The sequence below is a fragment of the Salmo trutta genome, chromosome 19 (assembly GCF_901001165.1).
Source record: "Salmo trutta chromosome 19, fSalTru1.1, whole genome shotgun sequence".
Lineage (NCBI taxonomy): Eukaryota > Metazoa > Chordata > Actinopteri > Salmoniformes > Salmonidae > Salmo > Salmo trutta.
This window is the reverse complement of record NC_042975.1, coordinates 32,283,420-32,558,202: the sequence shown is the minus strand read 5'-3', so window position 1 is coordinate 32,558,202 and position 274,783 is coordinate 32,283,420. Positions and strand designations below refer to the sequence as shown.

General features: G+C 43.5%; 2 protein-coding genes and 1 long non-coding RNA gene across 6 annotated transcripts; all 3 read right to left on the bottom strand.

The window, feature by feature from the left end:
• Nucleotides 1-33,862: 33,862 nt before the first annotated feature.
• LOC115154353 (uncharacterized) lies at nucleotides 33,863-81,391 on the bottom strand. The gene is made up of 5 exons (XR_003867875.1): nucleotides 81,353-81,391; nucleotides 79,150-79,542; nucleotides 78,987-79,032; nucleotides 58,489-58,570; nucleotides 33,863-33,983 (listed from the first exon to the last, which is right to left on the bottom strand). It is a non-coding gene; the product is annotated as an uncharacterized LOC115154353 (long non-coding RNA).
• An 11,290-nt stretch (nucleotides 81,392-92,681) lies between these two features.
• On the bottom strand, nucleotides 92,682-242,481 carry LOC115154351 (UV radiation resistance-associated gene protein). 2 transcript variants are annotated; one of them, XM_029700500.1, is made up of 15 exons: nucleotides 242,045-242,481; nucleotides 237,208-237,325; nucleotides 236,494-236,528; nucleotides 232,728-232,889; nucleotides 232,479-232,553; nucleotides 232,286-232,371; nucleotides 215,223-215,328; nucleotides 208,855-208,981; nucleotides 200,607-200,691; nucleotides 198,086-198,185; nucleotides 197,786-197,846; nucleotides 192,121-192,286; nucleotides 172,299-172,374; nucleotides 113,484-113,575; nucleotides 92,682-95,061 (listed from the first exon to the last, which is right to left on the bottom strand). In XM_029700500.1, the coding sequence occupies exons 1-15, from the start codon at nucleotides 242,129-242,131 to the stop codon at nucleotides 94,227-94,229; spliced, it is 2,211 nt and encodes a 736-aa protein (XP_029556360.1). In that variant the 5' UTR covers nucleotides 242,132-242,481; the 3' UTR covers nucleotides 92,682-94,226. The 2 variants fall into 2 exon arrangements, with proteins under 2 accessions (XP_029556360.1, XP_029556362.1); XM_029700502.1 differs by lacking the exon at nucleotides 242,045-242,481 and adding an exon at nucleotides 234,218-234,280 and having other exon boundaries at nucleotides 237,208-237,285.
• A 3,869-nt stretch (nucleotides 242,482-246,350) lies between these two features.
• Nucleotides 246,351-264,907, bottom strand: LOC115154352 (diacylglycerol O-acyltransferase 2). Of its 3 annotated transcripts, none has more exons than XM_029700503.1 (8): nucleotides 264,749-264,907; nucleotides 263,482-263,613; nucleotides 259,024-259,131; nucleotides 258,675-258,745; nucleotides 251,122-251,326; nucleotides 250,573-250,747; nucleotides 248,888-249,090; nucleotides 246,351-247,932 (listed from the first exon to the last, which is right to left on the bottom strand). In XM_029700503.1, exons 1-8 carry the CDS (start codon nucleotides 264,786-264,788, stop codon nucleotides 247,778-247,780), a joined length of 1,089 nt encoding a protein of 362 aa, XP_029556363.1. In that variant the 5' UTR covers nucleotides 264,789-264,907; the 3' UTR covers nucleotides 246,351-247,777. The 3 variants fall into 3 exon arrangements, with proteins under 3 accessions (XP_029556363.1, XP_029556365.1, XP_029556364.1); XM_029700505.1 differs by lacking the exon at nucleotides 264,749-264,907 and adding an exon at nucleotides 263,844-264,012; XM_029700504.1 differs by lacking the exon at nucleotides 264,749-264,907 and adding an exon at nucleotides 263,849-264,012.
• Nucleotides 264,908-274,783: the final 9,876 nt, after the last annotated feature.

Sequence of the window (274,783 nt, the reverse complement as noted above, 5' to 3'; positions counted from 1 at the left end):
AGCAGCAGCAGTGTATGTGATGAGTCAAAAAAGTTTGTGCAAAAAATGTCAATGCAGATAGTCCGGCTAACTATTTGGTTAATTTAGCAGTCTTATGACTTGGCGATAGAAGCTGTTCAGTGTTTGGTTAATTTAGCAGTCTTATGGCTTGGGGGTAGAAGCTTTTCAGGGTCCTGTTCGTTCCAAACTTGGTGCATCGGTACCGCTTGCCATGTGGTAGCAGAGAGAACAGTCTAGGTGGCTGGAGTCTTTGACAATTTTTAGGGCCTTCCTCTGACACTGCCTGGTATAGAGGTCCTGGATGCCAGGGAGCTCAGCCCCAGTGATGTACTGGGCTGTACGCACTACTCTCTGTAGCGTCTTGCGGTCGGATGCCAAGCATTTGCCATACCAAGCGGTGATGCAGCCAGTTTAAGATACTCTCAATGGGGCAGGTGTAAAACTATTTGAGGACCTGAGGACCCTTGCAAAATCTTTTCAGCCTCCTGAGGAGGAGATGCGTTTTTGTGCCCTCTCCACGACCTTGTTGGTGTGTTTGGACCATGATAGATCCTTAGTGATGTGGACATCGAGAAACTTGAAGCTCTCGACCCCCATCCACTACCGCCCTGTCGATGATGAGTGCTTGGCCCTCCATTTCCGGTAGTCCACGATCAGGTCCTTTGTCTTGCTGACGTTGAGGGAGAAGTTGATGTCCTGGCACCACACCACAGCATGGTCTCTAACTTCCTCCCTATAGGCTGTCTCATCGTCGTCTGTGATGGTGTTGGAGTTGTGCGCTGCCACACAGTCGTGGGTGAACAGGGAGTAGAGGAGGGGACTAAGCACGCACCCCTGAGGGGCACCCGTGTTGAGGGTCAGTGTGGCGGATGTGTTGTTGCCTACCCTCACCACCTGGGGATGTCCCATCAGGAAGTCCAGGATCCAGTTGCAGAGGGATGTACTCAGTCCCATGGTCCTTAGCTTAATTATGAGCTTGGAGGGCACTATAGTGTTTAACGCTGAGCTATAGTCAATAAACAGCATTTTCACATACTGTAGATGCCTTTTGTCCAAGTGGGAAAGGACAGTGTGGAGTGCAATAAAGATTGAGTCATCTGCAGATTTGTTAGGGCGGTATGCAAATTGGAGTGGGTCCAGGGTGTCTGGGATGATGGTGTTGATGTGAGCCATGACCAGCCTTTCAAAGCATTTCATGGCTACAGATGTGAGTGCTACGGGGGGATAGTCATTTAGGCAGGTTACCTTGGTGTTCTTGGGCACAGGGACTATGGTGGTCTGCTTGAAACATGTAGGTCGTACAGACTGGGTCAGAGAGAAGTGTAAAATGTCACTGAAGACACTTGCCAGCAGGTCAGCGCATGTTCTGAGTTCACATCCTGGTAATCTGTCTGCTCATTAAGGGACTATTTCCCGGACACAGATTAAGCCTCTAAAATTGCCAGTGTAGAAATCCCCTAAAATAACCCACATGTAGCTTACAATATGCATTCTATTTTATTCATACTTAATAGACAATCAACAAATGTGCATTTGTTTGGTGACAACAATATTACATACAAGACAAATTGTAGACTATAACATGGGACACAACATTACATCTAGATAGGTACAGTAGGATATTTAATTTATTTATGTTAGAAATTTGGATCACATGTAGTCCTATGTAATTAGATCCCAATGATGTAAGAATAACGTTTTATTTAAACTCTAAATAGTCATCCACCCAAAACAGTAAACATTGCATTGATAATAACCAATGATAGTTGGCGACATCAACCATTTATGAACATGTAGTGCATTTTGCTTCCAAAAAAACAGAAGAAGGTTGTCTCGAACAATGCTTTGGTTCCGACTTCAAGTTGCAGTTGGTGAGGAGCAATGGTTGAAATGTCCAGTCAACTGCAGTCGAAGGATCATAACCTTTGATCACGTGGTTGTTGTAAAGGTCATGCAGTTGACATGTTGTCGCAAGTTGGACAATTTTTATACCATAATGCAACACACTTTGAAAGGCGGTGACCAACGTTGGTCAACGTTTTGACAAAAGTGATCCGCTCGAACGCACCCACAATGTTTCCTGTAATCCAGACAAGCCAGTGTCATGGATACATAACCCTCTTTTCATGCTGTGTTAGAACAGTACATACTGTATATAGAAATACAGTGTAGAAGGAGTGAACAATGGACACTATCTACTTAGAATCTTCAAAGGGCGTCCTGTGAACCTATCTGTCAGAATTCTAAAAGCAGTGGCAGCAGGTAAGGATGGACACAATCTGTTGTGATGGGGAATGGGTGTGGGGGGTAAATGGGTGTTGGAGGAGGGTAGCGCATTGAGTGCTAGAGTTCTGGGAGAAAGAATAGTGAGCAGTGAGTCCACTAAAGCCATGCTGTCATAGACTGTGTGCATGCTGGTCTCATAGACTAGATGTAACATAGTAAATGGAAATCCGGGACACTCAAATTAGTATGTTATGTTACGTTTGGTATGGTTACATAAGACAGAAGGTTACTTAGGGCGAAAACTAAAGGAGGGTGGTTGGACCGGGTGGATGGGTAGGCGTATAACACGAATGTCTAGCAACACAAAGGTTGCGTGTTTAAATCTCATCTCGGACAACTTTAGCATTTTAGCAACTTTGCAACTACTTAGTACTCTTTAGCTACTTTGCAACTACTTAGCATGTACGCTAACCCTTCCCCTAACCTAACCCTACCCTTAGCCCTAAGCCTAGCTAACGTTAGCCACCTAGCTAACATTCACGTTAGCCACCTAGCTAAAGTTAGCCACAACAAATTGGAATTTGTAAAATATCATACGTATTGCAAATTCATAACATATTGTAAAAATTGCAATTCGTAACATATCATACGAACTGTAATTCGTAACATATCATACGAATTGTAATTCGGAACACATGATCCGAAATGGATGATGGACATCCGCAAATTAATACATACCATACCAAACGTAACATATCATACTCATTTGAATGTCCTAGATTTTCGTTAACCATATTACATCTACCCCTGAGTCCATGTTGGTGTGTGTGGGTGTGATGTGAATGGACAGTATATGGCTGTATGTTGACTCTTGACTTGGAGTGCAATAGTAAACACCATCCTTTCACAAGGCCTCCACTTGACCCTTTGAACACAAAGCTAAAGACAGTGCCCTTTTACTAATGGTAACATGCAGGATTTTCCACAGCCTGGCCTTAGAGCCATACGAAATAGACTATACGTATTTCTGAGCACCTCCAAGACATATGATATGTAATGTACTAATGGTCTAATGGTGTAGAAGAGGTATTCCAAACTGGGGTACACCAAATAAAAATGTGATTCACATTTTTAAAAAATATATATACTAATAATTCATTTAAAAAAGAAATAAAAATTCTTCACATTTTCAAACAGTACATTTATATTTTCCAGCGGGGCTATAAATTTGGGTGAGTTTTTTTTAATCACCTGAGTAGCCTCTTTTCTCTGCCAAAAATAAAATTAAACCATCTAGTGTTCAGCGAAATAACAACACAATGTCAGATACAGGTAGCCTAGTCAAATAATTAACATCCAATCACATTAACCGCTACTCTCTAGCGGGAAACCTTCACTCTTGTGCAGACATTTAGAAACAAAACGTGACAATTTGAAAAATAAGATGACTTTCGAGCAGTAAGGTCTATTAAAGCAACAGATACCATTAATAAGAAGGGGCTAGCAGCGTCTTACATGGTGAGCTACCGAGTGGCTAGGACAGGCAAGCCCCATACCATTGTGGAGGACTTCATTATTGTCAAGGTTGTGCGCTACTGGTGGAGGGTCAGGTGCAGGAGAGCAGAGAGTTGTGAACAGGCTCACACTTTATTTAGGCAGAGGCAATAAAACAGGCAGACGCCACTTCGTCAAAACCTCCAGCCAAAGGTAAAAAGTGCAAGGCGCAAAACAGTCACAAAAATAAGCAAATGTTTAACAATTAAACATCCTCGTGAAATACCACGGAAATACAGAGGAAAACCCAGCCTGGCGTATAACACGAAACACGTAACAAAAACAATTCCACACAAAGACATGGGGGGGAACAGAAGAATAAATACATGCAGTGTGATTAGGGAATGTAAACCAGGTGTGCAGGAAACAAGACAAAACAAATGGAACAAATGAAAAAACGGAGAGGCGATGGCTAGAAAGCCGGTGACGTCGACCACCAAACACCGCCCAAAAAAGGAGAGGAGCCGACTTCGGCGGAAGTCGTGACAATTATTCCTGCTGCTGTGGATATGGCTGGGACAATGCTGTGGGAAAAGGCCCAAAAAACTATACAGACAATATCTCCATCAAACAACACTGTTTCAAGATGCTTCAGTGACATGGCAGGAGATGTTTTGAAACAATTATTGCTTCGCATACAAGCCAGTGAATTATATGCGTTACAGCTGGATGAGTATATGTAATTTACGTTTATTAAGGAAGACATCCTCTTCTGCAAACCACTGGAAACCAGGACAACATGAGAGGATATTTTTTAAAGTACTGGACAGCTTTGTGACATCAAATGGATTTGGTGGTCAAGATGTGTTGGTATCTGTACTGATAGCGCAAAAGCCATGACAGGAAAACAGAGTGGAGTGGTAACGAGCGTGCAAGCAGTTGCTCCCGACACCACTTGGGTACACTGCAGCATCCACCGAAAGACTCTTGCTGCCAAGGGAATGCCCGACAGCTTGAAAGACGTTTTGGACACTACAGTGAAAATGGTTAACTTTGTTAAAGCAAGGCCCCTGTAACAACCGTCGTTAGGAATGGACCAAGGCGCAGCGGGAATGTGGATACTCATGTTTATTGATAAAAACAAGTAAAGTATCCACTGGAAAACCAAAAAAACAATACTCACAACGGCAACAGTGTGGCAGGCTAAAACAAACGCAGTGCACACAAACAACTACCCACAATCCCAAAGAAAAACACACCCTTCAATATAGGACTCCCAATCAAAGGCAACTCAACACACCTGCCTTCAATTGGGAGTCCCATCCCCAACACAAACCCTTAACATACAAACATCCTGCCACATCCTGACCACAACTGATACCATACCTCCCTCTGCTGGTCAGGACGTGACAGCCCCTGAACTCTCATGTATTTTCTGCATTATGCAATGATATGGGCAGCAAACATGTAACACTTTTACAACATACAGAAGTGCGCTGGTTATCAAGGGGTATTGACATTTTTTTTAAATTGAGAGACGAGCACAACGTTTTCTTTACTGACCATAATTTTCACTTGTCTGACCGCTTGCATGATGACGAGTTTCTCATACGACTGGCCTATCTAGGTGATGTTTTTTCTCACCTGAATTATCTGAATCTAGATTTACAGGCACTCTCCGCAACTATATTCAATGTGCGGTACAAAATTGAGGCTATGATTAAGAAGTTGGAGCTCTTTTCTGTTTGCATTAACAAGGACAACACACAGGTCTTTCCATCATTGTATGTTTTTTTTGTGTGCAAATGAACTCAAGCTTTTCGGACAATGTCAAATGTGATATAGCGAAGCACCTGAGTTAGCTGGGTGCTCAATTACGCAGGTACTTTCCCGAAACGGACGACACAAACAACTGGATTCGTCATCCCTTTTATTCCCTGCCTCCAGTCCACTTACCGATATCTGAACAAGAGAGCCTGATCGAAATTGCAACAAGCAGTTCTGTGAAAATGTAATTTAATCAGAAGCCACCGCCAGATTTTTGGATAGGGCTGCGCTCAGAGTTTCTTGCCTTGGCAAATCGCGTTGTTAAGACACTGATACCCTTTGCAACCACGTACCTATGTAAGAGTGGATTCTCATCCCTCACTAGCATGACAACTAAATACAGGCATGGAGCTGGCAGCAACGGCCCCTAGTCCGGAACCTACAACAACGCTCCTCAGTCCCGAGCCTCCGGCGACGCTCCTCAGTCCGGAGCCTCCGGGCTGTGGACTGCCACCGGAAGCTTCGGGCTGCGTACCGCTGCCGGAGGCTCCGGGCTGCGGAGCGTCGCCGGAGGCTCCGGACTGAGGAGCGTCGCCGGAGGCTCGGGACTGAGGAGCGTTGTTGTAGGTTCCGGACTAGGGGCCGTTGCTGCCAGCTCCATCCCATGGATCATCCCTACAGGTTCCGCGCCATGGATCATCACTGGAGGCTTCGTGCCATGGATCATCTCTACCGGCTCCGGACCATGGATAATCCCTACAGGCTTCTTGCCATGGATTATCCCTACAGGCTCCAGGCCATGGATTACCTCTGGAGGCTTCGTGCCATGGAACATCCCTACAGGCTCCGGCCACGGATCATCACTGGAGGCTTCATGCCATGGATCATCTCTACAGGCTTCGGACCATAGATTATCACTGGAGGCTTTTCTCGTGGAGCTGGAACAGGTCTCACCGGACTGGAGAGACGCACTGAGGACTGGGTGCTCAGAGCAGGCACCGGCCGTACTGGGCTATGGAGGCGCACTGGAGGAAGAGTGCGAGGAGCAGGCACAGGACATACTGGGCTATGGAGGCGCACTGGAGGGAGAGTGAAAGGAGCAGGCACAGGACGTACTGGGCTATGGAGGCGCACTGGAGGGAGAGTGCAAGAAGCAGGCACATGCTCACCACAATAAGCACGGGGAGTTGGCTCCGGTCTCACCCCTGGCCCAGCCAAACTACCCGTGTGCCCCCCCCAAATTGTTTTGGGGGTCTGCCTTTTGTTCTTCCCCGGTAGGCTACGATACCTGTCTATTACCTGGCCCCAAGTCCAGTTTCTCCTTTAGGTCCACTCCATCGACCAGGTATCCATCTCTGGCCGGGCACGCCGCTTGATCCAATCGTGGTGGGTAGTTCTGTAATGGACGTCATATAGAGGAGACCAAGGCACAGCATGTTGAGTGCTCATCGTTATATTTTAATGAAAATGAACACTAGACAAAATAAACAAAATGACAGCGAACAGTTCCGTCAGGTTATACAAACTAAACAGAAAGCAACTACCCACGAAAACCAAGGGAAAAAGGGCTGCCTAAGTATGGCTTCCAATCAGAGACAAGGCCAAAACATAGAAATACAAACATAGAATGCCCACCCCCTATCACACCCTGACCTACCTAAACAGAGAAAAACCAGCTCTCTTAGGTCAGAGCGTGACACTAATAATAGTCTTGCTGAAAATCATTCTCTGAATTTTTTTACCAGAGATTTGCAATGCCTTAGAATCACTTGTGAGTTCTGTCAGTATGCTTCAATTCCACTGACCTCTATCTGACCTTTCTTTTTTCATTTTTTTTTGTACCTTTTTTTTCTCCCAGATTTTGTGGTATCCAATTGGTAGTTACAGTCTTGTCTCATCGCTGCAACTCCCGTACGGACTCGGGAGAGGCGAAGGCCGAGAGCCGTGCGTCCCACGAAACACAACCCAGCCAAGTCGCTCTGCTTCTTGACACAATGCCCACTTAACCAGGAAACCATCCGCAGCAATGTGTCGGAGGAAACACCATACACCTGGCGAAGGTGTCAGCGTGCACTGCGCCCGGCCTGCCACAGGAGTCGCTAGTGCGAGATGGGACAAGGACATCCCTGCCGGCCAAACCCTCCCCTAACCCGGATGACGCTGGGCCAATTGTGCGCCACATCATGGGTCTCCTGGTCACGGCCAGCTGTGACAGAGCCTGGACCCAGAATCTCTAGTGGCACAGCTAGCACTGCGATGTAGTGCCTTAGACCAATGTGCTACTCGGGAGGCCATATCTGACCTTTCTACATCTAATTGAACAATGTGGTTGAAATATCTCACAGAATAACAGAAATTAAGAAGATTTGACCAATACTTTCACTCTGTGAAAGCATGGTTGATTCTACCCACATGAAAAAATACTATAGTTTATTACTATAGTTAAACTGTAGTGTTTTTGCACACTCTAGTGTTTTTATGGACTGTAGTATACTGTAGTATTTACTATAGTATTCTAAAGTATACTACAAAATTCTATAGTATGTACTACACATATTGAGGGATACTGTGTAGTTTACTGTAGAATACTATTAGTAAGTACTGTAGTATTCTCTAGTAAACTGTAGTATTTGTTCATGTGGGAATCCATTTTTAGAGAGGACCACTAGTGGCTAAAAGACAATAAACTTGTTGCACATTCTGTCTGTTCTCTTTCTTTCTACACAAAATCCAGAGAGAAGCGAATGAGGAGCTGTGAGCTAATGTGAACAGAATGGCCAGGCAGTTTTGTTGCTTAAGCCTTTCACCACCACAGCAGCTTTAGAACACCCATAGTCCCAAGACATTAAAAATCAACACGGAACTAATTGTCGCTAAAGTTAATGTTTCTATGTATTTTCCAGAGATATATGTTTAGCCAGAGCGATGGTAGTGGAGTTGGTATGACCCTGGTTCTGCATGAATTGGCCTGTAATCGACAGGGGAAAGGAGAGTTTAATGGACAGCAGTGAAAATGTCTAGGGGTTGATGTCAGCCAAGACCATAATAATGACCATCACCTTTGTGTACCCTATGGTCTAGATACTTGCTGTGAATGAAGGAGACAAAGAATTTGACTGGAGTAGTAAAGGCTTTGAGATGTACTGACCCATACTGTAAATTGACTTTTGTGAGCCACTCCCCACCCACCCTCCAGCCCTTTGTAAATAGGGCCCAGCAGTATGTGCTGTTAAATGCTGCTTTTGTTGTTTTCTGAGATCAGGCAGCTGGCCGGTGCTCCAGGGCAGTTAGGATGTGTCCTGAGGCATCTTGCCTGGGAGATAGCACAGCAACATCCCAGATAAAGATTAACTGGTAAGATGGGTGAGATGGGGGATCAGGGGAACTGGTGAAGGAAGGTTACGGAGGTCGGTTTAGTGGAGAAATATGTAGATATAATGGGTACTTTCCAGAGAAATAAAATTACAGGTTATTCTATTTCTATGGTGCTTTCCCCCCAAAGTCAAGTCAGTCAACGATCATCATAGATGCGATACAGATGCTCTCATAATACTGAAGATCAAGATTCTTGATATAGAGAGCAGTCATTATTGACAGTGTCTCAGCACTAAAAGAAGTAGTAACGAAGGAGTTACGAAACATGCCATGTGATTTAGATAAAAGAACACCATTCATGTTAATTGATGTCTTTAGATACTTGTTCCAATTGCATTAACTTCTAAATACCCTTACAGAAAAACATTTATTTCATCCATTTTAGAATAAGTCTGTAATGTAACAAAATGTGAAAAAGGGGAAGGGGTCTGAATACTTTCCGAATGCACTGTAAGATCACTTATGATCACATGCAATCATGTGTTTTTGGAACACTTCACATGTTCACGTAAAATTCATATGGTTTTTCAGTAAGGGTGTTTCTATAATGGAAAAAGATTTTTATTACACAAAACTAACTTAAGCTGACAACCATGTATTGCCTCGTTTTATAACACTGCTTTTTGACATTGTTACGATTAAACTTAAAAAGTGAACATAAATCACCATGCATTGAGAACATCCGTGTCTTTTTAAAGGCGTGAGTCAATGGTGTATTACCAAAACAGAGCGAAGAGGAAGAAAGAGAGCAAGACGAAAAGAGAGGGAGCGATGACGAAAGAGGCACAGAGAGCTAAGTGCTTTGGGAAAAGTTAACAGCGAGCCATGTAATCACAGTGGATCTGAACAGAGGGCCTACAGAGAAGTCTGCACCCTGAGGAGTCAATAAATCCAGTGGGAAAATGGCTAACTAATTGACATTACTGAGCAGGGTTGAGGACACACACACAGAAACACACACATACAGGCACGCACGCACACACGCACACACACACACACACACACACACACACACACACACACACACACACACACACACACACACACACACACACACACACACACACACACACACACACACACACAGTTATATAGCCCCTGTGAGTTTGTTGTGTGTCTTTTGACTCACCGTATTGTTATCCTGAAGGGCCACCGCTAAGCATTGTTGTTATGCTATCTCAGTAACGTGAGCATGTTAGAGTGATAGCTAATAAACCCGAGCCGTTTATTAAGAACAAAATCGCATTCTTCCAACACAACACTGGCATTTCAGCACCATGTGTGATGTATTTATCCTGATGGTATTGTAATGTGATATGCAGATGGAAGGGCCCTTTAATGTTAAGACTGGCACAAGTCTACTGCTCTCAGGAATATGACACATATCATTCTTGGGCTGAAACACAGACGTTCAATTTTTCCCTTACTCGTTTCGATGTTCATACGTTGCTATGTTCATCAGGCTAATACCTTCATATTGCATGATAGGGATTTTACTGTCTGGAGTAGCTAATTGGATAGGTAAGGTACCATACTCTAACTGCCACTGCCTTGGTAGGAAACCTTTACATTGCTGAACAATAAGGGTGCTTTCCAGTTCTAACAACGTTTTGGAAGACTATATATGAAGCAAGCTATTGAACCCTTTAGTGCCAGGTGACGTACTGCCAGGACTTAAAGTGGGTTGCCCTCATGAGCTCACTATATGACCCAGTCAGTCACAGTCCTCTTTGATCAGGTTATATCTGGCCACTTTCTCTGGTTCCCAAATGAATGGCTGAGGTATAGAATTATGACGTCCTCCCTCCTAACTGCAAATCAAGTGCATCATGGTAATTTAATCAACCGGCCCTCCAAATCTTTCAACTTGTGCTCTGTTTTCATAATCTTTTGTAGAGTAATAAAAATTAAAGGATTTTAAGTGATTAGGGGGAAATTAAATATACACACACACACACACACACACACACATTTATTTAAATATACCTTCCCATCCAATGTATGGGTAAGTTTGAGTAGCGAGATTCCTCGCTACTTTAATTGCTTCCATATTTATTTCAGTGGATGAGGTAATGCCATCTATTTAGTGAAGACTGAGTAGGAATGGCAGTCTGTGAAGCCATTATGTGTGGTTATGAGTGTTTGCAGTAGTGATTTCTACTGAGGATCTTGTGAATTGTCTGATTAGAGACATGCACTGGGAATAGGTGGCAATTCCTATTTTTTTCCATGCTAAAAATGCAAATCTCTCAACATAGATTTTTATGATTTGGTAACCAAATCTGAACATCAATCATCTGATAATCCACTATAGAAAATTGTAGTACACTGAACAAAAATATATACGCAACATGCAAAGTGTTGGTCCCATGTTTCATGAGCTGAAACAAAAGGTCCGTTTTTGTTGCCGTTTTTACTTTGCTACCTGACGGTTTTTACTTTTTCATTAACGTATATTTTTACTTTTTCCCTCACTCAACTTTTTTTTTCATTCAACTTTCCTACCCCGGAGGTTTTATCTGGACATGGTTCGTCAGGACTTCAAACAGCCGAAGCTAAGTAACATTAACATGATGCCTTCTAATTGCAGTCGTTGTACTCATAATATACTGGAGAACGATCGCCTTACGGCAAGGATAGCTGTGCTGCAAGCCCAGCTTCAGACGCAATCGTTAGGCAAGGGTAATTTCAGTGTAGGAAAGGATGAAACAGCGTCTGTGCCACCAGCAAGTACAGATAGTAACGTTAGTATAAACCCCCTCGCACGGTCCCCGCAGCCGGACATCTTTCTCATGGCGTCTGGAGGGAAACGCTGTAGGAATGCTCAACCGGTGTCGCTTATTCAGCCGACAGAAACTTTCAACCGGTTCTCCCCGTTAAGCGAGTCGGAGGCCGAGACTTCTCTGGTCTCTGCTCCTCCCGTTGTGGGGTCTGAGACGCCGACGGCTCCCACCATTAGCTCTGACAAATTGAAAACCCTAGTCATTGGCGACTCCATTACCCGCAGTATTAGACTTAAAACTAATCATCCAGCGATCATACACTGTTTACCAGGGGGCAGGGCTACCGACGTTAAGGCTAATCTAAAGACGGTGCTGGCTAAAGCTAAAACTGGCGAGTGTAGAGAGTATAGAGATATTGTTATCCACGTCGGCACCAACGATGTTAGGATGAAACAGTCAGAGGTCACCAAGCGCAACATAGCTTCAGCATGTAAATCAGCTAGAAAGATGTGTCGGCATCGATTAATTGTCTCTGGCCCCCTCCCAGTTAGGGGGAGTGATGAGCTCTACAGCAGAGTCTCACAACTCAATCGCTGGATGAAAACTGTTTTCTGCCCCTCCCAAAAGATAGAATTTGTAGATAACTGGCCCTCTTTCTGGGATTCACCCACAAACAGGACCAAGCCTGGCCTGCTGAGGAGTGACGGACTCCATCCTAGCTGGAGGGGTGCTCTCATCTTATCTACGAACATAGACAGGGCTCTAACTCCTCTAGCTCCACAATGAAATAGGGTGCAGGCCAGGCAACAGGCTGTTAGCCAGCCTGCCAGCTTAGTGGAGTCTGCCACTAGCACAGTTAGCGTAGTCAGCTCAGCTTTCCCCATTGAGACCGTGTCTGTGCCTCGATCTAGGTTGGGCAAAATTAAAAATGGCGGTGTTCGCTTCAGTAATCTTACTAGTATAAAGACCTCCTCCATTCCTGCCATTATTGAAAGAGATTGTGATACTTCACATCTCAAAATTGGGTTACTTAATGTTAGATCCCTCACTTCCAAGGCAGTTATAGTCAATGAACTAATCACTGATCATAGTCTTGATGTGTTTGGCCTGACTGAAACATGGCTTAAGCCTGATGAATTTACTGTGTTAAATGAGGCCTCACCCCCTGGTTACACTAGTGACCATACCCCCCGTGCATCCGGCAAAGGCGGAGGAGTTGCTAACATTTACGATAGCAAATTTCAATTTACAAAAAAAAAACCAATGACGTTTTCGTCTTTTAAGCTTCTAGTCATGAAATCTATGCAGCCTACTCAATCACTTTTTATAGCTACTGTTTACAGGCCTCCTGGGCCATATGCAGTGTTCCTTACTGAGTTCCCTGAATTCCTATCGGATCTTGTAGTCATAGCAGATAATATTCAAATTTTTGGTGACTTTAACATTCACATGGAAAAGTCCACAGACCCACTCCAAAAGGCTTTCGGAGCCATCATCGACTCAGTGGGTTTTGTCCAACATGTCTCTGGACCTACTCACTGCCACAGTCATACTCTGGACCTAGTTTTGTCCCATGGAATAAATGTTGTGGATCTTAATGTTTTTCCTCATAATCCTGGATTATCGGACCACCATTTTATTGCGTTTACAATTGCAACAAATAATCTGCTCAGACCCCAACCAAGGAAGATTAAAAGTCGTGCTATAAATTCTCAGACAACCCAAAGATTCCTTGATGCCCTTCCAGACTCCCTCTGCCTACCCAAGGACGTCAGAGGACAAGAATCAGTTAACCACCTAACCGAGGAACTCAATTTAACCTTGCGCAATACCCTAGATGCAGTTGCACCCCTAAAAATTAAAAACATCTGTTATAAGAAACTAGCTCCCTGATATACAGAAAATACACGAGCTCTGAAGCAAGCTTCCAGAAAATTGGAACGGAAATGGCGCCACACTAAACTGGAAGTCTTCCGACTAGCTTGGAAAGACAGTACCGTGCAGTATCGAAGAGCCCTCACTGCTGCACGATCATCCTATTTTTCCAACTTAATTGAGGAAAATAAGAACAATCTGAAATGTATTTTTGACACTGTCGCAAAGTTAACTAAAAAGCAGCATTCGCAAATGGAGGATGGCTTTCACTTCAGCAGTAATACATTTATGAACTTCTTTGAGGAAAAGATCATGATCATTAGAAAGCAAATTACGGACTCCTCTTTAAATCTGGGTATTCCTCCAGGGCTCCATTGTCCTGAGTCTGCACAACTCTGCCAGGACCTAGGATCAAGGGAGATACTAAAGTGTTTTAGTACTATATCTCTTGACATAATGATGAAAATAATCATGGCCTCCAAACCCTCAAGCTGCATACTGGACCCTATTCCAACTAAACTACTGAAAGAGCTGCTTCCTGTGCTTGGCCCTCCTATGTTGAACATAATAAACGGCTCTCTATCCACCGGATGTGTACCAAGCTCACTAAAAGTGGCAGTAATAAAGCCTCTCTTGAAAAAGCCGAATCTTGACCCAGAAATTATAAAAAACTATCGGCCTATATCGAATCTTCCATTCCTCTCAAAAATTTTAGAAAAAGTTGTTGCGCAGCAACTCACTGCCTTCCTGAAGACAAACAATGTATATGAAACGCTTCAGTCTGGTTTTAGACCCCATCATAGCACTGAGACTGCACTTGTGAAGGTGGTAAATGACCTTTTAATGACGTCAGACCGAGGCTCTGCATCTGTCCTCATGCTCCTAGATCTTAGTGCCGCTTTTGATACCATCGATCACCACATTCTTTTGGAGAGATTGGAAACCCAAATTGGTCTACATGGACAAGTTCTGGCCTGGTTTAGATCTTATCTGTCGGAAAGATATCAGTTTGTCTCTGTGAATGGTTCGTCCTCTGACAAATCAATTGTACATTTCGGTGTTCCTCAAGGTTCCGTTCTAGGACCACTATTGTTTTCACTATATATTTTACCTCTTGGGGATGTCATTCGAAAACATAATGTTAAATTTCACTGCTATGCGGACGACACACAGCTGTACATTTCAATGAAACATGGTGAAGCCCCAAAATTGCCCTCGCTAGAAGCCTGTGTTTCAGACATAAGGAAGTGGATGGCTGCAAATTTTCTACTTTTAAACTCGGACAAAACAGAGATGCTTGTCCTAGGTCCCAAGAAACAAAGAGATCTTCTGTTGAATCTGACAATTAATCTGGATGGTTGTACAGTCGTCTCAAATAAAACTGTGAAGGACCTCGGCGTTACTCTGGACCCTGATCTCTCTTTTGAAGAACATATCAAGACTGCTTCAAGGACAGCTTTTTTCCATCTACGTAACATTGCAAAAATCAGAAACTTTCTGTCCTAAAATGACGCAGAAAAATTAATCCATGCTTTTGTTACTTCTAGGCTCGACTACTGCAATGCTCTACTTTCCGGCTACCCGGATAAAGCACTAAACAAACTTCAGTTAGTGCTAAATACGGCTGCTAGAATCCTGACTAGAACCAAAAAATGTGATAATATTACTCCAGTGCTAGCCTCCCTACACTGGCTTCCTGTTAAGGCAAGGGCTGATTTCAAGGTTTTACTGCTAACCTACAAAGCATTACATGGGCTTGCTCCTACCTATCTTTCCGATTTGGTCCTGCCGTACATACCTACACGTACGCTACGGTCACAAGACGCAGGCCTCCTAATTGTCCCTAGAATTTCTAAGCAAACGGCTGGAGGTAGGGCTTTCTCCTATAGAGCTCCATTTTTATGGAATGGTCTGCCTACCCATGTGAGAGACGCAGACTCAGTCTCAACCTTTAAGTCTTTACTGAAGACTTATCTCTTCAGTAGGTCCTATGATTAAGTATAGTCTGGCCCAGGAGTGTGAAGGTGAACGGAAAGGCTGGAGCAACGAACCGCCCTTGCTGTCTCTGCCTTGTCGGTTCCCCTCTTCCCACTGGGATTCTCTGCCTCTAACCCTTTTACAGGGGCTGAGTCACTGACTTACTGGTGTTCTTCCATGCCGTCCATGGGAGGGGTGCGTCACTTGAGTAGGTTGAGCCACTGACGTGGTCTTCCTGTCTGGGTTGGCGCCCCCCCCTTGGGTTGTGCCGTGGCGGAGATCTTTGTGGGCTATACTCGGCCTTGTCTTCGGACGGTAAGTTGGTGGTTGTAGATATCCCTCTAGTGGTGTGGGGGCTGTGCTTTGGCAAAGTGGGTGGGGTTATATCCTGCCTGTTTGGCCCTGTCTGGGGGTATCATCGGATGGGGCCACAGTGTCTTCTGATCCCTCCTGTCTCAGCCTCCAGTATTTATGCTGCAGTAGTTTATGTGTCGGGGGGCTAGGGTCAGTCTGTTACATCTGGAGTATTCTCTTGTCTTATCCGGTGTCCTGTGTGAATGTAAATATGCTCTCTCTAATTCTCTCTTTCTCTCTTTCTTTCTTTCTCTCGGAGGACCTGAGCCCTAGGACCATGCCTCAGGACTACCTGGCATGATGACTCCTTGCTGTCCCCAGTCCACCTGGCCATGCTGCTGCTCCAGTTTCAACTGTTCTGCCTGCGGCTACGGAACCCTGACCTGTTCACCGGACGTGCTTGTTGCACCCTCGACAACTACTATGATTATTATTATTTGACCATGCTGGTCATTTACGAACATTTTAACATCTTGACCATGTTCTGTTATAATATCCACCCGGCACAGCCAGAAGAGGACTGGCCACCCCTCATAGCCTGGTTCCTCTCTAGGTTTCTTCCTAGGTTTTTGGCCTTTCTCAGGAGTTTTTCCTAGGGAGTTTTTCCCAGCCACCGTGCTTCTTACACATGCATTGCTTGCTGTTTGGGGTTTTAGGCTGGGTTTCTGTACAGCACTTTGAGATTTCAGCTGATGTACGAAGGGCTATATAAATAAATTTGATTTGGTTTTGATTTGAAATGTTCCATGTGCACAAAAAGCTTATTTCTATCAAATTTTGTGGACAAATTTGTTTACATGTCTGTTATTGAGCATTTATCCTTTGCCAAGATAATCCATCCACCTGACAGGTGTGGCATATCAAAAAACTGATTAAACAGCATGATCATTACACAGGTGCACCTTGTGCTGGGGTACAATAAAAGGTCACTAAAATGTGCATTTTTGTCACACAACACAATGCCACAAATGTCTCAAGTTTTGAGGGAGCATGCAATTGGCATGCTGACTGCAGGAATGTCCACCAGAGCTGTTGCCAGAGAAATTAATGTTCATTTCTCTACCATAAGCCGCCTCCAACGTCGTTCTACAGAATTTGGCTGTACGTCCAACCGGCCTCACAACCGCAGACCACATGTAATCACGTCAGCCCAGGACCTCCACAACCGGCTTCTTCACCTGCAGGATTGTCTGATGGGGGAGGGGGGGTACTGAAGAGTATTTCTATCTGTAATAAAGCCCTTTTGTGGGGAAAAACTAATTCTGATTGGCTGGGCCTCACTCCCAAGTGGGTGGGCCTATGCCCTCCCAGACCCACCCATGGCTGCACCCTTGCTCTGTCATGTGAAATCCATAGACTAGGGCCCAATGAATGATTTCCTTATATGAACTGTAACTCAGTAAAATCTTTGAAATTGTTGCATGTTGCGTTTATATTTTTAGTTAGTATATGTCTAGTGAAGGTGCTGAAATCATCCATTTTCTATGACTCTAAAGTTTGTGGTAGAATGAAGTGGCCCTTAGGCACAGATCTAGGATCCGTTTACTCAGCCTACATCCTAGTGGAAATCACAGGCCACAGGCCACAGGTCCACTTTAACCTACCTGTGTCTGATGTGACTCTGATTTACTGGGCCATATTGAAAGTGTTTGGAAATTAAACCCAAATAAAGTGGTGAAGCTAGATGCACACCAAGCAGCTAGCAGACACACTCTCATAACTTTGTTCGCTGCCCTCAAAATGGCCCAAGATTAAAATCTTGTTAGGGTCCAACCAAACACTGGCTCCTTGTCTACTGAAGGCAGATCCTTTAAGCTGCCCTAAAAGAGAGGTGCCTATGATCGCACAGCAACCCCCTCTGTCTCTTTCTTTCTGAGTCTGAACACTGCAATGAATCGGCCAATCTAACAAAAACGCACAGATATTAATGCAATTTTTCCTCTGGTGAGGGTGCCCTTACAGAAAAACAACGAGTTCACATTTGGAAATCACATCATGTGTTCACATGAAAACATTTGTTTTTGGAAGACTTCACACGTGTTCACATGTGCAATTCATGTGTTTTTTCCCGTAAGGTTGGGTATGTATAATGTGCAACATGATATGTAATGCAGGAGTATTTGTATTTATTTCGGAGGATAACAGGCCTAGATGACGAATGCGGTGCTCCATCTTAATTTGGCCCTGTATGTTATTCTAGAGAGGGTCTGTGTTTGCTGAGGCGGTGGGGGGGGGGGGGGGGGGGGGGGGGGTCACTGTGGGATGGTTAGGGTGAAACAGAGGATACTGAAGAGAGACGGGGGAGGGGATGGTACAGGCCAGGGGGCTTAAGGGGAGATGGTGAAATGAAATCAAGGGCTTCCTTCTGAGTGTGTCTCTTTGTTTCCATCCCCAGTCCTTGGCTGATTAGACTTTACCAACCCTCTCTGTTCTATGCTCCTATAATACCCAGCTACTCAGTGCCCCCAGGGAGGCATGGAAGCCATTTTGGGCTCAACCTCTCATTACAACAAGCAAATATTTCCCTCATTTTGGATCGACCTCTCATTACGACAAGCAAATATTTCCCCCCAAACGGTCATGCCCATAACCCCCCATCAGTGTCTAATCATCCTGAGGCGCAAGAGGTCTGGATTCTGCTTGCCTTCCCTGACCCCTCATCCAGCCTCTTGTCTCCCCCCCTGCCCTGAACGTTATCTGCCCTTCTCATGCCCCGATCATGGCCTGAATGTTTCCTGACCCTTCTAAATAGTACGTCCTAATATTTACTTCCCTTTTCAAGGCCAGGCAGAGTAGTAGCTGGCCTGGTGAATTCAGTCTGTTGGGGGGAGCAATTGATGTTCTCATTAATTCTGCTGATGGAAACAAACATCTGTCTTTTCAAAGCTTGTGTGACTTTGATGAGGGGAAGGGAGGGAGGGGAGGAGGAGAAGGGAGACGGGGGAAGCTGTGGATTAACAGCGAGCGGCAGGCTTGTTGGCCAGGTTCTTGTTTATGTTATAACGCACGGTGCGTGATTGAGTACCCTCAGCTCTGTGCTTACAAAGAGAGCGCTGTAAAGCCAATGGTGGGAGACCAACCTCAATATTATATATATATATATATATCTTTAATTTAGCCTTTATTTAACTAGGCATGTCAGTTAAGAACAAATTCTTATTTACAATGACGGTCTACCAAAAGGGCTCCTGCGGGGACGGGGGCCTGGGATTAAAAATAAAAAATAAATACAATATAAATACATGACAAAACACACATCACAACAATAAACACAACACAACACTACATAAAGAGAGACCTAAGACAACAACATAGCAAGGCAGCAACACATGACAACACAGCATGGTAGCAACACAACATGGTAGCAGCACAAAACATTGTACAAACATTATTGGGCACAGACAACAGCACAAAGGGCAAGAAGGTAGAGACAACAATACATCATACAAAGCAGCCACAACTGTCAGTAAGAGTGTCCATGATTGAGTCTTTGAATGAAGAGATTGAGATAAAACTGTCCAGTTTGAGTGTTTGTTGCAGCTCGTTCCAGTCGCTAGCTGCAGTGAACTGAAAAGAGGAGCAACCCAGAGATGTGTGTGCTTTGGGGACCTTTAACAGAATGTGATTGGCAGAACGGGAGTTGTATGTGCAGGATGACGGCTGCAGTAGAGGGTTTTATAAATAAGCATCGACCAATGGGTCTTGCGACGGGTATACAGAGATGACCAGTTTACAGAGGAGTATAGAGTGCAGTGATGTGTCCTATAAGGAGCATTGGTGGCAAATCTGATGGCCGAATGGTAAAGAACATCTAGCCGCTCGAGAGCACCCTTACCTGCCAATCTATAAATTATGTCTCCGTAATCCAGCATAGGTAGGATGGTCATCTGAATCAGGGTTAGTTTGGCAGCTGGGGTGAAAGAGGAGCAATTACGATAGAGGAAACCAAGTCTAGATTTAACTTTAGCCTGCAGCTTTGATATGTGCTGAGAGAAGGACAGTGCACCATCTAGCTATACTCCCAAGTACTTGTATGAGGTGACTACCTCAAGCTCTCAACCCTCAGAGGGAGTAAAAACACCTGTGGGAAGAGGGGCATTCTTCTTACCAAACCACATTACTTTTGTTTTGGAGGTGTTCAGAACAAGGGCAGAGAAAGCTTGTTGGACACTAAGAAAGCTTTGTTGTAGAGCATTTAACACAAACTCCGGGGAGGGGCCAGCTGAGTATAAGACTATCATCTGCATATAAATGGATGAGAGAGCTTCCTACTGCCTGAGCTATACTGTAAATTGAGAAGAGCGTGGGGCCTAGGATTGAGCCTTGGGGTACTCCCTTGGTGACAGGCAGTGGCTGAGACAGCAGATTTTATGACTTTTTACACTGAACTCTTTGAGAGAGGTAGTTAGCAAACCAGACCAAAGACCCCTTAGAGACACCAATACTCCTTAGCCGGCCCACAAGAATGGAATGATCTACCATATCAAAAGCTTTGGCCAAGTCAATAAAAATAGCAGCACAATATTGCTTAGAATCAAGGGCAATGGTGACATCATTGTGGAACTTTAAGGTTGCAGTGACACATCCATAACCTGAGCGGAAACCAGATTGCATACCCGATTGAATACTATAGACATCAAGAAAGCCAGTCAGTTGATTATTGACAGGTTTTTCCAACACTTTTGATAAACAGGGCAAAACAGAAATAGGCCTATAACAGTTAGGATCAGCTTGATCTCCCCTTTAAATAAAGAACGAACTGTGGCTGCCTTCCAAGCAATGGGAACCTCCCCAGAACGGAGAGACAGGTTAAAAGGTTGGAGATAGGCTTGGCGATGATTGGGGCAGCAACCTTAAAGAAGAAATGGTCTAAACCATCTGACTCAGATGGTTTTTTGGGGTCAAGTTTAAGGAGCTCCTTTAGCACCTCGGACTCAGTGACTGCCTGCAGGGAGAAACGTTGTAGCGGTGCAGGGGAAAAAGAGGGAGAAGCATCAGGGATAGTTGCATTAGAAGGTGTGGGAGATGGGAGGCATGGCTGAGTCAAATAGGAATCCTGACTTAATGAAGTGGTGATTAAAGAGCTGAGCCATGTGCTTCTTGTCAGTAACAACCACATCATCAACATTAAGGGACATGGGCAGCTGTGAGGAGGAGGGTTTATTCTCCAGGTCTTTAACCGTTTTCCAGAACTTCTTGGGGTTAGACCCAAAGAGAGAGAACTGCTCCTTAAAGTAACTAATTTTGGCCTTCCAGATAGACTGAGTGCACTTATTTCTCATTTGCCTGAACGATAGCCAGTCAGCCTGAGTATGCGCGTGCCGAGCCTTTCGCCAAATGCAATTCTTGGGGTGGAGTAACTCTGCAAGATCGAACCAGGGGCTGAACCTGTTTATAATTCTAATTTTCTTTATGGGGGCGTGTTTGTTAACAATACCATTGAAAATATCAAAAAATAAGGTCCAAGCATCTTCAACAGAGGGGATCAAGCTGATTCTATACCATTTTACAGAGGCCAGTACATGAAGGAAGGCTTGCTCATGAAAGTTTTTTAGCAATTGTCTATGACAAATCAGGACAGGTCGTTTCACTGAGCAGCCATTACGAACACAGGCTGTAAAACAGTGATCACTAAGGTCATTACAGAAAACACCAGACTGGTACCTATCACGATTATTTGTGAGGGTAACATCGAGGAGAGTAGCCTTTTCTGGGTGTTTGGAGTCATACCTTGTGGGATTGGTGATAATCTGAGAAAGATTTAAGGAGTCCCATTGCTATAGGACCTGGTTAGGGGGTTTAAGCATGTCCTTGTAGGACAAATTCAGACTTAGTGTAAGGGGCCAGGAGAGAGCTTAGGGCAGGTAGGGTACAGGCCGGTGCTGATGGAGGACGATAGTACCCAGCAACAGTTAACAAAGAGCTATTTGAAAGTTCAATGCTTATTAAAACCAGAAAATCAAATTGTTTGGGGACAGACTTGGTAGAGACAACCAAGCACTGAAGGTGATCCTTGGTAAAGATTGCCACTCCCCCACCTTTGGAAGATCTGTCATCTGGATTGGAGCTGTGAACCCACACTTTCAATTGATCCATTTTTGGTAATAAGCTTCTAGTGTTAACGTGCAGAAAACCCCGGCTTTTACGAGAGCAGAAATCAGTGAAGCAGATATCAGAGCACAAGTCAGAATTGGGGCTAGCAACAGTAGGTGGGCCAGGGTGTACATACACATTTCCAGATATCATCAACAGTAATTTGCTGATTTATGACATCTGAATGTGCATCAGATGGCAACAAGATCATATTGTACAGCAATTTCATCAGGTAACATGAATACAAAGCCGGCGAGAGGTAGTTAGAATAGGATGGGAGGCCAAAAGTCTGTGTAACCAATAGAGAGTCAGAGTACTGAGTGTGGGAACAAACATAGTCTGTCCCACGGTTGGGTAAAGAAAGTTTGTAGTCAACAAAGTATGCAGGAGTCATGAGCCAAATAGAAAACGCACAACAAAAAAATTAAATATATAACGACTTGGGGCTATCCATTTAAAGTTCAGAGTCACTCGCCCCAATAGAGCGAAAGCTTGGGAGAGAGGGGTGAGTGTGGTGGAGGTACCTGTACCAGACAGGGGGAGACAGGCCAGGGCAGACGGTGAACAGATCGCCAGGTGGAATCCAAGCAGCAATGCAGCAGGCAACGGGAGTAGGTGTCACACCCACTTGGGAGAAGCTTTTATTTCTGGAGGCAGATTTATTGTAGAAAATGCCAGTGAATGGTCTTTGAACAGCAGGAGGGGGCTTCAGAGGACGCTTCAAAGACTCTTGACCCAAAGGCCTTTTACTTGGGCCCAAAGGCCTTTTACTTCACACCTTAGTGCTAATTGAATTTGTATCTGGTCTGTCCTTGTAAGCCTGGGAGCCTTAACTCAGCATTCAGACCCCATAAAGTAAAATATATAATCGTAATTTACTTTATTTTATTTTGTTATTATTATTTTTTTCTTCTTGGCTTTCAAAATAGCATCAGACCAAACACTACTCACTCAGTTCCAGGTTGGAACGGTGTCCTCAGGTCTCTGCTGTTTGTTGGCTAGAGCATCCTCCGTATAGCTTGGCATGAATGCATAGAATACTTCTTAGCAGTACATGTTCAGATATGTGTATGTTTGTGAATACTGATCACATACTTTACATGTATGTGTGAGTACTGTTGTTGATGGTATTGATATGTCTGTATGGAAGCCCTCTAAATAATTTGGATCTGATCCTAACACCAACAACCATTGACCCAGTTTGTGTGTGTGGCATTTGGTCACACACAAGCTTTGTTTAAAGACAGTCGATGATTAAAGAAAGCTCTAGTCTCCAAAATGCTGGGCTGTCAGCTGCAGCCAAGGCTGTTTGACTGTATCCAATAGCTATTAAATAAACACAGGCAATACAAAAGACATCTGCTGTATTCCAAAGGTCAGAGTAGTCTAATCGATGGTAAAGCAGCAGAAGGCCACTCTCTACAGAGGCTGTTAGATTGGATTGGACTTCATATTGGGTAAAAAATAATTCATACATCAAGAAGATATTTGATCTAAGATGATAACACATTAAACACTTATTTGTGGTAAAGCTGCATGGAGGATCCAGGTACAGTCCAGACGAGGCAGTGTGAGGGAGTTGTGTTGTGTGTATTACCACACTCTGAGACGCTGCTCTTTCTCCCTTGACTGCAGTTAAGTTAGACAGATGAAGATTTAGACAGATGATTAATCACTTTAGACCAAGGACTGCTTTTCGTTCCCTCTATTTTTCTTCGCATCCCTCCATCTTTTCTTTCCCACTTTCTCTTCCTTATCTTTCCTCTTCTGTGGTGGAACCAGATTTTTGCGAGCTGTTGTCTCCCATTGACACTGAGTTTTGATCCTGGTGCACAGCACATTCCAACATGAACGCCTTTCCCCTTTGGAATTTACATTGATACTCACAGAATCATTAGTGTCATGTTCGATATAAGATTAATGGCTTTGCTGCATGCAGAGAGACACAAGAAATGAACAGCATTCCCACAGGCCAGAGAAGCGTCTTGACTTGTGTACGAAGATCTGAAACAACAGCTTTATGATATGATTAATGCTTACTAGAATATTATTTCTGGCATTGTTACTGATAAAGAAATAACTCAGTTTTAGTGTTTTTACTTCATCACTGCCAACCTCTAAAATGATATTCAAGCAAGGACTGGTATCAAGTGCATGGTTCTCCTCTTTGGAGGACAGCTTCCATTAAAGTGAACACTTAGAAAAAAAAATGGTGTCAGTTATCTGAGGAAGGGGTCAGCAACATCAAAGGGGCGATGGTTGAGTAACGCTAAACTAGCTCGACCATAAAGCGCTCGTTAAATATCCTTGAGACCATAACCAAGGATCCATGGCCCTTTGACATGAGTTTGACAGAGCTGACCCATACCACTTCAGCCTGTGATGGAAGGCCTCAGAACGTAGTCACTCACATCTCTTCAGCCTGCCAATTGGGGATTACCACTACAGCTTCGCATTCTGCCCCAACCCCCCCAATCACCCTCCAACCTCCCAACCACTGATACCACGCAAACCCTCCCTCCCCCATCCTCCCTCCAAACCGAGCATGCTACCTCAGCCTACAACAATCCGCGCTGCATCCCATGCCTCCCAGCCCCTCTGATGGTGCTGTTCTGGGCAGAGGGATTCGGGGGCCCCGTGGCTGGTGCCAACATTCCAGCCTGTCGGACGTTTTGTTGTAGGGATTTCCTGAAGGCTTTCATGCCAGCGTGGCACTTGTGATCCACAATCACTGCTGCTCTGCCTCTGCAATCACTACCCATGACAGGTGGAAAAGACCAGGGGAATTCCAGTAATGGACCCCGCAAACAATAGCTGTTCTAACCTGGCTTTCAGATACCACTCTACTCGTCCGCTACCGTCAACGATCAGTCACTGTGAGGTGCTGCCTGTTTCTGCATCTAGGTTTGGACGTCTTCTTGGCAAACCTTTGGTTAAATTATTTATGTTGGATACATTTTGGCCCTATCAAGTAGTAAGGGATAGCAGATAAAGATCTCAGTGATTTAGCTACAATGTTATTGAATATGTTTTTATTTTTGATTGGTATTATTACACTGTTGGAGCTAGAAACACAACCATTTCTCAGCACCTGCAAATCTGTGTACGCGACCAATAAACTTTGATTTGAACAGTCTGAGGGACAAGAACAGACTTCATTGACTAGACTACAGGATGCTTAGGATCAGGACTCCCGTTGGCCCTGGCTCCACAGCCAGTTCACTCTAGTCTATATAACAAATTGAGATCACGGCTATCAAGCAATTACATTAAGCAACACTTGGAGATGTCTTTGTCCACCCTATTAGGTACGTCGGGAACAAAGCTTTGAGATAAGTATGATCGTCTGAAACAAGGGCCTCATTAGGAAATTAGTTCATGTTTAGAACAGTCTACATCAACTCCACAATGAAGTGGATGTTCGCATCCAAGATGGCGTAGCAGTTCAGACGTCCTGTCGTGTCTCGTGTATATATATATTTGCATATTTTTTTCTTCACTTATCTTTTTACATTTTTTTATTCAAATACTCAACCTCAAAGCACTCTCCTGCAACCCGCCTCACCAATTTTAAAAAAACAAACAAAAAAAAGTATTATTTACCTCATCTGAATTCCACAACAGAAGCTAGCCAGAGGTTAGCCATTTTCACTGGCTAACGTTGAAGTTCAGCTAGCCACGGTTAGCCGTCCTCAGCTGTCCATTAGCTCGAAAAGCTATCGCCAGTTTTTGTACAGCGCGACTCAGACCAGAGCATATCGGACCTATTCTCTCTCCTTTCCCCGATTTCTACCGCAGGCTCTGGACATTTACACCTGGATCTTGCAGCTAACTAGCTGCTACCTGAGTGACTATTGGCAACGTCGGTCACGGAATTAACACACATTATTGCGGAGCTGGCCAGCTAGCCAGCTGAGGAGTTCCGTCAGCCACTCGTGGGCTGTTCCTGAGCTAGCCAGCTGAAGTGTCTCCTGGGCTACAACTCACCTATCCTGACCCGTTTTACTGCCGATGCGGAGCCCCATCGGGTCTTCACGACTGGACCACCAACGTTATCTGCCCGAGGGAGTTATCCAACTGGCCCCTCCGTCGCGACGTAACCTGATCGCCCATCTGCGGCCGGCTAATTGTTAGCTGTCTTTTCGGCTGCGATCTGAATAGGTCTATCGGACACTTTTCTTGGGCCACTATAACTAACTATTTTGCCAACTTGGACAGGTCCCCCCTTCCACACGGAACCCCACTAACCCACAGACGGAAACGCACGACCTCCCTCCCATCTTCCACCAGCTTGCTACCTATGGCCCGGCTTGCTGTCTGAATCTCACTGGACCCTCTGATCACTCGGCTAAGCATGCCTCTCCTTAATGTCAATATGCCTTGTCCATTGCTGTTCTGGTTAGTGTTTATTGGCTTATTTCACTGTAGAGCCTCTAGCCCTGCTCATTATACCTTATCCAACCTCTCAGTTCCTCCACCCACACATGCTATGACCTCTTCTGGTTTCAATGATGTTTCTAGAGACAATATCTCTCTCATAATCACTAAATGCCTAGGTTTACCTCCTCTGTACTCACATCCCACCATACCTTTGTCTGTACATTATATCTTGAAGCTATTTTATCGCCCCCAGAAACCTGCTCCTTTTTCTCTCTATTCTGGACGTCACAGACGACCAATTCTTATAGCTTTTAGCCGTACCCTCGTACTTATTCTTCTCTGCTCCTCTGGGGATGTAGAGGTGAATCCAGGCCCTGCAGTGCCTGGCTCCACTCCTACTCCCCAGGCGCTCTCTTTTGATGACTTCTGTAACCGTAATAGCCTTGGTTTCATGCATGTTAACATTAGAAGCCTCCTCCCTAAGTTTGTTTTATTCACTGCTTTAGCACACTCTGCCAACCCGGATGTCCTAGCTGTGTCTGAATCTTGGCTTAGGAAGTCCACCAAAAACTGTGAAATCATCATCCCTAACTACAACGTTTTCAGACAAGATAGAACGACCAAAGGGGGCGGTGTTGCAATCTACTGCAGAGATAGCCTGCAGAGTTCTGTCCTGCTATCCAGGTCTGTACCCAAACAATTTGAACTTCTACTTCTAAAAATCCATCTCTCCAAAAACAAGTCTCTCACCGTTGCCGCCTGCTATAGACCCCCCTCGGCCCCTAGCTGTGCTCTGGACACCATATGTGAACTGATTGCCCCCCATCTATCTTCAGAGCTCGTGCTACTAGGCGACCTAAACTGGGACATGCTTAACACCCCAGCCATTCTACAATCCAAGCTTGATGCCCTCAATCTCACACAAATTATTAATGAACCCACCAGGTACAACCCCAAAGCCGCAAACTCTGGCACCCTCATAGATATCATCCTAACCAATGTGCCCTCTAATTACACCTCTGCTGTTTTCAACCAAGATCTCAGCGATCACTGCCTCATTGCCTGCACCCGTAATGGGTCAGCGGTCAAACGACCTCCACTCATCACTGTCAAATGCTCCCTGAAACATTTCAACGAGCAAGCCTTTCTAATCGACCTGGCCCTGGTATCCTGGAAGGATATTGACCTCATCCCGTCAGTAGAGGATGCCTGGTTATATTTTAAAAATGCCTTCCTCTCCATCTTAAATAAGCATGCCCCTTTCAAGAAATTTAGAACCAGGAACAGATATAGCCCTTGGTTCTCCCCAGACCTGACTGCCCTTAACCAACACAAAAATATCCTGTGGCGTTCTGCATTAGCATCGAACTGCCCCCGCGATATGCAACTTTTTAGGGAAGTTAGAAACCAATACACACAGGCAGTTAGAAATGCCAAGGCTAGCTTTTTCAAACAAAAGTTTGCTTCGTGCAACTCCAACTCTAAAAAGTTCTGGGACATTGTAAAGTCCATGGAGAATAAGAACACCTCCTCCCAACTGCCCACTGCACTGAGGATAGGAAACTCTGTCACCACCGATAAGCCCACTATAATTGAGAATTTCAATAAGCATTTTTCTACGGCTGGCCATGCTTTCCACCTAACTACCCCTACTGCATTCAACAGCACTGCACCCCCCACAGCTACTCGCCCAAACCTCCCCCATTTCTCCTTCTCCCAAATCCATTCAGCTGATGTTCTGAAAGAGCTGCAAAATCTGGACCCCTACAAATCAGCTGGGCTTGACAATCTGGACCCTTTCTTTCTAAAATTATCTGCCGAAATTATTGCAACCCCTATTACTAGCCTGTTCAACCTCTCTTTCGTGTCGTCTGAGATTCCCATAGATTGGAAAGCAGCTGCTGTCATCCCCCTCTTCAAAGGAGGTGACACTCTTGACCCAAATTGCTACAGACCTATATCCATCCTACCCTGCCTTTCTAAGGCCTTCGAAAGCCAAGTCAACAAACAGATTACCGACTATTTCGAATCCCACCGCACCCTCTCCGCTATGCAATCTGGTTTCAGAGCTGGTCATGGGTGCACCTCAGCCACGCTCAAGGTCCTAAACGACATCGTAACTGCCATCGATAAGAAACAATACTGTGCTGCCGTATTCATTGACCTGGCCAAAGCTTTTGACTCTGTTAATCACCACATCCTCATCGGCAGACTTAGTAGCCTTGGTTTCTCAAACGATTGCGTCGCCTGGTTCACCAACTACTTCTCTGACAGAGTTCAGTGTGTCAAATCGGAGGGCCTACTGTCTGGACCTCTGGCAGTCTCTATGGGGGTACCACAGGGTTCAATTCTTGGGCCAACTCTTTTCTCTGTATACATAAATGATGTCGCTCTTGCTGCTGGTGAATCTCTGATCCACCTCTACGCAGACGAAACCATTCTGTATACTTCTGGCCCTTCTTTGGACACTGTGTTAACAACCCTCCAGACGAGCTTCAATGCCATTCAACTCTCCTTCCGTGGCCTCCAACTGCTCCTAAACACAAGTAAAACTAAATGCATGCTCTTCAACCGATCGCTGCCTGCACCTGCCCGCCCATCCAGCATAACTTCTCTGGACGGTTCTAACTTAGAATTTGTGGACAACTACAAATACCTAGGTGTCTGGTTAGACTGTAAACTCTCCTTCCAGACTCACATCAATCATCTCCAATCCAAAGTGAAATCTAGAATTGGCTTCCTATTTCGCAACAAAGCATCCTTCACTCATGCTGCCAAACATACCCTCGTAAAACTGACCATCCTACCAATCCTCAACTTCGGCGATGTCATTTACAAAATAGCCTCCAATACCCTACTCAACAAGCTGGATGCAGTCTATCACAGTGCCATCCGTTTTGTCACCAAAGCCCCATATACAACCCACCACTGCGATCTGTATGCTCTCGTTGGCTGGCCTTCACTTCATAATCATCGCCAAATACATTGGCTCCAGGTCATCTACAAGACCCTGCTAGGTAAAGTCCCCCCTTATCTCCGCTCACTGGTCACCATAGCAGCACCCACCTGTAGCACGCGCTCCAGCAGGTATATCTCTCTGGTCACCCCTAAAGCCAACTCCTCCTTTGGTCGTCTCTCCTTCCAGTTCTCTGCTGCCAACGACTGGAACGAACTACAAAAATCTCTGAAATTGGAAACACTTATCTCCCTCACTAGCTTTAAGCACCAGCTGTCAGAGCAGCTCACAGATCACTGCACCTGTACATAGCCCATCTATAATTTAGCCTAAACTACTACCTCTTCCCCTACTGTATTTATTTATTTTATTTATTTTGCTCCTTTGCACCATATTATTTATATTTGAACTTTGAACTTTCTTCAAACTACAAATCTACCATTCCAGTGTTTTTCTTGCTATACTTTATTTACTTTGCCACCATGGCATTTTTTTTGCTTTTACCTCCCTTATCTCACATCATTTGCTCACATTGTATATAGTCTTATTTTTTTTTCTACTGTATTATTGACTGTATGTTGTTTACTCCATGTGTAACTCTGTGTTGTTGTATGTTGTCGAACTGCTTTGCTTTATCTTGGCCAGGTCGCAATTGTAAATGAGAACTTGTTCTCAACTTGCCTACCTGGTTAAATAAAGGTGAAATAAAAAAAAATAAAAAAAGTGTAGCTGCGTATCCAGGCCTTTAACCTGGCTGGGAATCAGACTGCTTTATCTGAGAGGACAGGGAGACAGCTCTGGTAATGACCGGCTGCTGCTCAGGTCAGGCTGATCTATGAGGGAAATGTAGTGCTGCTTCTAGAAAGGACCTGTTAAAGGGAAGGCAACATAGACTGACAGAGAGAATATCTAGGGTAGGATTCTATCCAAATATTGAGGACAGATTCCTAAGAAAGACTTCAATGTCCTATCTATTTTTTTAGCAAAGTAATGTGTGATCAGAAATAATGAAACTACAGCAGAAATAGTTTTCAGATATGTTATTATCAGCCAGACAAAGATAAGAGCTCTCTGCCAGACATCTCAAATGGTTTGCTTGTGTTATTGACCTCTATGGCATTTTGGAGGAGGAGGGTGGAATGTGCTATGTACACTCACACACTTCTCTCCATCCCCTCTCTCTCTCTCTATTCTGTCACCTGGTTTGCATTGGGTGGGTGTCAGAGATGCCAGTTAAATGGCCTTAAGAAAGCCTGATTAGCAGCGAACAAAAAATGGGTCTGGAGATGATTTGGACCCTGTTGATAGAACGAGGGGGAGAATCCTGGGCTGCATTCATGCATACATTTCCAAGCCTTTTCAATGGTACCGTCTTCCATATGAGATAGCTAATGGATTTGTAGTTGCTCTGTTGTTCTTGGAATATATCCACACTCGACTCTCAGCTCATGCTGTGTCAATGTGCATTTTGTTTTACATTTTAAGAATCAGAGATTATTCAGATTTGGTAAATGTGTGACTACGGTTCATTTTGTTTACAATGCCAGAGAAATCAAGACCTTCAGCCTGGAGGCAAATAAAATCAAGCCAAACTAACAGGTACAAAAAATATCCTCCCTGTTAATAGTACTGTTAGCGCCAAGGGTTCAATTGCTCACAGAATGTTTTCTCTCCCCAACCTCCCAGAGGAGTGCAGGCAGATTATTGAGTGCACTGAGAGAGACTGATGGCACATGGCTACATCAATGGGGCTGCAGTGGAGAGGGTAAAAAGCTTCAAGTTCCTAGGCGCACACATCACTGAGGACATGAAATCTTCTTACCACACCACACCAACACCGCGGTGAAGAAGGCGCACAAACTTCTACAGATGCACCATTGAGAACATTCTGTCAGGCTGCATCCCTGCCTGGTATGTCAGGGTCCATCGACTGCTTGGCTCACCAGAGGGTGGTGCGGTCAGCCCAACGCATCACCGGGGGCACGCTGCCTGCCCTTCAGGACATTTGCAGCATCCGGTGTCGAAGGTAGGCCAAGAAGATCATTAAGAGCCTAAGTCACCCAAGCCACGGTCTGTTCACTCTGCTACCATCTAGCAGACAGAGGTGCATCAGAGCCGGGACCGAGAGAGTGAGAGGCCATCAGACTGTTGAACAGCCATCACTAGCCGGCTTCCTGCTCGGTACTCTGCCCTGCACCTTGAGACTAATGCCCAATGTATATAAAGACATTGAACACTGGTCACTTCATATACTGTTAATATACTGTTGTTTACTCAATGTATATGTACAGTGGAGTCGGAAATGATTGACACCCTTGATAAAGATGAGCAAAAATTACTATATAAAATAAATATTTTAAATACTGAGCTATTTGTATGATCAAATAAATTCTGAAATTATATTATTTTATACTAATACAATTGCTCAGTGAAATAGATTTTGAACAAGTTATATATTTATTTCTCAAAAAAGAAGGGGTCAAAATTATTGACACCCCTGTTTCAATACCTAACCTTGCAAGGATAGCGGCACTGAGCATTTTCCTAAAATGAATTATGAGTTGGAGAACACGTTGGGAGGGATGGAGGACCATTCCTCCATACAGAATGCTTCCAGATCCTTAATATCCTTCATCTGCGCATATGGACTGCCCTCTTACATTCAAACCATAGATTTTCAATGGATTTCAAGTCTGTAAACTGAGATGGCCATTGCAAAATGTAGATTTTTGTGGCCAATTAACAATTCATTTCGATTTTTTCTTGGGGTTATTGTCTTGCTGGAAGATCCACTTGTGGCCAAGTATCAGCCTCCTGGCAGAGGCAACCCGGTGTCTGCCTAAAATGTCCTAGGTACTGGGTAAAGTTCATTAAGCTGTTGACCTTAACAAGGGCCCCAGGACCAATGGAAGCAAAATAGCCACATAACATCAACGATCCACCACTATATTTTACAGTAGGTATGGGATTCTATTCTGCTTATGCATTCTAATTTTGACGCCAACCCCACCACTGGTGTGTGTGGCCAAATATATCTATTTTCATGGAATCTGACCAAAGCACTGCTTCTAATCCAAGTGCCAATGCCGTTTAGCAAACGGTAGGCATTTACATTCGTTTGATGACATGAAAATAGAGCTCTTTGGCCACGCACACCAGTGGAAAGAAAGGGAAGAGCATTCGGCATTTGATCCTCTGCCATCAGAGGGAGAGAGAGAGGGAGGGAGAGAGAGGAGAAAGAGTGAGTGTGAGAGAGAGATAGAAGAGAGAGAGAAAGCTGCAGAGGGCACATGATGGTCCTTGTCTCACATGAAAGGATCTAGTTGTTCTATCGTCGTCAGCTCTTTCTGAATACCCCTTTTGAAGCCCTTTTGATTTGGATATGCCGTGTTTATTTGTTTGTTTTTTGGCTCAAGTTTGCTTGCGGCTGTTATTTCTCATCTCTCCTCCGACATGCATGACGTGCTTGAATGGAGTGTTTAGATTGGAATGTATGAAGAAGAAAATACAGGAATACATCTGGAGTAAGTCTCGTACGTTCTCTATTATTGAAGTGGCACTGATCCTTTTCATAACATTATCAGGTATGTATTACTGATGGTCAGCAAGCACTGGCAGACTCCATTTGTTTTGGTTCAAATCTTGGTCTAATTGTGAGGCAAATCTCTTCTGCCAGAACCAATTACCAGACTTATGATTGTTGTTGCTAATAAAAAGAGCAATGACTCGGTAAAACAACTTTTTAAAACTCTGACTTCACAGGACGGGCCTCATCGCCAAACTGCCGCATTTCCTCCAACACATGCCTGAGCAATGTCTTTCCTCCGCCAGCACATATTACTAAGGACCATCCATGCGCAGCTACCCTCCACCCACCAAATGCCCCCACCTCTCCCCCACCCCCGCCTGCCAAACACAGCCAAGAGGAAATGTCTGACAGACATCAAATCCACAGGCATTCCTAGTCTCTCCATGAAAATACCCTAGAGGGAAGACAACTGAGCCTGGGCATTCAAAAGGTACTGTAGAAAACAAGGAAGCAATCCATGTCTTTCTTTTAATATTATTATATATATATTTTTTAACCTAGAGCAGTTGTTTCCCTTCCTCTCCATGTGATGGCCTCTGCTAGCTCTTTCTCTATTGTTCCTTTGTGCTCTACTCACTAATGCTCTACTGACCTTTCACTTTCCTTTTTCCCCCAGTGCTGGGTTGGTATTGGAGCTGGACTCGCTGCACTGCCTCCTGCCTTTATGCACATAGATCATTTCCTGTGGACCTCTCGGCCCTTTCTCTGTCTGACAGTGACTCTAATCCCCTTGGCTGCATACTGCAGCTCACTGCAGCTCACGGCAGCTCCAGTGCCGGCCCTATCACTCTGCCCCAGCCCCAACCCCCTTTTCCAGGTATCCACATTGCTCTCCAGCTGGAAATAACCACTGCCTACACCCGGACCCAGCCCCCGTCAACCCAACTGTTATGCGGAGTGGAACAGGGAAACCCAAGAGCAGACTCAGACGAGGAGACTGGGATGAAGTAACCAAGGTATTTATTGAAACATGGGGGAGATGGAGTGCAGGCCAGGGGAAGCTCGGGTGGGTTGCAGGAAACCAGGTGCGGAGGCTGAGGCTGGAGCGAGAGGGGTTGGGACAGGGTAAGCAGGTCCGGAGGGGAATCCAAGGGAGCAGTAGAGTGGGGAATCCAGGGCAGAGTAGCAGGATGAGGAGACATAGGACTGGAGACAGGAACCAGAGCGGGCAGAACTGTAGTGGAGAGGAAAACCGTGTCAGGCAAGGAAAACAGGCACAACAGGATCTAAATAGTAACAAACGGCTAGAACCGTAGACTGACTGAGCAGAGATTACGATCTGGCAGTGTGGAAGTGGCAGGACTGAGTATTTGCAGAGGTCTTGATTATGGAACAGGTTGCAGGTGGTGGGGGATCTGCTCTAACTCAGCACACCTGTCTCCACCCACACAATCACACACACACACACACAGAGAGAGAGGGAGAGAGCACTGGGGGAGTTGCGGCAGGTCAAGGAGACACAGGATAGGCAGTAGAGGGCGTGGCAGGAGCAGCTGTAACACCAACACTGGGTGAGCAAGAAAAATTTACCCATTAGGATGTGGTTCTGACATCTGTGTATGTGTATGTGGGTGAAAAGAGAGAAAGAGAGTTAGAGTAAAGAGAAATAGGGTCTGCACATTTCACTGTACTCTCGTCTCTGTACAGCAATCTTTGCCTCTTCGGTCATGACATCACTTAGGTTCAACTGAAAAAGTGGATGGATCTGCTAAAGAACATGGAATCCTCCTGTTTACTAGGTGAGCAAGACATGACATCTCCCAGAGAGATATAACTCCTCTCTCAGCCCATGAACACCAACCCCTAAAAAAAGTGATCTGATTCACAGTTAACTAGTATATGCAAACAATATAACCCGGTACAGAAACACATGAACTCTGTATAGGCTAATCTACAGTGACATGTTAATGCTACAGCAGCTCCCTTCCCTCTCAGTGAGAGAGGGTTTCCCCAGCATGGGGCGGCAGGGTGTGGTACAATGCCTGATTTACTGCCACCCTAATGTGGAGCAGAGCTCAAAGAGAGACTCAAGGGGGGCCTGGGATGCACCCTAACCCTGTTTCCCTTCCCTCTTCTTCTCCTCACTCTCTCTCTTCATCTGAGACAACACTGACACTGGTCAGCAGTGGCAGAGTTCCCCTACTGTAATGCATTAGGCTGGTGTCAGGTGCCTAGAGCCAACACATGGCTATTCTAGGTCAGCTTGTTCGTTTACTTTGGGTAGTTGATCAATGAAATAAAGACGTTGGGCCTCTGAACGCTGACAGACGGCAAGGTCAAAGAGATGTGTTTGTTTGTGTGTGAAATACATCAATGAATTATCGAAGTACACACACAGGATCTTAATTTGAGCCAGTTTGCTACAGCAGGAAAATAATCCTGCAGCAACAGGAAATGTTAATTATTATGTGGATTATAATTAATAAATTTATTTTGTAGGAGTTGATACATTTTACATTAGGGCAAATCAAGTCTGATATTTTAAAGTGGAAATTGCTAACTTTAGAGGCCTTTTTAAACCTTGAATAAACTACAAGTTTGCATTTCCTGCTGTGCTCAGCAACAAAAGAGTGATCAAATTAAGGTCCTACATCTGTATCCATGTTTTAATGTAAACCTTGTCCTTTTTTCTAATAGCATCCACGTAATGTACACAGAGAGATTCGATAGAGGCTTTGATATAGCCTATGCTGTAAACATTTAAACCGCCAATTAAAACCATACTTCATTTCACACACGATTTGTTTATGGTGGGTAATGCTGGAGTCACACACCAATCCATGCAATCTTCCCCGTCTCTTCATCCATCTGCTGTGACAGCTAAACTCAGCGCCGCACAAAGATGGACCAAATATTTACTCTCCTTATTGTTCCTTGTGGTGGCCTCCTCCTCCTCTCCTCTGACTCTCTCTCAGCAGGAGGGAATCATAGGTTTATTTCAGGAATCATGAACAAACACTATTTGGCAAGAGTGCTTGCTTGACTCCTTTCCTTGTGTTTTTATTCTCTTTATGTCATAACACCTCTTATAACTGTACTTCCAGTTCAATGGTGTTTATGTTAAAACTGTGTATTGCTGTGGTTATCCAGTTCAAAATATTCATACATCCATACATAGATAACACTATGTTTGAGATAGTTGGCATAATAGAAGAAAGCAGCTTAACCGAGAGGAGAAATGTTATAGCATAATTCATCTTCACAAAACTAATTATCCTCCAGTTTCCAAGTATCAAATCTGTTTCCAAGTATTGCAGAAATGCTAATTGGAAGAGTTTTGACTTGTTTTCCCAAAAGAGACATAGAATTGATAGAAAAACCCAGACTGTTGGTAGGGACGTATAAAACATGTAATCTCCATGGCAACTGAAACACTTCAAGATGGCCATTCAGTAAGGAGAATTCATAATTACATGACCTGCCATGACCACCTCTCCTCAAAGACCCTCATCCTGAAGAGACTGCTCTGAAAGCTGGGCACATCAGAGGACATTACTGCCACCAAATATTGCAGCGAACACAGGAAATACACAGACTATTCTGGCATTTTCAGATGTGTCAATTGCTCGAGAAACATTTACATGAACCGTATTCTAAAATGCCTGCAATCAATTCTGGACTCAACTCAGTTCAAATCTAGAAGAATTTGGTTTCTATTTTTTCTTTGTGATTGCACAAATGATTGTAAAGAGTGCGATGGGATCATTAAATGCCAGGAAGAATTATACTGGTGGGACCATTCTGAACAAAACAAACAGAGATCTCATCTACTTCTGAGCAAAACATAACACTTCAACTCCATAACACTTTTTCTTCTAAATAGTATCCTTTCAAGTGTTTGTGCACTTCACTGGAATAAAGGATAAGGCCTCATTTCATAGGGAGTTCACAAAATCATTTTAATTGACTAAATATTTCCCAATAATATACTCTGCAGGTCCTGATCTTTTGGATCCCTGCTTTTAAAATCTGGCAGCTGATTTCATAGCTGAACCACTTGCATATCTGTTTAATCTAACCCTGGAATGTAATGAAATTCCAAAGATCTGGAAATCAGCATTTGTCCTGCCACTTTTAAAAGGGGGAGATCCAACTCTTTTATATAATTATAGGCCAATCTCAAAGCTGTCACCCCTGGTGAAAATACTTGAAACCCTTGTGAGTGACCAGCTAAAAGAGTTTTTATATACTAACTCTATTTTATCAATGTTCCAATCGGGTTTCAGGAAGAAGCATAGCACAATTACAGCAGCCATGAAGGTTTTAAATGATATCACTGAAGCTCTTGACAAAAAACAGCATTGTGTCTCACTTTTTATTGATCTCTCTAAGGCTTTTGATACAGTTGATCATGCTATACTAAGGCAGAGATTGTCGAGTGTAGGTCTTTCAGAGCATGCAGTTGCATGGTTTGTTAACTATCTGTCTGATAGAACTCAGTGCACTCAATTTGATGGGCTTAGGTCTGTTAAATTGTCTGTCTTAAATGGTGTGCCCCAAGGCTCTGTACTTGGTCCTCTCTTATTCACTATTTATATAAATAATTTAGACAAAAATGTCCAAAATGCACAACTTCATTTTTATGCTGATGATACTGTTATTTACTGTTGTGCTTGATCTCTTACAAAAGCTTTCCAGAACTTGCAAACTGCTTTTAATACTGTTCAACATACCTTGTCTCAATTGAAGCTTATCCTCAATACTGACAAAACTAAACTACTGGTGTTTTCTAAAGCAAGAAATAGACCTCTGAACCTTTCACCTATTACTACCTGTCAGGGCAAGGAGATTGAGGTTGTAACCTCATATAAATATCTTGGAATTTTGATTGATGATGGCCTCTCTTTTAAAATGCATATTCAAATGCATACAAAAAAATTGAAGCTGAAATTAGGATTTTATTTTAGGAATAAGGCTTGTTTTTCTTTTGAAGCCAGAAGGTGGCTAGTATCAGCTACATTTATGCCTTTACTAGACTATGGGGATATTTTATATATGAATGCTTCCGCTCAGTGTTTGAGATCAATTGACACCCTTTACCATGGCACTTTGAGATTTATTTTAAAATGCAAAACCCTCACGCACCACTGCACTTTATATACCAGGGTTGGCTGGCCTTCTCTAGTCACTCGTAGGCTCAGTCACTGGTATACTTTTATTTACAAAGCCATTTTGGGTTTACTACCTTTTTATTTGGGCATTTGTATTGTTCAGAAATGTGGTGGGTACTCTCTTCGTTCGCGGGACTTTATCTTGCTAACTGTTCCAAATGTCCGAACTGAATTTGGTAAAAGGGCTTTTGTGTACTCTGCGCCATCGTCTTGGAACGCCTTACAAAATACTTTTAAACTGGAAGAACTTCCGATTGGTATTTTGAAATCACTGATGAATGATCTTGAGACTGATTCCCTGACATGTCAATGTTTTTAATTTGCTGTTTTTGATTTTGTTATATTCTTTGTTAATTCTATGGTTTTTACTAGATTACTTGTAGTTTTTCATGTTGTTTGTCTGTAATTTTTGTAATGACTTGGCGCTGCCTATCTTGGCCAGGACGCTCTTGAAAAAGAGATTTTAAATCTCAATGAGCCCTTCCTGGTTAAATAAAGGTTAAATAAAAACATAAATAAAAACTCTCCTCCGCAAAGACCTCAATAAATCAGATTATTTTGTCTCGCCCATTTCCTCTTTTCTTTCCTAACAGCAATTGGAGGACAGCCAGCCACAGGGGGGATTGTTTCCCTGTAACCCAGAGTCATAGCATTTAATGTTGGCCTGAGATGTAGCCTTAGCCTAGTGGTCAACTCCCCTCACAACAAAGAGGCTTTATTGGAGTCATCTCCCTGCAGGGAGTTTCTCCTTTTATATTGGGAGAGCTGAGATTAGCTGGTCTGGCCACTGTCCTTTTGTCCTGTTGTAGTTACAAGGTGAGGGCTAACCTAACCCTAACCCAACAGGCTCTGAGGGGTCAGTCCAACCCAGCAGGGTGGCACAGTGGCAGGCCAACACATTCCTCCTAGTTGGGTTCTATAGGCTGGGGTTGTGGCTGAGAGTAACCATCTCTGGTTACTGATCAAAGTCAGGTCTGGTCCCCAGTCAGGCCTGTCCATGGCACACAGCATGAGAGAGGCAGCAGAGTCACACTGACACGCTCAGAAAAACCCTGGTGTGCCTGAGTTTGTCAGCTGACTACAGATTTACTTGAAACAAACACAGCATATGTGTGTGTGTGTGTGTGTGTGTGTGTGTGTGTGTGTGTGTGTGTGTGTGTGTGTGTGTGTGTGTGTGTGTGTGTATGTCAGGGTTTGAGTGTTTGCGTCAGGTTTTGTGTGTGTATATGTATGTGTGTGTGTGTCTGTGAGAGAGAGAGCGAGAGAGAAAGAGACTGCCAGGCAGTGGAACAAGCAACAGATCAGAAACTCCGACATTTTGGTCAATGGCATTAAGAAAAGCCTTCATTTAAGCCCCATTCATATCTGGTTCTAACTTGCGTCCTTTGTCCTGATCTTGTACACATTCTGATTGTGCCCACATTTTTAGACAGGTGTAAACAATCAAAAGATACATTGTGATCTGATTGTAATCAGATTATCCTGCCCACCTCTGTAGGTAGTCAGACACGCATTGTGTTTGGATATCTTACAAGTGTAAATCATAATTATTCCATTCTCTAAACTCATTGACAGGTGGCACCATTGACTGATTACATCAATATGTGTTTTACAATAAATAAATATTATTTTGAAAGAATTGCTGTGATATAACATACATAAGGGAGGTAACAATGTAGACATAGTGGATGGTTAACAGACACATTTTAATACCATGTGTTGACACATTTCTGAAAATGTGGGCACATTCAGAATGTGCCCACAAGATCAGGACAAAGGACTCATGTTAGCACCAAGCATAAATGGGGCTAGAATTTCAGTCTCTCTGGCAGCGCTTGACTGCACTGTTACATCATGCACGGTGAATTAGTGACTTATTATTACTTGCAAAGGGAGGTGACCCGGTGTCAGAGTCAGAAAGTCAGCCACATTCAGCCCTGAGATTTAGCTGTAGCCTCTGTGGTTAACTCTGATCACAGAGGGTCACATCAAGGCCATCCCACATACACAATACAATGAAACACTGAAGTACCCACATGTGGTTTTCAGTAGTAAGAACAGGTGTTTTAACTATATCTCTTCTAGACTGAACAGCGGTCATGTGCTTGTGAAGGTGGTTACAAACACAAACATCTCAAGGATTTTTTTGTGGGTCTTTGAACAGAGCCCCAGCCCAAGGCCAGAGACAGCCAGTCAGGATGGTTGCTGAAGGCCCGTCCCCTCTGCAGCTCTGTTCTGTGGGGAGGATGCCCAAACCACACCAGAGCTCTGTGTTCTATCAGTCACTTTGAATTACCTCTCTCAACATCACCAGGCCAGGGTAGGCTGGGGGCTGTGTGTCCATCCACAGGGCCTGGGAAAACTCAGCAGACCCTTGGTGTCTGGGCACAGAGGCTAGGTTGACCTAATGATCAGATTGAGAGCCAGTGGGGCTGAATAGTTGCACTTCAATAGTTCTAGCCTCCTGTGGCAGCACACAGATACTGGCAAACCTATAATCAACATGAACAGCCAAAACACTATCAGATCATTTGTTATACTCAAATTTCCCATTGGCTGTGCTAGCTAGGTTGGCTAAAACTGCACCAGGGGGTAAATTCCCTGTAAACTCCCCTAGGTTGACCCTTCCCACCGCCCGCAACCACAGGGATATCCAAAGGGTGGTGCGATTAGCCCAACGCCCCATTGGGGGCATACTGCCTGCCTTCCAGGACATCTACAGATACCGGTGTCACAAGAAGGCCAAGAATATCATCAAGGACCTCAGCCACTTGAGCTACGGCCTGTTCATCCTCCTACCAGTCGGAGACAGTACAGGTGCGTCAAAGCTGGGACTGAGAGACTGATAAACAGCGTCTATCTCCAGACCATCATACTGTTAAACAGTCATCACTATCCGGCCTCCGCTCAGTACTCTACCCTGCACCTTAGAGACTGCTGTCCAATGTACAGAGAGTCATTAAACACTGGTCACTTTAATAATGGTTACCCACTTAATATGTTTAAACTGTATTCTAGTCATGGCTCATCCTATATACAGTGCCTTAAGAAAGTATTCATGAACTAAGACTTATTCCATATTTTGTTGTGTACAGCCTGAATTCAAAATGGACTATATATCTATATTCTTTCTCACAAACAATACCCCATAATGACAAGGTGAAAACATGTTTTTAGAAATGATTGAAAATGAAATGCAGAAAGTACGTAACTATTCACACCCCTGAGTCAATACTTTGTAGAAGCACCTTTGGCTGTGATTACAGCTTTGAGTCATCTTGGGTATGTCTGTATAAACTCTAGACATCTGGATTTGGGGATTACTCAAGCTCTGTTAAGTTACATGGAGAGTGGCAGGGAACAGCAATCTTCAAGTCTTTCCACAGATTTTCATTGAGATTCAAGTCTGGGCTTTGGCTGGGCCACACGGACATTTTAGTTCTGAAGTCATTCCAGTGTTGCTTTGGCTGTAAGCTTCAAGATTGTTTTGATCATGCGGACTGGGATATGTTCAGAGCAGCTTCAGAAAACAATATCTACACATATACCAATACGGCGAATGAGTTTATCAGGAAGTGCATAGGAGTTGTTGTACCCACTGTGACTATTAAAACCTACCCCAACCAGATAGATGGATAGATGGGAGCTTTCAAGCAAAACTGAAAGTGTGAACCACCGCATTTAACCAGGGCAAAAAGACTGGGAATATGGAAGAATACAAACAGTGTAGTTATTCCCTCCGCAAAGCAATCAAGCGGGCTAAACGTCGGTATAGGGATAAAGTTGAGTCCCAGTCAACGGCTCAGACACAAGACCGTACAGTGAGGGAAAAAAGTATTTGATCCCCTGCTGATTTTGTACGTTTGCCCATATAATTTTAATGGTAGGTTTATTTGAACAGTGAGAGACAGAATAACAACCAAAAAAATCCTGAAAAACGCATGTCAAAAATGTAATAAAATTATTTGCAATCACGAATTAGAAAAGGAAAACCAGCCACATCGCGGACACCGACATCTTGCTTCCGGACAAGCTGAACACCTTCTTCACTCGCTTTGAGGATAATACAGTGCCACCGACGTACTTTAAGACAGGCAATTCGGAAAATGTCAAGAATTTTGAAAGTTGCTTCAAGTGCAGTCGCAAAAACCATCAAGCCTAAATAAATGCTTCACAGAGTTCAAGTAACAGACACATCTCAACATCAACTGTTCAGAGGAGACTGCGTGAATCAGGCCTTCATGGTCAAATTGCTGCACAGACACCACTACTAAACGATACCAATAAGAGAAAGAGACTTGCTTGGAACAAGAGCAATGGACATTAGACCGGTGGAAATCTGTGCTTTGGTCTGATGAGTCCAAATTTGAGACACAGAGTAGGTGAACGGATGATCTCTGCATGTGTGGTTCCCACCGTGAAGCATGGAGGAGGTGGGATGGTGTGGGGGTGCTTTGCCCTGTCAGTGATTTATTTACAATTCAAAGCACACTTAAACAGCATGGCTACCACAGCATTCTGCAGCAATACGCAATCCCATCTGGTTTGCGCTTAGTGGGACTATCATTTGTTTTTCAACACAACAATGACGCAACACACCTGCAAGCTGTGTAAGGACTATTTGACCAAAAAGGAGAGTGATGGAGTGCTGCATCAGATGACCTGGCCTCCACAATCAACCAACCTTAACACAATTGGGATGAGTTGGACCGCAGAGGGAAAGAAAAGCAGCCAACAAATACTCAGCGTATGCGGGAACTCCTTCAAGACTGTTGGAAAAGCATTCCAGGTGAAGCTGATTGAGAGAATGCCAAGAGTGTGCGAAGCTGTCATTAAGGCAAAGGGTGGCTACTTTGAAGAATCTCAAATATAAAATATATTTTGATTTGTTTAACACTTTTTTGGTTACTACATGATTCCATATGTGTTATTTCATAGTGCTGATGTCTTAACTATTATTATACAATGTAGAAAATAGTAAAAATAAAGAGAAACACTTGAATGAGTAGGTGTGTCCAAACCTTTGACTGGTACTGTACTTTATGCCTCATCACAATTATATCTCGGAGATCTATGGACAGTTCTTTGGACTTCATGGTACAGTTTCTGCTCTGACATGCACTTTCAACTGTGGGACTTTATAAAGACAGGTGTGTTTATTTCCAAATCATGTCCAAACAATTGAATTGGCCACAGGTGGACTCCAATCAAGATGTAGTGACAAGGAAATTAGATGCACCTGAGCTCAATATGGAGTGTCATAGCAAAGAGGTGTGAATACTTATGTAAATTAGATATTTATGTATTTAATTTTCAATACATTTACAAAAATGCATAAAAACAGGTTTCCACCTTGTCATTATGGGGTATTGTGTGTAGATGGCTGAAACAATTTATATTTAATCCATTTTGAATTCAGGCTGTAACAACAAAATGTGGAATAAGTCAAGCAGTGTGAACACTTTCTGAACGTACTGTAACTACTGCAGTACACACCTTTTTTTTCTTCACATACTGTCTACACACACCATTCACATATATACACTGAGTGTACAAAACATAAGCAACACCTTCCTAATATTGCCCTCAGAATAGTCTCAATTTGTTGGGGCATGAACTCTAAAAGGTGTCGAAAGCGTTCCACAGGGATGCTGGCCCATGTTGACATCAATGCTTTGCACAGTTGTGTCAAGCCGGCTGGATGTCCTTTGGGTGGTGGACCATTCTTGATACACACAGGAAACTGTTGAGTGTGAAAAACCCAGCCGCATTGCTGTTCTTGACACACTCAAACCAGGGCGCCTGGCACCTACTACCATACTCCATTCAAAGGCACTTCAATCTTTTGTCTTGTCCATTCACCCTCTGAATGGCACACATACACAATCCATGTCTCAATTGTCTCAAGGCTTAAAAATTATTCTTTATCCTGTCTTTTCCCATTCATCTACACTGATTGAAGTGGCGACAGGTGACATCAATAAGGGATCATAGCTTTTACCTGGATTCACCTGGTCAGTCTATGTTATGGAAAGGGCATATGTTCCTAATGCTTTGTACACTCAGTGTATATATTCATATTCCATACTCTAAGCTAATTTCCTGCAATTCTATCCATTTTGCCATGGGGTTTTGTACTGTGTATTAAAATACTGCATTCTTGATTTAGCTCAATCTATTATTTCTACTACTGTATATTGCATTATAGTTACACTGTTTATATACACCACATATTTATTTATTTACAGGATTCTTGACATAGCTCACTCTAAAATATCTACTGCTGTACATGCCATTCTTAGTATAGCTTTACCTTTGGATTATTGTTACATTTGGGCTCCCGAGTGGCGCAGCGGTCACTGCAGTCACTGCGCAGCGGTCACTGCATCTCAGTGCAAGAGGTATCACTACAGTCCCTGGTTTGAATCCAGGCTGTATAACATCCGGCCATGATTGGGAGTCCCATTGGGCAGCACACAATTGGCCCAGTGTCGTCCGGGTTTGGCCAGGGCAGGCCGTCATTGTAAATAAGAATTGGTTCTTAACTGGCTTGCCTACTTAAATAAAAACATTGCTATTTGAATTGTTAATTGGATTCGTTCTGACATTCCTTGATAATTTTGTATTATTTGTGTACTTGTTTGACATTATACTGCATTGTTACGAGCTAGTAACATAAGCATTTCGCTGCATCCGCTATAACTGAACAGCGGCCTGCGTTCACGGAATTGTGCTCTGCTGCCTGGGGCCTGTTGTGTTGCTAAAGACACAGCTAATTGGTGTCATCAAACCAAATGTATGGGTTCTAATGGTCTGGTAGAAATTATGCCTTGTAAATCAGGCAGGGCGGGAGGAGAAGAATGTTATCCCTGCATGACATGGCAGGCGTTCAGAATATTCAGAAAGTTTTCGAGTGGAACGTTGGAAACCGCAACCTGAATGACATCATTCTGCTGTAAAACTGGATCGACATTTGTTTGAGTTGAGTGTGCATGTACGATTCACAAGAAGCCCTTTTTGGGGATATGTGTTTCTTTTCTGAACGCTGTAATGGAAAGAGTTTACTTCCTTGTGGCTAGACTCAGTGTGATTGTGTCGCTGTGTGGTTATAGCCAGATGGCTAGAGTCAGTGTGTCTGTTTGAGGAGTGACTTCTCTGAGTCTATTGGTGGGTAAAAGGCATGTGTTAAGTACATTACAGTAGATACAGTGCCTTCAGAAAGTATTCACACTCCTTGACATTTTCCACATTTTGTTTTACAGCCTGAATTTAAAATGGATTAAATTGAGATTGTGTCACTGATCTACACACAATACCCCATAATGTCAAAGTCGAAAGTATTCAATCCTTTAGTTATGGCAAGCCTAAATCAGTTCAGGAGTACAAATTTGCTTAACGAGTCACATAATAAGTTGCATGGGCTCACTCTCTGTGCAATAATAGTGTTTTACAGGATTTGACTAACCCATCTCTGTACCCCACACATACAATTATCTGTAAGGTCCGTAAGTCAAATAGTGAATATCAAGCACAGATTCAACCACAAAGACCAGGGATGTTTTCCTATGGTATGCAAAGAAGAGCACCTATTGGCAGATGAGTAAAAAAAAGCAGACATTAAATATCCCTTTGAGCATGGTGCAATTAATAATTTTACACTTTGGATGGTGTATCGATACACCCCGTCACAACAAAGATACAAGAACACTTCCTAAATCAGTTGCCGGTTGGATGGATCAACAACATTGAAGTTACTCCACAATACTAACATAAATGACAGAATGAAAAGAAGGAAGCCTGTACAGAATAAAAATATTCATCCCATAAAACACGCATCCTGTTTACAATAAGGCAGTAAAGTAATACTGCAAAAAATGTAGTGTTATGTTTGGGACAAATCCAACACAACACATCCAGCACAAAATATGAAGAGTATCACTCTTCATATTTTCAAGAATGGTGGTGGCTGCATCATGTTATGGGTATTCTTGTAATCGGCAAGGATTAAGGTGTTTTTTAGGATAAAAATAAATGGAATAGAGCTAAGCACAGGCAAAATCCTAGAGGAAAACCTGTTTCAGTCTGCTTTCCAACAGACACTGGGGGAAAAAATGTACCTTTCAGAAGGACAATAACCTTAAACACAAAGCCAAATATATACTGGAGTTGCTTACCAAGTTGACATTGACTCAGGGAGTTGAATACTTACAGTGCATTCGGAAAGTATTCAGAACCCTTCCCTTTTTCCACATTTTGTTACGTTACAGTCTTATAATAAAATGGATTAAATAAAAAAATTAAATGGGAAAGTTTATTTCTGGAGCTGACCATAAATTGTGTTTTGGGAGCTGCTTACCGTCTGCACTCGGGCTCTGTATGTGGGTGTGTCTGTATATGTGGATCGTTCGTCCGATGGATCCGCATGGGTTGATGGACACCTCCAGCAGAATTTTATTCTGACATATGCTATGGACTAGGGCATCTCGAAGATATTCCCTACAGTCCTACACTGGACTGATGGCAGATTTTAGGAAAGGGATATGGACACCGGCCATGGAGCTGGCAGATATGTTCACATTTGGTTAGATTTACCAGTTTTATTTAGATGGAAGATGGAAGCTAAATGCGGTAGATCTATAGCTAGTTAACGTTAGCATGGAGGTAGTAAGCTAGCTCTTTCAGTTACCCAGTTCACTTCCATGCCAGTGATAATGCTGGTACTGCTGGCTGTTTGAGATGCTTAAGAAGCCACGTTAATGGTAGGGACACCATACACTTTGAGAAACAACTTCTTGCTGAAGCCCTACTTCCATTGTTGATAGCCGTGGAAGTTCTCAGGGTTGAAATGTACCCCGCAGATTGACAAGTAGACACCCAATTTGCCCGCCTCCATCTGACAAATGTATCCCGCTTTTTACGTTTTTCATTCACCGTGTGACGCTGACCCCAGGGCGTTGTTAGAGCTGATTTGGAGAAAACCGATAGTTTGAAGGCATGTATGACAGAAAGAGTATCTGGTTAACATGGAGACGGCCTGATTCACTGACTAAACGTCTCGTCAAAGAGATCACATGTATTTTGTGAGATAGCAATCAAGACAGGGTAACCAAATTGCTTCAGAAGATAATAAACCATGTTTCTTGTTACTATTACTTTCTAGCATGTCAATATAGTTTACAGAGTAGCTAGCTAGCTAACTAGCCCACTAGCTTTGTAGCTTTGGATTGCGCACCTTCCTGTTTAGCTAGCTAAGTAACTGGTGGATGTTTTCATTTTGAAACCAACTTTCACCTTCACAAATGCTGTTTACATTGATGTCCATACTGAATGAAGCCGTTAAGTGACCTCATAGGCACCCTTAACGCTTTCAGTTAATTTAAGGAGGAAATTCATCTTTAAATGTTTTGTGTGACTGACTTACAGTTAAGGAAACTTTTTAAGGGAAAAGATAAGGGGGCAATTAACTTAAAGGGTTTTATGCAACCGGCCCAGACACTCAAGTATGCAGCTGGTACCACTCAACCTAGGATCCGAGTCAGGGTTGTGTGTTGACATAAGGCTCAGTAAAATAAGCCTAGTTTAGTTATAATGCTGCTCGGACAGGACGACGAAGAGGGTGTTCATAATGAGTGTACATTTCTCAAGAAATGTGTGTCCTACACTTCAGGGGTCAGTTGCAACAGTTGGGCATTAAAAAATTGGTCTTAAATGCTAGGTTGGGTGCAGCTACTGTACGTCTGACATGGATAAGAATTTACACCTGTTGCACCAACCAAAAATAAGTTGAAGTCCGGCGAAAGCAGTGAGCGTTCATGAGATTTGATGCTTCATAATGATGGTTGCTAGGCAGCACCCATTACTAGGCTGTTACCATCCTCGTGGCAGTTCTAAACTTTGCGAGGCATGTCCCGTCACTTCGCAAAGCCTACCACTATGCATGCACGTTTTTTTTTACCACAACTGGACAATCAATAATTACTGTTGGATGGTATATCACTGAAGTACCAAAATATTGGAATAAAGTAGGCTAATGCCATTGAAGGAATATATCATATTGTTGCTTACTGAAACTGCCAAAGTCATTCAACCGTTTTAATAACTTTAAAGCAATAGCCGTGTGTGGTCAAATATAATTTCATGATGATAATCTTTAGTCTAGTTTGCTCGTCTAACAGTGTTATCAGAACATATATAACAGGTGGATTATTTAGCTCTTCACTCGTGTAGTAGCCTAGCCTGTATACCGTCTAAAACCCTTTGACTTGTCCGATAATCAATCAATGTGATTTCTTTTCACTGAATCTCCATCCTTATATTTGGTTATTTGACTCTTGTCTGGGCAAATGAGTGGAGGTGGCAGCTCATCTATTCTTTACTTATTCATGTCTGATCAGACACATTTAGTATGCTATAATGTAGCATAAATTAAGTGTATTATTTTTGCTATTCTCGAAAAGCCTGCGGAGGTTGTGAAATATGAAAAGGAGACATCATTTTAAAAATACAGATTGCTATTATTTTCTCTGCATGAAAGAAGATAGTCCCAATTTAACACCCTGTGCTTGCTCCCTACTAGGCATAGCCCAGGCGTAGCTCATAGAAGGGCTTACACCCAGGTGGTGCAACACGTGTCATTTTTAGGTCGGGCATAGAGAAATTTAATGTTGAGCTAAATGTTAAAAAATAAATACAAATCATTTCAGAGTTTTTAAAAGGAACAGAAAGGAACGATATGAACCAGTACTTTTTGGCGTTCGAAACAGTTCAGATCTTTATTTTGCTGGTCGGAACAATGGAACGGAACAAAAAAATATATAGAATAATGGTTCTGTTCATAACTAAACGATTGGAAAATAATTTTGGTTCCAACCCCTGGACTCTATGCCATTAAAGGTCTTTGGTTTCAGGCCAGGCCCTGAATGGTCAACATGCTGCAGGGGGCTGAGTGGCTCCCCGATCTCCTTCAGAGCCCAGAGGTCAATCAGATCAATGCTGCCATGTGACCTCCCCTCCTTGACCCTTGAAGCACCTCACTTCACTAGCCCATATCTCTGGCATCAAGGCCCAGCCACACCACACAAGGAGCTCTGCCTGGTACAGTACTTGGACCCCAGAGATACTAACATGCAGGGAATGGATGCAGTTTGGAACACTGAACTGTTCGGAACTGACATCTACTTAAAAAATCCATCAAACCTTTGAAACATATATGCAAAATATTGAAAACACACAAGCAATACTGCTCATTCAGTCCGTAATTATAGGGTTTGTATGTTTACAGATGTACTGTACTTCTATCTGCAGACAGACTGCCAGGGGAGACAGGCTCCATGCTCTCAGTGGCTGTGACCCTCAGCTAGCAGGGGCCTCCTTTGAAGCCCCTGGGCCACAGCCGCGGGAAGTAGTTTGGGGCTTGGGGGGTGCTGCAGAAAAAAATATATATTGGTCTGCTAATACAGGACTAGGAAAGGCCCAGTGCACTACTTTTGTGATTTTTTTAAAAACTAAATGTATTTGAGTGTTTACCAGCATTTGTAACTTGAGTCTGATAATTATCTGTACAAAACAGTTCATCTGATAATACTTGTGGAATATATAAATACTTGCTTGAACTGTGTTTCTTGAAATACTTTGCAAATACAACTTCTTTCTATGTGAAAACCAAAATGGTCTATTCATTCCTTTTTGGTAGACACTTATCTAGAATAACTTTTTGCATACATTTTCATACTTTTTCGTACTGGTGCCCCATGGGAGTCAAACCCACCACCCTAGCATTGCAAGCACCATGCTCTACCAACTGAGCCACATCATCACAAATCACTTGATGTCTCAATGTACTCAATTAATGTATTGGTCATTGTTTTTCTTCATGGTGATGGAAAGTCTACAGGTACAAACCTAGATAACCAGCCTATGTACAATACAGTAATGTACATTTACATTAAGTGGTTTGTCAGAATGGTAAATGAATACTGCACAAAAAGTGGTTGTTTTCAATGTTATTTGATCAAGAAATATATTTAATTTGAAGTGGATGTTTTGTGTCTTTGCCCATAACTTTGCAACTTTTGATGTAAATATTTGAGGACAGGGTTAAGTTCTTTCTGGATTCCATTAGAATGACAATTTCAGAGAAAGGGACAGGGCAACAACTCTTACAATTCCAATGATTGAATCCTGCAAAATACAGTTTTAAATTATACAACTACCTTTTTTACCTGCGCTACAGACATCTATATAGGTCCGCCAATACTAGTGCAGGCCCAGTGCGCTACTTTTGTGCAAAGAGTAGCACCCTCAGCACCCTTACTTCCCATGGGTATGCCCAGGGCATCAAGATCTAAGTTGTCTTTCATTGCAGGAAAATTGATAGGTCAGGTGTCTGACTGCGGTGGCCTGTTGTTAGCCCTGTGACAGACAATCTTATCTGCCTAGCTTTAATTTGGACCATGACATCTCCAGCCAACCAATCCTGTCCTGTCTGCCTCTTGTCTTCACCCTGCAGCCCTGATGCCTTGCCTTTTCTCAGTCCCCTGCTGGCTGAGGAGATCTTAGAAATATAATTACGACAACTGCAATTCCCATTCAAGTCAGATATCTGACAATGAATGAATGATAGAGAACCATGGAGCATATTTACATTGGTTTCTATTAAACTAAGTGAATTGTCTGATCACATTAAAAGCTTGTCTGAAACTCCTCATAAAAAGCCCTCAACTTTATCCCCTGTTCCCGAACACAATGTGAAACTGATCGACTGAAGCAATTGAGCCTTACATTTGCATAAGTGAGAACTGGCCTCTTAACTGTTTTTCACAAAAGGCTCTAAAGAAAACCTGTTTTGAAAAACTTTGAAATGTTCGGTCTCACACTAAGCCTGGAAAATGATACTACTGTGACTGGAAGTCCTTGAGAAATGTCTTTTGGATTTATCTTTTCAGACCAAAACTCATAGCGTGGCTCCAAGCTGTCTAATCTCTTTCTCTATGACTATCAAAGTAAAGACTGTTTTATGAAACCCACTCATGTCACTTTTAAACTGTTGGTCATACATCAAAATCAATCACCAATAATGGAGAGTATATAGTTGCGTAAAAATGCAATAAAATGTCCTGTTGAACCATTTCTGCCCTTAATGTCTGAGCATATCATGTTTGTGTCTTGTCATTACTGTCCACTAACAAGTAGGCATTCATCCCACCACATGACCTCAAGGAGAAACTGCTTAGTTATCACTCAACATCAACCCAGATCCTACCCTGCCATTGGGCCCCATGGGCTCCGCCAGCCAGATCCTGCCCTGCCATTGGGCCCCATGGGCTCCGCCAGCCAGATCCTGCCCTGCCATTGTGCCCCCCCCATGTTAAAGAATCTGTTAATAATTTACAGGACGCACAAAAGTAAATCACCAAAGCAAGAATCCAAAGCCATGAAACCATGGCACTCCAGTTCTTTGGTGGAGCAGATATGGGCATTCAATTTCTATTGAGCTTTATAAGGCTCATTACATTTATTAATTAAAAAAAATTGATATTTGATGTCGAAGTGTGGATCATGTAATCTCACACAACAAAGGACAGCTCTGATCGATAAAAGGGTAAAAGACAAACGTTTATAGGCCACAGTTCACTTGTGTTGGCCAACCATTTCACACGCACACAATAACCAGGCCTCAATACTGGGCTCTTCTTACATGACCTGTTGGACATACTGCAGCCCATTGAGCCAAGTGGGGAAGAAGTAACTATGATGAAATATATATATATATATATATACACTGCTCTAAAAAATAAAGAGAACACTTAAACAACACAATATAAATCCAAGTCAATCACACTTCTGTGAAATCAAACTGTCCACTTAAGAAGCAACACTGATTGACAATAAATTTCACATGCTGTTGTGCAAATGGAATAGACAACAGGTGGAAATTATAGGCAGTTAGCAAGACACCCCCAATAAAGGAGTGGTTCTGCAGGTGGAGACCACAGACCACTTCTCAGTTCCTATGCTTCCTGGCTGATGTTTTGGTCACTTTTGAATGCTGGCGGTGCTTTCACTCTAGTGGTAGCATGAGACGGAGTCTACAACCCACACAAGTGGCTCAGGTAGTGCAGCTCATCCAGGATAGCACATCAATGCAAGCTGTGGCAAGAAGGTTTGCTGTGTCTGTCAGCGTAGTGTCCAGAGCATGGAGGCGCTACCAGGAGACAGGCCAGTACATCAGGAGACGTAGAAGAGGCCGTAGGAGGGCAACAACCCAGCAGCAGGACCGCTACCTCTGCCTTTGTGCAAGGAGGAGCACTGCCAGAGCCCTGCAAAATGACCTCCAGCAGGCCACAAATGTGCATGTGTCTGCTCAAACGGTCAGAAACAGACTCCATAAGGGTGGTATGAGGGCCCGACATCCACAGGTGGGGGTTGTGCTTACAGCCCAACACCGTGCAGGACGTTTGGCATTTGCCAGAGAACACCAAGATTGGCAAATTCGCCACTGGCGCCCTGTGCTCTTCACAGATGAAAGCAGGTTCACACTGAGCACATGTGACAGACGTGACAGAGTCTGGAGACGCCGTGGAGAACGTTCTGCTGCTTGCAACATCCTCCAGCATGACCGGTTTGGCGGTGGGTCAGTCATGGTGTGGGGTGGCATTTCTTTGGGGGGCCGCACAGCCCTCCATGTGCTTGCCAGAGGTAGCCTGACTGCCATTAGGTACCGAGATGAGATCCTCAGACCCCTTGTGAGACCATATGCTGGTGCAGTTGGCCCTGGGTTCCTCCTAATGCAAGACAATGCTAGACCTCATGTGGCTGGAGTGTGTCAGCAGTTCCTGCAAGAGGAAGGTATTGATGCTATGGACTGGCCCGCCCGTTACCCAGACCTGAATCCAATTGAGCACATCTGGGACATTATGTCTCGCTCCATCCACCAACGCCACGTTGCACCACAGACTGTCCAGGAGTTGGCGGATGCTTTAGTCCAGGTCTGGGAGGAGATCCCTCAGGAGACCATCTGCCACCTCATCAGGAGCATGCCCAGGCGTTGTAGGGAGGATATATAGGCACGTGGAGGCCACACACACTACTGAGCCTCATTTTGACTTGTTTTAAGGACATTACATCAAAGTTGGATCAGCCTGTAGTGTGGTTTTCCACTTTAATTTTGAGTGTGACTCCAAATCCAGACCTCCATGGGTTGATAAATTGGATTTCCATTGATTATTTTTGTGTTATTTTGTTGTCAGCACATTCAACTATGTAAAGAAAAAAGTATTTAATAAGATTATTTCTTTCATTCAGATCTAGGATGTGTTGTTTAAGTGTTCCCTTTATTGTTTTGAGCAGCATATATATATATATATATATATATATATATATATATATATACACACAGTGTGGGAAAAAAATAGATAAAAATATTTGATCCCCTGCTGATTTTGTATGTTTGCCCACTGACAAAGAAATTATCAGTCTATAATTTTAATGTTAGGTTTATATGAACAGTGAGAGACAGAATAACAACAAAAATATTGAGAAAAACACATGTCAAAAATGTTATAAATTGATTTGCATTTTAATGAGGGAAATAAGTATTTTACCCCCTCTCAATCAGAAAGATATCTGGCTCCCAGGTGTCTTTTATACAGGAAACGAGCTGAGATTAGGAGCACACTCTTAAAGGGAGTGCTCCTAACCGCAGCTTGTTACCTGTACAAAAGACACCTGTCCACAGAAGCAATCAATCAATCAGATTCCAAACTCTCCACCATGGCAAAGACCAAAGAGCTCTCCAAGGATGTCAGGGACAAGATTGTAGACCTACACAAGGCTGGAATGGGCTACAAGACCATCGCCAAGCAACTTGGTGAGAAGGTGACAACATTTGGTACGATTATTCGCAAATGGAAGAAAAACAAAGGAACTGTCAGTCTCCCTCGGCCTGGGGCTCCATGCAAGATCTCACCTCGTGGAGTTGCAATGATCATGAGAACGGTGAGGAATCAGCCCAGAACTACATGGGAGGATCTTGTAAATGATCTCAAGGCAGCTGGGACCATAGTCACCAAGAAAACAATTGGTAACACACTACGCCGTGAAGGACTGAAATCCTGCAGCGCCCGCAAGGTCCCCCTGCTCAAGAAAGCACATATACATGCCCGTCTGAAGTTTGCCAATGAACATCTGAATGATTCAGAGGACAACTGGTGAAAGTGTTGTGGTCAGATGAAACCAAAATGGAGCTCTTTGGCATCAACTCAACTCGCCGTGTTTGGAGGAGGAGGAATGCTGCCTATGACCCCAAAAACACCATCTCCACCGTCAAACATGGAGGTGGAAACATTATGCTTTGGGGGTGTTTTTCTGATAAGGGGACAGGACAACTTCACCGCATCATTTGACGGGGCCATGTACTGTCAAATCTTGGGTGAGAACCTCCTTCCCTCAACCAGGGCATTGAAAATGGGTCGTGGATGGGTATTCCAGCATGACAATGACCCAAAACACACGGCCAAGGCAACAAAGGAGTGGCTCAAGAAGAAGCACATTAAGGTCCTGGAGTGGCCTAGCCAGTCTCCAGACCTTAATCCCATAGAAAATCTGTGGAGGGAGCTGAAGGTTCGAGTTGCCAAACGTCAGCCTCGAAACCTTAATGACTTGGAGAAGATCTGCAAAGAGGAGTGGGACAAAATCCCTCCTGAGATGTGTGCAAACCTGGTGGCCAACTACAAGAAACGTCTGACCTCTGTGATTGCCAACAAGGGATTTGCCACCAAGTACTAAGTCATGTTTTGCAGAGGGGTCAAATACTTATTTCTCTCATTAAAATGCAAATCAATTTATAACATTTCTGACATGCGTTCTTCTGCCTCTCACTGTTCATATAAACCTACCATTAAAATTATAGACTGATCATTTCTTTGTAAGTGGGCAAACGTACAAAATCAGCAGGGGATCAAATACTTTTTTCCCCCACTGTACATATATACATACAGGATTGACCACAAGTTCTCAATGGGATTAAGGTCTGGGGAGTTTCCTGGCTATGGACCCAAAATATCGATGTTTTGTTCCCCGAGCCACTTAGTTATCAATTTTGCCTTATGGCAAGGTGCTCCATCATGCTGGAAAAGGCATTGTTCTTCACCAAACTGTTCCTGGATGGTTGGGAGAAGTTTCTCTCGGAGGATGTTTTGGTACCATTCTTTATTCATGGCTGTGTTCTTAGGCAAAATTGTGAGTGAGCCCACTCCCTTGGCTGAGAAGCAACCCCACACATAAATGTTCTCAGGATGCTTTACTGTTGGCATGACACAGGACTGATGGTAGCGTTAACCTTGTCTTCTCCGAACAAGCTTTTTCCGGATGCCCCTAACAATCGGAAAGGGGATTCATCAGAGAAAATGACTTTACCCCAGTCCTCAGCAGTCCATCCCTGTACCTTTTGCAGAATATCAGTCTGTCCCTGATGTTTTTCATGGAGAGAAGTGGCTTCTTTGCTGCCCTTCTTGACACCAGGCCATCCTCCAAAAGTCTTCGCCTTACTGTGCGTGCAGATGCACTCACACCTGCCTGCTGCCATTCCTGAGCAAGCTCTGTACTGGTGGTGCCCCGATCCCGCAGCTGAATCAACTTTAGGAGACGGTCCTGGCGCTTGCTGGACTTTCTTGGGCGCCCTGAAGCCTTCTTCACAACAATTGAACCGCTCTCCTTGAAGTTCTTGATGATCCGATAAATGGTTGATTTAGGTGCAATCTTACTGGCAGCAATATCCTTGTCTGTGAAGCCCTTTTTGTGCAAAGCAATGATGACGGCACGTGTTTCCTTGCAGGTAACCATGATTGACAGAGGAAGAACAATGATTCCAAGCACCACCCTCCTTTTGAAGCTTCCAGTCTGTTATTCGAACTCAATCAGCATGACAGAGTGATCTCCAGCCTTGTCCTCATCAACACTCACACCTGTGTTAATGAGAGAATCACTGGCATGATGTCAGCTGGTCCTTTTGTGGCAGGGCTGAAATGCAGTGGAAATGTTTTTTGGGGATTCAGTTCATTTGCATGGCAAAGAAGAACTTTGCAATTAATTGCAATTCATCTGATCACTCTTCATAACATTCTGGAGTATATGCAAATTGCCATCATACAAACTGAGGCAGCAGACTTTGTGAAAATTAATATTTGTGTCATTCTCAAAACTTTTGGCCACAACTGTATATACACACTGTATATATACTGAATATACAAAACATTCTCTCAAGGCTTAAAATGAATTCTTTAACCTGTCTCCTCCCCTTCATCTACACTGATTGAATTAGATTTAACAAGTGACATCAATAAGGGATCATACCTTCCACCTGGATTCACCTGGTCAGTCTATGTCACGGAAAGAGCAGGTCTTCCTAATGCTTTGTACACTCGGTGTATATATTGAAAGAAATACATGTACAGTAAGAGTACGTCCTTTTTAGAAAGTCAAGCGATTATTTCTGTGTAAAATCCTTCTTGAAAATCTGTATAATCTTTTCTGGTCTCCTCCATATGGTGCAACGGGTCTGAGCAGCAGTGTGGCTAATAGCAAGATCCTTATCATTCAGTGAACAGAACTGTCTCTCCATTACCTGTCTCAGAGACCAACAGCAGCCCGCACTCAGCTAATGGCCAGAAGAACCAGCTACTGTATTACCTGTCTACACAACATGCCATCCACTCCTGAGAGCCATTTATCTGACCAGCTTTACCACTGATGCATAACACAATATGGCCAGTAGAAGCATGGCTCGGTGGCACATTCTAACATATTGCTCATAGGAACTGTGGTGAATAACAAAGCAATACATTATATTATATTCCTTGTTTTTAATCATAAAACTCAAAAATGTTGTGTGCTGTGTTTCATATTTACAGTGTGGTCCAACTCTTTTTATCATGTAGTATTATTGACAAAGACATTTTCCCAGGGCAACATTTATTTGATATTGTGCAATACATTTTTTAACCGTGAACAAAATTTACAGTGAAGCCATTTTGTGAAGCCATTTACAGTGAAGCCATTCATTGCACATTAGCCTTCCATCAACTAATCTAAGGGACTCATAAAGTAATTCCCATATTGCCATTTGAATTACGATGAATGGTTATTTAAAAGTCTTGACACGAAATGTCAAAAGTAAGTGTAAACATTCACATACATTTAACACCACATTAAGATCCTATCACATCTCGCTGGCACCTACTTATGAAACACAGTCTTCACTTATGTAATCTGTTCCACACAGGGTTACTGTAGCTTCCTCATTATTTTCCTTGTCTGTGAAAACCCAGGGAATGAGGTGCTTGTTCCTGTACTGATTGTTTTACAATGATAAGATGATAAACTTGAGGACTCTTGAGGGATTTTTCACCAGGCCCGGTTGTGCCAGCAAGGTGACACACAAGGAGGGCATTGAACAGCTACCACCCTCTGCCTCCCACCTCTACACATCAGCATCACCCATCCACACACACTCCTGTCCTTTTAGTTGTGTATGAGTCCAAATGGACTCAGCTAAATGATTGTTCTATACGGCCTCTGCTTTGGACTAGGATGTGGAGGGGTTGTAGCAACAGGGTTGGCAGGCTGTGGACAAACATAAAGCTATACTGTCTCCACTGAACTCTGGCAAAAACCAGTCCATTTTATTCTGAGCGCAGTATAAATATTTTGACTAGGCAATTCACAGGCATTCTCCTCTTACGGTTATTAAAACTGTAATCGCCTTCAACAAATAATTTGGGTTTAAGTATGAATGAGGACTTGCTCAGGGTGAAACAGAAAGGATGGAGCACATTTTTTTTTCTTCTGTTGCCGATGCAGAATGTGGTGGGGTGAGCTCGAGTGGGATTGAAACGGAGGCTGATTTAAAAAAATAAACTGACCTCATATTTTACATGAGCTGGCCAAGTACGGGGCTTGAAATGATGGCCTCAATAGAATCAACAAATACGTACCGTGGTTAATTTGCACCTACTGTACAGTCTATGAATTCGCAGTTTTCAGAGAAGATCCCAATATACGGGTGTTAATGAGCATGCAGAACACCAAGTCTAGGTCCAAAAGGCTCCTTAACAGCTTCTACCCCCAAGATATAAGACTGCTGAACAATTAATCAAATGGCCACCCGGACTATTTACATTGACCCCTACCCTACCTACATACCCCTACCAAATTACCTCGACTAACCTGTACCCCAGCACATTGACTCGGTACCGGTACCCCCTGTATATAGCCTCGTTATTGTTATTTAATTTTATTGTTACTTTTAATTACATTTTTTTTTACTTTAGTTTATTTAGTAAATATTTTCTTAACTCTATTTCTTGAACTGCATTGTTGGTTAAGGGCCTGTAAGTAAGTATTTCACAGTAAGGTCTATCGTTGCATTCGGCGCATGTGACAAATCAAATTTGATTTGGTAATGATAATGCTGATGTTGATTATGATTATGATGAGGACTGGGAGCGCTGAGAAAGTTGAATGAAAGTCAGTGGATCCTTTTGACAAATATAACACAAAAATAATGTAAACCTGTTCATAGTGATGTTCTTTGGGCCTTTGGTGCCTGAGGGTCTCTTGGCCTTTTGATGCACCACACACCTTCTCTGTGAGCCTGGTGGGTTGGTGGGAGAAACAAGAACAGGGAGGGGGGGAGAAAATAAATCAGTACAACAGCCCTCTTACACAAGACGATCCTTCACGATTTATATCAAATATGTGGTTTGATATGCTTGTTTTAATTTATTCCCAGCACTGGACTCAGAAATATGAAATTATAGGCCTAGCACTTTCTCGGTCAGCCCTTGATGAACAAAATTACATTTTGTGAACATCTTATTACTGTGCTGTTTGAGTAAGTTTTAAAATATCTTCATAGCGGTCACATAGGTTTGCAGAGGTAGCTGACGCAAGCTTGACAGTTGTGGAGGTCTGGAAATTGTTGTTGTTTATTTATATAAGCTATAAGCAGGTTCATGGTCATTACAACTGTAAAAAATAAATGACATTTACATTCAGAGTCTGAAGCGTCATTTTCCGCTACCAAGCCTCTAAACTCACAGTCACAGCGTATTCCCGTCAGGGGTCTAGCGGGTCTATCTGTCCCTTTTTTCATGGTTATTTATGGGGCTGCTGAACTGCATGTAGGGTAATTAATAATGGTTTAATTCATCCCAGGCCAAGTGTACACAGACTTCACTAAATGAGAGGACAGCTCGACTCAGCCCAGAAAATCCCACATGATTTAAACCTAAACCTGCTTAATTCCCCTGGACACACACAGCTGAGGCCTTCTACAGAACAGAGACATTCACTGAATCAGTAATAAAACAAAAACACCTGGCTATAATTCTGATACATGAAACATTGTATCTATATTGTCCTTTTCACATGGAAACAGGACGCCAAGACACCCATTCTATCTTAGTAGAACAGTGGATGGGACATACGGTGTCTATAAAATAAGCGTCATCTCTTCCAATCGTTTCCAGGGCCTGTGAGGAGTCTTGGGGAGAAAAGCCTGATCGCTTCAATAGAGCATGAGCAGTGGGCATAAACATTGGCTAAAAGGTGATCTGGAGGAAAACAATGGCTTGGGGAGGAAAGCCCTCTGTTCTTTTCTTGCTCTCTCTCTTGCTCTGTCTCTCTCTCTCCTGTTCTCTCTCTCTCTCTCTCTGGCAGGCAGCTCTGCTCTATATCAACTCCTCCAGAAGGTCAGCTCCAGACAGGAGTGTGACCACTTCTCTTTCTCGTTGTTGCATGGCCTGCCTGCGAATGAACGGCATGTCAGGTGTTAGCTGATACCTCTTTCTGCTGAAGAGCAAAGGGAGATGGTCAAAAAAGAATAGGGAAAACGGTCCCATATTAAAAGCAGGGATGCATTAGGCTGGAAAACGTCTTGTTCTGAGTGGGGCTAAAGGTGAACGTTTTACAGACTGCAAAAAGTGTTGCTCTTTTTTCTCTCTCTAAAGTGTGCTGCTCGAGTGGCTCAGGTAACTAATAACACCACAGTTTGTATATAACTCGGAGGGGTGGGGGCTGCTCTGAGCTGGGGGACAGGACCCATGGGGGACATATAGCTCTCCTCACAGTCACTCCCTATAGGCCACCTGGGAGACACATCACGGAGACAGCACTTCCTCTCCTGGAGAGCCCAACAGCCCCGTGACCAGACAAGCATGCCTTTCATTTCATCTGACCTACTTTGGTCTGTCTGGCAGAGGCATGGCAGGAATGGTTGCTTATTTTTGAGGATTCTGTGAATGGAATTATACATGAAATACTATTGTGATTAACTACTGATTAAGAAATTAGTTCTATGAAAACTTTTGTCTGTTTCTTTTCTCCAATATATCAGAAGAAAATAGTCTGCCTCAGATGAGAGGAATCCTGAGAGAATGTTATTTTACTCAGTTCTTCTGCTGACGAAGATGGAACTTTGCGTTATTCTGCTTGGGTGGCTCTTTGGCTGAGGCTCAGCCTCACTCAGCAGATATGATGATTTGTTAGCTGTGTGTGATGATTTTTACCACTTTTTGTCTCCCATTTCCATCAAATTCGAAAATTCTATTTTCTGATTCAAAACACCATGTTCAGCTGCCCACCACTTCCAGATTTTCTTTACAACATGACTTGGTGGTAGAATGGAATGATAGAAGAGACTTTTCCAATCTGACCAATCAATTCAAACAATCCTCTTGAATACGACAGTTAATTCTATAGATGAAGATATTGAGGAATCGTTTTGCTGAAACATTGAATTAAAGAAAAGAAGAAACATCACATTCCTGATATTTATCCAGAGTTTAAAAGAACTGTATAAAGGTTAGGGATGATTTTCTACAAATAATAAAACATAGATAAGCAAACTACAAGCCAATGTGAAGGTATTCTCGGTGGCGTTATTTTATGTTTTGGTGGATGAAATCTAGTTGCATGTTTGATATTCTACATAATGCACACTAGATACTGTATGTTGTCTTTAATAAAGCAGTTAGCTAAGAAATAAAGCATTGATTGAGAAACAACTTCTCAGCACGTACAGTACCTGCCTTCATTTCAATGACAAATGATTGCTTTATCACTGACCATCGTTCCCTTCACCACAGCCATACTATGAACTGTGCCAATTGTCACTATGATAAGCTCACAGAACTGTTGAGAGCCATGCAGTTGAGCTCCGGGCTTTAATCTCCTCATGTAAACATGATCTGTGCGTGTATGTGCCCAGGGTTGACTCTATACCTAACTTAGTAAATACCCTTGGGCACGTAGTAGGGTTTATATGCAGGGCACACCCTGGCTCGTACCTGTGTGCGTGTGTGTGGACCTGTCCAACAGAACACCCTCAGCACATAAAGCCTCCAGGTCAGAGAGGCTGGTTTATTTGTATTTACTACAGGGCTGGCAGGTGGGAGAAAGGTGTGGCAACATTTCTCACCAACAGACAGAATAACCAAGGGTGTGCTGCTTTGATTAAAGGTTATTAGTTACTCTGCCCTCCCACAGACTAGCCACACACACACACACACACACACACACACACACACACACACGACTTTACAAGTGTCATCCAGAGCTCTGATGAAATAAAGACACAAAGCCTTTTCCACTTCGCCCATAACACCAGAGGCCCGTCTCGTCTTTCCAGCAGCCCCACTAGCTAAGCCCCTCGACGGGTCTCGTAAAGCTGCCCTGCCCTGCGCTGTGGAGAGGGCATCCAAATAAAATAGAATCAAATCAAATCACATGCACCGAATTCAACAGGTGTAGACCTTATCGTGAAATGCTTACTTATAAGCCCTTAACCAACAATGCAGTTCAAGAAATAGAGTTAAGAAAATATTTACAAAATAAACTAAAATAAAAAACGTAATAAAAAGTAACACAATAAAATAACAATAACGAGGCTATATACATAGAGTACCGGTACCGAGTCAATGTGCTGGGGTACAGGTTAGTGGAGGTAATTTGTACATCTAGGTAGGGGTAAAGTGACTATGCATGGATAATAAACAGTGAGTAGCAGCAGTATAAAAGCTAAGGGAGGAGTGGGGGGATGTCAATGTATATAGTCTGTATGGCCATTTGATTAATTGTTCAGCAGTCTTATGAGTTGGGGGTAGAAGCTGTTAAGGAACCTTTTGGACTTGCTGTGCGGTAGCAGAGAACAGTCAATGACTAGGGTGACAGGAGTCTTTGACAACTTTTTGGGCCTTCCTCTGACACCGCCTAGTATATAGGTCCTGGATGGCAGGAAGTGATACTGCCCAGTGATGCACTACCCTCTGTAACGCCTTACTGTCGGATGCCGAGCAGTTGCCATACCAGGCAGTGATGCAATCGGTCAGGATGCTCTTGATGGTACAGCTGTACAACTTTTTGAGGATCTGGGGACCCATGGCAAATCTTTTCAGTCTCCTGAGGGGGAAAAAGTGTTGTCGTGCCTTCTGCACGACTGTCTTGGTGTGTTTGGACCATGATAGTTTGTTGGTGATGTGGACACCAAGGAACTTGAAACTCTCAACCCGCTCCTCTACAGCCCCGTCGATGTGAATGGGGGCGTGTTCGGCCCTCGTTTTCCTGTAGTCTATGATCATCTCCTTTGTCTTGCTCACATTGAGGGAGAAGTTGTTGTCCTGGCACCCCACTTGCCAGGTCTCTGACCTCCCTATAGACTGTCTCATCGTTGATGGTGATCATGGCTACCACTGTTGTGTCATCAGCAAACTTAATGATGGTGTTGGAGTCGTGCTAGGCCACGCAGTTGTGGGTGAACAGGGATTACAGGAGGGGACTAAGCACGCACGTGCATCCTGTTTCCATTGATCATCCTTGAGATGTTTTTACAACTTGACTGGAGTCCACCTGTGGTAAATGAAATTGATTGGACATGATTTGGAAAGGCACACACACGTCTATGTAAGGTCCCACAGCATGTCAGAGAAAAAAAACAAGCCATGAGGTCAAAGGAATCGTCCGTAGAGCTCAGAGACAGGATTGTGTCGAGGTACAGATCTGGGGAAGGGTACCAAAATAGCTCTGCAGCATTGAAGGTCCCCGAGAACACAGTGGCCTCCATCATTCTTCAAAGGAAGAAGTTTGGAACCACCAAAACTCTTCCGAGACCTGACCGCCCGGCCAAAGTGAGCAATCGAGGGAGAAGGGCCTTTGTCACCTCTTTGACCAAGAACCCGATGGTCACTCTGACAGAGCTCCAGAGTTCCTCTGTGAAGATGGGAGAACCTTCCAAAAGGACAACCATCTATGCAGCACTTCACCAATCAGGCCTTTATGGTAGAGTGGCCAGACGGACGCCACTCTTCAGTAAAAGCCTCATGACAGCCTGATTGGAGTTTGCCGAAAGGCACCTAAAGGTTTCTCAGACCATGACAAACAAGATTCCCTGGTCTGATGAAACCAAGATTGAACTCTTTGGCCTGAATGCCAAGCGTCACATTTGGAGGAAACCTGGCACCATCCCTACAGTGAAGCATGGTGGTGGCAGCATTATGCTGTTTTTAAGAGGCAGGGACTGGGAGACTAGTCAGGATCGAGGGAAAAATGAACAGAGCAAGGTACAGAGAGATCCTTGATGAAAACCTGCTCCAGAGTGCTCAGGACCTCAGAATGGGCTGAAGGTTCACCTTCCAACAGGACAACAACCCTAATCACACAGCCAAGACAATGCAGGAGTGGCTTCGGAACAAGTTTCTGAATGTCCTTGAGTGGGCCAGCCAGAGCCTGGAATTGAACCCGATCTGACATCTCTGGAGAGACCTGAAAATTGCAGTGCAGCGACACTACACCTCCAACTATACAGAGCTTGAGAGGATCTGCAGAGAAGAATGGGAGAAACTCCCAAATACAGGTGTGCCAAGCTTGTAGTGTCATACCCAAGAAGACTCAAGGCTGTAATTGCTGCCAAAGGTGCTTCAACAAAGTACTGAATAAAGGGTCTGAATACTTATGTAAATATGATATTTAAGTTTTTTCTAAAAACCTGTTTTTGCTTTATCATTATGTGGTATTGTGTGTAGATTGATGAGGAAAAAAACAAATGTAATCAATTTTAGAATAAGGCTGTAACGTAACAAAATGTGGAAAAATTAAGTGGTCTGAATACTTTCCAAATGCACTGCAGATGAAAACTCTCTTGGTAGATAGTGTGGTCTACAGCTTATCATGAATTACTCTACCTCAGGCGAGCAATACCTTGAGACTTCCTTAACCTCACTAGGGTAGGGGGCACTATTTTCACCTCCGGATGAAAAGTGTGCCCAAAGAAAACTGCCATCCAGGAAGTGGGATTTTTTTTTATGTTTGTAGTGTTCCATTGACTGCCTATACAGATTCCATTGACTTAGGACGCAAATTGCACTTCCTATGGCTTCCACTAGATGTCAACAGTCTTTAGAAATCGTTTCAGGCTTGTATTCTGAAAAATGAAATGAAGGAGTAAGACCACTCTGAATGAGTGGACACTGCAGTGTCCCAGAGGTTTTTCATGCGCACGACCGAGAGTGCGCCTTTCTTGTTTTCCTGTTATATTGACAAAGCTTTTGTCCGGTTGAAATATTATAGATTATTATGACTAAAAACAACCTGAGGATTGATTATAAACATCGTTTGACATGTTTCTACGAACTTTACTGATCCTTTTCAGATTTTTCGTCTGCCTGTTGAGCCTGTGGATTACTGAACAAAATGCGCGAACAAAACTGAGGTTTTTGGATATAAAGAGGAACTTTATCGAACAAAACAAACATTTATTGAGTAAATGGGAGTCTTGTGAGTGCAACCATATGAAGATCATCAAAGGTAAGTGATTCATTTTATCGCTATTGTAGACTTGTGTAACTCCTCTACTTGGCTGGTAACTGTTTGTAATGATTTGTATGCTGGGCGCTGTTCTCAGATAATCGCATGGTATGCTTTCGCCATAAAGCCTTTTTGAAATCTGACACCGTGGTTGGATTAACAAGAAGTTAGTCTTTAAACTGATGTATAACACTTGTATGTCTTATGAATTTTTCTAATGAGTATTTCTGTTTTTGAAATTGGCGCTCTGCAATTTCACTGGATGTTGGCCAGGTGGGACACTACCGTCCCACACCCCCTAGAGAGGTTATAGACACACAGCTGTTATAGACACACACCACCACCCCTCGTCTTACCGGACGTAGCTGTTCTACATTTACATTTATGTCATTTACGTCATTTAGCAGACACTCTTACCCAGAGCGACTTACAAATTGGTGCATTCACCTTATGATATCCAGTGGAACAACCACTTTACAATAGTGCATCTAAATCTTTTAAGGGGGGGGGGGGTTAGAAGGATTACTTTATCCTGTCCCAGGTATTCCTTAAAGAGGTGGGGTTTCAGGTGTCTCCGGAAGGTGGTGATTGACTCCGCTGTCCTGGCGTCGTGAGGGAGCTTGTTCCACCATTGGGGTGCCAGAGGAGCGAACAGTTTTGACTGGGCTGAGCAGGAACTGTGCTTCCGCAGAGGTAGGGGGGCCAGCAGGCCAGAGGTGGATTAACGCACTGCCCTTGTTTGGGTGTAGGGTCTGATCAGAGCCTGAAGGTACGGAGGTGCCGTTCCCCTCACAGCTCCGTAGGCAAGCACCATGGTCTTGTAGCAGATGCGAGCTTTAACTGGAAGCCAGTGGAGTGTGCGGAGGAGCGGGGTGACGTGAGAGAACTTGGAAAGGTTGAACACCAGACGGGCTGCGGCGTTCTGGATGAGTTGTAGGGGTTTAATGGCACAGGCAGGGAGCCCAGCCAACAGCGAGTTGCAGTAATCCAGACGGGAGATGACAAGTGCCTGGATTAGGACCTGCGCCGCTTCCTGTGTACGGCAGGGTCGTACTCTGCGAATGTTGTAGAGCATGAACCTACAGGATCGGGTCACCGCCTTTATGTTAGCGGAGAACGACATGGTGTTGTCCAGGGTCACGCCAAGGTTCTTAGCACTCTGGGAGGAGGACACAATGGAGTTGTCAACCGTGATGGCGAGATCATGGAACGGGCAGTCCTTCCCCGGGAGGAAGAGCAGCTCCGTCTTGCCGAGGTTCAGCTTGAGGTGGTGATCCGTCATCCACACTGATATGTCTGCCAGACATGCAGAGATGCGATTCACCACCTGGTTATCAGAAGGGGGAAAGGAGAAGATTACACCAGTGGTAAGAGCACATGGTGCGGAGACAGATTCTCGCCACGCCACCTGGTAGGAGCGACCTGTCAGGTAGGACGCAATCCAAGAGTGAGCCGCGCCGGAGATGCCCAACTCGGAGAGGGTGGAGAGAAGGATCTGATGGTTCACAGTATCAAAGGCAGCAGATAGGTCTAGAAGGATGAGAGCAGAGGAGAGTGAGTTAGCTTTAGCAGTGCGGAGAGCCTCCGTGACACAGAGAAGAGCAGTCTCAGTTGAATGACCAGTCTTGAAACCTGACTGATTTGGATCAAGAAGGTCATTCTGAGAGAGATAGCAAGAGAGCTGGCCAAGGACGACACGCTCAAGAATTTGAGAGAAAAGAAAGAAGGGATACTGGTCTGTAGTTGTTGACATCGGAGGGATCGAGTGTAGGTTTTTTGAGAAGGGGTGCAACTCTCGTTCTCTTGAAGACGGAAGGGACGTAGCCAGCGGTCAAGGATGAGTTGATGAGTGAGGTGGGGTAAGGGAGAAGGTCTCCGGAAATGGTCTGGAGAAGAGAGGAGGGGATAGGGTCAAGCAGGCAGGTTGTTGGGCGGGAGGCCGTCACAAGTCGCAAGATTTCATCTGGAGAGAGAGGGGAGAAAGAGGTCAAAGCATAGGGTAGGGCAATGTGAGCAGAACCAGCGGTGTCATTTGACTTAACAAACGAGGATTGGATGTAGTCAACCTTCTTTTCAAAATGTTCTGTCCTGCCGATGCATGGAAAACCTGGTCAACTGTATATTATCCGTGTCGTCGTTCAGCCACGACTCGGTGAAACATAATATATTACAGTTTTTAATGTCCCGTTTGTAGGATAGTCTCAAACAGAGCTCATCCAGTTTATTCTCCAGTGATTGCACGTTGACCAATAGAACGGATGGTAGTGTTACCAACTCGTCAACTTATTCTAACAAGGCACCCCGATCGCCACCCCCTGTACCTCTGTCTTTTCTTCATGAGAATGACAGGGATTGGGACTGGTCTCGGTGAAACAGTATATCCTTCGCATCGGACTCATCAAAGAAAAACCTTCGTCCAGTTAGAGGTGTGCAATCGCTGTTCTGAGGTCCAGAAGCTCTTTTCGGTCATAAGAGATGGTAGCAGCAACATTATGTACAAAGTAAGTTACAAACAATGTGAAAAAACACAAAATAGCACAGTTGGTTAGGAGCCCGTAAAACGGCAGCCATCCCCTCCGGCATCATTCTCAAGCATTCTCATTACACGCTATTAGCTTCTAAAGCCCACCAAGTGTTGCACCCACAGTGGAAAAAGTCTGCTCTGTTTTCTCTTAGGAACAGACTGAAAACGTTAATCCCCCTATGAGCTATGACTTGGGGCCTGCCAGAGGATCAGGGGCTACATTGCTCAGCTCACTGAAGGCAGATATAGCGGCGGTGGCCGAACTCACAGCTCATAGGGGGGCCTGAGAAATGGTAGTCTTCATGTCCACACAGAAGTGAAAAGAAAAGTGAGATATTCTAAGGACAAATATAACCTCCTGGGACTAAAGAACCATCCAGCAGCATAGCAGAGACGGGAGGTACTAACTCAAAAGTGTCAGGGGTTCATTAATACGTTTTTGTTTTTCTCTTGGTGTCAACACTGTTATTTTATGAGCAAACAAAGTGTCTCACTTAACAGCTGTGACCCACCTGGGACATGGACATCGTGGGGGAAAGTATGTAAGGGGTAAATGCCGTAATAAGCCCATGGTCACCTTCCCAGGGCCAGTAGAGCTGCATTGCAATGACAGTGGGCTGGGGTGTGAAGCAGAGACAGGCAGGACATACACTCCTCATATAAACTTGGCTCATCTTGGGCCCCCCGACTAGGTCATCTCTAGATGGGATTCACATCTATACACACACGTGTGCGGCCTCTGACACACTATACAGGCACATGTGCTCATCAGACACACATACACATACGGTGACACACGTGCTGAACGTGGAAAAGTTCCAGTATGCTCAGAGAGAAGAGCTCAGAGTGATGTACTGTACTGTACCATGTGGGAGGGCTGTGGACTGCAGACACCCGATCCGCATCTTGTGTCTGATACAGTTAATGTCGGCTATTTATATTACATAAATTATTTCAGACTGGGATCAGTAAGCAAACATTTAATCTCATTCAGCACATGGAAAGCGGAACGGTAAGAAGTAGGGAGTTTAAAGCTATGCGTCTCTAAGAATAATAATAATAATAATACAAACTTTGTAGCTACCACAGTGTTGAAACCTCAGCTCGCCGCCATCACAGGAGGCAAAAATGAATTCCTGTCTCGGGATGCCAAAGGCTGTTAGAGTTAACGCCAGCGCTCCGGAGGTCTTCAATGAGAAGGGAACGGGGAGCCAAAATGACAGTTATTTTATGGAAGGAGCAGCTTGCACACAAATAGTGCACGAAAGAAAGGGAGAGTAGAGGAGAAGAATGTCTGAATGTTTTCATTTAAGACTGAGGAGGTGATTAAATCAGGGAAGATAAACATGTCCCTTGGAGACGGGCCTTAGCAACGCAACAATGCATCTCTACTGCGACATAAAGAGGCATTCAGTAGGAGGAAGACAGGGGGAGAGGAGGAAAGGAGAGTTGCCTTTTCTCATTCCCATGACTGACCTGTCTGACTAAGAGTCAGGAGCACAGGCTAACACCATTCACATCTGCCCTGGTACTTTTGATAAACAGTCAAGCAGGCCACAGAGTTTTAGTTACGTCTGTCTACCCTGCGACAGGTTTTAAATGCTGCTTCTCTTCCACTGAAGGGTTGTTGAGAACTGTGGTTGATGGGGATACAGTTAAAGTTACAGCAGCAGATGTAAAAACGTCACCAAAGTAGCACTTACCTAGCTCACGACCCCTAATGTAGCACAGTTTATTTGTTCGACAGCTGTACAGTAACATATAAAAAGAAAACAAAGCCCACACTATTTTAGCCATGAACACATTCTGGGACATGGAGCATCTCTCTCTCAGTGGTGCCCGGCCTGTAGGTAAGACCTTAGCACTGTGCTAATCACACAGCCCTACCCTACCCTACCCCACCCTACCCCACCCTACCATACCCCACCCTACCCTACCCCACCCTACCCCACCCTACCCTACCCTACCCCACCCTACCCTACTCCACTCCTTGTGGTCCATATTGTCACCTCGTAGCCCTGATGTCACTGTTGACATCCATACGAATACCCACATACTTTTCCCTTCAAAATGGATGATCGCATTACCATCCTGAGACAGAAAACAGACTGAAGAGAAACAACAATCTGGTCCTGTGTGTTAAGTCTGTATAGGCTCCTGCTCCTGCTCCAGGCCAGGTTGTTTTTATGCCTGCTAGCCTGAGGGAGATCCCCAGTGAGCACAAGGCATTCTGGGGTTAATGGGAAATCCTCCTCATTTCGCTCATACAGGGTGATTTATTCTGCCGACTTAAGTTGTAGCACATGTGTCTCGCATGGACATAACAGCATATCGGATATGACTGCTGCCACTATGCCATATGATTCATTTGTTAGGGAATGAAGCGGAATTGGGGGGCCCATCCAGTGGTCTGCCAACCCTTGTACTGTACACAGATGGGTACCGCACTGAAGCTTAACATTATCTCCTACATGTCACACTGATGCCAAGAGTACCAGTAAAAACATTTTTTCTAGCCAATAACTGTCTGACCAGTATATGTAAAAACAGCATCTGCCTTTGTAAAATCTCACTAGGATTCTTCAGAACTTGAAGGTAGAAGGACAAATCTGTGGGATGTATTAGGATCCATAGAAAGGGCAACAATCAGGATTTTACAACCTTACAGACTCCAAAATAGTGATTGTTCTTATTGAAATTTATTTCTGCCCTCCTTTTCTATTGTTCATCCCCATATCCAGTATCCACTTTGTGTCTATTCTTAGTTCTATTGTCCGTGGGATTATGGTGACATGATCTACTGTATCCACGACTATCTAACACAGCAACACTATCTATCTCCTCAGCTTTATGCTGGATGTGTACAGTACTTACTGGCACAGTGTTCTGCTGTGACAATAAATGGTCATCCTGAAGTTGTCTCCTTAGAGAAAGAAAACATATTTTAATCGAGCCATTGTGGATGTTCAACCTTTCTTTCTTGTGTTGTCAATATTTTCAAGAGTTGATTTATTTGTCCTTGAACGTATCAGCACATATATTACCGTAGCAGGTCTTATCTGAAAAGTGTGAACCTTAAGCGACTTCCGGATAAGATGAAGGCTAGTTAGATAATAGAGAAAGTCTTTCCACTAATGAAAAACATCTTGATCCACTATTCCAGTGGTCTCCATTGTCACTGATTGGAGGATAAAGATAAAGAGGTAAAGACAGTATATACAAAGTGGCATGGGGTTGTTGTGGCTACAGTGGAACAGCTAAGTAATCAGTGTATTTGAAGTCAATCTGAACAGAAGTCATGTCACGTGTGTCTTCATGCTCATCAGGTTAAGTTAGACCTGGTAGGAACTCAACTGAAACAGCTGTTGTGTTTCCTATAAGGCAGGAGGGACCGATTTTGACAGCTCACACACACATATGCATCCAATCAAACCCAGAGGTAGAGGGGTCAAATTTGAGGCTGTTAAAACCAACAAAACATCTGAGGGTGGAGATATGAATCTGGCAAAGGCAATATTAGTCAGAGAAGGATAAATGAGACCTTTCAAAGAGGAGAATGTGAAGGCATCTCTCCACAGGCCGGTGCAGTACCCCTCTGGGGGTTGAGCTCAGCTCTGGACCCCCGTCCCACCCCCAGGACTGGATCACTCCTTTAGCTGATCTAGCTCTCATGTAGACCAATTGTGTTAGGTCCGTGCTCTGTGGTGCTGCTCTCTGATCCTCACCCAGCAGCTTCTATTGTAATCCACATAGCAGAGCTCCTTCCCTTTCTCCCTACCTCCCTCCCTCCCTCCCATCCATCCATCCATCCATCCATCCCACCACCACAACAAATAACTCACCTCAGCTGACAGGTAACTCCGAGTGAAACATGAGGTGCTATGTCTCATCTTTCTCAAGGCGGTGTGAATGAGAATGAAATTCATTTTGATTAGCGACAAATAAATAATTTTATGAAACTTTCTGTGAATGTCAAACGAGATTAAACATATTGATATTTACTATCATTTTTATAATATTTCTTTGTAATAAGATAACGCTTAGGATTTAGTGTATTAGTTACACTGGTACGCAGTGTTGGGGAGTAACGGACTTCATGTAAATACAAAAAACGGTAACTATAATCCATTACGTAACCAGCAAAAATATTGAAATCAGATTACAGACACTTTTGAAAAACTAGACGATTACTTCAAAGATAAATTCTGAAATTCAGAATGACATTCAAATCAGCATTGAAAATAGGCACAAATGTAAATTTGTTCCACCTGAGCGAGTCTGACCACAGATCAGAGACCACTATGATGACACACCAAATGTGTTTGATGGATCGCGGGAAAAGAGCAGGAATGGGCTTTTGTAGGCTATAGTCCAAGCTATGTCTTCAAATGGTGCAGCTGCTGTCGGCATCCAAAGATTATCCAACTTGAATAAATGCTTGGAGGTAAGGATGACATCAGTGTTGTAGTCTACAGTGATACGGATATCACTTATTATTGATATCTACATAGCGCATTGATGTGATTGTGAATCACACTGTTGCTCTCTCATTTAGCTATTTGTGCCTTACGGATTGTGGATGGTTGTTCATAAATCTAAATGTGTATTGGAACCCAATAATGGTTTAATTCAAGAAGTTTAAGCTGCCTATCAATCATTTTGGTTTTTGAAACCAGTGGACAGCCAGTGAAAAATGTGCTTTTGCAACAGCTGCATAGCATGGATCCCAGCCTATGGAATAAAAGTGGGGCTTTTATTGCTGCTAAAAAATCAACTGTCGTACTCCATGAGAACCCAAAATATAAGCTTGTTTTTCTCCAATGTTTGTAAACATTGTAAATGTAAACAAACACTGTATAGCCCCATAACATGGTTAAAACATTAATTTTGATATCATGGATGGTCAGTCCTTGCATCCATAGCTCTGTCTATTAATCTGAGAGTGGTTACATTTCTGTTGGCCCATCCCTCAGCTTTTTACCAAAACAGAAGCCGTTTGACCATTTTGTTATCGTGTCATCTGTGGATTTGCCCTTTAAACAGCTGCATATTATCAAGATATCAAAGTTTCACCAACAAAAAGGTAAACAATAGGCCTATAGCAAATGCAGCATATGGCATTCATTAAAATAGCACTTTTCAGTAGCGCTGAAAGCATTCCATTCATCGAGAGCAGCATTTATTTTTCAACTTGAATCAATGAGCCCAATCAGTCCTCCATGACAACAAAATCAAAAACAACAGAGTAGGGCTGGCTAATAAGTCCTTAGTTTTGGGGTCATGCTCAGGTAAAACTATTTGACTCATGTATACTTCCATACATCCAAGTCCTATCCTTGAAGATCAAGGGGTATAACATTTATTGGAATGACTGGAATTCTGATAGACTTTGGTTTTTAATGTAAAGATATAATTTAATTGTATTATTATATGTAGTAGAAAGCGATGGGTTAGCAGAAGCCTACATAACCAACCCATAAAGTAAAATTTAACATCCATATGGCCAGCTATGTAAACTTTAACATTGATTTATCCTGCTATAGATGTCGCTCAATTGATATCATACATTTTAGTCTTCTAATGCCTTTTAAGAGGAAAATAATCTAAAAGTAACTGATTGTAATCAGATTACGTTACTGAGTTTGGGTAATCCAAAAGTTACGTTACTGATTACAATTTTGCACAGGTAACTAGTAACTGTAACTGATTACATTTAGAAAGTAACCTACCCAACCCTGCTGGTATGTAAATAGTAGCTTGGTCTTGGCAGTCCTCAAAGAAGTATTATGTGCCACGTAACAGTACTGCAGAAATAAACCAGCAGCACATCGAGAAGAAGAAGGCAGTTGTTGGCCGCCCTTACAAAACCAGGGGCAATTTATGATCTCTACGTGACCCGCTGCAGTTAGTACAGGCCGATATTAAATCACACCACTCGTAATTGATTCATTTCAGACGGCTCCCTAATCGTGCCATAGACTGGGTCCTGGCAGACAGACCTTATACTAGGCCGTAACCCCAAGAGGCCTCTCACATACCCCTCAGTGATAAAGGTCCCCAGTGGGAGCAGAGCTGGGATTAAGGAAGCTTTATGCTTCATGTTTGTCAGACGTACAGCTCAGGCAGCTAATGACCGCTTCTTCATAAATCTCCCCCTGGCCTGCCTGGGACCTGGCTGGCTCAGAGTTCTGGATGGGAATTCCTCCTGTTTTGATCAGACACATCCTCTCTTCTCTTAGCTCCAAACCAACCTGCCTCCTGTCCTATTTATAATAACAAAAAATCCATTCTCAGACAGGTAGTGTCTGTGCTCTGATGTGGATGGCAAAGCATTCTAAGGCACACATAGGCCAAGGGATCATTTGATTGGATGCATCAATCACTATTAGGAGGCCATCTGCACATTGACACATACAGCCAATGAAATGGGTACGCCCCCCTGGTACGATTTAAGACAACGTTGATCCCACTTATCATTGAACGAGACACTCCTGACATTGCGCAATAAAATACATTAAATCCAATAACGTCTGACTATGTCTGTAGCAAGCCGTTTCAATTAAGCCCCCTGTTCCATATCGTTAGGAATTCCACAGTAGGGGAAGACTGGAAACACATGTGGTTACAGGAGCTTCAAGAGATGCTGCTGCCTGCTGAGCAGATGGATGCTCTGATGCTCTGTTCTTAACGTGGGCCAGACCAGGGACCAACAGAGGCCTTGCTTTTATCACCCCTACCTGTCTGGCTTATCTTTAGGGCTTCTGGAGGACATGATGGAGAGGTGGGAGCAGAGGGGAGCCAAAATCAGAGGTAGTAGGGAAGACAAGGAAAGAAAAGAGACTGCTGTAGAGTCTCCGAGGGAGACTAGCTGTCAATCACAGGTGGGAAAAGCTTTGACTTTTACACTCACACCTCACCTGGATGTCAGGCTTTGATGCCGACCCCTCCGTGTGAGACCACCAATGTGGTCTGATTTGACATTTCACGCTGTCACTCAAGATTATATTACATGCTGTCTGTCTGTGGACGTACAGTAACAAGAATGAAAGATGCCCAGGAACAGGTACAGGAACAAATCCCCTCACATTGTTAAGACACTTCACTGAGGCCTCAGTTGATAAACCTATATCCCACTAGCACTGATGGAGAGGCTTTGCAGGGACAGTGTTGGGTAAAGAAGTGGGGGCAGGTGTAAAGGCGTGCAGAACCATGGGTGGGAACAGAGGCTGTGGTGTCTGTTGTCATGGAGTTGCTGTAGTCCAGGGGTGGAGCCCTCTGCTCTGTAACTCAGTATCTGTGAAAGTGTGGGTTCTTAATCCTAGGGACGCATCTCCCTTTCAGCAGGGCTTTGCAGAATAGCAGCAGAGGTGAGCTGGAGCTGAGACTGATGCCCAGGGCTTGGGCTGATATCTAGTACAGTAAACCACCGAATATAATACACATTATGTAGTGTCTGCTTGTCTCCAAGAGTTAACCTGAGCTCTGAAGTCACCTCTGACTACTTAAACAACTCCCAGAGTCAAATCTTTAAAGGTGTAGTCCACAATATTTCCCTCACGCTCCTCTACATGTTCCTGTTTTGGAGGCACTGTCTGTATACCATAAACTGTTTCCTGACTGACTCTCTGTTGCCATATTTACGTGTGCCGTTGTGATTTGTCAGTCAACAACAGGTCTGTTTGTCTGCCCTCTGTTGACAGAATGTGTTGTTGGAAAACATGACTAACGTAAACAAAAGTTTTCCCTGTTAGTTAACACTGTCAACGTTTCGCTTTACTGTGGCAATTGTGATCGAAAACACAATATTAGCCACTTTAAATGCAATATACCGAAACAAAACAAACTATGCTCAATGCATCAGAGTAGGATTCTATGGCATTGACATGCAAGACTCAGCCCTTACTCTACACAGACCTGTGCGGAATAACCAATCCGAGCTGCAGTAGGCCTATATGCAAATAGACCATATGGATCTGTGACATTTAAACTGGACTGTTCATGGCATGCGCATGTTTTGAGATCAAAGCGAGAGCTGTATGTAGCCACGTGTTTTTTGAGGGAACATAGGTCAACATATATAGTAATTTGTGTCAAAATAATTAATTTGCCTTATCATGAAATAGCAGGTCAAAGCCTTGTCTTCCTATGTAATTGCTTCCCCAAGATAGAAAGAGCACTCCTCTAACCAACACCAAAAGTGCGAGCAAAGTGTTTCCAGAGGATCTAGACTACAAACACACATTCCACAGTCCATATTCCTATCAAAGGCGGCAGTGAGGACATTCTACGGAATACAGTAACACTATCAGGCATCTTTATGGAAAACAACAATGATATAATAGCATTCTATCCTACCGAGAAACAGCTTTCCTCAGATAATCCAATAAACAATATAGTATGGAATGTCAATCCTCACTTTCTGCATGAGGCATTCCTACTGTGTCCAATTGCAGTGTAAAACCAGTAATGACAGTGAAGTTAATAGAGTAATAGTTCTATTATATTATTAAATGAAGGGCGAATAATATCAATTTCGAGGGTTTCTATTGGACCACTAGTGTGACAAAGACGGCATTAAACCCTGGAATGTTCTAGGATTCATTTACAACCTTGACATTATACATTATACTTCTGCTAAACAATCTTGTTGTATTCTTTATGGTGGAGCAAAATCAAATCATTAGAAAGGGAGCAAGGGGATACTCAGCTATACAGTAAGAGCAGGTAAGACTCTATACATTAGAAGGGAGGAAGCAGGAGGATGTGGGAATCTTGTCTGTGACTAACTGTTGTGGCCCATCTTTCACCAGTAAGAGATAGGCTTATCTTTCAATAAGGAGCCACACAGTGACAGACAATAGCAAGTATTTCTCAGTACTCTTCAAAAGGCCCAAAAACCCTTTCTCCCTTATTCTGTTTTATCACATCTGGGGTATCTTTCAATCTCTCTCTCTCACTCTCTTTTTATATTTGTACCACAGAGGCTCTTAATGCTGGCTCGTCCCCCTTATGCAATGCTGCTGGATTTCATAAGTTCTTGAATAACAACAATTCTTCGGCGTTCGTCTCTCTGAAAAGTTGGTCAGAGAAGTGAGTGTGAACACAGCGTGTGGAATGAGTGGTGTCTGCCGAATGAGTGGCTGCAGAGCAGAGCAGAGCTGGAGCCAAGGAGCAAATCGCTGGAAGGGTCCAAAGTTACAGAGCCATGGCATGTTCCTCCCCCTGATGGAAACTAGGCAATATGGAACTCCAGATTGATATGGAATGCCTGGACCACAGAGCCTCAACCTCCATAGCACCCAACTGAGGGTGTGTAGAGTGTGTGTGTGCGTGTGTGTGTGTGTGTGTGTGTGTGTGTGTGTGTGTGTGTGTGTGTGTGTGTGTGTGTGTGTGTGTGTGTAGGAGTTTGGCAAAAAATGAATGTGTGAGGGAAAATGAAACAAGGCTTCGATACAGACTGCCATGAAAGCTGCAACTGAAGGGTAACACAATGTGGATTACACAACTTTCCTCTGCTTGCTCAAATGCCTTGTAAAATACTCTGTACATTAAACAAATCACAGGTTTCTCTTTGCTGGATGCTTAGTGAGTCTAAAATGTGCTGTTCTGCACCATTACTCAAAGCTGAATCAATAAAATGCTACATTATATGTTTCCTTCTATGTCTCTATGTCTATGTCTAATGTACTAGCTTTTCAATGGCAGGAAAACCTACCTTTTTATTCAGCCTATGATTTGATCCAAGATGTTGATGTATTCTGCAGAGAACGCCAAAATGTCACAGGAAGCAAGTGAATAGAAACAATCCACAGACAATATGACAACTAAGGAGGAATAGAGGGAAATGGGGAATAGGCTAAAGGACAAATGGCAGGCAGAGAACTGCTAATCCGGGCCCAGCTGAGACTGAAATTACTATGGTGGAAGAGGAGGACCAATGAATGAGCGGTGATGTGACTTGACCCTGAGGAACCTCACAGAATTAAATAGAACACTATTTTATATCAGTGTATGTAAAATATTATGTTCTAGTAATACATTATACTGCATCTTTATGGTGAACCTTCTACAGAGCACGTTTCCCCCCATCAGACCACAAGCCTGATCTGATTGGGTTCCTGACTAGTATTAATGGAGCCCTATCAGATACAACTGCACTCTGAGGCCCAGAGGATTCTGGGCTGGCTGAACCCCATGTGGCAGTTGGATACTTGGGGATGGAATTGTGTGTGCATTAAGAAAACTGATGAAGATGTTAGCAATGACAATGTTTCCTCAGTTACTTACTTAAATCTCTTCTTTTGGCTTAAGAAGCAGCATCTCTAATAATATAGTAAACTCTCAGATTTGGAGGTTGAATACAGAAAGCATGTCCCAGGATGACTTGGCCACTGAATTTTACTTTCATAGACGTTTGACAAGTCTGCAAGAAGACCAGAGAGGTATGTAATAAATTAAACTGACACTGATGAATGGTTTGCTGAAAATAATAATCCCAGATACATATCTAAAACCAACTGTTGGGTTTGGCCATCTAGGGCGGTCTGCCGCTGCATATAGATATGCATAGAAACCGGGAGGATGGAGAAAAAAAAACATTCACAGCAAATTTATCAGCCAAGGGAAATATTGTATTGTTTCTGAAAAATATATCTACATATATAGTGGCTTGCGAAAGTATTCACCCCCCTGGGCATTTTTCCTATTTTGTTGCCTTAGAACCTGGAATTAAAATTGATTGTTGGGGGTTTGTAACATTTGATTTATACAACATGCCTACCACTTTGAAAATGCTAATTATTTTTTTTATTGCGAAGTCAATACTTTGTAGAGCCACCTTTTGCAGCAATTACAGCTGCAAGTCTCTTGGGGTATGTCTCTATAAGCTTGGCACTTCTAGCCACTGGGGTTTTTGCCCATTCTTCAAGGCACTGGTGTACAGCAATCTTTTACTCATACTAAAGATTCTCAATTGGATTGAGTTCTGGGCTTTGACTAGGCCATTCCAAGACATTTAAATGTTTCCCCTTGAACCACTCGAGTGTTGCTTTAGCAGTATGCTTAGGATCATTGTCCTGCTGGAAGGTGAGCCTCCATCCCAGTCTCAAATCTCTGGAAGACTGAAACAGGTTTCCCTCAAGAATTTCCATATATTTAGCACCATCCATCATTCTTTCAATTCTGACCAGTTCCCAGTCCCTGCCAATGAAAAACATCCCCACAGCATGATGCTGCCACCACGATACTTCACTGTGGGGATGGTGTTCTCGGGGTGATGTGAGGTGTTGGGTTTGCGCGAGACATAGCGTTTTCCTTCATGACCAAAAAGCTACATTTTAGTCTCATCTGACCAGAGAACCTTCCATATTTTTGGGGAGTCTCCCACATGCCTTTTGGCGAACACCAAACGTGTTTGCTTATATTTTTCTTTAAGCAATGGTTTTTTTCTGGCTACTTTATTTCACTTCACCAATTTGGAATATTTTGTGTATGTCCATTACATGAAATCCAAATAAAAATAAATTTATATTACAGGTTGTAATGCAACAAAATAGGAAAAACGCCAAGGGGGATGAAAACTTTTGCAAGGCACTGTATTTTAGGATGTAGTGCATCCCTGGAAATAATCAGAATGAATGTAAACATCACAGTTTTGAAAATATAGCTTTCTCTTGGAACAACTTACCTTGAGTTGAAGCACCTTGGGGTAAGTGGGTAATGGTGTCCTGGGACTGTGGCGGGTGAAAGTCAAAGATTAATTCATGGCAAGGGGGTGTGGTTTACTGTAAATCTTACATTTATGCCTACATTCATATACAGTATAGATCCCTCTGTTCAATATCACTTACTCTTCCATTTCTTGACCAGTTGTCTGGGACAGGGATGTTGTTTTGATGTGCCAATTCGTAGGCAAGTTCTCTGCATTTGAGGCTACTAAGCCCATAAAACTGGTCCACAAGATTCTTGATATGTTAGCAAGCTCAGACTCCATGTCATCAGATAAGACCTTATTGTGCCTCTTTTACTCTGTCACAGCCTATCCTTCACACAGGTTCATGTTTGTTTTCTTTTTTCTCAAGGTTCCTCTTCAGTGTCATTCAGTAAATGTTTTCATCCTTTGCTGCTGCTTGAATGGACTTCTTCCCTTCTCTGACTTCCTTGGCTGCTCTCTCAAGAACCTCAAGGGGGGTTAGACCGCTGCTTGTTTCACCTCTGTATACACGGGGATGATGATGTCTGCTCTGTAACAATAAAAATGCACTATTTTGAGTTCATATGCATGACACTGCAAAAATACTTTGCATATTATGCATAAAACTGACTAAACGTAATTATTATTTGTATGGGGTATGGTGGCCATTAGCTCAACATACCCAATGGCCATTGGCTCATGTACAAAACAATCTTAACCCTTAGATGCGTACGATCACATATTTGTGATCCTTGTTGAGTGGTCCCTGCAGTGTACGATCACATATTTGTGATCCTTGTTGAGTGGACCCTGCAGTGTACGATCACATATTTGTGATCCTTGTTGAGTGGTCCCTGCAGTGTACGATCACATATTTGTGATCCTTGTTGAGTGGTCCCTGCAGTGTATGATCACATATTTGTGATCCTTGTTGAGTGGTCCCTGCAGTGTACGATCAAATATTTGTGATCCTTGTTGAGTGGTCCCTGCAGTGCACGATCACAAACATGTGATTGGAACAGGAGCAACAGAACGTATGATACAACAAACGCGTCTAAACAGCATTGTTGTCTGAAAAGCATCTAAACAATGTTTTGTACTGATGGGAAATAAAGTAAAGTTTTATTTTAAAAGATAAATGTGAACTTCATCATCCAAACATAACACGGTACACATCCACAGCTAAACTCATTCCATAAACCAGTCTAAATAACAGGTTGCGCTGACAAAAAAACCTATTGACCTAACAGCTAGACTTGTTTACAATGTACCGCATCTCTGGTGAGCACAAGGGAGAAATGTAATATTGTTTAGAAAAGAGATGCGTGTCAGCTAAGCTAACAGAAGCTAAATTCTTTATGATGGCAGCAATGTTTATTTGTGTTTGACCTGGCGAAAACTCCCTAATTCCAGAATGCCATTCACTATAAGATACAAATAAACAAAGTCAAAGATGGCTGCGCTCATTTCCTGAAATATATTAACTTAGTTTAGTCATGACTTGACAAGTTGTTTACCGTTTTTGACAAATAACAAAGCAAATAAAATGTTTTCACCTTACAGATCATCACACCAAATACAAGCCTACTGCCAAGCCTAACCGTAGCGTGAAAGCTACTGTAAACAGGGATGAAACCATTTTAGGGGGGTTTGTGGGTGGGTTCATTTCATTTGTGGTGGGTTTTCAAGTCCATGGGGTGTAGAAATGGGTGAAGGTATCGTGGGTGGAGTTGATGCAGGAAATATTACTATGATGGGGGATTTATCAATAAATGGGGGGCAAACACAAGAGAAGTTCATACGATAAATAAAAATAAAACCCCTGGAAAGAGAGGTCTGAGCTGGCATTCCTGAAGTACTAAAGTTACAATCTGATGAGGAGGCGGAACACTTGGAAATCTTCAACTTCCGACTTCAGTGCGTTCAAGACAACTGGGAACTGGAAAAAAACGAGCTCCGACTAGGAAAAATCATTTTGAACGGTCATCCAACTCGGAATTCTTCTTTCTAGAGGTCTGTCTTCCCGACCTGAAGATCATTGACGTCATGATTTTACCTAGTATTTTTCAGAGTTCACAGTTCGCTTGAAAGCACCATAAGTCAGTCAAGTGAACTGTTCCTTGTTATAACATCTTTGGTCTGACAGACACTTACGTGACAACCAGAATGTATTGTATGATGTCAACAAACATGGCGCCACACATAGCCGGCAAATAGCTTAGCATTAGCTCATCATAATCAGTACAACATTCAAAAAAGTATTTTACACACATCATATGTGTCCATTACAATCTATGCAAGAATCGGAATGCATGATTTGTTACCAGTACTTGAAAGCATGTGAATAAATCCATACATACATACGGTGTGCTACTGCAGAAACGACAACAGAAAATAAGCCACTTACTTCGATAGGAACGCACACATGTCCAAAGTCCAATTTGTAGGGAAAACAACCAATGCGGGCGCCAGCCAGAAAATGTGCTGGGGGAAAACGTTTGTGAAAGGCCTGTTCTGACTAGAGATACGCAATGTCTTCATACTTGATCTGGGGAAAAACGAGGGAAGTGCTTGGGCTCTCGTTGAAGAGAGAAGTTTGTCCGGCTCAGTAAAGCCTCAAACATAAATTGTCCGCATCAGTGAAATGGGCTACTTCTATGTGAATTAATGAGGAGGCGGAAGACACCTCAATTCAAACTGTGGTTAGAAAATAATTTTGAAACAAAGCCTATAGATAATTAGCAGGTTTGAGGACAGAGCGGGTAACTGTCCTGTTGCGTAACAACCACATTTTGGAACAGTGAGATTATTCTGACATCACGCAAATGAAAAAACTCACGCAGGTGCGACGGTTAGAGATATTTGGAACTCACACGTGAAAAGGTTAAAACTATCTACTTTGGTTTAGATACACGCATCACGAAACCTATAACATACGGAAAAATATAGGTCTTTTGGACCTAAGTTGCTTACCACTTTTTACATGTAGTTTCTTCGTTCACAGACTCCATGACCTCTTCCTAAATATTTAGTCACATAGAAACAACAGGTGGCTCAACTAACTCTTTGCCTCCACTTACCCCACTCTCTCCTACTGTACTTCAGAGGGCCCTACTTTCAGTCAGTGTTTCCATTGAGCTATTGCCTCTGATATCAAAGCATCACCACAGGCTGGAAGACATTCTTCCCTTCAGTGAACATATTTTATACTCTGACTGACATACAGCCCACAGAAGAGAGTAAATCTTCTAGCAGCTTCATACCTGCTGATAGGGTTTATATAACGAGATGCCAGGCCATGTTAGGCCAGGGCAGAACCTTTTCCTCCCTATAGCCCTCGAACTTCACCTCCTCTTTTAGTTCCTCATGTAGCAACTCCTTCTCTCCTTTCTTTCTCTCTCTCAGTCTCTCCCTCTCTCCTCTCTCCTCACAGCTGCCTGGTTGCAGAGAGAAGAACAGCATCAGATGTACGTGAGTCCTGTGGTCAGGAAGGACTTCTGCTCAAAGGCTTCAATACACCTCGGCATCATAACCAGATAATTAATAGTGAGAACTCCTTCTGGGTCTTCTCATATAAAAGGTATAATGGTCTTCTCTGGTAAAATAAATGATTGCCGTGTCATATAAAATATATGATTGGCTTCTTATATACATCCTTGCTGACAGTGTACATGTGTGTCTCATGAAAAGATGAGCTCTGATTAAGTCAGAGCACAGACGGCCAAACGTCTTCAGACCTTTCGAGAGACGGTTTGGTCCAGGGGAGAAGCTGTCCAGAGAACGGTTCGAACTGCTCTGTCTAGGCAGTTGAGGAAGTCTGCAGTAAAGCAGAAAAGAGGGGCTTTAGAATGTTGATAGACACTTACAAATGACGTGTGGGTAGGTTATACACTGAGTGTACAAAACATTAGGAACACCTCTTTCCATGACAGACTGACCATGTGAATCCAGGTGAAATATTATTGATGTCACTTGTTAAATCCACTTAAATCAGTGTAGATGGGGAGGAGAAAGGTTAAAGAAGGATTAAGACATGGATTGGGTATGTGTGCCATTCAGAGGGTGAATGGGCAAGACAAAATATTGAAGTGCCTTTGAACAGGGTATGGTAGTAGGTGCCAGACGCACTGGTTTGAGTGAGTCAAGAACTGCAACGCTGCTGGGTTTTTCACGCTCAGCAGTTTGTATCAATAACTGTCCACCATCCAGACATCCAGGCAACTTGACACAACTCTGAGAAGCATTGTGGTCAACATGGGCCAGCATCCCTGTGGAACACTTTCAACACCTTGTAGAGTCCATGCCCAGACGAATTGAGGCTGTTCCAACTCAAAATTAGGAAGGTGTTCCTAATGTTCTGTACACTCAGTGTACATGGCTGAAAGTGTCAACATAACTGCACTCTCCTCTTCCCATGCATATTTTAACAGAATTGGTGCATTAGGTCTACTAATCCTCTCAATTAGGTCTGCTGCCTGCAAAATGTGTCTGGGTATACATGGTTGAAAGGGTCACTGTCAACCACAGGAGGTTGGTGGCATTTTAATTGGGGAGAACAGGCTTGAGTTAATGACTGGAGCAGAATAAGTGGAATGGTATCAAATACATCAAACACATGGTTTCTAGGTGTTTGATGCCATTCCATTTATGCAGTTCCGACCATTATTATGAGCCGTTCTCCCCTCAGCAGCCTCCTATGCTGTCAACATTATAGCAACCCTCTCCTCACCTCATGTATAGTCATTCAGAACTGATGCAATCCTAATCCCCTAAGAAAGGTCTGCAGGCTGCCATTGTTGTGAAGAGTATGGTGAGAGGATGGTCATCCATCCTATCAGTCACAAGATACACATAATCTATTAATGCATGGCTGTCCCTCAAAGGGAAAAGAAAGAATGAATAAATGAGAGAAATGAGGACAGAAAGAAAAAGAGAGCGATACAGTGTCCAAGAGAGCACATCTTACATCTTACAGAAAAACATGTAGCCATCTATAGCTGTACAACAAACTGATCATCCGGTAAAGAAATCTGATCATTCCTTTGGTGTAGTGAGAGGGCTTTCGGTGATATTGTTACCCATTATTAGCCGAAAGGGACTGTTGCAAAAAATGTATTGTGTATTCCTCTCCCCCCATATGTCAGTGTCAATTACGTCACTCATAGCTTGTAAAGGTAATTATAGAATGCCACATAGTGTTAATTTAACACAGTGTTCATATGAGCTTGTTAGCTAGCAAGCACTGCGCTGACGTCAGCCTAAGCGATTGTGTCCTACGGTTTTAATCTCACAAAAGGTCCACAAAAGAACCGTCACGGCCACTGCAATGTTATTTTTTGCCCAGTATATTCCACTGACATCTCTCCAATCCCAATATTGATATCTCTCCAATGAAATCAGTTCCACACAAATTCATTTCATGAAGCTCAACATGTGCCTGTGGAGAGAAGCGATTCAGCCCCATAAAAGTCAGGTTTGCGGAGAGGGAGGGAGGGAAAGATTTGGGTTTTTAAATGAAAACACTGGAGGGGTGATTCTTAGGAATAAAGCGTTACTGGTGGAGAGATTGCGGATGCCCGGCCGGGGAGGAAGATTCCAGGCAGACGGACCAGACTGGACCGGGGGCTGAGATAGGTGAAACAGCTGACTGGGCTGCAATGCAGCGTTGTATGGCCTGGACATGCTCACACAGTCCACAGTCAAAGGGCCAGACCCCAGGAGAGGAGAAGAGAGGAGAGGCTGGGATGCCTTCTTTTAGTATATTTTTGCAAACAATATTATCAAATGTTCCTTCATTGATCTTTTATTTTCTAGTACTCTTTTATTTACTTAATTACTTTTTTATTGTTGTTGCATTGTCGAGAGGTGAACCTGGAAGTCAGCATTTTGTTGCACTGTGTACTCCACATATATCACGTGTATATGACAAATAATGAAACTTGGGGACGGGAGCAGAGCGTTTTCCCTCCATGCTTGTAACCTATTCCCCTGATCCTTGTATTATGACTATAATCCAGCTATAAATAATTATGGTCCCAGTATGAGGTATCTGCTCACTAATGACTTAAAAACTCCACTCCACATTCCTCTCTCTCTGTCAACTTAAATCTATACTGTTGAACACCTGCCAGATGTGATTTTTGACTCAAGCTCTCATCTCATTCTCATCACCTCTGATTAGCCTTAAATGGACTGTTGATGGGGCGAGGCGAGTAGCATTACTCATACAATCACTACACACAATGGTACAGTAGGCTACACTCTGCCTGCATTTCATTGAACTCTATGACATTGAAGTAATGTTGATGGAATGGAGCAATCGGAATTTACTTTTCTATAGATGCTCCCACAAACTGCCGTTGTTTTAAATAAGGCAAGGCGCTGTATGTGTGTTGATAATGTATGTGTAGGAAACACCATGAGGGGAAGGGGTATTCTCATAATAATCCATATATAGACACACACACAGCTATAAAGCGAGCTGTGCACTGATTTGGACAGTGTGTATTTTGCGAGGTGGCGCTGATGGTGAACAGCCCAGCAGACCTGACACAATGGCCATTATGAACTCTCAAGCTGTGCTCCACGTTTCACACATACATAGACGGGTTTACAGATGGGAGGATAGAGTGAGGCCAGCTCACTCTCCCTGCTCTGTCAAGCGTTCTAATCGCCCATACAGTACACATTACATAGAGCCTTTGCAATATGCATACCAACTTCCCCTTGCTATAACAGAGCATGCACCTGTACATGACCATATTAAGTCACCCACAACTCCTTACCTGTGTTCCTAAGGCGACATCATCCCCCACTCTAGTGTCGCTGTGATTGGCTGAGTTGACATTCCCAGCTCTGTGTCTGAGGCACCTGTACAGGATTAGGTCAAAATAGACAGACACATTGTAACAGTGAGACAGAGAGTTTATAGAATTGCGGAAATAGGAAACAGCCTTATGAAGACCTGGACACAGAAAACACTGAGGGACATATATAAGTGCTTGCATTAGTGCAATAAACCATGAAAGGTACAACAAAAAGTTACAAATAAAAGTAAGAAAACGGAGTAAAAAAAAAAAGAAGACAGATCCACATCATACTTTTTGGAGAAATGTCCTCTGGTCTGATGAAACAAAAATAGAATTGTTTGGCCATAATGACCATCGTTATGTTTGGAAGAAAAAGGGGGATACTTGCAAGTCAAAGAACACCATCCCAACCATGAAGCACAGGGGTGGCAGCATCATGTTGTGGGGGTGCTTTGAGGCAGGAGGGACTGGTGCACTTCACAAAATAGATGGCATCATGAGGCAGGAAAATTATGTGGATATATTGAAGCAACATCTCAAGACATCAGTTAGGAAGTTACAGCTTGGTCGCAAATGGGTCTTCCAAATGGACAATGACCCCAAGCATACTTCCAAAGTTGTGGCAAAATGGCTTAAGGACAAAAAGTCAAGGTATTGGAGTGGCCATCACAAAGCCCTGATCTCAATCCTATAGAAAATGTGGCTATGCTACCATATACTAATTGAGTGTATGTAAACTTCTGACCCACTGGGAATGTGATTAAAGAAATAAAAGCTGAAATAAATAATTCTCTCTACTATTATTGTGACATTTCACATTCTTAAAATAAAGTGGTGATCCTAACTGACCTAAGACAGGGAAGTTTTACTCTGATTAAATGTCAGGAATTGTGAAAAACTGAGTTTAAATGTATTTGTCTAAGGTGTATGTACACTTCCGACTTCATCTGTATCCCCTTTCCCTTATACAGAACAAAATATAAATGCAACATGTAAAGTGTTGGTCCCATGTTCATAAGCTGAAATTAAGGTCCCCGACCATATGCACAAACAACTTACTTCTCTCAAATTTTGTGCACAAATATGTTTACATCCCTGTCAGTGAGCATTTCACCTTTGCCAAGATAATCCATTCAACTGACAGGTACGGCATATCAAGAAGCTGATAAAACAGCATGATCATTACACAGGTGCACCTTGTTTTGGGGAAAATAAATGGCAACTCTAAAATGTGCAGTTTTGTCACACAACACAATGCCACATAAAGTTTTGAGGGAGCATGCAATTGGCATGCTGACTGCAGGAATGTCCAACAGAGCTGTTGCCAGAGAATTGAATGTTCATTTCTTTACCATAAGTTAACTCCAACCTCGTTTTAGAGATTTGGCAATACATCCGACCGGCCTCACAACCGCAGACCACGTGTAACCACACCAAGAACCTCCACATACGGCTTCATCACCTGCAGGCCCACCCATGGCTGCGCCCCTGCCCAATCATGTGAAGTCCATAGATTAGGGCACAATTAATTCATTTCATTTGACTTATTTCCTTCTATGAACTGTAACTCAGTAAAATCTTTGAAATTGTTGCATGTTATATTTATATATTTTTGTAGTATAATTGTGGATAAACTTGTGCATACAGCGCATTTGGAAAGTATTCAGACCCCTTCCCTTTTTCCACATTTTGTTAAGTTACAGCCTTATTCTAAAAATAATTTAAAAATATATATATTTGTCATCAATCTACACACAATACCCCATAATGTCAAAGCGAAAACAGGTTTTTAGAATTTTTGCAAATGCATGATACCCAAAACAGAAATACCTTATTTACATAAGTATTCCGTTGCTATGAGACTCGAAATTGAGCTCAGGTGCATCCTGTTTTCACTGATCATCTTTGAGATGTTTCTACAACTTGATTGAAGTCCACCTGTGGTAAATTCAATTGACTGGATATGATTTGGAAGGGCACACACCTGTCTATATATGGTCCCACAGTTGATAGTGCATGTCAGAGCAAAAACCAAGCCATGAGGTCAAAGGAATCGTCCGTAGAGCTCAGAGCCAGGATTGTTTTGAGGTACAGATCTGGGGAAGGGTACCAAAATAGCTCTGCAGCATTGATGGTCCCCAAGAACATAGTGGCCCCCATCATTCTTTAAAAAAAAAAAAAATTGTGATTACGATTTTGTCTTATCGCTGCAACTTCCCAACGGGCTCGGGAGAGACGAAGGTCGAGTCATGCGTCCTCCAAAACATGACCCGCCAAACCGCACTTCTTAACACCTGCTCGCTTAACCAAGAAGCCAGATGCACCAATGTGTCGGAGGAAACACTGTTCAACTGACGACCCACTGGAATTGTGATACAGTGAATGATAAGTGAAATAATCTGTCTGTAAACAATTGTTGGAAAAATTACTTGTCATGCACAAAGTAAATATCCTAACCGACTTGCCAAAACTATAGTTTAACAAGAAATTTGTGGAGTGGTTGAAAAACGAGTTTTAATGACTCCAACCTAAGTGTATGTAAATGTAATATTTCAGGTTATAAATTTGCCAACATTTCTAAACCTGTTTTTGCTTTGTCATTATGGGGTATTATGTGTAGATTGATGTGGGAAAAAAACGATTTAATCCATTTTGGAATAAGGCTGTAACGTGGAAAAAGTCAAGGGGTCTGACTACTTTCCAAATGCACTGTACAGTTGTGGCCAGAAGTTTTGAGAATGACACAAATATAAATTTTCACAAAGTTTGCTGCTTCAGTGTCTTCAGATATTTTTGTCAGATGTTACTATGGAATACTGAAGTATAATTACAAGCAAAGACTTTTATTGACAATTACATGAAGTTGATGCAAAGAGTCAATATTTGCAGTGTTGACCCTTCTTTTTCAAGACCTCTGCAATCCGCCCTGGCATGCTGTCAATTAACTTCTGGGCCACATCCTGACGGCAACCCATTCTTGCATAATCAATGCTTGGAGTTTGTCAGAATTTGTGGGTTTTTGTTTGTCCACCCGCCTCTTGGGGATTGACCAGAAGTTCTCAACAGGATTAAGGTCTGGGGAGTTTTCTGGCCATGGACCCAAAATATCTATGTTTTGTTCCCCGAGCCTCTTAGTTATCACTTTTGCCTTATGGCAAGGTGCTCCATCATGCTGGAAAAGGCATTGTTCTTCACCAAACTGTTCCTGGATGGTTGGGAGAAGTTGCTCTCGGAGGATGTGTTGGTACCATTCTTTATTCATGGCTGTGTTCTTAGGCAAAATCGTGAGTGAGCCCATTCCCTTGGCTGAGAAGCAACCCCACACATGAATGGTCTCAGGATGCTTTACTGTTGGCATGACACAGGACTGATGGTAGCGCTCACCTTGTCTTCTCCGGACAAGCTTTTTTCCGGATGCCCCAAACAATCGGAAAGGGGATTCATCAGAGAAAATGACTTTACCCCAGTCCTCAGCAGTCCAATCCCTGTACCTTTTGCAGAATATCAGTCTGTCCCTGATGTTTTTCCTGGAGAGAAGTGGCTTCTTTGCTGCCCTTCTTGACACCAGGCCATCCTCCAAAAGTCTTCGTCTCACTGTGTGTGCAGATGCACTCACACCTGCCTGCTGCCATTCCTGAGCAAGCTCTGTACTGGTGGTGCCCCGATCCCGCAGCTGAATCAACTTTAGGAGACGGTCCTGGCGCTTGCTGGACTTTCTTGGGCGCCTTAAAGCCGTCTTCACAACAATTGAACCGCTCTCCTTGAAGTTCTTGATGATCCGATAAATGGTTGATTTAGGTGCAATCTTACTGGCAGCAATATCCTTGCCTGTGAAGCCCTTTTTGTGCAAAGCAATGATGACGGCACGTGTTTCCTTGCAGGTAACCATGATTGACAGAGGAAGAACAATGATTCCAAGCACCACCCTCCTCTTGAAGCTTCCAGTCTGTTATTTGAACTCAATCAGCATGACTGAGTGATCTCCAGCCTTGTCCTGATGTCAGCTGGTCATTTTGTGGCAGGGCTGAAATGCAGTGGAAATGTTTTTGGGGGATTCAGTTCATTTGCATGGCAAAGACGGACTTTGAAATTAAATGTAATTCATCTGATCACTCTTCATAACATTCTGGAGTATATGCAAATTGCCATCATACAAACTGAGGCAGCAGACTTCGTGAAAATGAATATTTGTGTCATTCTCAAAACCTTTGGCCACGACTGTACATTCCAAACAGTTTAACATGTTCAACAGTTCACAGTGAGGACATCCGGATAGGATAGTGTATTTGTAGTAGCTGAATACTCACATATCTATATGGTTCCCAGGATGTATGGAACAAGTGAATCCAGTGGTGTGTAACCCAATTTGAGCAAACCAATGCAGTTCTTTGGAGATGTGTTATTAGGTTACCCAGGTTATTTGGGTTATTTCCTACAGTGGTAATGAAGGGCCTCAAACAGGCAGGATAGATTCATTGCAAAACAATGTCAGTCATGTAACTCTTTAAAAGATGACAAGAGGACATATTAGTTGCCAGAGCCATGCGGTCTGTCAGGGTAGAGTAGAATAAAAGTGCATGACACAACTGGCTGGATAACCTCAGAATCGGACAGGGACATGAATTGGGTAGTACAAAATGGAGGGAACTCTTTGTCGTCTCGTGTCTTAAAAGGAACAAAGAGGTTTAACTAAGTTCTTAAAAGCTAAATATAGAATAAAGAGAAGGAAGGGGGGTAGAGGTACAATATACTGTTTCAGTATGAAGTCATGTCTTGAATTGTTAACCAAATCATAGAGATATAGTAGATAGATATGAGAAAAGAGTAAATAGATAGGTAAAACAACAAGCCATTTCCTTGTCATTTAACTCAATTAGAGATGAAAGGCTTTCTAAGGACAAGACCGCTGAACCTGAAAGCCCCTCCCGCCACACAAACATCTAATGGGGTGCAGGAATGTCAGTTGAGTTCTTACGTGACAATTGTATTTTCCTTTCCTTCTTAAAAATACTTTGATGGCTCCATTATGAATGTATGTCAGCTATGGATAGGACATACACTGATTTCCTTTATGCCGTGGGATGTTTGGCTGGAATGGTTGGAATTTAAGGTGCTCATTGGTCATCTCTTCACCTCACAGCTGCAACTAGCCAGCAGATCCAACACCTGATGCTTGCTTACAGCTGCACTACAAGGTCGGACAAGTCGTTTGCTTAAATGAAGACACCGTGGAGGCGGCGCGAGATATGTCTTGGAAAACGTACCTCAATCCAGAGATAAGAAATGGCGTTGTACTCTGAATTGTCCCATTATCCCAACTGTTACACCGAGAAGATTAATCGACTGCTCGTTTTTTTCAGAAAACTGTACGTGTCAGTATATTTGAGTATGTGCCATCAAACTCATGTTGCTACAGGGTCCAGTTATGTTTTTGGAGCTCCAACAAAGAAATCAACTATTGAAAGACAACAACAATGTTCTAGTGTGTGGCTGTTTATTGCCTTAGTTACTGCACCCTTCACAACACTGACATGGATTACCAATGAATTACTGTACTTCAGACAAGCATCCATAGTTTTGGGAGAGTTTAACATATTCTAAGCCATTCCCCGCACTGGAATTTTATTTGGATTATACTTTGTTGTTCAACGCACGTTCTAGTGCCATTCATAAATTGATGCTGTGGCTTCTGCTACCTAGCACAAGGACAAAAAGGGCAGTTTTTCATTCAATCTTCTCGGTTTAACAATTGGGATAATGGGACAATTCAGAGTCAACACCATTTCTCCTCTCTGGATTGAGGTATGTTTTCCGAGCCATACCTAGCACTGGCCCCATGGTGTCTTCATTTAAACAAACTGCCTGTCCGGCCCTGTTGTGCAGCTGTAAGCAAGCATCAGGTGTCGGATCTGCTGGCTAAACTGCAACCAACCAACCGCCATCTGGTACAATAGCTATGATGATACAGTTACCTAATAAAGACAAATCTAATCTACATGCCTTACAAGCTTTTACAAAATGCAACTTCACTGACTTCTTTATATACCATTCTGAAGACATCTGGCTGCAGACATAACCATTGAACAACAGTTAATAAAGGTGTCCTATTTCTCTCCATGAAAGATAGAGGCTTGGATATCTGGCGATTTAAATAAACTGAAAAGCAGATTGAATAGTCTTTCGTTTAGAACAAGTGAGTGTTTGCAGCTTGAATTCTAACTAATGAGAGAACTACACCTCACTCATTAATTTACACTCAAACATACATACAAAAACACACCATCCCTGACTCATGTGCATGCACACATGCATTGGTATCTCATACAAAATAGATTTGATTTCAACAGCTGCATTTAGACATGCAGCCCAATTCTGTTTTTTTCTCACTAATTGGGCTTTTGACCAATCAGATCAGCTCTGAAAAATATCTGACGTGAAAAGATCTGATGTGATCGGTCAAAAGACCAATTAGTGGGAAAAAAGATCAGATTTGAGCTGCCTTTCTAAACACAGCCTAATCTCAGAAACCCAGAACTAAAATCTTGAGAACTGCATCAGATGCTCGATTAAGTTCTGTGGGCAGAGCGGTAGCTCCACCCCCATCTCTTTGCAAGTTACAGGCAAGTCTATGGGCCAAATGTTCCTTCCCCTTCCAATATTCAAAAGATGCAAACACCTGAGAAATTGTGATTTGTCCAAAGGATCAGTGACAAGAAATCAGCGCACCAGAACAAAGTTACTCTGTTGACAGACGCTACAATACCAGTTATGTTACGTGCATCTGTCCACAAGAGATTACGAGCCTAACCTGGATAAATAAAGGTTAAATAAAAGGCATACGCACGCACACCTCTGAAACAAACACAGGTAGACGACAGTGTAAAGGGGGCTACATACATCCATGCTATTGGACTGTAAGTCTTTAATAACAAAAAACTCTCCATACAAAAGTATATGTACAAGGTCACATGCTGTATAGCATTTAATGGAAATGACCTACAATGGTTTAATCTCTCATCTTAAATACAATACATTTCAACGGTCATCCACCACAGTACTTGATCATAATACTCCCCCCCAAAAAAATTTTGGGATGTTTATAGGGGGCTTGTTGCGAGTCCATCTATGTCGTATACGGTGGGCAGTATGCAAATCAGTTGTCCATGTCAGCTTCTGTCTACAGGGAACTCTGTGGTCCTTTCCACAGTTAGATCCAGATTATATGTACGTATTTGAAAGATTTGAACCCAGGGCTGATGACCGTTAACACTTGACAATGTCAATGAATGACTGACTGCCCATGAGAGGAAAAAAGAAACCATGATTTCCTTTAAAACAAACAAACAAACAAATGCAGTGAGAGACATAAATAACACACATAGTTGCCAATGGACACCAATGCAAGAAAACAAAAAGTAGTTCAACAGGGAAAAGAAAAAGAAAGCGGACAAAAATGTAAAAAGGTCATTATGTGTCATTAATATGTAGGGCCTGAGTGCAACATTTCAACAGCATACAGTACACATCATTCATGTTTTGGTCTATTGAATAATATCTGGATTATTGGACTTCATATGAATACTTATATTAATGGCGCTTATTAAAACAGTAAAATAAGGAGAAAGCAGGTACGGAGGAGAAAGACAGAAACATTGCACTGTATCCCTGCCATGCGCCATGAGCTCAAGCCTGCCTGCTTCGCTCCTCTCTTTTCTTTTCTCGTACTCAACCAGAACAGAACAGTGATGGCCCCTGGAGATAGAGCCAGGGCAGCCCTGTCCAATGGCTGGTGGGGTTGTTGGACCTGGAGGTGCAGGGTGTAACAGTTATAGAGTATCTGATTGGGCCACCGGTCTAAGCTGCCCTGGCCTAGTGACTGGTCGGTTTCCTAATAGGTGACAGGTCAGAGGTGGGATAGGTCTTTGCTGTAACTCATTTCCTCTGTCAGCCATGCTGAAGGCTTTGGCTCTGTTCTAATTAACCTTTCCTTCCTCATTCCCTTTAAGTCATTACTGATTTAGCAGGACTGGACAGGTACAAGTAGGGACTTCACTATAGCTTTCATGAACCCACTCATGTTAGATCACTGCTTACTTCAAGGAAGGATGCATTTTATGTGTGTAGTTACCACACACACACATTCTCCATCTCACAACACTGCCATGCACCCTGAAAGAAGAAGGCCCGGGAAGCGTTTCAACCACAAACATTCGCTTTATTTCATTTAAAGGATTATAGAAATATTTTTCGAGAAGAAGTGCAAATTGGTCATCATTCCAGATAATGTAGCGCCTATGTTTGTTTTTCTATTGCTGCTTGGGGAGAGGGACAAACACACCAACAGGACCCCCCCCTGCACTATGTTCATGTCCCTGACTCATGTGCCATGTGACTCCTGTCCTCACCCCTAAGGTCCCACCTGTCCTCACTTCTCAGAGTTCTTGCGTGGCCTGCGGAAGCTGGACATGTTCTCGTTTAGTGCATAGATGCGGCGGGAGAACTCCTCGAAGCCGGCGGCATCCAGCTCGCCCAGAACCTGCTCGTCACACTCCACGGCCACAGCGTGCTCCACGGGGATACAGGGGTAGTCCTCCTGCCTGTCCCCATCCACAAGGCCCATCCCTAAACCCAGGCCTGTGGCCTCTGTCCCCATAATCTCCTCTGCCTGCTCCACTGAGCAGCACATCTCTGGGTTTAATGCCATGGTCAACATTAGCCCTGTTGCGGGCCCCCCAAGCCCCTCGTCTGGCACTACTGAGCCGTTCATGGTATGGTCTGCATGCTGCTCGCTGGTGGGTGCCACCTCCTCCACTTGCTCACTGGTGGTGCTTCCAGCCGGAGTGGGGGAATCTGAGCCTCCTGTAGTAGTGCTGGAGGACTGTTGCTCTTGCTCCTCCACAACCTCCTTTACCTCTCTTTCTACATCTCCTTCTCCCTCCCCCAGGGCTGGTCCCTGAACCTCCAGAGTCTTGGCCAGGTCAATGCTAGAGTCCAGGGAGGATGACAAGTGCTTGGGGGAGGGGTTGGGCTCAGGCGGTGCATTCTGGGGCTGGTCCATGGCCATGGTCGTGTTGCAGCTGGGAGGAGGGGATGCCTTGTACTTCTGCTTGTCTGTCTCGGAACTGGCCCTTTTCCTCAGTGAGCCCGGATCTGGAGAGCTGGTGTGGGTGGGGAAGCCCACTTCGGACACAGCCGAGACACTGAGCTGAGACTTGGCTCCTGTCGGGACCGGGATGGAGCTGGAGACATGGTGCCGGTCACTGTGGGAGAGGAGAGAGAGGGAGGTAGGGAGAGAAAGAAAGAGTTGATGGATATGCTCATAAGTATTTCACATTCAACGAGGGTCATGGAGAGAGGGAGGGAGGCCCCCCTCCCCTGCACAGCCCCCAGGCCTCTCTGATCGGACATGGTTCTGCATTGATTGCATTTGGGCGGCAGGGTAGCCTAGTGGTTAGAGCGTTGGACTAGTAACCGAAAGGTTGCAAGTTCAAATCCCCGAGCTGGCAAGGTACAAATCTGTCGTTCTGCCCCTGAACAGGCAGTTAACCCACTGTTCCTAGGCCGTCATTGAAAATAAGAATTTGTTCTTAACTGACTTGCCTAGTTAAATAAAAATAAATAAATTGATCTCATCTCTCCCCCTCCTGATCCAGAGCCCAGACAGCTGGCCCACTGCAAATCGCTCCCCATTATTACATAAAAAACATTTGCTCAGCTCATGTGACAGCAGGGCCCTGCAGAGTGGAAGCTCACAGCATGCCTCCTAGAAAATATTCAATACATTTTTGCGGAATAACAGATAACGAACGTGGCAGAGCAGATCTCATCTGTAGACTGCAACCCCCATTCGTCCCATGCAAACCCCAACTGTAAATGAACTTAAACAAGGGGGCCATAGCCGGGCCAACGTCACCACCCTGTTTAGCCATACTTAACCTGTTCATTCAGGTATGAGAGGAGTCATTGGTGGCATATCTCACGGGGTCAAAGGTGAAATTGGGCCCCTGTGCTGTCAGAGGTCCACCTGTGGCTGGTTAGAGAACAGAGGAGCCTGGGTAAGTGATCCTGGCTAGTTAAATGGCTTAATGGGGTGGTGTCCCTGTATCAGATGCCTGGTTGTCTGTTAAGAGTCTAGTCTAGCATGTGACAGCAGGACACACACAGAGGACATAGAGGCCTTTGCCAGGGGATGTTTCAAACACGACCGACTGGTCATTGCCTAACTGTTTGATGGAGTGCTTCAGGACTCAACACATGGTAGCTTGTAAAGAGGGTCCTGACTGTGGCCCCTGCCCCCTGTGGAGACAGTAGAGCACAGGTCATTGATGCAGGGTTCACATGCAGGGTTCACACACAGGGTTTAAAAACCCACACGTGCACGGCTCACTCCTGATGAGGGAGTCATAGACACTTTAACATTTTATTTCACCTTTATTTAACCAGGTAGGCTAGTTGAGAACAAGTTCTCATTTGCAACTGCGACCTGGCCAAGAAAAAGCATAGCAATTTGACACATACAACAACAGAGTTACACATGGAATAAACAAAACATACCGTCAATAATACAGTAGAACAAAATAAAACAAAAAGTCTATATACAGTGAGTGCAAATGAGGTAAGCTAAGGCAATAAATAGGCCATGGTGGCAAAGTAATTACAATATAGAAATTAAACACTGGAATGGTAGATGTGCAGAAGATGAATGTGCAAATAGAGACACTGGGGTGCAAAGGAGCAAGATAAATAAATAAATACAGTATGGGGATGAGGTAGGTAGATAGATGGGCTGTTTACAGATGGGCTATGTACATGTGCAGTGATCTGCTCTGACAGTTGGTGCTTAAAGCAAGTGAGGGAGATATGAGTCTCCAGCTTCAGAGATTTTTGCAGTTCGTTACAGTCATTGGCAGCAGAGAACTGGAAGGAAAGACGACCAAAGGAGGAATTGGCCTTGGGGGTGACCAGTGAGATATACCTGCTGGAGCGCGTGCTACGATGGGTGCTGCTATGGTGACCAGTGAGCTGAGATAAGGCCGGGCTTTACCTAGCAGAGACTTATAGATGACCTGAAGCCAGTGGGTTTGGCGACGAGTATGAAGCGAGGGCCAACCAACGAGAGCGTACAGGTCGCAATGGTGGGTAGTGTATGGGGCTTTGGTGACAAAACGGATGGCACTGTGGATAGACTGCATCCAGTTTGGTGAGTAGAATGTTGGAGGCTATTTTATAGATGACATCACCGAAGTCGAGGATCGGTAGGATGGTCAGTTTTACGAGGGTATGTTTGGCAGCATGAGTGAAGGTTGCTTTGTTGCGATATAGGAAGCCGATTCTAGATTTAATTTTGGATTGGAGATGCTTAATGTGAGTCTGGAAGGAGAGTTTACAGTCTAACCAGACACCCAGGTATTTGTAGTTGTCCACGTATTCTAAGTCAGAGCCGTCCAGAGTAGTGATGCTGGACGGGCGAGCAGGTGCGGGCAGTGATCGATTGAATAGCATGCATTTAGTTTTACTTGCGTTTAAGAGCAGTTGGAGGCCACGGAAGGAAAGTTGTATGGCATTGAAGCACGTCTGGAGGTTAGTTAACACAGTGTCCAAAGAGGGGCCAGAAGTATACAGAATAGTGTCATCTGCGTAGAGGTGGATCAGAGAATCACCAGCAGCAAGAGCAACATCATTGATGTATACAGAGAAGAGAGTCGGCCCGAGAATTGAACCCTGTTGCACACCCATAGAGACTGCCTGAGGTCCGGACAACCGGCCCTCCGATTTGACACACTGAACTCTATCAGAGAAGTAGTTGGTAAACCAGGCGAGGCAATCATTTGAGAAACCAAGGCAGTCGAGTCTGCCAATAAGAATGTGGTGATTGACAGAATCGAAAGCCTTGGCCAGGTCGATGAATACGGCTGCACAGTAATGTCTCTTATCGATGGTGGTTATGATGTCGTTTAGGACCTTGAGCGTGGCTGAGGTGCACCCATGACCAGCTCTGAAACCAGATTGCATAGCGGAGAAGGTACGGTGGGATTCGAAATGGTCGGTAATCTGTTTGTTAACTTGGCTTTCGAAGACCTTAGAAAGACAGGGTAGGATAGATATAGGTCTGTAACAGTTTGGGTCTAGAGTGTCACCCCCTTTGAAGAGGGGGATGACCGCGGCAGCTTTCCAATCTTTGGGAATCTCATACAATACGAAAGAGAGATTGAACAGGCTAGTAATAGGGGTTGCAACAATTTCGGCAGATCATTTTAGAAAGAGAGGGTCCAGATTGTCTAGCCCGGCTGATTTGTATGGGTCCAGATTTTGCAGCTCTTTCAGAACATCAGCTATCTGGATTTGGGTGAAGGAGAAATGGTGGGGGCTTTGGCCGGTTGCTGTGGAGGGTGCCGGGCAGTTGACCCGGGATAGGGGTAGCCAGGTGGAAAGCATGGCCAGCCGTAGAGAAATTCTTATTGAAATTCTCAATTATAGTGGATTTATCGGTGGTAACAGTGTTTCCTAGCCTCAGAGCAGTGGGCAGCTGGGAGGAGGTGCTCTTATTCTCCATGGACTTTACAGTGTCCCAGAACTTTTTTGATTTAGTACTACAGGATGCAAATTTCTGTTTGAAAAAGCTAGCCTTAGCTATCCTAACTGCCTGTGTATATTTGTTCCCAACTTCCCTGAAAAGTTGCATATCACGGGGGCTATTCGATGCTAATGCAGAACGCCACAGGATATTTTTGTGCTGGTCAAGGGCAGACAGGGAGTAAACCAAGGACTATATCTGTTCTTAGTTCTACATTTTTTGAGTGGGGCATGCTTATTTAAGATGGTGAGGAAGGCACTTTTAAAGAATAGCCAGGCATCATCTACTGACGGGATAAGGCCAATGTCTTTCCAGGATACCCCGGCCAGGTCGATTAGAAAGGCCTGCTCGCAGAAGTGTTTTAGGGAGCGTTTGATAGTGATGAGGGGCGGTCGTTTGGTCGCAGACCCATTACGGATGCAGGCAATGAGGCAGTGATCGCTGAGATCTTGATTGAAAACATCAGAGGTGTGTTTGAAATAGAAAAAACATGCTGTTCAAAATTCTTGATCTTTCTCCAAGACAAAGACAAATGGTTTGCCATTAGTGATTTGTATCTGTGAACTCTTAAACAAAATCATTCTGGTGTGTTTTGAGCTGAGCGTTTTTCTTAATTTTTACTATTTTCTACATTGTAGAATAATAGTGAAGACATCAAAACTATGAAATAACACATGGATTCATGTAGTAACCAAAAAAGTGTTAAACAAATCAAAATATATTTTATATTTGAGATTCTTCAAATAGCCACTCTTTGCCTTGCTGACAGTTTTGCACACTCTTGGCATTCTCTCAACCAGCTACATGAGGTGGTCACCTGAAATGCATTTCAATTAACAGGTGTGCCTTCTTAAAAATTAATTTGTGGAATTTCCTTCTTAATGCCTTTGAGCCAATCACTTGTGTTGTGACAAGGTAGGGGGGTATACAGAAGCCCATATTATGGCAAGAACCACTCAAATAACCAAAGAGAAAGGACAGTCCATCAATACTTTAAGACATGAAGGTCAGTCAATACGGAACATTTCAAGAACTTTGAAAGCTTCTTCAAGTGCAGTCGCAAAAACCATCTATGATGAAACTGGATCTCATGAGGACCGCCACAGGAATGGAAGACCCATAGTTACCTCTGCTGCAGAGGATAAGTTCATTCAAGTTACCAGCCTCAGAAATTGCAGCCCAAATAAATGCTTCACAGAGTTCAAGTAACAGACAAATCTCAACACCAACTGTTCAGAGGAGATTGTGTGAATCAGGCCTTCATGGTCGAATTGCTGCAAAGAAACCACTACTAAAGGACACCAATAAGAAGAATAGACTTGCTTGGCCAAGAGATACGAGCAATGGACAAAAGACCACTGGATATTTATCCTTTGCTCTGGAGTCCAAATTGGAGATTTTTTGGTTCCAACCGCTGTGTATTTGTGAGACGCATTGTGGGTGAACGGATAATCTATGCATGTGTATTTACCACCGTAAAGCATGGAGGAGGTGGTGTTATGGTGTGGGGTTGCTTTTCTGGTGACACTGTCTGTGATTTATTTAGAATTCAAGGCACAATTAATCAGCATGGCTACCACAGCATTCTGCAGTGATACGCCATCCCATCTGATTTGGACTTAGTGGGACACTCATGTTTTTTTTTTTTTTAACAGGACAATGACCAAACACATCTCCAGGCTGTGTAAGGGCTATTTGACCAAGAAGGAGAGTGATGGAGTGCTGCATCAGATGACCTAGCCTCCATAATCCCCCAAAACCTCAACCAAATTGATGTGGTTAGGGATGAGTCTGACCACAGAGTGACGGAAAAGCAGCCAACAAGTGGTTGTTGCACTGGATATCATAAGGTGAATGCACCAATTTGTAAGTCGCTTTGGATAAGAGCGTCTGCTAAATGACTTAAATGTAAATGTAAGTGCTCAGCATATGCGAGAACTCCTTCAAGACTGTTGGAAAAGCATTCCAGGTGAAGCTGGTTGAGAGAATGCCAAGATTGTGCAAAACTGTCATCAAGGCAAAGGGTGGCTATTTTGAAGAATCTCAAATATAAAATATATTTTGATTTGTTAAACACTTTTTTGGTTACTACATGATTGTGTGTCATTTCATAGTTTTGATGTCTTCACTATTATTCTACAATGTAAAAAATTGTAAAAATGAAGAAAAACCCTTGAATGAGTAGGTGTTCTAAAACCTTTGACCGTTAGTTTATATAATAATAATAATAATACAATTAAAAAAAAGAACTTCCATGAGAACTGAATTATCATTCCAGCAAGCGAAACCAAACCATGGCCCAGGCTGGGCACCTACCAAACAGAGGACAGGTTGGACTGTTTATTAAGCAGGAGTTTCAAAAGTTCCATCTGTAATTTATAACAAGCTAATGACTGCATTCAGTCCGTTATTCGCTGAATGACGTCTTCGGGGCAAGAGCTCAGACTGATCCCATCTCTGATTTGAATTAATATCAGGCCTTCTAGTTTCTCCCTGGCTCTCTCCCAGTGCCCCTACCACACAGAAATCCATGTCCGCTTTAGGAGAACCTAGGTTTGGACCCAGGAGATAGCTGGCCAACACAGATGCCTACATGTGTTTCGGCCTCGTCCCAGAAACACAGTAATATGATATACAACCAGACTGTGTAAAACATATGGCCACTTCTTCTTCTCTGGGAATGTTTAGATTTCACAATTTCCCTGGCCTGGATAAAAGAGAATTTCTTGTTTGGAGCACGTTTGTTTGTTACATTAAGTTCCCCTCCAAATTGGTTCCATTAAACATCTGTCAAATTATGCACCTTAATCAAGAGTGTAGTAGAGAGGATGAGGGGTGGCGAGGTGGGGAGGAGAGGTGATCGAGGCTAGCCCAGACAAATTTCCTGCAATGCGCTGTTATAATATTTTTTTTATGCAGCACATTTGACATTCTTTTTTATTCGGGCCAATTAGGCTGTCCCCATCCTTGCACCAGTCCCCAATCCCCATAGTGTATTGGAAGTATTGCTCTGCTCAGAAGATGGCAGAGCAGCAGTACACTCCCTAAAGACTGTTGAAAAACCTGGTATCCATAGAGCGGGAGGACTGTGAGGGATGGAGGGAATATTGGCAGACTTACAGGAGAACAACTCTCCTGTGGAGGGAAGCACTCTTTAGTCTTGTTTTCACACAGCCCACTGTCCCTATAAACAATTATATTATTATTAATATTATGTTTGAACCAAGTTTAAATGGAAAAACATCCAGTCTAGTGGTATTGTACAGTATGGTAGGTACAGTGGTGGAGAAAGTCCTCATACATGAGTAAAAGTAAAGATACCTTAATAGAAAAGTGAAAGTCACCGAGTAAAATACTACTTGAGTAAAAGTCTAAAAGTATCTAGTTTTAAATGTCCTTAAGTACTGTACAGTGGTGGAAAAGGTACTCAATTGTCATACTTGAGTAAAAGTTAAAAGTTAAAGTAAATGCTATAAATCAAATTCCTTATGTTAAACAGACAAGGGCACACTCCAACACACAGACATAATTTACACATTTGTGTTTAGTGCATCTGCCAGATCAGAGGCACTTGGGATGACAACATGTTCTATTGGTAGGTACGTGAATTGGACTATTGCTATCCTGCCTGAGCATTCAAAATGTACTTTTGGGTTTCAGAGAAAATGTATGGGAGTAAAAAGTACATATTAGTCAAAGTAAAAGTAGTCAAAAATATAAATAGTCAAGTAAAGTACAGATACCCCAAACAACAACTTAAGTAACAATACTTTAAAGTACTACTTAAGTACACTACATACATGACCAAAAGTATGTGGATGCTCATTGAACATCTCATTCCAAATGTATAGGCATTCAGGCTATAACAGCCTCCACTCTTCCGGGAAGGCTTTCCACTAGATGTTGAATTGAGCATGGTGGTCTTAGGCTTGTGTGCGGCTGCTCGGCCATGGAAACCCATTTCATGAAGCTCCCAATGAACAGTTCTTGTGCTGACATTACTTCCAGAGGCAGTTTGGAACTCGGTAGTGAGTGTTGCAACCGAGGACAGATGATTTCTATGCGCTACGCGTTTCAGTACTCGGTGGTCCCGTTCTGTGAGCTTGTGTGGCCTACCACTTCGCAGCTGAGCAGTTGTTGCTCCTTGATGTTTCCACTTCACAATAACAGAACGTTTAGTTGACCGGGGCAGCTCTAACATGGCAGAAATTTGATGAACTGACTTGTTGGAAAGGTGGCATTTTATGACGGTGCCACGTTGAAAGTCACTGAGCTCTTCAGTAAGGCCATTCTACTCCCAATGTTTTTTTATGGAGATTGCATGGCTGTGTGCTCAATTTTATACACTTGTCAGCAACGGGTATGGCTGAAATAGCCGAATCCACTAATTTGAAGTGGTGTCCACATACCTTTGTATATATAATGTACTTTACACCACTGGGTAGGTTGCAGTGTTGGTGTGAGTAGTATAGCCATTAGCCAGGCATACTGTACTGTAGGCATCCTGCTCTCTTTCAGGGTGGACTTTGGAGGACCTGTGATTAACAGGCAAAGGGACACAGTACATCCCTCTGGAAATTTTTTGTATGTATTTTTTTTACCCATTTTTCTCCCCAATTTCTTGGTATCCAATTGGTAGTTAGAGTCGTGTCTCATCGCTGCAACTCCCGTACGGACTTGGGAGAGGCGAAGGTCGAGAGCCGTTCGACCTCCGAAACACAACCCAACCAAGCCGCACTGCTTCTTGACACAATGCCCACTTAACCCGGAAGCCAGCCGCACCAATGTGTCGGAGGAAACACCGTACACCTGGTGACTGTGTCAGCGTGCACTGTGCCCGGCCCGCCACAGGAGTCGCTAGTGAGCGATGGGACAGGGACATCCCTGCCGGCCAAACCCTCCCCTACCCCGGACGACGCTGGGCCAATTGTGCGCCGCCCCATGGGTCTCCATGGGCGATAGAGCCTGGACTCAAACCCAGAACCTCTAGTGGCACAGCTAGCACTGCGAGGCAGTGCCTTAGACCATTGCGCCACTCGGGAGGCCCCACTCTGGACGTTTTAACTCATCATTAAGTTTTACTATTTCTCCAAGCACCGGTGGACTTCCTTGTCAATGATTTCACCACATAAAAGCTACCTGAGCTCTCCGCCTAAACCATTAGGCTCATACTTTGCGGGTTCAACAGCAGATATGCCCACTTCTCCCCCAACATGTTTGTTTTAAAGCGGGTCTCTCAAACTCTCTGCCGTGTCAGACTCAGCCCTGGATATTCCAGGTAGGCCAGGAATGTACTAAACCAATTTACTAAACCAAAAATGTTCCGCTGTCTTATCCTCAGACAGGCCTCATTTCAACTTCAAGGCATAGCCCTTTTCATATCCAATTCCTGTTAAGGACCCGTGATCAGGGCCAAAACACACAATGTCAGATAAGATTCAGGCTTTGATGTCATTGCAACCGAAAATCCCAGAGGAACTACTAAACCAAATGCTATAACAGTAATATTGTAATACTCACTATGGGGGGTGGAGGGGAGTTTAAGTGAACATCTCCTGTCTCCAAGTCTGGCCCTTTGATGATGGAGAACTTAACATTCGTCTCCACATCACCATAGTACAGCATGTACAACATATTGTACAAGTTGATAGTATAAACACCAACACTGTTGTCAATTGTGACTACATTGTAGTTTACTTTATTCTCAGCAGTTTTGTATGGCACAGAGATAAAGACATAGCTATAGCAACCCATTCCAAACAGAGGTGAGAACGACAGTATCCCACACTGTGTCACAGTACAACAGATAGTGGGACTTCTTGTCTACATTCTGTTCATTACAAGGACATAGCTGTCGGGAGTCAATGCAATATCTCAACTATTAATGATATCGGCTGGCCTTGTTAGTACAGTACTCTGCGTCTCAGTGACACATAAAGGAGAGCAGGTCTGTTTTGTGCTGGACTGGGGTGTCTGATTCATAGAGAGGCCTGGTGGTGGGGAGCGTTCCTCCAGATGTGATCTCATCCATAGGAACCACTGTACAGCTAACACGCACACAGACACACAGACAAACACATGCACACCCACACCCTGCAACTCACAGCCAAGTGTGTGTGTCTGTCAGTGTGTGTGTGTGCGTCAGTGTGTGTCAATCTGTGTAGGAATGCTCATACTCATCCAAGCACATTAGTTTTAGTTGATTCATTATACTGCATGAGTTCTTCCCCAACATTAGGCGTCTGCTATTACTATCTCAACAATTACCATCCCTATCACTTTCCTGGAACAATAATATCCACATAAAGAAACACCTACTGTGCTGTATGTATGACATTTAACAGCTTTACCACAATGCTGATATAAATCAGTACCGGTACTCCTGACCATGTTATTGGGGATTTTGTCTGAACTTGCTTGGTTGTTACACACACAAGACCGAGCTAGGCTAAACACGTGAGTGAGTGTGAGTGTGAGTGTGAGAGTGAGAGTGAGAGTGAGAGTGAGAGAGAGAGAGAGAGAGAGAGAGAGAGAGAGAGAGAGAGAGAGAGAGAGAGAGAGAGAGAGAGAGAGAGAGAGAGAGAGAGAGAAACAACCAAGCAGGTTCAGACAAAATCCCCAATAACATGGTCAGGAGTACTGGTACTGATTTATATCAGCAAATAACTGAAGGCAGATGGGAGGGGTCCAGCTTTACATCTGTTATCACTGTTCTCTCACCAGGGGTTTTGGGGGGGGGTTCTTCAAAACCTCTGGGGGGCGGTTTCATCTACAAAGCAAGAAGAACTGCCGTTGGTAATGTCTAATGTTTAACACTGTCTTTTAAGTCCCTCTATTTTAGTTTAGCATTCACCCTAAAGTAACTGGCTCCCTTAACCACATGCTTGGTTCTGTAACATTAGAGGGCTAGGTTCACAAGCCCTTTGATTTCTATACACTGTGTGCACAATTATAAGGCAAGTCAGTATTTTGACCATATCATCATTATTATGCATATTTCCCAACTCCAAGCTGTATAAACTGGAATGCTTATTGGATTTAAGCATATCAGGTGATGTGTATTTGTGTAATGAGGGAGGGTGTGGCCTAAGGAGATCAACACCCTATATCAAGGTGTGTATAATTATTAGGCAGCTTCTTTTCCTCAGGCAAAATGGGCCAAAAAAGAGATTTAACTGACTCTGAAAAGTCAAAAACTGTAAAAAGTATTTCAGAGGAATGCAGCACTCTTGAAATTGCTAAGATATTGGGGCTTGATCAAAGAACCATCAAACGTTTTGTTTCAAATAGTCAACAGGGTCGCAAGAACCGTGTTGAGAAAAAAAGACGCAAATTAACTGCCAAAGATTTGAGAAGAATCAAACGTGAAGCTACCAGGAACCCGTTATCCTCCAGTGCTGTCATTGCCAGAACTGCAACCTACCTGGAGTGCCCAGAAGTACAAGGTGTTCAGTGCTCAGAGACATGGCCAAGGTAAGGAAGGCTGAAACCCGACCACCACTGAACAAGACACAAGTTGAAACGTCAAAACTGGGCCAAGAAATATCTGAAGACAGATTTTTCAAAGGTTTTATGGACTGATGAGATGAGATTGACTCTTGACGGACCAGATGGATGGGCCCGTGGCTGGATCAGTAACGGGCACGGAGCTCCACTTCGACTCAGACGCCAGCAAGGTGGAGGTGGGCTACTGGTATGGGGTGGTATTATTAAAGATGAGCTAGTTGGACCATTTCGGGTTGAAGATGGACTCAAACTCAACTCCCAAACCTACTGCCAGTTTTTAGAAGACCCTTTCTTCAAGCAGTGGTAGAGGAAAAAGTCTGCATCTTTCAATAAGACCGTGATTTTTATGCAGGACTACGCTCCATCGCATCCAAGTACTCCACTGCGTGGCTAGCAGGTAAAGGCCTTAAAGATGAAAGAATAATGACATGGCCCCCTTCCTCACCTGACCTAAACCCTATTGAGAACTTATGGTCCCTTGTTAAACGGAGGATTTACGGTGAAGGAAAACAGTACACCTCTCTGACCAGTGTCTGGGAGGCTGTGGTTGCTGCTGCACAAAAAGTTGGTCAACAGATCAAGAAACTGACAGACTCCATGGATGGAAGGCTTATGACTGTTATTGAAAAGAAGGGTGGCTATATTGGTCACTGATTTTTTGTTGTTGTTGAAATGTCAGACATTTTTATTTATACATTTTGAGTTGTTTGATTATTATTCTCACTTTAACAGATGAAAATAAACAAGTGAGATGGGGAACTTTTCGTTTTTCATTTAGTTGCATAATAATTCTGCACAGTAATAGTTACCCAATAATTGTGCACACATAGATATTCTCCAAAGAAAGCCAAAACCTCACTTTTACTTTCTTAAATATTCAGGTTTGAGGTTTATTAACATTTTGGATTGACTGAGAGCGCTGCAGTTGTTCAATAATAACATTAATCCTCAAACATACAACTTGCCTAATAATTGTGCACACAGTGTCTACAGTGGCACTGAGATTGACAGAAGTCATGACTCTGTTTGCAACTGTTTTAGTAGGAAGGGATCAGTGTAGAAACATTAAAGAAGACACAGTCTCCTGTAAAGTACAAACCCTAAACACACCCATATATTTCCCAATGAAGTCCCCTGGATAAATCCCATGTACCCATGCATGAGAGGAGCCCTCCTAGTCAGCTTATTGTGCATGCTGAATTAGCAATATATGGAGGGGGAAACATCTCTACAGTTCATGGATGGAAACGGTTCCCTTGGACATGTCCTCGCCCCACCACCACCCCCGTATGGAGGGGAGGAGAACGGATATCAAACGTCTCTCCCTCTCAGTCTACCGGTTAACTCCCTGCAGCTGCCGCACAGCATTTTTATGCGTCCATATTTCATACGCTTGGCTCCTCCGCTGGAAATAGTATCTAAATTGAGGCTTTTTCAGGCTGGGAGAACTGGAAGTGATACGGTTGTGAGGAGGGTCAATAAAATAAGTCCCATGCAAAAGGAGAGTAGAATTTAATGCATGTCCTCCCTGTTTCAGTGTTTCACTACTGCAGTGTGGAGTCCCAGAGTCAGGCCACCTTCCTGTCCCCCGGTACCTGCTGTCTGAGTCGGTTAGAGGGGAGAACTATGTGGGTCCTGTGACCAGGACTGAACTTATGGACTGCTAAGACTAAAGGTTCTCACACAGACAGTCTGAGCTTAGTGTGAGCAGCCAGCCACCGCCCCCTGACGAATGTTTTAGCACTGTGTGTGTGTGTGTGTGTGTGTGTGTGTGTGTGTGAGAGAGAATGGGTAAGGCAGGCTCTCAAGATGGAAACAAAACCATGTACACTATATAGAAAAGTAGATGGATAACCCTTCAAATTAGTGGATGTGGCTTTTTCAGTCACACCCGTTGCTGACAGGTGTATAAAATCGAGTACACAGCCATGCAATCTCCATAGACAAACATTGGCAGTAGAATGGCCATACTGAAGAGCTCAGTGACTTTCAAGGTGGCACCGTCACAGGATGCCACCTTTCCAATAAGTCAGTTCGTCAAATTTCTGCCATGATAGAGCTGCCCTGGTCAACTGTAAGTGCTGTTATTGTGAAGTGGAAATGTCTAGGAGCAACAACGGCTCAGCCGGCTCAGCCACAAGCTCACAGAATGGGACTGCCGAGCGCTGAAGAGCGTAAACACTTACCACCGAGTTCCAAACTGCCTCTGGAAGAAACATCAGCACAAGAACTTGTTTTCGGGAGCTTCATGAAATGGGTTTCCATGGTCGTGCAGACGCACACAAGCCTAAGACCACCATGCGCAATGCCAAGCTCGCCGCCATTTGACTCTGGAGGAGTGGAAACGCGTTCTCTGGAGCGATGAAGCACACTTCACCATTTGGCAATCCGATGGACTAATTTGGGTTTGGCGGATGCCAGGCGAATGCTACCTGCCCCAATGCACAGTGGCAATTGTAAAGTTTGGTGGAGAATGAATAATGTTCTGGGGCTGTTTCTGTGCTTCTAACTTTGTGGCAACAGTTTGGGGAAGGCCCACGCATAAAGCGAGGTCCATACAGAAATGGTTTGTCAAGATCGGTGTGGAAGAACTTGACCAGCCTGCAGAGCCCTCACCTCAACCCCATCGAACACCTTTGGGATGAATTGGAACGCCGACTGCGAGCCAGGCCTAATCGCCCAATATCAGTGCCCGACCTCACTAATGCTCGTGAGTAAATGGAAGCAAGTCCCCGCAGCAATGTTCCAACATCTAGTGGAAAGCCTTCCCAGAAGAGGGGATACTGTTACAGCAGCAAAGGGGGGACCAACTCCATAGGTGTCCACATACTTTTGGTCATGTAGTGTATGTGTGCGCATGTTGCGTAAGCGCCTGTGTGTATGTGCGCCCATGTGTGTGTGTGTACATGGCCAGCTCCGGAGAAAGAAACAATACTTTTACAGTTCTCAGAAAGGGACACCTGAGTCAACACAGTGGAACCCTAGTTCCCCTGTGTATATTTCTTGTTACTTTTTGATTGACTACATTTTTTTTTAACTTTAGTAAATATTTTATTAACTCTACTTCTACAACTGCATTGTTGGTTAAGGGCTTGTAAGTAAACATTTCATTGTAAGGTAACACCTGTTGTATTCGGCGCATGTCACAAATAAAATTTGATTTGATTTGCGGGCTCATTGTCTGGCATTGGAGTGGGGCCCCAGAACCCAGAGGAAAGGAGTCGTGGAATCCCCTGACCTCCACTCCCAAGCCTCCCTACACATCGCCGGGTCAGCCGGCCACCTTCCATCTATCTGCCTCTATCTTAACCCTTTACACTCGTACCCGTATACTGGTTGAAAATGGCAGATTTGGGCACCGATAAACACCTACATTTGTTTAGGGTGAACAGTAAAATGCGATGCATGATGTCAGAGGGTCTGGGCTTCACAGCTCTGTGTGGGTTTTGACTGACAGCCGGTCAGAGCTCAGGGTCTGGGCTTCACAGCTCTGTATGGGTTTTGACTGACAGCCGGTCAGAGCTCAGGGTCTGGGCTTCACAGCTCTGTATGGGTTTTGACTGACAGCTGTTCTTAACTTCAGCACCTCGAGTGGCAAGAAGATGACCTCATCCCTCCCTCTAATTGAGCAACTTTTGCAAATGTTTTGTTGTCTGAGTTTGTTGTCTGAGTGAGGGAAATGCTGTACATTAAGAGGACTCTATGTATTTTGAAAGATGAAACGTTGAGGATTTTAATAAATACAACTTTGATGTCATACAAAATGTGCACTTCATGTAATATACAGAGTCAATGTTTATGATCACTATGTTTGATGTACAGTTACAAGATGACATGGCGTTATACCCTGGGTTGTTCTGAACAGAATGAGCCTTTGTTTGTTTATTGTGAAGAAAATTCGCTGCTGCACAAGCACCTGAATGCAATCATGACTCCTTTCTATGCACACCAAAATTATGATCTGTTTCCCTGAATTGCACTGGGAAAGCCTAACACTGTAATATTGTATTTTATAACTTAGCTAGTCATGTTGGCAATAAAACAAGCTCAAATGATGCCCACCTAACCGAGATTACGATTTGTAACGGACTGTTTTAATTGCGGAAACAACATTTCTTCAGTAGGTCCTATGATTGAGTGTAGTCTGACCCGGGGGTGTGAAGGTGAATGGAAAGGCACTGGAGCGACAAACCGCCCTTGCTGTTTCTGCCTGGCCAGTTCCCCTCTCTCCACTGGGATTCTCTGCCTCGAACTCTATTACGGGGGCTGAGTCACTGGCTTACTGGTGCTCTTCCATGCCGTCCCTAGGAGGGGTGCGTCACTGACGTAAACTTCCTGTCCGGGTCGGCGCCCCCCTCGGGTTCGTGCCGTGGGGGAGATCTTTGTGGGCTATACTCTGCCTTGTCTCAGAGGAGTAAGTTGGTGGTTGAAGATATCCCTCTAGTGGTGTTGGGACTGTGCTTTGGCAAAGTAGGTGGGGTTATATCCTGCCTGGTTGGCCCTGTCCGGGGGGGTATCGACGGACGGGGCCACAGTGGCTCTCGACCCCTCCTGTCTCAGCCTCCAGTAGTTATGATGCAATAGTTTGTGGGGGGGCTAGGGTCTCTCTCCCTCCCTCCCTCCCTCTCTGACCACAGACCATGCCTCAGGACTACCTGGCATGATGACTCCTTGCTGTCCCCAGTCCACCTGGTCGTGCTGCTGCTCCAGTTTCAACTGTCCTGCCTGCGGCTATGGAACCCTTACCTGTTCACCGGACGTGCTGTTTCGACTCTCTCTCTCTACCGCACCTGCTGACTCTGAATGATCGGCTATGAAAAGCCAACTGACTTTTACTCCTGAGGTGCTGACCTGTTGCACCCTCTACAACCACTGTGATTATTATTATTATTATTTGAACCTGCTGGTCCATCTATGAACGTTTGAACATCTTGGCCATGTTCTGTTATAATCTCCACCCGGCACAGCCAGAAGAGGACTGGCAACCCCTCAGAGCCTTGTATCTCTCTAGGATTCTTCATAGGTTCATGCCTTTCAAAGGAGTTTTTTCCTAGCCACCATGCTTCTACATCTGCATTGCTTGCTGTTTGGGGTTTTAGGCTGGGTTTCTATATAGCACTTTGTAACATCTGCTGATGTAAATATATTTGATTGATTGAAAAGTAAAGGCTGTTATTAAAGCACGTTAGTTTGCAATTTCAGGTACATCAAAGCTGGGGCAGAGAGACTGAAAAACAACATCTCAAGGCCATCAGACTTAAATAGCCATCACTGGCCGGCTTCCACCCGGTTACTCAACCCTGCACCTTAGAGGCTGCTGTCCCATATACATAGACTTGGAATCACTGGCCACTTTAATAATGGAATGCTAGTCACTTTAATAACGTTTAAATAATGTTTACATACTGCGTTACTCATCTCATATGTATATACTGTATTCTATCCTACTGTATTTTAGTCATAGCCACTCCGACATTTCTCGATCTAATATTTATATATTTCTTAATTGCATTCTTTTACTTTTAGATTTGTGTGTATTGTTAGATACTACTGCACTGTTGGAGCTAGAAACACAAGCATTTCACTATACCCGCAATAACATCTGCTAAATAAGTGTACGTGACCAATACAATTTGATTTGATTTGGAATTTCAGGTAGGCCTAGGCCAAATATCAGTATGAATGCTATTGAAGCCATGCAATTTACTTAGAACAAATGTGGACTGCAAATGGATTCAAGTTAATGTATTTAGCAAAGATAGGCCTACATTCTGATTGGCCAGTGAGGGGCCAAGACTTGACACACCCACAACTTGTTTTTTCATCAAAATCCAGCCCTTCCGCACCAACGCCAGCAAGAACACCGATAATTGTGATAGTGAAAATAGTTCAAATATTACTGACACATCCCTGAACCTATAGCGCTACCGCCTGCGCTTAGATTTACCATTGTGTTAGGTTGGTTAAAATAGAGCCCTTAGATTTACCATTGTGTTAGGTTGGTTAAAATAGAGCCCTTAGATTTACCATTGTGTTAGGTTTGTTAAAATAGAGCGCTTAGATTTACCATTGTGTTAGGTTGGTTAAAATAGAGCCCTTAGATTTACCATTGTGTTGGGTTTGTTAAAATAGAGCCCTTAGATTTACCATTGTGTTAGGTTGGTTAAAATAGAGCCCTTAGATTTACCATTGTGTTAGGTTGGTTAAAATAGAGCCCTTAGATTTACCATTGTGTTAAGTTTGTTAAAATAGAGCGCTTAGATTTACCATTGTGTTAGGTTGGTTAAAATAGAGCCCTTAGATTTACCATTGTGTTAGGTTGGTTAAAATAGAGCCCTTAGATTTACCATTGTGTTAGGTTTGTTAAAATAGAGCGCTTAGATTTACCATTGTGTTGGGTTTGTTAAAATAGAGCCCTTAGATTTAACACTGCATTAGGTTTGTTAAAATAGAGCCCCAATTGTGTGATGGTGAAGGTGCAGGGTTGTGTTCCAAACAAAACAACTACAAGTGTGTTTGCTTTAGTTCATCAATGGCACAACTAGGAGAGCATTAAAAAAACACCTTATAGTTGAAGACCCTTTGTAGAGGTGTGTGTCCACTTGGAGACACCAGTTAGTCCTCTCACTCAAACCCTTGTAAGAAATGTTTGTCTTATGTTTCACCTACCCTCATTTTTCCAGGAATACTCTTATCATGCTACTGAATGTATCCAGAGTATTTTCAGATTTCGTTATCAACAAATGTAGCAAAAAGTTCAGTAAATGTAAAATGCACATTAAATCAACAGTGTAATGTTTGGATTCAGTCTTGTGTCAGGTGAACTGTTGTGTTCTCACCTTTGGATTAATAACTTTCCCATAATCTCCAAACTGTTCCCTTTCAATTGCTACCATGGTTATGCATCTGCTTTTCATATTTATTCTATTACAAACAGTTCAATTTAGCCCTATCCATATAGGCCAATTCCCATGAGTGTAAAGGGTTATTAAGGGCTTCCACTTCCCATTAGGAGGATATGGAGGATTCAATTGCTTTGCTTTAAAATGGCCTCTTTCCTTTCAAAACAAAAGGTTATGCAATTAAGGTTGTAAAACACATTTTCCCCTTTTGCTGACCCTGGGAGAGCAGAGCGGATCAAAGAAGATAATTTCCCCTTTTATTGGGCTGTGTGCTGGATGGTTGGAGTTATAGAATTACTAGAACAGGTATTCCCATTCAAGTCAATGTTCTGTGATGGGTGGACTGGCGGCAGTAGTCTGGGAAAGTCTCTACTATGGACCGATTCTCAGGTTCTATGGTGGGGTCATTCAATGCCTGCAGCCTGAGATCTGAATGAATGTCTGACGTCCATCAGACCCCATGAAATAGCTGCACACAAACACAGTAAGTTCAAACGCATGTGGAGTTTAACTCTGAACTCCTTAGGCTGGTTTTGAAGAACCCCTAAGAAACATACACTGCTGTGTTCACCAATATTTTCAACTAAAACTATCTGAAGTGAAAATATGTAAAGTAAGAGATAGTGAGAGCAAGAGTGCTATGTGGGGTGACCTAATAAGACACTGGGTGAAATGAGAGTGGACTTATACAAGTACTTACCATCGGACTAGAAGGCCGTGCTCCAGGAAGTTCTTGAGGTTGGGCAGGGTCTGACGGAGGTCTGGAGTGGACAGGCCATGCTGGTATCTCAGCTGGGAAGGAAAAACAAAGCGTACATTAGCAGCGAACAGAGCATTCTTTACCATATCATATTGAACCGTACCATAACCAAGCATATCGCTTTTATTCACCCATTCCCATGTTTCTCTAGGTTTTGATGTCTCTGGACAAGGCAGAGAATTACAACCCTACAGGGAGACTGAAGCATATCTGAAGCATTCGAACTTCTCCCTTTGGACAATTCTTTACATAATGGTTATCATCCTTCCATGCAAACAGACGTATGTGCTAATGTGTAAAGGTGTGAGGAGAGGCAGATGAAACGTGGGCGGTGAGAAGGCAAAATGCCGAACATCTGGAAGAGATGGAGTAAAACCACAGAGAGCAACCTCTCCCTCTCTCCATTTCCCTCTCTCTGTCGCTCTACAGCTCTCTTCATGTAACCCAGATCCTCATTGGCTTGATGACGCTCCTTCTCTCCAGTCCTCTAACCTCCCTCTCGCCAGTCCACTAACCTCCCTCTCGCCAGTCCACTAACCTCCCTCTCGCCAGTCCTCTAACCTCCCTCTCTCCAGTCCTCTAACCTCCCTCTCTCCAGTCCTCTAACCTCCCTCTCGCCAGTCCACTAACCTCCCTCTCGCCAGTCCACTAACCTCCCTCTCGCCAGTCCTCTAACCTCCCTCTCTCCAGTCCTCTAACCTCCCTCTCGCCAGTCCACTAACCTCCCTCTCGCCAGTCCTCTAACCTCCCTCTCTCCAGTCCTCTAACCTCCCTCTCGCCAGTCCTCTAACCTCCTTCTCTCCAGTCCTCTAACCTCCCTCTCTCCAGTCCTCTAACCTCCCTCTCTCCAGTCCTCTAACCTCCCTCTCTCCAGTCCACTAACCTCCCTCTCGCCAGTCCACTAACCTCCTTCTCTCCAGTCCTCTAACCTCCCTCTCTCCAGTCCACTAACCTCCCTCTCGCCAGTCCACTAACCTCCTTCTCTCCAGTCCTCTAACCTCCCTCTCTCCAGTCCACTAACCTCCTTCTCTCCAGTCCTCTAACCTCCTTCTCTCCAGTCCTCTAACCTCCCTCTCGCCAGTCCTCTAACCTCCCTCTCGCCAGTCCTCTAACCTCCCTCTCTCCAGTCCACTAACCTCCTCTCCAGTCCTCTAACCTCCCTCTCTCCAGTCCACTAACCTCCCTCTCTCCAGTCCACTAACCTCCTTCTCTCCAGTCCTCTAACCTCCCTCTCGCCAGTCCTCTAACCTCCCTCTCGCCAGTCCTCTAACCTCCCTCTCGCCAGTCCTCCATTCATCCGTCATGAGCCAAAGTCAGAGTGGACAGGTTGTTTCAATTTGCAGCTGTAATGACATCACTATATACAGTATATGACACAAGACAGCATCACACCAAGGCAGTCAGGGAGGGCCAGTAGTCCTAGCCACCCCTGCTGTCCTCAGGTTAAATAAACAATCTCGTATCTCTCCCCAACAGCAGAGCAGCACCATGTCAGTCATATAACTCACTAGGCCCTGTGTCACAGACACTCACCGGTCAGTCTACATCTGTTTTCTCTACATTATACTGCAACACCCATTCTTCTCTACACACCACCATAACCTGGATCCATCCCGCTCTCCCTCCCTGGCTATCCCGCGCTCCGCGCCTTACACTACAGTGATTGATGAAGCACATGTGATTCTAATTAGGCCAGACACAGTACCAGTGTACTGCTCCCACCAGTCCTACACTCACCCATTACATACCACTGCAAATATAAATATATATATATACACTCACACCATAGATCATATATATATATATATATATATATATATATATATATATATATATATATAAAAACACTGGGGAGAAGTACAATGATAACAGAGGAATTACAGAGAAGTAAATGTTGGAGCCCCGGGGGCCAAAGGTCACGTTTCCCAGTTTGTGTTTATAGTTAGAGGAAAATAATGGTTTTCTGGGATCAGCAGTCATGTCAACACATTCATTGAAGTCTGTTTTTTGTGTCCTGGGCTGTAATATTCTGTCAGGACTGTAATGCTGTATGGTGGTTCTAGTAAAGCTTGACTAATGGCATGAGGAGTGGCATAAGCATTAACACATGGGTCCCTGCTGCCACTGCCAGAGCACACAGTACAGCATGGTGTGTGTGTGAGAGAGTGTGTGTGTGTGAGAGCATATCTATGCGTGTGTGTGAGAGAGTGTGTGTGTATGCATGTGTGTGTCAGCACGTATACAGTACATATGCACGAATGCTCATGCCCATGTGTATCTTTGGCTCGGTATACCCCTCTCTCCCCTCTGGGGGACCCATGGAACCAGAGTTATCTATGGTATCTGCACAGACCTCCCGATCTCTGTGGTAGGTTTTGTGTTTGACCAAAAGCAGCACAGATTGAGCCAGGCAGGGAGAGGGGCGTACAGTATGTAGCTCCAAACCCCTGTTGGTGATACTAGAACAACACTGGGATCCATTCATGGTTTTAAGTAAAACTTTGGGTCTGACCAAATGACGGTGTAGCGCTGTCCACAAGGCAGACCAAAAGGAATCGGTTTTGAAATGGTCGGCCAATATCAATATTTCCTGTTTTAAAACCCAGAAAGAATATAGCTACGTTTGGCAGGGGGCCTTGAATGTTCTCTCTCTCTCCCCCCTAAGAGGAAAATGAAATAAAACAACTCAACAGCTTACACTGAAGATACTGATGAGATATAAGCATAGAGTAAATGTTATGTTTCGAGCGTAGGTAAACTTATTTTGATCAGCCATATTACTGAGTCAAGGACAACAAACTCATGGCCAAGCTACAAGGCTTAGCAAAACACATTTTTAATCCTCACTCTTTGTTAGTGACTGAATGGGAATCGGCTCAGAGGTGCGCGTGATGTGAGCTTTCTGACATGCTATTGTGTATGTGAGCATGAATGCATGTACGTGTGACCGCTATCGTTTCCCCCCAGGCTGTGTTGAAACCCTGCCAAGTGTGCAGCACAGAAATGGGATAGGGGCAAAGACAGAGTGAGGGGTGACATCACTGGATTGTTCCGCACACACTATTGTTGGGGTAATTGTTAGGGGGATAAAGAGGAGAGGATCCTGAATGTGTGAATGCTCAGAGGACTGAGAGATGACTCTCCTGGAACCTGGACAAAAGTATGTCTTACTGCTGAAGCCTCCAGGAAAGATACAAGATAGGGAGAAGCCATTCCAGCAGCACTTCTCTCTACAAGTTCCATCATGCTCACACAGGTCTGTGCCAACTCTCTGCCAATGGGCACTACACACAACACTTGACCAACAAGTGTTTTGTTGGACCAACAAGTGTCTGATTGGCACCAGCCCTGATATGGCCCGCCTCCATGTCATGGTGTCTACCTAAACCATATAAATGTAATCTGTGCCACGTCCTTAAGACCATGTGTGGTAGGCTAGTTGCAATGTGCTTTGCTGTCTCCGGAGTCTGGACTGAGGTGTGTAGGACTCAGGCTGTCTTTTGAGGAGGCGCGTGCTTGCCATGGACTGCTTTCCCTGCTGTTAATTTACATTAAGTTATTCCTCAGAGCACCGAAACATATGTGTGTGCCTGTGTGCGTGTGTGTGCATGGACGGCTTTTGGCTCTGGACTTGGAGGGGGAAGGATTACATCCTGGCCCTTCACTGCTGTCTAAGCAAACAACTGCCCTTTCCCCCTCCTCCTTCTTTTCACCCTCTTCTGAGGGACAAATAAAAAAACATTCAATGTTCTGGCCACAAAGAGAGTTGGGAAAACATAACAGGGAGGCTGTGAGTGTGAAAGAGAGAAATGTGAGGCAGCTTTGCCTGACATGAAGCTGGATGTCGCTTTCAATTAAAAGCAGCAACAACACAGGCTTGAACACAGAGAGAAACAAACCGCTCAGAGAGAGGGAGGGAGGGTCTGGCTTGTTAAATAGACCAGTTGTTTGGGAAACTGACAAGGCGAGAAATAAACTCTGATTTTGTTCGCCTATGATACTGAAATCACATGGCGTGTTTCATTTCGGATTAAATGAGAGGGTTCACTGAATAAAAATGTAAATAAATATTATCGTAAACATGAACATTTCCAGCTCAACAACTAATTAGCACATTTCTAAGTCATACAAATAGCTCATATATGAGTACAACATACAGTACCAGTCAAAAGTTTGGACACACCTACTCATTCAAGAGTTTTTCTTTATTTTACTATTTTCTACATTGTAGAATAATAGCGAAGACATCAAAAATATGAAACAACACATATGGAATCATGTAGTAACCAGTGTTAAACAAATCAAAATATATTTTAGATTGAGATTCATCAAAGTAGCCACCCTTTGCCTTGATGACAGCTTTGCACACTCTTGGCATTCTCTCAACCAGCTTCAGGAGGAATGCTTTTCCAACTGTTTTGAAAGAGTTTCCAAATATGCTGAGCACCCGTTGGCTGCTATTCCGTCACTCTGCTGTTAAACTCATCCCAAACCATCTCAATTGGGTTGAGGTTGGGTGATTGTGGAGGCAAGGTAATCTGATGCAGCACTCCATCACTCTCCTTATTGGTCAAATAGCCCTTAAACAGCCTGGATGTGCGTTGGTTCATTGTCCTGTTAAAAAACAAATGATAGCGCAAACCAGATGGGATGGCGTATCGCTGCAGAATGCTGTGGTAGCCATGCTGGTTAAGTGTGCCTTGAATTCTAAATAAATCATTGACAGTGCCACCAGTAAAGCACCCCCACACCATCACACTTCCTCCTCCATGCTTCACGGTGGGAACCACACATGCGGAGATCATCTGTTCACCTACTGTGCGTCTCACAAAGGCACGGCGGTTGGAACCAAAAATCTCAAATTTGGACTCATCACGCCAAAGGACAGATTTCCAGCGGTCGAATGTCCATTGCTCTTGGTTCTTGTCCCAAGCAAGTTGCTTCTTCTTATTGGTGTCCTTTCGTAGTGGTTTCTTTGCAGCAATTCAACCACGAAGGCCTGATTCACATAGTCTCCTCTGAACAGTTATTTGAACTCTGTGAAGCATTTATTTGGGCTGCAATTTCTGAGACTGGTAACTCAACTGAACTTATCCTCTGCAGCAGAGGAAACTCTGGGTCTTCCTTTCCTGTGGCGGTCCTCATGAGAACCAGTTTCATCATGGTTCTCTGTCTGTCCCCTCCCTGTCATCATAGCGCTGACTGACCTTCATGTCTTAAAGTAATGATGGACTGTTGGTTTTCTTTGCTTATTTGAGCTGCTCTACCTTGTCACAACACAACTGATTGGCTCAAACGCATTAAGAATGAAAGAAATTCCACAAATTAACAAGGCACACCTGTTAATTGAAATGCATTCCAGGTGACTACCTCATGAAGCTTGTTGAGAGAATGCCAAGAGCGTGCAAATCTGTCATCAAGGCAAAGGGTGGCTACCCTAGAATGAGTAGGTGTGTCCAAAATTCTGACTGTAGATCAGCCTGTTATTTCACATTTTCGGCTGGCCGCACCCATTATTTCACATGACGTGATGCTAGCTGGGCGCCTGACAAACAGATCCAGCACAGCTCCTCTCACAGACCTTTGAGTCTGTCCCCTCCCTGTCATTCAGACACCTGTATTTAGCCACTTCACAGACTCCTGTATAGAGCACTGGTAGAACACAGGAAGCTGTCTTAGTATTTTGATACCGCCTGAGGGCTGGGCATGATGTGTTGCAGCGTGTTGCAGAATGTGTGAATGGAGCTCTAACCACGACTAGAGGAGTCAAAGACACCTTCCAGTCCCATCCACCACAGTAGGGCATAAGAGCAAGAGGAATGTAGTGTCTGTATACAGCTCAGCTACTTCAATCCAACCGTGGCCCAACAAAATGCACTTCAGCTGAATAAAGCATCCCAACCCGCTGGTTTACATGCCACCCATCACTTTGTGAGGTGCTGTTTGTTTTCAACTCAGGCTCTGCCGCAGCTATGTAAACATCCCGGCTTATGCCATGTCTTATTGTTTACCTTGTTTTTGTCACATCCAATCATCTTCAAATCTGAGAATGCCTTGGCGGGGGCCTCTTGCCAGTTCTGAGGTTAATTGCTGGCGACCTTCCTTACCAGAGCCGTCGGGCCGGGCCGGCCTTCATAATGGAGTGCTCCTATTCACTATGAGATCATTTGACACGCCGTTTGTCTGCACAGAAGTCACAATAGTTCAAGCGGTTATTAGCATCTCCTGACAAGTGGTGTGCCTAGACGTCTACCAGGGATGGGGAGCAGACTCACTACAGGAAACCTGTAATGTGGTTCATCAGGAGGGTTATTTTCACGTCACAAGGTTATAGAGACTCAGGCCTCCTTGTTCCTTGTAGGCCTCCTTGCTGGCACACGCTTTTTCAGTTCTGTCCACACATTTTCTATGGGATTGAGGTCAGGGCTTTGTGATGGCCACTCCAATACCTTGACTTTTTGTCCTTAACTTCTACGGGCTACGTGGGACGCTAGCGTTCCACCTGCGGGACACAGCCAGTGAAATATCAGGGCGGCAAATTCAAAAACAACAAAATGTCATAATTCAACTTTCTCAAACATACAACTATTTTACACCATTTTAAAGATACACTTCTCCTTGATGTAACCACATTGTCCGCTTTCAAAAAGGCTTTACAGCGAAAGCAAAACAGATTATGTTAGGAGAGTACATGGACAAACATAATCACACAGCCATTTTCCAATCAAGGACATGTGTCAATAAAACCCAAAACACAGCTAAATGAAGCACTAACCTTTGACGATCTTCATCAGATGACACTCCTAGGACATTATGTTACACAATACATGTATGTTTTGTTCGATAAAGTTCATATTTATATCCAAAAACAGCATTTTACATTGCCGCGTGATGTTCAGAAAATGTATTCCCACCAAAACCTCCGGTGAATGTGCACATCAATTTACAAAAATACTCATCATAAAAGTTGACAAAATATATAACAATTATTTAAAGAATTATAGATAGACTACATTTTACATTTTAGTCATTTAGCAAACGCTCTTATCCAGAGCGACTTACAGTAGTGAATGCATACATTTCATACATTTTTTATATATATATATTTTTTTAAATGTTTTGTACTGGCCCCCGGTGGGTACCGAACCCACAACCCTGGCGTTGCACACACCATGCTGGCGTTGCAAACACCATGCTCTACCAACTGAGCCACAGGGAAGACTACTCCTGGATGCAACCGCTTTGTCAGATTTTAAAATAGCTTTACAGAGAAAGCACATTTTTCAATATTCTGAGTACATAGCTCAGCCATCACAGCGAGCTATACAGACACCCGTCACGCGCTCGCGTGACCGCGCATATCCAATCCCTTTGTCCACAGGCAGTCCACTCAGTAACTGAGCTCCAATTATCTGCCCAGTAACAGGAGAAGGCTGAAACAACTTTCTGAAGGCATTTGACAGCCAATGGAAGCCTTAGGAAGTGCAACGTAACCCCACAGATACTGTAGTTTCGAAAGGGACGAGAAAGAAGAACTACAATTCTCAGATCCTCCACTTCCTGGTTGACTTTTTCTCAGGTTTTTGCCTGCCATATGAGTTCTGTTATACTCACAGACACCATTCAAACAGTTTTAGAAACTTCAGAGTGTTTTCTATCCAAATCTACTAATAATATGCATATTCTACTTTCTGGGCCAGAGTAGTAACCTGTTTAAATTAGGTATGTTTTTCATCCGGCCGTGAAAATACTGCCCCCAGCACAGACAGGTTAAGCCATTTTGCCGCAACTTTGGAAGTATGCTTGGGGTCATTGTTCATTTGGAAGACCCATTTGCGACCAAGCTTTAACTTCCTGACTGATGTTGCTTCAATATATCCACATAATTGTCCATCCTCATGATGCCATCTATTTTGTGATGCCACCAGCATCTATGATGCCACCAGTCCCTCCTGCAGCAAAGCACCCCCCCCAACATGATGCTGCCACCCCACGGTTGGGATGGAGTTCTTCGGCTTGCAAGCCTCCTCCTTTTTCCTCCAAACATAATGATGGTCATTATGGCCAAACAGTTCGATTTTTGTTTCATCAGACCAGTGGACATTTCTCCAAAAAGTATGATCTTTAACCCCATGTGCAGTTGCAAACCGTAGTCTGTCTTTTTTATGGCGGTTCTGGAGCAGTGGCTTCTTCTTTGCTGAGCGGCCTTTCAGGTTATGTCGATATAGGACTCGTTTTACTGTGGATAGATACTTTTGTACCGGTTTCCTCCAGCATCTTCACATTGTCCTTTGCTGTTGTTCTGGGATTGATTTGCACTTTTCGCACCAAAGTACGTTCATCTCTAGGTGACAGAACGTGTCTCCTTCCTGAGCGGTATGATGGCTGAGTGGTCCCATAGTGTTTTTACTTGCGTACTATTGTTTGTACAGATGAACGTGGTACCTTCAGGTGATTGGAAATTGCTCCCAAGGATGAACCAGACTTGTGGAGGTCTACAATTTTTTTCTGAGGTCTTGGCTGATTTCTTTTGATTTTCCCATGATGTCAAGCAAAGGGTCACTGAGTTTGAAGGTAGGCCTTGAAGTAAATCCATAGGTACTCATCCAATTGACTCAAATGATGTCAATTAGCCTATCAGAAGCTTCTAAAGCCATGACATCATTTTCTGGAATTTTCCAAGCTGTTTAGTGTAGTGTAACTTCTGACCCACTAGAACTGTGATACCGTGAATTATAAGTGAAATAATCTGTCTGTAAACAATTGTTGGAAAAATTACTTGTGTCATGCACAAAGTAGATGTCCTAACCGACTAGCCAAAACTATAGTTTAACAAGAAATTTGTGGAGTGGTTGAAAAACGAGTTTTAATGACTCCAACCTAAGTGTATGTAAACTTCTGACTTCAACTGTACATGCTTGGCTCTAGATTAAATTGATCTAAAAATACTTTACATTGTTTGCAAAATCCGACATATCAATAGAATCCGAGCGTTCATTTTTGGAATTTGCTTTCATTTCGGCACATCTAATTTGTAAACATTTGAACTGTATTAAATGATTTACTATTTTCAATTCCACAAAACATTTACACCCATCAAAATAGTTATCTTTCTTCTCTTTCTTGTGATGTAAGTGTTGAGATGGTGTGTTAAATCTCAGTGAGATTTAAGTGACAAGTGGATTTTGCACCCCTGAAAAACGGGAAATAGATGGCTGAAAAAGACAGATCCTCAGGTGGGAGGGGCATGCGTGCTGCTACTCTCATTACCCTCTGGATGTCAGTTGACTCCACCATCGACAATTAGACCTACTCATGAATTCCAATCAGAATAGTATTAAATACTAATCCTGATGGTAGAATCTGGGGTTCTGTCCCCTATGGTAAACATTAAAATAGTATTAGTGTTTCTCATAATACATGAGGGAGACTAGGCTTAGTTCTTTTCGACTCCCTAAGGATAGCAATCAGGGGCCCTCTGTTGGCTCGACTTTAACCCACTTTAGAGGGGCCCTAGCAGGTGTGGCCTCCCAGGCCAGTCCCAGGTCAATAACAGGGCCTCCAGTAGAGGTCAGGATAATATGTAGTGGTGGTCCATATATCTCCATACGGTCTCTAATGAGAGTCCCTGGTTGTTACGGGAACAGCACTATAGCTATGGGAGAAGGCTGTCATCAACAATACTTCAAGTGCTTTTTCTTTATAAAACTATGGCATGTGTGTTAACCATTACTGGGTTTGGTTGGGTCACTCATAAATCTGTATCATATAACAGTAGCTAGATAATGTTGTGAAAATGCAAAAACAACTTTCCTTGATCTGAGACCATAGTAAAAAAAAAAGAGCAACATCTTCCATCTGTCACACAAATTATGACAAGAAACAAGCCTTGAATGAGTAAGCAAATCATCCTTTTGGACCAGTGCCTACCTCTCTCTTTATGCTTCATAACTTCTCCTTTTCCACAACATCAGGTCCACATGTTGGGTTGATAAGCGGGCCTGTGTCCACTGCTATCACTAGCCTGTTTCCTCTAGATTCTAGCTGACGTAGCCAAAGCATATCTTAATGACCCGTGGGCGCAGACCAGACTGCTTGGAACACAGCTACAAGAATGGACCTGCTTATGTAAAACTGAATAACCAAAAACGGTTAGCAGGTTAGCGCTTTTCGTCATGAATCTTGTTCTGGAGGCAGCTTTGCAGAGTCGTCACTAGCTGGCACAGCCACAAAGTAACGAAATCAGATTTTAAACCTAATGGCTAACACTAACCTCTCTGGCGCATGTGGGACGAACTCGTCCCACCTACGTAACAGCCACTGAAATCCAGTGGCGCGATTTTTGAATCGTTTGAAATACTATTACTTCAATTTCTCAAACATATGACTATTTTACAGCTATTTAAAGACAAGAATCTCGTTAATCTAACCACACTGTCCGATTTCAAAAAGGCTTTACAACGAAAGCAAAACATTAGATTATGTCAGCAGAGTGACCAGCCAGAAATAATCAGACACCCATTTTTCAAGCTAGCATATCATGTCACATAAACCCAAACCACAGCTAAATGCAGCACTAACCTTTTATGATCTTCATCAGATGACACACCTAGGACATTGTGTTATACAAAACATGCATGTCTGTTCAATCAAGCTCATATTTATATCAAAAAACAGCTTTTTACATTAGCATGTGACGTTCAGAAAAAGCATAACCCCCGCAAACTTCCGGGGAATTTACTAACAGTTTGCTAAATTACTCACGATAAACGTTCACAAAAAGCATAACAATTATTTTAAGAATTATAGATACATTACTCCTCTATGCACTCGATATGTCCGATTTTAAAATAGCTTTTCGGATGAAGCACATTTTGCAATACTCTAAGTACATAGCCCGGCATCACGGGCTAGCTATTTAGACACCCGGCAAGATTAGCCTTCATCAAAATCATATTTCCTATAAGAAAAATGTTCTTACCTTGCTTGTTCTTCGTCAGAATACACTGCCAGGACTTCTACTTCAATAACAAATGTAGGTTTGGTCCCAAATTATCCATCGTTATATCCAAACAGCGACATTTTGTTCGTGAGTTCTAGACACTATCAGAATACTAAATCACGGTCTCACGCATGGCTTGACAAAAAAATTCTAAATATTCCATTACCGTACTTCGAAGCATGTCAACCGGTGTTTAAAACCAATTTTTATGCCATTTATCTCGTAGAAAAGCGATAATATTCCGACCGGGAATATGCAATGAGCCTAAACAGCCGAGTTAAATTTCTCCACAGGGGCGAATCGTGCACTCGCCTCATTCAAAGGTCCTCTGATCCGCCACTTACCAAAGGCGATAATGTGTTTCAGCCTGAGGCTGCCTCGTCAACCTTCAGGTATTTCCCGGGTTCTGAGAGCCTATCGGAGCCCTGGGAATTGTCACGTTACAGCTAAGATCCTTACTTTTCAATAAACAGATGCAAGACGCACGACTCCTTGTCAGACAGGGTACTTCCTGCATGAAACCTTGTCAGGTTTTTGCCTGCCATAGTAGTTCTGTTATACTCACAGACACCATTCAAACAGTTTTAGAAACTTTAGGGTGTTTTCTATCCAAACCTGAACAATAATATGCATATTCTAGCTTCTGAGTTGGTGTAGGAGGCAGTTAAAAATGGGCACATATTTTTTCCAAAATTCTCAATACTGCCCCCTAGCCCAAACAGGTTTTAAATGACGAACAAAAAGCACATTTTTGTTTTTATGAACTTTTACAATATAGTACATTTTTACTTTACAGCTGGCCTATCTAAGGGGAAATCGCTCAGTTCTGCCTTCAGGACAAGACTCATGACAATAAATGTCAACCTGCAAAGAATTATGGGTTATTACAGCAGAAACTATACATACCTTAGGCATCCAACTCATACATAGAGCCGTCCAGCATATAGGGGGGGTGCAACTCAATATTAGGAAGGTGTTCCTAATATGTTGTACACTCAGTGTAAAAGCTCTGTTAAATCTGACAAGAGGCCCTATTGAAACTGCCATTACCATTATCATGGAACGTCCTGCACCAAAATGAGGACTGAAGTTTTACAGTACATAAACAACACAAGTATTTCTGTTTATGAGATATCTCCCCACATTTACCAGAATTCCTGCAGTCTTCAGGAGCAGTTAGGGATGAGTCAGATTCCAGATTCCATCCTTCCATGTTGTTTCCCAGGGTTTATACTCCACTAGGCCCATCTTCTGTATGGACATTTCTACACCTCTATTAGATTAGCTTGGTATATATGCTAAAGATTATCTAGTCCCTCGTGGCAGACTGTTGCATAGGGCAAGATTTGGTTCTGGGAGCCGAGATGAAAGATTATGAGCATTCAAATGTAATTATTGATGTCGGCAGTGACCTTATCACAGTAAGAAGTTCATGAAACTAGCCAAACGGAAAGAAACACTGGCCATAGGCAGCTCCTGGACCAAGCAATATCGGATATTTATACTGTAGATTTTTTACATTTCCCTTCTAAGCATGAATACGCAATAACACATTCAATTGACAGATTTCTCAGCATGTAAAGAGCTTGTTTGTACTGTAGACAACAAAATGACTCCTTGGGCCACTGTCTGCTCAGTCTGTCGGCTCACTCTAACCAAACCACAGCCCCTTCTAGTGAACACATGCCATCGGTCAATAGCACTATGATGGAGATGGTAAGTTAATTATGTCTGAAAAGCCAACGGAGCTATAGCCAAGGCGATGCCCACCAGCCATTCTCCACGATCAGGGCAGAGTGCCAGTTCTCCTCTTGACCGGCCCACCACCATGGGAGCAGCCGGGGACTACATATTCATCTCATTATGCTGTTTTGTTCAGTGTTCTTGATTCTCTCACACAGCAGCAGTCCTCTCCTAGTATGGTTAAACCAGACTGAAGAGTGTAGCATTCAGTCTGGTTTAACCAAGCTATGCTAGCTTTCTGCCCCATCCAGTCGGCCATTTTCTGAGGCCTTGTAAAGAGCACTGCAGGCAAACCAAACCACACACCTGTATGAAGCCAGGAGGACTGACAGGTCTTAACCCAGAATGTTTTTATGAGGCGCTCAAGCATAAACAGCCTCATCAATCACTGTGAGGCACCATGGGATATGAAGTCCAGGTTCATTCATCAGTGGAGTCTCGTAATATGTGCTTCAAAACTACAGACTACAGAGCATGACTGCCTGCAATGCTCTCTCCTGACTGATAACATGCATCCCTGACCGTTACCACACCAGGGTTCAAAAGGTATTTGTTTCTTTCAAATACCATAGCTGCGCTCAATGAGCAATGGAACCAATGGAATAGTATCAATAGTGCAAAGCCTACCTATCTGGCACTCTAGAAGGCTGAATCAAATGCTCAACGTACTGTTTTACCATGTTAACCCCTTAGATTTGTGGAAATTGGCCAATATGGATATGGGCACATTGAAATGTTTCTAACAGAAGAACTATAAAAAGCAAATGCATAACCATGGAAGCAATGGAAAGAGAACACCTTGAGATTATGGAGAAATTATCAGACGAAAGGCGAGGACACAACAGTTCACCTGAGACAAGACTGAATCCAAACAACTGCGACCTGGCCAAGATAAAGCAAAGCAGTGCGACAGAAACACATGGAATATACAAGCGTACAGTCAATAACACAATAGAAAAAAAAGAAAGTCTATATACAGTGTGTGGAAATGGCGTGAGGTGGTAAGGCAATAAATAGGTCATAGTAGTGAAGTACTTACAATTTAGGAAATGAACACTGGAGTGATAGATGTAGAAATACTGGTGTGCAAAAGAGCAGAAAAGTAAATAAAAACAATATGGGGATGAGGTAGGTAGATTGGGTGGGCTATTTACAGATGGGCCATGTACAGCTGCAGCGATCGGTTTGCTGCTCAGATAGCTGATGTTTAAAGTTAGTGAGGGAAATATAAGTCTCCAGCTTCAGCGATTTTTGCAATTCGTTCCAGTAATTGGCAGCAGAGAACTGGAAAGCGGCCAAAGGAGGTGTTGGCTTTGGAGATGACCAGTGAGATATACCTGCTGGAGCACGTGCTACAGGTGGGTGTTATGGTGACCCGTGAGCTGAGATAAGGCGGAGCTTTACCTAGCAAAGACTACTAGATGACCTGGAGCCAGTGAGTCTGGCGACGAATATGTAGCGAGGGCCAGCCGATGAGAGCGTACAGCTCGCAGTGGTGGGTGGTATATGAGGCTTTGGTTACAAAACGGATGGCACTTTGATAGACTGCATCCAGTTTGCTGAGTAGAGTGTTGGAGGCTATTTTGTAAATGACATCACCAAAGTTGAGGATCAGTAGGATAGTCAGTTTTACGAGGGTATGTTTGGCGGCGTGAGTGAAGGAGGCTTTGTTTGCGAAATAGGAAGCCGATTTTAGATTTAATTTTGGATTGGAGATGTTTGATATGAGTCTGGAAGGAGAGTTTACAGTTTAGCCAGACACCTAGGTATTTGTAGTTGTCTACATATTCTAAGTCAGAACCGTCCAGAGTAGTGATGCTAGTCGGGCGGGCGGGTGCGGGCAGCAATCAGTTGAAAAGCATGCATTTGGTTTTACTAGCATTTAAGAGCAGTTGGAGGCCACGGAAGGAGTGTTGTATGGCATTGAAGCTCGTTTGGAGGTTAGTTAACACAGTGTCCAAAGAAGGGTCAGATGTATACAGAATGGTGTCGTCTGCGTAGATGTGGATCAGGGAATCACCCGCAGCAAGAGTGACATCGTTGATATATACAGAGAAAAGACTCGGCCCGACAATTGAACCTTGTGGACCCCCATAGAGACTACCAGAGGTCCGGACAAAAGGCCCTCCGATTTGACACACTGAGCTCTGCCTGAGCAGTAGTTGGTGAACCAGGTGAGGCAGTCATTTGAGAAACCAAGGCTGTTGAGTCTGCCGATAAGAATACGGTGATTGACAGAGTCGAAAGCCTTGGCCAGGTTGATGAAGATGGCTGCACAGTACTGTCTTTTATTGATGCGGTTATGATATCGTTTAGTACCTTGAGCGTGGCTGAGGTGCACCTGTGACCAGCTTGAAAAACAGATTGCACAGCGGAGAAGGTATGGTGGGATTCGAAATGGTCAGTGATCTGTTTATTAACTTGGCTTTCGAAGACTTCAGAAAGGCAGGGAAGGATGGATATAGGTCTATAAAAGTTTGGGTCTAGAGTGTCACCCCCTTCGAAGAGGGGGATGACCGTGGCAGCTTTCCAATCTTTAGGGATCTTGGACGATACGAAAGAGGTTGAACAGACTGGTAATAGGGGTTGCAACAATGGAGGCAGATCATTTTAGAAAGAGAGGGTCCAGATTGTCTAGTCCAGCTGATTTGTACGGGTCCAGGTTTTGCAGCTCTTTCAGAACATCTGCTTTCTGGATTTGGTTGAAGGAGAAGCTGGGGAGGCTTGGGCAAGTAGCTGTGGGGGTGTGCGGAGCTGTTGGCCGGGGTTGGGGTAGCCAGGAGGAAAGCATGGCCAGCCGTGGAGAAATGATTATTAAAATTCTCGATTATCATGGACTTATCGGTGGTGACAGTGTTACCTAGCCTCAATGCAGTGGACAGCTGGGACTAAACACTGCTGATTTTATGTGCATTTTACATTTACTGTACTTTTCACAGCATTTGTCAATAATGAAATCTGAAAATACTCTGGATACATTCAGTAAGATAATAGGAATATTGAATTACATTTTAGAGTAGAGCAGGTGCAAGACAAGAACAAATGAGGGTTGGAAAGGTGGCCAAACACCTCTCCAAACTGTACACAGTTCTTAAGTAATTTCAATGCACTTGTATTACTCAAGGAAAGATCCTTCAACTATAAGGTGCTTTTTGTTTTTTAGCTCTCCTAGCTTTGCCAATGAGGAACTGAAACAAGCACACAGCCCTGCGTCCTCACCATCACATAATTACTGTTGTTGTTTACGCAATCCAAAACCGTTCCATTATAAAGCGCAATCGGGGTCAGGTTGGTATAATTTGAAAGCTTATTCTATAGCTAAGTAAAAAAAAAAGATCTTACAGTGTTAGGCTTGAAAAGCCAATTAAGACAAACAGATCGTAATTTTGTTGTGCATAGAACAGAGTCATGAGTGCATTCAAGTGCGTGTTCCGCGGCAAATTTCCTTCACAATACGACAAACATAGGCTAATTCTGTTCAGGACAACCCAGGGTATAATGCAAAAAAATCTAATTTTATGTGTCACATGCTTCTTAAACAACAAATGTAGACTAACAGTGAAATGCTTACTTACGGGTCCTTTTCCAACAATGCAGAGTTAAAGATCAATATTAAAATAGTGACAAGGAATAAATACACAGTGAATAAAAATAACGAGTAAAAAAATAACATGGCTATATACACGGAGTACAAGTACCGAGTTGATGTGCAGGGGTAGGGGGTAATTGAGGTAGCTATGTACATACAGTTGAAGTCGGTAGTTTACATAGACATTTCACATTCTTAAAATAAAGTGGTTATCCTAACTGACCTAAGAAAGGACATTTTTACTAGGATTAAATGTCAGGTATTGTGAAAAACTGAGTTTAAATGTGTATGTAAACTTCCGACTTCAACTGTATAGGTAGAGGTAAAGTGACTAGGCAACAGGATAGATAATAGAGCGTATGTGGTGAGTGTGAAAGTGTGAGTTTGTGCGTGTGAATGTGTGTGGCGTCAGTATGCAAGTGTGCACATATATATATATATATATGTGTGCAAGAGACTTTGTTCACAAAAGGGTCAATGCAGGTAGTTTGAGTAGCCATTTGATTAGCTATTAGCAGTCTTGTTTAGCAGTCTTATGGCTTGGGGGTAAAAGCGGTTCAGGGTCCTGTTTGTTCCAGACTTGGTGTACTGGTACCGTCTGCCCTGCGTGAGCAGAGAGAACTGTCTATGGCTTGGGTGGCCTGGAGTCATTTTTTGTGGGCCTTCCTCTGACACTGCCTGGTATAGAGGTCCTGGATGGCAGAGAGCTCAGCCCCAGAGATGTACTGGGCCGTACTCACCACCCTCTGTAGTGCTTTGTAGTCGCGTGCCTTGCAATTGCTGAATCAAACGGAGATACAGCCAGTCAAAATGCTCTCAATGGTTTGATTCGATTTTTTATTTAGATCTCTTTTAGTCCTCATTTGGACTAATCTTCCAAGAGTCCTTAAACATTAAAATACAATTTAGAATACGAACACATTTTCACATATAAACACAGTTACAGACATAATACACTAACATATTGACCCGATAAATACTCAGTCTAAAAATATATTGATTCTTCATCTACTATAGTCCAACACAACATTTCTATGTATTATATTTAAATGGTTTTAAAGTATTGTTATAGGGGCTAGGGGGCAGTATTTTCACGGCCGGATGAAAAACGTACCCAATTTAAACAGGTTACTACTCTGGCCCAGAAAATAGAATATGCATATTATTAGTAGATTTGAATAGAAAACAATCTGAAGTTTCTAAAACTGTTTGAATGGTGTCTGTGAGTATAACAGAACTCATATGGCAGGCAAAAAACCTGAGAGAAATTGAATCAGGAAGTGGGAGAAATTAGAAATGTAGTTTTTGTTTTGAATCCCTTGAAAAGCTACAGTGACATAGGATTTACTTTACACCTCCTAACTCTTCCATTGGCTGTCAACAATCTTTAGGAACTGGTTTCAACTGTCAGCTGTTACCGGGCAGATCATTTTGGCTCAATCAATCATTGGCCAGTCTGAGGAGAGGTGTCTTATGATGCGCGTGCACATGACGTCATCGTTTTTATATTTTTCTTCTGGGCTGAATAGCTATTGCCCGGTTGTAAAATTATCGCAATGTTACGTTAAAAAAATACCCTAAAGGATTGATTGTAAACATCGTTTGACGTGTTTCTACAAACGGTAATGGAACTTTGAACATTTCGTCTACGGATTTGCGTCCACGCCACATGGCATTGTAAAGTGTTCTGGATGGGTCAACAAAACGGACGTATTTGGACATAAATGATGGACTTTGCAGAACAAATGAACATTTCTTGTGGAAGTGGGTGCCCATCCGAGTGCATTCCGCCGAAGATCAGCAAAGTTAAGTAAATATTTCGAACATATTGTTAGAGATTTGTCGACGCCGTGGTTGTAGGCTAACTGTATAGCTTAGCATTGAAGGCTAAGTTCTGTACTCAGAATATTGAACAATGTGCTTTTTCCGTAACGTTATTTTGAAATCTGACAAAGTGGTTGCATAAAGGAGTAGATTCTCTAATTCTTTAAATAATTGTTATACATTTTTTCAACGTTTATGAGTTGTTCTGTAAATTAAATGTGCCTATTCACCGAAAGTTATGGGAAGAAAACATTTTCTGAACGTCATGCGCCAATGTAAATTTTTTTACATTGGGTATACATTTTTGGATATAAATATAAACTTGATCGAACAAAAAATGCATGTATTGTCTAACATGATGTCCTAGGAGAGTCATCTGATGAAGATTGTCAAAGGTTAGTGCTTAATTTTAGCTGTATATCTGGTTTTGTGATGGCTATCGTGCTTGGAAAATGGCATTTTTTTTTGCTGAGGTGCTATGCTAAAATAATCTAATGTTTTGCTTTCACCGTAAAGCCTTTTTGAAATCGAACAATGTGATTGGATTAACGAGTAGAGTATCTTTAAAATGCCGTATAATACTTTAATTTAAATTTTGAGATTATTTTGTTTTGAATATCGCACCGTGCTATCTCACTGGTTGTTGTCCAACCAATCCCGTTATCGGGATTGTATCCTCAAGAGATTACATTTATATATTGAGAGGTTTCTGGTTTGCTCAGTTAAATTATTACATTTCTTTATTGCTCTAAATTGAAATGTTTTTTTGCCTATTTCTCTTTTCTGTCTGGATAACACATAGATAAATGGTGGACAATCTATTCCTAGTATTTACTGAATGTCTGTCTCTTACCAACTGAATACCGTTGTGAATAGAGTTTGGCCGTTTTAAATGGTGTATATTATTAAATAAAATAAGCATGTTTTTTTCAATTATCTTGTTGATTGATGACCAACCAAGAGCATTGCGCATGACTACAACAGAAGAACCATATCTCCACCTTAAAACAATCCTTGCTGCTTCGTTCTGTGCAATCTTTCGTTCTGTGCAAACTTTTCTACATGCCAAATCTTTTTAGCCTCTTGATGGGAAAGAGGCGCTGTCGTACACTCTTCACAACTGTATGGTTGAATGTATGGACCATGTTAATTAGTGATGTGGACACCGAGGAACTTGAAGCTCTCGACCCGCTCCACTACAACCTCATCGTTGTGGATGGGGGCGTGCTCGCCCCTCCATTTCCTGTAGTCCATGATCAGCTCCTTTGTCATCCTGACGTTGAAGGAGAGGTTGTTGTCCTTACACCACACCGACATGTCTTTGACCTCATCCCTGTAGGCTCTCATATCGTCGTCGTCAATCAGGCCTACCACTGTCGTGTTGTAAGCAAACATGATGGTGTTGGAGTCGTGCACGGCCACGTAGTCGTGGGTGAACAGGGAGTAAAGGGGGAGACTGAGCACACACCCCTGAGGGGCCCCCGTGTTGATGGGTAGTGTGGTGGATATGTTGTTGCCTACCCTCATTGTCTGGGGGTGGACCTTCAGCAAGTCCAGTTGCAGGTGTTCAGTCCCAGGGTCCTGAGCTTGGTGATGAGCTTGGAGGGGATTATGGTGTTAAATGCTGAGCTGTAGTCAATGAACAGCATTCTTATATAAGTAATCATTTTATCCATCCTGGATCAAAAATAGAAATCATATAAGGGTTGATACTGTAAATTACATGAATTTTCAAATGTGGAGATGTGAAGTGCACATTTGGACTCATGGGTGTGTGGTTTGCTTGTATGACTTCAAAGCTGTATTTATTATAATCCTCAATGTCTCATCTTTTAGAACAGATCGACTCCTCGATTTAGCGCATTTCCCTCACTCAGACAACAAATGTGTAGCCCAATTAGCGGGAGGGCTGGGGGCATCTTCTTGGTGCACGCGGTGCTCAAGTTTATAATGGCTGTCAGTCAAAATCCATATAGCGCTGTGAAGAGGAGAAACTTAGCTCTGACATAATTTATAGCATGTGACTGTACAGCCACTGCGTTCCAATTTAAGCACTTAGTAATGACAAAATTTGCCATTTTCAACCCATATATGGGACGACAGGGGCTGTGTGTGGAAAGGGTTAAAACCAGGACTGGCTGTTATATAAAAGCTCCATTAAATTCGACAAAAGACCCTATTGAAACTGCCATTACCATTATCATGGAACGTCCTGCACCAAAATGAGGACTGAAGTTTTACAGTACATAAACAACACAAGTGTTTCTGTTTATGAGATATCTCCCCACATTTACCAGAATTCCTGCAGTCTTCAGGAGCAGTTAGGGATGAGTCAGATTCCAGATTCCATCCTTCCATGTTTCCCAGGGTTTATACTCCACTAGGCCCATCTTCTGTATGGACATTTCTACACCTCTATTAGATTAGCTTGGTATATATGCTAAAGATTATCTAGTCCCTCGTGGCAGACTGTTGCATAGGGCAAGATTTGGTTCTGGGAGCCGAGATGAAAGATTATGAGCATTCAAATGTAATTATTGGTGTTGGCAGTGACTTTATCACAGTAAGAAATTCATGAAATTAGCCAAACCTAAAGAAACATTGGCCATAGGCAGCTTTTATGCATATCTTCAAACAGCTCCCGGACCAAGCAAAATATGATATTTCCTGTACCTATTTTTCTTACAAACACAGTGCACTTAATATTCCATAGGGTATATATCTCACTACTTCCTTTCCCATCCTAAATGTACACCATCTGTCCTCCTCCTTCTCTCAGTCTCCTTTTCCTCCACTCTTCCTTCTCTCCCTGTGGTAATTCATCCCAGGTGTGATGTGTTCACTGCAGTGCCATCTCTCTAATCCTAACCAGGTGTTATGTGTTCACTGCAGTGCCATCTCTTTAATCCAAACCAGGTGTGATGTGTTCACTGCAGTGCCATCTCTCTAATCCAAACCAGGTGTTATGTGTTCACTGCAGTGCCATCTCTTTAATCCAAACCAGGTGTGATGTGTTCACTGCAGTGCCATCTCTCTAATCCAAACCAGGTGTTATGTGTTCACTGCAGTGCCATCTCTTTAATCCAAACCAGGTGTGACGTGTTCACTGCAGTGCCATCTCTCTAATCCAAACCAGGTGTGATGTGTTCACTGCAGTGCCATCTCTCTAATCCAAACCAGGTGTTATGTGTTCACTGCAGTGCCATCTCTTTAATCCAAACCAGGTGTGACGTGTTCACTGCAGTGCCATCTCTCTAATCCAAACCAGGTGTGACGTGTTCACTGCAGTGCCATCTCTCTAATCCAAACCAGGTGTGATGTGTTCACTGCAGTACCATCTCTCTAATTCAAACCAGCACGGTTCGCCCCTTATTGTGAATTGTAGTGCCGCCAAATCCAGTCAACAGAGTCACATAATTATGGAAAAGGCGGTGTAAAATGAATGGGAAAGGCTGTGTGAGATTAATGGGAAAGGCTGTGTGAGATTAATGGGAAAGGCTGTGTGAGATGAATGGGTAATTCAGTTAGGAGACCACCGGTGACAAGAGCCAAGTTATTCCCCATTGACCCCAACCACTGAAGGGTAGGATAGGGGCTAGACCTCATCTCTATCCATACACAGCCATACACAGAGCCTCACAAACAAACTATAGGGGTTGTTTGTGTGTTTGAGATGACAAATAAGCAGACCAGTGGCAATAACATATGGTTATTATACAGTAACAACATGTTGTGCTATAGTGACACCTATTGGAAGAGCCACCGTCTGTCTGTCCATGGGGTTGGGGTCTGTCTGGTCTGGTCCTAAGGAGGAGTGGTGAACTCTCATCCACTGTAACACTAGATCCAGGTTACAGTAGAGCAGAGACACCCAACACCCACACGGCCTCTTTTACTGTACACACAGGGGTCAAAACGTCCTGTTAGTAATGCAGGAAAACTAGTAGGACCATCATTTATCCTCTGTGTTAAGTCTATGGCAGTTAGTTCTCATGGTGACTCTGTCCGGATCTCCTTAAACAGTTTGACGAGGCTGACCTCACAGTCACAGTACATTCCCCTTTCAAAGGATTCTGGTTCCATCCTTGAGGGCAGCTTCAAACCTTTGAAGGCTAAATGGTAGATGGAACCTAGCAGGGGTAGGGTTTGGAACACACTCACTACGGCTGGTGAATGGAGTGAAAGGGTGGGTAATTTTGGCTTGTGCCGGCACGAGTCTAAAGTCTCCTGCTTAGCATGGAAAGATGTATTAATGGAGGAAATTGTTCCTCAAAAAACAAAACAAACTTTTGCCCCAGTTGTGGTGTACGCCTTTCATAAGGCACTGCCAAATATAACCATTAAAACATTAATTACATTTTAGCCAAAGTCTGGTCGGTCACATAAATTGTTTTATTTGGGAGAAAGTGTTGCGGTATTTTAATAGGAACCTTTTTTTCATCTTTGTTTTTTAAGCATGCATGTTTCCACAAGGCCTCTGTAAAAACAGTGCACTGCGTAGCTGGGGGAATATACAAATCAGTCTGTGGTCAGGTGCCCATCCTGGCCCTGCTGGCCAACCACAGCTCCTCTAACTCTTCCACTGCCTCCCTCTCTCTGAAAGGGTACATTTTCTCTTTGTATGGGAGGGCTTTATGACCAGGTTATTTTGTATTAGTCCTTACTACAGGTCACAGTGAAAGCCTGACTCGTTACACTGACCACATTTCTTCAAAGTCTCCCATGGTAACGATGAACCTGGGATTTTCTGCCGCTCTATGTTTTGGTGGGTGAGAGCTAAGAGCTATTTTCAAAAAGCCTAATTTATAGTGGATGGGGGGGGGGGGTCGATACAGTTACATATCGGGATATTATTGACGATATATTGATTTGACAACATCGCAATATATTTTTGCGCTAGCTGGCTGTACCTGCACCAAAATGGCAGTATAGCTTGTTCTCCATCTGTTTAAATAGGGAGACAATTTGTTTTCAGCACTTTTATTTCCATGATTGTTTAAAACTTGTTTTCTCATGGCTCTCTTTTGTCCCTCTGCAGCAGACATATGGGGAAGGGAAAGGGAATACCTAGTCAGTTGCATGCAACCCAACCGAGGTGTGGGGGTCGGCCTTAACCGAGGTCCATGTCATCAGCGCTCAGGGAGCAGTTGTTGGGGGTTAACTGACTTGCTCAAGGGCAGAATGGCAGATTTCTCCACTTTGCCGACTCTGGGATTTGGACACACCTACTCATTCAAGGGTTTTTCTTTATTCTTACTATTTTTTACATTGTAGAATAATAGTGAAGACATCAACACTATGAAATAACATGCATGGAATCATGTCATAACCAAAGAAGTGTTAAACAAATCAAAATATATTTTAGATTCTTCAAAGTAGCCACCCTTTGCCTTGATGACAGCTTTGCACACTCTTGGCATTCTCTCAACAAGCTTCATGAGGTAGTCACCTGGAATGCATTTCAATTAACAGGTGTGCCTTATTAATTTGTGGAATTTCTTTCCTTCTCAATGCGATTGAACCATTCAGTTGTTGTGATAAGGTAGGGGTGGTATACAGAAGATAGACCTATTTGGTAAAAGACCAAGTCCATATTATGGATAGAACAGCTCAAATAAGCACAGAGAAACGATAGTCCATCATTACTTTAATTTCAATAACTTAGAAAGTTTCTTCAAGTGCAGTCGAAAAACCATCAAGCGCCATGATGAAACTGGCTCTCATGAGGACCGCCACAGAAAAGGAAGACCCAGAGTTACCTCTGCTGCAGAGGATAAGTTAATTAGAGTTAACTGCACCTCAGATTGCAGCCCAAATAAATGCTTCACAGAGTTAAAGTAACAGACACATCTCAACATCAACTGTTCAGAGTAGACTGTGTGAATCAGGCCTTCGTGGTCAAATTGCTGCATAGAAGCCACTACTAAAGAACACCGGTAATAAGAAGAGACTTGCTTGGGTCAAGAAACACGACCAATGGACATTGGACTGGTGGTAATCTGTCCTTTGGTCTGATGAGTCCAAATTTGAGATTTTTGGTTCCAACCGCCTTGTCTTTGTGAGACGCAGAGTAGGTGAATTGATGATCTCAGCATGTGTGGTTCCCACCATGAAGCATGGAGGAAGAGGGGTGATGGTGCTTTGATGGTGAATTCAAGGCACACTTAACCAGCATGGCTACCACAGCATTCTGCAGCGATACGCTATCCCATCTGGTTTGCGCTTAGTGGGATTATCATTTGTTTTTCAACAGTACCCAAAACACACCTCCAGGCTATGTAAGGGCTATTTTACCAAGAAGGAGAGTGATGGAGTGCTGCATCAGATGACCTGGCCTCCACAAACACCCGACCTCAACCCAATTGAGATGGTTTGGGATGAGTTGAACTGCAGAGTGAAGGAAAAGCAGCCAACAAGCGCTCAGCATATGTGGGAACTCCTTCAAGACTGTTTGAAAAGCATTCCTCCTGAAGTTGGTTGAGAGAATGCCAAGAGTGTGCAAAGTTGTCAGTGGAAAAGGTTGGCTACTTGAAATAATCTCAAATATAAAATATATTTTGATTTGTTTAACACTTTTTTGGTTACTACATAATTCCATATGTGTCATTTGATAGTTGTGATGTCTTCACTATTATTGTACAATGTAGAAAGTAGTAAAAATAAAGAAAAACCCTGGAATGAGTAGGTGTGTCCACATTTTTTACTGGTACTGTATACTGACATAATAAAATAGGATTAAAGCAAATAGGATCAAAACACTAACTACAGAGGAGGGCTGCCATCAAATGTCTAAACCATTATTTCACACTTTTACCCGAAATCCCTTTACCTACTCTTGCAGTCTAAAATATGCATTATCAAACCCCTCCATGGAGGAATTTGGATCATTGAGGGGAAAAAGGTAATCACTTCAGAAACAAGTCGTCTTTCTCTCACATATTTGACTACAAGTGTGTGTGTGTACGTCTAACTGCTATATAAGTGAGTGAGAAAGTGTGTGTGTTTGTATGATTGCACACTCATGTGTCTATGTGTGCGCAAGAAAGGGAAGGAACCAAAAGGATATGGTTGTGAACATGAAGTATTAGCAGACCTTCTAGCTATAACCCGTCTCTAAGTTGAGACACTCCTGAGCTCCACTATCATAAAGCCTCAGATTGTGGTCAGCTTCTCAAGGGCCAGCCAGGCAGGCAGTGAAACAGACAATGTCCACATTATGCCTCAGAATCAATAACACCAGAGGTTTTTATATCAGAAATTCAAAAAAGAGGAGCAAGGTACAGTATAAATAGGGAAAGGGAATATCATTCCAATGTTTTCCTGGGCAAAATTGACCAACTCAGCAATTATGCCTAATGCAATAGTAAAAATCTGAGAACTTATTATGGTGGCCAAGCACAGTAAATACCTCCATTGATGCTAAACACTGGGACACACCCATGCAGTGGTAGATAGAGAAACAAGCAGGCAGGCATGCCAGCTCACTGCCCCAGTGGCAGGCCTTGGAGAAGCAGATCATCACAGAGAATGTTGAGTACTCGGGACAAGCTGGGAGTTAAGTGAAATGACGGGCTCCATCTCCAACGCTTCCAAGAGAAAACCAGATTCACCCACACCTTAACTTATAAATGAACAAATGCCGCTTGACACAGAGACAATAGGAAGGATGGAGAGAGACAGTGGGGCGAAAGAGAGATTGAAAAAGAGAGTAGTGGATTACTGGATTGAGGGTAATAGAGAGTAATGAATAAATTTAATCTCCAATAGCCATAAGACTGGTTGAGAAATAACAGTTTGAAGGGAAACAAATCCAAACCCCAATTATAATCAAGAAGAAAATGATTCAGCTTTCGTTTCCATTGGCTTTTGTCGAATATCAAAATTAGACACTGCGGTGTTAGGGAAAGGGGTATGGCCCATGTCCGGTTTACTTTGGAGTGTCCTAAATATTCCCCCCATCACCTGGGTTGGCTCAACAGTGACCCAGCCTAGTGCTAAACATGGAATCCGCATTAGGGGAAAAAGCTGAACTGTCCACCCCAGCACCTTTGTTATTGTTTTTGTTTTGTGGACTAAACAGAGGTGAGGTGCGTCGAGCAGTGTGACAAAAAAAGATAGCAGTAGGCATTCTGCTGTTCTATCACTGTGCAATGATGCCCGAGTGAAAGAAACAGTGTTGTCTGCGGTAACTTCTTTCTTGTTGTAATATCCCAAACGGATGTGGCAGTATCACCATTGAGGATTCCAGCTTTAAGGACATGAAGCTCTCTCTCAACACTGACATGGCTAGGGGAAAGAGACAGGAAAACCAAAGCCCAGGCAGACGTATGTGTGAACAAAGAATGATTTCTCATTATTGATAAGAATCGGAGGGCTAAACTAATCTCAATAGCATTCCATCAAACAAATCCAAACTGATTTGTTCCGCTGCAACAAACTCACAAAATATAACATTTTATTCCAAGAATCCTGCAGCCAATTATTGTTGCCAAACTCACATATTTTGTTCCCCCCTTATTTGTTTTGTATCAGATAAAGGCGGAGTAATCTTTGACTAGACGAGCAAATCAAAATAAGCTGGTTATGATCCCTCTATATCAAAGCCTGTCTAGAATTCACCCTGTTCTGAACCTTTAGACTGCATTTGTAATAACTCCTAACTAAGTTTGCCTAGCTATCTTACAACGATTGCATTCATTCTTTCCAATTTCTCTCCAGTCACTCACTGCCAACCCTCATTTGAAACAGCCAAAACCAGGCACAAAAAAAACATATTTTAATATCAGACGGATACTGGTATAATGTCTCCCCTCAAGATCACACCACTGATCTTGGGTATTAAATGCCTGCACAGGGAGATGAAAGACAACTTTGATATTGCTTTATGCAACACTGCTGTGTGTGTGTGTGTGTGGGGGGGGGCACATTATGAGAGAAGTCAGGGGGAAAATATCATAATACAAACTCCATCTCTTGCTCCTCTTGGAAAATTAGTGAAGAGGACAAATGTTGAATGTCTGGAGTCTGGGCCCTCCACGTAAGGTAACTGGCTGCCTCTCAAACGGTGCTAACCAATATCAGAGCTACCACAACTTCAAGAGGGAGAGAAAAAAAGAAAAAAGGAAAGAAAAAAATAACATAGGTATTGTTGGGTCCAAAAATCAAAGGATAACCTAAACTTTTAATCAGCATGTTTTTTGGAGGCCAACCTCTCCAGTTTGTTCTGAGAGATAGAGAAAGAGGTGGTGTGTTCCTAACGAGGAAATAGAGAATGGGGTTATGTACCTAATGAGCTGGTACAGGAACTGGGTTGAGACAGTCTCTCATGCTCCTAACTGTGTGTGACTTTTTATTTCAAACTCTTTTAAGTAAGTGTGTATGCAGCCAATTGTTCCATATAGAGTAAGTCATTAAGTACATGTAAATAAGTAATTGGGATAAACTTAAGTTCAAACAATATGGGATGGGACGCTATATTTTGTCCAGAGCACTGAGGTGGAGAGGAGACCAAACTCCCCTGTATGTCTGCAGGGATGGATAGATGAAGAGTCCGGGCGGGGATGTTGACAGGTGGCCCTTTCCTCTCCTCCTGCCGCCCCTAGAGATGCAGCTCTTTCCATTCTCTACCCCTGAAAGGAAGGGTGTGCTCAAAACTACTTCACTGTGACTGTTGTATGTATGTGTGTCAGACTAGGTAGCCAAATAACCTAAAAGGCACAAATACTGGTAACATAACAGGTACGATGTACAGTGCATTTGGAAAGTATTCAGACTCCTTCCCCCTTTTCACATTTTGTTATGTTACAGCATTATTCTAAAAAATATTAAAATACCAATCATCAATCTACATATAACACCCCATAATGACAATGCAAAAACAGGTTTTTAGAAATGTTTGCAAGTTACCAGATTAAAAATGTATATATATATATATATATATATATATATATATCACATTTATATACAGCTGAAGTCGGAAGTTTACATACACTTAGGTTGGAGTCATTAAAACTCGTTTTTCAACCACTCTAGTTTTGGCAAGTCGGTTAGGACATCTACTGTGTGCACGACACAAGTAATTTTTCCAACAATTTTTTACAGACAGATTATTTCACTGTATCACATTTGCAGTAGGTCAGAAGTTTACATACACTAAGTTGACTGTGTCTTTAAACAGCTTGGAAAATTCCAGAAAATGATGTCATGACTTTAGAAGCTTCTGCAAATTGACATAATGAGTCAATTCGAGGTGTACCTGTGGATGTATTTCAAGGCCTACCTTCAAACTCAGTGCCTCTTTGCTTGACATCATGGGAAAATCAAAAGAAATCAGCCAAGACCTCAGAAAAAAAAATGGTAGACCTCCAAAAGTCTGGTTCATCCATGGGAGCAATTTCCAAACACCTGAAGGTACCACGTTCATCTGTACAAACAACAATACGCAAGTATAAACACCACGGGACCACACAGCCGTCATACCGCTTAGGAAGGATACGCGTTCTGTCTCTTAGAGATGAACCTACTTTGGCGCAAAAAGTGCAAATCAATCCCAGAACAACAGCAAAGGACCTTGTGAAGATGCTGGAGGAAACAGGTACAAAAGTATCTATATCCACTGCAAAACGAGTCCTATATCAACATAACCTGAAAGGCCGCTCAGCAAAGAAGCCACTGCTCCTAAACCGCCATAAAGAAAGCCAGACTACGGTTTGCAACAGCACATGGGAACAAAGATTGTACTTTTTGGAAAAATGTCCTCTGGTCTGATGAAACAAAAATAGAACTGTTTGGCCATAATGTCCATTGTTATGTTTGGAGGAAAAAGGGGGATGCTTGCAAGCCGAAGAACACCAACCCAACCATGAATCACGGGGGTTGCAGCATCATGTTGTGGGGGTGCTTTGCTGCAGGAGGGACTGGTGCACTTCACAAAATAGATGGCATCATGAGGAAGGACAATTATGTGGATATATTGAAGCAACATCAGTCAGGAAGTTAAAGCTTGGTCGCAAATGGGTCTTCCAAATGGACAATGAACCCAAGCATACTTCCAAAGTTGTGGCAAAATTGCTTAAGGACAACAAAGTCAAGGTATTGGAGTGGCCATCACAAAGCCCTGACCTCAATCCTATAGAAAATGTGTGTGCAGAACTGAAAAAGCGTGTGCGAGCAAGGAGGCCTACAAACCTGACTCAGTTACACCAGCTCTGTCAGGAGGAATGGGCCAAAATTCACCCAACTTATTGTTGGAAGCTTGTGGAAGGCTACCCGAAACATTTGACCCAAGTTAAACAATTTAAAGGCAATGCTACCAAATAATAATTCAGTGTATGTAAACTTCTGACCCACTGGGAATGTGATGAAAAAAATAAAAGCTGAAAAAAAAAAAATCACTCTACTATTTACATTTTACATTTTAGTCATTTAGCAGATGCTCTTATCCAGAGCGACTTACAGTAGTGAATGCATACATTTCATGCATTTATTTTTTTTGTACTATTATTCTGATATCACATTCTTAAAATAAAGTGGTGATACTGACCTAAAACAGTGCATTTTTACTAGGATTAAATATCAGGAATTGTGAAAAACTGAGTTTAAATGTATTTAGCTAAGGTGTATGTAAACTTCTGACTTCAACTGTAAGTATTCAGACCCTTTACTCAGTACTTTGTTCAATTACCTTTGGCAGTGATTACAGCCTTCTTGGGTATGACGCTACAAGCTTGGCACACCTGTATTTGGGGAGTTTCTCCCATTCTTCTCTGCAGATCCTCTCAAGCGCTGTCAGGTTGGATCACCCCAGAGATGTTTGATCGGGTTCAAGTCCAGGGCCAATCAAGGACATTCAGAGACTTGTCCAGAAGCCAATCCTGCATTGTCTTGGTTTTGTGCTTAGGGTCATTGTCCTGTTAGAAGGTGAACCTTCATCCCAGTCTGAGGTCCTGAGGGCTCTGGAGAAGGTTTTCATCAAGGGTCTCTGTACTTTGCTCCGTTTATCTTTCCCTCGATCCTGACGAGTCATCCCCATAGCATGATGCTGCCACCACCATGCTTCACCGTAGGGATGGTGCCAGGTTTCCTCCAGACATGACGCCAAAGAGTTCAACCCTGGTTTCATCAGACCAGAGAATCACATTTCTCATGGTCTGAGAGTCCTTTAGGTGCCTTTTGTCAAACTCCAAGTGGGCTGTCTTGTGCCTTTTACTGAGGGGCTTCCGTCTGACCACACTACCATCAAGGCCTGATTGGTGGAGTGCCTCAGAGATGGTTGTTCTTCTGGAAGGTTCTCCGATATCCACAGAGGAACTCTGGAGCTTTGTCAGAGTGACGATTGAGTTCTTGGCCACCTCCCTGACCAAGGCCCTTTTCCCCCGATTTCTCAGTTTAGTCCGGCCGACCAGCTCAAGGAAGAGTCTTGGTGGTTCCAAATTTGTTCCATTTAACAATGATGGAGGCCACTGTGTTCTTGGGAACCATTTTTTGGTATCCTTCCCCGGGTCTGGGCGTAGACACAATTCTGTCACGGAGCTCTAAGGACAATTACTTCAACCTCATGGCTTGGTTTTTTCACTGACATGCACTGTCAACTGTGGGACCTTATATAGACAAGTGTGTGCCTTTCCAAATCATGTCCAATCACAGGTGGACTCTAATCAAGTTGTAGAAACATCTCAAGGATGATCAATGGAAACAGGATGCACCTGAGCTCAATGTCAAGTCTCATAGCAAAGGGTCTGAATACTTGTATTAATTTTAATACATTAGCAAAAAATTCTAAAAATCTGTTTTCGCTTTGTCATTATGGGGTATTGTGTGTAGATTAATGAGGGAAAAAATGATTTCATCCATTTTAGAATAAGGCTAATGTAACAAAATGTGGAAAAAGTCAAGGGGTTCTGAATACTATCCAAATGCACTGTACATGCGTGTGCATGACTTAAGTATGTATATGTCTGTCGTCAAACACTACCTTACCTACTTCGCCACGTCTGTTTAAGTATTTGCACCTTCGGGCACCGTGCGGGCAGCTCGTGGGACAAGAGGGACAATTATTCTCCACCCAGACAAGCTGTAGCCAGCCCAACAACCGAACGAACGGGTGTCAGACGTGTTTAACCCAAAGAGAGGTGTTTCCATGGTGAGCTGAAGCCCCACGCCCTGAGTGGCAGCCTACACCAATTAGTGTAATTTTGCGGGAAGGAGGGTGACGAAGATGGAGGCAATTTCTCTCAAACCCCAATCAAATGCACAAAAAGGACCCCTCCATCCCGACACCCCCTTTAAAGCAAGGCAGTGTTTATTTAACTAGCTCTTTCATTAGCCACTTAACTCGTCTTTCTCAAACAACTGTGAAACGATTATGTGGGCCCTGGAACAGTCAGAGGCCCTCCAGCCCAGCTACAGCTCAGCTCATCACAGACACTTCATTAATACGATTTGGGAATGGCTTTGGCTCGATGGGGAGGGATTACATGACAGTAAGGGCTGACACCATCCATAACCCTCACTCTCCCAGTCAGAGTAATGCAGCCTGACATCAGGGGTGCTAGGAAGGGAGGGAGCCTCCCTAATGGGGTGAGATTTTATTTGATGGGAAGGGAAGGAGGGGAGTGTGGAGAGATTCTGACATCCTCACAATATCTGTGTTTGTGGGATACATGTTTAAGGGAGAGGGGGAGAGAGACAGATTGATTCTGCTGGGATTTCTTCACAATGAGTAGAGTTTAAGGAGCAGATCTGTTAAGTCAGATGAAAAAGACTGCCACTGAGGAGAGGAGTAAAAAAAAGACCTGAATGAAATCCAAAGGAGAGGAGGGGAAAAGGAAAGGAGGAGTGACTAGTAATGAAGAGAGAGCGAGAGAGAGAGAGGCTTGACACGGCCCAGACAGAATGGTTGATATTTTTTAAACATCGTCCAGCATTGTTTTATTCCAAAAGCTGTTTAATTTCATTGAGGTGGAAGATGCAGATGATGAAAAGCCATTCAGCCAGAACGCACATGAAAAAGGCACACAGAGCATTATGATGAATTTACTACAAAAACAAGTTTTCTGAACTTGCTGGCATAAAATATACTTGGTCTCTGCCATTCGCCGATTCACACGACTTGAGGGAGAAAAGCGAGCTTCGTGTTTGGCCGGCCCAAAACACCCACACGTACAGAATTTCAATTTTTTGGTTTAAGACCTCCCACTCCTGTGAGGAAAAATTATGTTGGGCTGAAAAAACGACTGGTCAGTTTTACACGTTATGACACGGCTCTGATAAGAGGACCAATCTAATCCCAGCAGACGCAGGGAAACAGGAAGTTTATAAAAACAAACATGCCACTGACTATGTGAAGTCTTTACATCTTCTACTACTTATCATACAGTTGTATTATTATTTTCCCTCTGCCCCTCCCCCCACCACACCGTCATTTCTCAGATATTATGAACATCTATTTTGAAGTGGGACTGACTGGGAGAGAGTTTTTTTGTTGAAATTATTGGTTTTGAAATGTCTAGAGACAGACCCAAACTGTAACCTAGTGGCTGGGTTACAGAGGACAACAGACCACACCTGGGTTCAAATAGTATTTAAAATAGCTCAAATACTTGAGCTGTGCTTGATTGAGCTTGCCTGGTGAAAGGGAACCAACTAGAGTAGTCCCAAAAGTGCAAACCCTGTGCATCTGGCACTCCAGGCAGGTAACACCAAACGCTCAAAACATTTGAAAGAATTCAAACACTATTTGAACCCAGGTCTGTCTGGAGCAAGACTCCAGCAAACAAACAGCCTCGGCTACAAATCTCAAGCAGCTGGAAACTTCAGCCACACTATTAAGTTAAATGACGGAGCATTGGAGCCAACACTTTCCTAACACTCATAACCCTTAGCTAGCGCCATTGTTGTTATGTTCTCCTCTCCCCCTGCAAACTGTGGAGGAAACTTTAAAAGCACACAGATAAAAACTTTGATAATGATATGATTTTACTACAGCTTTTCACTGAGGATGCAACATGACACAGGTCATAACGGTTTCATCAGATTATAACACATTTTCTAATGTGTTCAAGATTTAGGGTCCAATATTGGAAGACCAAATGTGAAAAGACTGCAATCCATCAATGCCTCTTGATGTAGGAATTACACTTGGCAAGAAAAGAAGAGCATTACTAGAAACCAACTCTTTCCACTGATCCCTTTGTCCTCATCAATCTCTTTAACTTCTAGTTTGCAACAATTGTGCTGTCGTCTCCCTTGCAAAGATGGCAAAAAACCCACACACGAGAAAGAGTGTGAGTATGGGGAAACAGTACGCATGATTAGGCCTTTTTCCACACATATATTAAGTGTAGCGGGCTGCTCTGGCACCTCTTTGCGGTGATAGGCAAACCCTGAGCTACTGACCTCAAACCATGGAAATTCAATTAGAGGAATTTAAGTGTTTCACAAAGCCGTAGGTGGCTGTCCAGAGGAATGCCTGTAAAAACCTGGCAACCCATGCAGCCAAGGGGTAATCGCCGCTCCCGCTCCATTCACAGGCCCTAAATTGGAAACCACAGGATGGTGACATATGTATGTACACTGAACAACAATATAAATGAAAAATGACCAAATTTCTATGATTTTACTGAGTTTCAGCTCAAATAAGGAACTCAGTCAAATTAAATAAATTCATTAGGCCCTAATCTATGGATTTCACATGACTGGGAATAAAGATATGCATCTGTTGGTCACAGATACCTTAAAAGAAAGTAGGGATGTGGATCAGAAAACCAGTCAGTATCTGGTGTGACCATCATTTGCGTCATGCAGCGTGACATCTCCTTTGCCTAGAGTTGATCTGGCTGTTGATTGTGGCCTGTGGGATGTTGTCCCACTCCTCTACAACGGCTGTGCGAAGTTGCTGAATATTGGCAGGAACTGGAACATGCTGTTGTACACGTCAATCCAGAGCATCCCAAACATGCTCAATAGGTAACATGTCTGGTGAGTATGCAGGCCATGGAAGAGCTAGGACATTTTTTACTCCCAGGAATTGTGTACAGATCCTTGCAACATAGGGATTTGCATTATCATGCTGAAACATGAGGTGATGGCGATGGATGAATGGCACGACAATGGGCCTCAGGAACTTGTCACAGTATCTCTGTGCATTCAAGTTGCCATCGATAAAATACAATTGTATATGTTGTCAGGAGCTTATGCCTGCCCATACCATAACCCCACTGCAACCATGGGGCATTCTGTTCACAACATTGACATCAGCAAACTGCTCACCCACACGATGCTATACACACACACAGTCTGTCATCTGCCCAGTACAGTTGAAACCGGGATTCATCCGTGAAGAGCACACTTCTCTCCAGCGTGCCAGTGGCCATCAAAGGTGAGCATATGTCCACTGAAGTCGGTTTCGACGCTGAACTGCAGTCATGTCAAGACCCTGGTGAGGACAACGAGCACGCCCGGTGAGCTTCCCTGAGATGGTTTCTGACAGTTTGTGTAAATCCACAGTTTCATCAGCTGTCCGGGTGGCTGGTCTCAGAACATCCCGGAGATGAAGAAACCGGATGTGGAGGTCCTGGGCTAGCGTGGTTACACGTGGTCTGGGGTTGTGAGGCTGGTTGGACATACTCTAGAATTACATTGGAGGTGGCTTATAGTAAAGAAATGAACATTCAATTATCTGGCAACAGCTCTGGTGGACATTCCTCAACATTGCTGCATTCCTCAACATTGCTAGATTGGCCTTTTACTGCCCCCAGCACAAGGTGCACCTTTGGATGGATTATCTTGGCAAAGGAGAAATGCTCACTAACATGGATGTAAATAAATGTGTGCACAACATTTGAGAGAAATAAGCTTTTGTGCGTATGGATCATTTCTGGGATCTTTTATTTCAGCTCATGAAACATGGGACCAACACTTTACATTTTTGTTCAGTATATATAACTACAGTGCCAGAGCTTTCTATAAATCAGATGCCTGGTCTGGACCTGGCTGTCATTCTAACAGAAGGGATTGACAGTGTTACTCTGCTTCAGCTGGACGGACATACTAAAAAGAACAAAGTAAAAGGTGGTATCGGCAACCTACGTTAGCTTTGGGTGCAAATGTTGGGCCGAGCTCCAAGATCCAGTGGTGCCACTATTCCCTCAAGTGTTAACTGCCTTCCCTGATATGGGTAGGCAGTTAACACTTAAGAGACAGTAACATTGGGCACACTACCACTTCTGCAGTTAAGGGAAACGGGTGATCTTGGTTCCGGTCGTAAAAGATTCCACCATAGACCGACCCAATCTACCCACAAAGTGGCTCTGGATTAGAGGTCGACTGATTAATCGGAATTGCCGATTAATTAGGGCCGATTTCAAGTTTTCATAACAAATTGGTAATCGGTATTTTTTTGGGGGGGACATTTTTTTTTTTTTTTTTTACACCTTTATTTAACTAGGCAAGTCAGATTAAGAACGCATTCTTATTTTCAATGACGGCCTAGGAACGGGGGTTAACTGCCTTGTTCAGGGGGGATTCGTTTTTGCAACCTTCCGGTTACTAATCCAATCCAACGCACGAGGAGGCTGCATGGCAGGCTGACTACCTGTTACGTGAGGGCATCAAGAAGCCAAGGTAACTTGCTAGCTAGCATTAAACTTATCTGATAAAAAAACTATCAATCTTAACATAATCACTAGTTAACAACACATGGTTGATGATATTACTAGTTTATCTAACGTGTCCTGCGTTGCATATAATCGATGCGGTGCCTGTTAATTTATCAATGAATCATAGCCTACTTCGACAAACAGGTGTTGATTTAACAAGCGCATTTGCGAAAAAAGCACTGTCATTGCACCAATGTACCTAACCATAAACATCAATGCCTTTCTTTAAAATCAATAAACAAGTATATATTTTTAAACCTGCATATTTAGTTAATATTGCCTGCTAACATGAAATTGTGTCACATCTCTAGCGTTCATTGCACGCAGAGTCAGGGTATATGCAAATGTTTGGGCCGCCTGGCTCGTTGCGAACTAATTTGCCAGAATTTTACGTAATTATGACATAACATTGACATAACATAACTCGTAAGCATTCATTCAGACAGCACTTTCGTGCGTTTTGCCAGCAGCTCTTCGCTGTGTTTCAAGCTGTTTATGACTTCAAACTGGGTGGGTATAATTTGTGGAACGTTCCAACAGGAATCTTTTCCAAAAACTTCGTAAATAACAAGGTTGCCAAAAAACAACGCATACAAAGTTGTATAGCGGCAGAATAAGATACCGGGTAGTGAGTGGTCTATTTCATTGCGTTTTCACACATCACGTTTATTCTGAAAAATGTCTGTCCTCACTCTGGTTGCCTATAGACAAACATTAAGAATAAGCTATGTGGTGAGTTGATGCCTATTCGGCAGCTAGTTAGCTAGGTTTGTATGCGTTGTTGGTTGGCAACCTTTTACTTTACGTTTTTGGAACAGATTCCTGTTGGAACGTTCCACAAATTATACCCACCCCTTCAAGCCTGTCAACTCCCAAGATTAGGCTGGTGTAACCGATGTGAAATGGCTAGTGTGCAATGTCAGGGTTGTGGGTTCGATTCCCACGGGGGGCCAGTACAAATTATTTATTTTTTTTTAAATGCATGAAATGAAATGTATGCATTCACTACTGTAAGTTACTCTGGATAAGAGCGTCTGCTAAATGACTAAACTGTAAAACGAAGCTATTCCCTTTCTGTACAAATGTAGTTAGTCAAACATCACTCATTGAGACTTGGAGTAGTTGTTTCCCCTCCTCTGCATGGGTAACGCTGCTTAGAGGGTGGCTGTTGTCAATGTGCTCCTGGTTCAAGCCCAGGTAGGAGCGAGGAGAGGGACGGAAGCTATACTGTTACACTGGCAATACTAAAGTGCCTATAAGAACATCCAATAGTCAAAGGTATATGAAATACAAATCGTATAGAGAGAAATAGTCCTATAATTCCTATAATAACTACAACCTAAAACTTCTTACCTGGGAATATTGAAGACTCATGTTAAAAGGAACCACCAGCTTTCATATGTTCCCATGTTCTGAGCAAGGAACTTAAACCTTAGCTTTTTTACATGGCACATATTGCACTTTTACTTTCTTCTCCAACACTTTGTTTTGCATTATTTAAACCAAATTGAACATGTTTCATTATTTATTTGAGGCTAAATTGATTTTATTGATGTATTATATTAAGTTAAAATAAGTGTTCATTCAGTATTGTTGTAATTATCATTATTATAAATAAATAAATAAATAAAAAAATCGGCCGATTAATCGGTACAGACTTTTTTTGCCCCCCCCAATAATCGGCATCGGCATTGAAAAATCATAATCGGTCGACCTCTACTCTGGATAGGTACTGACCGTAGCTTACAGCAACATCTGTGATGGGAAATGGAACAAGAACACACAATGACAGGAGCAGCAGTAGCCACACTTCCTCCCTCCAGCAGCAGTTGGCAGCCAGCAGTTCAGGTCTCCCCTCTCCTCCAGACTACCCACACATCTCCTGCTTCTCAGACTTGGCCAGAGAACAGTAAACTAAACTCTGGGAGGGAGGGAGGCAGGCTGCGGGAGACCTTTGCTGTTCCTATTCTTCTCCCCCATAACCCTCCATGCCTGGACACATTCATCACTACACTCACTGAGGGAAGAACATTTTATTAATTTATTTAAACAAAAAAATACTGAAGCGGTGTGATACGGAGAACCTGCTGCAAGTGCCTGATTTCTTCCAGCTCCAAGGGTGGCCGGTTCATATAGAAAACAGAAATATGTGATATACAGTGTGTTGCTGCTACTGTATAACGGAAGTTAGGAATGTAACTATGGTTCTACGAATACCTGGAAGACCATCAGTATGGTTGAAAGTATGGATTATATCACTCGCGCTCATCGCAGGTTGAGTAATAATAACAACAATAACAAATCTCTCTCCGAGATTCTTCTCGCCCAAAAGATTTAGAGCGACAGGAAAGTACTGATGGTCTTCCAGGTATTCGTAGAACCATAGTTACATTCGTACGTTCGTCAGTACGTTTGAAAGTTGGATGACTCACACAAACAAGGTCACAAGGAATAGCACTACTAACCTCTTATTAATGAACCAATGTCACTGAAAGAATGAGAGAGCCCACGGTGTGGCAGGATGCAACATTGATCTTGTAAAATCTTGAGAACAGGGCGTTGACCAAGTAGCAGCTGCACATTCAGGAGGATGCCTCTCAGGGCAGCCCAGGATGTGGCGACACTTCTGGTCAAGTGACATATCACACTTTCTGGACAGGGAGCCCTACACCCTTGTAAGCCGGAGTGATGACATCCACAACCCAGTGTGAAAGCATCTGCTTGGACAATGCAAGGCCTTTTCACTTCCCACCGAAGCACAAAAACAATTGGTCTGACTTCCTGTAGTGCTCCGTGGCTTGCATATAGCATTTGAGGGAACGGACTGGACACAGGAGATTTGCTCGCTCCTCCTCCGCATTCTGGAAAGGAGGGGGGCAGTAGGCCGCCAGCTCGATGACTTGATTGATGTGAAGGGGTGATAAAACCTTAGGCAAAAAGTCTGGATTGGGCCATAAGGTCACGCCTAGGTCATCTGCCTTCCATCGTAGGCAGACCGGGCACACAGAAAGCGTGTGGAGCTCGCTCACAAGTTTCGCAAGTAGCTAAGAGGAAAGCTGTTCTCGGAGATAACCATTTTATGTCCGGCTTCACCGTGTGCTCTAAAGAAGGTTTCGTCAAAACCTCCAATACTACTGGCAGGTCCCAGGTTGCAGCCGGCGGACACCTTATAAGAATTGGCAGATGAGGTAGTGGGCCCCTGCCAATTTTCCTTTGATGCGTAAATGGTTAGCCAATAAGGCTGAGGCATACACCTTCAAGGTATAGAGGCAGAGCGACCGGAGTCAAATAGTTTCTGAAGAAAGCTCAGTATAACAGGTACAGAGCAGGACACTGGTTCCTCCGCCCTGGTAGACCACCATTCGGTAAACAACTTACAGCGACCAGCATACATCATCCTGGTCGATGGGGCTCTGGCATTCTGTAACATCTCGATAATATCAGAATCGCAGCTGATCTCCCTCCAGAAGACTGAGGAGGGTTGGAAATCAGGGTCTCGCTGGCCACAGAAGCCTGTGCTGAGCCTGAGAGACCCTGTGCAGCGTTGCTAAGATCAGAGGGGAGGGGAGGGGCGGTTCAGCGGGAAAGCATACAGTAGGCCCTCTGGCCATGTGTGAGCAAAGGCGTCCATGCCCAGGGGGCTCTTGAACTCTGCCAGAGAGAACCAGAGGGAGCAGTGGTATGTTTGCTCTGGGGCGAACAAGTCCACATGTGCTGTTCCAAACCACTGACATATCATCTCCACTACTTGTGGGTGAAGTCCCCATTCCCCCGGGGGCGGTTTCTGTCACGACAAGAAATCTGCCACCTCGTTCACCTTGCCTGGGAGATAAATGGCTTGTAGGGAGGCCAGATGTGGTAGAGCCCATATCAGGGGTTGTTGGGCCACCTGTAGGGATCGTACAGACCTTGTTCCCCCTTGATGGTTGATGTGGAACACTATCGATGTATTGTCTGATATGAGGACATGATTGTGTTTGAGAATCGGCAGAAAGTGATTTAGGGTTAGGTAAACTGTCTGAAGTTCTAGCACGTTGACGTGCTCTTTCCTCCAGCGGGGGCACCACTCTCCCTGTACAGACCTGTGTTGCTACACTACTCCCCAGCCTCTTATTGAAGTGTCGGTCGTCACTACTTCCCACCTTGCCGGAATTGATCCGAGAGGGACACCTGTAGTCAGGTAGGCTCTCTTGCTCCACAGTCACAAAGTAGAGTAGCACACACTTGTCACCTGTATTTTGGTGTTTCTGTCCCGCTTGGGGTCCAAGCGGAGGTCGTTGAACCACACTTGCAGTGGCCTTAAAGAAAGCAGGCCTAACGGTGTCACTGCGGAGGCCGCCGCGAGCATGTCCATCAGTTGTTGGAATGTTTGTACTTTCACCAATGCATTCAACTGGAATTGTTGCAGAATAACAAGAATGCTGTCCACGCGCTGAAGTATTATACATGTCCTCATAGTGCATGGGAGTTCAGAGCCATGCCAATCAAGGTGAACTTTTGGCTTGGTGTGAAGTTGCTCTTTTTGTTGTTCAATGAAGGACCCAGTGCGGTGACGTGGGTCAGTGTCAGCGCTGTGCCCTCTGCCGCACACTCGCGAGAGGGGTTACAGATGAGCCAGTCATCGAGGTAAGGAAGGATCTTGAACCCCTGTAGGTGGGAGGAGCTCAGGGCTGCACTTACGTATCTTGTGAAGACGCCAGGAGCCAGGGAGAGACTGAAGGGTAATACCGCAAACTGGTATGCCTGACCCTGGAAGCCGAACCGCAGAAAATGCCTGTGTTCCAGTAGCATAGGAACGTGAAAGTAAACATATTTTAAGTCCAGCGAGGTGAACCATTCCCACATGTGAAAGGGGAGAACTTTGAACCATTTTAAATCCAGAACTGGACAGAAGGCTCCATCTTTCTTCAGAACCAGGAAATAGGTTGAATACTAGCCATCTTGCCGTTCTGACGCTTTTACTCATGATCGCTCCCTTCTCCAAGAGAGATGGAATCTCCTGGTTGAGGGTGCCAGCTTTCAGGGGTTATTTAACTGAAGTCATTCTGATCCCTGAGAATGGTGGGGGCTGGTGTCGGAACTGCAGCCTGTACTCTGCCCCAATGTCCGATGACAGCCCCGCGGCTGACCGGGCCTTCGAACAAAGAAAACAGCGGAGTAAGGCTACACCGCTGTGGAACCCACAGCCCAGAAACCAGGCATCACAGAGTCATGGCAGAGGGAGGCCAGACGCGCGTGAACCTCGCCACTCACTCGGCCCTACACACGCACCTGGTCCTACCACCAGCCTAACACAGGTGCTCGCCAGCCCCAGGCGGTGATGCAGCCACCCCCCCAACCCCCAAGAGGTCGTGGTCAGCGCCCCCCCAACCCCACAAACAGGCGTGGGGGCAGAAACTAAATGGCGGGAGTCGGGCCGTCTTGGGCAAGCAAGACCTGGCGACGAGTCACTACAAGGGTGAACATATGTCTGCCCAGCTCTCTGGTCATGAACACAAACGCTTGAAGAGATGCGTCATTCAGGTTGCAGACGTCCAGGTCTGCGTGCTATGGCTGGAGCATCCTATTCTGTGCTAGCATGAGCACTGAGAGGGCATTCCCAATGCAGGCCATGTGGGCTGCTGTGTCTTTGGCCCGTGACAGTAGCTCATCTTTGGCCCTGCACGGAGGTCTGGGGCAGTGGGCATCATCCTTTAGTGCTTCATCTGGGGAGAGCATTAGCTCTGCTATGCATTCATCCACCTTAATCATATGGACCAGCCCATGTTGTTTTGCGTCACGCATGGCTGATAGCATCCTACTGTCCTTGCCGTGGTGGGCAAGAGCCCGCGGGTCAGCCCAGCATCTCTGAAGCTCCGTAAGAAATGCTGGTGAAGATGACACACTGAACGGTATAGCTGCCGGGGCCTTCTTAAAGAATGGGTTAGCTGCTGTGGCAAGCTCTAGCCTAGTTAAGGTGGCACGCAGGACGGCGCGTAGTGAGGCAGAGCTTTCTTCTGACTTCACGTGATCAGAGCCTCGGAATGACTCCTCTGACCTATCTTTAGCGTTGAGACTGATTGGGTCCACAACACTGGTTGGCACCTCCTTCATCGTGTTGGGCGTGTCATCATCCTGGTCACTAAAGTGCCGGTTGGATGGTCGAGTGGACAGCAGGTCACCGTCCCGGCTATCTGAGTCCTCTGTTGCGGCCCCCATTCTGGAGGGTATGCTAGATAGAGGACTGACTCAGAGGGCTTGAAGGAATGCAAAATCGTTTTTAGCTTCTCTATCTCAGATGATAAGGAATCGGGGGGGGGCATCGGTTTCGTGGGCTTTCCCTCTTTTGGTGGCCCTGGGTGGGTCCGGGTGAACAATGCCGGATGCTGGTAAAATTATCAGTGAAAACCAGGCCCTCAACTCTGGCTAGCCGCACTTCCCTCACCTTCACAGGCAGGATGGCGCAGTTAAGTCCAGGGGCCAGAAAGGGCCTCACGCAGGTGGGCAGGGCACAGGTCATGATCATATTCTACTTGTAATTCAGCTCAACAAAAGGAGCAGCCATGCATGCCCAGCATCACGGTGATGCGGTGTTCTCTCAGCTCAGAATGTGAAGAAAATAAATAAAATATCAACAGCAAATCTTTTTTATGCAATACACTGACTCATCAACTAACTAACATAATAGTAACAGGAAACTATATAGGACAGCTACCACAATACACAGTAAGGGTAGAGAGCTACAATAATCTGGCGGGAGCTGTACAGCAACGGCAAAATAATTTGGGGCGAGGCTAGCTATGACCACAGGGCTGGAGCAGGGGGCTTATTTATGTGAAACACGCACGAATGGTTGTTGTTTAGTAAGCCAAGCTGACTACACAGTGGCAGCTAGGTTGAGTTTGTAAACTAGCTCGCTAGCTAGCTTATAGCATGCTAGTAATACAAGGGGAGAAGGAACACCAGGAGGAGGCAATCCGAATCTCACGTTTTATAGCTGGCTAGGCTAACAGCCTTCCAAGAGGTGGTTATCTAGGTAAGTAACCCGTTTGAGTTTTAAAATAGTTGAAGGACGACTAGTGCCCCGTGGCCTTGATAACTTCTCTCAACACATATCAAAGCTACAGGCTAAAGTTAAATCTAGACTAGGTTTCCTCTATCGCAATCGCTCCTCTTTCACCCCAGCTGCCAAACTAACGTTGATTTACTATGACCATCCTACACATGCTAGATTACAGAGATGTAATTTATAGATTGGCAGGTAAGGTTGCTCTCAAGCGGCTGGATGTTCTTCGGACATCAGATTTGCCACCAATGCTCCTTATAGGACACATCACTGCACTCTATACTCCTCTGTAAACTGGGCATCTCTGTATACCCGTTGAAAGACCCACTGCTTGATGTTTATTTATAAAACCCTCTTAGGCCTCACTCCCCCCTATCTGAGATATCTACTGCAGCCCTCCTCCTCCACATACAACACCAGTTCTGCCAGTCACATTCTGTTAAAGGTCCCCAAAGCGCACACATCCCTGGATCACACGTCTTTTCAGTTCGCTGCAGGTAGCGACTGGAACGAGCTGCAACAAACATTCAAACTGGGCAGTTTTATCTCAATCTCTTCATTTAAAGACTCAATCATGGACACTTACTGACAGTTGTGGCTGCTTTGCGTGATGTATTGTTGTCTCTACATTCTTGCCCTTTGTGCTGTTGTCTGTGCCCAATAATGTTTGTTCCATGTTTTGTGCTGCTACCATGTTGTGCTCTGCCTTGTTGTGTTGCTACCATGCTGTGTTGTCATGTTGTGTTACTACCATGTGTGTTGTCATGTGTTGCTGCCATGCTATGTTGACTTAGGTCTCTCTATGTAGTGTTGTCTCTCTTGTCGTTATGTGTGTTTTGTCCTAGATTATTTAATTTAGTTTTAATCCCAGCCCCCGTCCCTGCAGGTGGTCTCTTGCCTTTTCGTAGGCCATCATTGTAAATAAGAATTTGTTCTTAACTGACTTGCATAGTTAAATAAAGATGAAATAAAAACAACAAAAATACGAGCACAGCAGTGGAGGATATCTTGACAAGGTTAGCACCGGAGTACGGAGGCCAACACACACTCTAGCTGGTGGGCTCAGTCAGCACAAGACAAGGAAGCCCGATATCCTCAGATATTAGGGATAGGTATGGGAGAGCTGTCATACCCACAGGCTATTGGTGACAGACTGACAGTACACACAGCTCACACAGAGTTTAGTTTACCCTACCGGGACCTGAGAAGATGCAATCCGAAAAACGGGAGTCGCGGAGCAAACAACTTGCGTGAATATGCTAAGGCAACTTTACGAGAAGAAATAAAAGATCTGGAAACCCTTCCTATCAAGGGACCCTCAAACGCAGAAAGTGTTTGAAAGAAAACAAACCCTATTTGAACCCAGGTGTGGGGAGTTCATAAATAATGTGAGAGAGGGTTGGACAGCTGTCAGAGTTCTCCCTCTCTGGTGCTGTTATTGCTAGACTGTTAACAATCTCTCAATCCAGCGGGCATCAATCCTCTCTCTCCCTTACCCGTTTACTTAACCCACTTACACTCTGCCAAAAACAATTTCTTGCTTGAAATGTGACAAATAAAGTTGACTAATGAAGTGCTTTTTACTGTCTGAGAAGTTAGAGAGATCCCCTTTAAAGTGGCAGCTTAATGCCATTACAATGTAAACCACATTGTCAGAGGCAGGGGTGTGGAGCGGGCTTCGAATTAGATGTAAAGGGCCTATTACCCAGCCAGTTATTCCTCTGCATGCGGCCATATGGGACTTTGCTTTGAGGATCGCAGCAATTCTTCACCACCAGGCTAAAACAAAAACAGACACATGTTTATGACCCTTCCTGCGGTCTCAAAGAGAACTTGACTTGCTCCCTCCCTCCTCAGAGGGAGTTGGAGGGGGGGGGGATGTAAAGTGCAGTACATTGAGAAGCTGCATCTCTGGGCGTGTCTGTCCCATCCATTACGCCACAGGTTTACCACATCAATCCCGGTGAAATTGAAAACCGATGTTGCCTTTGTGGAGGAAGAGTAGATCGGCGAGCGAGTGAGTGGCAGCAGGCAGTTTGGTTTGGGAAGCTGATCAACTCCAGGTCCTGCTGTCCCTCTTGATGAGGTGTATGTATGTAATGGAGGTGGGGATGGGATCAGGGTCAGGTAAACAAACAGGGTACAGTGTGTTGCTGCCTTTGGGGTTTGGGAGGACCGGTTTGTGACGTTTTGCGGAGGCAGATGAGCAGAACAAAAGAAAGAGGCTGGTTGTTTAAGAGGGGATTGTGCAGAGTGCAGACTGACTCGATATGTTGGATTCTTCTGAACCCTGGACAGACCAGGCTGTGGGGTTGAGTCACGGACCACAAGTCTCTGCACTCCCCAGAAGAAGCAGTTCTCTCCATAGGAATGAATGGAATTCAACAGTATTTCAATTAAATGTTTCAAGGACAAAGTTACATGTATTTAAGTGTTTTTGTTGTTGTTGTAGTGTGGACAGTAACATTAAACTTCCTAAAAAGTATACTTTAAGGAAAATGTTTTAATATATTTTTTCATTTAAATTGTTTATGTTTAGCTCACATAATATAATTTAAAAGTATGCATTAAGGGGTCTGCACTAGAATAAATGTGGCAAAAAACAAATGTAGAAATGAATAAATGCATTTCTATAGCTTCCAAAATATTTGTTTAAATGGGTGGGGAGTGCCTTCAAAACAGCGCCCCCTGTGTATATAAATAATTGTATACAGACAGTACATGACATACTGTTGTGTACAGGGAGTTATTCTGGAGCCTTGTAGGTTGAACGATGACTGACCAAGGGTAAACACACAACGGTTTAGGGAAATGCCAACATGCGTCCATGGAAAACCTAAAGTAACGTGTAATGTCCAGTTCTATCCTCTTAATTTCAGTAATAAATCATTGCCAGCTTATTCAGGTCACAAAGCCCCATTGTAGGCCTGGCTGAAATCCATCCATAAAAAAGAAAATAACCAACCAAGGAAATAAGGTAATAGCTGGAGATAATTTTGACGGGGGCGTTGTGAACATTCAGTCAGAGTTACACATGCTATGCAGCTCTGACTGGGTTCCAAAGAGAGGGAAAGCAGCCAATACAGAAGAGGGGTCTGGGTAGTGTTCTAACTCTGTAGCACGATGCCCTGAGTTGTGCTAATACGGTTTCTATCCACAGCGAACATCATCAAGTGAGACAGACACAGGAGGCTATCCTGCCAAGAATTTCTCACACCACTCCTGTTGGGGTTCAAAATGAGCTTTGTCAGAAAGGTGAGGAGCGGAAGTTATGTAAAGGAGAGAAAGACTCAAATACTAAGCATGGAGGATAGAAAAGATGGAAAACAGGGAGTAGGTGATGGTGGAACAAGGAGGGTGGAGAGAGAGGAAGGGAAAGAGACAGAGTTGTAACACTGATGCATACTATACACGGACGGCTAGGATACTGAAACAAATAAACTACCAAAAATAGCTGATGGCATCTCCACCACTCCACATCATTATTATCATAATCATTGGTTAAGATCACTCTCCAATCGGACATCCTGCCAGCCAAGCTAGAACACCTTCTGCCTTCTTTTCCAACCGCTGGGCTCCACCAATAACAATTATCTTTATTATTGTCATTCATTGGTTAAGATCACTCTCCAATCAGGCTAGAACACCTGCCTTTTCCAACCGCTTGGCTCCAGCAATAAAAGCTAGCTACGTCCCAGCTCATGCTCCTGTTCCCAACGCAGCATGCTGGCAGCCCAGCCAGGCACCTCCACTAACCACTAAACACAGTGGCTCCCTCATGAGTCATAGCCTTGTTTTATGGAGCCACCACTCTCGCTCAATGGCTGGTGCATTACTTTGACATGCTCCAGACCACCAGCATGGCCAGAGGCACCGCCAAGGGTGCATTGTGGGTAATGCGGTTGTGCTCAGCCGGAGACCTGGAAGCTGGAGTTTGGAGGTTGACAGAGCCATGCAAGTGGAAGGTTTTCCCCATGGACCTCGTTGCTGGGCATGGTGGTGTGCCCATGCCTCTGCTTCCCCCTCCTTCCGTCAGCTAGCTCCAGGTTGGTCTCATTTTAATTCCCATGCAACACAGAGCATCCTGCTCCCAGACCAGGCAAATACGATACCCCTGGCTTAGTGACTCAGAGCTAATTGTTGTGCCCCCCAACCCCCTCACCAACCTACCCCTACACTCATTCCCCAACCCTTCAATCTTCATATAGCGTCTTTTGGAGTCTAATCAGGCCCACATGCCTGTTTCACAAAAGAGCGCATGGATAACAGGGAGGAGAGAGCGAGATAGAGTGAGAACACAGCAGCATGGCAGAGATCCAGCTTTCCCAGTCTCACAAACTTGGCTAATTTGTCCGTGTGAAACCCAGGATCTGAGGGTTTAGTGATTCTGCCCCCTGCAAAGACACTTTCAACACCTGTGGCATCCTGCTCTGGAGGGAAGGAGCAGCCATACGCCACTCACTTCATTACGTAGTTCACTCATTCAAAGGGGCTAGAATAGGACAGGCCCCTCTGTGAGAAGCACAAGGCATTAGCAATGCTTAAATCATGTTACTGGGGTGCAAATAGGGAGCAGAGTGCAAAGATGCATGTTAACAAACTTGCAAATGTCTCCACTTCAAATCCTAGTATCCATTTGGGAGTCGTTTGTGTTGCAATGCCATTTGCAGACCGCACAAGGAAGGAAAAAGGAGGGCAAACAGGGTTCTGTCCAAGTAACAAGATGGAGCAGACAGACACGGTCGCCCTGTTTCAAGCTTCTAGTCAACTTCGTAATATTTCATTTTTTGTATTATTATTTATATTTTCTTCTCAGAACGTTTCTTGTATTATTACCTACAGCCAGAAATAACTTTTGGATATTAGATCAGCGGTCACACCAGAAATTTTAGCAGAAATACGACTTCCCTGACCTGGATCCCTTGTTTGAACTTCCGGATGCTGCTCTATTCAACCCGGGGGCTGCCCCAAAATGCCAATGACATAAAAGATGTAGAAGGACTGGGGCCCTAGTCAGACTCAGGGGGCGTGCATACCATCCACCACTGTCGAGTATATTACTCACTAACGCTCAGTCCTTGGACAAAGTAGAGGAGCTCAAGGCGAGGATCTCCTTCCAGAGAGACATCAGGGACTGTAAAATACTCTGTTTTAGGGAATCATGGCTCTCTTCGGATATATTGTCCCCGTCCATCCAGCCAGCTGGATTCAAATCAAATCAAATTTAATTGGATACATACACATGGTTAGCAGACGTTAATGCGAGTGTAGCGAAATGCTTGTGCTTCTAGTTCCGACAGATTACTTGTTAGATATTACTGCGCTAGCAAATCACCAACAACTACCTAATACACACAAATCTAAAGGAGGGAATAAGAATATGAACATATAAATATGTGGATGAGCGATGGCCGAGCGGCATAGGCAAGGTGCAATAGATGGTACAAGGTACAGTATATACATATGAGATGAGTAGTGTGAGATATAACATTATTAAAGTGGCACTGTTTAAAGTGACTAGTGATCCATTTATTAAAGTGGCCAGTGATTTGAGTCTATGTAGGCAGCAGCCTTTCTGAGTTAGTGATTGCTGTTTAGGAGTCTGATGGCCTTGAGATATAAGCTGTTTTTCAGTCTCTCGGTCCCAGCTTTGATGCACCTGTACTGACCTTACCTTCTGGATGGTAGCGGGGTGAACAGGCACGTCTGAGCCAGCAGCCTTGCGGGGATTAACACGTTTAAATGTCTTACTCACGTCGGCCACGGAGAAGGAGAGGGGGCCGCAGTCCTTGTTAGTGGGCAAAGATGGTGTTTAGTTTGGAAGTGTGACGTCGGTGTCCGTGACATGGCTGGTTTCTTTTTGTAGTCCGTGGTTGCCTGTAGACTCTGCCACAAGTATTGTGTCTGAGCTGTTGAATTGCGACTCCACTTTGTCCCTATACCGACATTTCGCCTGTTTGATTGCCTTGCGGAGGGAATAACTACACTTTTTATATTCAGCCATATTCCCAGACCTCTTTCCATGGTTAAATGCTGTGGTTCGCACTTTCAGTTTTGTGCGAATGTCGCCATCCATCTACGGTTTCTGGTTAGGGTAGGTTTTAATATTCACAGTGGGTACAACATCTCCAATGCACTTCCTTATAAAAACTCACTCACAGAGTCAGCGTATAGATAGATGTTGTTCTCTGAGGCTGCACGGAACATTTCCCAGTCCGTGTGATCAAAACAATCTTGAAACGTGAATGATTCTAGACACGGGTATAGCCTGTTTGAGTTTCTGCCTTTAAGACGGTAGGAACAAGATGGAGTCGTGGTTGGATTTGCAGAAGGGAGGGCCTTGTATGCATTGCATAAGTTAGATAAGCAGTGATTGAGGGTATTACCCACACAAGTACTGCAATCAATATGCTGATTGAATTTAGGTAGCCTTGCTCTCAAATTTGCTTTGTTAAAATCCCCAGCTACAACAAATGTAGCCTCAGGATATAGTGGAGGAAAAAAGTATTTGATCCCCTGCTGATTTTGTACGTTTGCCCACTTACAAAGAAATTATCAGTCTATAATTGTAATGGTAGGTTAATTTGAACAGTGAGAGACAGAATAACAACAAACAAATCCAGAAAAACGCATGTCAAAAATGTTATAAAATGATTTGCATTTTAATGAGGGAAATAAGTATTTGACCCCTCTGAAAAACATGACTTAGTACTTGGTGGCAAAACCCTTGCTGGCAATCACAGAGGTCAGACGTTTCTTGTAGTTGGCCACCAGGTTTGCACACATCTCAGGAGGGATTTTGTCCCACTCCTCTTTGCTGATCTTCTCCAAGTCATTAAGGTTTCGAGGCTGACGTTTGGCAACTTGAACCTTCAGCTCCCTCCACAGATTTTCTATGGGATTAAGGTCTGGAGACTGGCTAGGCCACTCCAGGACCTTAATGTGCTTCTTCTTGAGCCACTCCTTTGTTGCCTTGGCCGTGTGTTTTGGGTCATTGTCATGCTGGAATACCCATCCACGACCCATTTTCAATGCCCTGGCTGAGGGAAGCAGGTTCTCACCCAAGATTTGGCGGTACATGGCCCGGTCCATCATCCCTTTGATGCGGTGAAGTTGTCCTGTCCCCTTAGCAGAAAAACACCCCCAAAGCATAATGTTTCCACCTCCATGTTTGACGGTGGAGATGGTGTTCTTGGGGTCATAGGCAGCATTCCTCCTCCTCCAAACACGAGTTGAGTTGATGCCGAAGAGCTCCATTTTGGTCTCATCTGACCACAACACTTTCACCAGTTGTCCTCTGAATCATTCAGATGTTCATTGGCAAACTTCAGACGGGCATGCATATGTATTCTTGAGCAGGAGGACGTTGCGGGCGCTGCAGGATTTCAGTCCTTCACGGCGTAGTGTGTTACCAATTGTTTTCTTGGTGACTATGGTCCCAGCTGCCTTGAGATCATTGACAAGATCCTCCCATGTAGTTCTGGGCTGATTCCTCACCGTTCTCATGATCATTGCAACCCCACGAGGTGAGATCTTGCATGGAGCCACAGGCCGAGAGATTTTGACAGTTCTTTTGTGTTTCTTCCATTTGCGAATAATCGCACCAAATGTTGTCACCTTCTCACCAAGCTGCTTGGCGATGGTCTTGTAGCCCATTCCAGCCTTGTGTAGGTCTACAATCTTGTCCCTGACATCTTTGGAGAGCTCTTTGGTCTTGGCCATGGTGGAGAGTTTGGAATCTGATTGATTGATTGCTTCTGTGGACAGGTGTCTTTTTTACAGGTAACAAGCTGCAGTTAGGAGCACTCCCTTCAACAGTGTGCTTCTAATCTCAGCTCGTTACCTGTATAAAAGACACCTGGGAGCCAGAAATCTTTCTGATTGAGAGGGGGTCAAATACTTATTTCCCTCATTAAAATGCAAATCAATTTATAACATTTTTGACATGCATTTTTCTGGATATTTTTGTTGTTATTCTGTCTCTCACTGTTCAAATAAACCTACCATTAAAATTATAGACTGATCCTTTCTTTATCAGTGGGAAAACGTACAAAATCAGCAGGGGATCAAATACTTTTTTCCCCCACTGTGTATGGTTTCCAGTTTACCTAGAGTCCAGTGGAGTTCCTTGAGGGACGTTGTGGTGTCTGCTTGAGGGAGTATATACGCAGCTCTGACGATAACTGACAAGAACTCTCTTGGGAGATATGGCCTCCATTTGATTTGTATGGAATTCTAGGATGGGTGAGCAGAAGAACTTAAGTTCATGTATGTTGTTATGATTACACCATGAGTAGTTAATCATGAAGCATACACCCCCACCCTTCTCCCCAGAGAGGTGTTTCTCTGTCGGCCTCGATGCATGAAGAAGCCCGCTGGCTGAACCAACTCCGACAACAGATCCTGAGAGAGCCATGTTTCTGTGAAACAGAGAATGTTACAATCTCTGTCTCCCTGGAAGGCAGCACTTGCTCAAATTTCGTCTACTTTGTTGTCAAGAGACTTGACATTGGCGAGTAGTATACTCGGAAGTGGTGGGCGATGTGCACGCCTACGGAGCCTGACCAGGAGGTTGTTTTGGGTCGGCTTCTGGGATTAGATCCATTGTCCTGGGTGGTGGTCCGAACAAAGGATACGCTTTGGGAAAGTCGTAATGTTGGGAAGTTGACGTTGCTCTTATATCCAATAGTTCTTCCCGGCTATATGTTATAAGAATAAAGATTTTCTGGGGTAACAATGTAAGAAATAATACATAAAAAAACTAAAAATTGCATAGTTTCCTGAGGATTCAAAGCGAGGCGACCATCTCTGACGGCGCCATATTGTACACTCTCCCCCTCGAGCGGATAGAGAGAAAGAACTCTCCGGTAAACAGAAGGGGGAGGGGTTTGTTTCATGATTAACAACTCATGGTGTGATTGTGTTAACGTACAGGAAATCAAGTTATTTTTTATTCTGATCTGGAATACCTCATCATCAAAGGCATAGAGAATGTTCTTCGGTCATTGTCACTGCTGTGTATATTCACCCCAAGCCAACGCCACGACGGCTCTCAAAGACAAACTAGAAACCGCATATCCTGAGGCCGCATTTATTGTAGCTGGGGACATTAATAAAAGGAAATCGGAGAAAAACACTGCCAAAATTATATCAACACATCTCCTGCGCTACATGCAACACAGACCCTGGATCATTGCTACTCTAACTTCCAGGATGGCTTCATGGTCCTCCTCCGCCCTCCTTTCGGCAAACCTTATCACGCATCCAATCTGCTCCTCCCCACCTATAGGCAGAGACTTAAACAGGAAGTTCCTAGGGTTAAGACTGTTCAACATTGGTCTAACCAATCGGATTGTTTTGATTACGTGGACTGTGAAATGTTCTGGATCGCCTCTGAGAATAGTATTGACGTATACACACTGACTAGGTGACTGGGTTAATCAGGAAGTGCATAGAGGATGTTGTTCCCACTGTGACGATTAGAATTTATACAAACAGAAACTTAGATGGCAGCATTTGTACAAAACTGAAAGCGCGAACCACCACATTAAAGGTGACAGGGAACATGGACATGTGCAGTCTAGCTATGACCTCCATAAGGCAATCAAACAGGCAAAATTACAGCACATGGACAAAATGGAGTCGCAATTCAACGGCTGACACACGAGACATGTGGCAGGTATTCCAGACAATCACAGATTACAAAGGGAAAGGCTGCCATGTCGCGGACACCGACGCCTCGCTCCCGGATGTGCTAAATATCTTTGCCCGCTTCGAGGAAAACACTGAGCCGCCAAAGAGGGCTCCCGAAGCTCACAGGGACTGTGTGCTCTTGATCTCCGTGGCCGCCGTCAGTCATTTAAGTGTGTTAACCCCGACAAGGCTGCCGGCCCAGACGGCATCTCAAGTCACGTCCTTAGAGCATGTGCAGACCAGCTGGCTGGAGTGTTTATGTACATATTTAATCTTTCCAAACTCTCTGTTGTTCCCACTTGCTTCAAGATGTCCACAACCGACAACCTGAAATGGTCCCTTCACACAGACAGCATGGTGAAGGTGCCCCAACAGTGGCTCTTCAACCCCAGGAGGCTGAATAAATTCACCTTGGATCCTAAGACCCTCACAAACTTCTAAAGATGCACCATTGAGAGCATTCTGTAGGGCTGCATCACTGCCTGGTATGGCATTTGCATCGTCCGCAACCGCAGGGTTCTCCAGAGGGTGGTGCGGTCAGCCCAATGCTTCATCGGGGGCACACTGCCTGCCTTCCAGGACATCTACAGCACCCGGTGTCACAGGAAGGCCAAGAAGATCATCCAGGACCTCAGCCACCTGAGCCACGGCTTGTTCAGCCCGCTACCATCTAGAATGCGGAGACAGTACAGGTGCATCAAAGCTGGGACCAATAGACTGAGAAACAGCTTCTATCCCCAGGCCAACAAACTGTTAAAGAGTCATGCTAGCTGGCCTCTGCCAGTACCCTGCGCTGAACCTTAGTCACTGTTACTAGCCACCACCCGGTACGGCAACCTTAAAGACTGCTGCCCAATTTACATAGCGCATCATTGAACACTTGTCACTTTAATCAAGTTCACCCACTTTATATGTATATACTGTATTCTAGTCAAGGCTCATCCTATATAACTACTGCTGTACACACCTTTTCTATTCATATACTCTCTATACACACCATGAATATATATTTATATTCCAGTCTCTGACATTGCTTGTTCTGCTATTTCTGTATTATGTAAAAAATGTATTATGTGTGAATTGTTTTTTATTGCCAGGTATTACTGTACTGTTAGAAACACAAGCATTTCGCTGCACTTGCTAATCTGTGTACGCAACCGTCTTGTCAGACAAAGGAAGCTGAAAGGGAGCCCTTATTGCCACCTGACACCCAATGCACCCCACTACACACACCTACACCATCCCACTACACACACCTACACCATCCCCTACACACACCTACACCACCCCACTACACACACCTACACCATCCCCTACACACACCTACACCATCCCCTACACACACCTACACCATCCCCTACACACACCCCTACACACACCTACACCATCCCCTACACACACCTACACACACCTACACCATCCCCTACACACACCTACACCATCCCACTACACACACCTACACCATCCCCTACACACACCTACACCATCCCCTACACACACTTACACCATCCCCTACACACACTTACACCATCCCCTACACACACTTACACCATCCCCTACACACACTTACACCATCCCCTACACACACTTACACCATCCCCTACACACACTTACACCATCCCTTACACACACTTACACCATCCCCTACACACACTTACACCATCCCCTACACACACCTATACCATCCCCTACACACACCTACACACACCTACACCATCCCCTACACACACCTACACCATCCCACTACACACACTTACACCACCCCACTACACACACCTACACCATCCCCTACACACACCTACACCATCCCCTACACACACCTACACCATCCCACTACACACACCTACACCATCCCCTACACACACCTACACCATCCCACTACACACACCTACACCATCCCACTACACACACCTACACCATCCCACTACACACACCTAAACCACCCCACTACACACACCTAAACCACCCCACTACACACACCTACACCATCCCCTACACACACACCTACACCATCCCCTACACACACACCTACACCATCCCCTACACACACACACCATCCCCTACACACACACACCATCCCCCACACACACACACACACACACACACACCATCCCCCACACACACACCATCCCCCACACACACACACCATCCCCCACACACACACACCATCCCCCACACACACACACCATCCCCCACACACACACACCATCCCACACACACCATCCCACACACACACACACACCCTGCCCTCCTGACATAAGGCCGAAATAAAAACAACCTATTCCCAGGCTGCCACTTCAAAGCTGGCCCTCCTGCTGCGCCCTGATCCCTCGCCAGCTTTGCCATATCACTTTCCACGCCAGCCAACTTAATAAAAGATGGAAGTATGTCGTCTCACATCCACCACTGGCCCAGTGTGTGTGTGTCGCTGTGTAACCAGAGTTGTGCATTGTGACAGCAGCCAGACGCTACACACCGTGGCAGCCCAACCCCGGCCGGGCCCAACGTAAGGAGCACATTATATCCCTAGAGAGAAAAACGTTTTTAAAAAACAAACACAATAATAACAACCAGCCTGCGAAGCAACGCAAAGCGCTGGCTCTATTGGTAAATGATATTAGTGAGTGGAAAAGCTAGTCTCAGTGTTTCTAATACGGTTGGGGGGGGTCATGAAAGCAGCCATTTCCTAATAAAGCCTTCAGAGTATTAAGAACCATACCATGGTCTCTACTCTAACGTCACTGGGACGCAAACCAGTTCTCCCAGATAAAGTGGTCTGAAATGGTCAGGGTTGGGGGAAACCCATATCCACTTTAAAAAGGAAGAAATTACATGTAGCGTGACAGTGTTGCGTCTGTCGCTTCATGCATTCCCCCAAACTACTAGAACATGTGTGATGGCAGCGGAACAGAGTGATCAGACACAGGAGTCATGCAATGTACAGCGATTCCCTATAGATGGTTGGAAAAGTGTCTTTGTGGTGGGTTCCGCTAGATCTACTATGATATGTTTACAACTTTCACTGCTCTGGAACAATGTTTCACTACCATTGTCAGCTGCAGGGAGCTGATCCATGCGGTGCACTTATGTTGATTTTGAGACGGCCCAGTAACTCATCCTAAACATCGCTCCAGTCACATATGGAGTTCATAAGATGCAGGTGGTGACGGTAGGCAACAATACATACACCACACTGACCCTTAACACGGGGGCCCCTCAGGGGTGCGTGCTTAGTCCCCTCCTGTACTCCTTGTTCACCCACGACTCCAACACCATCATTAAGTTTGCTGACAACACGACGGTGGTTGGCCTGATCACCAACGACGAGACAGCCTATAGGGAGGAGGTCAGTGACCTGGCAACAACCTCTCCCTCAACATCAGCAAGACAAAGGAGCTGATCGTGGACTACAGGAAACGGAGGGCCGAGCACGCCCCCCATTCACATCAACGGGCTGTAGTGGAGAGGGCTTCAAGTTTCTCGTTTTCCACATCACTAATACCCTGACTACACCGCTCGCATCGCGTCTGCAAGCGATGCAAAATAAATTTAGGCATCTATGGTATTCAATTATTGCACCCACACTGCTCGCGCGAGCCAATGAGCATCTGCGTTGCCAAGGGCTAAAATATAAGTAATTCCTATTTCTGATGCAGATCGCACTGCAAGTCCTGCCTCTCCCATCTCCTCATTGGTTTATAGAAGCAGGTACCCACGTGCCATCTCCTCATTGGTTATACCCACGTGGGTGATTGAAAGACGAACTGTTTTGCCGGTTGTTGTGGTAATACTATGAAAGCGTAGATGCCAATCACCATATAAATTCAAAGATGAAAAGGCCTAGGAGGAGAGATGACTAGAAACGATTCGGTTGACCCTTTTATGTGTGGATTAATTGTCGGAGTAGAGGACCTTGTGCATTTCAGGTAACATAACATCTCAATGTTTATATCCCAGGACAAATTAGCTAGCAACAGCAAGCTAGCTAAATAGGACAAATTGGCTAGCAAGTGCAAGCTAACTAGCTAAATTGCCAAACATGTTAAATGCTTTTCGACCTCTCCCCAAATTAATGTCATTGGTTCAGAGTTTGTTTTGATATTTTAACCTGCGTGTCGTGATCGCGTTTGGTGTAGGGGGACAAAATAAATGTATGCACGATGGCGTGCATACATTTACGTGCGCAGCCGGTTTCGGTTCCATGTAAGGAATTATGGAATTATGTAATCATGGTCTACACAAGTCGTGAAGGCACAACAACGCCTCTTCCCCCTCAGGAGGCTGAAACTATTTGTCATGGGCCCTGAGATACTCAAAACGTTATACAGCTGCACCATTGAGAGCATATTGACTGGCTGCATCACCACTTGGTATGGCAACAGCTTGGCATCCAACCGCAAGGCACTACAGAGGGTAGTGCATATGGCCCATAACATCACTGGGGCTGAGCTCCCTGCCATCCAGGACCTCTATACCAGGTGGTGTCAGAGGAACACCCTAAAAATTGTCTGACATAGACTGTTCTCTCTGCTACCGCACAGCAAGTGGTAACGATGCAGCAAGTCTGGAACCAACAGGACCCTGAACAGCTTCTACCCACAAGCTATAAGACTAATAAATATTTAAATAGTTAACCAAATACAGTAGCTACCAGGACTAGCTGCATTGACCCTTTCTGCATAAATTCATACACTGCTGCTACTGTTCATCTATCCTGTTGCCTACAGTCACTTCATCCCTACCTATATGTACATATCTACTTCAATTACCTCGTACCCCTGCACATCGACTTGTTAGTGGTACACCGTGTATATAGCCAAGTTACCATTACTCATTGCACATTTATTTCTAGTGTTATAATTGAAAAATGATCTATTTTTTCCCTCTCTGCATTGTTGGGAAGGGCCTGTAGTAAGTAAGCATTTCACTGTTAGTCTACACCTGTTGTTTACAAAGCATGTGACAAATTAGATTTTGAGATACTGGACTGAGAAGAACGCATGACCTCACCATTATCTGGCTCGCCAACCACATATACACGCATGCACGCACATACGTACCATCGTACAGTACGTACTCACAAACATACAGCAGTGATATCCCTCTTTAAACATGACAGTTACAGTACATTAATATCAATCAAATGATAAAATACTAGCCTTTAAAAAAAGGGTTGAGGATTGTAACTCTAAACTTGGCAGAGAAGCAGAAGAGACGGAATATTTAGAGCAACTCACCACAGAAAAAAGGTCACCAGGCTATAACTCTAAAAAACCCTGGAAATATATGAACCTCTCATGTAGAATTTAAATCATAAAAATACATCAAACATACCGTGAAAAAATGGTTTCTCGATTTCAGTTTGGTTGCATAAAGCACATAATCTAGAATTTTTAAACATAAAACACTATTTACCCGGGATCCACAAATACTGTCCAAAATAAATGGTACTGCTGATGAAGGTCATAACGTGCACCTTTGATCTCTCTCCTTGGGGATTTTCAGTCTAGGCTTATTTTCATTTGCTGTCTAAAGTGTTCCCCCCCATCTCTTTCTCTTTTGTTGTTGGACAAAGGCGGATGGCAGCAGTTTGGATAGCAGCTAGCTAGCAGGTTGCGTCCATGTCCAAACCTCCCAAAGTGCAGTCATTTGAACCCAGCCACCTGTTGGAGTTAATTGCCCTGCCTAATAAATACACTGGAGAGATTCGAATTCCTTCATTCCACATTCTCACCGCTGGCTTGAGAAAGAGACAGCGACAGGGAATGGAATGCAAATGTATGTATTTGGTGCTAAATGATTGAGGGAGGGGGGACTCACACAGGTCAACACATTAGATCCACTTTCATCAGCCCAGACAGGGCAAGAGTTTGGCCCCTTTTCCAGAGAAGAGAAGAGTGAGTGAGTGAGTGAGTCTGCATGCCTCCCAGTTTTTCCATATTTTTATTGAGAGTTTCCAGGCCACTCAAAGGGATAGGAACACAGGAACAAGGCTCCAGTACAGATGGACATGATTGAGCCATCCAAAACATGTGTAACAACCTGCAGACCACTAAGGCTGTTTCCCACACAATAACCTTTCAGTGCCATCAGACCACCTGACCTTCTCAGATCAGCCTGACACGTTTGTCACATCTTACCTGGGAAATAGTTGGTGTGCGTATGTGTCTGACAGATGTGTGTGAGTGGTCCATGGTCTTACTTGGGCGATGTTCTTGTTGATCAGGTAGACTCCATATTCAAACTGAAAGCGTTCTCCTCGAGGGTACAGGGGGAATCTGTGAGAGCAGGGGAAGAGAGGAAGAGGTGATAAGAGTACAGTACTGGAGCAGGTGGTTCACATAGGTTAGATCGTATTCTTTGTTGGTTTAACTTTGTGAGATTCACCAACTAGACTTCTGAGCGCTGTGAAGTGAATTCCTTCCCTGTTGACACTGCCATGTATTACCACAGTCCGTACCTGGCAGGCTACAGTTTGGATAGAACACTTCAGCAGAAGCCGAGGGAATCTAGATAAGCCTGTTCTGAGTCTAAGATCACATTCACATACGGACCGCTCTCCCACCGCACTCACCCCCCCCTCACCCCACTCCGCTCTCCTCCCACCCCATCCCTCATCTTGTTAAACTAAAATATCAAACAAGCTCCGAACCGTCCAGGCTGCATACTGTAGGCCCATCAAACAGCCTGCCCACCTGCTTCTACACTACAGGGAACAAAGACAGACCGACAGATGGAGGCTCAGTGGGATTCCATTGAGCATTCAGGTGCCAGTCAGATGTCTAGGTAGCAGGGCAGGCAGACACACAGTGCTGAAAACCCCTGGATTGTTTATGTGGAGATATTGGAGGGATAGCCCCAGGCCGAGCCTGCTGACACCCTTAGTGACAACAACGCTCTCCTCTCATCCCATTATGGCTAAAGTCAGCTCATCCCCCATGAAGAATGGTTCCTGTCATTATGTGCTTATGTCTGCTACCCAACTGAGTGGATGTACTGAGAGATACGCCCAGGGCACAGTCTTACTCTGCTTGCTCACACGCACACACCTGCTTACGTTAACCCTGTACAACAACTGACTTCTCCTCTGCTGTCAGGCTCAGCAGTCAGTCTGGACAGGAGGTGTCAGCGAACATCCAGCCCTCTTCCCTCCCCTCCCCTCCTCATCCATATCTCATTCCTGTCAGGGGCCACGGCTGTGCCCCGTGGGGCATGTTATACTGTTAATCCTTTGTTAGAGGAGACATGCCCTCTCCCCTCTAACTCTGACCCTCAGATGCCGGAGAATCAGGGCCGAGGAGCGCAGAGCCGAGGAGCGCAGGGCCGAGGAGCGCAGGGCGAGAGTCGGGAAGCCCTCCTTATCACGCCACAGGTACATCACTGTTACAGGGCAAGGTGCATGAGGCACTGACTGTAGCCCTGCAAGTGAGGGAGCTGGCTACTGATCTAACAGAGCTGCCGTAGCTAGGCTATCTCTAACGCTTTAACGCTTTCGTACACACTGAAGTGTAGTCCTTAACGTCTGCCCAACCATACACACAATAAATTCAGTTTCTTGTGAGGTGCATTACATACAAACTGTTCACCACATATTAGACACTGTTGGTTTGACAGATGGAGGGAAACACTGCAGTAGCCACACAGCCGGAGACACTTGTTCTACTCCTACATACTCTGACTAGTCAACCCCCAGAGGAAGCTACGTGCCAGTGGTAATATCTCATGACCAGGAAATAACTAACAGAGGGAGAAATAACACCAAACACACACACACTCTCATAGCAGGCATTCCAACAATCACTTTCTCCTGACAACATATCATTAGTTTGCTGATGAGAAGGACATCGGAGAGGCTGACATGCGCACACACTCAGAGAAAAGCAAAAGGCACACATGAACACACACACACACAGTTTGCCATCACGGGGAGGTGATTAATGAGTGCTGTCCAGTGGGTCTGAAATCACACTGAAGGGACTCCGGTTCACCAAACAAGAGGAATTCCTCCAATATGTCCAGTAAAGTCAAATATATTATAACACACCAGCAGGGGGGAGGGGAAGAGGAAGTCAGAAGTGCCAAAGAGTGGGGGGATACAGGGAAGCAGAGCGAGCAGTTAGTGAAGAGAGAGCGAGAAGTTAGTGAAGAGAGCGAGAAGTTAGTGAAGAGAGAGCGAGAGAGCAGTTAGAGAAGAGAGAAGAGAGCAGTTAGAGCAGTTAGAGAAGAGAGAGAGCAGTTAGAGCAGTTAGAGAAGAGACAGAACAGTTAGAGCAGTTAGAGAAGAGACAGAACAGTTAGAGAAGAGACAGAGCAGTTAGAGCAGTTAGAGAAGAGACAGAACAGTTAGAGAAGAGACAGAACAGTTAGAGAAGAGACAGAACAGTTAGAGAAGAGACAGAGCAGTTAGAGAAGAGACAGAGCAGTTAGAGAAGAGAGACAGAGCCGTTAGAGAAGAGACAGAGCAGTTAGAGAAGAGACAGAGCAGTTAGAGAAGAGACAGAGCAGTTAGAGAAGAGAGAGCAGTTAGAGACAGAACAGTTAGAGAAGAGACAGAGCAGTTAGAGACAGAACAGTTAGAGAAGAGACAGAGCAGTTAGAGACAGAACAGTTAGAGAAGAGACAGAGCAGTTAGAGACAGAGCAGTTAGAGACAGAACAGTTAGAGAAGAGACAGAGCAGTTAGAGACAGAACAGTTAGAGACAGAACAGTTAGAGACAGAACAGTTAGAGAAGAGACAGAGCAGTTAGAGACAGAACAGTTAGAGAAGAGACAGAGCAGTTAGAGACAGAACAGTTAGAGAAGAGACAGAGCAGTTAGAGACAGAACAGTTAGAGAAGAGACAGAGCAGTTAGAGACAGAACAGTTAGAGAAGAGACAGAGCAGTTAGAGACAGAACAGTTAGAGAAGAGACAGAGCAGTTAGAGACAGAACAGTTAGAGAAGAGACAGAGCAGTTAGAGACAGAACAGTTAGAGAAGAGACAGAGCAGTTAGAGACAGAACAGTTAGAGAAGAGACAGAGCAGTTAGAGACAGAACAGTTAGAGAAGAGACAGAGCAGTTAGAGACAGAACAGTTAGAGAAGAGACAGAGCAGTTAGAGACAGAACAGTTAGAGAAGAGACAGAGCAGTTAGAGACAGAACAGTTAGAGAAGAGACAGATTTGGAGAATAGAGAGAGAAAGAAGAGCCAAGGGATGGAGAAAGAAGGAGAGGGAAGGGAAGAAAGAGAGAAAAGAGGGGAGTTGGAGTGGAAAGCAGTGATTTTTATCACTGGGCCGGTCTTGTCTTGGCGTCTGTGATAAAACGATCGGTTAAACAAGCGGGATGAAGTGGATCACCATCAGCCTTGGAGCAGCTCTCCAGCCCACAGCAGCCCTTCATCCATCCACAGGCCAGAACACACACACACACACCTCCCCTTTCTTGGTTCAATTATAATTCCTCTCTCGTCAGACAAACACACACAGATAGACATGCACACACATGCATGAATACACAAATGTATGCGCACGCATGCACCCACCCACCACAGGTTTCCTTTCCTTCATTAAAACAGATCTATTACTACCATGTCCCGACCCTCTCCCACATCCCCTCTGGCAGCTCTGTTGAACGCCATCTCTATGCACACGGCAAACTAAATATGACACTGACAGGCACCATGACCAACACTGTCTTTGACATCTACCTAAAAAAATACAAAAATATATATAATGTTTTGCTTAATGAGATAAACCTGGACTGTCAAGGAGCCTAAAACAGAAACAGCCAGTGGAGAACAGTAAAGGTAAAACCCCTCTCCTTCCTGCTCTATCTCACACGCCTGTAGAGCCTGAGATGTCGGCGTGCAGATGGACGGGTAGAGAAGATCTGTAATTAATAAGGAGAGAGGCGTGGGGAATTCTGTACGTCGTAAAAGCAGCTTCTAACAGAAAGCTCCTTCTCTTTATGGGGTTAGAGTATTTACACAGCCCTCCGGCTAATCAACCCAGCCAGCCAGCCAGCCAGCCAGCCAGGCAGGCCTCTACTGCAGGCAGGTCCAGGCCCCCTCACAGACAATCATAAAATGTGATAGCAGGAGAGCATGTGCCTCTTCTGTTCTTTTATATATGTGTGTGTACAGTATCTCTTCCTCCCTCTTTCACTTCCCTTCAGTCTCTCGGTCTCGTTTCCTCCCTCGCTCCCTCCTGTTGATGTACAGTAGGTTGTTTATCAGAAGAGTCTATGTAATTGTTCTCTCTACACAGGAAGGACCAGCTGAAGGACCACCAGTGTCTACAGAGCATGGTCAATTGCACCACAGCGCACGGTCTTTTATGAGTGACAGTTAAGCGGCAACGCTCACATTTTACTGTAGGCTGGCTTTTTGTGAGGGGAACCAGGAAAATGGAGGAAAAGCAGTCCAAAGACCAGGTTTTGTGTTGGACTTGGTAAGCTACACTGGCTGGCTGGGGATTTGTTAGTATGGCTGTGGTGATGAAGTCGATGATTGGACCAAGATGAGAGTTTAGAGTCATTTTAAACCTTGACCCCTGACCTAACATGGTCATCTTCAGAATAGACTGACCTTTTAAGAGAAAAAAATGACTTTTACAGAACAGCAGGTCAATGAGTGCACCTTGCACATACAGTGTGCGTAATAGGGCACTTGTTTCTTTCCCCCCCCTAGGGACATTACATTGTACAAGCCTAAGTGCTGTAGGGTTGTAAAGGGTGATATTATAGCTGTGCTGCAGGTGGGTGGTCGGATAATTCAGACTTAATCTGGCCCTGAACAACGTTGAACTATTCCCAGTGACTCAGTGGCCTGCTGTAATGTACACACAGCCTGTGATCCTTCCGCCACAGCACATCTGTCCCACCGAGAGCCTGTTTACATAGAACTAATTAATATGCCAAATGTACAAAACAACAGCTCTGGTTCACATAGTGGAGTTGGGAGTTAGCCACCTGTAACCATTACTTACACTTAGCTATCCGTGGCTTGCAAAAAATCCCCAGAAGTTCCCTAGAATGTCTTTAATGTGCGATTTCAAACACACCAGAACCATAAATCATGTGAGGCCTGCTTTTTAAAAAACACCTGCCACCTTGCAACTTTCACGGATAATGGCACCGGTTACTATATAAATCACAGGGAGTTGTACTTTCCAATATTGGAGAAATTATTACATTGAGCATCTGTCAGTGAATGCTATTTTAATGGCTGCCGCACTGCTCCGCTTACAACTGGGGTAACTAACCGCAACGGCATCTTGGAGCGAAAGCACTGCTGTAAAAGTGTCTCCTGAGTGATGTGCCATCCGGTTGCCCGCTCGGTCACTCTGTCGTTTCGGCTGTTTTCATCATCAGACAGAGCCTCTTTTAGACGATGCAGCAGCCTGTCGGTGGGGTTTTTTCTTCTTCCACTCTCCCTCTGCTTTCATCCCCTCTCATTGTTTTAATTAGATCCAGAGAGCTGGACCCAGAGGACAGGATCTGGCCAGCTCTCTATGGGGCTAGCTAGCTGCTCCCTCTCCCTCCCAAGGAGCGCCTCTTTATTTATCATGGGGAATCTAAACTTCCTCCCATGTGCAGCCTTTTAAAACGGTCCATTAAGTACACGCTGACCTGAAGTGAAACGGACAGAGAACAGGTATTTAGAATTTGTGTTCCCAATCTTGTGGCAGGCCATATGGCTGACTGCTACCACAAGGTCTTAATGCGAGAGAGGAGAGAGATGGAGAGAGAGACCATGCCGCTATTGGCAGTAAGACGACACTCGTCAGGCCAACGGTTACCCAACCATGAAAAAGCTGTATAAAATATCATATGCAGATGAACTGAGCCAGCTGAACCATTCCATTCAGTGAACAATCATAGCTATAACTTCAAAATCCTTTTAAGGCAGATAGTGCTGAGCGATTAACCAACATTTCGGTTATTTTCCGCTTTTTAAAGAACTAATTGATGTCGGTTACATTATTTGACTTCCATTTTGTTCCGTTTTTTTTCTGTGAGCTCAATGCACACATTGCACAGTTCCTCTAGAGATAAATCCGATCCAGCCTAAACAGTGTAGTTTAGTGTAGCGATGCAGTAGGGAGTTGTAGTTTCCAACAGGCCAATATTCTTCATAGTTTAGCATATAAAATGTGGTAATTAACTACAATGGCCATAATCCATTGCACATCTACTTGTCCGGTCTGTGTTTTACACCTGCTACAGAAGAGACAGAAGAATACGCGGTCTTGAGGTGATATAGAGAGCAGCTGTTGCTTCCCGAGCCATCTCTACCTGAAAATACATGATCTAAGTGATTGATAGTTGTTATTCAGCAGTCATAAAATTATGCATTATTTACTACTAAAATAGTGATTTTGTCAGACAGCAGCTCTATAGAGACAAGATGATAACTTGGAATTAAATAATTGTCATAAAATAAAACAAATGTAATATCCAAAACTACTGAAATATGTTATGTGAATAATTTATGGTCAATAAGTGATGAGCAGTAATGGAGAGTCACTACCATCATGGGACTTTTATGAATTGTTTTATTCAGTGTTACAGAATTCAACCCACAAAATGCATAGAGCATTTAATGTTTTTTTATTTTTTATTAATCGAAATCCGTGATTATTATTTTTAATCAAACTGAAACCGAACCGACCACAAAAAGCACTAATCATTCAGCACTAAAAGCAGATGCTTATTATTTAACGTCTTATTTCATTTTTAATGTATTATTAACGTCAGACCGACAGGCTCCGAGAGACTGCTTAAATAGTCAATTAATGGTACCCAAACTATCTGCACTAACTCTGACCCTACGCACACTCACTACACTGTCACTCCCACACAAAACCCTCACACATACAAATACACCAAATACACACACACACACACACACACACACACACACACACACACACACACACACACTTCTGCTGCTACACTGTTCTTCATTTTACTCTTATTATCATGTATCCGGATGCCTAGTCACTTTACCCTGCCTTCACATACAGTATCTACCTCAAATACCTCGTACCCCTACACATTGATCTTTACTGGTACTCCCTGTATATACAGTTGAAGTCGGAGGTTTACATACACCTTAGCCAAATACATTTACACTCAGTTTTTCACAAATCCTGACATTTAATCCTTGTAAAAATTCACTGTCTTAGGTCAGTTAGGATAACCACTTTCTTTTAAGAATGTGAAATGTCAGAATAATAGCAGCGAGAATGATTTATTTCAGCTTTTATTTCTTTCATCGCTTTCCCAGTGGGTCAGAAGTTAACATACACTCAATTAGCATTTCGTAGCACTGCCTTTAAATTGTTTAATGTAGGTCAAACGATTCAGATACCCTTCCACAAGCTTCCCACAATAAGTTGGGTGAATTGCGGCCCATTCCTCCTCACAGAGCTGGTGTAACTGAGTCAGGTTTGTCGGCCTCCTTGCTCGTACACACTTTATCAGTTCTGCCCACAGATTTTCTATAGGATTGAGGTCGGGGCTTTGTGATGGCCACTCCAAAACCTTGACTTTGTTCTTTAAGCCATTTTGCCAGTCTTGAGATGTTGCTTCAATATATCCACATAATTTTCCTGCCCCATGATGCCATCTATTTTGTGAAGTGCACCAGTCCCTCTTGCAGCAAAGCACCCCCACAACATGATGCTGCCACCCCCGTGCGTCACGGTTGGGATGGTATTCTTCAGCTTGCAAGCCTCCCCCTTTTTCCTCCAAAAATAACGATGGTCATTATGGCCAAACGGTTCTATTTTTTTAATCATCAGACCAGAGGACATTTCTCCAAAAAGTACGATCTTTGTCCCCATGTGCAGTTGCAAACCGTAGTCTGGCTTTTTTATGGCGGTTTTGGAGCAGTGGCTTCTTCCTTGCTGAGCGGCCTTTCAGGTTATGTCGATAAAGGACTCGATTACTGTGGATATAGATACTTTTGTACCCGTTTCCTCCAGCATCTTCACAAGGTCTTTTGCTGTTGTTCTGGGATTGATTTGTACTTTTTGCACCAAAGTAGGTAAATCTCTAGGAGACAGAACGTGTCTCCTTCCTGAGCGGTATGACGGCTGCGTGGTCCCATGGTGTTTATACTTGCGTACTATTGTTTGTACAGATGAACTTGGTACCTTCAGGCCTTTGGAAATTGCTCCCAAGGATGAACCAGACTTCTGGAGGTCTACCATTTTTTTCTGAGGTCTTGGCTGATTTCTTTTGATTTTCCCATGATGTCAAGCAAAGAGGCACTGAGTTTGAAGGTAGGCCTTGAAATACATCCACAGGTACACCTCCAATTGACTCAAATGATGTCAATTAGCCTATCAGAAGCTTCTAAAGCCATGATGATGTTTTCTGGAATTTTCCAAGCTGTTTAAAGGCACAGTCAACTTAGTGTATGTAAACTCCTGACCCACTGGAATTGTGATACTATGAATTATAAGTGAAATAATTTGTCTGTAAACAATTGTTGGAAAATTACTTGTGTCATGCACAAAGTAGATGTCCTAACCGACTTGCCAAAACTATAGTTTATTAACAAGAAAATTGGAGAGTGGTTGAAAAGTGTTTTAATGACTCCAACATAACTGTATGAAAACTTCCCACTTCAACTGTATCTCCACTCTTGTGTATTCTATTCCTCGTGTTAGTAACTATTTAAGGTATTTTTTTTTTTTTTACTTCGCATCGTTGGGAAAGGTTCATAAGCATGTATTTCACTGTAAAGTCAACACCAGTTGTATTCGGCGCATGTGATAAATGCAATTTCTCAAAGCAGCAGGGAATGGATGGATCCTAAGTAATAGAGTTGAGAAATTGACAGAGTGATGGCAGAGTAGAGGAGATACCTGGTGGATGCCTGAGGCATCAGGGCATTGGACCACTGACGATGGGGAAGCAGCCTGGAGCTGCCTGGGGAGCAGCCTGGTCTCACTGGCCCACTCTCAACCCATCTTCTCTGGATTACAGAGAGGTTTTACAGGGTAGCAGGGCCAGTCAACCACTTATACAACTGACCCATCTGGCACACCAGAGAATCCTTCCCTTTCCCCCGGGACATCCAACTGATTTGACCATTACAGTATTTCCCATTGTCCTCAAATGTTACTGTACGATAAAAAGAGAAGTATGTGCCTGACTCTAGTCTGTGTCCTGTCATTAAGCAACTAACTATTCTACCCCCTCCCTCGTGGCTGCTATGTGACCCTGAAAGGGGTGCAGGGGGGGGGGGGGGTTGACGGGCCTTCCCCTGGTCCCACATGGTCCATGTTAATGGATGTGTAACAGAATGCCGCATAACAATAACCTCCTTCCTTTGAGTTTGCAGGTCCAGCCGAACCAAGGCCCTCTCTTAGCTGCCTTCCCTCCATTCACTGGCAGTCACATAGAGCACTTCCTCCCCCAGCCACACTACACTAGAGCCACGCATTGATGTGTCAATCCCTACTTAGGCGGTTATTTTCTTCAGCCTTCAATTTCATGAAGAAAATTAGGCAACAAAATGGGTTTCCCCTTAATATTCCTAGTAACAAATATGTATGTAGCAGAGCTTGGGTTTTTAACAGCCAGGCTCTGGTCTCAATCATACCGGTGACATCTGGATTGCATCTCCCCTATTCACCCCCATTCAATCAGACACACTGGAGCTATGGAGCTGGGTTCTCTCTGCTGCTGGTCTGTAAAAGCTGGGAGCAACGTATCGTTAGAGCTCATTGCATTCTGAGAATATTTTAGATGGGTGAAAGCTTCCGAGATTCCAAATAATGGTGCGTTGAAGTTAGGATTACTGCCAACAAACAAGCCAAGTGGAGTCATCGCCATTTACCACCTTTTCCCTAAATACACCCTCCAGTCCCCACACGGCCCCATTCATTCACTCCACACTGACTGAGACTTCTCTACCCAGGTGTAGAGGGAACACTAGTTCAGCTGTACATCGGTCTGCCTGTTCTTACTGTGGCTAAATGGCAACCTACATAAAAGCCAAGGCGGTCATTATCTGAGACGGCAGGTCTGGAGTGGAATATAACAGTAATGCCCTCGCTCTACAGGTCAAACATTTCTATATGGCTGGCACAGTCAAGAGAACCTAAATGGTTGTTAGGCTCCAATTAACAAGCACAAAAAAAGCCAAAAACCTATTACGCGAGGGATAGGGAAGTTTTGTCTTACTCAACTATATGATGGACTGTAGGTGGTGTTTAGAAAAAAGTAAGTTGGCTCCTTGGTAATATGAACATGAGGAATTTTCACATTTCACATTTTTAACTAGACTGGCATGGTACGATGTAAGAGATGTTTGGCCTTCACAGAATCAGTCACAGTCAAACAACAGCTCCACAGTGGGGACACAGCTCCATCTAGCAGCGACCAAGCTTTGCGAGCCAGGCCTAATCGCCCAACATCAGTGCCCGACTTGTGGCTGAATGGAAGCAAGTCCCCACAGCAATGTTCCAACATCTAGTGGAAAGCCTTCCCAGAAGAGTGGAGGCTGTTATAGCAGCAACAGGCGAACCAACTCCATATTAATGCCCATGATTTTGGAATGAGATGTTCCACGAGCAGGTGTCCACATACTTTTGGTCATGTAATATAATGGTGTATACAGTATGGACAGTAGTTGACTAGAAAAGGTTTGTACAGCAGAAGTTTTATACGATGAACCATTACTAGAATACAGTATATACATATAAAGTGGGTAAAACACTAAACATTATTAAAGTGACTAGTGTTAAATGACTATGTACATAGTACAGTCTCTAAAGTGCAGGGTAGAGTACCGGGTGGTAGCCGGCTACTAACAGTGACTAAGGTCCAAGGCAGGGTAGTGGGCGGAGGCCAGCTAGTGGTGACTGTTTAACACTCTGATGGCCTGGGGATAGAAGCTGTTTCTCAGTCTCTTGGTCCCAGCTTTGATGCACCTGTACGGTCTCCGCCTGGTAACGGGGCGAACAGGACGTGGCTTGGGTGGCTGAGGTTGATAATGATCTTCTTGGCCTTCCTGTGACACCGGGTGCTGTAGATGTCCTGGAGAACAGGCTGTGTGACCCCGATAATGCGTTGGACTGAAGGCACCATCCTCTGGAGAGCCCTGCGGTTGCGGACAGTGCAATTGCCGAACCAGGCGGTGAAACAGCCCGACAGGATGCTCTCAATGGTGCATCTGTAGAAGTTCATAAGGGTCTTAGGGGCCAAGAGTAGTTTATTCAGCTTCCTGAAGCCTTCATACATCACATCTGTATGAAGGGAACATTTCAGGTCATCAGTGATGTGCACGCCGAGGAACTTGAAGCTTTTGACCCTGTCGATGTGGACGTGCTCTCTCTATGGTCTCCTGTAGTCCACGATCAGCTCCTTCGTTTTGTTGACGTTGAGGGAAAGGTTAGTTTCCTCGCACCACTCCGCCAGGCCTCTCATCTCCTCCCTATAAGCTGTCTCATCATTGTTGGTAATCAGGGCTACCACTGTTGTGTCATCAGCAAACTTGAACGACTGAGCTGGAGAGGTGCGTGGCCACGCAGTCATGGATGAACAGGAAACACAGGAGGGGGCTGAGCACGCACCCTTGTGGGGCCCCCTTGTTGAGAATCAGAGCGGGGGATGGGTTGTTGCCTACCTTCACCACTTGGGGTCAGCCCGTCAGGAAGTCCAGGACCCAGTTGCAGAGCGAGAGGTTCAGATTCAGGGCCTGAGCTTAATGATTTTTTATTTATTTCACCTTTATTTAACCAGATAGGCCAGATGAGAACAAGTTCTCATTTACAAATGTGACCTGGCCAAGATAAAGCAAAGCAGTGCGACAAAAAACAACACATAGTTACAATTAGGATTTTTTTTTAAGTACAGTCAATAACACACTAGAAAAATCTATACACAGTGTGTGCAAATGGAGAAAGGAGGTAGGGCAATAAATATGCCATAGTAGCGAAGTAATTACAATTTAGAAAATTAACACTGAAGAGATAGATGTGCAGATGATGATGTGCAAGTAGAAATACTGGTGTGCAAAAGAGCAAAAAAGTAAATAAAAACAATATGGGGATGAGGTAGGTAGTGGGCCATTTACACATGGGCTATGTACAGCAGTAGCGATCGGTAAGGTGCTCAGATAGCTGATGCTTAAAGTTAGTGAGGGAGATAAGTCCCCAACTTCCGCGATTTTTGCAATTCGTTCCAGTCATTGGCAGCAGAAAACTGGAAGGAAAGGCGGCCAAAGGGGGTGTTAGCTTTGGGGATGACCAGTGAGATATACCTGCTGGAGCACGTGCTACGGTTGGGTGTTATGGTGACCAGTGAGATATACCTGCTGGAGCGCGTGCTACGGGTGGGTGTTATGGTGACCAGTGAGATATACCTGCTGGAGCACGTGCTACGGGTGGGTGTTATGGTGACCAGTGAGATATACCTGCTGGAGCACGTGCTACGGTTGGGTGTTATGGTGACCAGTGAGCTGAGATAAGGCGGAGCTTTACCTAGCAAAGACTACTAGATGACCTGGAGCCAGTGAGTCTGGCGACGAATATGTAGCGAGGGCCAGCCGATGAGCGCATACAGCTCGCAGTGGTGGGTGGTATATGAGGCTTTGGTTACAAAACGGATGGCACTTTGATAGACTGCATCCAGTTTGCTGAGTAGAGTATTGGAAGCTATTTTGTAAATTACATCGCCGAAGTCGAGGATCGGTAGGATATTCAGTTTTACAAGGGTATGTTTGGCGGCGTGAGCGAAGGAGGCTTTGTTGCAAAATAGGAAGCCGATTCTAGATTTAATTATGGATTGGAAATGCTTAATATGGGTCTGGAAGGAGAGTTTGCAGTCTAGCCAGACACCTAGGTATTTGTAGTTGTCCACATATTCTAAGTCAGAACCGTCCAGAGTAGTGATGCTAGTCGGGTGCGGGCAGCAATCGGTTGAAGAGCATGCATTTAGTTTTACTAGAGTTTAAGAGCAGTTGGATGCCACGGAAGGAGTGTTGCATGTCATTGAAGCTCGTTTGGAGGTTTGTTAACACAGTGTCCAAAGAAGGGCAAAATGTATACAGAATGGTGTCGTCTGCGTAGAGGTGGATCAGGGAATCACCCGCAGCAAAAGCAACATCGTTGATATATACAGAGAAAAGAGAAAAGAGTCGGCCCGAGAATTGAACCCTGTGGCACCCCCATAGAGACTGCCACAGGTCCGGACAACAGGCCCTCCGATTTGACACACTGAACTCTGTCTGAGAAGTAGTTGGTGAACCAGGCGAGGTAGTCATTTGAGAAACCAAGGCTGTCGAGTCTGCCGATAAGAATACGGTGATTGACAGAGTCAAAAGCCTTGGTCAGGTCGATGAAGACGGCTGCACAGTACTGTCTTTTATCGATGGCGGTTATGATATTGTTTAGTACCTTGAGCGTGGCTGAGGTGTACCCGTGACCAGCTCGGAAACCGGATTGCACAGCGGAGAAGGTACGGTGGGAATTGAAATGGTCAGTGATCTGTTTGTTAACTTGGCGTTCGAAGACTTTAGAAAGGCAGGGCAGGATGGATATAGGTCTGTAGCAGTTTGGGTCTAGTGTGTCTACCCTTTGAAGAGGGGGATGACCGCGGCAGCTTTGCAATCTTTAGGAATCCTGGACGATACAAAAGAGAGGTTGAACATTTACATTTTAGTAATTTAGCAGACGCTCTTATCCAGAGCGACTTACAGTAGTGAATACATAAATTTCATTTCATGCATTTTTTTTATTTATTTATTTATTATTATATATTTCTTCGTACTGGCCCCCCGTGGGAATCAAACCCACAACCTTGGCGTTGCACAAACCATGCTGGCGTTGCAAACACCATGCTCTACCAACTGAGCCACAGGGAAGACCCTGAACAAACTAGTAATAGGGGTTGCAACAATGGCGGCGGATAATTTTAGAAAGACAGGGTCCAGATTGTCTAGCCCAGCTGATTTGTACAGGTCCAGGTTTTGCAGCTCTTTCAGAACATCTGCTATCTGGATGAAGGAGAAGCTGGGGAGGCTTGGGCAAGTAGCTGTGGGGGTGTGCGGAGCTGTTGGCCAGGGTTGGGGTAGCCAGGAGGAAAGCATGGCCAGCCGTAGAGAAATGCTTATTAAAAATCTTGATTATCGTGGATTTATCGGTGGTGACAGTGTTTCCTAGCCTCAGTGCAGTGGGCAGCTGGGAGGAGGTGCTCTTATTCTCCATGGACTTTACAGTGTCCCAGAACTTTTTGGAGTTAGAGCTACAGGATGCAAATTTCTGTTTGAAAAAGCTAACTTTTGCTCTCCTAACTGACTGTGTGTATTGGTACCTGACTTCCCTGAAAAGTTGCATATCCCGGGGACTATTCGATGCTAGTGCAATACGCCATAGGATGTTTTTGTGCTGGTCAAGGGCAGTCAGGTCTGGAGTGAACCAAGGGCTATATCTGTTCTTAGTTCTACATTTTTTGAAAGGGGCATGCTTATTTAAGATGGTGAGGAAATTACTTTTAAAGAACAACCAGGCATCCTCAACTGACGAGATGAGGTCAATATCCTTCCAGGATACCCGGGCCAGGTCGATTAGAAAGGCCTGCTTGCAGAAGTGTTTTAGGGAGTGTCTGACAGTGATGAGGGGTGGTTGTTTGACCGCGGACCCATAACGAATGCAGGCAATGAGGCAGTGATTGCTGAGATCCTGATTGAAAACAGCAGAGGTGTATTTGGAGGGGAAGTTGGTGAGGACAATATCTATGAGGGTGCCCATGTTTACGGATTTAGGGTTGTACCTGGTGTGTTCCTTGATGATTTGTGTGAGATTGAGGGCATCTAGCTTAGATTGTAGGACGGCCGGGGTGTTAAGCATATCCCAGTTCAGGTCACCGAACAGAACAACCTCTGAAGATAGATGGGGGGGCAATCAATTCACATATGGTGTCCAGGGCACAGCTGGGAGCTGAGGGTGGTATATAACAGGCGGCAACAGTGAGAGAATTATTTCTGGAGAGATTCATTTTTAAAATTAGAGCTCGAACTGTTTGGGCATAGACCTGGAAAGTATGACAGAACTCTGCAGGCTAACTCCTCCCCCATTGGCAGTTCCATCTTTATGGAAAATGTTGTAGTTGAGGATGGAAATATCAGAATTTTTGGTGGCCTTCCTAAGCCAGGATTCGGACATGGCAAGGACATCAGGGTTGGCGGAGTGTGCTAAAGCAGTGAGTAAAACAAACTTAGGGAGGAGGCTTCTAATGTTAACATACATGAAACCAAGGCTTCACGGTTACAGAAGCCAACAAATGAGAGTGCCTGGGGACACACAGGGCCTGGGTTAACCTCTACATCACCCGAGGAACAGAGGAGTAGGATGAGGTTATGGCTAAAGACTATCAAAACTGGTTGTCTAGCGCGTTGGGGACAGAGAATAAAAGGAGCAGATCTCTGGGTGTGGTAGAATAGATTCAGGGCATAATGTACAGACAAGGGTACGGTGGGGTGCGGGTACAGTGGAGGTAAACCTAGGCATTGAGTGACGATAAGAGAGGTTGCATCTCTGGAGGTACTAGTTATGCTAGGTGAGGCCACCCCATGTGTGGGAAGTGGGACAAAGGAGGTATCTGAGGCATGTTGAGTGGGGCTAGGGGCTCCGCAGTAAAATATAACAATAACTACCCTAAACAACAGTATACAAGGCATATTGACAGAGAGAGACATAAAGCGATCACAGGTGTTGATTGGGAGAGCTAAATAAGGCAACGGGTAAGACAGCAACAGCTAATCAGCTAAGATAACAACGGGTGAAATGGCGATGAATGGGCAGAGAGGGTCAGTTAACTACACACAGGGCCTGAGTTCGATGCTGGGGCCGACAGATAAACAAAACAAACCAAATGGAGTACCGTGATTAATGAACAGTACAGCAGGCATCAGCTTTGTAGCCAGGTGATCACAGGGTACAGTGAACAGCAATAGATGAAACAGGGAAGTCGTTACACGCTAGCAAGCGGGAGACACGGCGTTCATAGAGTTAGCAGGCCGGGGCAAGCAGAAGCGTCTTCATCTACATCCAACAAAGGCCGGTTGAGGGCACATCGGATGGAATTATGTTGGCAGACCAGTCGTGACGGATCTGCGGGGCTCCGTGTCGACAAAGGGTCCAGGCCAAATTGGCAAAAGAGGTAATGTAGCTGGAGTAATATCGCTTGCTAGCCGGGAGATGCGCCTGGCTCAAGGCTAACTGGTGCTAGCTTCGGGACAAGGGCATTAGCCACTATGGCCACTCAGTAGCAGCTAGCTAGTTGCGATGATCCGATGCAAAGGTCCAGAGCTTACGGCAGGAATCCGGCGATGTAGTGGCTTCTAGTCGTGTTAGTGAAGAGTCCGGGAGGCATCAGCTGTGTAGCCAAGTGATCATAGGGTCCGCTGAGCAGGCCGAGAGATGGGCCTGGTTCAAAGGCTAGCGCCGGGGCTGGGTCACTCGGAAGAAGCTAGCTAGCTGCGAGGATCTGGAATAATGGTCCAGTAATGGAGTAATCTGGAGTAAGGGGGGAGAAAAGCAGTCCTGATATGCTCAGGGTTGATATCGCGCTGTGCAGACTGGCGTTGTGCAGGCTGGTGCGTATTATCCGGGGAAAAAGCGGCTGGTGTCCGAGCTAGAGGTAAAAGCCGCTAGCAGTGGCTAACAGTGACTAGATAGCTACTAGTTAATTAGCTGGTTAGCATCTGATGGAGGTTCTAACTAGGTCTAAAAATAGCAGATCCGTATCACATTGGGTGAGACGGATTGCCGGAAGGTATATTTAATTTAAAAATGGAAAAAGAGATTGAAATATATACAAAAAAAGACTACATTTACATGGGACAACGACAAACATGTCTGCACTGCTATGCCATCTTGGATTGATGTATAATGACGTATAATGATGAGCTTGGAGGGGAACTATGGTGTTGAAGACTGAGCTGTAGTCGAAGAACAGCATTCTCATATAGGTATTCATCTTGTCCAGGTGGGATAGGGCAGTGTGCAGTGCAATGGCGTTGCGTCGTCCGTGGATCTGTTGGGGCAATATGTGAATTGTAGTGGTTATAAGGTGGTTGTTGGGTAAGGTGGAGGTGATATGGTCCTTAACTAGCCTCTCAAAGCACTTTGAGGACAGAAGTGAGTGCTACGGGGCGATAGTAATTTAGTACCTTCACTTTCTTCGGTACAGGAACAATGGTGGACATCTTGAAGCAAGTGGAGACAACAGACTGGGATATGGAGAGATTGAATATGTCTGCAAACACACCAGCCAGCTGGTCTGCACATACTCTGAGGATGCGGCTTGGGATGCAGTCTGGGCCGGCAGCCTTGCAAGGGTTAACAGGCTTAAATGTTTTACTCACATCGGCCCCAGAGAATGAGAGCACAGCAAACTTGGTGAGCAACGGGGGTCCGCGTCGGCGGCTCGGTTGTTTTCTTCAAAGCGAGCAAAGAAGGTGTTTAGCATGTCCGGGAGGGAGGAGTCGGTTTCCATGAGGTGGCTGGCGCTGGAAGTGTAGCTTGTTGGAGTGACGGGTGGTGGAGAACCCCTGGCTGTAGTTGTCTCTGATAACGCCTCACACTCTCACCATGTGCATGTTTTCGTTTAAGGGTTTGAATATATGACATATGGATGTGTGTGTGGAGGAATGCATGTATTTATTTACATGCCTTCCCCTGTGTCTGACTAAAACAATGATGAGCAGCATCCATACGTGTATGTGAGAGAGTATGAGAGAAAAACAGAGATAAACACACTGGGAACATCTCATCCTTACATGGTTATTCAGTTCAAGCCCAGAACAGTCAAAATAGTTAGATGAGGCATTGGTTAGGGGTCACTGGGGGACTTATTGAGGTCTAAGGGGCTTGCTGACTGTCTACGGACCTGTTAGTTACTATGAGTTAATGAAGGGGTTTGGTATGGCCCTTCTCTCTTTCTTATTAATTAATTGGGCAAAATGAGGCTGTACGCATTAGCTTTTCAAAGAACAGTCTGCCTGCTACCCCCTCAACCACCTAAACAGCGCAGAGCAGAAAACACATTGCCACTCTCTTCCTGTCCCACTGACATGGGACTCACAGCTGCTCCTTTTACAGTAGGCCTGCGTTGGTGTAGACAAGAGGGGGGTAAAATAAGCCCATATACCTAAACAGCCTCGTAAGGGGAACACGACACACCATATAATATTGTATTTCTACCGAATACTCCATCTGCTGCAAGCAAAGAATAACAGTTTAATTTGAGCCAGCTGTGCAGAACCGAAGATGACAGTTACTATGATGACTGTATGTAGCGTGGCAAGATGCAATACAGACTGTGTTGCGTTTTCATTTCTTGGCGGTTGGCACTTTACTTACATTATAATTAATCAATCTAGCACCAAAGGGATCAAATGTGCCCACATGTATACTACGCCCAACAGTACAGTGTCTGATAATACCTATTTTCAAAGCATCTTGTTATTTTCTTTTTTTCATCCGATGTTCTGATGCCCATAAATTTTTTTCCCTGGTCGAGGGGGGTCTTGCCTGGCTGTGCACAGAATGTACAGGAATGTACAGGAATGTACAGTTGCATACCTGACAGCATATGTGTGCATTCCCAAACATGTAATTATCACAACAGGAGTTTTGTTGGAAGCTTGATGCATAGTTACTGGATCAAAACAGATGCAAATAATAATTTCAATACAGTGTCCTTACTGTAATTGTGGTGCCCGGTACAATTTAAACAGGATTTAAACAAGCAGGCTGGTACAGCCCAGAGGCAAGGCCCCAAGAGTGTTATTCTTTCCTTGTGTCCATGGCAACAATATTATCCAACATATCCGTACATCTTAAATACCTCTCTCCATTCAGGTAAATCTGTCTAAATACAGTGTGGGTAGAACAGCGCCTAGCTTAGCCCCCTAGGGTACAAAGATAAAGGTACAGGCCATGGTGAGCAAAACAGGAATCTTCAACAATGTGCTTCATCATTATGAAAAATAGTACTGTCTACTGTCTGGGTTTTTATATGAAATGACAAAGGAACGTTCGAAACAGTGAGTGAACCTGACACCGTTTGACATGCTGCATAACATAAGGCTTAGCTGTCCAAAGTAGTCAAAAGTTTACTACTTGCACGGACTGATTACATCAAGCTTGTGACTCTACAAACTTGTTGGATGCATTTGTAGTTTGTTTTGGTTGTGTTATGTTTTGCCCAATAGTAACTGAATGGTGAATGACGACTGGAGGCATTTTATTTCTAAGTGAGTAGATAAGATGTTTATGAACACTTCAAAATGAATCATGATAATGCCATGATTAAGAAAAATCACAAATGAATCATGAATAATATTGAATGAGAAGGTTAGAGATTTCAACAACAGGCTAACCTCTCACCATTACCAATAACAGGGGAGGTTAGCATGTAGTAAATTAGGTACTAAACTTTTGACTACTTTAATACAGTATAAGTGAATTTGTCCAAATGGGGGGACCAGATACATAAAGTGCTATCATTTCTAAATGGTAAAACAGATATGCATGAAAATACCCTAAAATAAGAGCTGGCATTCTGTACTGTTGCCTAATATGAAACATTATATCTCAAATATAAATATTTACGTTCACTCTCCAAATACATATGGAGAGGAGAGTACATGCTGTCCTCATTTAGCTCCTACAGTACTTGTTATGACCAGGATCACAATGAGCTCTCCAGTCGTTTAGAGTTCATCTCTACTCAACCGCAAAATTGTTGGGTACTAGGAATCCTCGGCATCCATCAGCTGGCTACAGTAGGATTAGCTACTGTCCACATTTAGCCTCTTTCTGCCGTTGGCACTTTCTTATGACCAGGATCAATACCCTCCATACTCCTAGTTTGTCACTTGTCAACTATATAATGAAAGAAATGTGCAACAGCATATGTGTGGAACTGTTCATGAATGGAAAATGCACTTTGAATACTCAATAATTCAAATGTTCAACATAAATAACAAAATATTGAAGGCTGTTGTAGGTTGCTTACTCTCGCTCCTTCTCGCTGAGCTTGTCTGTGATGGTGTCCTTGATGGAGGAGCGGGAACCCTTGTGGATGACAGGATACCTAAGAGGGATCTGCAAGAAGCAGCTGATCATCAGCACCAGGTGGGCCGTGAAACCCAGGGCAACCGCCACGCTCCCATCATCCTTCACTGTAGGAAAAAAAAAAACCCGAGGTCATTCAATTTCTGTTTGAAAGGTTTACTGTGAAATGGTAGCAGAGGGTTTGAATGAAAAACTGTTTAATTGGATTTGATTTGAACCACCATGCCTGTTAATCACTTCAATGGCTGTGTTTTAATGGTTTATTACTCCAACACACTATAATGCTAAGACTAGAAACTGAAGCTGGTCAAAATGGCAACAATCATCAGTCTCAGTGTTTCATCTTCAAAGCTTCACTTCAAAGCAAGAGGTCAGGAACGCTGTGACTGCAATACTAACGCATTTGATATACGTTTCATATAAATTAAATCATATTGAAATGAAAGATCAAATCATGAAGGGCTAAAATAATTTCAGTTTCTATCCTCAGAATGCAAACAAAAAATAAAGGCATCACAAACTGGAAAACACTTTGGTAAGTAATCACACGGATAAAAAGCAGTCATTTATGTGGGCAAAATGTTTTGAAAATGACAAAGTGTGTTTTTGGTGACGCAACACACATGAAAACTTCAACTGCTGTAGAATACTGTACCTAATTTACTTCAAAATACCTCATATACTTCAGAAATGTACATGAAAAGCAAAAACGTCACATAAAACTAGCCCCTCGATGGTCAATTATATTTTAGGGGAAAATTTGATGTTTCATCAACATTTGTGACTAGAAACAGGGCCGCCGCCTGCAGCTGCTTTCTTTGACACCACATTAAGTTGTTTCAAGTTCACAACAGCAGAAGGACACCACTCCAGGCGAAAAGCTGATGCTTTCCAAATTCCCAAATCATAGTGCTTTTGTCTTAAATGTATGGAATAACAGACTGCTGCCTTCGTGAATCTCAGACTAGTGGAGCTTAAATATGGTGTGTTGGTGCATATCTACAAGACCCTTATTATATCATTATTGAGTCTGCAGCACCTCTGACACCAGCGCCGAGGCCATGGAGCTGACTATCTTTTAGACTGCCAATATTTTCACATATTTCCCCATAAAACTAGTTCTATCCAACATGAATGTCAGATAAGGGGAACATAAGTTTGACTGACATATACTGGGAAAAATGAAGAACCACAGCTAGGTCACCTCAGATGACAGGTCAGACTTAGTCACCTCCTCTCCCCTCTCATATCTCCTCCAGCCTCTCCCCTGTCTCCTCTAACCAACATCCTCTATTCTCTACCTTCACCTTACACAGCCTATCCCATCTCCACTCTCCCATTTCCTGTCCCCTGTCTCCTCTAACCAACACCCTCTATTCTCTACCTTCACCTTACCCAGCCTATCCCATCTCCACTCTCCCATTTCCTGTCCCCTGTCTCCTCTAACCAACACCCTCTATTCTCTACCTTCACCTTACCCAGCCTATCCCATCTCCACTCTCCCATTTCCTGTCCCCTGTCTCCTCTAACCAACACCCTCTATTCTCTACCTTCACCTTACCCAGCCTATCCCATCTCCACTCTCCCATTTCCTGTCCCCTGTCTCCTCTAACCAACACCCTCTATTCTCTACCTTCACCTTACCCAGCCTATCCCATCTCCACTCTCCCATTTCCTGTCCCGTCTCCTCTAACCAACACCCTCTATTCTCTACCTTCACCTTACCCAGCCTATCCCATCTCCACTCTCCCATTTCCTGTCCCCTGTCTCCTCTAACCAACACCCTCTATTCTCTACCTTCACCTTACCCAGCCTATCCCATCTCCACTCTCCCATTTCCTGTCCCCTGTCTCCTCTAACCAACACCCTCTATTATCTACCTTCACCTTACCCAGCCTATCCCATCTCCACTCTCCCATTTCCTGTCCCCCGTCTCTTCCAGCATCACCCTTCTACCCTCAGTCTCCACAGGCAGGGCTGTTTGGATTAGGCTGTGCAGCCCTGACCCCGATGGGTCACTAATCTACCACAGCCGTCCCCTGTATGTCCCCCAACAACCACACAGTTCTGGACATGGTCGGCTTAACACTGGGCAGGACCTCCTCCCAGGGAGGGCCACACAGAAATCAGAGTGTCAATGGTCAGGCCTCCATGATGAGGTAGGGTCAGGGAAGTGGGGTGCTGTATAGCTGTTAAGGTGGTTAGACAGGATGTGTGGCCAGGCAGTCCCTCTTTCTCACCTCCTGTAGGCCTCTGTCCATCACTCTCTGTTCTACAACACAGCCACACCACATGCTCCACATGCACATGAGAGGGAAGGGAGGACAAGACAGGTTGGAGGGGGGTTGGGAGTGTGTTAGGACGCCTCTTGTAGCCCTCTCAGTCTCCTAGTACACTCTCACACCACATGCTACGTGGTTTACTCACTAGATTTCCACCACCCCCGAAGCGCGAAGCAGCCGCACACCTCCACAGGGGATGGGAAGCCACTCAACACTGCAGACACAAACGACGAGCCGTCACGTCAGGACGGGGATGGAGGGGGTGCATGCTCACACCGGGTTTTGCGGTTGGAGTGGGGGTAGATCGCCTCGTATGAACCATCCTGATCTCGCGAGCTTACATTCTCTTTCACTACAGAATGTAAGCTCGCGAGATCACGATGGTTCGGACGAGGCTAGGGGGGGAGGGGAGAGGCTGCTGCATCCAAGGATGAGCAGGGAGAGCAAATCTGACTTTCCACAACACACATAGGTGTGACATGGAGGAAATGTAAGCCACTCTTGAATCATCATCATCCAGACCTCTGCCGTGTAAAGACGTGCACACACACAATCCTCATCTGCTGTCCACAGTAAATGAGGCAGACTTCCGGCATATTTTGCAGATAATACTATGCTGTATAAATAAGAAATTGAGATATGAACTAACAGTCCAGCAGAGGGGTGTGTAAAGAGAGAAACTGTGACTGAAACAGGAAGAAGTCCATTTCTGAGTCTCATCCCTACACACTACCTCCCAGTTACACATGGGTCTCACCACTCACTCCTTCGCCTTTTATCAAATAGATTTGCTACTGCGTCCTCTCTCCTTCATCCTCTCACCTCCTTTTGAAAAAGATAAAAGTTCATCGAGGAGAGTGAAAGCGGATTTAAATGTGCTTGTTTGAAATGAGACGGTCCTTCTCCACTCGCGTGTCATTAGGCAAATTACATTTACAGGGGTGGATCCCAAAATAAATGTGTAAAGTGATCAAAAAATATTGAGTAAGTTGTGCAAGACATTTTATAACTAAGACAATAAGTAGCATATTGTTTTTAAAATGTGAGCATGTTTTTCTCCTCTGATACAAAGGCAGATTTCAAAACACTTCCACGGTAGGATAAACTTGTCCTTCTGCGCCAAAGGGAGGCGTTCGAGGAGGGGAGCTTCTTCCGTTTGCCTACTAACTAACTGACACCCTTCAAGAATTTATCGGTTTCTGGGTATCAGAGGAGAGGACGGAGGTCAGACTTTTTCCCCAAATGAGAAAACCCCATTCACTTTCTGGTCCTTATAGAGTATCTTGGCAGCAGAAATCACAGACTCCAGAGGTCAAATAGACAGGAAGCAATTTCCACATTCTTGGATGATGGGGAGCACTTTGTTGGCCATGGACCAGCTTCCATTGACTAAAGGTTGATTCCAAGGAGTATGTTGAAACCTTTCCGGTGTTAGTACCTGGACTTTCTATCAGGGTATTTAATCTAGCCCAGAGGTCACCAACCGGTCCATCGCCATCTCCAAGCCATTCCTTGTCGATCGCCAAATATTTCTGTAAAAAACCCAACGATAAAGCCTTGCTTTCCTATTTATTTTTTATTTGTCTCGCGCTGTTGGCACAGGTACACCCGATTCAGCTGCCCTGCACGCCGGATAGGGGAAGTGTTCCCATTTTGAACTATTTCATATGTCTGAAGGTACAAACTCCGCTGCCAAGATACTCTCCCAGCAGGCCCGAGAGCAAATCAAGTAGGGCTGGGCGATAATGGCAAAATATCATATCACAGGATTTTACACATTTTGCAAGGTATTTGACTGTATATTATGTTATTGAATAATAAAAGTTATAAATTTGCTTTATGAGTAGTGCATGACACTAGGGTGGCAACAAATATATTCTAAGTGATTTCAATGGGTCTTTCTACATTCTGATTGTTTTATACTGTTTAATTAAACTTCAATCAAAAACGATTTTGAGCATTTTCATCAATTTCTGCATTTCCTGTACTCATTTGAGATAATTTCCACTCTGCCACGTAGGGCTGCACGATACGGACAAAAAAAATCTAGACCTTATTTTTTAACAGATGTTCCAACTGTGATTTGACTTGCAATTTAGAGCAATACACTTGGGTGAACTGTTGGAATCATGGAAATAGAATGATTATTCTAATTCTAGAGTTAGAATATAATAGTGGGCACTTAAAATACAGTGTTGTTTGAAATGACAACAAATAAAATGCCAGGGAGGAGTTATTGTGACAGAGTAAGAGCAAGTGTTTCCTATGAGACACAATCTTTGGCTGCATTAAATGTTCTCTCTTAGCTACTTTATGTAGCTAACATATTCATACTTCACCTATTCCTCTCTGATTTAGAAGATACTGTTTCACAAACAACATGCTGATTTAGGTCTATACCAGCACTAGTATTATCAGGCTGTATAGCTAGTTATGTTTGAGCTAACTCAGTACATTAGCTAGCTATCTAGCTAGCAATTAGAATTAGCATCTAACACAATTTAGGCCCAACTTCCTAAGAAAAGACAAACATGCGGTTTTCAGATGTAAGAAACACAAACTAATAGTGTAATTATAGAACACTTGTGGATTTATAGCAAAGTGAAAACAGCATCATTGCCATCAACATTGTTGCATGTGCTGCGTTGCCCATGCAGACTGAACGCAAGTGTCTCGTGGTCGAGGAAGAACAAATGCGCTCCTTGAGTGACAGGGGGCAGGGCTAGGTATGTGTGGAAAACGGCATGGAGAAAGAGAGGACTCAAGTAGTGGACTAAACTATAAAAATAGATATTACGCCGCATGTATCACATTTAACAAACCAAACATTCAAATACCGTTATAGAAGGTAAATTAAAAACCAAAAACAGGTCCGTGCATCAATACCGGTATATAGTAAAATATGGTACAAAGCACAGCCATAAAATGAAGTGCAGCTATAGGCCTACCGATGGCCAATCAGATGGCTCAGATCATGTTCACCAAAAATCTGAGCGTTAGATCTCGGCTTGCATTTTGACTCAGAAAGTGATCTTGACCACTGATTTAGCCCACAGACACACAGCTGCCTCAGCCACTATAGTCACACAGTTTCCTCCACCAGCTGCTACTTCTGAAACACTTGTCATTGAACCTTAGAGCAGATATTGTACTGTTGTAGTGCACTATAGGGAATAGAGTGCCATTTGGGTCACAAAACGTAGTGTCCCTACTACAGGGTCAGAAGTTTGAACCTTCAATAAAAGGAAACAATTGAGCCCAGTGTTATGCATGTCTCTGTGTCACTCCAAACCCCTCCATTTCCTGGTGAAATAGATAGGTTACCTTGGAAATCCTCCGAGTTGGGCAGCTTCACTCCACAGATGACATAATCGGACTGATTAGCCTGTAGGAAAATTAAACAAGAGTTTTATGAGGATGAGAATCCTTGAACCAAAAATACCATATTCAGAGCAAGAGCGAAAATGTAGCGTGAGGGGAAGGGAAAAGCTCAGAGAGCAAAGAGGGCACTCTCCTTAGAAATTGTAATGACCACTGACTATTTAAGCCATTCAGCTCTGTCACAGAACATTTTCAGACTGAAAATGTAACTGTGCGTGCGTTACTCAGGAGGAGGTTACTCACGGCCGTGGTGACCACGTCGATGGGGTAGATGTAGGACAGCTCAGAGAGGAGCTGACGACAGCGGAAGGTGAGCTGAGCATTGGACTTGAGGAACAGCTCCCTGGGGAGACAGAGACAGTCACACACACAACCACTTCATGACTCACTGCCCTGACCGACACAAAAAGGACAATAACAGAGGAGGAAGAGAACAGAGGGAGGACTGGGGATAGAGAGGACAAGAGACTGGGTCAAATAGACAGAGACAAAGAGAGGCAGGAGGATAGAAAGGAGGAAAGGAAAATGGGTGGAATAGATAGATGAGGAGGTGAGGAAGAGGAGAAAGGCAGAGGGAAGGTACGGTACATTAATATATACATATAACAGGTGAGGGAAAAGAACCAAAGTGGGGATGGGGAGAGATGTGAGGCGAGACCTGACATCTCAGCTGTAGAGAAAGGGAATAAGGGGTGTATGTAGGGGTGTATGTAGGGGGATAGGGAGGTGGGGTGAGGGATGGATGGATGGAGGGTAGCTATGGTGATCGTTAGTAATGAGGGGTGGCGGTGTGTTGATGGGAGCCTGAGGTTGAAGAGGAGAATAGCAGGGTTGTGTTTGTCTTGGCCCAGGCCTGGATGAGAGAGACCTAATGGCTCCGCTCTGAATCATTTCCACAGTAATTGTAAGAGCAACTCAAATTATCATAACTGCCAAACTACCCCCTTCCCCACCTCCACATTACCAGATTTGGCAGGGAGGGTAACTCACAAACCTGACTTGCCTAGGTGAGAAAGATGAAACATCTGGAATCATGTTTGTTTTCTCATGTCCACCACTTCACAGCTACTGGAGTCTGACTTCAGAGCAGTCTGAGAAGTCTGAAGTGTGTGAGTGAGAGAGAGAGAGAGAATGTGCGTGCACAGTACTGTCTAAGTGTGAGTCTGTACAGTACTGTATGTCCCAGCACTGGGTGAGTACAGTTTTGGGGTAATGGGCCATCATTTCAGACACATGAAAAGGTGTTGGGGAGAAAATGATAATTGGATGTGAAATGGCCTTTCCTCTGTGTTCCTCATCTTTCACATGTACTCCTCCCCCCATCCTGCTATGCCTGCCTGCCGTGCCTCCCTACCTGCCTGCCGTGCGTCCCTGCATGCCTGCTGTCCATCCGTGCCTCCCTGCCTGCCGTGCCTGCCTGCCTGCTTCCGTGCCTCCCTGCCGTGCGTCCCTGCCTGCCGTGCGTCCCTGCCTGCCTGCCTGCCTGCCTGCCGTGCCTGCCTGCCTGCCTGCCTGCCTGCCTGCCTGCCTGCCTGCCGTGCCTGCCTGCCGTGCGTCCCTGCCGCCTGCCGTGCCTCCGTGCGTCCCTGACGCCTGCCGTGCCTCCCTGCCGCCTGCCGTGCTTCCCTGCCGCCTGCCGTGCCTCCGTGCGTCCCTGCCGCCTGCCGTGCCTCCGTGCGTCCCTGCCGTGCCTCCCTGCCTGCCTGCCTGCCGTGCCTCCCTGCCTGCCTGCCTGCCGTGCCTCCCTGCCTGCCTGCCTGCCGTGCCTCCCTGCCTGCCTGCCGTGCCTCCGTGCCTGCCTGCCGTGCCTCTGTGCGTCCCTGCCTGCCTGCCTGCCGTGCCTCTGTGCGTCCCTGCCCACCGTGCCTCTGTGCGTCCCTACCTGCCTGCCTGCGTCCCTGCCTGCCTGCCTGCCGTGCCTCCGTGCGTCCCTGCCTGCCTGCCTGCCGTGCCTCTGTGCGTCCCTGCCTGCCTGCCTGCCGTGCGTCCCTGCCTGCCGTGCGTCCCTGCCTGCCTGCCTGCCGTGCGTCCCTGCCTGCCTGCCGTGCGTCCCTGCCTGCCTGCCTGCCGACTCAGAAGATCCAGATCCTTCCTAGAAACCTCCCATCTCAGTACAGCAGAATTAACTGTTCAGGTCCATATGCAAGACCCTCCAATCCCCCATTTAAACCCAAATCACCAGACAGACACACTTCCAGGAACCTGCTTATTACATGAACTCAGCAACTCTCTCTAACAAACACTTTTTTCCACCTACTGAACTTTACATACACATTTTCCCAGGTGTAGATGTTAGGCAGATGCATGAATCAAAGTAAATTTCCTTGTTTACATGATGCATTGGTGGGTATCTTTTCATCCTGCCCAGCCAGCTAGTGTTTATACTGTAGCATTGTGCTTTTACTCCTGTTCTGGTCCCATCACTGCCAGGTAGCTAGACAACCAAACTGTGTATATACAGGGTCGACACACTGTGTGCAACCCTGCAGGCAAAGGCAAACACATCAGACTGGTCTTTGACGCAATCTGCTTACTCTCGCTCAGGCTAATAACACAAATAGGCAGTGCCGAGCCAACATCCCCTCTTTGTAAGCAGGCTGTAATCTCCCAGCATTTAGAACCATTGACAGCATATTAGAACACGCCATTCTGTGGGGCTTGGGTAATTTCTAGCAGATGCCTGCTAAGGGTAAAGATGGCACGGTGAACGAACTGGAGCGTGTGCGTGTAAAAAGATATACTTTAATTACAGATTGACACTTACCTATTGGCAGTGCATTCTTTCTGCTGCTCTGTTAACGACTCCCTCTCCATCTCCAGACTCCGGTGTTTGGTGGAGAATGCTTCCTCTAGGGAGTGAGAAGGGAGGATGAGAGAGAGGGAGAGAGAAAGATGAGAGAGACAGAGAGAGGAATAAGAGAAAAGAGACAACGAGGGAAAGGAAGGGAGCGATGAATATGAGAGAGAGAGAGTGATAGCGAAAGAAATGAAAGCAACAGGGAGATAGAGAGACAGAGAAAATGAGGTGGTAAATTACCAGGTGTGTTCTGTTCTGGTAAATTTGCACTAGTGTCTGGGTGTGATTATTCAAATCCAAACTTTGTCACATCCGACAAATACAACAGAATACCAAATACCTTACCGTGAAATGCTTACTTGCCAGCCTTTAACCAACAATGCAGTTAAGAAAAATAAGAGTTAAGAAAATGTTTACCAAATAAACGAAAGTCAAAAAAATAAGAGCAACAATAAAATAACAATAACGAGGTGATATACAGGGGGTACCGGTACCAATGTCAATGTCCGGGGGTACAGGTTAGTCCAGGTAATTGAGGTAATATGTACATGTAGGTCGGGGTAAAGTGACTAAGCATAGATAATAAACAGAGAGTAGCAGCAGCATAACAAAAAAAAAATGGGGGGAGGGTCAACGCAAATAGTCTGGGTAGCCATTTGATTAGCTGTTGACCAGTCTTATGGCTTGGGGTGGACGCTCATAAGAAGCCTTTTGGACCTAGATTTGCCGTGCGGTAGCAGAGAGAACAGTCTATGACCAGGGTGGCTGGAGTCTTGCCAATTTTTAGGGCCTTCCTCTGACACCGCCTAATATAGAGGTCATGGATGGCAGGAAGCTTGACCCTAGTGAGGTACTGGGCCATATGCACTACCCTCTGTAGAGCCTTGCGGTCGGAGGCCGAGCAGTTGCCATAACAGGCGGTGATGCAACCGGTCAGGATGCTCTTGATGGTGGAGCTGTAGAACTTTTTAACTTGTTGGGGATAGGGGGCAGTATTTTCACGGCCGGATAAAAAACGTACCCGATTTAAACTGGTTACTACTCTTACCCAGAAACGAGAATATGCATATAATTAGTAGATTTGGATAGAAAACACTCTGAAGTTTCTAAAACTGTTTGAATGGTGTCTGTGAGTATAACAGAACTCATATGGCAGTCAAAACCCTGAGACAAATCCTAACAGGAAGTGGAAATCTGATTTGTGGAATCACTTTCAACCCTTTGCCTATGAAACACACCGCGAGTTAGGATTCATTTAGCACTTCCTAAGGCTTCCACTAGATGTCAACAGTCTTTACAAAGTGGTTTGAGTCTTCTCCGGTAAAAACTGACCGAACGAGAGGCCTGGAAAGTTTCTCATAGAGGGAGGGCCATTACTACTATGATGCGCGTGCGCGTGGGTACTCTCTTGTTCCGAAACGTTTAGTAAGACAATGCAATCGTCCGCCTTGAATATTATTGAAGTTCTGATTGAAAAAGGCCCTAAAGATTTATGTTATACAACGTTTCACATGTTTGAACGAACGTCAATACATTTTTTTGCACATTCGTGAGGACAAGTCCCGCGCTTCGTACATTATAAGTAGCCTTCGGAACGCGCTAACAAGAAGGAGCTATTGGGACATAAATTATTAACTTTTTCGAACAAAACTACATTGTGGACCTGGGATTCCTGGAAGTGCCTTCTGATGAAGATAATCAAAGGTAAGTGAATATTTACAATAGTATATTTGATTTTAGGGGAGTCCAAGATGGCGCTAACCTGTATTGCCTAGCCTATTTTTCTGAGCATAGCACCTCGTTTATTGCAAAGTGTGATTTCCCAGTAAAGTTATTTTTAAATCTGGCAATGCGGTTGCATTCACGAGATGTTAATCTATAATTCTTTGAATGAAAATATTATATTTTACCAATGTTTTCGAATAGTAATTTTGTAAATTGTAGCGCTGATTCATTTGAGGGAAAATATTTTCTGAACATCACGCGCCGATGTAAAATGCTGTTTTTATATATAACGTCCCACGTTTCCCAGACAGGTTAAGGATCTGAGGACCCATGCCAAATCTTTTCAGTCTCCTGAGGGGGAATAGGCTTCGTCATGCCCTCTTCACAACTGTCTTGGCGTGATAGTTTGTTGGTGATGTGGACACCATGGAACTTGAAGCTCTCAACCAGCTCCACTACAACCCCGTCTATGAGAATGGGGGTGTCCTCCTTTTCCTGTAGTCCACGATCATCTCCTTGATATGTTGTTGCCTACCCTTACTACCGGGGGGAGGTGGCCCATCAGGAAGTATAGGATCCAGTTGCAGAGGGAGGTGTTTAGTCAGTCATCCGGAATAGCTGGTGCTCTCATGCATGCTTCAGTGTTGCTTGCCTCGAAGCGCACGTAGAAATCATTTAGCTCATCTGGTCGGCTCGTTTCACTGGACAGTTCGCGGCTGGGCTTCCCTTTGTAGTCCGTAATAGTTTGCAAGCCCTACCACATCTGGCGAGTGTCAGAGCGGGATTTCTTATAAGCGTCCGGATTAGTGTCCCGCTCCTTGAAAGCGGCAGCTCTAGCCTTAAGCTCAATGCAGATGTTGCCTGTAATCCATGGCTTCTGGTTGGGATATCTATGTACGGTCACAGTTGGGACAACGTTGTCGATGTATTATTGATGAAGCCGAGGTGGTATAGACTGAGGTGGTATAGTCCTCATGCCATTTGATGAATCCCGGAACATATTCCAGTCTGTGCTAGCAAAACAGTCCTGTAGCGTAGCATCCTCGTCATCTGACCACTTCCATATTGAGCGAGTCACTTGTGCTTCCTGCTTTAGTTTTTGCTTGTAAGCAGGAATCAAGAGGCTGGAATTATGGTCAGATTTGCCAAATGGAGGACGGGGGAGAACTTTTTTTCTCTGGTTGCACGTGACATGCTGGTAGAAATGAGGTAAAACAGATTTAATTTTAACTGCATTAAAGTCCCCGGCCACTAGGAGCGCCACTTCTGGATGAGCATTTTCTTGTTTGCTTATGGCCTTATAGAGTTACTTGTTGGTAAATTGACGGCTATGAATAATATAGATGAGAACTCTCTTGGTAGATAGTGTGGTCTACATAAGGTACTCTACCTCAGGCAAGCAATACCTCGAGACTTCTTTAATATTAGACATCACGCACCAGCTGTTATTGACAAATAGACACACACACCCACCCCTCGGCTTACCAGACGTGGCTTCTCTGTTCTGCCGGTGCATGGAAAATCCTGCCAGCTCCATATTATCCATGCCTTCATTCAGTCACGACTCGGTGAAACATAAGAGATTACAGTTTTGAATAACCCGTTTGTAGGATAATCTTGATAGTAGGTCACTGATTTAATTTTCCAATGATTGCACATTGGCCAACAGAATGGATTGTAGTGAAGGTTTATTCGCTCGCCTACGAATTTTCAGAAGGCAGCCCGACCTCCGCCCCCTTTTTCTCAGTCTTTTCTTCACGCAAATGACGGAGATTTGGGCCTGTTCCCGGGAAAGCAGTATATCCTTCTCGTCGGACTCGTTAAAGGAAAAAGCTTCTTCCAGTTCGCGGTGAGTAATCGCAGTTCTGATGTCCAGAAGTTATTTTCGGTCATAAAGAGACGGTAGAAGCAACATTATGTACAAAATAAGTAAAAAAATAAGTTAAAAACAATGTAAAAAAATAAATAAATAACATAGTTGTTAATAACAACATGGTTAAGAGCATGTAAAAAGTCAGCCATCCTCTCTGGCGCCAGCCATCCTCCACTGTGGGACCTTATATAGACAGGTGTGTTCCTTTTCAAATCATGTCCAATCAATTTAATTTACCACAGGTTGACTCCAATCAAGTTCTAGAAACATCTAGAGCTCAATTTCGAGTCTCATCGCAAAGGGTCAGAATACCTTATTTACATACGTATCCATTTTTTATTTTAATACATTTGCAAAAATGTATTAAAACCTCTTTTCGCTTGGTCATTATAGGGTATAGTGTGTAGATTGCTGAGGATGTATTTTTATTTCATCCATTTTAGAATAAAGCTGAATACTTTCCGAAGGCACTGTATGTACGGTCACTGTGGGGACGACGTCATCAATGCACTTATTGATGAAGCCGGTGACTGAGGTGGTATACTCCTTAATGCCATTGGATGAATCCCTGAACATATTTCAGTCTGTGCTTGCAAAACAGTCCTGTAGCTTAACATCTGCGTCAAGTGACCACTTCCGTATTGAGCAAGTTACTGGTACCTCCTGCTTTAGTTTTTGCTTGTTAGCAGGAATCAGGAGGATAGAATTATTGTCAGATTTGCCAAATGGAGGGTGAGGGAGAGCTTTGTATGCATGTCTGTGTGTGGAGTAAAGGTGGTCTAGAGTTTTTTCCTTTGGTTGCACATGAAACACATACTGGTAAAAATTGTTGGTCTGATGCCTTTTCCAATAAACACTGGTAACTTCACATTGCTACTTTGATCAGGGAAAAAAAATAAATTTCCTCCCCACACACAGCACATAAAACAGCTACACATGAATAATGATGGCAGGATTTGTTTTACTTTTGTAAATAAACATTTAGTCAAATAAAGAGAAGCATGAATACAAACCAACTCCCTCCCAACCATCCCATCTCATGTACACCACTGTTGACAGGCTGAACGCAGCACAGATAGAGTGGCTCCAATACACACGACTTCAAACCCAGATGGTTCAAATGACCTGCTCTTCCACTGCATGTTACATGTCAAAGCTGTTATGCCCAGACAGAAACTCCAAAGCGGGGTGGCAGGGAGGATATAGAGGGGGGGTACATGGAGGGCGAAGTGGAGGTTCGGGGGCCAGGGCCAAATCGTCATCAAATTAAGAATGATGAGAAGAATTACTGTCTGGAATGGAACAGATTAGCCAGCCCTTTTGGTTTAAGAGAAGACTTGAAAACAGCTTTCTAAAGTCCCCCTTCACCTGCATAGGCCCTTAGCTCGCCCTCGCTTTTATGTAACCGCCACTACTACCCCTCCATTCCAGTCTCCTAAGCATCAAGCCTCTGCTGCCAAACTAAAAGAAATGGAGACTGTAAAAACGTGTGTGTGTGGAGGGCTACCCTGTGGTGCTGTTTGGCTACGTCACACAGCTTTAGAGATGTTGATCTTTCACCACTCGCCAATGTTGTTGTGTTCGCCCTTCAGAGACAAAATAATAATATCTGCCTTCATTACCTCTATGTCACGGGTGGAAAAACACCCACACACCCTACTATAAAGGGCTACCTCTTTCCATCTCAGTAAAGAGTAGAGAGAGAGAGGGGGGGAGAGAGTAAGAGAGAGTTGGAGGGAGAGAGAGCAAAGGAAATATGGAGGAAGAAAGGGATAAAATCACGAAGCAAGGACAGGGTGTGTTACTGTGTAAGATGGAGGACGTGACTGTTGTGGCCCGTGTTGGTACAAGACAGGATGTCTGCCCTTCAATAAGCCCTCCTTTCCTTTTTTACAGCCCTGCTACACTCTCTCCATCCTGCTCTCCTCTCCTTTGTCCTGATGAAAGGCCTGGAGAACATCTTGAGGTTGCTCACGCTCTCCGTGCAGGAGAATAAAGAGAGAGAGAGTGAGAGGATTAGAAGGCTGGAACGCAGCTCGTTTTCAACACAAAGCGATCCAACAGACCGGCCTTGTCGTCATCAAACCCCTTCAAGTCTCTCACACACACAATGTTAAGTATAGCGAGAGAGAAAAAGGCTGAAAGAGATTGAAAGAGAGGGCAAGAGAAATAACAAGAGAAAGAGATGTCTCTCAAGTTGCTCCTACTGGCTCTTATAGGCCCCCTCCAGTCCAGTAATACCACTCATTAGTAAGAATGTCAGTCACAGTTGCCCTCTCTCGCCCTCAATAACTCAACATGGCCGCTGTGCAGCTGAGGGAGCTGGTGACTGTGGGTATAAAGTTGATAGCTCAGCTCTCTGGTCCCCACACTAAGCCTAAGTCCAGTGTGTGATAGATACCCCCACATCTCTCGCCACTTTATAAATCCTGACTCTCAACTCTGGGTAACTAACTCCACCACTGACGTTTATTGGCCTACAGTCGCCTCTGTGCCGCGGCAGAGAGTGAAAATAACTACTGTTAATAACCGCGATAAATACTTTTTACCGCCCTAATTTATAACAGCAGCTCAAGGTGGTAGAGGGGAAAATTAGGTGAGAGGAAATTGTGACCCCTCTGAGCCCGTTCATTCTAAAGGAAAGATGTTGAAAAGCAGAGGAGAAGTAGAAGTTAAAAAACTAAATTGGGACAGCATGATTAAGCAGACGACTGTGGGGGTTAAGGTTAAAATAATGCTCCGTTTTCTCTGGGCTTTGTCTCTGCAAAGAATTACAGCTCTGCTCAGGCCTCTTACACACGCATAGACACATGCAGTCCACCATCATAGCAAATCAGCAGCCATTGGACAGCCTGTTAACCTGTCATCAAGATGATAACTTACCCTGGTGCTCCCCTGTATGCTGTATCTTCACACAGTCATAGTGGCCAAGCGCGGCGCACGCACCCACGCACACACACAGTGTCTACCAGCTTCATAGCATTCATCACATACCTGTGGCAATATAACACAAGACTCATGAAACCCCCAACCCATCACTACCCTCACACACGCCACCCCAGCACTGTATATTTGTGTTTTACCCCCATTTGTTGACAGTAAAGGGGATCGTCAGAAAAACAGTCATTTCACAGAAAGGACTGAGGATTGGAAACAGACAGTGCAGATGTGATTCCGACACGTTTTCATAAAAGCTCACTATGATGTAGCCTAGTGGGTAGCATGAGGGGGACAGAGACTGGAGCTAATGACAAGGCTCTCTGGTCCTAGTAGTTTACTGAGGTGAGTCAAATGACAGTGTTACCATGGAAACCATACATACCTAACCTGCTCTTATCTACTACCAGGTACTTTTCCTTGTTAGTTTAAATAAGCGCCTGTCCTCTCTTCACAAAGGACATTCTCAATTTGTGGCCAGGATTTCCCTCCAGCAGTGGTCTGAGTGGTGACAGAGGATTAAGGGCCATTCATCAGGACAGGGACACAAAGAGAACCTTTCCCTGACCCCTCCTTGTAGTGTCTGTGTGTGTACGTTCGTGCGTGCATGTTGGTTGGCTTACTGTGTGTGAGCCTGGATGTTAAGAACACAGTGTGTGCAGGGATGGTGTGCTGCAGTGCAGAAGGCCAGCCAATCATTAACAGAAGTCATCTTAGGGAGAATTAAGCTAGCCCCTTGGCCAAACACAGAGCTTGGATCCCTCAGAGCCTTAGTCCCCCCACGTCCTCTCAGAACCCACCCTACCCTGATGTTAAACAAATACAAAAACAGACTGTTCAGAGAAAAAAAACAGAAGAGGTAGGAGGGACCTGGAGAGAGCGGGTCAGAGAGGGAGTCAGAGAGTGAGACGGAGAGAGTGATACATTTGCACGTGTACAGTATATGTATGAATGTATGTATGTATGTGTGTCTGATTGTGTGAGTCCATGAACCTGTCTGTGTGTGTCCATCATGGTATGGTGATGTGGATATGAACTCTGCTAGGCTTTTTATTTCCCTGTGGACAAACCAGATATGCAGCAGTAAACTGGCCTATAAAACAAACCCACCCATCCCAGACATGATACAACCTGCAGTTATTCAACCCATTTAATTGGCTGAATGACACCATAAAAGGCAAACGATTTACTTTACCGGCCCTGGTAGGACAACTTGGCTGGCCGGCAAAGACATTTCTCTGTCGTCTGAAAGTGTCACACGGCCAGAGAAAACAGTCACCATGGAGGGGTGACTCAGAGCCTCCAGACGTTCAACATGAAAGAGGTTTCCTGTGTTTGAGGTGCTGTAGTGTACTCTACTGTAAATGTTTGGAGTGGAATATGCAGTAAAATACAGTAGAGCACACCAAGAACAGCAGTTGGCTGACCCAAAGTGTACCTGTCTGTGGATTGCATTCCAAATGGCCACATATTTCCTTTGTATTGAACTACTTTTGGCCAAAAGTAGTGTGAGCTATATAGGGAATAGAGTGCTGTTTAGGACGCACCCTGTGTAAGGCACGTATTAGGAATACAATCCCATGTGAACCCCCAGTCCCACACTGTACGCAATTTGAAATTGTGGCCTTGTGGAAATTCCTGTCTATTGTGTCTTAAAGTGTAACTCCAAATTCCATTTACCCTTCTTCTGAAGCAGTGCTCTCTCCTTCTGCCGCAGGTCTGTCTCCCGGCCCAGCGCTTTCCTCTGTCTCTCCAGCTCACTGCGTAGTGTCCCCAGACGCAGCTGCATACACTCCCGCTCCTTCTTCTGCAAACAGAGAGGGGGGAGAGAGAGAAACATTTGAAAAGAAAGAGATAGAAAAGAGACGAAAGATCAAAGGAGAGAAAAAGGAAGGATAAACAGAAACAGAATACATGTTGTGATTCACCACAGCAAATGCTTTTAATTGTCCCAGCCCACCACCATACCCCCATTAGGTCCCTTAGAACAAACCATGTAATCTAGGGACAATCATGTAACAAACTCATTCAATACGCCTCTACTAACCCAAAAGACACTGTTAATCCTGGATGAGCGAAGACAAGTGGGGCCCACAGAGAATGACAGAGGACTCTAGTGGCCAAAAGGCCATATTTGCATGGGCAGCGCCAGAGGGCTTCCACTATTTTCATTTAGTCAACTGAGTGGGACTTACAACTTCATTAGCTGATCCCTTCTGGTGACAGGATGGATCAGTCAATTGTGAAGAAGAAAAATGGACTACTTCAAAATGGAGATTGCTTCAATGGTGCTGCCTATGCCGTCACAGACGCCATAATGGCACAGATACAAAGATGAGTCCTCTATCTATCTATGGTGGGGCCTCAAACAAGTTATTTCAAAACAACCCCTAAAACAGCCTCCACGAGAGAAATCGGAGATCCTCATGAGCAATTCCACGATAACGGAATTACGCTTGCACTACGATTTTTCATTTCAAAATGTATGCCAAACAAAAACCATTGATTTCAAACTAATAAACGATACAACTCTATGCACAATGACTACTTTGAACTATTTACACAGTAAACACATTTTGTTAACATTTATTGGAAAAACTGTGCAAATACAGTTTGGTAATAGAATTATGGTAAAATCTCCCTCATGCAGAGGGCAAAAGTGAGATAAGGTCACTTCCAAGCGAGAGAAACAACACCGCACTAACTGGTGTGAAGGACCAGGATGTTATGCAGCAAAATGGTATCTGATAGAAGTTGTGGACAAGAGCAGGATGCACTTGCGTTTGTGGAGGTAGGAATCCGTGCCGATGGGTTAGACTGGGTGGGCTTTGTGAAGGGTTCATTCTGGGACGGACATTATGGCTGAACCTTCACTAAGGCCTGGAGCAAAGCTGACTGCAGTCAGGAAAGGAGAGGCTGGGCCCTTGGCTGCTACATCCTGACTAGAACTTCCTCACTTCTGCCCTTTTCTCTTACATTGAAGGCTGTATGTAAAGAGAGGCTTGGGCTTTATCAGAGCTGAGTCAAAGTCTAAGAGGAGAGGAGGATAAGCGAGCACCAACATCCCCTATTCACTCATGTCAGCTGCAGACTAGCCAACAGACTTGTCCTGATGGGAGCTTCAATTCTGGTAAGGTTATCACAATACCAGTATCGCGATACTACGATACCAGATTTCCCATGGCAAAAAAAGAAAACAAATTAGACTAAACTCTATGGTCCTATAAAAACCTACTTCATGTAAAATGATGGGTGCTATAGCTTGCCAAATAAACAAATGTGACTCTAGGTGACAACATAACTGTTTGTTTCTAAAATAAGAACTAAATCCGCTTCAGATTTTGTTTCCTTGCCACGATACATCCAAGTATAGAGATACTGGTATCGTGACAAACCTAATTTCTGGCGTTCTCTCTTACATTGCAGAGTGTGTTTGTAAAGACAGGCTTTGTCTTTAGCAGCGCTTTAGCAAGACTGGAGTCAGAAAGTCTGAAGAGGAAGGGGGAGCATCCTCTTAGTACTCCTTTCACTGGACAGCGTCAGACTATCCAACATCCTTGTCTTCCTAACTTCACCTTCTTGGTGGGGAGGGGAGCATTGAGTTAGTTAGGCATCGTATGACAGTCCCAACCATCCAAGGCCATTCCAGGTAGAAGATGAGTCCATGATGAGTGCTGAACAGAACTAACCCCTTCTCTTCCCTGGTCGGTCGACAGCTGGCTGTAGATTGATCATGTCTGAGGGAGGAACTGCAGGGCACAGGGGTGACGGAGGGGGCAGGGCCAGTGAAACACAAGACTCTTATTACATCTGAGTGGACAGACAGACTGAATCCCGCTGTGAATGAATGGGCAGCCCTATAGCCCCATGAGGGTAATAAACACAGCCTGAAGTCCCAGTCTATCATCATATCAAACACTGCAGACTGTCAGAGCAGTAAGAGTGAAGCTGAGCTGTGTGTTTCCAGATGGCTTCCAAATGGTCTCGATTGGAGGGGAGGAAGGGGCATATGAGAAATTATCATGAGAGACAAACTATTGTGGAGGTGACGTGATAAATGTGGTACCATCTCAGAAATTGTACAGTACACCATAAGTATCTTAGCAGGCTTTTGGTGTGGGGAGGTGGTGGTTCAGGGTCACACACACACACACACAGCGCTGGCATCAACACCAGATGACTCTCCCTCCCCAGCTAACACAGTGTCGGGTGACATCTAGCTCACCACATGCTCCATGGCCTGGGTAGACCTGGATAGAGCTCTCAGTACGCAGGTCATTAGTCAACATGTCCAGCCACCACAGGGTGTCTCCCTATCAGCCCCTAACATCTCACTCTATCTGGGGTTCATTTAAGACCCTGTTGGGAGGACCCCTCCAGCCCTGGATGTACTACCCCAAATGAAGAACAGCGCTTGCTCTTTCGATGGGCACATAGGTGGGGAAGATAAGAGGAGAGAGAGAGAGGGATGGATGGATAGATAGAGGGATTTATTTTTTTATTTAACTAGGCAAGTCAGTTAAAAACAAATTCTTATTTACGATGACGGCCTACCAAAAGGCCTCCTGTGGGGACGGGGGCTGGGATAAAAAATACATTTAAAAAAGGACAACAACACAACATAAAGAGAGACCAAAGACAACCACATAGCATGGCAGCAACACATGACAACAACATGGTAGCAGCACAAAACATGGTACAAACATTATTGGGTACAGACAACAGCACAAAGGGCAAGAAGGTAGAGACAACAATACATCACGCAAAGCAGCCACAACTGTCAGTAAGTGTCCATGATTGAGTCTTTGAATGAAGAGATTGAGATAACTGTCCAGTTTGAGTGTTTGTTGCAGCTCATTCCAGTCACTAGCTGCAGCGAACTGAAAAGACAAGCGATCCAGGGATGTGTGCGCTTTGGGGACCTTTAACAGAATGTGACTGGCAGAGTGGGTGTTGTATGTGGAGGATGAGGTCTGCAGTAGGTATATCAGATAGGGGGGAGTGAGGCCTAAGAGGATTTTATAAATAAACACCAAGCAGTGGGTCTTGCGACGGGTATACAGAGAATAGAGCTCATCCTCCTCCATCTCAAACCCCCTTTGATTCCTCTGATCGGTATCATAATCCACCACCAAGGAGGAGGTTAATGAAGGCCAGAGAGAGAGAGATAGCTGCCTGAGCAGCTCTCTCCTTTCCCAGTCTGGCTGCTTGATATGATGGTCCCAATCAGTCCTGCATTCTTCCATCCTCCGACCCACCAAGAATTTCAACCTTATTTAGAGAGCCCCTTATTTTGCCAGTTGTCTAGAGCAGCATGTGGTATCAACACAGACACAGACAGACACAGAGATGGTGATCGCAGCCAGGATCAGAGTAAACGCTGATAGGCCTCCTATCGAGGTCTTGAGGCTTTTGTAGGAAAAGAGAGGGTGTCAGTCACTCAGACAGGCCAGATAAAACCTCCATCTCCCTCAGTGTCACAGCCCATATGTAGTGCAAGAATGCTGCAGCTGGCTTGTTAACCAACACCACCTTCGGCACGAACCACTGCCCTCCTGTGGTCCAGAGTTGACAGGTAGGGTGTGGCCAATGTGTGTGTGCTCTATGTAGTCTGTTTGTGCATGTGAATATATGCCAATGTGTGTGTGTGTGTGTGTGTGTGTGTGTGTGCATGTGTGTGTGCGCGTGTGTGTTTGCGTGTGCAAATGCGCACCTACCTGTGTGTGTGTGCATGCATGGTGTGTGTGTGTGTGTGTGTGTGTGTGTGTGTGTGTGTGCGCGCGCTTTCAGTCGTGCATGCATGTCCTACAGCTTGTTTGAAGGGCCCCCGGACATCAAAGACTCTGTTGGTCAGCTGAGTGAAAAGCGACAGAGGAATAACCTGGCCGTAACCCTGGAGATCAATGGCAGAGTGTGGGTGAGAGGGTGAAAGGGCCACACTGGGCCGTGGTGGTGGCCTCACCTCTGCACTCTTTGATCCCACACAGACAAGAGGTGGCGTGGGCAAACTGAGGGAGAGAGGCATACTAACAGAGAGAGAATTCACACACAGAGAGGGAGACCCAGAGTAAGACACACACAATGCTCCCCTCTTTTGAAACCACTAACTCAATGAAATTATATTAAAATGAGCGGTCTAAGCTACAGTGCACAGAGAGAGCAGCGGGGGCTGAGCTGATCTGTAGGAGGTATAACATGATTTATTAGCTGAGGTGAACTCTGAAAAGCCTTCGAATGTTTGATTGAGGTGAAGTATCAGCCACAAACCCGTTTCAATAGGAGAATTGTGCTCTGTGTGTGTGTGGGCCTTCATCATCTGACTGCCTGAGGGTGCTGGTAAGTTGTCAGACTAATTCAGCGGTAAAGAACACAACATTTAGATATCAAAAGGCTGAGAGACAGATAGAGGGTGACAGCTGTCTGAGATGTTGAGGTGAACAACAAGAAGAGACTGTTGGAGCAGTCTCCTCGGACTGCCGCCACACTCACGTCCTACAGATATGGTGTCCTTGTTTTGGCAGTCGCTGACTGTCACTCAATGAGCCCTGTTAGATAAGAATTTTTAGATCGGTAAGTTAGTCCAGCCAGTTACCTAAACTTGAAGTAATACTGACAGGGCACGTGCCCAGGGGCCCTGGCCTCCAGGTGCCCCCCATTGATTTTGTTAGTCACTCTCACTCAGATATCATATTAACATGGCATAAGTCATGGACAAAAACGCCACATTTTTTATCTGTGCCCATGGCAAAATGAGCAGAATTGCATGTAAAGTGTTGTAAAATTGCAACATGTTCTCTTCGCCCAATAGCAAAAATTGCAGGAAATGTACTTTCAAACGTAACATTTTCTCTCCGTTGCCAAGACTGGGGTCCAGTAAAAAGTTTTGCTACGACGTGGAGTGGCCTAGCCTGACGACTCACACTCAATTCTTCCACTGCTCTGTCGTTCGCAACATACTTCAGTCTGAATGGATTGTCTCTAACCAAAATCACGTGTGTACTGGGTCTGGTCTAACCCATCGGTTTCTGGAACAATCAGACGGCCCTGAATGTGTTCGCATTCGGTGAAGGGTCGGGGAGGTACTCAGATCCAGACTCATAGTGGAGAGGAAACTAACCTCTGTGGGCGTGACGTAACATTTGGCGGTAGCAAGGAGTCTGGGTAGCCAGGCAAGGGGAGGCCCAATAACCAAATCTCTTTTAGGGCCCCCAAAAGGCTGGGGCCGGCCCTGGCTACTGGTTGAACGCATGTAGTTAAGAGAGTTATGTAGTTTAACTGCACAAATAGATTGATTGCAAAAATCAGTTGACTGCAGGTATGTGTATGGATGTGGGTATGGATGTGGGTACGTAGACCCATGAGCCACTATGGCCCCCCATGAAGATTTCAGATTTCTTGTGGCCCCCACCCAACTCAAAGTTGCCCATCCCTGCTTTAAAAGAAAGCTGTGGAGGAGGGGGGCAGGGGGGTTAAATCCTATCCGCACAAATCTGCTTTTAATGTAATAGTGTAGCATATACCTTGAGCACCAAAACATGGAGGTGTCAAGAGCCCCAGGGCTTTTATAACAGGAGCTTGTGAAGTGTGCACTTACAATAAACACAACATTCAAAACCTAGGATTACCGCTCCATTTTCACAGCACTGGGTCTCAAGTGGCTTAATTCATCCAAACACAGGATATGATAACTGCCTGAGAGCACAATTACATATTTATGAGGATCTGTGTGATACAATATATAAAATCTGCTGAGCATTTAGCCTAGCACTAGAGCACAGATTATTATTGCTGGATGTTCCCAGGTGGTCGTTTTGGCTGAATACAGGAGTAGCGGCTGCTGCTCATCTGGTCCAGCACAATTATCTTAAATAAAATGTAAATAAGTATATTTCAGTTCTCATAGCCAGAGGTCTCATCTGACCAACTGACTATTGTAGTTAGCACATAAACACATGATACTGGTACGACGTAGATAATGCGTTTGCAAGAGAATGAGTTGCAGATGAGAAGAGATCAGTGGAGGATCTGTATTGTGCTGGCTGACTCACACGCTTGGTGCAGGCCGTTGTCGTCCTCAGTTTCTCCTCAATCTCCTTGCCGATCTTCTGCACGGTCACCTGGGTCTGCTTGATGGCTCTCTGGGCCGTGTGGAGCCTGGGAAGTACAGGGAGGAACAACATCAGGATAGGAGCTTAGGCACTTCACCTCAGGAACTCAATAGACATGTACTGTATAATAGAGGATGCTTGTATGTGATGCTGACAGATTTATATCTGCAGTAGGCTAAATAAATAAACACACAAGAACAGAGGGCGGACACTACGGACAGTGTAACGTCAGCCATCTTGTTAGCGTGTTTATTTGCTTTGCTATTTGTTAATGTTAGTTAGGTTTGTTTGGAGGGCAGAGGGAGGAGGTATGAGTTATGATGGACCACATGGGGTTCTTAACTCTGTGGCGACAGTTTGTTTCCCTCATTGTTTCACTTCCTGATTTACCGGGGTTTAAATCTACATTGTTGTGCCGTGTTGTCTCCAAATGTCTCAAAGTTAATGAAGGTTCCAAAGGAACAAAAGGACAAAGCGGTTATTGAGAACATTGAAAGAACAAAGTTCATTAAAATGACTCTTCAGATGTATTCCTATAAACTCAGGGGACGTATCAAGTTCTTAAAATACCCATTAACCACAAATAACCCACCAGTATTTTAGTCACTATTATTTTCTAATATATCTAACCACGTTTTAAGGATCAAATGTTGCCCTATGGACCTGAAAGTATTAAAGTCAGACCACTGAGAGAAACCTCAACGGAGCATTTAATAAAACACTCACCACAAACATGGAAGACTTTCCCAAAACCTTTGGGTACTAATGCCATTCATTCATTCATTCATTCATTCATTCATTCATTCATTGTCCTCTCTGGAGAGATAGGGAGGGAACAATAACAACAATACCAAAAGACAAGCCAGAACTTTATTGCAGCTATCAATCACAGACTTGATCAACTCTCCAAGTATGGTTTCAACAGCTCCAGGCCTCATGGGGAGTGAGGGAGACCAAGCTGCTCCCCACAACACAGCAGCCCCAGCGACATGGTCTAAGAAGAACAGACAACCATCACACCAGGCTGAGATGTGAGGGTCCTTCTCACACACACACACAAGAGGAAGGCAGCCATTAGCAATAATATTGTCAGAGAGACTCGAGATCATCCTCGTTTTGTCTAATTTACAGACACGCTCAATGGGAGATAAGCGTTAGATGTGGCAGTGTGGCCGGCAGTTCCCGATTCAGTCCCTCTCATCTACAGTATGAATGGCTCTACCGTCTGGTCTGGGGTCTGGTCTCCTGATGGAGATGTGGTTTTCATTTGTCGTTAGTAAAATTCTCCTTCACCATGTTCCCTCAATGGGACCACTTCAGCCCCCTGCCCCCATTCCCTCCGTGCCCCAACCCACCATCTTTCCAGCCACATCATTCCACCTCTGTCAGGAGTGGGTTGTTCCATACTCCTCATCTCTCCATCCCCCCAACCGCTGCTAGTCAATCCCTAGGAGTAACCTTAGTACACGCTGCCTGACCTGGCCTGTGTTTGCAGCACTTCTTAACCCAGATAATGATAAGGCAGATTCCTGCCCCAAGCCACTACGTGTAGTCTTCTGTCAATCAAGGCGCCAAAACCCTTGCCAAAACATACAGTGCATTTTCACAGCTTGTAGCCTCAGATTGCAGAGTTCTCCTGGCTTTTGGCTGAATCAGTGGACTTATTGGAAGCCACAAAGAGTCTTAAGAGGCCAGGACTGTGAATTATCCCATAGTGGTGCCAAAATGCTCCGTGATCTTTCATAGTCCACTTCTGGGGTCTTTTAAATTGTCATTAGGGGACAGGTAAACAGAGGGTTGGTGGTATCCCCTATGTATAACTTAAATGGGAATATTCAGCCACATCTTTCGTCTAAAATGTATCTATAGCCTACTATGTTTCTTCATTAGAATTCCTCAATCATCCTCTCATTCATTAACACCTCACTTCGGCGCATGAATCTGAGGAGAAGACTTTTGGTCTTCGCGGTTTACCACAATTTCAAAATTGTGACTACAGACTTCTTCAGAACGTGACTGTAACCACATGGGTCCAAACATGGCTCTCTCTCAGTAAAGGTTACATTAAGAAGGGTGGCGTGGAGCTACAGCCCTTTCAGATACACAGCCCTCTTTTTACTCATGTTTCCCATATCTGTTGCTTTCTTTAGTCAATTTTCTCAAATTAGGCAATTGGCTAAATCAGTGAGGCTAAAAACTCCATTCCTCCATCTATACTGAACAAGGTAGCTAGTTGTCTGCCAATAAGTCACCTAGGCTACATACATCATTGGACTTTTGGGGGTGGAGGGGGGGTTACACAGGTGAGGCTCATACCCACTGCTTGTGCTTGAATGTGGTCCATGTGAGAGCAGCAGCTCTGGGTAATAATCCATGGACTACATATGGATGAGTGAAAACGCAACTTCGGCTCTCCTCTTATGATGCAACAACCACTTGTGGTTGGAGTTCGTAGTGGTTGAAGTGGGGAAAGTGGCTATGGTTGCAGAGTGAGAATGGGGCCTGTGGTCATGGAAGTGGGAGATTTGAGTAACTTTAAGGGACAGTCTATAAAAAGCTTAGGTATGCAGTCCCTCAGAGCCTTCCTGGAACTCTGCTTTAGTGGGTTTAGTGCCTGACGCTCCATAGGCTCAGTTTAAAACTAATGCAGCTCGCAGAGATATTTCCACAAATCTATGGTGCCTCCAGCTACTTCCATGGTTTTATTATTAAAACGCTATTCCTCAGACACCTCAGGATATTACTGTGTGTGGTAGGAGGATGGAGCCCAGACCAACATTCATCACTCCTGTATCTTCAGTAAGTGGGGTCAGACATAACTCCTAATGATGTCACACTTTAAGAAAGGAGGAAAGGGAAGGGGAAACTCTACTACAGCCATTCACTTTCCTTTCATTTAAAAATATATATATAATCCATTTCAACCTGCTTGGGAAGATAGCGATAGCCGTTGGTGATTGTCCTTGGCAGCGTCAGGGCAAAGCCGTTTTGACAGCTTTATCGGTCTGAGGTGGTTGTGATGGAAGAATCTTATATAGGCATTTCCCCTAGGTGAGTGCTGTTATCTTCCCAGCCCTTAACGCATGTCTGCACCCTTATCAGCTCAACCAGTCTCGGGATAGGAGGGCCTGCCCATCACATCAGGCCCTATATGGGCCCCTGGAACACAAGGTGTGAGGGGGTGGACCAATCCCAGGCCCCTATGCCCTCACTGGGGCAGTGCAACCACCAGGCTGGCACCCACCCACCCCTCCAGAAAGCACACTGAACCATAACAACTTTACCTTTTCTACAACATGAGGACGACGAGTGAAAATGACAACTAGAGATTACTGGGAGTTACGATTCAAATAAGTACGCACTTTAGATCCTTAAGGACATTCAGTCCTTGATTTAAGATAGAAAGGCATCTGAAAAGAATAACATCAAACCCTAAATCCGTTTGATGAATGAATGCCTGTAAAAGCATGTGATTCCAACGAGACTATTCTTGAACATTCATTTGGAACATTTTCCCTAAACAGAAAGCTGCTTGGAAGCCATCTTTAGAGAATTCTTGCTTGCAATGCTGCCTCTCGCAGATGAAGGGAGGGGAGAAGGAAGCTTTGATGGATTTGAGACAAAAATCAATGAGCATTGTAATAAACACAAATGGCATTGACTTTCTGACCTTAAAACACATCCACTATGTAGTAACTCCTTCCAGAGCGGCCTCCACAAAGCACTGGCTCCGATGGCCCGTACTGTTCATGGATTCATTTACCCAACTGATGATCTCAAAATAAATATTTACCATGGTTTATACGTAGCGCAACAGGCCAGCAATCGCAATCAGTGCCGAGCAACAGCAGAGGCAGATGTATCATCTGGCTTACAGAGATAAAAAAACGGGTGTTTCAAAAAGAGAGAAAGAAAGAAAGAGCGAGGAAGAGAGCGAGCGAGTGGAAGAGAGCGAGCGTGAGAGCGAGAGCATCCCCGTCCCCCTGGAGAGTAGGGGCACATCGAAACAAAACACATTTCATTGCCTTATATAGCGTTGGCGGTTGGGGGTGCTTGTCTCATTCACAAAGCGGTTGGTGAGATAGCTTAAAGCCCGGGTCCATTCCATTCTTCCACAATGGTATGCAGCGGTTTTCGGTTTTTGTTCGTTTAAATGCATTTTTCATCGCCCCCTCATATCGTTCCAGCCGCGTACATTTTGTTTTGAGAGACCACTTGATGTTGCAGGCTGGAAACTTTTTGTGAATGTTTTGTGTTGGAGAGAGAAAGCGAGGAAGTGAGGTGCAGTCTGGTGCAGTTGGCATCTAACAAAACATACGAGGGAGGTAGGGGAGGAGGTTGACAAAACACTTATTTTACTGTGTGATAAAATGGGTTTCATTTATGAAATGCTCTTATATCAGGTGACAAGAGATTGGGGCCCTTGTTAATGTTTTTGGCCCCTCTCCCCCTCTGCTTCCTCTGTCTACAGATACTGTATAGGTCAGATACACAGACCGACACAAACACCTCACAGCCAGGCCTGGGACATAGAGTTGGAAGGAAGAGAGACAACTTGATCAGACGCATATTTTACTGAATGATTTAATAGTTCTAAGTAACAGTTTAAAACTACTCTACTGAACTTCTATCGAATCAATCATCAATTCAATTGTGACTGTCTGATGTCACAGACGAAACCAATAGAATACATTCACACCATGAGTAATCTATACCATTGAAAAAAAAATATATATATACACACTGCTCAAAACAATAAAGGGAACACTTAAACAACACATCCTAGATCTGAATGAAAGAAATAATCTTATTAAATACTTTTTTCTTTACATAGTTGAATGTGCTGACAACAAAATCACACAAAAATAATCAATGGAAATCCAATTTATCAACCCATGGAGGTCTGGATTTGGAGTCACACTCAAAATTAAAGTGGAAAACCACACTACAGGCTGATCCAACTTTGATGCAATGTCCTTAAAACAAGTCAAAATGAGGCTCAGTAGTGTGTGTGTGGCCTCCATGTGCCTGTATGACCTCCCTACAACGCCTGGGCATGCTCCTGATGAGGTGGCGGATGGTCTCCCGAGGGATCGCCTCCCAGACCTGGACTAAAGCATACGCCAACTCCTGGACAGTCTGTGGTGCAATGTGGCGTTGGTGGATGGAGCGAGACATGATGTCCCAGATGTGCTCAATTGGATTCAGGTCTGGGGAACGGGTGGGCCAGTCCATAGCATCTATACCTTCCTCTTGCAGGAACTGCTGACACACTCCAGCCACATGAGGTGTAGCATTGTCTTGCATTAGGAGGAACCCAGGGCCAACCGCACCAGCATATGGTCTCACAAGGGGTCTGAGGATCTCATCTTTGTACCTAATGGCAGTCAGGCTACCTCTGGCGAGCACATGGAGGGCTGTGTGGCCCCCAAAAGAAATGCCACCCCACACCATGACTGACCCACCGCCAAACCGGTCATGCTGGAGGATGTTGCAGGCAGCAGAACGTTCTCCATGGCGTCTCCAGACTCTGTCACGTGCTCAGTGTGAACCTGCTTTCATCTGTGAAGAGCACAGGGCGCCAGTGGCAAATTTGCCAATCTTGGTGTTTTCTGACAAATGCCAAACGTCCTGCACGGTGTTGGGCTGTAAGCACAACCCCCACCTGTGGACGTCAGGCCCTCATACCATCCTCATGGAGTCTGTTTCTGACCGTTTGAGCAGACACATGCACATTTGTGGCCTGCTGGAGGTCATTTTGCAGGGCTCTGGCAGTGCTTCTCCTGCTCCTCCTTGCACAAAGGCGGAGGTAGCGGTCCTGCTGCTGGGTTGTTGCCGTCCTATGGCCTCCTCCACATCTCCTGATGTACTGGCCTGTCTCCTGGTAGCGCCTCCATGCTCTGGACACTACGCTGACAGACACAGCTAACCTTCTTGCCACAGCTCGCATTGATGTGCCATCCTGGATGAGCTGCACTACCTGAGCCACTTGTGTGGGTTGTAGACTCCGTCTCATGCTACCACTAGAGTGAAAGCACCGCCAGCATTCAAAAGTGACCAAAACATCAGCCATGAAGCATAGGAACTGAGAAGTGGTCTGTGGTCCCCACCTGCCGAACCACTCCTTTATTGGGGGTGTCTTGCTAATTGCCTATAATTTCCACCTGTTGTCTATTCCATTTGCACAACAGCATGTGAAATTTATTGTCAATCAGTGTTGCTTCCTAAGTGGACAGTTTGATTTCACAGAAGTGTGATTGACTTGGAGTTACATTGTGTTGTTTAAGTGTTCCCTTTATTTTTTTGAGCAGTATATATATATATATATATATATATATATATATATATATATATATATATATATATATATATATATATATATATATATATATATATATATATATATATATATATAAAAGAAATAGATTGTATGTTTTACAGATAACGCAATGATGTCACAGGTACCCGACAAGAACCACACAACAGCAAAGAGGAAGGGAAAAAGAGGCTAAGGTGAGGAAAACCAAATAAACATCTTCTGTTCGCAGCATACCTGAACCTCACCGGCGGGGCGGACATCAACACACTTTACCCTGTCGCTATTCACATTTACCCTGTCGCTATTCACATTTACCCTGTCGCTATTCACATTTACCCTGTCGCTATTCACATTTACCCTGTCGCTATTCACATTTACCCTGTCGCTATTCACATTTACCCTGTCGCTATTCACATTTACCCTGTCGCTATTCACATTTACCCTGTCGCTATTCACATTTACCCTGTCGCTATTCATATGTACCCTGTCGCTATTCACATTTACCCTGTCGCTATTCACATTTACCCTGTCGCTATTCACATTTACCCTGTCGCTATTCACATTTACCCTGTCGCTATTCACATTTACCCTGTCGCTATTCATATGTACCCTGTCGCTATTCACATTTAAATATTGTGACCTCTGTACATAGAGAGGAGTTAAGATTGTGGGGGGTGACAGAAAATATTTTGGTGCACCTTGATGTGCATTTTCTCTCTGCGGATGGTTAGATGTTACCTGTAATAAATATGGCCCGCTTTCAAACAGTCCCTTATTTACCACGGGTATACCCCCTTTTATAAGAAAATCTAAATACATCCCAGCGTGTAGGCGGCACCGGTGAGGAGTGGGAGTGTGCTGATCTGGCCCCATTTGTATTCGTAATCCTATCCGTAATTGACAGATGCTAGTTGGATGGGATGATACTCATAAATCGGCAAAATTGAAGTGCTTTAAAATGCTTAGGTCTACACTGGTCTCAAGGCAGGTTTTATTGTACCGCATCTTCTACCCCCCTAACCCTTCAGATAAACAAAAGACTGTATAAAGAAGAGGTTATGGTAAAGCACATGGGGTTTTGTCTTGGTATGAAAGGGATATAAGAAAGGACATTTTAGTCTTCTAGGGTCAGAGGGGCCAGGCCCTCTGCACAAGATCACTGACGAGAGGTTCCCATCTCCTCCCCTCAAACTGTCCCTCTAGGTCACTAAAGCTGCAAGAGGTAATGAACCAAACAATGAACAACTAAAATCCTAACCACACGAAGACTCAACTTTTACCACCACGGTCTGTTACATCAGTTAGGATTAAAGTTAACGCCCTACTTTCTCTCCGTAATGGGGAAAACACAACACGAGTGGCCAATCTGGCGATGCTACTTTAATGCACAACATGCCAGGAGTAATCGAGGGAAGAATGCAGGCCTAGATCAACAGTTTGAGATTAGGGAACTGCTGGGCTGGGATGGAACGAAAGAGACGCAGCAGGAAAAGGCTGTGTCAGGACTCAGGAGTCAACATGGGCACCAAACAGAAGCAAACAGGCCGAACCAGGGAGGGACTTACCTGAAAAAGACAAATAAGAAACCCTTGTTTTCATTTACTGTTGCAAAATGTTTTGCTATGGTGTGCATTAAATGAATACAACCCAGGAGTCCATGGGCCTAGTGGCTAGAAAGAAACAGAGTGCAGGCTACTGGCTTGGCACGTGAGAAACGTACATTAGTTTAAAGATCTGTTAAAGGTTTTGTTTAATCTCAGCCAGTAGTTTTGAAAAGTAGAACTCACGAGCCAAAATGGGTCCCCGAAAATTGTGCACAATTGTTCTCGAGCCTCTGGAGCGAATGCCCAAAGAGAGAAAAAACATAATAATAATAATAATAATAATAAAAATTAAATCTTTGGGGCGTTCATGTGGTGTTCATGTTGGGCTCACCCCACAAACTCATTGGGCTGTGCTGACCTGATCCCTCCTCAACCTTGCAACCTCATTAAACATCATTCCACCTGCCAATCAAGATTTTCCATGGAGTTGGGTTGTTGCAGGATAGTTCCCGTTATAGCACCTGGTCTCATCAGAATAGTATTTCAAATGAGCAAGCGAATGTGATGTCATTTTATACAACGGAAAATGTATACTTATATATGTTTCCATCAAATGTCCTACTCCTTGAAAGTGTGTTGATTATATTATATGCCAATGTGATAAATGATGATCGCTGGCAATCAACAGCTGCAGTGTTCCCAGCATTGGATTACCTAATTTCATGGAATACGTGTCAAAATCTATAAAGACAAAAAGTGGATGCATGGAATTATTTGATTTGGATGGATGGTTGATACAAAGGTAGGCGTATATTTTCTTCTTTAAAAAGTGGATGAAAGTGTGCAGTATACATTTCTCAAACACATAAAAGTTGTGTTGTTTCACGATTCGCAAATGGGATAGATGGACGCGTGCCTTGTGAAAAACCTTAAAGCCTATTGCACAGTAAATTCCAAAACTCAAACAAACAAAATACACCAGTGGTACCATTTAGGCGATACAGGTTGTGACCATTGTGTTTCTGATCAGGTTGACAATGATCTTCTAATATATTTGTGTGGGTACAATGCCATCTTTTGAGCACAACATTTTGTGGTTTGCAGAGAAACACATGAATGAAAAGAAACTACTACCGAGGTCTAAAAGATCTAACTTCTAATGTTTTCTAACTTCTGATGCATGGATTTGATCGATGTATTATATGTATTTTCACTGTTATCATGAAAATAATTATAATATTTAATGCAGTCACTTAAAATTTCTTCAGAGCGCACATTCACTACATGACAGGAATAAGTGCGTAGATTGCATGTACTAAATGATGGCAGGTTAGAATGTAAGGATTATGTGGCTTTTTCCACTGAGAGAGGACTGTAGATTGTTTATTATGCATGTATGAGCCACACAAATGGCACGTTGAGCCCAAAACAGGAGGTAAAAAAAAAAAAAAAAAGTAGTTTTCTATCTTCTGGAACATCTCTTTGAAGGGATATTTTGGGATTTTGGCAATGAGGCCCTTTATCAGAGTCAGATGAACTGGTAGATAACATTGGTATGTTTCTGTGTCCAATATGAAGGAAGTTAAAAGTACTTTTGCGAGCCAAGGCTAACTAGCATTAGTGCAACGACATGCTAGCAGATACCCATAGACTTCCAGTCGTTGCGCTAATACTAGTTAGCAATTGGAGCTAGTTAGCAACTTCCTTAAAACTGCACGCAGACATACAAATGGTATCCACAAGTTCAACTGACTCTGGGGAAGTAGATAAAGGGTCTCGTTGCCAAAATATCCCTTTAAGTACACTCCTGAGGTGTGAAAGAAAAACAGCATAGCCACATCCATATTCTGCAAAGAGATTTGGGGCTTAGTAGCAAGTGTGTTTTCTGTAGTCTGACTGATGGTGTTAGGACCATGGGGGTCAGCTCTCTGGGCTTGGAGACAGAGCGGGCCATCTGTTTAAACGGGTCCCTTTAATCCGGCCCAGAACAATATCCTGTGGCTGAGAGCTGAAGGTTGGAGAGGGGCACCCAACCGGCAAGCGACCCACAGGACTGCTCTAAGGCCAGACGTTAACTAGAGGAAAGGCTTATCACCTCCGCTAGACACTGCGTCAGGGCAGACCCCCTTTAGACTTCACAATAGAACACTGCCTCGGTTTTCACACACTGAAAACACACATACAGTGCCTTCAGATAATATTCATTCCCCTTGACTTCAAGCCTGAATTCAAAATGGATGAAATATATTTTTCCCCCTCATCTATCAACACACAATACCCCATAATGACAAAGTGAAAACATGTTTGGAGAATTGTTTTGCAAATTTATTGAAAATGAAATCTCTCATTTACGTAAGTATTCACACCCCTAAGTCAATACTTTGTAGAATCACCTTTGGAAGTGATTACAAAGGTGTCTTTCTGGGTAAGTCTCCGCACCTGGATTGTGCAACATTTGCCCATTATTCATAAAACAAAATCATTCAAGCTGTCTGATTGGTTGTTGATCATTGCTAGGCAACTATGTTCAGTCATGCCATAGATTTTCAAGTAGATTTAAGTCAAAACTATAACTCATCCACTAAGGAACATTCACCGTCTTCTTGGTAAACAACTCCAGTGTAGATTTGGCCTTGTGTTTAAGGTTATTGTCCTGCTGAAAGGTGAATTAATCTCCCAGTGTCTGGTGGAAAGCAGACTGAACCAGGGTTTCCTCTAGGATTTTGCCTGTGCTTAGCTCCATTCCATTTATTTTTTTATCCTGGGAAAAACTTCCCAGTCCTTAACGATTACAAGCATACCCATAACATGATGCAGCCACCACTATGATTGAAAATATGGAGTGTGTTATTCAGCAATGTGTCGTATTAGATTTGCCCCAAACATAACACTTTGGATTCGGGACAAAACGTGAATTTCTTTGCAGTATTACTTTAGTGCCTTGTTGCAACAAGATGCATGTTTTGAAATATTTGTATTCTGTACAGGCTTCCCTCTTTTCACTCAATTAGGTTAGTATTATGGAGTACTGTAACTAAAATGGTGATCCATCCTCTGTTTTCTCCGATCACAGCCATTAAACTGTTTTAAAGTCACCATTGGCCACACAATGAAATCCCTGTGCGGTTTCCTTCCTTTACGGCAACTGAGTTAGGAAGGACGCCTGAGCTTTTCTAGTGACTGTGTGTGTTTATACACCATCCAAAGTGTAATTAATAACTTGCTAAAAGGGATATTCAATGTCTGTTTTTTTTTTTTTTTTTAATCCATCTACCAATAAGTGGTCTTTGTGGTTGAATGCATGTTTGAAATTCACTGCTCGACGAGGGACCTTACAGATAATTGTATTTGGGGGGTACAGAGATGAAGTAGTCATTCAAAATTCATCAATATTATTGCACACAGAGGTAGTGCATGCATCTTATTATACAACTTCTTAAGCACATTTTTACTCCTGAACTTACGAAGGCTTGCCTTAACAAAAGAGGTTGAATACTTATTGACTCAAGTCATTTCATGTTTTCATTTTTGTATTAATTTGTAAACATTGAAATATAATACTACTTTGACATTATGGAGTATTGTGTGTAGGCATTTAATAAATTGAATACATTTAAAATTCAGGCTGCAACACAACAAAATGTGGAAAAAGTCAACGGGTGTGAATACTTTCTGAAGGCACTGTATAGGGAGGCCAGTAAGATAAATAATCTGAAAATACAGGGAAAGAACAACATGTGGCATTGATAGAGTGGAAAAATATTCCTCTGACATAAATCTGTGTTAAGAGCGTTGAATTCTGTGGCTCATCTGTTCAATGAAAGATATGTAGGGCCTACATTTCCACCCAGGGCACTTGTGCCTAATGTTGAAAAACACATTACCAGGACAAAAAGGAAAAATAGGCGTCGAACAATGATAAACTGAAGGCAACCTGATAGTCTTGACAGACAGCGCTCCAAACAGACTGCTGGATACATATAGCCCCTCTCATCTCCTCGTTTCGCTCCCACAGTCTGTCAACATCCCAATGCGACTCAGGCATCTGAACACCATCCAAACCTACTTCTGATCCAATCAGATCACCCTATACGCCAAGGCCCGTGTACTCTACACCAAGAGGGAGAGTAAGTAGAAGATACCCCTAATATAACCACAGAGTAAGAGCGAGGGGAGAGTAAGTAGAAGATACCCCTAATATAACCACAGAGTAAGAGCGAGGGGAGAGTAAGTAGAAGATACCCCTAATATAACCACAGAGTAAGAGCGAGGGGAGAGTAAGTAGAAGATACCCCTAATATAACCACAGAGTAAGAGCGAGGGGAGAGTAAGTAGAAGATACCCCTAATATAACCACAGAGTAAGAGCGAGGGGAGAGTAAGTAGAAGATACCCCTAATATAACCACAGAGTAAGAGCGAGGGGAGAGTAAGTAGAAGATACCCCTAATATAACCACAGAGTAAGAGCGAGGGGAGAGTAAGTAGAAGATACCCCTAATATAACCACAGAGTAAGAGCGAGGGGAGAGTAAGTAGAAGATACCCCTAATATAACCACAGAGTAAGAGCGAGGGGAGAGTAAGTAGAAGATACCCCTAATATAACCACAGAGTAAGAGCGAGGGGAGAGTAAGTAGAAGATACCCCTAATATAACCACAGAGTAAGAGCGAGGGGAGAGTAAGTAGAAGATACCCCTAATATAACCACAGAGTAAGAGCGAGGGGAGAGTAAGTAGAAGATACCCCTAATATAACCACAGAGTAAGAGCGAGGGGAGAGTAAGTAGAAGATACCCCTAATATAACCACAGAGTAAGAGCGAGGGGAGAGTAAGTAGAAGATACCCCTAATATAACCACAGAGTAAGAGCGAGGGGAGAGTAAGTAGAAGATACCCCTAATATAACCACAGAGTAAGAGCGAGGGGAGAGTAAGTAGAAGATACCCCTAATATAACCACAGAGTAAGAGCGAGGGGAGAGTAAGTAGAAGATACCCCTAATATAACCACAGAGTAAGAGCGAGGGGAGAGTAAGTAGAAGATACCCCTAATATAACCACAGAGTAAGAGCGAGGGGAGAGTAAGTAGAAGATACCCCTAATATAACCACAGAGTAAGAGCGAGGGGAGAGTGAAGGAGGGAAGGGAAGCTGGCAGAGTGAAGATGTAAGAGCCAAATGGCTCATGAGAAAGTTTTAGAGACATTGATCGTTAAGTTAACTAAATAGTACTACAGACGGCAGGGAGATGATAGATAGATAGATAGATAGATAGATAGATAGATAGATAGATAGATAGATAGATAGATAGATAGATAGATAGATAGATAGATAGATAGATAGATAGATAGATAGATAGATAGATAGATAGATATCTATCTATTTATTTTTTTGCCATGCAGGTGAGAGAAAATGTTGCAGTTTTAAAGCACATTTCCTGCGATTCTACATACTCTGCCATGGAGCTGAGAGAACATGTTGCAGTTTTATAGATAATTACCTGCAATTCTATGCATTTTGCCATGGCTAATGTGTTATTTTACACAAACATAATAGTAAAATCTATACTGCTAAATGTATTATTTGGGGAATTTTCAATTCTCACTGACTGTCTTAGCTAGCTTTTATTTGGGTGATTGTTAGTTCTCAAAGATACATTTTCTAATAATATATTATTATCTTTTCTACATACTTTATCCGTTTTTTTGTTACTTAAGTTTACACTGAAAATGTTTTTCCATTCTGAATAAATAAATATATATACAATTTTTATTTATTTTTTTAAACACTGTTTGGAGATAGGTGTCCCGAAGAAACGCTTAGGCAGCCCGCCCAAGGATTTCAATGGCAGAACAATCCCTGCCCTGTATCAGTGGTTCTAGGAGCATCTTGGCCGTTCTACCTGGTTCTTCCCTCCTTATGCCCCACAGGTCCTTGTGAATATTTGGCTGTTCTTCCTGGCTCCCCCCTCCTCAGCCTGCCTGCCCATCCAAACTTGTCGTGTTCCCACACGAAAACACGACGTGGAATAGGAGGCTTAGGGGTGTCGTCTAACCAGGGTCTCGTCGCTGGCAAACTTACATCATCAATCAAGTGTTCTTGGAGAGGAGAATCACAGCAATTCCTGTGATAGCCAGGCAGTGAGCAGCACTCACACTGAGGCAAAATGGAGGAGGCTGTTTAAGCTACAAAATATTATGACCCCATCAAAGAAAGAAGTGTGGACAAGATCAGGCACTAAATCCGACCGGGGGGAAAAGAACAATGTTCTTTTTTACACAAAAGATCATACAAATTATTGCCTGATGATCTTCTGAACTTCCCAATACCTTTCTGATGCATTTCAGCCACTTCAAACCATACCTCCCATGGCTTGAAATACTGTCAAAAGTACTGTCAGGCCCCAATTAGAAAAGGAAACAATGACCATGGATTACATCATATTTCTTACATGGTGGGGTCACGAAAACATTTTGATCTCAAAATGGGATCGCAGGACAAAAAATGTTTAGGAACCCCTGACCTTGGTCATGTTGGAGTCAATGAGCCCCATCGCATCAGCCTCTATAAGCCCGGCCCCAGGCCTGCAGAGGATCCTCAGGCCCAGGAAGGAGAGGCAGGGAGTCAATGAGCCCCATCACATCAGCCTCTATAAGCCCGGCTCCAGGCCTGCAGAGAATCCTCAGCCTCAGGCCCAGGAAGGAGAGGGAGGGAGTCAATGAGCCCCATCACATCAGACTCTATAAGCCCGGCCCCAGGCCTGCAGAGAATCCTCAGCCTCAGGCCCAGGAAGGAGAGGCAGGGAGTCAATGAGCCCCATCACATCATCCTCTATAAGCCCGGCCCCAGACCTGCAGAGGATCCTCAGCCTCAGGCCCAGGAAGGAGATGGAGGGAGTCAATGAGCCCCATCACATCAGACTCTATAAGCCCGGCCCCAGGCCTGCAGAGGATCCTCAGCCTCAGGCCCAGGAAGGAGAGGCAGGGAGTCAATGAGCCCCATCACATCAGCCTCTATAAGCCCGGCCCCAGACGTGCAGAGGATCCTCAGCCTCAGGCCCAGGAAGGAGAGGCAGGGAGTCAATGAGCCCCATCACATCAGCCTCTATAAGCCCGGCCCCAGGCCTGCAAAGGATCCTCAGCCTCAGGCCCAGGAAGGAGAGGGAGGGAGTCAATGGAGCTGCTTTAAATTCCTCAGAACCCCACCGGGATAGAGAGATGGAGAGAGCAGGAGGAGGGAGTTTTAGTTATGTAGGACTCGACAGCACTGAGCAGAGCCCATAGGAAATAGATCACTCACGCACCTTGGAGGACATTTTCTCTTCCAAAGTAAGGCAAAGACACAGAACAGTCATCGGCCAGAGGAAGCCCTTAGGGCTGGAGGAATCTTCACCCCAAAACTGTACAGCTCACCTCAAGCTGGGTTGAGGAGTGATGCATAAGACTAGGAATGTTTATATTATATTATTGAATCTTCTGATTCAACAGTAAGAGTAAAGACTTGAGGAAGATTGGTCCTCTACTTATGATGAATGTTGCCTAACTATACAAAATTGTTATTAACAGTTCAAAACATTGTGCCCCCCTCTACACTGCAGTCCAAAAGGGTCATAAAATGTAGCTTGAGCCAACTTCTAATTAACTGTGGTGTTCCCCAAGGCAAGCTCTGCGCAAACCCTGTAGGTAGTGTTAACATTATGCCACATTCAAATATAGAACAGAGCTGTGGTTTGTCAACATGGAGCAAACCGCACTTGGAAACATGCCTCCCAGTTGAATTGCCAATGGTTTTAGAAAATGAACGTTTGCTGCCCTCTTGTGGAATAAAGAGCTATGAAAGACCATTAAATCACTAATATGTAAGGGTGTCCACCCAAAAACTTTCAGCATCTTTGGTCCATTGGGTAAAATAATATATCATTGTGTAGATAATCATCTAATAAAACCTATGGTCCAAACCTAATGTCTCTATCATAATCTGTTCAAAAGCTAATGGAGTTTCTACCCTGGTAAAATTGCCAAAATAAGGTTGAATAATTAAATGGAGGCCAGAGAAAAAACAGTGGTCAATAATCAGAAAAATAATATTGCGTCAGCAAGGCTGGCTGCTGTGAAAGAACTGTGGCTAACTGACAGGCTCACCGTTGAACTGGTCATCATTGTTCTCGAACCTGGATGACTGAACAATATAGGTGGTAGGATACATATCCATTTTGAGACGACATGTAGTATTTTCATATTTTAGTTTACGCTTTTCTTATTAATGCGAAATTCCTGTTACTTTTCGATTTCTCACAAAAACGCGTATTCTGAAATTTCAACGGAGCAATGAGCGTGACACAAGCATTTTATTTTCAAAGCCTTTTACATTTAATTCAGCTCATCTCCTGTTAATTTAGCTTTTTACGACCAGCAGAAATAACTTTGCAGACGACCACGACAACATGTAAAATCCTCAAAAGTCGATGCCAGAAAACGAAGCCGCTCTGTCAACAGTGCTCGGTGCTTATTATCGGTTACAAATCCGAATTTTGTGATATAATGTTAATGATATGTTAGAGAAAGACCCCACTGTACGATTCAGAATATGAATAATAATTTGTCTTGGTAAAATGTATTTTATAACATAAGGAAGTGAAATTTCATCACCAAAGCGCGTTTTCACCCATCCTGATAATTTGAATGGAATTCTCCATCTGTTACATTGTTAGAGCTTGCCAACAATGACATAGTGCCTTTATTTGACTAACTTGATTAAAGCCTTCCATATGCATTTCCTGTTATGTCCAAGAAAACACACTGCAGACTGGATTTTTGGCAGCTCTCAGTGACTTCGGAGAAAAAAAACCAGCCTGATTACAAAGGCATTTGAGGCAGTTTCCTGGCGCCATCTTATGGACAACATGGGGAATGTATACAGTGACAGAAAGTATGTGACGTATACAGTAGTAGAGAATGTTCCCCACAAGTATATTTAGCATTTCCAATCTTCTCTGGCAGCTAAAGGAAGGTGTTCCTGGTAATGAGAAGGGCAGTCAAAGAAAGTACTAGCCAAGAGGCTAACTGGACATATCGTCATATATGGGAGATACTAACTGTCCAGTGTCTTATGTGTGGGAATGTTTGGCGGGTGCAGTCCTTCTCACCTCAGCAGAGAGAAGACACTGTAGGAGTTCCTCACTGAACTCTGGTCCACCTGGAGTAGACTGTTCTTCTTCCTCTCAGAGTGGTCCTGAAATATGCACATTACAACAAACCAAACACAGAAAAGCGAATTATACAACAGAATGTCTATAGTCTATGTTAGGGACAGAATTCCTGGAACAAAGTCAGCAGTACCTTATGATCAAAGTCAGCTGCATAGTAGCCATCATTCAATCCAAATATGATCTCATTTGGATTCCTGGAGCGGATCTGTGAAGGAACAAAGCAGTGGTATTTAGTCTGTATTAAAACAAGAGAGGCTGTTATTGTCTATATGACTGCAGACTGTACTGAATTCTGATCAGAGGAAAGCATGCATGTATGCTAGTCAGCATACATCCCAAAGCAGCCTACATTATATGAGCGTATGTTGTTTCCACTGACCTGTTGCCCTGTGTATCTAAGCCCGTCCAGGTTGACCTTCCACTCTATGAGAAGTGTGAACTGTTCCTCTCGGCCGCCCCAGATCTTCACCACGAAGCAGGACACAGACGTGTCCAGGAGGTCCGGCAGCATGCCAAAATCCAAGCTCCGCCATGTTGGATTCTGTAAAAAACAGGACAAGAGAATTGATGAGACAGCTGAATGAATGATCCCGCTGGGTTGCAAAGTTCAACTAATATTGTGTCTTAAAACAACCAAGTGTTTAATTTGTTCCCAATTTTGTGACAGGTTGAGAGGCACATTTGAAAGATTCAAATGACAAATAATGTGTGTCAGTAGGCTGTGTGACAGTGACTCGAGCACACAAAATGGTGCTGAACCAGGATGTTAATTTAACTGTAATATAACTGTTGTCCCACTTACAAAAGTCTGACCAAATATTTACAAATCCAACTTCAATATCCCGAGGCGATTTGTCATCACAAAGGATTGGCTTGTCCAACAAAACACTATAGGTAACTAGGTTTCAGACTGATTTCTGAGCTACTCAAACCCAGCGGGCAAAACTGGTTGCAATGTCATTATCATAATGACATCACATGCAAAATTTGGCCTGCTGGGAAGACAAGGTCCCTGGACTCCCTGAGGTTTGTCGGTCTATCCTGTGTCATAAACTACTGTACAAAGAAGACCATTCCCACCATTCAAAGAGCCTACCCATCTGCCTTCCTGCAGAACGATATATAACTGATCATCTTAAACTGTTTGTAAAATGGAGGATTGACAAAGCCAGAAGTGGAGAGGGGGGGAAAACGAGAGAAAAATGGGGAAAAAGGCCTAGTGATGGGGAGGTAGTGTGCCGTGCGCAATGTTCCTCTACATAATAACAGGAAGAGCAGGCGGAAAGGAGCAGCCTCCTTTGACAGACGAGAGACCACAAAGGGGAAACAGACCAGAACACTAGAAAGCAAAGGTCACAAAGAGGAATGCTGATGTTTTTAAACACAAAAGCAGATTTCTGATCTCTGCCAGACATGATCATGAGTTTCATCTGCAGTGCATTATAGACTGGAGAGAGTAAAGGAAAGGTAGGCTTGGAAAATAGCTTAGGCCAGCTCATGACTGCATTTAGCCTGTTAGTAATGGTCTGCTGTAGTTGGCTGCATTCATCATAGACTGAATAGACTCCATGCAGAGATGGGAGCGAGTAGCAGCTGTTGTTGCACATAGGGTGTATGACCAAATTGAACAGTCGGTGAGGACAATCGTTTCCCCGCTATGAGGAAACCAAAAATATGGGAAGTACCAACTGAAGTTGCGTTAATAGCGCTATAGTTGAGAAAACTATCAGCAATATCTGATTTTGCTGAATGACGTCTTTCAGAACACAATGACAGCCCTGCTATGAACACGTTTACAGAGAGAAAGAGAGAGTACAACGGAAGCTTGTGGTCACATTTCATTCATGTTGATGTAAGCCTATGTTTCACCTTCTCTCATACAGTGTGTTGCTACAAGGCTGCTTCCCACCTTCCTGTTGTTTGTTTATATGACTGGGGGACAACACAAAGAAAGAGATTAGTGCATGCTAGGAACAGTGACATTGACTGTTTTCTGTTGTCTTGGTCTTGTTGCACACACGCATCACACAGCTGTCAATGAGAGACCGAACAGTAAACCCCTGTGCTGTGCCCTCTGTGAAGCTGAGGAGACAGGAAGAGAGCTCCACAATCCTGTGGCTGATTTTTGCAACATCAATATATCCAACCAAACAAGTATTATGGACACCTGTCTATGACTGCTCAAAGCGGGCCAATCAAAACCTCCCTTTCTGTCAGGTTACTTTAAGTAACATCAGCAGTTGATGTTTTGAGGGAGAGAAAGTGAAAGGTAGGCTACTTGACTTGAGTCTGTTAGAGGCAAACACCAAGGCAGCTGGCCTGAGTCCATGTGTTGACTGTCAGGCACTACTCCTTCACATTTTGGAAATGGAGGAAGTATGCCCTCTTTCCACACAGCAGCATTGGAGAAAGTGACCACTGTATACACTTTCGCATGCACCACACACACACACACACACACACACACACACACACACACACACACACACACACACACACACACACACACACGTTGTGAGCGCGCGTAAGCTAGGACAGGGGTAGGCCCAGCGCTTAAAATCGAGCCGGACACCGTCGGAACAGAACCCGGCACAACTCCGTTTTGAACTGTTTCATTAGAGGAACCTACTTGGCCGGATCCGGTACCTCCACATAAAAAATTTATTAAATAAAAAAACAGTCATGGAAACAACAAATAAAACATCATAAATCACCCTGAAAAACAGTTACATTCTTCCACAAAAAAAGTCCACAATCAATACTCTAAATTGCACGAACAGCACCAGAATATTAAGATGAAATGGATTTAGAATTTTGTTCTAGCAATACGGTGCATTAAAACTAAATTCCTACATAGCTATAAAATCTGACTGTAGTTTTGACACAGCCAGATCAACAGTCGGGGCAATAGCATCATCCGCATATAGATGAAGTTTACCATTTTTAACAATTGACCAATGATGTTAATATAAATAGTGAAGAGAACAGGTCCCAAAATCGACCCGTGGTACACCTTTTTGTACTTCAAGAAATTGGACCTAACCCCATCAATCATGATGGCCTGAGTTCTGTCACTAAGATACCATGAACAGGTGTCAGAGCTCAGGCCTTTCGAGGACAACATTCAATAAAATAGCATGATCAACCGTGTCAAAAGCTTTTGACAGGTCTACAAACAAAACAGAACATTTTAGTGTCTAAAGCATTGACAAGAACATTGTTAACTAAAGTGGTTGCTGTAATAGTGCTCTGCCCAGGCCTAAACCCTGACTGGTTTACATTCAAAATAAATTTCCCAGATAAAAAAACTGCAAAATTTTACATTGACCAAATACTGAAGAACCTTAGCAAGACAAGGAAGCTTTGAAATGGGCTTGATAATTATTACTCTATCTGTAGGCTATCAAGATATTTTATCAATGTCTAAATAGGCCTATTGAGTGAACATTGTTTTACAAAGTAAAACAATTTTACAAAGTAAAACAAGAGAGACAGGCTTTGGCACAAGAGAATCAGCCATCGCTGGCTAGTGAGCTGCACATCATTGGGTGAGTCAGTGAAAGTGGAAAGCTTTTCAAGGACTATAATTTACTGATCGTTTTTATTGATCTCAGATTGGCAATGTCAAAGTAGCCTGTCATTTCAATCATTTGTGTGTTATTAAAAAAGATTATGCTGAAGCCTCCAGTCATATAAAATGACATAGAATTGCATGAAATGTGTTTATAAAAAGGCCAAATTCTTCCCAGACCCAAGTACAAAAAAAATGCAACTTCTGTAAGCGCCTCTACTCTAATACTCTATGCCACTACATACATTTGACGATAGGCATGCCCTGCTTAATTATAAAGGTCACTTCTATTTTTTGTCCATTCCGGTACCTCAGAGCACCCCTCTCGCAGACACTTTTTGTTATGGCACCTCCCAATTTACAAGCACTGGGTAGGCCTAGGACTTGTTTCAATTCATGGGTCTTCGGAATATAACTAGGCCTATAACCGGTAGTGTGCCTCCACAGATGTGAGCAGACAAAGCATACGACATAATTGATTATGACATTCCATAGCTGGTGCTAAGGTCATTTTTTGTTAGGCCAGGAGGCTCTGGCCAATACGTGTGTTCTTTTTTCAAACAACGACACTCACCAATGAATCTCGGATGACCTCACTCTTGTAAAAGTCTGCAAGGGAAGGAGAAAAGCCAGGTTAGATTTATTTTAAAGCTTTCTCAAGCAGAGAATGGAATAAACACACAAAAGCTCAAACAATACTTGTGAGGATGCAACTCCTTTCAGGACTACAATGGTGGAAGGAGTCCTATTAAAGGGTTTGCACAGCAAACGTTTCTAGGATTACCTGACAACAGTAAGCCGTGAGGTTTAGCCTTGATCTGGGTCATTGTTGGTCATTGACTTATAATGAAATGATTTGTCCTTAAAACAAAGTGAAAGACCACATTTACTGGAGCATCAGCGTCCCCTAACAAACCAAACCCTTGTGCATTTAACTACACAGCGTAATGGGACTCTGACCTTTCTCCTACTTATGAGAGTAATGCAGTCCACCTTAATGCTGAACATTTACACCTAAAGGGCGCTCTGGCACCAAGGGCTGAAGTCTAACGTGAGATGTCCGTATAGTAACATGCCTTTTGGTTAAATCATGCAATCATATCAATGGAAGAGTTGCTCAAAAACTTTATTTAAGTGCACAGAACTAGTTGGGATTCAGGCCCAAAGACATGTTAAGTCTATTTGTACTGTGGACTGGGCTCAGTAGTGTGAAAGGGGTATTAGTGCAGTAGCCTAGTACACTGTCTTACAGAGACAGTGGAGAGAGTAGTACTGTAGTAGTACTGACCTCTGGATATCCGGTCCTCTAAGCAGAGATGAAGGGTAAAATGTGTGTCCAACAGTGGAGAGCCATTCTTGTTGACGATGTTGCGGGCTGCAATGCTTCTGAGATGACGTAACCGCCTCTGTCAGGCAGAGAGAGGCAGACGGTGAGATAGTCAGGAAAAAGAGATGAGAAATAGAAGAGGCATAGAGGCAGAGCTGGAGAGTCAGGGATAGCGAGCAGGAGAGAGAAGATTTTAAATGGCCTGCCCAAAACAAGGGGGACTGTCAGGCAGTTTGAAAGCCTAATGGGTCAGTTTCAATGCCTTTACAATTGTATTAACACCTCCATGAGTCTCATCTTGTTACACAATCCAAATTGATGCATATCAATTTACAAAACTGTTACCAATATATAGCAAAGTCATTACTGTTCATCAGGGGTACCCAATTACATTCAGCTGTGGGGCTATTTGTCATAGAGCCGATGGTCGGTAGTTATAAATCATTTGTACTTGACAAATTGACCACAAGAATCCCAAAGAGATATAGTATTTGACCAAAACAGAATCATTTCAAACCTTGATTACATTGGGATACGATCGCATATACTGTATCCCTCTATTTATGCATGGGAATACTTGGGAACAGACTTTTTAATTTAGAATAATTTCCTCATGATTTTACAGTCTTATGCCTCATGAAGCTGGTTGAGAGAATGCCAAGAGTGTGCAAAGCTGTCATCAAGGCAAAGGGCGACTACTTTGAAGAATCTCAAATACATTTCGATTTTTTTAACACTTTTTTGGTTACTACATGATTCCATGTGTTATTTCATAGTTTTGATGTCTTCACTATTATTCTACAAAGTAGAAAATAGTAAAAATAACAAAAACCCCTGGAATGAGTAGGTGTGTCCAAACTTTTGACTGGTACTGTATGTGTGTATGTATGTATGTATGTATATTACACTACCGTTCAAAAGTCTGGGGTCACTTAGAAATGTCCTTGTTTTTGAAAGAAAAGCACATTTTTTGTCCATTAAAATAAGAGCAAATTGATCAGAAATACAATATCTACATAGGTGTACAGAGGCCCATTATCAGCAACCATGACTCCTGTGTTCCAATGGAAAGTGATATTAGCTAATCCAAGTTTATCATTTTAAAAGGCTAATTGATCATTAGAAAACCATTTTGCAAATGTGTTAGCACAGCTGAAACCTGTTGTTCTGATTAAAGAAGCAATACAACTGTCCTTCTTTAGACTAGCTGAGTATCTGGAGCATCAGTATTTGTGATTTTGATTACAGGCTCAAAATGGCCAGAAACAAAGAACTTTCTTCTGAAACTCGTCAGTCTATTCTTGTTCTGAGAAATTAAGACTATTCCATGCGAGAAATTGCCAAGAAACTGAAGGTCTCGTACAACGCTGTGTACTACTACCTTCACAGAACAGCGCAAACTGGCTCTAACCAGAATAGAAAGAGGAGTGGGAGGCCCCGGTGCACAACTGAGCAAGAGGACAAATACATTACAGTGTCTAGTTTGAGAAAGACGCCTCACAAGTCCTCAACTGGCAGCTTCATTAAATAGTACCCACAAAACACCAGTCTCAATGTCAACAGTGAAGAGGCAACTCCAGGATGCTGGCCTAGGCAGAGTTGCAAAGAAAAAGCCATATCTCCGACTGGCCAATAAAAAGAAAAGATTAAGATGAGCAACAGAACACAGGCACTGGACAGAGGAACTCTTTGAAAAACAAGGACATTTTTAAGTGACCCCAAACTTTTGTTTTTGCTCTGAAAACCTGGGGGGGGGTTACTACCCTGCTGTACATCCTCAAGTTAAAAAATAAACTGTAATTTTAGATTATGGTAGGTCAGTTTGAGATAACTTGAAGTATCTGGTTAAACAGTCACACGTAGGCTATCAACATTTGCCCCCCAAAAAAATACATTTTATGGAATGATTCACGTCCGGGAATAACTGACCACAGATGCAGACAAGAGTTCCATTTGAAACCAGAGTTCATGTTTTGACTTCACTGTGTGTTTCCATTACAAAAGCCTTGCATACACAAGAGAGTCACAGTTTCATCAACTAAAGCTCAAGCCAGCGTACCAATGATGCACAAAAACTCTTTGTACAGAACATCACCATGGTTGGATATCAGTAAAAAATCCATCCTTCAAAAACTGAGCATAAAATAAAAGGAACCCCCTTGAAGAGAAAGGCTCAGTTATGTCCAATCAAAAAAAGATAGGCTAACTGAAGAACACTTTTTTTTCCACAGATGACTGAATCTATAAAAAAATAATGGCTCCAAAGAAAAAAACTCATCATTGAGAGTGGTAAGTCAAGAGAACGACCATGGGACATGACACGATACTCATGAAAAGAGGGGCCCCTCCGGGCAGCAGCATCAGAGAAGCAGCAGGACTTTATGTCAACGGCCGGCCTTCACCTGATCTGCATTCTTCAATCTCCAGCAACCCACACTGAGCTTCCACCACCACAGGCATTAGGGATAAATCTAAGTCATGGGATTCCCTAAAAGATTAAGGCCCTCGAAACAAAAACACAGCTTGTTCAGCAAAGGCTTTTTTCCCCCACAAAAATGTCAGAAGACGTTTCTCCGAATGAGCTAATTTGTAGCTATGAGAGCAAAGAGGGTCTCCAGCAGAACATATAATCTACCTACTAGGCCAACTGGTGATCTTTAGTGCTGGGACAATGCCAGAACCAGAATATTTTTCCCATTGCAAAAATGAAAACACCAAGCAGACCAAACTCGTTGGTCCTTAAAAAACCTGTTGTACGTGGGGACATAAATAAATGTGACTCTGGATGACAACATAAGTTTGTTTCCACCATTTGGGCTGTTTTCCTAAAGAAGTTAGATATTCTTTGTGTTTCGTTTCCTTGCCACGATACTAAACGAGTATTGCAATAGTGCTATTGTCCCCGCCATAGTTATCGTGCTGTGAAGGTAAATGGTTGAGTCCATCCAGGTGTATATTTTTTTTTTGTAGCTTTACTTAACTAGGCAAGTCTGTTTAGAACAAATTCTTATTTACAATGACGCCTACACCAGCCAAATCCGGACGATACTGGGCCAATTGTGCACCGCCCTATGGGACTCCCAATCACGGCCGGTTGTGATACAGCCTGGATTCAAACCAGGATGTCTGTAGTGACGCCGTTAGCACTGAGATGCAGTTCCTTAGACCGCTGTGCCACTCGGGAGCCAAAATGTAACAGTATTACTTCTGTCCCTCTCCTTGCCCCAGCCTGGGATCGAACCAGGGACCCTCTGAACACATTGACAACAGTCACCCACGAAGCATCGTTACAATACGGGCTGTTTGACAGAGAACTGTAAATGTTCACATATTTTGGTGTTACAGTCTCAGTGGCCTTTACTTTCAATGGTCCCATTTCATAGCAGTCAAAACAGACAATCTTTTTTCTACGGGGATCATAAGTTCTTACTCTAAGGGACAGAACTTAACACGCTGGTCACGATCTAGCTCTGAACCCTTTGCACAATGACCACATAATAAAGTAGTAGGCCTAGGTGTATCCTACTGTACTCCAAATGAAATAAAAACATGTTAGAATAGGGGCAGTTCCATGGTAACAGAGTGACACAGACTCAGATGTTTCACTTTAAAATGCATGTCAAACAAAAACCAATGATTGCAAAGTTAAACAAACCATATACGCACATTGACAACTTAATTTACACCGAAGATTCTACAAAAACATATTTAGTTGATGAACAGTGCAGATGCAAAGTTTGGTAACAGAATGACGGTTCGTGCTGTTTGAGCAGTTATTCTGTTACCAAACTTTGCATCTGCAATGTTTTTACATTCCTCAAATTGTCCAGTGTTGGTGACCGAGTCGCCACTTCTTCTCGTACTGCGCCGTTATTTGCGGCCCGCCTGTTAGCTTGCACGATTCTTGACATTCTCCTTCGACCTCTCATGAACGAGCCATTTTCGCCCACAAAACTACCGCTGACTGGATGTTTTTTGTTTGTCACACCATTCTTGGTAAACCCTACACAGTGTCGTGCGTGAAAAGCCCAGGAGGCCGGCCGTTTCTGAGATACTGGAACCGGTGCGCCTGGTACCGATGATCATACCACGTTCCAAGTCGCTTATGTCACTCGTTTTGCCCATCCTAACGTTCAATAGAACAGTAACTGAATGCCTCGATGCCTACTTTATGCCACATGACTCACAGTCTGTAGGAGCTAACCATTTTCATGAACGGGGTAGTGTACCTAATAAACTGGCCACTACAGACCACTTTTTGGTCATATCAAGCGTAAGGGCTTGCAGGTAAAGGTGCATTTTGAGAGCTGTAGACGTATGTCTGATGTGGTTCAGTCCTATTAGGGTCAAGCTGGTTGCTGAGGACTTATTCATAATAACTTGTGCAAAGACCTTGGACATCAGACTGAAAGGTCTGTCCTGTAACTAGTTCATAAGTCAGGTGACCAAATGACTGTATTGGTGCCTCGGTATCAGGCCAGGTCTTACTAAACTGGCAAATTATCATCGTCTCTGTAGCTTGCAAACTAGATAGCTAACAATGATATCTTAAGTTTGCACATGTATATTGTTATTAAATACAACTTTGTATGTAACGGACTAAGGCTTAGAAGCTAGAGCTGTCTGAATACTCAAGAGAGCTGTAAAAGTCAGCTGAGCTAACGTTAGCTTGCTAGTTAGCTTAGCTCACTCTGCAGGCCTGTTGTAGTCATCTTGCAGCTGACACACAGCAACGTAACAATACAGGACAATACGCATATCATCTATATAACACCGAGTTACGGGTGTTTGTCCTTACCTGCTGAGATGTGAGCTCAACGTGCAAGGCTCGAGAAGATGAGGCTCCAGAGTTGACAGGGTGATCCCGACCGGTGATGGAGTTCATTCTCCTATCGGCACCAGGGCGTTCGCTCCTTCATTCAACAAAACATCTCATCCCTGCCACCGATCAACCCCAGATCCTGTGCATCTAGATGTACCTTCTACGGCAGAAATGCATGCATCGGTGTAGCTAATGTTCGTAAAAAAACAGCACTCTTGAAGCTGTCAGTTAGCAAGCTATGTAGCTAGCTACGTGACAAAAACAAAGTAGGACTTGCTCAGGTAGCTTTCGGTATGTTAGAGGGCAGCACCAGTAGATCACTGATTGATCCACGGCTGTGTCTATCAAATGAAGGCGTTACTCTCCGTTCGATTTATCCATTGCTATTTGTCAAATATAATGTCTATCACAAAGAAAGGGGCGGAGAGACAAACCTCTAGAGCTGCGATATGAGGAAGTGGGTGTTTATGTATGGTGACCAATGATGTATACTTCGCTGATGGTGACAACAAATATTTTTATAACTAAACCAAGATAGACCACAGTCTGCAATGTGAATAGTCTGGGTAGCTATTTAACTAGATATTCAGGAGTCGTATGGCTTGTGGGTAAAAGCTGTTAAGAAGCCTCTACAATGGTAGTAGTTGGTAGTGTTCAAGAGCATAAAATCCATGATGCATTGTGGGTAAATGTTGACTGACTGACTGATCTACAAATAATAATGAGTAGTTATTTATGGTGCAAAATGATGTGTAGATCAGTCAGTCGGCAGTCGCCTGCAATGTCAAACAAGCTGGTTGTCACAAAGGTGGAAAGGCAAGCAGGGACAGGCGAGATCAGGTGGGAACATTCTAGCCAATGAGAGGGCAGATAAGCATGTAAACAACTGATATTAAATTGTTTTTCTCAAAGTTGCCTAGATGCCACGTGTCCACTTATATCACACATTCGCAACAAACTAAACATTAATTAACTTATATTCAATCAAATAAGCCTCACTTAGCAATCACATTTTTTGCTGACTAAATCCAACACTCTCACACCATACAAAAAAGTGGAGTGGAGCCTCTATTTATGCTCAGATTCGAAGATGCTTATTAACATCAAAGTAGATACAAGACTACAAATCTCTGCAACCTCCTGCACATCATCTCTAGCTGGCACCTTTGCTAACAGGTATATTTAAAGTAATGTTGCCAATTTATTAATTAATTACATAGTTAATCAAGAGATTATTTTCTTTGCCTCGATTTGGCAGTCTTGTCCAGATCATCATGGCATTTGTAGTTCTTTATGATAGCCACATTAGCAGTTAATTAGCATTTAAGTTGTTGGGGGTAAATACTGGTGAATACATTGATAAAAGTCACCTTGTGCGAGAGAGATTTACACAGTTATCAATAGTCACGCAAGGGTAAGCCTACACAAAACACAGCCTTTATTTTAAGTGTTTCTATAATCTCCTATGGGAAAAATATATGGTAAAAAAAACTATTGGAACCATTTCTGACTTCTAGGTTTTATGGGAATTATGACTCATACTGTGGTACTCTATTGTATGACCTCCAGCAATCACATAATAAAGCACCAATCAACCTAGCCTTCAAACTTGCACAAGGTGGCAACATCACATGACTAGAAACAGTATCAATTCAACAGTTAATAACCTTTTATCGATTAGATTTTCTTGCCTCCTGTGTCCTCGCTCCTCAGTCGAGGAGAAGTTGGCGAGGAGAGTGAACATGGATGGAAATGTGCTTGTTTGAAATGAGACGGTCCTTCTCCACTCGCGTGTCATTAGGCAAATCATGTTTACAGGGGTGGATCCCAAAATAAATGTGTAAAGTGATCAAAACAAAGTAAGTCAGTTTTGCAAGACATTTTATAAATAAAACAATAACATATTGTTTTTAAACTAGCAATATTTTTCTCAGACATAACAAAATGTATTCAAAGGGGGTGTGGTAGGCTGCCGAAGCGAATGAGAAGGTCAATGATGAGAGGCTCTGTCCAAAAAGAAACAAAGAAAAGGCGAGTAGAGTCGGGAGCGAGTATTTTGCCCTTTCATAGACACTAACTGGGGTTTCTTTGGAGAAGTTGCAAAGGGAGAAATGTTTGGAGAATGGGAGTGATTGGAGAAGATGTCAGAAAAGGAAATAAGCAAGAAAGTGGAGCATGTTATGAATAAACATGGAGTGGGGGATTACACAGGCCTTCTGAAAGATCTGGTGACAGAAGATAATGGACAAGGAAAAAAAGGAGAACAGTGGAATTGGTTATGGGGGAATATGAAACGAGGGATTTCACAGAACATTTGGAAGAACTTGAGGAAATAGAGAGAGATGAGAGTGAGGATGAATTAGATGTGGTGGCAGGTGCAGTGATGAATGTTGAGAAGAAGTTGAATGTAGAGGGAAGCTGTGTGGAGAGGAAGGTTAGCATCAAGTGCAAAAAGAGGGATACGTGTTCCAGTAAGTAGCTCGGAGATGGAACCAGATGAGAGTGTGGATGAAGTTCCTGCAATGAGGACCGTCAAGGTCAGGCCTCGGTCCGAGGATATAAAGGATGATTCTGGCCCAGTGTGAGTAAGATTTGTGGAGAGAATGGATCCTTGCATTTTGGCTGATCCATATGTGGTGGTATATTGGGTGGAGAAGAGGTTGGGGACTGTTGAGTTGGTGAAAGTAACTAGGAGTGGACTAGTGATGATTTATTGTGTTTCTTCAACCCAGAGGGAGCGGGCGCTCCGGATCACACAATTAGGGAAAATAAATGTGGCTTGCTTTGCTCTCCGGAGCAGGGCACCATTGAAAGGAGTGAACGGGGGTGGCATTTAGCAGTATGTGGGAGGGAGAGTCCTAGATGTGCGAAGTGTGCAGGAGGGCGTGAGACGAAAGAATGTGTAGTTTCAGTGGAGAAAGTTGTGGGGGTGCCCTTTCTCTCACCGTGTCCGGTGAGAGAAAGGCAGGTTGAGGTTGTGCTGAAGCAGTGAAGAGAGTGGGAGAGGAAGATGGGTCCAGGTTGAGGGATCCTGAGAGGATTCCTGTGAGTAGGCAGAGACTGGGAAGAATATGTGCTTCAGTAAGGTAGGTTTCTTGCCATTCATAGCTATGGTTGTCAATTGTACTGCAGAAATGGATTGAAAGTCATAGAAAATAGAGGATGTGGTGGCAATGGCAGAGAAATACTGTTGGTCTGGAGTAGGATTAGATGGGGTAAATAGTGGAATGAGGTGGTGTGTTTGTTTTTGTTTTTTTAGAGTGGGCTAATAGTTGGCAGGGTCATTTTTCCTTTTCCCCAATTGTATAGTACTGTATCACAAAGAATTTCATGTAGGTAGGCCATGAATGTCCTCACACTCCAGTACAGTAGGTAACGGTGTATGCACCTTAAATTGAATGCAATCCGCCAACACAATCCAGAAGAAGAAGGGGGAGTGTGGTAGATTTCAAAACTCTTCTGTGGTAGTATACACGAGTATCCTCGATGGAAGGTGGCTATCGAGGAGGGGAGGACACTTCCATTTGCCTAATAATGAATTGACACAGTCCTTGACCACTCAACCACTTATCGGTTTCCGGGTCACGGAGGAAAGTGGATAGAGGACAGTCTTTTGTCCAAGCAAGAAAACCCCCTTGTCTTTGAACAGCATGGCATCTCTTTCGCAATACATTTTACAAAGGCCAACTATTTCCTTTTCAAGTAATTAGAGGTAGAAAACTAAATGACACATGACAAAATTACAGTTGAGCAGTAGCCTATTTGTCATTAATTAAATCACTCGTTTGTGCATCTATTTACATTTTTGATCTCACAAAATATGCAAAGATGTTTTCATGAACATCACTCACATACAAGAAATGGACCTACTCAACTCTTATGTTGTGATGTAGAGTGACAGTAGGGGATTATCAGACAGTAAATCAAGTATCATTGGATGATCTTAATCTGGAATTAGGGGTCTTTGTAGTAACCGGAGTGTGTAAAAAAGCCATGGAATGTGTTTTAAGAGAACATTTTGATGTTTTCTATCACTTGATGAGTTGTGTGCATGCATCAATGTATAGTTCCCCCAACCCTAGGACATTTGGTGTATTTGTGATTATATCTACAAATGCCTTATTTTATCGCTTCAGCAAAATTACATTCTGGCATTGTGATGTCGCGGTGGGACTGAAAAATAGTTAACAGACATGTACAAGTTTTATTCTGGAAACATAAACAAGTTTCATTTAAATAGACTGTGATGAAGCCATTCAAAATAAAATAAAAATGCATCGGCTGCTATTTATTGCTGTATTTATTGTACATGAATTAGGAGAGCAGGATGTTCACTGCTCTTTGCAAAAAGTCACCGATGAAGCTAGAAGAAATTACATTTTGAATGACACACTATTTCTCACCAATCTCAATTATTTTGCCATGAGGGGAAATCTTGTAGTCCTTTTATCTTGCATAATATACAACATACATACATTTCTGCACCTAGGATCATTGGCTGGATAATGGACTTGATATGCCCAATATGAAAAAAATATTTCTCTCAAACACTTCTTGGTAATTACTAGGGGAGTTCGTGACTTTTAGACTCCCTAAGAAGTTTGAGTTGTAGTTTTTTTAAATAAGGCATATGCTTTGCAATCTCTTAATTTCATTCATCAGTAATCTGCCCTCTGTGTAGGGGAAGAAATGTTCTTCACCCTGAAATTGTTCTTACATCACCATCACTACAGTACATGGGGCCTCAATGCACTAGGTAACACTCTGCAACCCAGTCAATACACTCATGTGGAGAAATGTACAAGAAAACTAAAACACAGGTCAAGGTTAAATGACAAAAGCACCATAGTGATTCTCTTAGAAATTGGCAAATTTGACATAGGACTCTTTCAAAGGCATGTTTTAGAGAAATACCTCAGAGGGTTGTCACAAATACAAAAAGTGCATCAATATATTAATTTTCATTGAAAATGTTCTTATTTACAAAATACAATTAATACTTAGTGCTGTCACACAATCAGATTGCATTACCAATATGCACAATCTAAATCCATTCAATAGAATTCCTTCACTTTCAAGTTTCAATGAAGTGTGCATGTGTGGGGAGGGGACAACCATCAGCTCTTTGGCTCAATAAACCACACCATCAACATCTCAGTGAGACAACACCCTTACAATTGCATTGTTTGTGCATTTAGCAACAAAAAAAATGTAAGGTCTCAAAACATCATCCCACCTTTTACCACTTAACACATTCTTTGTACAGGCCTATTCTCAGTGAAAATTACATGGATGCATGGAGGAAACAAAGATGGTGCTTGTGTGTGTCTTGTGTAACCTTCTAGTGACACCTAGTGGGAGTTCCACTGCACATTAAAGCAAGGGATCATACCTTAACTATACTCCCTCATCTTTTCTGTCATGGAACACATCTATAGATGTGTCATACACTCAATGAAATATTCAATAAACGGAAGTTAGTCAACTTTGCCATTGACAGTGACTAGGTCAGAGAGAATAGTAAGGTGACCTAAGACCTGCCATTTTCATCCTGAGTGAAGGACCGACGTGAGTGATGCTGAGAGCGCGGTGGGTTTATATAGACACAGCTTTATGTATATCGATTGAATTCCAGAGACAATCAATCAGAGCCAGGCACGTGAATGGAGGGGCAGGGCTGAACAGACAGCTGCCACAGCTGACCCTTTCTCAATGGATGTGCAGGATGTCACTCTCCTTCAGGCCGAAGCGGGTCTTATACTTGTCAAAGAGGCTCGTGAGGGAATTGATGTACATGGCATGGTACAGATCCACCATATCCCGAGGAGGCTGCTCAATCTTTGGCACTGTGATCGGTTCACCCACTAAGAGAAATAAACATGTAAAAATCTATATCCCCAAAATCAACTTTAAAAAACATTTAACATATTGGAAATACGTAGTTTGATGAGCTGTAGTGTTAAACATTAATACGGCCTTGATGCAGGGGAGAGTAAATATTGACTGGGTGGATGGTTCTGTTAACACAGAGGAACTAGAGTAGCTCAACGGCTTGGTAGTAACCATAACAGTCTGTTCATTGAAATTATACTTACAGACCATCCTAAGACTGAATCCCTAACAGAAACTAAGTCAACAAGCACTAAATGCCTGTAAGAGATGGGATTGAAAAGGGAGGGTAAACAACTGGAAACCTAAGTTTACCAGTAAACTACCAGAATTATGATATCTTTCAAGGATTTTATGTTAATCTATCACAAGACATCTAGAGGCTCTTTTGGGTACTTCCGATTATCACAGGCATCTGTAATCATCTCTGGCCCTCTGTGTGGACTAATCACATGTCAAATATATGAAATAATGAAGTAAGATGATAGAAAAATAGAATGACAAAGCTGTAAAACATTATCCTAAATATAAACCATCAACTAAGAGAACACCATTGTTTTTAATATGAGGATTATAGCATGAAATATCCTATATATATATCTTTTACACACTTTTTTACTATGTCAACATGTATTTGTTAATGTTTTGGTGTCAAACTGGTGTCAGTTGTGAATTAATTGAAAATAATGTTGATGAAATGCTTTTTTCATGAATGAGGCTATTGAACCATATGGTCTATCTACTAGAAACTCATGGACAATATGGAGACAGATGTAATATATTAATACTAGAATATGAATACATTTTTCAAAAGTTATTCAAGTATAAATTAGCAAAGTTACAATAGATTCCGGTAAATGTGTTAAATTACCGGTGGCTTTGCAACCCTAGTGAGACTGTCAGTAGGGTCTTGGAGAGGGTTTTACTTACCGATGGTGGTGATGGGTTTGTTGTAAGGCACCATTCCCCAGGAGTCGGAGGAGAAGAAGCCACAGCCATGGAACAGACAGGGAGCAAAACCAATAATCTTCTGCAATCGCTTTTGAGCCAGCCGCCACCAGGTTCTCTCCTCGAAGATCACCTGTTTGTACACATCGTTCTCCCCAAAGGAGTAGACTGGTACCAGGTCAGACCTGACAGAGAGAGGGGGTTTACAATAGTCTCCTGAAGTTACTCATAGGGCGTAACAGATATCTGATCACTGAATGATGGGCTACTAAACCATGTGGTTTATGCCAGCTCACCTACACCAGTTTACCCAGACTTTGTTTTCAGTAGCTCAGTTGGTAAAGCATGGCGCTTGCAACACCAGGATAGTGGGTTCGATTCATGACTAAGTCGCTTGGGATAAAGCGTCTGATAAATGGCATACATTACACTGAACAAAAATATAAATGCAACAATTTCAAAGATTTTACTGAGTTACAGTCATATAAGGAAATCAGTCAATGGAAATAAATTCATTAGACCCTAATCTATGGATTTCACATGACTGGGAATAAAGATATGCATCTGTTGGTCACAGATACCTAAAAATCCGAAAAACCAGTCAGTATCTGGTGTGACCCCACCATTTGCCTCATGAAGTGTGGCACATCTCCCTTGCATAGCGGAGGGTGAATGGCATGACAATGGGCCTCAGGATCTCGTCACGGTATCTCTGTGCATTCATAGTACCATAGATAAAATGCAATTGTATTCATTGTCCGTAGCTTACGCCTGCCCATACCATAACCCTAACGCCACCATGGTGCACTCGGTTCACAACGTTGACATCAACAATCTGCTTGCCCACACGATGCCATACACGCGGTCTGCGGTTGTGAGGCAGTTGAATGTACTGCCATATTCTCTAAAATTATGTTAGAGGTGGTTTATGGGGGAAAAATGAACATTCAATTCTCTGGCAACAGCTCTATTGGACATTCCCGCAGTCAGTATGCCAATTACAATGACGGCCTACCCCGGCCAAACTCTCCTCTAACCCGGATGAAGCTGGGTCAATTGTGCAAGGTGCACCTGTGTATTGATCATGCTGTTTAATCAGCTTATTGATATGCCACACCTGTCAGGTGGATGGATTATCTTGGCAAAGGAGAAATGCTAACTAGCAGGGATGTAAACAAATTTGTCCAACAAATTTGAGAGAAATAAGTTAATTGTGTGTATGGAACATTTCTGGGATCTTTTATTTCAGCTCATGAAACATGGGACCAAAATTTGACATGTTGCGTTTATATCTTTTTGTTCAGTGTATATTATATATTATTCTCAGCTTGTTCTGAGTCACAAGCTGATGGAGCCTGTCCTTTGGCCTTGACCCGGTGTCTGTGTACAGTACTGCATGTCAGGAGGAGCTCTGAGCACTTGAGGACCAATTACCACACGTGAAAGTATGTTTTATGTGCCAATCAAACCTATTGTTGAGCCAACTCTCTCTATTCCATGAAATTGGTCATAACGACACCAGTGTCTGTGCTGGCCCAGTAAGGTCTCACATCAAAACATGTAGTCTGATCAGTTGATGCGTGTAACTGAGAGGTGTGTGTGTGACCGGAAGGTGTGCCTGTCAGGATGGTGTATGTGTGGCCGGGAAGTTTGTGCTCTAAACTCACCCTTGCTGGAGGGCCAACCTCACAAAGCCCTTGCGGTTATTCAGGGTGACAGAATTCTTTCCTGGAGCACAGTTCAAAGATTCAGCTGCTCCCCCGACAACAATGACCACTGCATTGCCAGTTCCATTCTGAGAGAGGAGGTAGTCAATGGAGTTACGGTTCACTGGGCAGATACCTGACACATGGAAGAGGATGGGGTTAGGCTCAATTATCACACATGGGGCCCAAAGACCAAACAAGTCAGTGTGTTTGCAGTGGAGAACACATTTGAAGAGAAATCAACACTGTTTGAGCACAAAAACATTCTTAGTGGATGTTGAGCAAAATAAACCTTTGAAATGAAGATAAGCTAACAGAGCAGGTTGACTGAAGCAGCTCTTTACAATAGTGACATCAGCAAATACAGTTTGGCAGGCACAGGGGCTGTTTAGTCTACATTGGGTAATAGGACAAAGCTCAGAGTTCTACCAGATTAGAGTCGGTAGATACAGGGCTGGTATCAGCAGTTTACTGAGTACAGAGGGACAAAACTCAGAGAAACCATCTCACCTCCAGACATGAGATAGTCTCTAAAGACTGGCATCCGGAAGTTTCCAGCTAGGGTGGCCAGGGAAGGCTTGATGCCCGGGAACTTCTTAGAGAAGCCGGTGGCCTCTGTTCCGAAGTTACAGAAGGCTCCAAAAGAGAAGATCCCATGGGGGTGGTAGCCAAAGATGTAGTTTCGGCTGGGCAGCAGGTTGTGTGTCTTGATGAGCTGGTAAACAGGATGACAAAGAGACATGGTGGTTACTATCACATTAAGCAAAATATAACTACAGAGTGTTTGTTAAGCAATTTAACAGGTCAGAGAATCTGCACAAAATTAAGCCAATTCAGTTGTGCAGTTATGATAACATTAAGTTATTTTTATTACTTGTCTCAAGAAGTTAAAGGCCATTTACCTGTGCATTGTACTATATGTATTAGGATATTTCCATGAAATTGGGACAGCTTATCAGTTTAGCCCTGATATGACATATTTACGCTCAAGTAATAAAATAATTACAGGCAACAAACAGTATTCTGTGTCTGGGATGTTCATCTGCACGTTTCTATTGTGTACAGCAGTCCCATTACAGAGCTTCAATATTCTTAAAAGTTGTTTCGAGTATGAGAAGGAGAGCGTAGGCTTCATAACGGTGGGAGACGAATTGTGTCTTCAGTGAAGCGGGTGCCCCAATGCCACGCTTATGGAAGAAATTGAAAGGGCACAGAGGATATACACACAGATCCAAAGAGATGTGTACACAGGACTCTAATCAAACAAGGCCCATTGCATAACCACATTATCAGATTATCAAAGACCATCTGTAAGGTTTCCACAGTGATAGCATGGTAGATGTAAAGAGATTACCATTTGGTGATATGAAAACAGGTGGCGTTTACAACATGAGTACAGTAAGTAGAAGAAATGGAAGAGAGGAGACCTTGCTGACCCTCAAGATGTAATAGTCACTGTCCCTGAATGCACTGACACACTCCCGCTGCTGCCAGCCAGGCATGTCTACCAACTGGCGTTCAACTCCATTAGCTGCACAAGCTAGACAAGGTAAGCAACCCTTCATCTGAAACAGGATGCTGCCAGGTGAATTACGTAATGGGTACAGATCTCTGCGAATACCTGGCATACAGCACATCCTTGGGTCAGAAAACCACAGCCCCTTAACTCCACAACCAGCAATAAACAATCTTTGATTCCAACTCAAAGAATTACTGTACTGTAATCGCAGGTGCAACAAAATGCTTGTGTTTCTAGAGTGTGCAAAGCTGTCATCAAGGCAAAGGGTGGCTACTTCGAAGAATATAAAATATATTTTTATTTGTTTAAAACATTTTTGGTTACTACATGATTCCATGTGTTCTTTCATAGTTTTGATGTCTTCATTATTATTCTACAATGTAGAAAATAGTAAAATAAAGAAAAACCTTTGAGTAGGTGTTCAAACTTTTGACTGGTACTGTGTACATGAGCCATGACTAGAATACAGTGTATACACATGAAGAGAGTAAACATTAGTGACAAGTATTCAATGACTATATACATAGGGCAGCAGTCTCTAAAGTGCAAAGTAGAGTACCGTGTGGTAGCCGGCTAGAACAGTGATTAAGGTTCAGGACAGGGTACTGGGCGTAGGCTGACTAGTGGTGACTGTTTAACAGTCTAATGGCCTGTAGATAGAAGCTGTTGCTCAGTCTCTTGGTCCCAGCTTTGATGCAACTGTACTGTCTCCTCCTTGTAGATGGTGGGAGGTGAACAGGCTGTGGGGGCCCGTCGATGTGGATAGGGGCATGCTCATAGGGGTGTGCTCTCTCTGCTCTCCTATAGTCCACGATCAGCTCCTTAGCTTTGTTGATGTTGAGGAAGAAGTTATTTTCCTGGCACCACTCCGCCAGGGCTCTCACCTCCTCCCTGTAGGCTGTCTCATCATTGTTGGTAATCAGGCCTATCACTGTTGTGTCATCAGCAAACTTGATGATTGAGTTGGAGACGTGTGGCCACGCAGTCACGGGTGAAAAGGGATTACAGGAGGGGGCTGAACACACGTTCTCAAGCAAGAAGTTGTTACGTTCCCAAGCAAGAAAACCAAAAACATCACTCAAACGAAACAGGGAACTAACAAAGAGTCACTGACAACAACCAAAACAAAACAGGTGGGGTTTTAGGAGGGGTTCTAAAAAGGCACTCATGGGGGTGTCCACTGAAAGTTGCATAGCAACAACAACTGGGACCTAAGACACCCATCATGAGCATCCACTAAATGCACCCACTAAGAGGCAACCAAAATAAAAACCCACACCAAACTTAAAGACAGGAAGTAAACCATAAAGGTGGAGCAAAATGAAAACAGGGAAATCAGACCAAACAATGTTTTTCTAGAAATCAAATCTGGAGCTCCAACTAAAGGCATTGACCCTCCACATCACTAAAGACAACTGGAGCCAGTCACTCTTAAAAAAATAGCACCTGGGCCAGCACAGCTGAAACACCTTCCTACTAACGAGATGGACAAGCCAGCATAGGTGTAACACATTCTGACTAATGAGGTAACACCAATCGGTGCTATACGTGCTCAAGTCCAACCTCAAAACATAAATGGAAAAACCAAAGCCTTTAACTGAATTTAAAGAAACTGTCGGAGTCCAACGTATGGATCACGAGCAGGGTCAAAGTTCAAGAGACAATACACACACTCTTGATTTACCCTGGCTGTTAGTCATATCAAGACTCAATTATTAATAGTTAAGATAACCTTTCACCTTGATTCTTAACAGGTAACACTAACAGTATCAAAGCTCTGGTTTTACTTAAGAGCCTTTGACTATACTTTCTATTTATAAGTGAAAAGGATTGTATGGTAAAAAATGATTGTCAGGTTAATGTTTCAAGAATGCTCCATTTTAAAAACAGTCATGCTCATTCACCATTAAATCAATCAGCTGAACGGATTGAACTGAAGGAGGATTAAACATAGCGGATGTAATGTGAATGCCGTTGGTTCATTGATATTACTGAGAAGTGTAAAGGCATACAAACAACTCAGTTCATTCAATCCTTGGTCAGGAGGGCAGTGAGAGAAAACACAAGAGGAACTTGCCAAAAAATATGAACGGTAAAAATATGTTGCTCTGTCAGGATACCAAGAGACCAAGAGTTTAGCATAGGTTTAGCATGAGTTTACATATTATATTGGAAAGGGGGATACCTAGTCAGTTGTACAACTGAATGCCATTAACTGAAATGTGTCTTCCGCACCTCTCTGAATCAGAGAGGTGCGGGGGGCTGCCTTAAAAACCTCTTAAGGATCGGACTCTTTTTTTCAATATTCGTCTAAAATGACATACCCAAATCTATTTGCCTGTAGCTCAGGACCTGAAGCAAGGATATGCATATTCCTGATACCATTTGAAAGGAAACACTTTGAAGTTCGTGGAAATGTTAAATTAATGTAGGAGAATATAACACATTAAATCTGGTAAAAGACAATACAAAGAAAAAAAACATGCGTTTTTTTTTTGTAACATATTTGAAATGCAAGAGAATGGCCATAATGTATTATTACAGCCCAGGCACAATTTAGATTTGGCCACTAGATGGCAGCAGTGTATGTGCAAAGTTTTAGACTGATCCAATGAACCATTGCCTTTCTGTTAAAAATGTTGTGTCAAGACTGCCCAAATGTGCATGACTGGTTTATTAATATATTTACAAGTTCATAACTGTGCACGCTCAAGCAATAGAATGGTATTCTTTCACTGTAATAGCTACGGTAAATTGGACAATGCAGTTAGATTAACAAGAATTTAGGCTTTCTGCCAATATTATATATGTCCTGGGAAATGTTCTTGTTATTTACAACCTCATGCTAATCACATTAGCCTACGTTAGCTCAACCGTCCCGCGGGGGACCCACCAATCCTGTAGGAGGTTTTAACCACATCTTCGGCGCCCAGGGAACAGTGGGTTAACTGCTTTGCTCAGGGGTAGAACGACAGATTTTTACCTTGTCAGCTTGGGGATTCGATCCAGCAACCTTTTGGTGACTGGCCCAACGCTCTTACTACTAGGCTACCTGCCGCCCCTATTTGTGATCTAAAAGAGACGATATGGGGTATGTTAAATACCAATAATTATTGTCACCATTGGGGGGTATTATGATTCTCATGAAATCAGTTTTAATTATGGCAGTAGCAAATTGAGTTAGAAAACCATGACGCTTCTGCAACAATCAACTATCATTCTGCCTAGTTTATGGCACAGTGTCTTATTTTAAATACATTTTCCATCAGAATTTGATACATTTTTACCCCAATTCTTATTACCGAAATGAATCTGGATTTCTCAGGTCATTGTATAATTTTTTTATAGAAAAACCTAACTTATTTTAATAAAACAAAATGTTGATGTAGTTATAGTAGTTTAAGTTTCCATTAAACTATAATATTTAATATCTAAAAACACAATGTCTGTGGACATTTCTCATTACGTAACACTATTTCGAGTTTCTGTAAGAACTCCAATAATTGTTTTAATAATGTTTTATTCACCTATGATACATCATCTAGAGGAGTAGTCCTTAGATGAGCACAAGTTCATTTAATGTATTCACTTATATGCCTTCAGAATGAGGATCTTATTCTCAAACATCCCCTTTAAGACACTTGACCGTCTCATTACCGAAATGACTAAAAAGGTCAAATTGGGAAAAACTCATTAAATCAGTGGCGGCTGGTGGGAGGAGCTATAGGAGGACGGGCTCATTGTAATGGCTGGAATGGAATCAAACATACGGAAACCAAGTTTGACTCCATTTCAATTATTCCATTCCAGCCATTACAATGACCCCGTCCTCCTATAGCTCCTCCCACCAGCCTTCACTGCATTACATGTAACACGTTACAATATTACTTTGCGTGGAAAGTAACACGTTTATTACTTTTCATTACTTTCATAAAAAAATCTCAACTGTCGGAGGGAGCGAGCCGCGCTCTCTCTACCAAAGATAGGCTACTAATATGTAATCTCACTAATTCAATAATTAATTCAATATTTCAACCGGATCAGAAAGACCTTGGTCACAAGCTCATCTTTTATTTCCTAATAAAAGGCCGATGTATTCATTGATGTAATTATGTCTGAATTTGGAGCAGGCCTACATTTGCGCAAAAGACTATTCGAGAGTCCACCAGGGCCATGCCCCTCCACGACACAAGACAACATTTATGTGAAATGTAGGCTGTACAAGAACTGTTGTTTGAATCCCTTAACGAGACAAGAAAATATCGACCTTCCTTTCTGTAATGTCAACCATCAAAATCAATATTTCCATTTCTCCTCCTTTGGCTTGACAGCACATGTCCAAATTGATAATCCACAACACGGCAGCCATATGTGCCAGGGCACTGATCATGCAATTGAATGCTGTCTCTATACAATGCGTTATGATAATGTATAATCTATATTAATAGGCATACAAAATTAGGATTCGACAAAGCTTTTTGATGCAAATATAACTTTTCTATTGTCTGAAATGATAGCATTATCACATTGAACAGGTTGGTACTGCTCGCTCGCTGGAGGAAGGCAGCCTGTAAAACAATAAAACTGTTGGTAATTTAGTCATACACGTTTCTAATGTTTAAACTAAAAACTTAATATTAGGATATTATACCTATCCAAATCCCACCATGTGGTGGAGAGTGATACGGCGCCCAGACCCACCTGGGCAGGGGTGATGTTGTGGATGTTTGTGGATGTTTAGTATTGTAAAAAAATGTCAAATCACAAATTGGATGAGGAACATAAATCGCATTTCTATAGCTGCATGCATGGATAATTTGGATCGGGGAAATTATTTTCTGAGGGTCTGATAGCTGTCAGAAGTTCCCTGAGAAAGTTAGACGAATTAAAAATATGAATAGAAAATCCCTTTAACCTACACAGTATGTGTCATCCTATGAAATGTACATTATGTTGCACAGCCTAATATAAGCTCAACTCTGTACAGATGTCCTTTCTTTCCATTCAAAATATTTTTCTCTAGCCGCTAGTGCTGGTTGCATAGAAATGAATATCTAGAGGGCACACTTTCCACTAGATGGTGAAGCCCTCTATGGGCTTTACGATCACAGAAGCGATCAATGGCAAAGATCAGAGGTGTTCTCCGTAAATGTAAACATGCTACCCCCAACACTGGTCCAAATACACTAATATTACCTGTAATTACCTTGGAGAAATTACTTCTTTTTTTTAAATTACAGTACTTATGCTAAAGGAGTATTTTAGTCGATTGCATTAAGATCAATGATTTGTATCATGCAAATCATCTGGGATTACCAATTGACACAGTTTGATGATGTGTTAGGTTACTAAATCTCAGTACAGTTTTTCAATGGCAAAACTCATTACTGAAAAATGCATTATCTCCAAAACCTGGTTATCATTACCATAATGCACTAATATTTAGGAAATATTAGGAAAAATAAAATTTTGATTTTAGTCATTTTAGCTTAATCTGATCGTGTGCCTTTTGTTCTTAATACAAATATGTGTACATAAAAATAACATGTTTATCCAAGTAATTATGACAAAAAAATTGATTCTGAAAAGGTTTTTTTTTAATAAAATGTTTAATATATTTATTTTCCGTGTTGTTTAACTCAAGCCTTTTCATTAGGTGAGCAATGTCAAAACATATTAGCAATGTATTTGTTTAGTACTTTTATAGACTTAGAAGGCTGTTGTGGTAATGATCATTTTTGTGTTGGTAGTTGTGGAAATTGTGGTAAAATGCATAATATCTCATCAATAAACATAACAATAATTATGAAATAGATAAATACAGATTCTAATCCAAGAGGAATTATGGTGGAAATGTTTATTTTGTACCCCTTTTTTTGTCAAGTGTCAGTTTCGTGAGAATCCGATTTTATTTCCACTTGAACAAACTAAGTCAAATCACCTGCATTTCACATTGCTTAACCTTAACTTCTCCCACTGTGATTTCTGTCAAGGCTGATGGCCTATAAACCAGCGTATATCCATCCTCTCTCTCCTCAGTGTGTGTCTCCCAACAATCTCCAGGTGCAGAGGAGCAAAATAATACAAATGGAAAACAAACTAATCAAAGAGCTTTCTCCTATCATGTGGGGCAAAGTCTATCCTTCCAACCGAAGTCAACTCCTTTAAAGCATTATCACAAGGGACAAGGAACAGCGTGGAACCTCCAGCTGATACTGGATACAGTCACAGATAACACCATCTTCATGCCTGTGCTAATAGGATACTGTTACACCATAATCAATAACAATATGGATGATCTTTAACTTTGAATCTGACCAGAAAAAGCTAATTGTATCATCTGTACAGGCAGTGCTGCTGAACATAAAAACATATACATGTATTCTATCACACATTTCCAGGTTGATAGCATTCTTAATTATCTGACTTCACACCCCAACACACATTGCACGCACACACGCAGACCCAGAGAGACCCGCACATTCACGCACAAACACACACTACAGGTTTCCTTTAAATGTTAAGCCTATTCCTTTCCACTCACCCTGATGGGGAAGTAGTCTCTGAAGTAAGTCCACATGGTCCAGTTCCTCACCCAAGAGGACCTCCTGCCACCTGAGAAGGCAGAGGTAAAGATCTCCAGTCAGACTATAACCCACATCCTGAATAATGTAACACACATACTGAATCATTTACATCAACAGTACCTGGGTGACAATTACCCAATTTCCCATACAGCTCCCTATGGTCACAGACACAAAACACTGCGTCTGAAATGACACCCATTTCCTATTTAGGGCACTGCGTTTAATTACAACAGGGCAGCGATAGCCTTGAGGTTAAGCCAGTAACCAAAATGTTGCAAGTTCAAATCCCAGGGCTGCGGCACTTGCCTTGTTTGGGGGTGTTCCAGTCGAAGATGAGCCAGGCAGTGTACATGGCAGCGATCACCCAGAGGTCTGTGCAGAACATGTAGATTAAAAGCACAGTGCCAGCGGCACCTATGGGGTAGGAAATGATAGGGGAGAGAGCAGAGGAAGAGGCATTCAGCACCTGCACTGTACCACACTTCATTAAAGGTCCAATGCAACTGTTTTTATCTCAATACAAATAATTTCTAACATTTAAGTACCTTACTACCTTACAAGCCAGTTTTCCATCCAATTGGCGAAAGATAGTCGTGAATATTCTAAAATCTGCAAAAAGAAAATATGTGCATTTTCCTACCACCGGTGTTCCAAACGGACTTGTTGCAGATACAATTCAGTGGGTGATGACGTAGTGCACACAAAATGTACATTTTCTCTTAAGTTTTCATGTACCAAATACAAATGTAATATACAATGTGTTTCCATTGCATTTTCTACTCTACGGATAAGTTAGGTAGTTAATTAGGCCTAGAAAGGTCTTGGTACATGCTCTCTAGCCAACAGCTCACAGATACACGATGAGATTATTGTGGATAAGAGTGAGAATATTTGTATTTGTCAAACGTCAGTCAAGCATCGATCATCATGTCACCAGAATAAGAATAATTATTGGAAAGGAGCATCAACCTCATACTATGCACTTTCACCAACCTGTGAAGTTCATCATAACTTATTTCATCTGTAGCCGGTTATGGCTAGAAGGGATGCAGCTTTTGTCAAATTAACATCAGATTTTATTTTTGTAGCAGGTTAGGATAACTTACGCACCTGGTTAGGATAATTAACGTAGCAGGTTAGAAGAATTAGGTTAAGGTTAGGAAAAAGGCTACGGTTGGCTAAAATGCACAAAACAAACCCAGTTTCAACGTTAATCTGACAAAAGCTGGAATACTTCTAGCCTTGACCTCTGTAGCCTAATAAACTAAATGGTTTCCCGAGTCGTAGTGGGAGGAGCCTACACCATGTCGTCGTGTGACTCGATATGATGGTTATTCCAAATCAAATAAAATGTGATTTGTCACATGCGCCAAATACAACAGGTGTAGACCTTACAGTGAAATGCTTACTTACAAGCCTTTAACCAATAATGCACTTTTAAGAAAAATAAGTGTTAAGTAAAAAATTGAAAAGTAAATAATTAAAGAGCAGCAGTAAAATAACATTAGCGAGGGTATATACAGGGGGTACTGGTACAGTTTCAATGTGCAGGGGCACAGGTTAGTCGAGGTAATTGAGGTAATATGTACATGTAGGTAGAGTTAAAGTGACTATGCATAGATAATAAACAGAGTAGCAACAGTGTAAAAAGGAGGGGGGCCATTTGATTAGATGTTCAGGAGTCTTATGGCTTTGTGGTAGAAGCTGTTAATAAGAAGCATTTTGGACCTAGACTTGGCGCTCCGGTACCGCTTGCCATGAAGTAGCAGAGAGAACCATGATAGTTTGTTGGTGATGTGGACACCAAGGAACTTGAAGCTCTTAACCTGTTCTACTGCAGCCCCGTCGATGAGAATGGGGGCGTGCTCGGTCCTCCATTTCTTGTAGTCCACAATCATCTTGGGCAAGTAACCAAAAGGTTGCTGGATTGAATCCCTGAGCTGACAAGGTAAAAATCTGTCATTCTGCCTCTTCCCTGGTCGGCCGTCATTATAAATAAGAATTTGTTCTTAACTGACTTGCCTAGTTGAACGAATAAAGAACCTCCTTTGTCTTGATCACGTTGAGGGAGAGGTTGTTATCCAGGGCACCACACGGCCAGGTCTCTGAACTCCTCCCTATAGGCTGTCTCATCGTTGTCGGTCATCAGGCATACCACTTTATTATATCAATAGTTGCGCATAAAGGTGTTTCCACCGTCATTTCTTGCAGGATTAATTTTACTGACACAAAAAGATCCCACCTTGTGTAGCATATTTTGTTTTGTCAACATTTGTAAAGTTTACTGACAAAGTTGCGGTTTCCATGAGGCCCGACATTACATTTAAGTGCCTTCAGAAAGTATTCATACCCCTTAACTTTTTCCACATTTTGTTGTGTTACAGCCTGAATTTGAAATTGATTACATTTAGATTTTTTGTCACTTGCCTACACGCAATACCCCATATTGTCAAAGTGGAATTATGTTTTCAGAAATTTTAAGAAATTAAATACAAATGAAAAGCTGAAATGTCTTCAGTCAATAAGTATTAAACCCCTTTGTTATGGCAAGCCTAAATAAATACAGAAGTACAAATATGCTTAACACGTCACATAATAAGTTGCATGGACACACTCAAGGACACAATACTTTTTTTAGGACTACCTCATCTCTTTACCCCACACATACAATTATCTGTAAGGTCTCTGTCGAGGAATGAATTTCAAACACAGATTCAAAAACAAAGACCAGGGAGGTTTTCCAATGCCTTGCAAAGAAGGGCACATATTGGTAGAAATAAAAAAAGCAGACATTGAATATCCCTTTGAGCAAGTTATTAATTACACTTTAGATGGTGTATCAATACACAGTCGCTACAAAGATACAGGCGTCCTTCCTAACTCAGTTGCCGGAGAGGAAGGAAACCACTCAGGTATTTCACATGAGGCCAATGGTGGCTTTAAAACAGTTACAGACTTTAATGGCTGTGATAGGAGAAAACAGAGGATGGATTAACAATATTTTAGTTACTCCACAATACTAACCTAATTGACAGAGTGGAAAGAAGGAAGCCTGTACAGAATAAAAATATTCCAAAACATGCATCCTGTTTGCAACAAGGTACTAAGTAATACTGCAAAAAATGTGGCAAAGCAATTACCTTTTTGCCCTGAACACAAAGTGTTATGTTTGGGGCAAATCCATTGCAACACATTACTGAGTACCACTCTCCATATTTTCAATCATAGTGGTGGCTGCATCATGTTATGGATATGCTTGTAATCGTTAAGGACTGGGGAGTTTTTCAGGATAAAACATAAATGGAATGGAGCTAAGCACAGGCAAAATCCTAGAGTAAAACCTGGTTCAGTCTGCTTTCCACCAGACACTGGAAGATGAATTCACCTTTCAGCAGGACAATAACCTAAAACACAAGGCCAAATCTACACTGGAGTTGCTTACCAAGAAGACATTGAAGGTTCCTGAGAGGCCGAGTTAAAACTAACTTAAATCTACTTGCAAATCCATGGCAAGAATCTTATTTGACAGAGCTTGAAGAATTTTGAAAAAAATAATTGGCAAATATTACACAATCCAGGTGTGAACAGCTTTTAAGCCGTGTTCACATTGGCAGTTTGAAGTGACTCAAAGCCTATTTATTTGCATAATTTATATTTATTTGTTATTTTTCCTGTATTTTGAACAGCCAAAAGCACATGGAATCAGATATTTCAAGCTACATTTCAAACCACCTTCATAGGTGGTTTGAAGTCAGACACAAATCTGATTCTTGGCCATGAGACTTGTCTGAACGCTCAAATCTGATTTATTTGCCCTCAAGTGGTTTTTAGACTGTTATTTGGCATATCTTGTTGCTTGCTAACTACCGTTGACAGTTTGACAAGAACATGTGGTCGCTAACTAGCTTGTTAATTGTTTACAAACAAATTAGTGAATGTGCTACAAAGCTAGACAGCTACCTAGCTAGGACTCGTTTTGAAAGTTGGATCTTATCCTTTGAGGCTTTAACAGTGTTCTTCCCCTATGATTTTGAACAATCAAAGCAAGTGGAAAACATCCATGGCAGGCTTGCTACATAACTTCTGAGTGATATGAAGCATGAGCATAACCACCAATCAGCCTACACCCCTGCAAACACACCCGTCATTACTATGACAACTAGCATAGCTGTGTCAGCAAATGACTGCTGTCTGAACACACACAAATAAATCTGATTTGGTCACATGTAACTTGCTGTTTGGACAGTTGGTAGTCCAAAATGGATTTGAAAAACAAAACTGATTTGAGCATTAAGGCCTGCAGTGTGAACAAGGCTTTAGAGACTTAGCCAGAAACACTCACAGGTGTAATCGCTGCCAAAGGTGCTTCTACAAAGTATTGACTCAGGGGTGTGAATACTTACTGTATGTAAATGAGATATTTCTGTATTTCATTTTCAATGAATTTGCCAAAATTTCAAAAACATGTTTTCACTTTGTCCTTATGGGGTATTGTGTGTAGATGGGTGAGCATTTTATATTTAATCCATTTTGAATTCAGCCTGTAACACAACAAAATGTGGAATAAATCAAAGGGCATGCCTACATTATGAAGGCACTGTATATGGCCCACCAGTGAAAAAGCTATTCTCAAATAATATCTCTAGTAGTAAAAAAGCGTGAGGGGGAGAGCTTACGGGCTTGATCTCCTTGTAAGGTCACAGGTCACTATATCCTTCAGCCACTACTGGTTAGAGCCACACGGAGAGACAATCGCACACTCACCCATGGCGAGGAAGCTGATGACCCACTGCAGAACTGAGATGACCTGAAGGTGTTTCTCCATCTTGGATCGGAGTGCAGGCCAAGGAGCAGAGGGTAGGTCCTGCAGGGCGGAGAGGATGCTGCAGCCGGTGCCTAAAGGAGATTGACAGGGTCATAAATGAGTCATAGTGTACAGTACATAAGAACCACATCAATGGATTAAGTCACAGACAGTCTCGAGGGAGTCAGCAAGAAGACTAAAGAGATAAAATAATGAAACTGTCATCAACCTTTTCCCAGGTTTTCAGTCTGTCAACCACAGAAACACACATGAACAAGGGAAATTAGATTATAGATTTGAGACACTGAACAAAGGCTCATGCCTTACAAAGCTCTGTGTTGAAACAGCACAAGCAATAAACACCACATGTCACGTCAAATTCCCTCCGCCACTGCAGTCGCTATAGAGATAGAGCAGAGCCACAGTCCAGACAGCTACATGTAGAAGTGACCGTGACAGACCAGTCCACAGCATAAGAGAGAGCCACTAAGGGGACTGTGCTAAATCTACCTAAACTCATAGTGCCTGATCAACAGATCCTCCCCATGCCACAGGACAACACAGCCACATAATCCCATCTTGAAAGACTAAATAACACTGTCATGCTGTAAAACAAACATTGGCCATTCTGCACTCTGGCCCACACTCTCACATTAAGTCAATGATGCTTTCAGTCAGGCCTACTGGGTAGGATCAGCCTCAGAGGGTCAAGGACATGTTGTGAACTAGTGTACTACACAGTGAATCGGGCAGCAGAAGGGCACAACGTTGTGGAACGTTGCAGATAGAAATAGATTATGTTGAACAAACTTGCCTCTCTGGCATGTAGAATAAGGGATCTTGTCAGGTCTATTCATGATATTTCTATCTTCAACGTTCATGTTTTCGTACTGAACTTGCCCCTGGTGTACTATTTTCACTTCTCTGCCTTCACAGATCAGACCCGTAAACACACAAAAATATATAAGCAATGTATGAAAACCACTGTGCCCAGATACACTCTTCATCACACACTCACGAAACTAAAGCACGAAACTAAAGCATCCGCAACAAACTTCTGATTATGTTTGGGCTGCCATAGTCCTCAGTCATTCTACAGCTCACGAAAGCGAATTAAACGTCAATAGGATTTGGAATATCATGAAGGGGATGCATTTCTAAAAGACGCTCAGGGAATATGATGTTTGAAGTCTGCATGCAAACAGTGTATTAGGGCGCATCTCTTACCTTTTAGGACACCGGGGTAGGCAGCAAGTATTGTCTTCATAACTGTGGCTCCGCGAATTAACAGGTTACAATACTTGGAAATATTTACTACAATAAAGTTGATAAACTCTAGAGTTCCTCTATCGTGACTGCATTAAATTGAATAACTGAACGGCATTTAACCCGTATAGGAGGAGCCAGTTCAAAGGCAGTACGTGAGGGAGGGTGGGAGGTGTACTGGGTCCAAACCGATGCGCTCCTGTAGAAGAACTGAAGAGGATGCAAATTGCGCTACTCGAAAACATAATTTTTCTCACGTCAGCCTGCGGAGGTCTGAAAGTACTCTCAACCAAGTATTTATCAGGTACTGTAGTGACGTGATGTCGGCGTCGATCAACGGTCGTGTTTTGACCATTTCCATCTTATCTGACGACAGCCTGCACTGCTATGCAATTCTTATGGATTTCTAACTTTTAGCGCCATGAAGCTGAACAGGTCAAAGTCAAACATGCGTAACAGGTCACTATGGTATAGCCCAGGCATAGTTGTTTACTAGAGCAGGGCTTTGGAAGGATGGCCACGTGAGACTAGTTGCTTACCTGTAAAGGTAGAATAATTGACATGAGCAGAGGTGTCAAACAATTGGCCTGAGGAAACAAGAGACCTGATGGAAACTGTTTCCAATCACTTGAAAATATTTGTTAGGCAAGTTATGATTCACACATATAGGCCTAATCAGCATAGCCGTGGGAAGTTGGGGTGTTGCAGCAAACCCCTGAAAAATCCAAGTCAAATATATATATATTTTAAAGTCACAAAGGTAATGCACTGGGTTTTTACTAGAATTAGCTGACTGATATAGATGTCTGTAGCATTGGCAAAAACATTTTTTCAGCATCTCTACTACAGCAAAAAAAAGGTAGTTCTATAATTAAGAACAGTATCTTGCAGCATATAATAGTTTTAATAGTAAGAGTTGTTGCTCTGTCCCTTTCTGTGTCAAGTAAGCAATTGTTTTTATATTCCACAAGTAATATCAGATGAACTGCTATTGTGACAAATGCTGGTAAACAATTAAATATATTTCGTTAAAAACATTTCACAAAAGTTGTGCACTCTGCCTTTACTGGGCCCTGTATTAGTGGAGCAATATAGAGATCTTCAGCACGGGTGTCATGTTGTGTGTGTAGGTGGCAGGGAAGTCAGGCGCAGGAGAATCAAACTTGGTATAAATGGAGTAGTTTAATAATGTAAAACAAAAACTCCAAAACCAAAGTACATAATAAAATAAACGTGGGTACAAGGAACCCGTCGCGCACCAATCCATAATCACGAGCATAACAACAAACAATCTCTGACAAGGACATGAGGGGAAACAGAGGGTTAAATACACAACATGTAATGAATGGGATTGGAACCAGTTTTGTAGGAAGACAAGACAAAACCAATGGAAAATGAAAAATTGATCAATGATGGCTAGAAGACCGGTGTCGTCGACCGCTGAGCACCGCCCGAACAAGGAGAGGCATCGACTTCGGCAGAAGTTGTGACAACGGGCACCCAAAAAAATTCTGCATCCCCCATCGGCAAAAGAATCACAGCACCTCACCCCCACAATACTTCCCGTGGCTATGCTAAGCAGCAATCTTATTGTGGGTCCTTCAGTAGGCCTAAAGAACAGAGAAGATGACATGAGATGATACATAACCAATCATAGCTGCGGTATCCCTATATGCAAATAGACCATTGCCATATATGGATCTGTGCCATTCACTTTGAACTGGATGGTGTTTACAGCATGAGTGGTTGCGAAGTAGATGCGCTTGTTTTGAGATCAAAGTGAGAGCTGCATGTTGCCCCGTTTGCACATTTGTTCATATTCTTGGTTAGTAATTTAGTTATTAGCCCAGTTATAGCTCATTTCTAGTCAGCAATGGGGCAGTGGTTGTTTCCAACAAAAGCACAAAAAGTGTGCATTTTTAGCCATCTTTGAAAAGTAAGTCAGAGAAAAAGCTTTTTTTAAGGAGCAGTGTTGTATTTTGAGACAGGCTTGAATAAGCCAAGTAGCCAATAGGCAGAGGGTTGCATAATTTGGCTGATTCTCCGTAATAATGATATGGGAATAATAATGCTTTTTATTTTGTAAAGTGGTTTCTTGCATCAAGCAACACAACATTTTCAGTAACCTCCTTGTCTGAAAGACAAATGGATGAACAGATGAATGTCAAACCCTACATGTTTTTTTCAAAAGTCACATGAAATGTAGGCCTACATTGAACATCACACATTGGCTGCTACTGTTGGCTGAATAATAGAACAGCTTTTTCCATTTTAAAATGTTATGGGATGCCTTTTCTCCATTGTTTATGGTAGGCCCCTCTGATAGGACTACATTATGATGAAATAGCCACAGTAGCCTACTTGGCCACAGTTATAATTGTAACTTAAAGCAAATACAGGCTCACTGTGTTCAGAGTAAACGCGCACCAGAAGTTGTAAAGAATTTTCACAACATTCAACTGTGCACTCAGCAGACCTGAAATTTGCACAGTGCTGAAAATTATTAGAGGTAACATTGCTCGCAAGTATTCTCGGCGAGAGGCTACTGAGTAGTGGAGGACACTTCTCTTTTCGCCTACTAAAGAGTTGACACTCCCCTTTGACCACTTGACCACTTATTGGTTTTCCGGGTCATGGAGGAGATGTGGATGGAGGAGTCGAGGAGAGGACAGACCTTGAGAATCTCCATAGGACACACCATTCAAGAGGTCATAAGAGGTCAAGGTCAAGTGGCGGGTCAAACTGACTTCAGATCAGTGTTTTTCAGCTTCTGAGCATAGTTATACACCGAACAAAAATATAAACGCAACATGTAAAGTGTTGGTCCCATGTTTTATTAGCTGAAATAAAAGAACCCACACATTTTCCATATACAAAAAAGCGTATTTCTCTCAAATTATGTGCACAAATTTGTTTGCATCCCTGTTGGGGAGCATTTCTCCTTTGCCAAGATAATTCATCCACCTGACAGGTGTGGCATATCAAGAAGCTGATTAAACAGCATGATCATTCCACAGGTGCACCTTGTGCTGGGGACAATAAAGTGCCACTCTAAAATGTGTAGTTTTGTCAAACAATGCAACAGTCAGAAACCATTTCAGGGAAGCTCATCTGCGTGCTCGTCATCCTCACCAGGGTCTTGACCTGACGGCAGTTCCGCATCGTAACCGACTTCAGTGGGCAAATTCTCACCTTTGATGGTCACTGGCACGCTGGAGATGTGTGCTCTTCACGGATGAATCCCGGTTTCAACTGTACCGGGCAGATGGTAGACAGAGTGTATGGTGTCGTGTGGACAAGCGGTTTGCTGATGTCAATGTGTGCCCCATGGTGGCGGTAGGGATTATGGTATGGGCAGGCATAAGCGACGGACAACGAACACAATTGCATTTTTCAATGGCAATTTAAATGCACAGAGATACCGTGACAAAATCCTGAGGCCCACTGTCGTGCCATTCATCTGCCGCCATGACCTCATGTTTCAGCATGATAATACACGGCCCCATGTCCCACAGATCTGTACACAATTCCTGGAAGCTGAAAATGTCCCAGTTCTTCCATGGCCTGCATACTCACCAGACATGTCACCCATTGAGCATTTTTAGGATGCTCTGAATCGACGTGTACAACATCATGTTCCAGTTTCTGTCAATATCCAGCAACTTCGCACAGCCATTGAAGAGTGGGATAGCATTCCACAGGCCACAATCAACAGCCTGATCAACTCTATGCGAGGAAATGTGTCGCGCTGCATGAGGCAAATGGTGGTCACAGCAGATACTGACTGGTTTTCTGATCTACGTCCCTAACTTTTTTTTAAAGGTATCTGTGACCAACAGATGCATATCTGTATTCCCAGTCATGTGAAATCCATAGATTAGGGTCTAATTTATTCATTTCAATTCACTGTTTTCCTTACATGAACTGTAAATTATTGCATGTTGCGTTTATATTATTGTTCAGTATACAGCCCTGTAAATCGGCATGGTTGCATCATTCTTGTGCAGAAAGCAGCTTGGTTCTAGGACACAGTTCAAGAGTTATCAAGGCCAAGGTCAAATCGCCCCAGAACATCATGGATGTCACTTTTTTTGTTCCGGGTTGTGTTCATTTATTTTCTATGTTTTTTATTTTTTTACAAGATTGAAACCCGTACCAATGAATGTAGATGAAGATTCATGGTGAAAATGTTTAGTTAAATAGTATTTTATTGATTTCAAACAAAATAATGTGTCAAATTGACCCACAACATAAAAGCCTTGGCATAGAGAATGTCCCCCCTGGCTTTTCGGTTGGTCAGTGTGCATATGGGCAACTGTTGACAGTATTGTGCAAGACTCTATTCAGTGCCCTGCCTGTGGCATTTCTGGCCCAGACTCCAGCAGCGCTGTCCTTCAACCACTACCCTGATGCCCAGCCTGGCAAACACACATAACACATAGAAAGAACACAGACCAGGAACCACTCAATAACCTTTTGACACAGCCCACAGTCAACACATACTTCCTCTACATTACCCACATGAAAAAATACTACAGTTAACTATAGAATACTACAGTACTTTTTATACAATTCTGTAGTAAACTGTAGTAAATGCCACATTAATGTCTGCAAAAACACTACAATCCTCAAAAACACTACACTTATTTATTACAATATTTAATTTGTATATCCCAATTTGTGGCACCCATAAGTGAGAAACCTACATGCCAAGTATAGACCATATTGTATTGCATAGAAAATAGCAGAATCAGTCCTACTGACCTGTAGGTTATGAAACAATTGCTCTTTTAGTATTTAACCAGTAGGTTTCCTCAAGGAGAATGCCTCCACTTCTATGTTAAAGATAATAAAACAAAAACACTACAATAAATACTACAGTATATTACAGTTCGCAAAAACACTTCAATAAATACTACAGGAGACTACAGACTTTACTGCAATCCACAAAACACTAAATGAATTACTATAGTATATACAACAGTTCTGTAATGCGATGCTACTGGCAGCAGAGTGTCATTGTCGTGTGTGTAGGTGGCAGGGAAGTCAGGCGCAGGAGAAACCAACTTGGTGTAACTGGAGTAGTTTAATTATTATAAAACAAACTCCAAGAAACCAACGTACATAAAAAATAAACATGGGTAAACATACCCGTCGCACACCTATACAAAATCACGAACACATAACCACAAACAATCTCCGATAAGGACATGAGGAGAAACAGAGGGTTAAATACACAGCATGTAATTAATGGGATTGGAACCAGGTGTGTAGGAAGACAAGACAAAACCAATGGAAAATGAAAAACTGATCAATGATGGCTAGAAGACCGGTGACGTCGACCGCCGAGCACCACCCGAACAAGGAGGGGCATCGAATTCGGCAGAAGTCGTGACACAGAGAAGTCAGGCGCAGGAGAGCGGAAACTGATTTACAACGGTTGTGTTTAATAACCATAAACCACCGTCAACAGAACAATACAATAAATGTGTCAAACAAAACCCGGTTAATACCAGCATGCCGTGCACAAGCACTACAACAAACATTTACGGACAAGGACATGGGGGGGAACAGAGGGTTAAATACACAACATGTAATTGATGGAATTGGAACCAGGTGTGATGGAAGACAAGACAAAACCAATGGAAAATGAAAAGTGGATCGATGCGATGGCTCGAAGGTCGGTGACGTTGACCGCCGAACTCCGCCTGAACAAGGAGAGGGACCAATTTCGGCGGAAGTCGTGACAAGTTCTTTTACTACAGTATTTATAGTATAGTTAACTGTAAATACTACAGTATACTACAGTAAATACTACAGTATTCACTGTGAGGTTTTTGCAGACTTAGTGAATACTACAGTAAAGTCCGCAAAAACACTACAGTGAATACTATAGTATTTATACCATAGTACAGTATGGTATTTCATGTGGGTAGGCCTACAGTGTGTGAAATCTAAAATGCTGTTCTCAGATATTGCATGTAAATGTAACGTTATCATGCCCATGATTCATGAAGGTCCAAAGAGCTGATCACACTATGACAACAGAGATATGGTGAAGGCCACAGTCTAGACACACAGAAATCAAATAGGATCAGAATAAAATACTTGCATTTGGCTAATATCTACTGTACTGTAATTGACCCTTGAGTTTCTATTAAAAAAGTAGCATTTTTATTTTGGCATCAACTCATTACAATCTGAGTGGCCATCCAGTTTATTTGAAAGTGTTATAAGCTTTCATGACACCCTCCCCTCATATTTATTTATATACTGGATTCTTGACATAGCTCACTCTAATATATCTACTGCTGTGCATTTCATTCTTAGTATATCTTGTGTAAATTATTCCAGTGCACATACGTATTGATTGCATTTTCATTACTCTTACAGTGGTGTTTGGTTAGTTAATTGGATAAGTCCCGACACTCTTGATTCCTTGTTTTTTTTAATTACTTGTTTTACATTTTACTGCATTTTTAGGAGCTAGTAAGATAAGCATTTCACTGCACACGCTAAAACATCTGCTATACTGTGTACGCAACCAATAAACTTTGATTTGATAGTTAGTACTTATGTCAGATGCTATAAAGTAAGATCTGTTATGATGCACTTGTAGGGTTACAGTGCATCATGTTCCATTATATAATTACTAACAATTACTAACCAATTTACCTTAAGTGTCACAATCTTACCTACAGTGTATTGCCGTATTATCATATAGGCCTACCCCTCCCTTATGTTCTTATTTGTTCGTTTCTGTTGCCCTGTGAGTGAAATTGTGACGCCACCATGATCGCTGTAAACTTCTAACCATGTGGCCCAATAGAGCTGGTACGATGAACCGGAAATTATCGATACCGACCATTTATTGATAATAACTATAAGTAGCCTTTACTACAAGAATGTGAAGTTTGAAATTAAACGGGACAATGGAAGCCACAACATTCAAAGTAGTAGTAGTCATTTTAAGGGTAATATAAAAAAGTAACTGGTGCACATTCATGTTTTAAACTTATCATTACATTTATTGTTTTTGTCATAATCCAGTACATTTATTGTTATATGGATTTTTTTCCATATCACCCAGCTCTATGTCTGAATTTTTACATCGGGTAGTTTGGATACTGATTGACTAAAACAACATTAGGCCTTGTGTATGTGAGACTGTATACAATGACTATATCGGCCTTTTCACCTCTATATCGTTGGGCCTTTTCACCTCGATAAAATGGCTACATCAACAATAGTTTGACATGCCAATGTACAAAATAAGCATTTAGATTAACTTTCGAGAAACCAAAACGAAAATAACATAATGAAACAAACAAAGTTGGCACTTACCTGCTTCACTGACTGGTGTGCAGAAAAAGGGATACATTGTGAGTTTGGGAATACAACAAAAATGGAGCTGAACGGCATTCTACGGGACTTGTGTGGTTCAGTGAGAAACATGAATAGCGAAGAATATGGGATTAGCAGCTACGCTGGACAGTTTGGCATGGAGTATACAGAAGGACACCGAATTCACAACAAGCAACAATGTGTCTGTCAGCATAATTAAAAAGTTGAGGGAAGAGGGGCGCGATATAGCTTCCCACCAGTGAACGGCTACATATGGTATGTAACTGTTAGCTAGCTAAATCATTCTAATGTACCCTGACAATATAACCAATAGCTATGTAGGCCTAACTATTAGCTAACGTTATTTTGTCTTATGTTTCAGGTACACAAAAGAGCCGACGGGAGTGAACACCCTCGCAGAAATGCTGCCTAAGATCTTCAAAATAACTGTCCCATCGCAGATTTACACAAAACACTGCCTTCGAACCACCATGATCCAAAAACTGTAGGATGACAGAGGCATGAGAAATACCGTCTGTCAGAAGACACAGAGTCGAAACCCCTCTTCAAGTTACTGGAGGCCAACTCAAGAAGCGGTGGAGCACTATTCTCTCTGACCTCACAGCAGCAGCTCCCTCAGTTAAAAGAATGGCATCCATTACCAGCAGCGTGGAGCCAACAAACGACAACATGGGCAAACCAACAACATGAGACAATTTTTTCATTCGTGCACAATAAATGGACACATTCAGATCAACATTAACAAATAATTGGCATGTGTTAGTCACTCTAGACGTACATTGTTTTTAAATAAAATTGTATTGGTCACCTACACGTGTTTAGCAGATGTTATTGTGCGTGTAGCGAAATTTCTAGATCCGAAAGTGCAGTAATATCTAACAAGTAATATCTAGCAATTTCACAACATACAGTTGAAGTCAGAAGTTTACATAAACCTTAGCCAAATACATTTAAACTCAGTTTTTCACAATTCCTGACATTTAATCCTAGTAAAAATTCCCTGTCTTACGTCAGTTATGATCACCACTCTATTTTAAGAATGTGAAATGTCAGCATAATAGTAGAGAGAATTATTTATTTTAGCTTTTATTTCTTTCATCACATTCCCAGTGGGTCACAAGTTTACATACACTCAATTCGTATTTGGTAGTAATGCCTTTAAATTGTTTAACTTGGGTCAAACATTTCTGGTAGCCTTCCACAAGCTTCCCACAATAAGTTGGGTGAATTTGGGCCCATTCCTCCTGACAGAGCTGGTGTAACTCAGTCAGGTTTGTAGTCCTCCTTGGTCGCACATGCTTTTTCAGTTCTGCCCACAAATTTTCTATAGGATTGAGGTCATGGCTTTGTGATGGCCACTCCAATATCTTAACTTTGTTGTCCTTAAGCCATTTTGCCACAACTTTGGAAGTATGCTTGGGGCCATTGTTCATTTGGAAGACCCATTTGCGACCAAGCTTTAACTTCCTGACAAATGTCTTGAAATGTTGCTTAAATATATCCACATCATTTTCCTCCCTCATGAAGCCATCTATTTTGTGAAGTGCACCAATACCTCCTGCAGCAAAGCAGCCCACAACATGATGCTGAATGGTGTTCTTCGGCTTGCAAGCCTCCTCGTTTTTCCTCCAAACATAACAATGGTCATTATGGCCAAGCAGTTCGATTTTTGTTTCATCAGACCAGAGGACATTTCTCCAAAAAGTACGATCTTTGTCCGCATGTGCAGTTGCAAACTGTAGTCTGGCTTTTTTATGGCGGTTTTGGAGCAGAAGCTTCTTCCTTGCAAAGCAGCATTTCAGGTTATGTCGATATAGGACTCGTTTCACTGTGGATATAGATACTTTTGTGCCAGTTTCCTCCAGCATCTTCACAAGGTCTTTTGCTGTTGTTCTGGGATTGATATGCACTTCTCGCACCAAGTACGTTCATCTCTAGGAGACAGAACGCATCTCCTTCCTGAACGGTATGACGGCTGCGTGGTCCCATGGTGTTTATACTTGCGTACTATTGTTTGTACAGATGAACGTGGTATCTTCAGGCATTTGAACATTTCTCCCAAGGATGAACCAGACTTGTGGAGGTCTACAATTTTTTCTCTGAGGTCTTGGTTGATTTTTTTTAAATTTTCCCATGATGTCAAGCAAAGAGGCACTGGGTTTGAAGGTAGGCCTTGAAATACATCCACAGGTACACCTCCAATTGACTCAAATGATGTCAACTAGCCAATCAGAAGCTCCTAAAGCCATGACAATTTTCTGGAATTTTCCAAGCTGTTTAAAGGTGCAGTCAACTTGCTGTATGTAAACTTCTGACCCACTGGAATTGTGATACAGGGAATTATAAGTGAAATAATCTGTCTGTAAACAATTGTTGGAAAAATGACTTGTGTCATGCACAAAGTAGATGTCGTAACTGACTTGCCAAAACTATAGTTTGTTAACAAGAAATTTGTGGAGTGGTTGAAAAACAACTTTTAATGACTCCAACCTAAGTGTATGTAAACTTACAACTTAAACTGTATACCCAATACACACAAATCTATGTAAAAGAATGATGAATTAAGAGTATATAAATATATGGACGAGCAATGTCAGAGCGGCATAGACTAAGATACAGTAGAATAGAATA

Excerpts from the sequence above, each read along its gene's own strand:
- LOC115154352 (XM_029700503.1), bottom strand. The coding sequence starts at position 264,788 with ATGAAGACAATACTTGCTGCCTACCCCGGTGTCCTAAAAG. Across the intron at positions 263,614-264,748 it reads CTACCCCGGTGTCCTAAAAG|GCACCGGCTGCAGCATCCTC; the intron begins GTAAGAGATGCG and ends AATCTCCTTTAG. Across the intron at positions 259,132-263,481 it reads CATCAGCTTCCTCGCCATGG|GTGCCGCTGGCACTGTGCTT; the intron begins GTGAGTGTGCGA and ends CCTACCCCATAG.
- LOC115154351 (XM_029700500.1), bottom strand. The coding sequence starts at position 242,131 with ATGAACTCCATCACCGGTCGGGATCACCCTGTCAACTCTGGAGCCTCA. Across the intron at positions 237,326-242,044 it reads TTGAGCTCACATCTCAGCAG|AGGCGGTTACGTCATCTCAG; the intron begins GTAAGGACAAAC and ends TCTGCCTGACAG. Across the intron at positions 197,847-198,085 it reads TCGACGTGGTCACCACGGCC|GCTAATCAGTCCGATTATGT; the intron begins GTGAGTAACCTC and ends ATTTTCCTACAG.